General features: G+C 40.8%; 2 protein-coding genes and 1 long non-coding RNA gene across 8 annotated transcripts; 2 read left to right on the top strand and 1 right to left on the bottom strand.

The window, feature by feature from the left end:
- Window positions 1-104,570: 104,570 nt before the first annotated feature.
- On the top strand, window positions 104,571-124,605 carry LOC149310988 (uncharacterized). 3 transcript variants are annotated; one of them, XR_016281595.1, is made up of 5 exons: window positions 104,571-104,625; window positions 111,096-111,207; window positions 113,508-113,621; window positions 121,231-121,377; window positions 122,776-124,605. It is a non-coding gene; the product is annotated as an uncharacterized LOC149310988 (long non-coding RNA). The 3 variants fall into 3 exon arrangements; XR_016281596.1 differs by having other exon boundaries at window positions 104,583-104,625; window positions 111,124-111,207; XR_016281597.1 differs by lacking the exons at window positions 111,096-111,207; window positions 113,508-113,621 and having other exon boundaries at window positions 104,594-104,625.
- A 2,552-nt stretch (window positions 124,606-127,157) lies between these two features.
- Window positions 127,158-165,069, top strand: OPRM1 (opioid receptor mu 1). Of its 2 annotated transcripts, XM_089530166.1 has the most exons (4): window positions 127,158-127,668; window positions 146,972-147,324; window positions 151,610-152,130; window positions 163,226-165,069. In XM_089530166.1, exons 1-4 carry the CDS (start codon window positions 127,445-127,447, stop codon window positions 163,262-163,264), a joined length of 1,137 nt encoding a protein of 378 aa, XP_089386292.1. In that variant the 5' UTR covers window positions 127,158-127,444; the 3' UTR covers window positions 163,265-165,069. The 2 variants fall into 2 exon arrangements, with proteins under 2 accessions (XP_089386292.1, XP_089386293.1); XM_089530167.1 differs by lacking the exon at window positions 163,226-165,069 and having other exon boundaries at window positions 151,610-152,961.
- Window positions 165,070-184,164: 19,095 nt separating this feature from the next.
- IPCEF1 (interaction protein for cytohesin exchange factors 1) lies at window positions 184,165-250,978 on the bottom strand. 3 transcript variants are annotated; one of them, XM_089530163.1, is made up of 11 exons: window positions 250,932-250,972; window positions 229,822-229,871; window positions 219,718-219,754; window positions 218,989-219,158; window positions 207,716-207,789; window positions 205,969-206,040; window positions 204,449-204,510; window positions 201,445-201,536; window positions 194,601-194,988; window positions 185,542-185,732; window positions 184,165-185,008 (listed from the first exon to the last, which is right to left on the bottom strand). In XM_089530163.1, exons 2-11 carry the CDS (start codon window positions 229,843-229,845, stop codon window positions 184,805-184,807), a joined length of 1,314 nt encoding a protein of 437 aa, XP_089386289.1. In that variant the 5' UTR covers window positions 229,846-229,871; window positions 250,932-250,972; the 3' UTR covers window positions 184,165-184,804. The 3 variants fall into 3 exon arrangements, with proteins under 3 accessions (XP_089386289.1, XP_089386290.1, XP_089386291.1); XM_089530164.1 differs by lacking the exon at window positions 229,822-229,871 and having other exon boundaries at window positions 250,932-250,978; XM_089530165.1 differs by lacking the exons at window positions 229,822-229,871; window positions 250,932-250,972 and adding an exon at window positions 220,220-220,281.
- Between the last annotated feature and the right edge of the window lie 37,380 nt (window positions 250,979-288,358).

Genomic DNA, 288,358 nt, shown 5'->3' with positions numbered 1-288,358 from the left:
ATTTATAGTATAGTTTAGGATGGTGTTATTTGTGTTATGTGTTATTTCTTATGTGTGTAATTAGGCTGTGAGTATTTTTAGTGACATATGTTTTATGTTGTAAAAGTTAATAAAAATTATTGTTAAAAATGAGATATCAAGCTCTAGCCATTGCACTGTTTGAGCATTATATGAATAAGAGCATTGGATCTGATGCAGCCAAGTAAAAGTGGCTAGTATTCTGTATCAGCTACTTTGTTAAGTATACATGCAGGTAATGCCTGCTACATTAGGTTGGGGAGGGAGATAGAATCATAGAATCAAAGAATCATAGAGTTGGAAGAGACCGCAAAGGCTATCCAGTCCAACCCCCTGCCATGCAGGAAATCTAAATCAAAGCATCCCTGACAGATGTCCATCCAGCCTCTGTTTAAAGATCTCTAAAGAAGGAGACTCCACTACACTCCGAGGGAGTGTGTTCCACTGTCGAACAGCCCTTACTGTCAGGAAGTTCCTCCTAATGTTGAGGCAAAATCTCTTTTCCTGTAGCTTGCATCCATTGTTCCGGGTCCTGTTCTCTGGAGCAGCAGCAAACAAGCTTGCTCCCTCCTCAATATGACATCCCTTCAAGTATTTAAACAGGGCTATCATATCACCCCTTAACCTTCTCTTCTTCAGGCTAAACATCCCCAGCTCCCTAAGTCATTCCTCATAGTTTCCAGACTCTTCACCATTTTAGTCACCCTCCTTTGGACACGCTCCAGTTTCTCAATGTCCCTTTTGAATTGTGGTGCCCAGAACTGGATTATGATCATAGCAACAGGGTTTTTAATAATAATAATAATAATAATAATAATAATAATAATAATAATAATAATAGCTATGTAGCAATCATGGATATGTAACAATTATGGATGAGTAAATCTAGGCAGAGCCAATGTGGTGTAGTGGCTTCAGCATAGGACTATGACCCTGGAGAGCAGACTTTGAATCCTGCTCGGCCATGAAAACCCACTAGGTGACCTTGGGCAAGTCATAGTCTCTCAGCTTCACAGGATGGCAATGGCAAATCATTTCTGAAGAAACTTGCCATGAAAACCCTATGATAGGTTTGTATTAGGGTTATAAGATGTAAATGACTTGAAAGGAAACAACAACAATAAATCTAGGTAACCGTTCTGCATTCACAATTGCTATTTAGTCATGTTTGTGACAGTATTTTACTGTCCGTCTCCCCCACACACACACAATTTACCACACATTAGCTGCATTGGCAGAAGAAGGCCCATTCTGCTGGCAACCAGATCATGGTGAATCATGTTTCCATGAGGGTTCAGGCCAGGAGGGATTTGTTAATAATATTTTACTGAGTAACTGAGACAGAATACTAGCCAGTACTTTCAAATTCCATATACTGCAGGGAGAGAAAGTCAAATGTGTTATTATTCCTTGGTATTGAAACCAATGTGTTTCAAACAAAATGTCTATAAAATATAAATGGCACAATATGCATATCTTGTGAAGGCTTTTTATGGTCCTCTTCTCCAGGACCATCTGCTCAGTGGCCTTGATTTATAAGTGGCAGATGGATCATGAAAGCATGCACAGACTCTTGAATGAAATGCTCTACTCACCTTTTTGCCATTCTCTTAGTAGGTGAGCTCTGTGAACACATTCATAGCAATAATTCTGTTTTAAGATCTGTTTTGGCAGGAATACCTATTTCTTGTGAAATAATATAGAAAATATTTCATTTCCAATCAGTACTGATGTGTTAGCCCTTCTTGCTCTGAGATGAGTCAGAACATCAATATTATAGAGACACATATTTCAACACTTATATCCTTTCAAAAATTTCCTGTTGCTTTCAAAGAGGGAGGAGGAGGAGGGAAAGGACAAAAAGAAGTTGGTATGGCATGCTTGGGAAGTTGCTTTTTACAATTACGTAATTATTTCCCTCTTTTTGACACTTTTTCACATGGGGACCTATGTGCTTCCATCTCAAAAATGGTTAAAGTGTTGGCATCCCAGAAAAGCAAGCAAATTCACTAATGCTTATCACACAGACAGCACAACAAGGGGTTGAAAGCACATTGCTTAGGCAAGAAAGTGGGCCAAAAGCAATTTGGGTTTCAGACGGATGAGGACAAATCCCCTTGCTAGCTTGGAAATAACTTTTTTGCACATGCTCCAAATGGTCATTTCCACCAGTGCACACACACACATGCTCCAGGGAAGGGAAACCAGGGAGAAAAATCCTTTCTCTTTGCAAACTCCCTTAAAGCCACACACACAAATGAGAGAGAGAGAGAGAGAGAGCAGAGGTGACTGGTCCATAAACCTACCTGATTTCAGCAAGGGCTGAAACTCCCAAATACCCTTCTTTTCCAGGACATATCCTCCATTTCCCTGTCCTGCAGTAGGAGAAATTCCAAAACATCCTCTCTCTCACTCTCCCACCAGCTGTTCCCTCCAGCAGGAAGAAGGAGGCCAGCCACATGTGAGAAAAAGAGGTGTGTGTTGTGTGTGTATCCCTTTAAGAACAAGGCTTTCTTCCTCTCCTTGGCACAGCAAGGAACCCTGAAAAATTTGAGAATAGGGAGAATCTGGGACTTAGTTTTCAGACTGCCACAATTACGTGAAGAGAGTGAATTCGCAAATGAACTGGACATGAAAACACAATATTTTTGCAAAAATGCTTATTACCTGATTCATCTCACTTTCTGTCTGGAGTGTGACCAGTTTGTGTGCAGCATTGTCTGAAAAGCAATTGCAAAATTGTCCCTAATGCCCCCGATGACCCTGTATTGTGACCAGTTTAACCTTCAAATTTTCCCCATGTCCTAGGATTAAGAGTGATCAACTTTTGACATCTGAAGTCAGGGTGTAAAATTGGACTGATGACTTCTCGCCAATTAAATGGGAACAAGTTACAATAAACATATATAATGTCTAAGTTAACTTTTTAATTAGGGTGGCCTGGTCTCCTGTACCTTTAATAGTTGTATAAAAGTAAGTGAAGTAAGTGCCTTCAAGTCATCTGTTGACTTATGGTAACCTCATGAATTTTATAGGGGTTTTTTAATCAATGAATACTCAGAAATGACTTGCTATTGCCTTCCTCTGAAATAGCAGTAGTATAATTTAAAAAGTAATATATATATAGTAGTAGTAAAAAAGTAGTATAGATTTTTCATTTTAACCTGTTTGTATTTTATCGCTGTTTTTTTATCTCAATTGTATATATCACCTCATGTATTCAGTGGGCAGAAGGGCAAATAAAGAAAGACTAAGAGGTGGAGGAGCAGCAACATTATTTCTGAAAATCCTTTTTTAAAATCATAAGTAAAATGGATGGTGTAGAGGAGGGTGGGAAAGAAGTGGCCCTCCATATGATGTCTGATTGCAACTCACAGCATCCTTAGCCATTCGCTATCCTGACTAAGGCTGCTGGGACTTTCAGCCCAGCAACATCTGGGAGGCCACATTAATAATAATAATAATAATAATAATAATAATAATAATACCAACATCAACAAAAACAACATTTATTTATAATGCCCTTTCCACTAAAGGGTGGTACATCAGAACATATACAATAAAAAGAGAAAAATAAAAAAACACATTATAAAATACTAAAATATATTAATATGCTAAAAACAAAAACAAAAAAATACTCCTCAGTGATCAGATTACCATTCCTGATTCCTGAATGATTCCCATTCCTGATTTAGAGATGTTCCAATAATTGCAAATCCATTAATGAGATTTATGCAAGTGTTGACTTCCCTTCAGAGTATACCCTAGATTCAATGGGTACACGCTAGTTGAGACTAGATACTGAATTTGGGCACAGACTGTGTTTGAAAAGTGTTTTAATATACAGTGCACCCGCATTATATGCGGGCTCAGCTTACACGGCTTCCAGCATATGCTGGAAGCCTGCACTGGAAGAAGCCTCGGCACACCAGGAAGATGTAATGGGTGCGCGCCCATGGCATGTATGCCACGGCATGCCGCAGGCACAAGCCCCATTGCTTCTAATGGGGCTTGACAATACACATTTTTTCTTTACCTGGGTGGGGGGGGGGGGTATCCAGAAAGGATCCCCATGTAAGGGAAGGGAATCACAGTTTTAAAAAATCATGCTATTAAAACAAGAGAAATCATGGCATAATCAAAAGCAGGAAACTATTTCTTTTTAAAAAGCATAGAGATAGAACTATCTTCTTTCTGCTGTTCCCACCCTCTCCCAAAATAGTGAACACATTCAGTCTCAGACTGAAGCAGAAAAAGATGAATGAAATCATGGCCTCTGAATTATGGCAGTTGAATGTTCATAATGTGCACAGTCATCCCACATTCAGGAGTGAGGCTATATTAGTCTAAGGAAATTGCATTACATTTGTCCTACTTGTTTCACTTCTCTGGTTGTTGTATGGGTTTTGCAGATTTTTAAATTATTTCAAAATTTGAACTATGTATCTGACCAGAAGCAAAGGAAGGAGAAATGTCTACCATCAATAAGAAACAGGTTCTTCCTAAAACCATGTAAAAGCTGGTCTTAAAACCAAAGGAAACATGATACAGCTCAGATTCCGATAGCATCTCAACTCCAGGGAGTTCGAGATGAGAGTTATACTCTAGATCCACTTCATTCTTGTTTCAGGCCTCATTATAGAATAGAGATGCTGTTACCAAAAGGCCAAGGATCCGGAGAGCACACACAATCAACATTTAATTGGAAAATTTTATTAGCTCAGTTGAAGCTGCTGAGAGGGCTTTGGACAAATAAAATCGGGGATCAAGCCTGTGTATACTGGTTCCAAGAAAAAGAACTCCAGAATGCAATGTCCAATGTAGTTTTATTTATAATAGCAAAAGAAAAATCAACTCTCACAGAAAAATACACACTCACACATACATACAAGAACTAAGATATAAAATATGGTAGCAGATAGTGATTTTCAGGTTTGCAGAGGATGATACTGCATCTGATTCCAGAAGCGGAGGGTCCAACCAGGGGGGTCTGTGAGAGGAAAGTGGCTCAACATGTTGCCTATGGATCTGGATTGGCCAGCAGTCGCTGAAAAGTCAGGTGACATACAGATAGAGTGTCTGTTTGACCTCAAAACAAGATCAAATTGGTAGACAGAGTTTGGATTGAAGAGAGATAGCCAGTCAGGGAGAACTGACTGGTTCTGGGGAGTATAATAGAATGGAATGTTCAAATGTTCAAATGTTCATGTATTGTCCTACTGAGCTTTGGTAAATCTATGCTTGTTATTGTTTTAAAACTGTCTCTGTCTCAAGCCTGATAAGGAGTCAGACCACACATACCAATATGAGCCCACCACACCAACACAGCCACAGGTCTGCACTTAAAGGGGTCACCCTTTGTCCCAAGTTCCCATTCTAAAGTGTCAGGATACCAAGGGTTGGAATTGTGGATCCAGCCTGGAAAGGGGATTTATCACAATATGATTCAGTGCTACCAGTATGCTGATTACACTTAAGTTCAGATGAAACACCTTGTCAAAGGCACATTTAGCAAGAATGAAAGAGAGTGGCCATAATCCCCAAAAAGAGCTCCACATGCATAATCTAGTGGTATGCACCCATAACAGTTATGTATTCACAGTCTCTCATATTCATGAGGGGGAATTGTGATGGGGTCCTAATTCTGACTATCACAGTGAGATCACTCATGGGAGGGAATAAAAATGTCAGTCAGCTGCTTCCCAAATTACAAGGGAACAGGCCCCCTTTGATTGCAGCGGCTTCCTCTTGGTATGTAGAGGATGGGGAGGTCAGGCTAGGATTTACTGCATAGCACGATAACTACAGTACTTATGTATATGTATCTCCCATACAGTATTCTAGTTGGCCTTCTTAGTGGTTGCTCCTATAATTTGGAAACATATTTACATATTTTGACATGGTGTCCAAAGGTAATCCACTACTGGACAAAATGTTCAGTCCATTTCATTACAAAGGTACACTACACCCCTCAGACCCACTTTTTAGTCTATTGGCTTACTTACAGACTTTATTAAAGTGGATTAATACTACAGTTCTTTTTTTGGCCAGCCACCAATTTCATCTGGTTTCATGATGGAAATGTCAAATACTACCTACTAATGGGATGGAAATTGCTTTAATGGACAAAATTAGGACTGCTTTCCAGGCCAATTTCAAGCACATTTTCTTGAGGGAAAAATCGTTCCCATTTCTTGTTCATCTTCACTCTTAAAAGAATATGTTTAAAGTGTCTCCATAACACACTCTCTCTCTCTCTCTCTCTCTCTCTCTGACACACAAACATACAGAGCTGGATCCAGAATTAGTCATACTTAGAGAATACTGTCAGTGCAACTGCTGGGGTCCAACAACCACTGTCAGCAACTCAAATGAGTCCTGGGGTTAAATCAGACCCTTGGAGCAGAGCTGGCAAATTTCCAGAAGCAGAAGCGTGGCTCCAAAGTCCAGTTTGGGATGACAGCAACTGGATGTCTTCCAGGAACTGCAGCAATGCAGGAACCTCCGGGGACACACAGCAAACCGATGTTGTAGCTTCTCCTGATAAACCACCAGAGAAACTAAGTCCTCAAAGTGCTCTATATTCACAGTGCTATAATACAAAACTAGATCTCTAAAACTCCAAACGATACCAATCCAACTCCTACTTCAAACCCACACCACACCCTTGCAACCCCTGGGCTTATATAGTCTCCAGACCATGTGGTCTCCCAAACCCAGTGAGTTCAGGTGTGTAACCATGTCATGTGTCTCCTGTGCAATCTAGACACATGGTTTCATCAGCCATCGCTACGTGCACTTGGGCACTGAAGTGTCCTTGAGCCAATGAGCTTCAGCTGAGCTTGATCAGCCTTGCCACTCTGCTGAATGCTCATGGCCAAACACACACACATCAAGCATTTCTCTGTGTGCTGTGTTTTAACCCTTCAAATCCCTGACAAATACTCACTCAAGTAATGGCTAACTAACTTTAATTTCTTTATTGACTTCATTGTGTCTAGTCTTTGTATGACCATGTCTGGCTACAGCCTCTTGTGATTCTTCATATATTGCATGTTATATTTTCAGTAAATTCAGTGTCTGGTAAATACTTTGGTGGTTATGTCTGAAACGAGTTCATAATGCATTGTTGGTCAACAAAGCTGGTTACTCAATTTGAAAAATCTTCAAACAGATATATCTATATCTATGGACTTAAACAGACAGCGGTATAGCCTGGCTTGGGGCCATGGTGTTTACATGCACCATGCCCCCAAGGCAGACAGAATCCAGGCACGCAATTACACACCAACTGACTTCTCTCCCACTTGGGGGCATGGTGCTTAGATGCCACTTTCCCCAGAACCGGCTTTTTCAGAGGAAAAGCTGGCTCTTTGGGAAAAGGGGCAGCTTTTTTCTGCAGCCAAAAGGAGAGGATCTTTTTGAGACAGAATCTGGCTGGATCGGGACAAAGCATCTGTTTGCCCTGGCTCCGAACCAGCCTAATAGAGGGGGCTCTAACCCTTTTGGGCTGTCTGTATCCCCTCCCCTCGTGTCTATATCTATATCTATATCTATAAAATACTTGACATGTACAGAAAATAGGAATATCAGAAATGTAGAACACATAAAGAATTACAATGTAGATGATCTGGTGTAAATGATAGAAGAAACATCACCCAAATCAAAGTGTTCTAAAAATAGAAAAATATGAAAAGTGATGTATAATTTCACTAAGCCATCTCTAAGCCATTTGTCCCCAAAAGTTGTTATCATGTGTGCTTATCATGAGCAGCAGACAAGACCTTTTCCATCCAAAGCTCATGTTCTAAGGCAGAGGTGGGCAACTGTGAAAGGGTAGGGGGCCACATTAGTTCCTCATGAGAACCTGAGGTTCTGCACACCCCTATCACACACACTTCCAGAAAAGATTTTGCTCCAAATGCCCCCAGTAACACTGGGGGCAGTATCACTATCTTTGGGGGCCTTCCTTGGCCATTTTAGGCCTAGGAGAAAACTTTTCTAACAACAGGAAGCGAGCAGAAATCACTACTTCCTGTTGCAAAAAGGGCATCTCCTGCACCTAGGTTGGCATTGGGGAGGGGGCAAAATGTAGTGGAAATGCATTTGGGATCAAAACCTTTTTTTGAAAAAAAAATCACAAAAAGGTTTTTTTTAACCCTAGGGAACCAAGGGGCACTGAAATATAGTGGAAATTCCAGGTCATTTGGGAGGCAAAGGGTTTTTTGAGGGGAGGAAGGAACTGCCAATAAAGTTTTTTTTAAAAAAAAAACATGACTGATCATAACAGAAAAGGCATGGACATCCATTTAATACACACACCTCTGACATTCACAGATTTTAGAGACTTTAAAATATTAAATTGGCAAACCATTCTTCTGAACTCTCCTCATGAAGGCCTTTGGTTGCCTGCCAAAGCTGAAGTATACAATTTGTTAATACTCATGCACATATTCACTGAAAGCCCTTTATCTTTGCTAAGCTGACAGGTTGTTTCACTAGCCTCAATTAGCCTTTCATGGCAAAGAAAAAATGTTTTAAATTAAAGCAGATAATGGCTGATAGGTTAATTTGAATTACTTGACACTGAACCAAATGAGCTGCTCTTGAGAAGCATGCTAATTCCAGTTTCATGTATTCCAATTAATTGTACTTTTTTTAACAAGACAATGAACTATTTAATTGCAAATTTCATATTTGTATTGAACCATACATTCAAAAACTTTCATTAATTGTTATTAAAATTATTACTCAAAATTATATATTTTTACATTTGTTACTTTTATGTAACTTTGTGCTATCGTTGTGTGTTCCTGCATGGCAGGGGGTTGGACTGGGTGGCCCTTGTGGTCTCTTTCAACTCTATGATTCTATGTGTAAATCTATTTTATTTAGTTAATTCAATAGACATGCTGGAGATGCTAAAGATATTGAAACCAAACATTTGCTTTCATTTCAGTCAAAATTCATGGAGCAAAGCCACCTATAAGATTATTAACCTATAAATTAATCTATAAATTAAGCCACCCCCAAAAAATATTAACACAGAAGCACAGTGCATGCTTTGTCCACTGAAACTCTTATTTTCCATCTTTGAGATTTCCAGTAGGGTTGGGAATTACGACTGTCCAAAAACATGAAAAGCTGTTGGCAGTCAGTGTAGATAGTACTGAGCTAGATGGACTAATGACTTTAAGTATATAAATCTCAGTGCAGGGACTAATGGATTTTGCTTTGACTGTGTGTCATGACATAAAAAAAGTATTTATTACTTAAGTCCTAAACAAATCATTTTTATTTTTTAGGTTTTAAATTAGAGGAGAACGTTGTTTATGTCAGCTCTAGTATTCACTGTTGTTCAATAGCACGTCTTTACATTTCTTTTCTTAAATTTTAACTTGATCTGTTCTTGATGTTCAAAGAAAGCTTGAGAATTTTAAATCTACAAGAATGCTACAGAAGAGTCCTTGAAAAAGTTGTTTTTAAATATTCTTTGGACCCCTGTCATGGCTGGTAGGTTCTGAAAGTTCTGGTCATAGAAAGCAACTTTTGTAAACCCTGTCGATCTCTGTATGCTCCAGTTGTGAAACTACTCAGTGGCTTCAATACAATATTCCCACAGCATAGCATAAATATCCACCTGTGGAGACACGTTGTGCCAGCACTATGTAACCCCCATGCAGAATAACAACATTACACAACACATGTAAACAACTGCCATTGTACAATGGACAATGTGTAATGCACAATCAACCATGAAAAATTGCAAGCAAAACTTACAACTGCAAAATACAATGTTACTGTATGTGTGACTCCATTTCCACTCCATTTCCATTTGTTGCTCTATGGCAAATAATTCACCCTGCATGCCTAGTGCAGTTTATGTATGTATACCTCATAAATGGAAGGTCAACCATTACTTTTAATATATAGCCCTATCTTCAACATGAAATATAACAAACAGATGAAACAAAAGAAGATTAGGACTGGGAAGGGCAGCTATGAAAGTATTAGGCAAAATCCTACAGTGCAAAGATATAAAGTTGAACACTAAAGTAAGGATAGCCCAACCCATTGTATTCCCCATCGCCATGTGTGGATGCAAGAGCTGGGCAGTGAAGAAAACAGATAGAAAGGGGGGTGAATCAAATATGGTGTTGAAGAAGAGTTCTGAGAATACCATGAACAACCAGAAAGTCAAACAAATGAGTACTAGAGCAGATAAGGCCTGAGATCTCCCTGTAAGCCAAGGTGAACAAACTGAGGCTGTCATACAGGGGGCATGGAGGGTAGCAGAAATAGAGGAAGGCCACATGTGCAATCAAGGAAGCCACAGCTCTAAGCCTGCAAGACCCGAGCAAAGCAGTTGTGGCAGGAGCCTTGGAGGTGTCTCACTCATAGGGTTGCCATGCATCAATGTCAACTTGAAGGCAGTTAACAACAACAAATGACTGCATCAGTGCTTTTTTTAAAAAAAAAAAGTAGGCATGGGGACCTAATCAAAATCTAATTTCTAGCATGAAGGCAGACTTTAACCTATTGATATCTGACATGTTTCTAAGTCAAACTGTCAGGTTCTTGGAGAATAACCACAATTTACATCTTGAAAAAGCTCCCATTGAACTATGAAGCTATCATTTCCAGGAAAGAAGTGAAAAAGTTCAACAAAATGTGAGTGGAAGTGTGATTGTACAATGGGTGTTCCTCCCTACTCCCCTCCTCCCAAAGTCCAACTCCCACTCCTCCTGAAATCTGTTCCGGAAATTCCCTGAATAGAATTCAGAATGGAAGTTGCCTGAGTTACATTGAACAAGATCAGGACAAATTACACTACCATGAAACTCAGAGCCTATGTTGGTTGGGCATTGTGGTGCAACAATGCTGACCTTTAAATGCAGCCTAGTTTGCAGCAGTTCAAGGTGTTATAGGAACTCTCTAGGGCGGGATACAGACCGCCCCTTTGGGGCGGCCTGCACCCACCCCTTTCCCCAACAGATCGGGGCCTCAATGGCCACAGCGGCAGCCCCGGAGGCCCCGATCCACTGCTTCTCCAGGCCTCGGGGAAGCAGCAAAACGCTGCTTCCCCACAGCCTGGAAAGGGATGTTCCTGGGGCTTCATGCCCCAAGGACACCCCAACAGTGGTGGGGAAAGAGAGAAAAGGGCTACTCAGCCCCTTTCTCTTCCGTATCGCTGGCACGGCTGTTTGAAGGCCGGGCCAGCGATACGCACGGCAAAAGGAGCTCTTTTCGGCGCTGCTGAAAGGGCACCACAAGCACCTTGCAGTGGCACGCACACATCACACCCGCACCACAGTGTTTGGCTGTGGTGCGGCCATGAAGTCGCAATGGCGGCACCCATGTAGACAGGGCACCACCATATTGACGACGCGGTTATGTGCTAGGGTTGCGGGGCATCTGTAAAGGATGCCCCGAGGCAACCCTAGCACATATCCAGGCCGGCACAACCTAAACCTATCCACAATCCAGGCCGGCACAACCTAAACCTATCCTAAATTCAGGCCGGCACAACCTATCCCTAACCTAAATTCAGCCCCTGGGTTTCTTCTGTAATACCTGGAGGAACCATGGATGAAACTGCCATTAAGGCTAAGAATGGATCTTTCACTTCACAGTAGTAGAGACACTAGCCACATCTGCTGAGAGATCTTAGAACTGTAGTACAAAAATATGACAGTTATGAGCTCTGAAATTTATTCATATTTAGAATGAATTGGTCATCTTCTTCTTATGAATGGGGATGTGATTGGATTCCACTAAAGAAGGGTTTATTTCAATTTAAGAAAAGTTTGGGAATGTTAAATAGGGTTTTGCATTTAAAAGCCATAATTCTCATGGCTTTGGAATGAGGCAAAGTTCTGAGCTCCATTTTGAAGATTCTGCCTATTACTTTAAGAGTACTGAGGAAGCAACGGAGAGGAGTGGAGCAAGGAAGCCTTTTGGGCTATACCTTGCATTCCATATGCCCAAAGTCTTAAATACATCTTGTAATATTTTGCTTTATGCTGATGATATGCTATTATCATATTCGCAAGTTGGTCTTTGTAGACTGTTAAGAAGATTTAACTCTTATTGCCAGGACAATTTTTTAACCACCAATAAATCTAAGTCAGACATAGTGGTGTTTGGAAAAAGACAGCAGAGACACAGATGGCAATTAGAGGGAAAGCTAATAGAACAAGTGAATACCTTTTCTGATCTTGGAGTAATTTTCTCCAAGAACAGATCGTGGTCCTATCATCACTAAAGTTCACTCAGAGCAAAGGCACATATGAATCTTATACTTAAACTTAAAGCACACAGTTATCCTGGCACCTTAACCCCTATAACGTATATAAAGCCAAGATTACACCTATGCTTTTATATGCAACAGAAGTTTGGGGTTTAAATTCCACCTCAGTAGTAGAACAAGCACAGTCTCAACATCTGAGAAATATCTTGGACATAGATAAAAGGACTTCAGCAACAGCAGTTAGAGATGAACTAGAAATCTATTCAGTCTATTCATGAGCTAAAATCAGAGTGTATAACTATTGGTGTAAAATTAATGAAATGGAGCTAGATAAACTTCCAAGACTATGTCTTTTAGAACAGTTACAATCACATCCACATTCCTCTTGGACCACACAACTAACAAACTTTATAAGGAGTTGTGGTCTCCCTGTAACTTGTGCATTTAGCAGTCAAGCAAAAAAGAGCGTGAGACAAAGAATCTTGGATATTGAAGCTCAAAAGGTTATAGCCACACTTGGTAAAGTAGGCAACCTAAAATGTCTGAACCGATATAAAAAATCTTTCAAATAGCTAACTATTTAAGAATACCAATGCCAAAACACTTTAGGGAAGTGTTTACTCGAGCTAGATTTGATCAGCTTGACACTATGGTAAGATATGGGAGATTTAATGGCACTCCTTATAATGATGTATTTGTGGAGAGCATGAAATTGCGGATATAGCACAAATACTATTTAAGTGCAAATTGTCTCAGCAGGCAAGAGATTTGTATCTCGGACCCCATATTAAGTGAACAATGCACTGGGATACCCATATTAGAACAACGTATTTTATGAGTGGTCAAGAATCAAAAATATCTCTCATGACAGCTCAGTATTTACATAAAACAGTTCATCTGAGATCTTCATATGTGGAGCTGATTGGAGTAAATTGTAGGGGTGATGAAGAAATATGATGTATAACTTATCTCCACTACATTTATTTTAATGTATTATTATCAATTGTATTTATATTTTTACTTCTACATTTTTATATCCTTTTTATTTAACCTTTTATATAGAGTGCTTTTACTGAGGTTATACAAATTTTGTTGTATTTGTTGTATTTTGAGATAGCCCATGGGTTAATCAATAAACATTGTTTTCAGAAACCCTGGCCAGCCATGCAAACTGGAGGATTGTGGTAATTGTAATCCAAGGAAGTGTTTTAATAAGTCTGTGTTCTCTCTCTCTCTCTCTCTCTCTCTCTCTCTCTCTCTCTCTTTCAAAAAGTAGGTAGAGATTTTTCCAAGCAGGGGATTTTGAAATCCTAAGTGGCTAGAAGAGACAACGACATCAACAAAACTCAATGGCACTTCTTCAGTTGATTTCCACACATACTGTATGAGAGGATGTGCTCATCTCATTGTAAACACTTCTTAGACTGCAGTAAAGGGTAAGTACTTGTGGTGATATTGACAGTGTTCTGATGAGCAACACTGAGCTTGTACATAAAAGAGAATATAAAGTCAAGCCTTGTGAAGATTTTTTTCTTTATTGGCTCAAAAAGTCAGGTCCAGTTTTTCTCTGGACTTCTTTCGTCTTGTTCTGTGCTCTCATCTCACACCACTTTTTCTCTCTTTTTTTTCTACTAAAACAATTCTGAGGAGCAGTAGTGTAACAGAAGCACCAAATGACAGCACTCCATTTAGAGTGCTGCCTTTTTCCCTTGTTGCCATTTGTCATGATTTATACCATAGGATGATTGTTTTTTCTGGAACATCTGGAGTGCCTCTTATGAGCCTGCTGTTGTAGCTGTTACAAGTAGTATATGATAAAGTAACTCTGGCAACATAAACTTCTTGATATGATCATCATTCTCTCCCATCCTCCAAGAAACTGATCAAGGTCATTTCAACCCCAGTATCTGTGCCCACCTTGTATTCAACCCCCTCACCCATGCAAAGTAAGATCATTTTCAATCTTGCCCAGTGGAGCTAGTAATAGATTTTAGTCATAGCCAAACACTCCAGTCTGACTTTGTGGAATGTCTAATGTATAACAGAATTACCTTCAACAAATCTGTAACCATGGAAATAGATCCCGCTGTACAGTATGAAGTACCTCCCCTCTCAGTGCATCCATCGTCCACATCACAGATTTTGCTCATGTGTAGACACTCCAGAGGGAGAAGTGAGTAATTTTGCAAAGGTTTCACTTAATGCATTAACTGAGACAAACATGTTAGAAGCAGATATATCTATAAAGGACAGTTTCACAAATAGATTTTTTGTTCTTACACTTAAAGAGTGTTATCTTTCTTTTATCTGGTGTTTTGTTAGCATTATGCTTCTTCCAATCTCATAGAATCATAGAATCATAAAGTTGGAAGAGACCGCAAGGGCCATCCAGTCCAACCCCCTGCCATGCAGGAAATCCAAATCAAAGCATCCCCAACAGATGGCCATCCAGCCTCTGTTTAAAGACCTCCAAGGAAGGAGACTCCACTACACTCCGGGGGAGTTTGTTCCACTGTCGAACAGCCCTTACTGTCAGGAAGTTCTTCCTAATGTTGAGGTGGAATCTCTTTTCCTGGAGCTTGCATCCATTGTTCCGGGTCCTGTTCTCTGGAGCAGCAGAAAACAAGCTTGCTCCCTCCTCAATATGACATCCTTTCACATATTTAAACAGGGATATCATATCACCTCTTAACCTTCTCTTCTCCAGGCTAAACATCCCCAGCTCTCTGAGTCGCTCCTCATAGGGCAAGGTTTCCAGACCTTTCACCATTTTAGTCGCCCTCCTTTGGACACGCTCCAGTTTCTCAATGTCCTTTTTGAATTGTGGTGCCCAGAACTGGACACAATATTCCAGGTGGGGCCTGACCAGAGCAGAATACAATGGCACAATTACTTCTCTTGATCTAGGCACTATACTTTTATTGATGCAGCCTAAAATTGCATTGGCCTTTTTAGCTGCCGCATCGCACTGTTGACTCATGTTCAACTTATCGTCTACTTGGACTCCTAGATCCCTTTCACATGTACTTTCATTCAGCAATGTGTCTCCCATCCTGTATCTGTGCATTTCATTTTTCCGCCCTAAGTGCAGTACCTTACCTTTCTCTGTGTTGAATTTCATTTTGTTAGCTTTGTTAAATTCGTTAATATCAATCAATCAATCAATCAATCAGTCAATCATTTCTGAATCCTATTATTCTCAAACATGATAAGACGGTCTCAAATATTCATTTTTTGCCAGGGATGGAATTTGTGGGCACTGTTCTACGGTGATTCCAGTACTTCCTGGAAGGGTGAACACAGAAGATAATGTTGAGGGACTCCTGTTTGACACTCTGGCCATGGGCCCATGAGGCCCCTCAGGGCTCAGCTGTGGCCTCAATGCTGTTTGAAATATACATGAAACCTCTGAGAGAAGTCACCCAGAATTTTGGAGTTAGGTATCACAAATATGCCAGTGACACCCTATTCTACATTTGCTTTCCATGTGATCCAAGGAAGCTGTCTCTGTAATGAACCAATGTCTGCTGTCAGTAGTGGATTGGATGAGGGCAAACAAATTGAAACTTAATCCGGAAATACTTAACTGGCAATGCATACCATGACTTTTTAAAAATTTAAAAAATTATAGGCATAGCCTCTGGATTTGCTAATGGGGAATTTGACTTTCCAACCCACCACAGTTTGACAGCTCTGACAGCTTACAGTACAGAACACTGTCAAGAGAGTCATCATTGAATGAACAAATCCCCCAGTATGTACTAGTCTAATTACATAACCCTTGCCAATTATCGTTTGCAGAAGTGGCTTCTTATCATCTCTTATTAATCTCCAGTCCAAATAGATTAATAATAAATGTGGCAAGAAGGAAACAGGTCAGGAAAGAAAAAGAATGAACTATTCCCATCTCTAACAGTGATTAAGAAGAGAGCTTGGCAAAGTTACTTGCTTGGACTATATCTTCCAGGCTGGCTGGGCCACCATCAAATAGGATAAATGACTATTATGCCACTTCACTTCCAAGAAACTCAAATTTGTTAATAATGGAAATGAGTCACAAGCAGAGTACTTTGCAGTCAAGGTTACAAATGTAGCTTTCCATTCTGTTCTGGTACTTATTCTCTCTCTCTCTCTCTCTCTCTCTATATATATATATATATATATATATATATATATATATATATACCAGAAAACTATAGATCCACATTGTATGCTATTTTAACTTCCAATATATATTGGAAGTTAAAATAGCATACAATGTGGATCTATAGTTTTCTGAGATATTTAGCTGTCTTGTCAGATAGCTCTGGTACAACAACAAACTCTAAGTCCCAGGATTCCATAACATTGAGCCATGGCAATTAAAGTGGTATCAAAGTACATTATTTCTGCAGTGCAGATTCAGCCCTAGTTAAGTTATAGGACTGTATATTTTGGTTCAGAAAGCTGAATTTAAAGGGAAAGAAAAATCAACCATCAACAAATTAGGAATCAATCAGGAGAAATAATTTGGACATTTAACAATTCACAAACCTTGAGTGCTGAGACTTCTGTTTCATAAATTTATCTTCAATCTTATATAGGTGTGATGGAGAACTAATTGAAAATGTTCAGGTACCTCTTGAAGTCAGGTGCTCAAACCAAATATTATTTTGTTGTTGCTGTTTTCTTATTTTCTCCTAAGATATATAAAGCTTTCCCATATTCTTTAGTGAAATAAAGGGAGAAGCTAATCTAGTCTAATCCTGGCTCAGCCATATAAACCCATTGGGTGACCTTGGGCAAGTCACGCCCTCTCAGCCTCAGAGGATGGCAATAGCAAAAATCTCCTCTGAAGAAACTTGTCAAGAAAACCCCATGATAGAAGGCATACAACAACAAAAATCCAGTGCAGATGGGGTGGAGGTGGGTTACAACAAGGAAATTGTTAGACCTTTTTAGGCAGTAAAAATGAAACTGTTAAGTTAATTAACAGAGATGTATATTTGAAGCTTGAATCAATCCAACAAAAGTCCTTTGAACCTTTTGCACTAGAAGTGCAAAAAACAGATGCATACGTTAGTTGTTACCAATTTGACATTGCACCTCAAGCCTTCCATAGAACATGGAAATAAGGAAAGCCATCTGGCTTCAGGATTCCCATAATCTGAATTCTATCATTTAATAACTAAACATATTAAGTGAATGAAGAGGGGATTCTCAGATGTGTAACTGCAATGAATTACTTTGAGATGATTTATCCTAGCTCTGCTCAGAAGTCAAAACTGGATCACTGAAAAAAAAGTTTCATAGGCGGGATACAGACCACCCCTTTGGGGCAGCCTACACCCGCACCTTTCCCCACCGGATCAGGGCCTGAGCAGCCACAGTGGCAGCCCCGGAGGCATTGGCCTTGTTAGCTGCTGCTTCGCACCTGATCTACTTGGACTCCCAGATCCCTTTCACACATAGCCAGGTGTCACCCATCCTATATCTGTTCATTTCATTTTTCCACCCTAAGTGCAGTACCTTACATTTCTCTGTGTTGAAATTCATTTTGTTAGCTTTGGCCTGGCTTTTCAATCTATTTAGGTCATTCTGAATTTTGATCCTATCCTCAGGGGTATTAGGTACTCCACCTAATTTGGTGTCATCTGCACATTTGAAAAGTATACCCCCGATTCTGTCATCTAAGTCATTGATAAAGATGTTGAATAACAGTGGGCCCAAGACAGAACCCTGTGGGACCCCACTGGTCACTTCTCTCCAGGATGAAAAGGAGCCATTATTGAGCTCCTTTGGGGTTCGGCCAGTCAACCAATTACAAATCCATGTAACAGTTATGTTGTCTAGCCCACATTTCACTAGCTTGTTTGCAAGAATGTAATGGAGAACCCTGTCAAAAGCCTTACTGAAATCAAGATATACTATATCCACCACATTTCCTTCATCTAAGAAGCTGGTAATTTTATCAAAAAAAAAAGAGATTAGATTTGTCTGGTATGACTTCTTTCTCTGAAATCCATGTTGACTTTTTGTGATTATGGAATTGCCTTCTAGATGTTAACAGACTCTCCGTTTAATGATCTGCTCTAGAATCTTTCCTGGTATAGATGTCAAACTAACTGGATGATAATTGTTGCGATCCTTTTTTCCCCCTTTTTGAAGATGGGGACAACATTTGCCCTCCTCCACTCTGCTGGCATTTCTCCTGTTCTCCAGGAGTTCTCAAAGATTATTGCCAATGGATCTAACAGTGGAATATCCCACCATGCTTTTTTTTCTCATTCCACAATGATTTGTGTAGGACTAGTTTAATACCTCTTTGCTCTGGGAAAACTGATATACTTAGTCTGGTCTTTCAGTATTAAATCAATCAGGCATGAGTGGGCTTGTGTCTTTCTGGCTAAATTTGAAGAAAATTGGTTTCGCAGTTTTAATATTATGAGGATTGTAATAGCCTATGGCAAGAACAAATACAATAATAAAAAGCAATATTCTCAGGCATTTAAAATGACAAACTGCAAATAAGTATTGTAACCCTTAAGATTCATTTGTGGGCCCAATGAAAATGTCACCTGGTTTGCAAATGTGTGCTTTAAGCTGCATACAACACACCACGTGTGTCTCCCCTCGCACTCCTCAGGTAAAAAATGCCAAAGCCATTTTTGTCATTTTTGTTCTGTAATTCCAATGATCTGAAGTATAACAGCAGTCCCAATTTATGTTTATAGTTCATACCTATGTAGTCAATGTAGGTACTCCACTGTGAAAAGATTGGACTATATGAGAAGGGTCCAAATGCTTTCTCATCATGGATAAATCCTGGATGAACTGAATAGTTACAATGAATTGAAGAAAATCAAGTGGCCAGGGAGACCATGAAAGAAAATAGTTTAAATGTCATGTATAAAGTAAGACTGGCTAGTTTCAGAACATTATAGTTGATTAACAAACTGGGAGATCAACACATAGTAAAGTTGTATGAAACAGAGTTTGGTATTTCACTTTACTAGGCACACCAAGCCTCAGCAGAAAATGAGTGCTGAGTTTTCCTTCTTTGTCTACAGTTTAGCTTGCCTCACACATCCTGGTTTTATTTGGTTTTGGATTGTTGATCTTTTGGTCTTCTGCAATCATTAAGTCATGAGAGAGAGAGAGACTGTGTGGAGTAGTGGTTTGAGCATAGGACTAAGACTCTGGAGATAGGGATTTGATTCCACACTTGGGCATGGAAACCCATTGGGTGACCTTGGGTAAGTCACACCCTCTCAACCTCAGAAAACTTTGTGATAGTTTCACCTTAGGGTCACCATAGGTCTTACATGACATGAAGGCACACAGCAACATAATAATTAGGAAAACATAGCGGGGTAGGAGCAGAAAATAAGTTGTAGTACCCATTAGAGATAGAGAATTGGGGGGGGGGGGGGAGGGAGAATTTGATGCAGCCTTGCAGGATTGCTTGGCTCTCAGAGGTCCTTTGGTCCATTTCCTAGTCCTCTGATATCAAGCTAACTAATCCTTCCTATTGCTATTTGCTCAAGACCAAAACATACTGCAGGAATAATCCAGTTTGAGACCACTTTAACTGCCCTAGCTCAGTGCTAGGGAATGCTGGGAACTGTAATTTATTGTGGCGCCATAACTCTCTGACAGAGAAAGCTAAATGTCCCATAAAACTACAGCTCCCAGAATTCCCTAGCATTGAGCCCAAGCAGTTAAAGTGGGCTCAAACTGGATGATTTCTGCAGTGTGTTTTGGACCTCAGTTAACAAGTGCTAAGGCACTAGATTGTAGGACAAGGAATTCGAGAATTGCTTAGCCTCATACAGGGAGCATGTGTTGGCAAATAAAGCCCTTAGGTTCACTGCACTGTCTTCATGGTGTCATAAATTACCTCTCAAGAAAATATTCACTAAAATGCACTTATCTGTTTATGTAAGCTCTGATAGGTTTTGGAAGACTAACAGGAGAAAGAAGATTAAAACTGAAACCCAGCCAGACATTAATCACCGCTTTGGGATACATCCTTTGAAAAAACTATACATATGTTCACTAAACCAAAACTTCATTTGGATAGTTGTAATAAAGTATGTGGAGGACTATCATGGTGTACAAATAGAAGAGTGCCCTCTTCTGTATTAGCTGAAAAGCTGCAATGAACTGAAGAAATGAAACTAAGAAAAAGCATAATAAGAATCAGTTGGTATGATATGGACAACCAAGATCCATTTGGTAACAGTTAAAGAGATGTTCCTAACTTTTGTAAAATACTTTCATTTCTGTCCCGAGGAATTCTGAATTAGTATGGATGGACTAATTATGGGCATCTGGAAAATTTGCTAGGCCAGGAACTCTGTGTCTCCTGAGAGGGCAAAGTAGGGAAACTACAATTGATGGGATTTGGTACCAATACTAGGAAGAATACTATTCATGACTTTATTCTCATTGTCCTTTACTGTCATTTTTTCACATCCACATATCACTTCTTGTTCATATTCAGTGTTCCTGTTTTAAAAGGGAGGGACATTAATCTACCTACTGAGACATTATGTAAATGACACAAATAAGAATTGCAAAGTACTTGGTGCAATTAATGTATAATATGAATACTTGATGGTGACACTGCAGTAGGTGAGGCACACAGAGACATACCTCACTATCAGAACTCTCCTCTGCTTGTTAAAAAGAAGTGGGGGCTGTGAATGCATTATGGTCTGTGAATATGTCACAGAAATTGAAGCTTAGCTTTGTTTGGTTACACAAGCCTTGAATGGAAGTGGGAGATATTGTTAAAGATAATTTCTTTGGTTCTGAATGTGAATATGCTGCCTCTGATTATATTCAAGCATCTTTGAAATGCAGCAAGCACAAAACTGCCTTGATTTGTAAGTTGGGAACCTTTATTGTAATTTTATTTGGCCTGGATTTGTGAATGAATTTCTTTTTCAAAAGACCCCTTCATCAATGGTTCTTCATCTTGGAGAGAAATGACTAGTGGGGTGCCAAGGGCTCTGTCCTTCAGCCAGTCCTATTCAACATCTTTATCAGTGACTTGGATGATAGAATGGAGGGCATGCTTATCAAATTTGTAGATGACACCAAATTAGGAGGTGTAACTAATACCCCAGAAGACAGGATCAGAATTTTAAATGACCTTAAGAGATTACTGAGTTGGGTTAAAACTAATAAAATTAATTTCAATAGGGAGATATGTGAGGTATTACACTTAGGCAATAAAAATGAAATACACAGCTATAGGATGAGGGATACCTGGCTTGATGAGAGTACATGTGAAAGGCATCTGGGAGTTATAGTAGACCACAAACTAAACATGAATCAACAGTGTGATGCAGCAGTTAAAAAAGCCAATACAATTCTACCCTGCATCAACAGTATAATGTCTTGATTAAGGGAAGTAACAGTGCCACTGTATTCTGCTTTGGTCAGACCTTACCTGTTTGTCCAGTTCTGTGTGTCCAGTTTTGTGCACCACAGTTCAAGACATATATTGAAAAGCTGGAATGTATCCAGAGGAGGGCAACTAAAATGGTAAAAGCTCTGGAAGCCATGTTCTATGAGGAGTGGCTTAGGGAGCTGGGTATATTTAGCCTGGAGGAGAGAAGGTTAATGTTAAGCCATGTTTAAATATTTGAAAGGATGTCATATTGAAGATGGAGCAAGCTTGTTTTCTGCTGCTCCAGAGACTAGGACATGGGGCAATGGATGCAAACAGCAGGGAAGGAAATTCCACTTAAACATTAAGAAGAATTTCCTGCTAATAAGAGGTGTTTGATTATGGAATATGCTGCTGTGGTGAAGTCACCTTATTTATGGTTTTTAAAAAGAGGCTGGATGGCCATCAATCAGAAATGCTTTGATTATGTGTTCCTGCATGGCAGAGGGTTGGACTGGATGGCCCTTGTGGTCTCATCCAACTCTATGATTCTATGATTCTAGAATGCCCCAGAACATTCTGTCAGTTGTAATGCTGAAAAGTTACTTTTCTAGTCTCTGTCAATGGCACATCCTCACTTACTCCTATAACCTTTTGCTATGGTGTTATGAAGATGTGGAAGTATACATAAAGGCCAAATTTCATAGATTTATATAGTTATTTAAATTCCATCTTTCCTCTGATGAGCTCAAAGCATAGGGTATGGCTCATATCTCCATGACATTATCCTTGAACACTCTCTTGGGTAGACTGAAAGATTGTCTTAAATTGTCTGAGCAGGTAGAGACAATGGGTTTCATACACAGGAGAAAGCCAATCAGTACAGATATTTCACAATGGGTTGTACCACTCTGAGACAGTTCAGCAGGTTTGCATTCATTGGAGATAAACATGACAATTAAGCACTAATTGTTCTCATCAATGCAGCAATTTCCTTGTCAGCAAGAGGGGGAATTTGGAAATTTCCAGGTTGCCTTTAGAATAAGGCTTGGCTTTCCCAAGATGGAAGGAAGGAAGGAGCACAATGACACATAATTAACTACTTGGGGTGTGGACTGTTAAAGAGAGTTTAATGAAGTTACATTTCAAAAGTTACAATGCCTTGAAGAAGTATCCACCCTTCTTTGACTTTTGCACATTTTGTCACTGCCTGGAACTGAAATGGATTTAACTGGCATCCTTACCATTTGATGTACCCAAGATTCTTAACACTGCAGGTGCCAAAAAAGGTTTTCATTGTAGCACAAACAATAAGTAAACAAAGTATCCCAAGAATGTAATTACTTAATTGATATAGTAAACAATGATTCCAATTTCTTTCAGAAAGTTACTTTTAAGAAGTGCTTTAGAGGCATTTTCATGGCAATTTTTCAAGTTCTATGCCCCTGTCTCATCTTAGCTAAGGGTTTCCTTTCTAAAAAAAAAAAAAAAAGGTAACATAAAAATAAGAAAGTAAAAACAACAACAACAACAGTGCAGCAAGTAACACAACAAGCTGCTTTTTCAACTTTTCAACTAGTGACTCCTCAAACCTTTTAATGAATAAGGGGAAAAGTAACTTGAGAAAGTAATTTTAAAAAGCAACTTTCAAAGTAGTGAGAGTTACCAGAATATGAGTCCCACTCAGTGGAATTTACTGCTGAGTTTACAAAGACATGTTTTCACTGCTAGACTTGGCTAGTTTGGAACTGAAAAGATTATTTCTTGGACTAAAGTAGAATCTCCCAGTCAGTAGATTTCAGTTGATCTGGTAGTAGCGTGAAACTTCTTTAAATGCATGCTCCTATCTAAATAAATATGGTTGATTTCTGTGAAGGAAAACACACACACACACACGGTAACAAAGGAAGGCTATTTGCTTTGCTCTAAGCAGTGGCAAAAAATATCCAATTTTAATGACAGCTCCTTACATATAATGTCAGTAGAGGAAAAAAAGATATAGAATCATAGAGTTGGATGAGACCACAAGGGCCATCCAGTCCAACCCTCTGCCATGCAGGAACACATAATCAAAGCATTTCTGATTGATGGCCATCCAGCCTCTGTTTAAAAACCATCAAATAAGGTGACTTCACCACAGCAGCATATTCCATAATCAAACACCTCCAAAGAAGGAGACTCCACCACCCAATGAAGCAGTGTGTTTCACTGTCAAACAGACATTACCGTAAAGTTCTTCCTAATGTTTAGGTGGAACATCTTTTGCTGTAGCTTAGTGGGTTCTAGTTCACCTGGACACTGATTTTTTTTTTAAAGGCAGAGAAAATTCTCTGCCATCCAGATATTCCCACCATGCTACCTCAGTTGCTGTTTGTTGTTTAAAAAAGAATCTCTCTCACTCTCTCTTTCCCCATCCACCCATACATACATGATTTTCACACATATATACACCAAAACGTACAAGTTATTTCATAATTATTGTCAGTTATTAGTTTTTGAGCATGCTTTTTTGGAATCAAGAAAATAGCACAAAAGCTAAATCAGTGTTATAGCAAGATGAAAAGAAGCACAGAGCTACCAATTTTATTTAAAAAACAACAACAACAAAAAAAAAAACCATAGCCTGAATCAAAATGTTGACTGAAAACAAACCAAGTAGAGAAGGAAAGAAAAACAGCATATGGTGGGCTGGCATGTTATGGAGCACAATAATATCTCTGAAGTATGTAGCTTGATCTTCAGTTACTTCCTTATTAGCCAGGTTGCCCTCAAGGGGCAGCAAATGTACTTACAAGAACACAGTGTAAAGTTTACTAAAATCCCATGGTTATAGTAAAATTCAACTGGAATACAGACTTTGTTTAAAATGGGATTAATAAACAGAAATGGACAACCTAGTAGTATTGTGCATCTGTTAACAAGTATTTTTGGCATGGCTTGTTTGCAGCAAACTATCAACAGCATCAGGCATGGCTATTAATAGAATAATATGCCCCTTAACATTTCATCAGCTGTATCCTACCTTTTACAGGATCAGGCAGCAAGTGTCTCCCTCATACTATTTCAGGGTGAATCTACCTGTTCACTTTCCACAAGCCACCAGTGAATATTGATCTTCCTGTGTTAACACTGGGCTTGAACATATTCTGTTGTGTATTTTAGTCATGTGTATGTTCATATACCTCATAATTTCTTACACTTTGTTTCTATATACTTGATATTTATATTAAGAAGTGGTTGTTTTTCAGAAGTAATTTTTCATTACTGAAAACACATTTCCCTCAAATACCCCACCCCTCTTCACCAAAGGCTCTCAGAACAGCTTATAAGCATCAGTACTTAGATCTAGGGGTATCTGGGATAGCCCCTCTATTTATAATGTATTGTTTTCTTATTATGGTGATATTTGGTATATTGTCTTGTTATATGTTCACATGATGACCACATACATGTTTGAATCAGCCTCAAGTCATTAGGATGGCTGAAAAGCTACATAAAGAACCAAAGGGTAAATTGGGATAGAATGCATAGGCTTGGATTCTGTGTAGTCTTTCCATGATAGTTGGTCCTTAGGATCCAAGCCAAATTAAGATACCAATCACTAGGGATGTGTTCACCAGAGCTTTTTAAAAGCAATTCATTTCTATAAACTCCTACAATGTGGAACACATTCCTCTTAGTTATTACAATACTGGAAAAGTAGCACACTGGCTGGAATCCTGCTATCTAGTCCCTGCTAAAGCAGACCCACGGAATCTATGGTTGATCAGCAAGTCAACATATAGGTTAATCCAATTAATTCAAAGGGTCTGCTCTAATTAAGACTGAAAATAGAATTTAGGCCATCGTGTTGTTTGTTGTGCTGCTTTTTTGTGTGTGTGTATGTAAATTTGTATTACTTTTTTGAAATTCAAAATGCAGAATGGACATGAAAAATTATTTTTCTCAGACAACAAGTTAAGATTCAATAAAAATGGCATTTTTTTGAAATACCTATAAAAGGTATTTTTTTAAAAGTCATAAAATAATTTATTAAAATAACAAGAAATTATTTGTTGTACCAATGATTTTACTTTTGTGACGTCGAAGGCTTTCAGGGCTGGCATCTATAGTTGTTTGTGGGTTTTTCGGGCTATTTGGCCATGTTCTAGAAGAGTTTATTCCTGATGTTTCGCCCGCATCTGTAGTTGGCATCTTCCAAGAATGCCACTCTACTCTCTATATTGTACTCTCTTCCATGCCAGCATTCTCTGAAGATGCCAGTCACAAATGCTGGCAAAATGTGAGGAACAAACTCTTCTAGAACATGGCCACATAACCCGAAAAACCCACAAAAAACGATTTTACTTCTACGCATTATTTTACTTTCTGTTTTGAAATGTAATTTTATTACACTATCATTCCTCCATCCCCACCCCCACCCAAAAACCCCTAGTTACAAGTAACCAAAACCTGAGACAGATGGGCAGGAAGTGCTGTCCTCGGGCCAAAATTAGGGTTCGGGAGTGCCTAGCAACCCCACACTCCCAAACCCTAATATGGAATGGTGCTGCTGTCATGGCGGCCTCCGGTCCACATGGAGGCCATCATGATGATGCAAGCATGGTGCTGCATCTGTACATCGGGGCGCTGTGCTTGCATCATTGAAGTGACACAGTGCACCAATGGTGCACTGATGGCAGCACCTGTGCACCCACTTATAGCGGGTTCTTTTTGGAGCGAAGGGAGCCCATGTACTTTGGTTGCTGTGGGCTCCCTCCAGAGGGAAAATGGGCTGTTGAGCCCCCAAGTTTATCCGCATCTTACCATTTCCAAGCTCTGTAGTTTACATGTATGTAGATCTTCTAACTTTTCAGCACTTGGATGACTCACAGTTCAATGTGGAAATTATTAAGGGCCATTATTGGCTTGCGAAGTCTTATTCTCTGCTGCGAGTCATTTATACACATATGGATGGCTTCAAGTGGAGAAAATGCATGTGTGTAACAGCCCTCTTGGCCCTGCCTCATTAAGAAGAGAGAAAATACAATGCAGAACATCATAGTTCAGATTTTCATTTCTCTGGTTTGCAAAATTATCACGATGTCAAGTGATGTGCCTTCGCTTTTGAAGCCACAGTATCAATCATTTTAGCATTTTGTAGAAGCCATCAGGATCCAGCTGTACATGGTTGCTGTCTTCTCCTTTTTATGCCCAAAGAACTTACCAAGGAATAAAGATATTCAGCTGCAGTTTTGAATACCCTGAACCTTAGCATTCATTCCATTCAAAAGGAGAACAGTGAATCTAGAGTTTCAGCCCTGAGTAGCCCATGCCATCTGCCAGTGGCTTTTAAGTGAGTTGATTATCAAGAGGAAAAAGGCAGCAGAGTGTCTCTGTTTTACTTGTGCTACACTTTTATCCTCTACATTTCTATTCATAACATCTAAAAGGAAAGAACACATCTAATCACTTTAGGGCAATAGTCTTAAGAACAAATTAGCTTTCCAATAATGCCAGCAAAAGTAAGTAAGGTCTCCTCAGCATCCTCTCTACTATTTGACAGCATAGTTTGGTTTATCCATTTTCTAGCAATAGTTTTTAAGGCCACAAATTTCAGTTTATATAGACTAGAAGCTAATTTGAACTCATTGTTGCATTTGGCATGTTTACTATAAAGTGATGCAAATCAACCTGTTTTATTCACAATTCACTTTCTGACGGTATAACTGTTTCAAGCCCACAAAATCACATGCATTGCAGACTTCTAAATCTCACAACTGTATCTTCCAGCTCTGTGGGACATATTAAATGACAGAATAATTTGTTTTTATGCATAATATTGTTTCATAAAAGGCTTACCTGGACATTTCACTAGTATTGGACTATAAAGTTGATATCTCTCCTGCCTATTTCTTACAGCTCTTTCATATTGATTTTCTTTCTCTCTATATATGTGCTATTACAGAAGCACCAGCTTTCAAGGTTTATTCATTATTTCCACAGAAGGGTATACCCTGACCTTCCAAGGCTGTCGCACTACCCATAATGGCTAAGAACCATTAAACCCAATCATAACATGCAATAAAATGCCAATGTGGCAATGAAGACACACACACACACACAGAGAGAGAGAGAGAGAGAGATTTAAGAGTACAGGCAATCCATAGTAAAGAACAAAATCTTACAGTTCTGATCTGTTGGGATCTTCCATTACTTCCATTACATATGAAGAAGTTAGGTGACCACAATGACACTAAACCAGGAAAGGTTACCAAGTGGTGGTAAATCTATTAGGTAATAAGAAAATGTTTTATCTTAAGAGTCTGAGAATGCCTAAGTTAAGACAAGAGATGCATCTTTGTGAAGTAGAAAGTTCACCAGAAATCAGCAATACCTGAGAGTTCTCCTATCTTGGACAATTATTCCGGCGCTCATGTTTGGAACCCAGTTGCCTATGGAAAAAGCTTGATATGAAACAACCAGTATGACATAGATGTGGACACCCAGATTCAAAACACAACTCAGTCATGCATTGGTTTCCTTTGTGTCAGGAAAAATATTATAGGGTTGTTTTGGAGATAAAATGGATGGAGAATAGGAAACATATGTATTTACTAACTTTGCCTTCTTAGAAGAATGGTGGACATAAAGTTATACAGTGCACCTGCGTCATACGTGGACGCACCATACGCAGCTTTCGGCATACGCTGAAAGCCTCTAGGGAGCCTGTGGGAGCGCGTGGGCCGGTACATCCCATTAAGAATAATGGGGCTCGCGTGTGCTACTCCACCGCCACACCATGCATGGGCCCCATTATTTTCAATGGGGCTCAAAGATATGCTTTTTTTACGTGGGGAGGGGGTCCGGAATGGATCCCCCGCATAAAAAAGGGTGCACTGTAAACATATGCATTGATTCCCTCATTTTTTACATTTATCATTTGTTTTTTAATTTAGTCCTCTATGTGATGTACAACCTTTTAATCAATGAAAACTAAACAATGCAATTATTTGTCAAATTAATTAATAGGCATCAGAACAAAAGCTATGAATACAATAAAAGGGGCTAAAATAATGCTACAGGAATAAAATACAGAGTAATCACACATGGTCAGAGGCTAAAAAGCAATCAATATCAGCTTTAAAATAAAACTTAAATATATAATGTTAAAAATATTAAAAGAAATTGGAATGTTTGAGCGGAAAAAAAATTATTTGCCAGTCAACAAAATGATGTTACTGTAGATGTTTTGTGGGTTATCACTGAAAAGGCCCTCTTGATATATATCACCCTCTGTTGTTCAGATGGAGATAGCCTTCTAGAAGAGTCTTGGTTGATGACCTTAAGGCAGAGTCAGTCACATATGAGAAGAAGTGTACCTTTACCTTAGGGATGGTAAATGTCTTGAGTTGACACATAAGAAGCCATTCAAAGCAGAAGTGGGCACAAATGCATGGTTTAGGAAACCAGTTTTTCACCCCTTGACAACACCTGTGGGCCACAATCCTGAGTGTGCCAACATACCTTCATTTCCTTCTACTTGCAGGATGGCATCGACCAGGGCCTCCGACCCAACATTTTTAAAAGACAGGTGGCAGCAATTACCTCCATCCTTCCTCCCTCATGAAGCTGCAGCCACAGTCTCCTCCAACCCACATCTGAGGAGGCTCCTCAAGGGGATCACCAACACGGCCCCTCCGACACACCACAGATTTCCATCATGTGACCTACACACCGTGCTCAAGGCTCTCACAATTCACCCCTTCAAGCCACTGAAAGAGGTGTCCCTCAAGCACCTGTCATGGAAAGTGCTCTTCTTGACCGCCATCACCTCAGCCCGCAGGGTATCCGAGCTCTGTGCCTTATCGGCTCGAGACGACCTCTGCATCTTCAGACCTGACTTCGTCCTGTTACGCACAGACCCCACCTTCATACTGAAGGTCAATTCGGCGTTCCACACATCCCAATATGGTAACCAGAAGTTAATATCACATCATTTCCTATTTTGGACAGGAAACAGACAGAAAATGGTGCTTCAGAGAATGGGTGGGCTTTTTGCATTTGCACATGTTTAGGGGGCCTTTGGACCATTTTAGGGCAAGGCCCCACAAAAACTATGCTAAAAAATAAATTGGGTGCTTTGGGAGAGAGGTAAAGGGCTTCAAGGACCACATCACTCCCTTGATTTAAATCCCTCTCTGGTAATACATTGTCCTTCTTAAGGTGCATCAAGCAGACTGATATTCCATATTCCAAGTGTGTCTGTAACATAAATTTGTACAGAAACATTACAGTATTGGCTTTCTTTTTTAATCTACTTTTCTAAAGTGTCTTAGCATAGAATTTAGTCTACCACAAAATTTGTAGCCATTTACTAGTTCAGTATTTCACTGAGCTATCTACAGTCACTGCATGAACCCTTTCCTTGTCTGCAGCAGTCAGCTCAGATCTCCCTAGCATATATGTCAAATTAGAATTCAGACTATTTGTTTTTTGTTACCTCATCACATATCACTTTGCACTTTCTTATATTGTACCATACTTGCTGGTTTGTTGCCCATTCCCTCAGTTTAGAGACATCCTCTTAGACTCTAAACCTCATCCTATTTATTTTGTCATTTTGTTTGGTATCATCACCAAACTTGATCATCTAATGCCTCATCACTACCACCAGATGATTAATGAAAATGTGTGTTGATTGGTGGGGAGGGAAACATGATTGTTTCATTAAAGGATAATGGTTCTTGGAAGTCTGACCTCATATTTACTATGTAATGTCAAAGGAATGCACTCTTGGTGATGACTGAACTCAATCTGTGTTCCCATTTTGTTGTTTGGGGTATCCACTTCATCACTCAGATATTTTTCACAGGTGCTGGACAGATATAAAGACTCAGCAACATGGTTGCCCAAAACATAATACTTCCAAGTGTTGCAATGGGAAAGGAGAAAGCAAAAATAAACATTTTGTGATGTCCTCTGGGTTTTATCCAGTGGGCACAAAACTGGTGGCAGTCTATGACACAGTGAGAAAATACTGCCAATCCCTCACATCAGATAGCTTTAGATGCACTGTTGTAGGAAACATAATTAATAAGATCTTACATTGTTCTTGTGAGATACAAATCTACATTCAGGTAGTTACACACTGATTGCCCTACACCACCTTTTTGTTAAGTGTCAGCATCATGTAACCAACTGTATATCTGTCAAATTGCCAGCTTATTCTCCTGATGTTCAATAGAGGGTACATGAGAGCTATTTCTGCTGTCCTAATGAATAAAGTGGTACACTAAAGGCAATGACAAATAGTTGTACACCATCCAAGAATATACAATTGCATGACTGAAATCCTTTCGATTAGTCCCAACTAGAGTAGATCCATTGAATCAACTGCTGGATGATGAGTCGACATGTGTGTAAACTCACTTCATTCAAGGGCTCTAATCAGGACAACCAATATGACTTACACCCATTTGAAATGGTTCCTCCTGTAGTACTCTGCTTATGCAACCATAAACTGAATATATCCATTGCACAATGGCCAAAAAATATACAGTCGGCCCTTCTTATACATGGATTTTTTATACACAGATTCAAGCATACACAGTTTGAAAATGTTCGAAAAAAGTATAAATTTCAAAATCAAACCTTGATTTTCCATTTTTTATAAGGGACACCATTTTGCTATGTCATTATATTTAATGGGACTTGAGCACACACGGATTTTGTTATACACGGGGGATCTTGGAACCAAACCCCAGCGTATAACAAGGGTCCGCTGTACAACTGTGTATATAAAGGAACTTATACTTGTATGACTTCAACAGGATTCCTCCAATGTGTGTTAAGGTGCAACTATTAGAATAATAATGAAGAGGTGAGTAAAACTAATTAGAAGCCTTAAATAGAAGCACTGGCATACTAGCCTCCAGAATGGCAGTGTTTTTACAATAGTTTCCTGCACGTAATCTGGCTTACACTCATATAACTCATGTAACAGTCTCTATTTGACTGCTTATATTTTTACTGTAAAAAATATAAAATATTTCACCAGTCTAGACTCTGTGATGACCTGAAAGGTAATCAACATCTACCCATTTTGTTCAGCTATAAACATGCAATGAAAAGAGCCTGTCCTGCGAAATAATTCAAATTGAAGGCAACAAGAAGTGTTTTTTCCAGTGGTAGTTATAGAAACTCTGCTAAAATCTGCCAAAAGGAAGACTGAAACTTTGACTTTAGTTCGGCTGAAGGATATCACAAAACAACTTTGCTATCAGAAGGTTGAACTACAGCTAAAAGAAAGGCATATTCTATTTTGCTAAAGATAAATAGATAGATAAAGTTCTAGGCTGGGGTGCACAACTTTTCTAGTCTGAAGGCCACATCTGTAAACTGTGGGAATGGGCAAGATCACATGTATAATCTTCCATGCACACATATATGTGCATGTTAGCACATAGGAATGGGGAGACTCCCCTCCCTACCCTCTGGGATCTAGGAACTGGGGGAGTGGGGGATCATTCTGTACAAAATTTACAAAATTGATTTGTACAGAAAACATTTTCTGTTCAGGAAACAAGATTTTCTGTGCAGGAAATTATATTTCTCCACAGAAAAATTACCTTCTGTGCAGATATAGCTGTTTCATTTTCAGAGAATGCTGTTTTTAGTGCAAATCAAGTATGTGCAAAGACTGTGTAGAATGTCTCCAATTATAGCATTTTCTGCACTGGAAAAAAATATTATTTCTTCATAGTAATATTGTTGTCTGCAAAGAAAATGATCTTTCCTGTAAAGAAAAGTCTGTTTTCTGCACAAAACAACTATGAACAAATTTTGCACAATTATAACTCCTGAATTGTGTAGATTCTCATCTGTACAGAGTTTTTCTAGGCAGGATTCCCTGACACCCTAAAAGCATGGGTTTTTAAAAATCTTTTTGGAATATTTTAAAACATTTTTTCCAACTATATCACTCCCAATCCCCTGCCTGGTTTTAAAACTTTTTGCCTGATGAAAAAATGTGTGACATCAGAAGGTTGCACAGAGATGATGATGATGATGATGATGATGATGATGATGATGATGATGATGATGATTTTGCCTTTTTTGAAGTGGAGGGTGTGTTGGCACATTGTCAAACTAAAATATACAGTGAATGAAGAATCTAGTGTACAAGAAAGGAAAATGTAGAAGAACTAGTTTTCTACTAACAAAGTTCCTGCTGCATATACAAGGTCAGCAGTTCTCTCAGTCTGCACCATGAATGGAAAACCGCTCAAGAATGGCAGGTAAGTTATGTGACATGGTAAATGGTTTATAAAATTTATAGCATATACATCTCTATGCAGTTCTCTGTATAACAACAAATACTGTTTTCACAGTTTCAGTACAAAGGTCAATGAGAAACTGTTCCTCAAGTAATTAAGACATTTCATCAGTGAAAATATAATGTGTATTCCCGGCTATTTTTTCTCCTAAAATGTAAATGACAAGCTTAATTTTTATTATAACTGATACTATTACTGTTCATCATTTGTAAGATTTTACTCATTTACAAGGTGTTGTGTCATTTACTAATCTGTGATTCATCTTCAGTTTTAGCATACCTAACTCTTCCATCTGTAGCGCTACAACAGGTATAATTGCACATTTTATCTGCAGGCACTCATCATGACAGACTCCTCAGTAAGGCCTCCAATTAAAAATAAAGGCAACTTTGTTGTTGCTTATCAACAAATCAGTTTTCACATTTTCCATCTCTACCAGGAGCATGTATTTTGTAAAGCTATTGAATCTTAAGTGCCCATTCAAAACCAGTCTACCTCAAAATACTTTGTATTACAACAGGGATAGTTCAATAAAATATATTTGTTTTTGCTGGGAAAATAAACTATTCCATCCCAGCTTCTGTGAAAATCACAGCTAAGCTCAGAGAGAAACTTAATGATATTGTTTCTGCTAATCAAAAAGCCTCAGTGCTCTGACCCTGTGATCCCTGATGTTAATACATTATTGACTGCCTCTTATTGTGAAGTAATACCCGAAAATAGCCATGACAAATCCTTGTTGATCTCTTTGTGTCTGTCTAGTCTATCTCCCATCAAGTTGTTTTTTCTTCGCAATGGAGACACTAGGCAAGATTCTACTCCCCAAATGAGTTGGAAGTAGGTTGATAAAGGGTCTTGTTTGTTAGGGTGTTAGGCCACAGTCTAGTGTAGAGGCTGCCTTGCATCAGGTAACAGGGTCAACCAGATTGGCACATCCCTCAGTGGACCAATAAAATCCCAGCACCTTCATGTCTTTCCTCAGCATGTGGGTTGGGGAGGGAACATAAGTGATTAGTAGGTAGGCTGCCCAGTTTATAGGTCCTTCCCCCATACCACACAATAACCAAGATGGGTATGGGTACAACCATTCATTTTTATGCCTACCCATCTCTAAAACCACATCTGCACTGCAGAAATAATGCAGTTTGACACTACTTGAATTGTCATGGCTTAGTGCTATGGAATTCTGAGATACGTAGTTTGTTGTGGCATCAGAACTCTATGGCAAAGAAGGCTAAATATCTCACAAAACTACAAAATAAAATCCCATGGCACTGAGCCATGGCAGTTAAAGTAGTGTCAAACTGCTTTATTTCTGGGGTGCAAATGCATCCTAAGATGCAGGGTAGAAAACAATATTTTAACTTTTAAAAAACAAATACAAAAAAACCCAGCTATTTTTAAAATACCTTGTAGCACTCTTAAAACAGGCTTCAACTTTGGTACTATAAAGATTTTCAGGATCTTCATCTTCACTGATTTTCAGGGCAGTCAAAACATTCTAACCATACTTTTGCAACATCCCCATAGGTCCCACCAAATGTGCAAGCATGTACATGCAATAGAATGTGACTGCTCACAGTGATGTGTGAGATTTGTTGACTAAATGGTTCCTGTGAGTGATCTTGTAATATTGATCCTGCCTGAATGGGAGCTCACTGAGAACTTTTCATATAAAGTTGCTGAGCTATTTTAAAAGAAGCAACTATATACTGTATATTTATTGCCTGCTCATAATCACAGATTATGCTATTCTGGGCAATTCAAGTGCATGATGCAATAAAACAGTTATTAAAACAGATGTTACCATTTCTCACACCTAGCGCTGCTACCATTATCATACATAAACTAGAGAAACAAACCTTGCCTAGAAACTCAAAGCAATAATTTCCAACAAGAAACAATTATTGGGATCATTCCAAATACCCTGAAGCAAAATTTGGAGAGAATAATGTACTATCATTCCCATTAAATTAAAGGAGAGGAATCCTTATCATATTCCATATGCCATACCCCACATATAATCAGGAAAATCTTAATAAGCAAATGAGCAGGATTTCAGCAGCTGTCTGGATCAAAATGGAGAGCTTTTATTAAGATGTTTTAATACATTGTGAACCACCTTGGAAAGCTGCATCTGTACTGCAGAAATCATGGCTCTACCCTATGGAATCCTGGTATTTGTAATTTGTTATGGCACCAGACCTCTCTGAATGGGAAGGATAAATATCTCACAAAACTACAAATCCCAGAATTCCATAGCATTGAGCCATGACAGTTAAAGCAGTGTCAAACTGCATTAATTGTGCAGTGCAGATGCAACCCTTGTCTCATAGTCTTGGAAAAAAGGTAGGAAATAAACAAACTTCTTGTGGACAAAGTGAGGTGCACACTTCGAGATGGGGAAATGGTGAAGTTTTAGAAGACACAACAGCATATGCCACAATCTATCCTAGACCTTCTGGGCCAGTGGTTCTCAACTTTTGATATCGTCCATCTTATCAAACACTCTGTTAAAGAATCCAGGTCCCACCAAGATTAAAACCAGAAGGCCCGCTTTTTCCTGCAAGAAGGACTTCTATAGGCAATAGTGAAAGCCACCTTTTCCAGGGTTCCTTGGATTCAAGAATCCATCAGATCCAAGCCTTCAAGAAATAGATGACCTGGAATCAGATACACCCTTCTCCCACCACTGCTCCCACACAAGTACTGCTGCTACTTCCTTGCATAAGCATGAAAAATATCAGTCTGCTCACATAATTTACTGTGATAGGATGAGCTCACTGATATTTGACTTTAGCTTTACAATGTCTACAAGGATTATGTTATTCTATCATTTTTCATTTATGGGAAATTTTAATGACAGGCAAATTGTAGGAGCATTGTTAGTAGTAAACAAACAAAAACAATCATTCCCTCTGTCATTAAAAATTGTAATGATACTATTCTATATACATTTTATTGCTATAGTAACTGTAAAAATCAAAGGCAATTTAAAAATTGTATGATATGTTTGGGAGCCAGTATGGAGTATTGATTTTAACATTGGATAAAGACTCTGGGAGACCAGGTTTTTGATCCCTACTCAGCCTTGGTAACCCATTTAATGTCCTTGAGCTAATCATACTGTCTCATCCTCAGAGAAAGGTAATGACAAACGGCCTCTGCAGAAATCTTGCCAAGAAAACCCTTTGATATGGTTGTAAGTCAGAGCCAACTTTAAGGCATGCAAAAACAACATCACACTTACAGAAGGACACAGGAAATGTGGGAAAGCGAATTCTTACTGACTGCTATGAAAACCCTGAATCCTGCCCAAACTATTTCTGTAACCAGTGGTACAAATATCACATATCACTGGTAGGGAACCACTGCTAAGCTGATCTGTTGTATTCAAGTGTTGTATTGTCCTGCCACCGCTGCTGAATGAGTAAGATTCAATTAATAGCTCAACCAGACTTTGGAGAATTGTGGCCAGAGACAAGGGTGTTACTCACTGGATTGGCCCTGCCATTAGGCCAAGAGTAGTGGCCAGCATAGGAATCTGTTGTATTCTAGTGTATTCACTGTCATAAAAAACAACAAATTGTTAGCGATTTACTTAGTTATTACTGCATTTTACTGCAGGGAAGCAAGGAGAAAGGTGATTGCTGGATTTTCTCCCCAGTCCAGAAAAATAACCTGGCTGGATGCTATCCTCCTTGACTTGAGGTGCAGTGAACCTTTTACTATTTTTTCTCAGGCAGCAAAATATCTCACATCTGCCCTGAATACTGTAGAAAATTAGCCTAGTGGCACATGATGGCTTCCATGTCAGTAGTAAATCTACTCTGGGTTTTATTCTAAATTTTAAGAGGAACCATCCAAACTTACTTTAGGTTTCCACATGTTAGATAGATCAATTAAAGTCTGAATTAAAAAAACCCAGAGTGGATTAAGTGCTCCACTTCTATGGATGCCACCAGCCACCACTGGTTTAGCCAAAATGTTAGAGTATCTGTCCATCAAAACAATCTGCTCAGAGTTCAGTAACTCATATTCATGAAAACTGATCCCAGGGCCCCATTCCCACTGGCCCATTTACCCTGGATGGAACTGGGCAGATCCAGGTCCCCTCTCCCGAATCTCTCCGAAAGCAAGTGCCCACTATAATTTACCTTAATCGGGGTAATTTAACCCTGAATGCCCTTGCAGCTCTTTCCAGAGAGTTCACATTTGCAGGTACCGGTTTAAAAGAAGGCTCCTTGCTGTCAATCAAATTCAGTTCCGCTTTTGTCAAAGGTGACATTTCCTACAGCAATTGGGCAACTGGATGGGTGCTTCCTCCCTCCTTTTTTAAAAAAAACTGGCAGCAGTGTATATTTTGTCAAATTTAAAAACCTCCAAGTGTGTGTGTGTGTGTGTTGTGTGTAATTGGGTCACTACAGATTATGGTTCTTCCTCTGCCTCCGTATTCAACCCCAAAATGTAACCTAATGCCATCTCTGCATCCTCCCTCCTTGCGACCCCAGAATGCCTCATACATACAACAACAACAACAACAACAATAATAATTCCTCACCTCGGAATGCTATCTCTGCATCCTTTGCTTTCCCTCAGCCACCCCAGAATTCCTTGCAGACACATACAGTAGCAAAAGCATTCTGTATCAATTTGCCAAATTGAAAGAGAAACATTTGTAACATTCGCATTGTAGCATTCGCATATAAAAATAATTTAGAAAAAAAGCCTCTTGAAAAGTGAGGTGCTGTGCTGGGAGCAAACTAATGAAAGGGAAATGTAGCACAAGCACACACATTCTATCTATATATGTATCTACATGTAGAAAAAGTATTCGCATAGTCTGTCAAAATAAAAATACAAAAAAGGGCATGTTCTGTTCCCTGCCCTCCCTCTGACCTAATTCCCTCCCCTGAACTTGACCCTTTGCCTTGCTCCTTCTTCCTCCTCCTCCATCACCCCGATGAAGGGGAGGCAAGTTCCACCATCCGCCCTCCCTCTGACCTAAATCCCTCCCCTGAATTTGACCCAATCATGATCGGGGACAAGTTCATATTTGCTGGACCTGGTTTTTCTCAAAAGATACAGCTTTTACTCCGCTTTCAAAAGATCCGCGCCAAGGGGCATTTGCCCCTGAACAGGTGTGAAAGCCTTGTTTTCGCTTGTGGAAGGATCGGGGCCAATATGAACTTCCCGTGGTTAATCTGGGTTCTGATCCAGGGTAAAAGGTAGTCTGAATGGCCCCCAGGTTTCTCAGGTGATGAAGCTAGGGAGCAAAAGCAAATATCTATTCTATGCTGTGTGTTTACAGTGGCTCTGCTAAAAAACAAAACAAAACACCAAAAGTACTATTGGAGGCCAGCATAGCCTGTGAAATTAATAAAGTTGAGGATTGTGCCCTTGCTACAAGAAACAGCATACTATTCCTGTCAACTTTCTCATTCCTTTGTATTTTGTTTGAAATAGTTGAAAACTTTATTCTTTTTTTCTCCCCAAATGTTTGCATTACATGGAAAAAATAAATTAGTTCTACAGCCATCTAGCCTCTAGCCATCTGTAGAACCAATTTATTCCTTCTCTAGCCCAACCTTGGAGGGTGGGTGAAGAGAGAGGGACTCTTCAAACTATTCCAAAGAACTATAGAAATAGCCTCTTGTACCATGGTGGTTTTCTGTATTAATTGGAAGACATAGTTCTGATGTCCTTCCCGATTGCTCATAGAAGCAATAGGATCTATGGGACAGCAACATCCTCAACCGTGCTTCTCAGGCTTTGGGGGGGGGGGGGGCTGGAAATTGTTTTTTCAATATGCCAAGAACTAGCGCTAAATTTGTTTCCATTTGGTATAATTGTTGTTGTTTTTTCTTTCTGGGATAGTTGCCAGGGACACACAACTCAGGACCTCACCTGTTAAGAGCAGTGTACTAGTTTTACTGATTGGGTAGGTGAGGGGATTCCTAGTCTAGGCATTAACTCTCTGCAGGATCTTACAGGATGAATGTTTTTAAAAGAGACAATTATCCAGAGTGACTCCAAGTGAGAATGATGTAGAAGAACAAGTTGATTTTGCAGCAAAATTAAATATTTCTTTATTAAAGAGAAAGAAAAAGATAGCAGCAGAAACAAACAGAACAGCCTACAATGGGCCCTCCACATTCGCTGGTCTTAGGGGCACAGTACTCCTGTGAAAGTGGAAAAAACAACAACACTGCTTTTTTTAATCTGAAAGAATACCTCTCTAGGAATCTCTGTCCTCCAGCACAATTCTGTCATCAACATCTGCCAGATTTTGATTTAGAATCACAGTGGAAGACCTACAAGACCTAGAGAAGTGTTTTTCTCTAGTAATATCTAGGTCCTCCAGTGCAACTCTATGGTCAACTTCCAGCAGAGTTTCACTGGAGGACCTAGAAATTCCAAGAGAGAACATATTAATCAAATCCACAAATAATCAAATCTGCAAAAATCAAAGCTACAAATGTAGAAGGCAAATGCATACTCAATGCAAACTGTTTCTCAATATCAACAGATATTTTTACTTTATCTTGGGCATACTATAATCCTGACTGTGAGGGAGTGTCAGTATTGCTGAGACTTGTCCACAAGGGTACAATTCTGCAGTATGATGGGTTCATACTGCAGAACACACCAGTAGGAGGGCACTTCTACCATGCTGAATATGTGCAATTGATGATGTTTTATAAATGTAGGTATACTTGACTGAGTCCATGTGTTAACCAATGGCCTTTAAGGGGAAAATTCAGCTAAAGAAGTCACACCCCTAGTGAAATGGATTATAATTCCTTAAGGTAGGTGCAGACCCAAGGTCTCATAGCAGTGGGTGGTGCAAGCTGTGATACAAAAAGCCAAATCATTCTTCAGTGCTTTGTAACCCATAAAGCGGCGGCGAGGAGGGGGCGGAGCCGGACCAACTGGGCTACAAAACCCCACACTCACCACTCCACCGGCGGCGGCGTTTGTGGCAGCGAGGAGGGGGCGGAGCCGGACCAACTGGGCTACAAAGCCCCATGCTCACCACTCCACCGGCGGCGGCATCTGCGGCGGCGAGGGGGGGGCGGAGCCGGACCAACTGGGCTACAAAGCCCCACGCTCACCACTCCACTGGCGGCGGCGTTTGCGGCGGTGAGGAGGGGGCGGAGCCAGACCAACTGGCCTACAAAGCCCCAATCCTTCTTGGACCCAAGGTAGCCATAGGCTATCGGTGGGGAGAGAGGAATACTTTGTCCCCTGTGCCGCACAGGCGCCTCTGTTTTGGGAGGGCAGACGACTGGTGATGTGAGACTATGTCTCACCAGCCACTCTTATAGTGATAAATCAGGTCCTATATAGGAACCTGGGTTTCCACTCCACGAAGAGGGGTTATTGTGGTGGACTCGCGGGGGGCCTGTGCTACCTCCCAGACATATACTCCCTGCTGGGGAAATTGTTGGGGGGTTGAGAGGGTCGCAGAGTAGCCATTTTCACTATAAGAAAACCTTTGGTTTCAGTTTGCCCTTAATCCCTGCCAACATCCACAAAGTGTTAAAGAAAGGGGAAAGTTCTATAGCAATTACATGATAATTGGCCCAGGCTGTATTTTACTCTTCTAATTGTAAATTAGGAGAAACTTTAACTAAATGTGGGAGTGAAAGAGAATACTAGTATAAAAAAAAGGGAGAAGTTAGAATCACTAAGTAAATTAAAACTAAGTTTTCCACCTGTTGAATTACTATTTTGAAAGTCAATTGATATGGCAATGGGGACAAGATCTAAAACTCAGACTTTAACGCAAACTTTTGGACAAACAAAAATCTTCTCAAATTCAAATACAAGAAGAGGATCAATGGAAATGCCAAGTAAACAAACTGACATATCTATGACAATACTAAAAGAGCTGAGAGAATTTAAAATACAGAGTAGGCAAGAACTTAAGGAAACAAGAGAAGAAATTAGGTCTGATATGCATAAAGAAATCGAAGGCTTAGCAAAAAAATAGACAACATTTCAAGAGAGGTAATAGAAATAAGAGAGGAGGTGGAGGAGGTAATAGAAAAAACTAAAGAATTAGACAAAAGGACAGAGAAATTAGACAAAGAAAGAGAACAGGATAGAAGAGATATGCTATTACAAGAAATAAGATATAGGGAAAGAAGTGCCAAAATTAGAGGACTACCGGAAAGGGAAAATGAACAACTATTTGAAAGTCTAATACCGGAATTAGCAAAATTTATGGGATTAACAGAAGAATTTCTGGACGTACAAATTGAGAAAATATTCAGAATAAACTCAACATTTGCAAGGAAAAGAAATCTACCAAGGGATGTGGCTATTTGTTTTACAAATTTAAGAATCCGAGAGAGATTATGCCAGGCAAGTTATGAAGGGAAATTGGTGATAGAAGGCAAAGAAATAGAGATATTTAGAGATTTACCTGCTTTTGTGTTGAAAAGAAGGCAAGAATATAGATTTCTTACACAACTATTGCAAAGAAAGGAGATAAGGTATCGGTGGGAAAAGGTAGAGGGTATTACACTGACATATAGGCAGAGGAGATATAAAATAAATACTGTGGAGAAAGCAAAAGAATTTTTCAAGAAATTAAGAGTGCAGACGAGAAAGGAGCAGGAGGGAAAACATAAAAAGGAAGGGAACAGCAACACAGAAGAAAATTTGGAGGAAGGAAACAAATACAACGACGATACAGATTTATTGGGACCAGGTGGGGAGGAGGAGTTTTCGAATACTGATTTAGACAGACAAAGTTCGACAGGGGAAGATATAGAAGAAGGTGAAGTAAACTTAATAGAAGGGCGATAGGATACAGAAACATAAAAATATTGCAACAAGAGGAATTAAAATTGGATCACTTAATGTAAAAGGGCTAAATAAAAATCATAAAAGAAGGGAAATATTCCATTATCTGGAAAAAAATAGGTTGGATATATTGTGTCTACAGGAAACAAAAATCAGGGGAAATGAAATAAAATACTTAAGAAATCCGAAATTAGGAAGCCTTTTTTATTCTGCCGATGAAAAGAAAAGGAGAAGGGGAGTAGCAATTTATGTAAGTAGAAATCATGAGGCAACAGAGGATAAGGAAGGAAGATATGTGGCAATAGAAATTAATATTGGGAATGAAAAAATAGAAATTGTAAATGTATATGCTCCCTTGGAAAGTAAAAGTATTTTTTTTTGAAAGATTAAATAAAGATTTGACAAAGTGTAATGGAAATAACTTAATTATTGCTGGAGACTTCAATGGAGTCCTGAAACCAAAAAGAGATAGACAATCTAAAAGGAAAATTAAAGACAATCAGGGAAAGTTACCTAAGGCATGCTTTGAAATGATAGAGGAAAATAAACTTACGGATGTATGGTCTCACTTATATGAAAACAAAAAAGGATTTACTTTCCAATCAGATTCTTATAATTCTCTTTCTAGAATAGATTTGTTTTTAGTTACTGGAAATCTGTTAATAAGAACGGAAAAAATGGATATAGCACCGAGGTTGTTGTCTGATCACAACTTAATAGAATTGACATTGAAAATTCCTACAGAAAAGCAACAAAGGCATTGGAGGTTAAACGATAGAATAATTAAAGATGAGAAATTCAAAGAAAGCATGAAGCAGGAAATAAAATATTTTTTTAAAGAAAATCTCTCTACTGAGATTCAAAGTAAAACAGTGTGGGATGCATTTAAATCCGTGATACGGGGTCTTTTGATAAAAAGGGGAGCAGAAATTAAAAGACAAACACAAAAAATAGAGGAGAAAGATAAACAGGAGTTGAAAAAATTAGAAGAAATGATAAATCAAAACAGAGACAGCAATAAAATTAGAAAACGATATATTTTACTAAAAAATAAATTACAACAGAAAAATACAGAAGAACTGGCCAACAAGTTAAAATTTATTAGACAAAGATACTTTGAAGGTTCAAATAAAACTGGAAGATGGCTGGCATACAAACTGAAAAAAGAAAGGGAAAATAAAAGGATAAATAAAATTAAGGTAGGAGATAAAACTATTACTAAACAAGATGATATTAAGAAAGCATTTCAAGCATATTTTAGAGAAGTATTTAAAGATAATACAAAGGAAAGTGACATAGAAGGAAAAATAAGAAATCATTTAGGGGAAAAAAGAATAAGCAAACTTACAAAGGAACAGTTAGAGGATTTGGAAAGGCCTATACAAAATGAGGAAATCAAACAGGTAATAAGATCACTGAAGGAAGGTAAATCTCCAGGGCCGGATGGCTTTACTCCTTTATTTTACAGAACTTTTGAAGAAGAAGTGGTGGAGGTATTAAACATGGTATTTAATAACATTAAAGAAGAAGGTATTCCAGACACGTGGCAAACTGCTAATATCTCTCTCATTCCAAAAGAGGGAAAGGATAATACAATCATGTCAAATTATAGGCCAATAGCCTTATTGAATGTGGATTATAAAATATTTACAGGATTACTAGCAAACAGATTGAAAAAAATTCTGTGTAAGATTGTTAATGAAGATCAAAATGGCTTTTTGCCAGAAAGACAATTGAGGTATAATATAAGAACGATATTAAACATAATAGGATATTATACAATATATAAAGAAAAAGAAATGGGTCTAATTTTTGTCGATGCTGAAAAAGCCTTCGACAGCATACGTTGGACATTTATGATGAAAGTTTTACAAAGTATGGATATGGGACCACACTTTATGGCAAATATATCTCAATTATATAAAAAACAGAAGGTACAGTTAATAATTAATGGACAAAAAACTGAATGTATTCCAGTAGAAAAAGGGACAAAACAAGGATGTCCACTTTCTCCTTTACTTTTCATAATAATTCTCGAGGTTCTCAACAACGCAATTAGAGATAATGAAATAATAAAAGGAACTAAGATTAAAGGTTATGAATACAAGCTTTGTGCTTATGCAGACGACATGATAATAATTTTAGAAGACCCACTAAAAAGTATAGACACTGTGTTAAAGGAACTGAAGGAATTTGGAAAACATTCTGGATTTAAAATAAATAAAGAGAAAACATTGATGATCACAAAAAATATGAAAAAAGAAAAGGAGATTGAACTATTCAATACATCACGGATTAAAATAGTAAAGAAGGTGACATACTTGGGTATATGGTTGACCAATAAAAATTTAGATATATTTGATAATAATTACAAAAAAGTTTGGCTCCAAATTAAGAAAGACTTACAAATATGGAATAATATGGAATTTTCATTATTGGGGAGAGTGGCAATTATAAAAATGAATGTGATGCCAAAATTAATGTTTCTATATCAAAATATACCTATTATTAATAAGGATAAAATGTTTACGGATTGGAATAAGGAGCTAAAAAAGTTTCTGTGGAAAGGGAAAAAAGCAAGAATGAAACAGCTAATTCTAAAGAAAGACAGTGTTAAAGGAGGGTGTGCCTTACCCGATTTAAAGGTTTATTTTTGGGCTTGTGGGCTTGTGTGGATCCAAGATTGGATGAAGGTAGATAAACCTAGCTTACTAAGCATTGAATCGTGTAATACAAGCTATGGGTGGCATGCCTATTTATGGTACCAGAAACATCAGATTAATATAGATTTTTTACATCATGTGATTCGTAAACCGCTGTTAAGAATATGGAACATAATCAAGAAACGTTATTATCAGAAGGTCCCACTGTGGGTATCAACCCAGGAAGCCTTCTTCAGTAGGAGGGAAAAGACTAAAGATTGGATAAGATATAAAGACCTTTTGAAGATAAAGGGGAATGGAGAAATAGATATAAAAACGAAGGAAGAACTTGAAAAAGAAGGGAAAAGTATACAATGGTATGGATATTTGCAAATAAAATCTAAGTTTAAAGAGGATGTAAAGAAGATAGGAATTGAAATAACAGAAAATAGCTTAGATAAAATTCTTTGGAGAAAGGATAAGGGTAAAATTGCAAAATTATATAAGGAACTTATGTCCTACGAATTGGAAAGTGAAAATATTACTGATAATATGACAAAATGGGCACAGGAAATAGGACATATGATATCTATGGATAATTGGGAGAGTTCATGGAAAAAAACTGCTAAATTTACGGTCGCGCAAGATCTAAAAGAAAAATTTTTGAAGGTTTCTAATAGATGGTACCACACACCAGTAAAAATTGCTAAAATGTATAATCTTGGTACGAATAAATGTTGGAAGTGCCAAAATGAGAAAGGATCATATTACCACATGTGGTGGAGCTGTAGGGAAGTTAAGAAATTTTGGGGAAAAATTCATCATAACATACAAATAATGTTAAAAATACAATTTTCAATGAGACCGGAAATGTACTTATTGAACATGACCTCATTTATGGGAGAAGGCAATGAGAAAAGATATTGGAAAGTCATGCTATACCTTATAACTGCTGCTAGAATACTAATAGCAAAAAATTGGAAGAGTAAGGCGATACCAAATATAGAGGAATGGTTACAAAAAGTTTTGGAATTAAAGAATATAGACATATTGACATCAATATTAAAAAATAAGAGTGAAGAGGTGGAAAACTGGGAAATTATAGAGGACTTCTTAAAAAAATATTGGCATTTAAATGAGTAAAGAATATATTGATTGTAACACTCCTGGGGTGAAAAAATATTGAAGAGTAATAACATGAAATCAATAAGATAAAGTATCTCTTCTGCCCCTGATATATGCATTTTTTATCTTATCGTTTCCTGTTCCTGTCTTTGTAATAATGGTTTTAATTGCTTATTGAATTTTTAACCTGTATTGTAATGCTTTTATAACTTTGTAAGCCGCCCTGATCATTTCTTGGAAGGGCGGGGTAGAAATAAAATTTATTATTTATTATTATTATTATCTTTGTGAAATTATGTAAATAATGAAAGTACATGCAAGGAAGAGATGGTTTGTTTTATTTTTACAGTGTAATTGTATGGAACACAGATAATAAGATGTAATAGATATGCAACAGAGTTGTTGGTATGACAATGTATGTTGTTCATTTTTAAAATCAATAAAAAATTTAAAATAAATAAATAAATAAATAAAAAGGGATAAAAAGAAGTAGAGAGACTGTAGTTTGAAAAATCTCACTGTGCTTCAGGTATGTCTTTATGGCCTACCTTGTATCTAAAGTGTGTCATTCTTTCTGTAGTGAGCATTACAGCTACAGGCAAAAGGAAGTTCACATAGCTGTGCCCTATGAGATGAAGAATTAACTCTGGAATTACAGAAGTTTCTAAAATTAATTCTGCAGAGTAAGGACAGAAAAAATGAAGCTCAATTCCAGCTGAAACTGACTAGAGCCTTCAAGAAGAGATGTTTCAGAGATGTCCCCGGCAAGTGTTCCAGGTGTGGTTTTGTTAAAGCATTTTGGACCTTTCACGTACCAGAGTTATAGCACTATGATTAGTCCACTTCAGCTGCTATGTCTGCATCCTATAGGATCCTGTGGTTTGTAATTTGGTGAGGCACTGGAACTCTTTGGTTGAGAATTATAAGCATCTCATCCAAAACTGTAAATCTCAGAATTTCAATCACTGGAACTGTGGCAATTAAAGTGAAATCATAGTGCTTTGTTTGTTTATAAAGGGATCTTTATAAAGATCCCTATCTGTGTACGACAGATAGTTTAAAGAGTAAGGCAACCCCCCCCCCTCCCAAGAAAAGGCAGAAGATCCACTCAAATATCATCCTTGTGGCAATGTACTGGAGATACAACATCATCATCAATCATCATGGCTGACTTTTCCTCTGACTAAGGCCATATCATCCTGAGCCTTTGTTAAAGTTGTCTGAAGAAAACTCCTGAAGCTTTTTGGTGTGATACGCTTAAATTAATTTTTGAGTCCAGACACTGTAAGAGTTTTGGGTTATCATTTTCACTACTTTGGGTCCCATGTAGATCTCAGAGGATCCAAAAGACCGGAAGAGAGGCCTCATGTGTGGAAATAATTTAGGGGAGAATCAGACAATAGATGCAAAACAGACAATGGGAAATGCATATGATGTGCATGGAATGGACCTGTTTTTATATGTCATGTAAGAAAAAAATATATCCTAAAGCCTTGATACTGGGTCTTTCAACTGTATCTTGCATGTCATGCCTACATAGCATGCCTACATAATTATTTGAAGGTCCATATTTCCCTTTATGTGCCCGCTAGAGTGTTGACATCTCCTGGAGAGGCCCTCCTCTCTGTCCCAACACCCTCTCAGGCTCATTGGATGGGAACAAGAGAGGGTCTTCCCTGTGGCTGCTCTGGAACTCCCTCCCTAGAAAGACCAGGATGGCCCCATCCCTGCTCTCCTTTCAGCACCAGATAAAAACATTATTTGTGCTTCAGGCTTTTTCAAACTGACAAGGGTTGGGCTTTAAAAACTATTTAGAGGTTTTAATATATTTTACGTTTTAAAGCATGTTGTTTTAACTTTTAAGATTTTTTAATTGTTTTTTTAAATTTTATATTTATACATTTAATGCTCTTGTATTTGCTGTTCAACACCTTGAGTCCCTGTAGTAGGAGAAAAGTGGATATAAATGAATTAAATAACAACAACAACACACCACTCCTATTTAAGCCCCATGGTAGATAGACAAGAACAGGAATAAGAACAGCTGTTTTAAGGCAGGACTGTTCCACATGCAGCATGCCAGATATTTTTGGATTACAGCTTCTTTTAGACCTAGCAAGCATAGCCAATTATGGAGTAATGGAAGATGGAGTCCAATAAGATTTGGGGGCCTACAAGTTATCAATCCCTGGTTTAAAGACAGTTGTGTAGAGTTATCATGCAAGCAAGGTGGGATTGATAGAAGTTAAGAAAGGAGAAAAGAGGAGCTGATGAGTAAAAAGGTGCAAACAAGCAGCAAAAAGACTATCAAAGTGAGAAAAGGAGAGAAAGATGCACCTTTGGTGACAATAAGATAACACATAAAATAAATCTATGCTGCTTTAGAAGGATAAAAAAATGTGTGCAACAAAATTGGAGCAATTTGGTAAAAGGTTTCCTGGGGTAGAAATCCATTACAGAAAGGGGGAGAGGAGGGTTGAAGGAAAGAGGTTTTTCAAGGAATAAATACCATACATTTCATCTAACCCTACTTCTGCCAAGCCGTTAAGGCTAATTAGAGCAGCTAGCACTAAGGAGCTCAGCAGATTGTTTTCTTTGTACAGCCCAGAAAGATAATTGGTTTGAAGAGACTGGTATTCTGGATGGTGAGTTGCCAAATACAGCTGCATTAGAGATCTAATGAGATCATTTTGTCCAATGTGTCCTGTGGAGTAATGTGTCCTTAAGAAGCTCTAAGCATACTTCTCGCTAAAAATAATAACCTGAAGTCTAAAGCAAGTCAGGTCCATAGCATGTGTTTTGTCTATATCCATAGGGATATAAAGAGGAACACAGTTTTATAAAGAGGAATATAAAAAGGAATTATTAGGAAGCCCCACTTCCTAATCATTGGGAATTTTTCTTAAAGGTTGTGATAGCTGTTAAAATCCATATCAGTGGGCTAATGAATCCACTTTGTGGGTTAGTCAGAACTTTACAAAAACTATAAAAGATGCTGAACTTACTTTGAAGCTACAAGTGTGTGCATTGGACATCTAACCTGGAGTATATTAGCTGCCCCACTATTATGGAAGAAACCAGCTAACGGAGCTAAAAGATACGAACACGTTTCCCCAGGCATTGTCCACATGCCTTAAATACTAATTTGCAGCCATATCAGTGAGAAATTAGGCATACAGTAGTTGCTAAATGCAACTATTATGTCTCCTCATGCTCCATTTCAAACAATTCAACATCATTCATTTGTTCCACTGCTTATGTAGGCAGCACCCATGTACAGGAAGAAGGTCTCAGCAGATTGGGAAATACAAATAAATCACTAGGAACACCAACCGTGCTAAACTGTTGGTGGGAAAACAATGGAAAATTGGAGGTGGCAATGGAGTTGTTGTTGTTGTTGTTGTGTGCCTTCAAGTCATTTCTGACTTACAGTGGCCCTATCATGGGTTTTTCTGGGGCTAGGAGTGTGTGACTCAGCCAAGGTCACCCAGTGGGTTTCCATAGTTGAGCAGGGAATTGAACTCTGATTTCCAGAGTCCTAATCCAATGCTCAAATCACTAAACCACATTGGCTCTCAGTGGAGTAATACATGCAGCATTAGTCCATTGTGTGGTAGTGGATGGCTTTTGCCATAAAAATCTGCCAGGAGGGGCCATCTGTAAAATCGAAGTCAGTTTGGAAGCAACAAGTGAGAATCGTGTAAGGGGATGTGGGGAAAAGAAAATGGTGGCATGGAAACCAATGAAGAAAGATGCCATCATCGCCAGCAGGAAAGAGGGGAGTCCCTCCAAAAGGAAAACCCTTTTTAGTGTCATTAAATGTGAGTGCCCCTCTGCATTCCACAGAAACAGAACCTGGAAAAACAAGCTTTTGGACTACAGCTCCCAGAATCCAGGGAGCTGCAGATCTAAAAAGTAACTTCCCCAGGTTCTGACAAACAACTGAAAGAGTTGCCTTCTTTTCTGGAAAACAAAATGTAAGTAACATAATTTCTGTGTATTAAAGGTACTGCTACTGTTGTTTCCAACTGAAAATGTAACTTTGATTTTCTGGGTGGCTTTCATATTACGCATAGCTAAAAGTATTGAAGTAATGATAAAGTATTATCACTATATTTATTTATATCCTGCTTTCCCAAAAAAATTGGGATGCAAAGCAGCTTACAAATTAAAAAAAAACAACCAATACAGTTAAAAATATACAGACATGGGCATTAAAACAGAATTAAACCAGTATAGTATTAAAACACATACTCAAACACAAGTATGCAACATCCTATGGAATTCTGGGGTGTGCAGTTTAAAAGCAGAAGTTGAAAATTCTCTGCCAGAGAGCTCCTTTAATCAGTGGTGTCACTAGGGTGTTCAGGGAGTGTGGCCTGCACTGGGTGACACTTCAGAAGAGGGGTGACACCTAGTCTCTCCCTCCCCACCTTGATTCTGTCACCTCCTTCTCCTCATGAGGAGAATGATGTAGTGGCACCAAGGGAGTCGAGCATGCCCCTCCAGTTTGGTGCCATCATTTCCTTCTCCTCGTGAGGAGATTGAGCATGCCACCTCCAGAAACCATGCCCCCATACACACACTGGGTGACACCAGGAGCAGTGACACCACAGAATCTAGCGTCTTACCAAACTACAAACCCCACAATTCCATAGGATGCAGTCATGGAAGTTAATATAGTGCTATAGTTGTATAGAAGAAAAGGGAACTGGGGCAGGGCAAAGGTCGGGTAACTTTATTAGTCTGAGGGAATAGTTTTTCACACATAATAAAGAGGAAGGAGAGGTTTTGGGCCAAGTAACATCTTACCAAAGATTCCCAAGAAAATGCCCTAGCCAGCTGTGTACTTACTGACTGGCATATTACAGCTCATTATAATCAGAGTTAGATCAAAATCAGTATAAGCAATTATGAAAATCATCTCCATATTTCTACCTCTTCTTTGGCTGATTAAACCCTCATAATATTTCTACCTCTTCAAACATATTTTGCCTCATGCTTTCACTTTAAATGTGATGTAGTAAGGTCAGTGTCTTCATTTTAAAATTGAAAAAATAGATTGTTTGGGGAGTTCTGTCTGCAAGTACAGATGATTTCTGAAATTGTAGTTAGGGTTACAACAAGGCTTATTACAGTCCAAGGGTCTTACACATTTAGTAGGAACCCTTTATTATTATTATTATTATTATTATTATTATTATTATTATTAATTTCTTACCAGCCTCTCCCCATGGATGGAGGTGGGGAACAACAACAATTAACAGACAAACAACATCAGCTAAAACGACATCAGTTAAAACATACATCAGTTTAAAAGTACATATAAGGTATACATATGTTAAAACAATGCACATTTGTAATTCATCATTTAAAATTCACAGTGTAAAAATTCACATTACACAATCATAGTACTGAATCCACGTCACCAGCCATGGCAGCATCCTATAGAATCTGAGACATGTAGTTTAGTGAAGTGGTAGAGTTTTCTGGTTTAAAATCCTAAAATGTTGTTGTTGTTGTTGTTGTTGTTGTTGTGTGCCATCAAGTCATTTCTGACTTATAGTGTCCTTAAAATGAACATATCATGGGGTTTTCTTGGCAAAATTTGTTCAAAGGAGATTTGTCATTGCCTTCCCCTGAAGCTGAGAGAGTGAAATTTACCCAAAACCATCCAGTGCATTTCATGTTCAAGCTGGGAATCAAAGCCTGCTCTCCACAGTCCTAGTCCAATGCTCAAACAACAACAGAGCTTTAAATACCTATCCTGAAACTAAAAATCCAAGGATTCCACAGGACAGAACCACGACAGTTAAAAGTAGACTCATAGTCTATAATAGTGTTATGTGTAAGGGTCCTAGCATGCAGAAGAGGAGATCTGTCTGTATCTCTCATGATGACTGGAGTCAGATCCAATTGAAAGTTCTCCTCCTTCTTCTGGGGAACATTTATTCCAGTCAGCCAGGATTAGTTTGGCAACTGCCACCCAAAGGACTTTTTCTTCAGCTACCCCTAGGCTGTGGAATGAGATGCTGGGAGAGATCTGACAGCTGAATATGCTACCCAGTATTAAAGATCAGTCTCTTCCATTAGGCCTATCCAGATGAGTTTTAAATTATGAATTTTAAATTATGAAATTAAAATATGAATTGATTGTTTTAATATGTTTTAATATGCATTTGTCTTTTTTGTTCTTTTAAAATGATGCTGTGTGCTTTTAACTGGTGTTGTTTGTTGTACATTATGCTGTTGTTGCTCCTGCCTCAATCCATGGGTAGAGGCAAGTAAGCTATCATCATCATCATCATCATCATCATCACCACCACCACCATCTTCCTTACCAGTCATAGTGTGTTACACAACAAGAAATATCTAAGACAGCTTGTTCAAGTTCAGTTTTAGCTATGTGGTACCTAAGCAGTCAGCACCACCTCTGGAAAACAGCAGTAAATGCAAGTGAGAACCTAGGTGAAAACATACTTTAAATGCTAAGCACATTGGAGAGATTAATCTACCAAGAAGATTCATAAACAAGGAACAAAGGCACCAAATCCGTTGTAGAAAATGACAGAATTGATGGGTGACAAAGGGGAGAGAAGGCTTCTTTCTAATGTAAAAATCTAATCAAGAACCTGAAGTGCTTTCCCCTCACATCCAAGAATAATTGTGTGTCATGCATTGCAAATTGAGCTGATTCTTTCTGTCTACGATCAAAGAAATATTAGGAACCAGTTCTACATTTGCTTCCTTTTACAAGACAGTTATTTCACTCAGGCTATATTTACACAATCAAGATTTAGAAGTGGTTATCTCTGTATAGTAACTAATGTCTACATCTACGTGGAATTTTAAAGTCGCTCTTATGTCCAGGCTTGCTTTCCATTAAGCAAGACCATTCAGGACCATTTACAGATCCCTGTTTCTTTAGAGCAGGGCTGGGGAATCTTCTACCCCCTGAACAGATTTAGCCTACAGGAGGTTCCCATCCATCCTGTTACCTGTTCTGCTGCATTGTATAAGAGCAAAAGAACAGAAGAAGATCCACACTGGACTAAATCAAGGATCCATCTAGTCCAACATTCTGTTCCCACAATGGAGATTACTCTTCCAACTTGTACTCCCTGCCAACTAATGTGCCTATGTATACTGCTTCTTGAAATCAGAGGTTAAATACAGCTATCCTGACTAGTAGCCACAGCTAGCCCCATCCTCCATGCCAATGGAGGATCCTTTACCCAAAACAGTGATTAAAGGCAAGTGATTTCCCCTTTTCTTCCTTCCACAGCACAGTAAGGTTCCCAATAATGGCTTTCTTTTGTCCATGAAGTCTCTTTAGAGTCTAATTGTAGCATGAAGGGCATTTGGCAGAGAAACACTGTTAGAATGCTAAAATTCAATTTCTCTCCTTTCCTTGGCTCTGGGAAAACCCCATCACTCATCCATGAAGCAGTAGCCAATATCTTACATGTTAGAGAGGCACAGAACTCCACTTTGGGTATTAGTCAAAACTGTAAAAGGAGCTGTCTAGGGTACTGAACCTCTTTTTAAGTATAGGGTTTAGTGCCTTGGATGGCTTCTTTAAGGTTCAAACTAAAGCACGGAGTGTGTTCTCTGCTCCACCAACATGCAAACAATCAGTTGCTATGAACCTTTTAACAACCTCCATTGGTGTCAATACAAAATCAATTCACATGACAACCAGTTCAGCCATCAGGAGGTGGAACTGAGTTCAGAGTTTGTTAAATGTGCATGAAAAGGAAAACTGATGGTTTGGCTTTGAGTTGCCTTAATCACTGGCTAGGGTGATCTGGATGATATTGCTTATAAGCCTTTGGGCACATCAAGCCTGGTGATTTGTGCCAATTTATATTGCGCCATTTAATGTTGCTTCTTGACAATGCTTGACACTCTTGTCACTTTCCCATTCTTTAAGGCAAAAAAAAAAGCAAAACTTCAACAGAAATGAAGCACATTTTGGTTCATCTGTGGACATCTTGTCTGTGAGGGTCCAGCCCAGTCTGATGCCCCAAGATGGGTTTCCAGACTGTTTCATTCCTCACATTGTCTCCTCCTGCAGTGCCTCCTTAATTTTGCTTTTTTAAAAAATGTAATTTTATTTCAAGATTTAGCTCCAATATCATAATGTGAGACGGTGCTCTTTGCTGTGTTGAACAATATGAGTCCTCTAAATTAGAAGACTCACATACATACACAAATGCAGGTTCCCCCAATGCCACAGGTCAAAAAGGAAATGTGTACGAGAGGGACTGGTCTTCCTCGAAGGATAAAAACAGGAATGGCATCATTACAGTTCATCACTTTTACACTATCACTCTAGTACAAAGGCTATAGGATCACAGTGATGGGAAAAATCAGCTCCTATACACACAGTACTGAACCTAAGGAAACCTTTCACTGATATCCCCACCACAACTTCCCATCTTACAACTTCCATTTAAGTTGAAATTGATGAGTGAGGAGAGAAAGTTAATATTTCTAAGTACAATGCTCCCGCATCATACGTGGGCGCACTTTACACGGCTTTCAGCATACACTGAAAGTCGCACAGGGAGGAAGGGCTGGCACGTTCCATAGGGATGAATTGGGTGTGCAACTGTGGTGCGTGTGCGCCGCCACATCAGCACGTGCACAAGCCCCATTCATTTAAATGGGGCTCAAGCTATTTATTTTATGCGGGGGAGTCCGGAACGGATCCCCCACGTAAACAAAGGGCGCATTGTATAGGAATCCATTGTTTTATCACTTAAACTCTAGATGGAGGTTTTTGTTTTTTGTTTTTTAAAGAAAATGTTGTTGTTGTCGTTATGTGCTTTCAAGTTGTTTCAGGCTTATGATGACCCTAAGCAGAACCTATCAAGGGGTTTTCTTGGTAAGATTTGATCAAAGGAGGTTTGTCCTTGCCTTCCTCTGGGAATGGGAGAATGTGCCAAAAGTCATCCAGTAGATTGACATAGCCAAGCAGGCATTCAAAACCTGGTCTCCAGAGTCGTAGTCCAATGCCCATACACTACACTACACTACAGTACACTACACTGGCTCTCATTTTAAAAACTAAAAACATTAATGAGAGAGTTTTCTTTTTTCAATTTCTTTTTGATTAGGAACAAAATGGTTTGGAATATTGCAGAAATAGAGGGGAAATTGTCCAAAACATTGTGCATTTTGCAAAACATAATTTGATTTTTAAAAAGAAGAAGAAGAAGAAGAAGAAGAAGAAGAAGAAGAAGAAGAAGAAGAAGAAGAAGGACAGACAGCAACAAAAACTACCATAATCCCACACAGTTTATCTCTTTGGAAGAGCTCTCTACACATTGGATGTAAGATCTTCAGCAAAATTATTTGGTTTTGCAACAGCTAATGATTAAATGGTCTTGAGGGCAAATAAAGCCAAGAACTAAGCAAAATTCTTCAAGCAAAAAGGAAACAGGGCAAAGAATGCTGGAAGAAGGGAGACGGAAGGAAAAATAACAAAATAAATGTGTTTCAAATAGGTGCTATAATAATCTGAAATAGGGAATGCTTTGCTGCACTCCTGGAAAGCAACATTTAAAGGGGCACAGATATGCCCCTTTGAAGTCTACCAACATGCCTAAATTCAAATCATCTGATTAACATTACCAGAGCTTGTTGTTTATTATATGCTTTCAAGTTGTTTCTGAAATAAAGTAATCCTAAAATGAAGCAATCACAGGGTTTTCCTGACACTTTTTTTTTCAGAGGGGGTTTGCCATTGCTTTCCTCTAAGGCTGGGAGAGTGCCCAAGATCAATCAGTGGGTTTTCATGGCTTAGCAGGGATTCAGACCTAGGTCTCCAGAGTCCTTGTTCAACATTCAAACCACTACACCACTTCCTACCAAAGTAACACTGAGTTAACGAAAGATGAAAATGGGTATTGACTTTTTTTTCTCCAGCTTTTTTTTCCTTCCATTTTCCTCCAGTTTTTGGAAATACATTTATATTTCTGTAAATTTTGGGCAAAAATACCTGCCTTCAACATGCACACACAACAGTATTCCCCTTATAGCTGCTTTAGGACAATGTTTTACTGGCACTGCACCCATACAAAATCATTGGAGTCTACTGATTTGTCTAGTGACTTGGGAAACACTTTGCTCAGTTATAAAAAAGCTGACTTTGTATGCAAAACCTGTCTCTCTTTGTCTTTTTAACTATGATCACTGACTACTACAAAACTCCAATATTGTTTGCATTTCCATTACACTTTACACTCCCCACACCACCCCTTTTATGTATATGTCTGTCCACAGAGGCTTCACTCCATGCATCTGATGCAGTGATGTCACTAGGGGTTGAGAGGGAAGTGAACCACACCACGTGCCACTCCAGAGGTCACTTGGTCAAGCCCTCCTCCTGCTCTGGGGGGATGTCTGTCTGCCATTAAGAGCTGGAGCCCTGGTGGTGCAGTGGTTAAATGCCTGTACTGCAGCCACTCACACAAAACCACAAGGTTGTGAGTTCAATACCACCAAAAGGGCCCAAGCTTGACTCAGGCTTGCATCAGGCTTGCATCCTTCCGAGGTCACTAAAATGAGTACCCAGATTGTTGGGGGCAAATTAGCTTACAGTTGTAAACCACTTAGACACTGCTTAAGCGGTATGAAGCGGTATATAAATGAAGCTTGTTTGTTTGTTTGTTCCACTGTCTGGCTCTCTCCCTGGGAAGGATTCTGGGCTATAGAGGAAGGGGAGGAATGAATGCTCACACTTCAAGGCTCCTCCATTGCCTGGCTCTCTCTCAAGAAGGAACCCAAGCAGTGTAGGAGGAAGAGGGGCAAATGTTTTCCCTTCAAGTCTTCTCTGCTGCCTGGCTCTCTCCTTGAGGAGGAAGCCAGGCAGTGGAGGGGGGGGGGGGGAAGAATGAACACACAACTTTCAAAGCTCCTCCACTGTCTGGTTCTCTTCTGAGGAGGACATCAGGCAGTGGAGGATAAGGAGAGGTAAGTGCACCCCTTCCATCTCCCTCACTGCCTCACTTGCCCAGCTGTCCTCAGCCACACTGGGTGGACAGCTAGGCAAGTGAAAGAGTAACTGAGGCAGCAGGAGGAAAGGAGAGGCAGGGGAATCTGCCGCCACTGCTACCAGCAACCTTTACAAGGTCTGGCCAGGTGGTATGCAGCCATGGAGGGGATAAGGGCAAGTGAAGCAATTGGCAGGGGAGGCAGGCCACTTCTTGGAAATGTTTATGGGGTGGGGTGGGGGAATAACCTGCACTACAACTCCCAGAATCCCTCTGCTCTTCACATGGATTAATTATGGCATTAACCTGAGCAGAGCTGTCTATTGACTTTAATAATGGCAAGATTACAGTTGTTTTAGTGTTTCTATACTTAGTTATGCATCCCTGTAACAAAAGCAATGGAACATTAATTAGTCACTAAATTAGTTAAAACACTGATCCTTATCACATCCCTCTGGATGATCTACAGCTGTTTGTTGTAAAAGCATAATACGTTTGCTAGGTGTGCAGCTGGGATCTCATGTTGCAGAAGCCATTAAAAGATAAGCTTGAATTAAAAGCTTCTATGTGTCCAGATAAGTGCCAAATAATGTAATCCTGCTTCATTGATGAGAATAAGCAAGTAACGGAATCCAGGACTGCAGCTAAATATCTTATCTGGGGGAAAACTGACAGAGCATCTCTTTGTCAGTAATGCTATTCTGAACAGGCTTTCCACCATGCCTTAAATTCCAAGGAAGCAGCTGTTCTAGGACAATGCTAATCCAGCTAAATCTAGATAAACTAGACTAGTTTAGATTAGTTGCAGACTAGTTTAGGAGACAAAAGGGCACCTGTATGACATCCTGCTGGTGTAACCCAGCATTCCCATCCTATGATGAGTATTACATTGGTACATTTTGAAAGTAACTTAAAAAGTAAAAAGAAATAGAGAAGTATATATTTTTTTAAAAAAAATAGTCTACCATAATGGTATGCAAAGGGATCTTGTACTACCTTGGAGACTAACTGAAAGAAAGAAGTTGGTAGCATGAGTTTTTGTAGACTTGAGCCTACTTTCCAGATGCATGATAATAATGGTAACAACTTTGGGCAAGCTGGTAGTATCATTGTAATTAACTAAAAGCTTTCACCAGTAAGTCAGAATTCCATATCTACTGAGTACACTCAGTCCTTCCTGGGTGATTTTTGAATGGCTTTTCCTTAATCATGAGTTGGGAGCTTATAGGTCATCAAGTCCACATAAACACACTACTCAGTGCAATATCTCCAGCTAAAGCATTCCCCACAGGTCTTGTTCAGCCTTTTTTTTTTTTTAAGATATCCATCTCTCCTCCATGGAGGAAAGGCTGGTTTTCCTTGTCCTTGTGCTTGGTGAGATCTAAACTTGGGCTGCTCCTGTAGGAGGAGCTAGAAGCCTAATTCTACAGAAGGCTGGGAGAGGCGTGCGCCTAATGGCGCATGAATTTTTAATTTTTCTTGTATAGTCAAGGAAGTTTTGGAGAATAGAGGGAAAGCTGACCTGAGAACATTGTTGGAAGCAGGGCTCCTTTAATTTCCCACATTTTCTTTTCCCTTTTTTCCTTAAGGGGCTTGTGGGAACTTTGCTCAGAGGAAGTGCATCAGAGACTTGCCTCTGAACTAGCTAGTAGCCAAGAGCACTGTACATAACTAGAGTCCCAGTTGATTGAGCTCTTTAACAGAGGCCCACAGGGGTTCTTTACACTGTTGTTTAGCAGGGGAAGCCCACAGTCTTGTTCAATGTCTCCTTAAGACTTTTCAGTATGGACACTGAAGGACCTGCTGCAGTCACTTGCAACACTTGTGGGATGTTTGTATTCTTGCCTAGAGATGTTGGGAACTTCACCTGCACTAAGTGCAAGTTGCTGGCCCTCTTAGAAGTGAAAGTACAGCAGCTGGAGGCCCAGGTAGCTACACTTCAGCATCATAGGAAGCAAGAAGTTTTCCTGACCAGAACGGACCAGATGGTCCTGAATGGGAAACACACAGAGGAGGTTGCTGGGGAGGAGGAGGTTACTTCACATACTACAAAAGTAGATGGTTGGAGAAAAGTCACACACACAACTAGGAAAACCAGGGAATGTTCTGGGAGATTGCAGCTACAGAATCAATTTGAATCAGTCTGTTATCAGAGATGATGAAGAAGAGCAGGAGGGACAGACTTCAGGGACAGAGCAGGGGACCCTGGGAGTACCACCAAAGGGAACAATCACTGCTAAGCCTTGGAGGAGGCGTATGGTGGTGGTGGGGGACTCCTTGCTGAGAGGCACTGACAAGATGTCTCAGGAGGTGTGTTGTCTCCCTGGGACAAAGGTCCGTGATGTGACAGAGAGGCTGACAAGACTTGTCAAGCCCACTGACCATTATCCCTTTCTTTTGGTTCATGTGGGAACCAATGATACTGCAAGGCACAGCATTCAGAATATCAGAAGGGATTTTGAGGCTTTGTGTAGGAAGTTGAAAGAGGTGGATGCACAGGTTGTCATCTCATCTCTTCTCCCAGCCAAAGGGCATGGTCCAGGAAGGGAGAAGAAAATAGTGGATGTAAACAACTTGCTCCGTAGATGGTGCCGCCAAGAACGGTTTGGATTCTTGGATCATGGACTGAGGTTCCATGAAGAAGGACTTCTGGCAAGGGATGGGTTGCATCTCACGCCAGTTGGCAGAAACGTTTTTGCCAATAGTCACAAGAATTTGATCAGGAGGGCTTTAAACTGAGTTATGTGGGGGAGGGAGACAACAGGGATGGAGAAAATAGCCAAACTGTCATAGAGGGAACAAGACAAACAGTGCAAGGACCCATCAGTGGGAGAAAAAAAATGTTTGCACAGGCAGCAAGTGAAGGGAACACATGGTCTTAAATGTATCTACACTAATGCACAGAGTATGGGAAATAAGCAAGTTGAACTTGAACTCCTAGTACAACAAAGCAAATATGATATAATAGGCATCACTGAAACCTGGTGGAATGAGTCTCATGATTGGAATCTAGGAATAAAGAGGTATAACCTTTTCAAGAGAAACAGGCCAAACTGGAAAGGAGGAGGAATAGCTTTATACGCCAGGGACATTTACACCAGTGAAGAGATCCAAGTCATTGATCCTGGAAGCCAGGTGGAGAGCATCTGGATAAAAATTAAAGGGGAGGGAAACAACAAGGATGTTATGTTGGGAGTCTACTACAGACCCCCGAGTTAGACAGAGGAATTGGATGATGCCTTTCTAGAACAGATGACCACACAGTCAGAAAAGAGAGATGTAGTAGTGATGGGTGACTTAAACTATCTTGATATATGCTGGAATTCAAACTCAGCCAAATCCTCAAGTTCTAGCAAATTCCTCACTTGCCTTGGAGACAGTTTCATTGTCCAAAAGGTGGAAGAGGCAACAAGGGGACCAGCTATTTTGGATCTGATCCTAACCAACAGGGATGACCTAGTTAATGGAGTGCAAGGGGTGGGATGCTTAGGTGGAAGTGACCATGTTCTCCTGGAGTTTGTTATACAGTGGAAAGGAGAAGCCAGGCATAGTCAGACACACATTCTAGATTTTAGGAGAGTGGATTTTAGTAAACTTACAGAAATACTGGGGGTGATCCCATGATCAGGAATACTAAAAGATAAGGGAGTTCAAGACGGATGGGACTTTCTCAAAAGGGAGATACTGAAGGCACAATTTCAAACAGTTCCAATGAGGAAGAAAATTGGGAGGTGTCTCAAGAAACCAGGATGGACGATAAAGCACTTTTAACTGAGCTAACTTTTAAACAGAGCATGTATAAGAAATGGAAAAATGGGGAAATCATCAAAGAGGAATTCAAACAAATAGGAAGCACATGTAGTGGTAAAGTCAGAAAAGCTAAATCGCAGAATGAACTCAGGCTTGCTAGAGAGGTTAAAAACAATAAAAAGGGGCTTTTTTTGGATATGTCTGCTGCAAAAAGAAGAAGAAGAAGAAGGAAATGGTAGGGCCACTCCGTGGAGAAGATGGCAAAATGCTAACAGAAGACAGAGAAAAGGCAGAATTACTCAACACCTTCTTTGCCTCAATCTTCTCAGAAAAGGAAAAGGGTGCTCAACCTGAGGATAATGGAGCAGAAGCCAGAATAGGGGAATTTCAGCACAGAATAAGTAAAGAGATAGTAGAGGAATACCTTGTTAATCTAAATGAATTTAAGTCGCCAGGACCAGATGAACTGAATCCAAGGATATTAAAAGAGCTGGCAAATGTAATATCGGAGCCATTGGCAATAATCTTTGAGAACTCCTGGAGAACAGGAGAAGTCCCAGCAGACTGGAGGAGGGCAAACGTTGTCCCCATCTTCAAAAAGGGGAAGAAAGAGGATCCCAACAATTATTGTCCAGTTAGTCTGACATCAATACCAGGAAAGATTCTAGAGCAGATAATTAAACAGAGAGTCTGTGAACATCTAGAAAGGAATGCCATGATCATAAAAAGTCAACATGGGTTTCAGAAAAAGAAGTCATGCCAGACAAACCTGATCTCTTTTTTTGATAAAATTACCAGCTTGTTAGATGAAGGGAATGCTGTGGATATAGTATATCTAGATTTCAGTAAGGCCTATGATAGGGTTGCCCATGATATTCTAGCAAACAAGCTTGTAAAATGTGCGCTAGAAAAGGCAACTGTTACATGGATTTGTAATTCGTTGACTGACCAAAGCCAAAGGGTGCTCAACAATGGCTCCTTTCCATCCTGGAGAGAAGTGACCAGTGGGGTCCCACAGGGCTCTGTCCTGGGCCCAGTGCTATTCAACATCTTTATCAATGACTTGGAGGACAAAATTGGGGGCATATTTATCAAATTTGCAGATGACACCAAACTAGGGGGAGTAGCTAATACCCCAGAGGACAGGATCAAAATTCAAGATGACCTGAATAAACTAGAAAGCTGGGCCCAAGCTAACAAAATGAAATTCAACATGTAGAAATGTAAGGCACTTAGGGCGGAAAAACGAAATGCATAGATAGAGGATGGGGGACACCTGGCTGAATGAAACTACATGTGAAAGGGATCTGGGAGTCCAAGTAGACCAGAAGTTGAACATGAGTCAACAGTGTGATGCAGCAGCTAAAAAGGCAAATGAAATTTTAGGCTGCATCAATAAAAGTATAGCGTCTAGATCAAAGGAAGTAATAGTGCCACTATACTGTGCTCAAGTCAGGCCTCACCTGGAATATTGGGTCCAGATCTGGGCACCAGAATTTAAAAAGGATGTGGAGAAATTGGAGCGTGTCCAAAACAGGGCGACTGAAATGGTGAAGGGTCTGGAACGAGGAACGACTTAGGGAACTGGGGATGTTTAGCCTGGAGAAGAGAATGTTAAGAGGTGATATGATAGCCCTGTTTAAATATTTGAAGGGATGTCATATTGAGGAGGGAGCAAGCTTGTGTTCTGCTGCTCCAGAGACTAGGACCCGGAGCAATGGATGAAAGCTACAGCAAAAGAGATTCCACCTCAACATTAGGAAGAACTTCCTGACAGTAAGGGCTGGCTTACAGTGGAACACACTCCCTGGGAGTGTAGTGGAATCTCCCACCTTGGAGGTCTTTAAACAGAGGCTGGATGGCCATCTGTCGGGGATGCTTTGATTTGGATTTCCTGCATGGCAGGGGGTTGGACTGGATGGCCCTTGTGGTCTCTTCCAACTCTATTATTCTACGATTCTATGATTCAATTGGTTCCATTGCTGAACTGCTCACACTGTCACAAAGTTCCTTCCAGTTTTCATTTGAAATCTAGTTTTCTGTAACTTCAGACCATTAGATCTGGTCTTACCTCCCAGGGAAGCAGGAAGCAGGCCTGCTGCATCTTCTCTCTGATACTTTAGCCTGAAGACCAGGGATAGTTTGGGGATTTTGCTAGTCTACCGGCCACCCCGTTGTCTAGCAGACTCCCTGACTGAGCTGACACAGCTGGTCTCTGAGCTGTTGTTGGAGACCCCCAGACTTTTAGTTTTGGGGGACTTCAACATCCCGCTCGAGACCAGTTTAACAGGTGCAGCTCGGGAGTTCATGGAGACCATGACAAACATGGGCCTATCCCAATTGGTCAAAGGGCCCACACATTGTGCAGGTCATACACTTGATGCGGTCTTCAGTATGGAACAGGAATATCCGTGGGCGGAGGTGGTAAGTACCTCCACATTGTCATGGACGGATCACTTCCTGGTCAAGACGAAACTTAGAGCCAATATTTGCCCCACCGGGGGTGGCGGACCCATTAGAATGGTCCGCCCTCGAAGGCTGATGGAGCCAATTGGATTCCAGAAAGCCTTAGAGGGTTTAATGGTTGGGAATGCCGGTGATCCTGTCGATGCTCTGATCAATACCTGGAACACCGATCTTACCAGGGCTATCGACACGATCGCTCCCAAGCGCCCTTGCCATCCCGCCCCAAATCGGAGGCCCTGGTTCACGCCAGAGCTGAGGAAGATGAAGCGGTTTGGACGACGGCTAGAGCGCAGGTGGCGGAAGACTTGACTCTTATCCGACAGAACTCACCATAGGAACTTTCTTCGTTCCTATAGGGAGGCAATACGTGCAGCGAAGAGAGCCTTCTCCTCTGCACGTATTGCGTCTGCAGAGTCCCGTCCAGCAGAGCTGTTTAAGGTGGTGAGGGAAATGACGCAGGTGCCCCCTGCGCCAAATCCCTTACTTAACCCGACGACGGCCTGCTGTGACGCGTTTAACAACTTCTTTGCAGACAAAATCTCTCAGATAAGAGCCGACCTAGATGCCACCATTGGAACAGAGTCGACAGGTGAGGCGTCCAGTGACTCCGCCGATGTAGTTATACTGGATCAGTTCCAATCTGTGAGTACTGATGACGTGGACAAACTGCTTGGTAAGGTGAGGAAGACAACTTGCCCTCTCGACCCTTGCCCATCATGGCTGGCCGTCCAGGGGGGGGATGCACTGATGAGATTCCTTTCGGATATCATCGGTGCATCCTTCAGGGAAGGACATATTCCATCTTGTTTAAAGGAAGCGGCGGTTAGGCCACTCCTGAAAAAACCTTCCCTAGACCCCCTGGATATGAGGAATTATAGGCCAGTGTCATTACTGCCATTTTTGAGCAAGGTGATCGAGAGGGCGGTTGCCCTTCAGCTCCAAGCTGTCTTGGATGAAACCAATTATCTAGACCCATTTCAAACCGGCTTTAGGACAGGCTTTGGGGTTGAGACTGCCATGGTTGCCTTGACCGACGATCTGCGTCTGAGCATTGACAGGGGGAGTGTGACCCTGCTGGTGCTCTTAGACCTCTCAGCAGCTTTCGATACTATATATCACGGCATCCTCTTAGACCACCTGAGGGGGTTAGGTATCGGGGGCACTGCCTTGCAGTGGTTCCGGTCCTTCCTCTCGGGCAGGTCTCAGAGGGTGCTACTCGGGGACTGTAGCTCCAGTAAGAGGTACCTCACTTGTGGGGTTCCTCAGGGGGCTATTTTGTCCCCGATGTTATTTAACATCTATATGAAGCCGCTGGGTGAGATAATACGGAGTCATGGTGCTGGGTGTTATCAGTACGCTGATGACACCCAAATCTATTTCTCCGTATCTCATTCGTCGGCCTCGAATTCTGATGGCATCTCTTCTCTCAATGAATGTCTTCAGGCGGTAATGGGCTGGATGAGGAAAAACAGATTGAAACTGAATCCAGACAAAACGGAGGTGCTCATGGTAGCGGCCCCGAAACCAAGAATTGGGTTGCAACCTCCAGTCCTGGATGGGGTCACACTCTCCTCCAGTGACTGTGTTCGCAGTCTGGGGGTGCTCCTTGACTCACCGCTCCTGATGACAAATCAGGTAAATGCGACGGTCAGGAGTGCCTGTTATCAGCTTCAGCTGATACGCCAGCTGCGCCCTTTTCTGGAAGTAAGGGATCTCGAGACTGTTGTGCACGCGCTGGTAACCTCACGCCTTGACTTCTGTAATGCACTCTACATGGGGCTACCCCTGTGCTTGACTCGGAAATTACAGCTGGTTCAAAACATGGCAGCCAGGCTTGTCTCAGGAACATCTAGGAGGGACCACATTACTCCGGTTTTGAGGTCCCTCCACTGGCTGCCTATCAGTTTCCGGGCCCAGTACAAGGTGTTGGTTATCACCTTTAAAGCCCTAAATAGCTTGGGTCCAAGCTATCTCAGGGACCGCCTCCTCCCGTACAATCCTCCCCGCGCTCTCCAGTCCTCTGGGAGGAACTTACTGCAGCCTTTAAAATCTAGGCTTGCGGCGACCTCCCAGAGGGCGTTCTCTGCTGTCGCCCCCAAACTCTGGAACGACCTGCCAAATGAGATCCGTCAGATAACATCATTAGACAGCTTTAAAAAAGCGGTCAAGACGGATCTCTTCCGGCAGGCCTTTCCAGACTAACCATCCCGGCCCAGGGTCCCTGATTCCCTCATTCCTCCCGTGGCCCCATCTTAGTGATGGTCGAGGATCAACAGAGGGATATCAGGGTTTTTAGTTTAATTGCTGTTTTTATGCTTGATATTGTGTTTTTAATATGTTATACTGTTTAATATTGTCTTAAGGGGGGGAGGGATAAAGTGTTTTTAATTGTTGTATTTTATATTTTACTGTTGTCAACCGCCCGGATTGGTTTGCCACAGGGCGGTATATAAATAAATATTATTATTATTATTATTATTATTATTAGCCATTAAAGTATTTAAAGAGTCCTCTGTTTGTGAATGGTGGTCAAGGCAGTGTCAGGAGGCTGGTGATGGATTCACTCTGATACTTATGGCCACTGTGTCAAACTACACATTTAAAGGAATACAAGTTCCACATGATCAAGTATTTTAACTCTCACAATAGAATTTCCTTAGGCATATGAGCTCCAGAAATCAGACTTTTACATTAAGCCTTTGTTTACTATCCTGTGATCAGTCACAAAGGAAAGCTCATTCAATACAAATTGCAAACGCAAGAACAATCATATATTGGGACAAGCAGGTGTCATTCAACACTGGAGAGTGCACTTCTTATTAAAAAAAATGTGATAAATATATTGTGTAATTTGATCCTTGGAGTATCCTTTAATAGACAGCTGTTAAATGTCTATTAACTGTCACCACCATGATAACACACATTCTAGCATCAGGAGACTGGATTTTCACAGTATTCACATGTAAACCTCTCTCAGTGTGACTAAGCCACATTACTTGCTGAAAATAATTAATTGCTAATTATGAAAAGCAAGGTTCCAGGTTTGGGCTTTCTACTCTAAAATTTTAAGTAACTCGGGATAAAGTCCAGCACTGGTCATTCAGGAAGAATGGAAAGAGGGTAGGAATGTGATATCAAGTGCCTTCAGTTGAAAGTAAATCATACTAAATTGAAAAAGCTTGCTTCTGCCTAAATAGGGATAGGTTTGGACTGTGTGCTTAATTCTCAGATTCAGGGTTGAAAATCCACACTGTTTATGTGTGTGTGCATGGGGAGAAAGAAAGATAAAGAATTTAGCAAAGATAGGGTTCAGGATTCTTCTTTACTATTGAAAAATAGGATTCACTGCTTCAGATCTAGTAAAATGATATTACAGTGCGCCCGCGTTATATGCAGGCACCTTTTATGTGGCTTTCAGCTTACACTGAAAGCTGCACAATGGAAACAAAGTGGCACACACACCGCACCGCACTACATGCCCAACCTTCATTATTGTCAGTGGGTCTCGAGCATATGTGCTATTTGCTTTATGTGGTGGCGGGGGGTCTGGAATGGATCCCCGCGTAATGCAAAGGTGCACTGTATAATATTTTTTGTAATTAATTGTCAACTCTCCTGTTCAGTTACTATCCTGTATTGACCTGTTGAGGAGAGCCAGCATGGTTTAGTGGTCTGAGCACTGGACTGCGACTCTAGAGATCAGAATTCAAATCCCAGCTTGGCCATTAAATCCATTGGATGACCTTGGGCAAGACACACTCTCTCAGTCTCAGGGGAAGGCAATGGCAAACATCCTCTAACATGTCTTGCCAAGAAACCCCCATGTTAGGGGTTAGGGTTGCCATAAGTCAGGAACAACTTGAAGGCAAACAACACACACACATTGGCCTCTGTATTAGCTCCAACTTGAGTAAACCAATTCGATGAATCACTGAATGGTGAGCCAACACATAAGTGTATCCCAATCAATGGGTCTACTCTAGTTATATCTAACAATCAGACTGGAGTAGTCTTGTTCCTGAAAGTCTATAAGCAGCAGGAAAAGCCTATTTTCCTTCCTTCCTATCAGTAAATAAATACATAAATGCCGGGGGGGGGGGGGGGGGTAGGATTTTCCTGCAGGCTTTCCCTCTGCCCCACATGGAAGTATTTTGTTAAAGCCTTGAATAAAACGACAAGCTTATGGACATGAACAAGGCCTCACTTGTGAGTGTGAGGAGACTACACTTGACCAAGGGCCAGATATCCATGAGGCTTGGCCCATGCTGCAATGCCCCTTAATCTGAACAAGGAACATAAACGGTAGGTCTTGCCTGAAGATATTTATAGAAACTTGTTTTCTTATATATATCTATCTGTCCTGAGATTTTATGAAATTTGCTGAAGTTGGACAGAAGCACTCTTACAGCAATCTCAGTGTTCTGAACTCTAAGTTTCCTGGTTCAACACCAGCCTAGAATCACAGAATCAAAGGGGTAAAGCAGAAAGCCTGCCAGGAACGGTTGGATACTACTCCAGCTGCAATTATGCTGAGATTGCACTGGGACCACATGGCCAGCTTCCAAATCAGGCTGCTGCTTGGTCCCAAGCCAGCCACCACCAGGGACTAGATGTTTTCTGCTCCTTTTTCCAGTGGCTTTGGGTCATCTTTGGTGGCTTCAGAGCAGCTTCTGGTCACTTTGGGGACATGCCTCATTTGAACACCACACCCCCAAAGCACCAACTCCTTCCCATGCAGGAACATGCAGTCAAAGCACCCCAACAGGTGGCCATCCAGCCTCTGTTTGGAGTCTCCAAAGGAGACTCCACCATCTTCTCAGGAAGCATGTTCCACTAATGAACAGCCCTTACTGTCAGGAAATTCTTCCTAAAATTTAGGTGTGATCTCTTTTCCTGTAGCTTCCAGGGATTTGTTTCATGTCCTATTCTCTGGGGCAGCAGAAAACAAGCTTGCTTCATCCTTAATATGGCATCCCTTCAAATATTTAAACATGGCTATCATGTCCCCCCTCTCTTAATCTTTTCTTTCCCAGGCTAAACATTCCTAGCTCCCTAGCTGCTCCTCATAAGGCTTGGTTTTCAGACCTTTCACCATTTTTCTCTGCCTCCTCTGGACACGCTCCAGCTTGTTAACATCTCTGTTGAACTGTGGTGCCCAGAACTGGACACAGTGTTCCAGGTGAGGTCCGACCAAAGCAGAACAGAGTGGTACATCACTTTCTTTGATCTAGATACTACACTCCTATTGATGCAGCCTAGGATATCATATTAGGTCTGCTGCAGCACACTATTGACCCATGTTCAGCCTGTGATCTTTTTATCTTACTCAAAGTGGCTAACAAATGTAACTAAAAACATACCAAGCAAAAAAGAATCCCATATCAAATTAATGAAAACTTCAAAACAAAACTAAGTAGAATTTATATTCCAGAATAAAGAAGCTTAAAGCATTTCCCACTCCCAGACCTCTTTTAAATGTACTGTCAAGTGTCACCTGTATTATATTTGAGCCTTTCGTGTTTTGTTTTTTTATTCTGCTTAAGCGTAGTACCTTATATTTTTCTTTGCTAAAATTCATTTGGTTAGTTTTAGCCCATCTGTCTAATCTGTTATCATCATTTGAATTCTGATCCTGTCCTCTGGGGTATTAGCTACCCCTCGTAATTTGGTGTCATCTACAAATCCGATAAGCATATTCTGTATCTCATCATCCAAGGCACTAATAAAGATGTTGAATAGTACTAGAACCATGACAGAACCCTGTGGCACCCTGGTAGTCACTTCTCTCCAGGATAAAGAGGCATTGGTGATTACCCTACATCCATAGCATTCCCTTTTTCTATCAAGCTTGTAACTTTATCCAAAAAAAAAAAAAGAGAGAGAGATAAAATTAGTCTGGCATAACTTGTTTTTGAGAAACCCATATTGTATTTTAGTGATCATGGCATTCCTTTCTAAGTAGGTACAGACTGACTGTTTCATGAAGTTATCTAGGATCTTTCTTGGAATTGAAATCAGGCTGACTGGGCAATAATTATTTGGGTCCTCTTTTTTCCTCTTTTTGAAGATGAGGACAACATTTGCCCTTATCCAATCTGCTGGGACTTCGCCTATTCTCCAGCAATTCTCAAAGATTTCAAAGTGGTTCTGATATTACTTCTGACAGTTCTTTTAATCCCCTTAGATATATTATTGTTATTATTATTATTATCCTGCTTTCCCCCAAAAATTTGGACTCAAAGTGGCTTACAGTGTAAAAGCACAGTACAATTAAAAACATACAAAAGTGACTATTAAAATAGAATTAAACTATTACAATATCAATGCAGATCACTTTAAAAAATAGAATACAATTTAAAAAGATAAAAACACTTAAAAAAACATACACTTAAAATAATACAACATTCCTCAGATGCTTTTTTAAAAAAATCTTTCTGTTTTAAAAGCCTGTCAAAAAAAAAAAAAAGTCTAAGCCTGTCGATGGAACGACAACAAGGAGGGGCCAGGGGAGCTGTTTGAACAGGGGCATTGAGTGGTCTTTGCAACCTGCCTCATTTAACAGTCTGGCTGCAGCTCTTTGTACCAGCTGAAGTTTCTGAATGCTCTTCAAAGGCAGCACCAATAAAGTGTATTAGAGTAGTCCAAATGGAATGTAACCAAAGTATGTACCACCGAGGCCAGATCCAGCATCTAAAGGAACAATTGGCACACACGTTTTAGATGTGAAAAAGCACTCCTGCCTACTGCAGAGACCTGTGTCTTTGGGGGGAGTGTGACCCCACCTAACACAGGCTATATCCCAGTTCACTGATCAGCCTTCTAACTGACCAGGAGCACCTCTGACTTGTCTGGATTAAGTTTCAGTTTATTTGCCCTCATCAGGTCCACTACTGGTGACAGACAGATGTAGTTCATCTGGCCCTGGAGACTTGAATTCATTTGTAGAGTAGCCAGGTATTCATGTACTACTTTTTTACCTGTTCTGTGTAACTTTCCCCTATTGCATCATCTGCTCTATTTTACCCAGGTTGAGCACTGTTCTCCTTTGCAGAGAAGACTGAGGCGAAGAAGGTGTTGAGCAATGCTGCCTTTTTTGTGTCCATGGTGCAGGAGTCTACTATCAGGGCTCACTACAGTCACTTGCTTCCGGACACTTCTAGCCTGGTAGTCTTGCATAAGGCCATACTTTTAATTTTCCACAATAGCAGCTGGGTCTAGCCATGGTTATAATCTCCCACAGTTTCCTGACCCTGATATCACTCACATAGCAAAAGCCACCATGCTCACCACAGAGGGCCTCTCAAATCTAGAACCATCACTATTGTTTTAGTCTTTCCTACTGTGTTGGCAGCCAGGAGGGATGGCATGGAATTATGCCTTCAGAGACAGTGGTGGCATTCTTCCCACATGAAGTGGTTTCTTCCACTTGCTGGTGAAGAACACAATAGCATGGTAGGACTACCAGCAGGGTCCCTCTACTTTTTAATCACATGGAATACTGTTATGTAGAGTAACATTTGAAGGAGTCCATTCTGCTTACAACCTCATGGGATTGTGCCAGTGATAAGGCAGACTGGAAAAAATGGAGAAATCAATATATGATACCAATATTGGAAATTATGTTAACTTGCATAGAAATGTACATGTCTTCTCCCTCTTCCTATAGCCACAAAAGAATGTACCTAATCACTTTGGATTGTGTTAACCTAACAGAGAAGCAGAGAATGTAATGTTGCAAATAGCTGATAATAGGCAACTTCGAGGCATAATGCAAAGGTGGGAATAGATAAAAGGAGCCTGTAGTTGGCACCATTTGGCAGCCCCTGAAGATCATAGAATGTTTCTGAATTATTGTACCTTATTTGACATTACAAGGCCAAAAACACTCTGTTAAGGTACAGAGGAGATTATGGGATATCAGTACATAACCAGTCTAGTGTGCCTGCTCAAATACTATGGACCTGTTAATTAGTGATGTATTAGCAACATAGTTATAGAGTGCTTTGTTATTACCCTATAGAAATGTATATATGTTGAATGCTTTCCCTCTTTCCTTTGTGTCAGTCTTCTTGTCACTAGATCACTGGCACCTATTCACTGCAGCAAATAAAATTGTGAACTCTCCACTTTTCTGGCTTAATCACACTGAGGCTAAAGAACTCCCATTCTTGTGACTATTGCTATAGAGAAGTTGTTCCTATGTTTCCTTCCTGTGAAGAGGGAAACCATAGAGTGGAAACATTTCTTTTAAAGGTTTCACTTTTTCTTCTTTCATTCTTTATCTTTTCATCTTATTTTTCCAAAAGAGCATCCAAGGTGGCTAACAGACATAACTAAAAACATACCAAGCAAAAAAGAATCCCATATCGAATCAATGAAAACATCAAAACAGAACTAAATAGAATTTATATTCCAGAATAAAGCAGCTTTAAGCATTTCACATTCAAAGAACTGAAATTCATTCAGTGCTGCTAAAGTAGCACACTGAAAAAGTTATCTTCTAAAATATAATCAGAATGACCTCATTTGATTTCCTTCATTTCCCAGGCTGATTAATTAGTTAAGTTACCTCCATTATAAGTTATTCAGGAATGGAAAATGAGTTTTTTGAGTTTGTTTGTTTTTCAAAAAATCTGCTACAGTCTGCTTAAACTCATAAGACAAATCAGACTGTGAATAAATAAATAAATAAATAGTTCTCTCACACAAAAAAGCACAAACTACCCAGATTAAAGAGGGTGAAAAGCCTTTAATTCCAAACTGTATTCATTCAACACTGAAATGTCAGCCACAATCAGAAACAACCATTATACCTATGTTTTGTCAGATCTTTTGTCTTGAACTTGGTTCATGGGCCCAATTTAAAGAGCTGGTTTTAACCTTTGAAGTCCTGGACAGCTAGGGAATGATGTATCTGAAATAACCCCTGGACCTTAAGCTCTTCCTCAAATGGCTGATTCCATTTGTCCTCACCAAATGAGGTCACATGGGTGGTTAGACATCAGGGAGAGAACCTTTTTGGCAGTGGCATCCACACTATAAAATACCTTTTCCCAGACAAATGTGTCTGAAATCATCCCCAGAGTGGTCTTTTAAATAATCCAAATGATCTGGAACTTTCAATGCTGTGATTTTTTTTTCTGTTCTTATATTCTATATTTTTTTATTATACAGTTTCATGTTTTATTTTTTATGTTTGTTCACTGGAAGCTACCTATGAAATGTTATGCTAATAGAGCAGGCGATAAATGTTATAATTTTTTTTAAAAGTGTTAATATGCCAAAATCAGTTAGTTATCAAATGAAATTCCCCTTTTCTTTTTAATTTTCCAGTAGATTTCTCCATTTTGTTTTTTAAAAATGTACATATAGTCAGAAAGTGCACACTAATTTACGTATGTTAGTGAAATAGTCATACAGCTACTAGCTGAAAAGTGTATCATTGTGAAGTTGTATTTGCTTTTTTTAACACTTTCAAATTGTTTGCTTCATCACTTCACAGACTTTGAATCAATCTGGCAGGGTGAAGATCTTGCACTACTTGAATGAGTTCTAGTGTGCTAGTTGATTTGTAACTAAAGAGGAAGCCATTTATAATGGGCTTTTAACAAATAAACACCTGAGGGCAAAACTGACCCCAGACATGCCAAGCACTATTCATAGTTCTGCAGTTCCATAAGCATATATCTTTATTGCAGTGTTCTGAAATGGTGGCTTCTGTGAGAATATGTCATATACACAATGAGCCATCACATTCAATTAAATTTTCATTTTTATGTCTTTGTATGAAAATGTGGTTGCATGACAGGCAGTTCTGTTTACTGACACTTCTTTGTGTAGAACACACTGTATAAACGTACATGTTGTGTTCCCCTAGAGGACCAGTTTGAAGAGCATTTGCCTGGTTTTCACCTTTGGTCTGAATACTCACTATAAACTGTGGTAAATTACAGACCCTTGCATAGCTGCCTCATTTCCAACAATAGTGGCAAATGGCAAGGCATTTGCGCATGTGATGATAAGACTCTCCAGAATCTTAGCAGATTAACTGACATTCCAATCATTTTTTTAGACTTTGGAGAAGCAAGCCAGGACCACTTTGTGGATGTGTTCTCTGGTTCTTGATGGAATGCATGTACAGTTTCCAGCTATGCAGAGAGGCTTCCTTGCTCCTTTAGTTGAGGATGCTATTCTGGATTTTCATTTGCTTGAGCAGAGTATTTTAGTCATCTCTAGGCCTCATAAAACTTGCTCCAGAGTTTGTTTGAAAAATATCATTGGATTATCTGTGCCTTGATCTTATACTTTATGTTTGTATATTCACATGGCCATGAAAGGTAAGATAAATGGGTATGATATGCATCAGCACTCTCATCTTCATTTGATGTGCTTGCTGAAAACTATACTCTTCAAAGTTGGTGTTTTTGCATGGTTTAAAGAATTTGCTGAGAGTCAACATTGTGTAATGGTCTGAATACTGAACTACATCTCTGGTGACCAGGGTTTAAATCCCATCTCACAAATGTAAACTCATTGAATGACCTTGGGCAAGTTACATTCTCTCATCTTCAGAGGAAGGCAAGGACAAACCCCCTCTGAACAACTCTTACCAAGAAAATCCCTTGATAGGGGCTGGGTCCTCACACAGCATATTCCAGGAGCAGCCTGGAAAATTCTGGCCCCAGAGCTGCCCCAAAAATTCCAACTAGTACTGGGGCCCTCTGTAGCAATGTTGAGTAGCTGCTTACACATGCATCTCCCTGTACTATTCAGTGGCATTGCTGAGAGTTGAATGAGGGGTCCTGTATCAATCATATTGCTACCTAGTCAAAGGTAGTTAGTGCTCCAGTGCGAGGAAGGGGGATGAACGTGTCAGCCTCATTGCCTGACAGCTGCTGCCATCATGTCCGTCACCATCGAGCAAGAGTTCCAGAAGATCGATGCTGCTAACGACTCGCAGGCCAGATACCTGAAAATGAGCCCTCCCTTTGCCATCTGATGTCATCGGCCTCAGAGGGAGAGAAAGGCCTGCTAGCTCCATCAGGCCTGGCCCAAACAAAGAAGGAGAGCCCTCCCTTCAGTCCATCTGCCTTGGTCGAGGCCTCAGAGGGAGAGAAGAAATGCTGGACCTTGTCCCTTTCCCCACCACTATTCCCTTCTCCTTTTGTGTCGTGTGTATTTAGATTGTAAGCCTGAGGGCAGGGAACCATCTCATTAAAAAGATTGTATGTACAGCACTGTGTACATTTATAGCACTATATAAATGAAGCATAATAATAATAATAATAATAATAATAATGGATGTTGATCACATGGAGGGCCTCTGATTCTCACCTCAGAGTGGGTGACCCGCAGTGGTGGGCAGCACATTGGGACATGTTGTCAACAGCCTCTAGGTAATAATAATAATAATAATAATAATAATAATAATAATAATAAGAAGTTTATTTGTATTTTCCCGATTCTCCCAACAGATCGAAGTGGGATTAGATCTGCCAAGAAGATCTGGAGCAAAAGATGAAGGTTTTTTTTTTTTTTTTTAATATTTTTTAAGTGAGGTATATGGCAGGTCTGGTGCTGAACTGTCTTGACATTATTTGGCCAATTAACACCAGAACTGGGGATTGGACCCACCATTGTCTAGACTCATCACAGTGGGAATGTGGAGAGGACATTTTATTTGGTTGTGCATACAGGGCCAAGGGCATCATAAGTTGGAAATGACTTGAAGGTACAGAACAGCAACAACAAAGAATTTAGTAAGTGCTTTTTCTTAACCATCATCTCTGCTATCAGGTAATGCTCTGAAAATCACATGTACTTCACTAGAGGCAAAATGTAATCACATTACCCTTTCAGTAATGGGGTCTTTCCTTTTCATCTCAAGAAATAAAGTTTCCAAACATTCAAGCCACAATGCTTGTCTAGGTCCCAATGTGCAATGAGATTGATGTATATAAAACTCAAGGAAGGAAGAGAACATGTTGAAGCTCACCGTAAGAATTGGCTGAAATGTGGGAAAGTAGGAAAATAGCCTTTACTTGACTGAAGGCTGCTGGCACAGCTGTTCCCTTAGGACTGTGCTCAAGCAATACAAAAAAAAAGTCTGCTGCAAATGATATGATCAAGTAGGATAAATTTGGAAGTTTTGCAGGTAAAATAAATAAATGTGCAACTGTCTTATTTAAGGAAAATTTTCTCTGTGGTGTCTTGGTAAACTGGGTCTCAAAATCCTGTATAAGTGGTTGTTATGGTATCTTTATTACAATTTGTTAGATAGGTTCTCTTCAAGAACAATGACACTGTTGTAGAGGTAAGAAGAAAGAGAAAGTAAAATACCTGGTAGTGGGTTCTGTTCTTTTTAACTGGTCTTCTTCTTCTGAATTGTGCTGGGGTTGATTATTACTTTCATCACCAGTGTTGTGTTTACCAGGCTGAAATTCTTGGAAGCAAAAATGCAGATTCACCAGCTGCTTCAAGGATGCAAGTTTTATTGCTGTATAGTTGTCTCCCTGTCTAAGGCCACAGGCCAACTGTTCCAGCTTTCCCAAACATCCATGGGAACACTTCGGAGGATTATTTATACCTAATCAAGTATATTGTTAACAAAGCTGGCCTGAATTAAGGAATGGGTCTGCCACAAACATTACACCTACCATTCAGGGATGGTGTGCCCAAAGGTACATGATGTAATAAATGTGCTGAACCTCATCAGATCCCATTTTTGTAAAGAGTTGACTAGGAGATTGCTTAGTAGCTATTTGCCTTGAGGTCTGTTATGGGAAGATAGGATAGATACTCCTGACACACTGTCTGGCCAATTTCTAATACGTTGTGTAAGATATATTTATAAAGCTAGAAGTACAGTGAAGGCAAAGATATCTCTACAAATAGGTAAGCAACACAGTTTTCTAGACAAGAAAAGAGTTGTAAATCCTTAACTATTTTGTCATCACATGCAAAGATGAAGAATTAAAGTAGTTTTTTCCTCTACTGTGGAAGGATTCAAAAATTACTCCACAGTACTCTTCCTGTATTCAAACATCCTGAAGTGCTGCACATAAATGATTCTGTTTTCGGTGCAGAAAACCCAGTCTCTGTGAAGAAAACAAGGTCATATGCAAAAAGGGGGCATCTTTTCCTCCACAGAATAACTCCTGTGAAATATTTTGGGAAATGAATACAGTGGGCCCTCCCCATACATGAGGAATCTGTTCTGGGGGGGAAAGCATGTATGGGAAAATATGTATGCTCAAACCCCATTTGTTTTAATAGGGGAGCGCTCTCGTGGGTGCATGCACCATTATATCTCTCGTGGTTTAACCTTTTGCATAAGGTTAAAGCCGCACATTGCACACCTGGGTATGGTGTGGGCACACTGTACTAGGAAAAAATTGCACAACATTCTTGTTTGTCTATTACCCCTTCTTCAAGGGAGTTCCCAACTGTCAAGACACCCATTTTTCATTCTGTAAACAAGCAGTAATAACAAGTACAATAAATAATTGTGAATATTATTTACATCTCTACACGGGACCTTATTAATCCTCCCACATCTTTGTCTAGGCACCCCATACTCTGCCATAAAGTTTCCAGCAACTTCAGTGAGAAAAACCAATCATTTCCCTCTTCACCTCTTCCAGTTCTAATGCTGCCACTGTTGCTGTACCCTTCACTCTCAGTTTAAGATGAGTTTTCCTCTTCCATGTTCTGATATATAACTCATTCCAAAACAGAGAGAAATCCCCATCAATCAGGTGATCATTGCTTGTCATTAGCACTCATTGATGAATCATCAACAGTCATCTGGGCTGTTATCTAACCATCTGTCCAGTTGGAAACAATTTTAGGAACAGTCCATTGTAAAGATTCCCTGTATAAACTCCAGTGAAGTGAAGGTGAAAACTAATTCATTTCTGTCCAGTGAATGATATCATTTAACACCAATTATAAACTGTGTCATCTTTTTTTCTCTCTTCGCTTGGCTCATGTGGAAACATTACATTGCTAAACATGGAAACTGATGTGACAGAAAGTAAAAGAGAGAGCTGTAAATCTTGCTCTGTTCTTGTTAGTTTCAATATAAAGATTTCAGGCAACACCAGAACCAAGAAAATAACTTGTACAAGAAAATGTGACATATCTATTTTTGTCCTCTGCTCTGTAACCTGAGAACAAATATGAGGAGATCCAGTCACCATATTTTCAATTATGAGATTTTAATAGCCTTTATCCCCCTTGGGTGAAGGCTTATGGCTGGGTCATTAATTTACTCACTCAGCAGAATAGTTTTGTAAGTACTGAGATATGTGCTCCTTTGTACTACATATTATTAGGCTCTATGTATACTGGGAAGTGTATAAATAAGCCATTCTCCCATATATGCACACACCTAGTCCAGGCACAGCCTGGGGATACTCTTGGACCCACTAGACTTCCTAGAAGACATAGCAGCTGTTGTGGGCAGAGGTAACTTTGCCCAGTTTCAACTGGTGCATCAATTGATCCCTTTCCTAGGGAGGACAAATCTGACCAAAGTGGCTCAAGCCTTAATTACCTGTTCATTAGACTACAGTAATGCATGTTACATGGAGCTGTCTGAGAAATGTGCTCAGAAGCTACATGAAGTGCAAAATGTTGCAGCCAGATTGCTGTAGGGTGTGCATTACAGAGACCACTCATCACTGGATTTGCAAGAACTGCACTGACCCCCAATTTTCTTCCAAGCTCAATTCAAGGTGCTGGTTTGGACCTACAAATGGCTTGTAGGCTTTTTGCATGGCCTTCAGTCCTTAAAACCAAATATGAATGTTCTATTTTAACTGTCTGTAGTTTTTAATATGAGAAATCATTTCAGCTTGTTTTTAAAGGCCTTCTTGTTTGTGTGTTTAAAGCTTTAAATGTTATTATCTGTTGCACATTGTCTAGTGGACCCTAATGGGCTAAGAGATGATAGATAAATGCAATCAATTAGTCAGTCAACAGTTTGATCAAATGTACATTTATATGCAGAGTTCCTGACTCAGACCACCCTTATAATATGCAGTGGGGAGAGGAACCCAATGAGTGAACAATGAGTGAAAAGCAAGTGTGTGGATCATTCCATAGGCTCCTGATATGAATGATATAATGTATTAGATGAAAGACTCCTGGGAAGTCTTTCCATCTCAGAAAATAGCCACAAATGCCCTCTGATCAGTAGATGCCGCTGTACAAAATGCATACATCCAAAATTTGTATAAAAATGTGTATAAATGCCTGTGTTGTTGTGATGACTGGTCCTCCAGTCATCTGGGAACTTCTTCTGAACCATAAGGGGTTAATCTGGGAGGAGGAACATGCTAATGAGAGATGACATCACATGCTAATGAGCTGTAGCATCATAGCTGATGTAAGGTCTAACGGACCAATCAGAGAGTAGGACCGCGAGATTCAAGAACTTTCTATGGGAAATCTTTAAAAGGCCCTTTGAGGCCATGCGCTCCTTTGTCTCTCCCTTGATCCTCTCCTGAGGGGGAACCAGATGATGTCTCTTGGAGTCTGGGGGACACAGACTCAGGAATGCAGGTAGAGTTGGCAAGGAGCCAACTCCCTGATTCCAAGAACTCAAAAGGACTACAAATCCCATCTTCCGTGAGTAGCTAGGAACGTGTTAGCTAGTGCGTTTAGGCCTTTTTGTTATTTTCAACAATGGCTTGTCTGGAATGAACTCTGTAACTATGTTCTTTGAACTGCAAGGCAAGGAGGCTTTGCAAGAGCGATATAAATTCTTTCTATCCTATTCTATCCCTTTTTAAAAATAAACTTCTTTCTTAAAAAGCATCTGCTGTCTCTCTGCTCCTGTACACGCGCCTTAACTCGGCTACTGATTGCTCTGGGTTAGCAAGAAAGGAAACTAGATCTCTCTCTCTCTCCCCAGCAAGTCTCAGTGTGTGCTTGGGAAATATAGTTCATTGACAATTCACTGAGTGGTGGCAGCGAACAGTTCTTTTTGTAAAGGGATCCCCTGAGAGTAATCGTCACGCACAGGGCTTTGCCCTCAAGGATCATCACATGGTTGGCAGCGGTGGTTTTCGGGCTGTTGGAAACATTGCTTGCGGGGGCAAGAGTGTATTCCGCTTTTGGAGATGAGATGGCTTTCAGTTTGATGCTCTGAAGAAGTTCTCTTCTCTCTTTCTCTCTATCTCTCCCTACACTCTCTCACTTGTGCTCTACTGACGAAGGGCTAAGGAGGAATAGGGCTGGCAACTCGGCTACTGATTGCTCTGGGTTAGCAAGAAAGGAAACTAGATCTCTCTCTCTCTCCCCAGCAAGTCTCAGTGTGTGCTTGGGAAATATAGTTCATTGACAATTCACTGAGTGGTGGCAGCGAACAGTTCTTTTTGTAAAGGGATCCCCTGAGAGTAATCGTCACGCACAGGGCTTTGCCCTCAGGGATCATCACAGTTGTAATATGTAATAGGAACTTACTTTAAATTGTAGCCTTTTAAAAAGTCTAATGATAATTATTTTTCCTAATTCTAATATCTAATAATTTCTTTTAAAAAAAGAAGTAATTCCTGGGATTTTGCATTGCATCCAAGTTAGTCCATTTTTATAATAATAATAATAATAATAATAATAATAATAATAATAATAGTTTTTGTGAGTTTTTCGGGCTATGTGGCCATGTTCTAGAAGAGTTTATTCCTGACGTTTTGCCAGCATCTGTAGCTGGCATCTTCAGAGAATGTTGGCATAGAAGAGAGCTGGATGTATGTATACTGTGTGCCCCTGAGTGTGGAGGAATTCCATGTTAATCTGTGCATTGTTCTGTTGTTGATGGTAGGACCTCAGGACGGGAGGATATGCAAAGGAGGATTAGTGTCTGCTAACTGGTGATCATTATTTGCTGGGAAAGCTCCTGACCCTGGGCAGATGAAGTCATTATATATGGGACAGGTAAAGATCAGATAAAATCTTCACACTGAGTGTTTACTAAGAACCCTGTGGAAGTCTTCATATTGGTTGGTTAAAAAGTAAAAACCCACACATATTTGGTGGTCGCAGTGGTGGGATATAAGCAGAGATCCCACATTTGGTGAAAGTACTGATGGAATATAAGTTGCAATCCCCACAGTGGCATTCTAGAAGTTATAGTTGAGAAAAGTCTCTTTTCCAAAGTCTGAAAAGTTTGCTAATGTAATTCTGCACTATTGCACATGGCTCTTTCCAAATAACTGCTCCTTCCCCACTCCTTGCAAGGCTTTTTAAAGTCTTTGGGGCTGTGCAGACTGGCCATTAAGGCCGGCCTGGGGCCAGAGTTGGGGTGTGGTGTCAATACAATGCATGCCCTGACTCCGCCTCCATGGTGGCATGATGCTGCATACTGCTCCACATGATGCAGCACCAAAAGAGTGCCTTAAAGCGATGGTGCCATGGCTATCATGCCCTTTCTGCTTTTTGCGGCTCCTTTTTGCACAGTGGAAAGGCCAGACTGGGGCTGCAGTGTGCAGTTGCCATGGCCTTGATCTGGCACAGCTGGAGGTGGCTGCAGGCCACCCCTAACAGCCTGTTAGTGGTTATTTCCTAAGTTGCTTGCTATTAATCTAAATTCAAGTTTTTGGTTTTTTTAAATATATCTATTCCTACAGTATTTGTATTTGCATACATATGTGGGTGAGTCCTTCATTTTGCACAGATTGATTAGTAAAAATGGATTCAAAAGCCTATGAAGATGAAGTATGCTTTTGATTAAGGGTAGATTAAGGGTAGAATGGTAAAAGAAACTCCTTAAAATTTTGAAAAGGAAAAAACAGTAGAAACTGCCCTCTGTTAGGTTGCATTGCTCATTAGCAAAGGACTTCAAAGCCAGTCAATTGATTTAATTAGAAACACCAGTAAATTCTGGGAAGCAAGATTTTGCCCATTTATATTACATGTCAATGTTCTAGGTAGAATAAAGAAGAAATCTATGAAGCAGCCATTGCAATTGCTGTGTGTACTAGGCAGACCCAAATATGTTCATCTGTTTCACAACAGATACATTTCCCCCCAACATTTGGCCATTTCTACATTTGAAGTTATGGAGATATGTTCATTCTGCAATGGGTTTGGAAGCCCTCTTTATGGGAAAAGTGAAGCAGCAGCTGTGCAGTTAGTCTTTCATACTCTGGTTGAAAATAATTTCCTCCACAGTAGTGTAATGTGTACTTTGTAATACATGGGTCAGGTTCACAATTTATTTTTTCCACTCTCTCTACTGTGAGCTTGCAAAATGTGGATGTGAATTAATCAGTGTAAGGAAAAGCCAAAAACAGACAAGAATTTTAGTGTTGGTACTGACATATATCAAGCTAACCACTGAGCAATCTGCAGTTCTGGGGTTAATTTCAAAAGCCTTCTGAAATCAATCAGTTCAGGCTTTTGACAAGAATGATGTGCCCCCTCAGTAGTGTACTAGGCAGGCAGGGTGGGAAAGATACAAGCAAGGAAAGAAAGGAATGTTAGAAAGATATCAAGAAAAGGTGCAGAAGCAAAAAGGAAAAGAGAAAGAAAAGGAGCATGCCCTCTACACTTTGGACTTCAGCTTTCACCACTGGAAAAGGAAATCATATTTGTATTTTTTTTTCCAAACTGAACAGTTGGAGAACCTTATCAGGAAAAACAATAGACCAAACCAGATGTTTGCCCTGTTTTCTCCTGGTAGTTGATGGTGATGACCTATAAAGCACTAAGTGGTGTAGGTCCAGGTTATTTGAAAGACCATAGAGCCAGTGTGGTGTAATGGTTTGAGTATTGGATTATGATCCTGGAGAACAGGTTCAAATCCCCACTTGGCCATAAAACCACTGGATATTCTTGGGCAAATAATACTCTCTCAGCCTTAGAGTATGGCAATGGTAACGGCAACGGCAACAACCCCTCTGAAGAAATTTGCCAAGAAAATCCCTTGTTAGATTTGCCTTAGGGTCAACCATATGTCGGAATGACTTCAAGGCACACAACAACAACGACAGCAACAACAGTCTTTCTTTATGAGCCCATTAAAGTTTAAAACCATCTAGAGAACTCCTCTCTCTCCCACCACCTTCACCTGCTCATTTGATGAGAACAAGGGAGGAGGCTTTCTCTATGACTGACCCCAGGATCTGGAACCTCTGCCCTGGAGAGGCCAGGATGGCCTAGTCATTGCTCTTCTTCCAAGGATAGGTCAACAAATTTCTGTGCCATCAGGCTTTTACCAACTAACTAGAGTTGGGCTTCTAATGCAGTGCGGTTCTGTTTTTAATGTTGTTATATGGCCTTTTAGGCCTCAAGTAGATGAGTGGCTTAGAGCAGCCTCCGATCACTCCAACCGCAAATGCACCCTAGCAGCGCAGGACCATGGCAACCAAATGCCACAGTCCCAAGGCTGGCCACCACCAGGGTTCTCAATGGACCATGAGCAAGGAGCATTTTTTGGTGCTCCTTTTGCAGCTAGATTTCTTCCACCTTAGGCAGCCACAGTGTGGCTTTGGCCCAATCTCAGGGCATGTGTCATCTGAACGCCACACCTCTGGATTGACTCAAAGCCAGCACTTTGGCCCATTTGTTTGATTAATGGACTTTAATATTTTTAGTGTTTTAACTTGATGAAATATTTAATTACTTTTTAATATTTATACAGTTTGAGTCTCCCTTATCCAAAATGCTAGGGGCAAGAAGTATTTTGAATTTCTTTCTTTCTTTCTTTTCTTTCTTTTTTTTTAATTTGGAATACCTATTTTTGCATATCTGTACTTATAAGGTATCTAGGAGATGAGACCCAAGTATATACACAAAATTCATTTATATTTTATATACACCTTATACTCAGAACCTGATTTTATGCAATATTTTTTAATGAAACAAAGGTTGTGAACACTGAACCATCAGAAAGCAAAGATGTCACTATAGCAGCTACTCTTGCAAAATGTTTTGGTTTTTGGAGTACTTTGGATTTCTGAATTCCAGGTAAGAGAGACTCAACCAGTATTTATACTTTTAATGCTTTGGCATTGTTTTTAATTTGTTCTGTTTTAAAAATGTTAGCCAATTTGGATCCTATTGTTGAGAGAAAGGTGGGATGAAAATAAAAATAATAGTAATGATAGTAAGATAGCAATAATTATAAAGTTCCAAATTATCACTGAGGAAATATTCTGTGGAGAACAATAAATGAGTTTTTGCACACATAAAACTCACCTTGTTTTCCACACAGCAAACAGGTTACCTGCCAGAAATAAACAGTTTCTTTATAGAAAACCTATTTACTGCACTGAAAAGAGGTTTTTCATGCAAATTACCCAAATGTTTTTCTCCACAGAATAATTCCTCTACAACATTTGAACACATTCATATACAAGGGGAATAGTGGAGGAATATTTTTTCCTACAATGGGAAGAAAACTACCACTATTATTTGTCCTTGCATGTGCAAGAGGATTTACATTTCCACCTCTCACCCCCCAAAAGCAGTCTTTGCCAAGAATGTGGACTTGACAGAGGAAGGTTTTCTCACTCCTGATAAAAACTGGTCAATGAAACAAGGAATTATAATCAGGTGGCCTCTGTGTTGTTTTCAAGTTCTGTAAATATGTTATTGGATGTATATTAAAGGAAATAATATTTTGGGTTGTACATATGGTAGAAATATTAAGGTAAGTGGTCTATTGGGAGGGACAGCATGGGATATTGGAGGTCAAAATGTCTATTAGGGGTTAATGCATCTGCACTACAGAAATAATGAGATTTGACATTACTTTAACTACCATGGCTTAATGCTATGGAAATCTGGGATTTGTTGTTTTGTGATATATTTAGCCTTCTCTCCTAGAGCACTCTGATGCCAGAACAAACTACCAAGCCCAAAATTCCACAGCATTGAGCCATGGCATTTAAAGTGTTCTCAAACTACATTATTTCTACAGTGCAGATGCAGCCTCAGAGTCAATTAGAATAAGGAAACTGTTTATTCAGTGAAATTTAGCCTTAGAGGTTGTCTCGGTGTTAGAGAGAGGAGAGACGAGGAGAGGGAGAATCTTGCCCTTCTCAGTGTGCTCAGGTAAATTGCTGCAATCTCTCTGTTTATGAGTTCTTGCTTATTAATAGTTTTTGCAGTATTGCCTACACTCTGATGTTGCTTGGCTATGGTGACTGATGGGAGTTGCAGTCCAAAACATCTGAAGTACTACACATGTTATTCCTTGTTTCACAGGATGTTGCTTTTTATTTTTTTAATGTGTTCTTCAGCGCTCTATTAATAAATCATGATTATTTTGCATGTGAATAAAATGAGTGATGCATCAGAGCAGAGATGCCAAATCAACCCCTGCTCCCAAACCCCTGTGTGCTTTCCCCCTTATTTTATATGTTACTTTGATAGGGGAAATGTGTTAAGGAGACTGCTGACATATCTTCTAAAAAGTTACAAAATATTTATAGAGGGGAAATGCAGAACCCAATTCACTTTTCTCTTTCTTTTCTTGGGTAGCATCAGTTCATCATTCCATGTCAGCTTGGTACCAACAAGCTGTTGCTAGGATGTTAATATTCCCATGACAACAAGCAAACCACTTAGCAGCCCTCACAAAGCAAATTCTTTTCTTCCCTCTCAACATGCCCCTCTATCTTCCTCTAGAGATATTTTCCCCCACCTCATTATTATTAAACTGAAATAAATTTGAAAACATAGCATAGCTGATTACATCCTCAATTGAGTAGGACACTTCTGCAAACTCAATTACTCCAGTGAAAGTTTGGATTAGTGTTGACAAGGGATTTAACTTTCCCTTGGCAATAATGTACAATTGTTTAATATGGAGCCTTGCTTCCAGTGGCGAGTGGGCACTAATTATATATCATGCCCCATCAAAACATTACCTCAAGAATTAGAAGGAACATCCTGTCACTCTTAGATGAAAGTGGGTTGCTGAGAGACTCTGGTGTTTTCCTGCTGCCTGCCTGGTTTTGCTCTTTCTGGATTATTTAAGATATGCCTGATCTCATACTGAAGCACATTTTTGTGAGCATAAAGAGGCTGTGGTATGATTGCCACCTGTTGGGTCTAAAACTGTAACTACAGTGTTGTGCACTGTGATGTACAAAATCATACAGCTCCAAATGTTAAGCAAGCTGTTGCTTGTATGCTCCCAAATACTTTTTTCTATGTTACAGGCCTGCATACTCAGACGTGGTGGAGCTGTTCTGGAAAATAACATCGCTCGCCTTCTTATTTTCTTCAGTAACATCAGAATCTCGAATCAAGCACTATAGGAAATATGAAGAGCCCTGCGGGATCTGACCTAAGGTCTGTATTACCGAGCATTCCATTCTCACAGTAGCCAATCTGATAACCATAGGAGGTGCACAAGGAAAACAATGCAAATGTGTCCCCGCCCTCCCACTCAAGTTGCCCACACTCAAGTTATATTGAGAGACATGGAGCCACTGGTCCTACAGATTAAGGGCTAAAGCCTGTTTTTATTTCTAGCTAGAGTAGATCCAATGAGCCAATGATAACACCATAACAGGAATTGAAAGAATATTAGAAAATATTTCAAAAAATGAGGGAAAATGTGTTTCTTGATTGCCAGGAAATGGGGGGTGGGGAGGAGGAGGAGAAGGAGGAGATCATCATCATCATCATCATCATCATCATCATCATCATCATCATCATCGATTGATGAGAATCTTCATAGTTTAGGACTATCTGTGAAAAAGTATCTATTATTTTTAGAACTGTGCAGGGAACAGCATTTTCTGTGCTGAAAATACTTCTGTGCAGAATGTGTATTTTGTGCATAGTAAGTCATGAACTGTGAACAGTTGTTGAAAACTGCACAATGTTTGAACACTTTCACAACAGGAAGAAAATAGCTAAAATTATTCATCGCTTCCTTCAAGAATAAAATTAGTGAATAATTACATCCTTATCTAATTTGTTGATTTAATGAATCCACTCTACTTGGGATAAACAATAGGTTCAATATATTGGCATCATAATTTGTAGCTGTTCAAAATTGGGAATTTACTATGAGGAAGGCTAAAAAACCAGTTATGTGTTTAATGAATGATTCTCATTACCATTCACTGTCACTTTGCTTATCTTGAAGTGGGCAAAATGACAGATAGAACATGGGTAGCGACATTGTACCAGGTGTGGCCATTTGTCTGTTCAGTCTAATATTAATTTCAACAAGAGGCCTTTGACAATGATGGTCTTTCTCATTCTTTTGTAATTGTTTCTTTTCAACAAGGATGCCCGTGATTGTACCTAGGACCTTCTGTATGCAAAGCATTTGCTCTACGAGTCAGCTGTGGTCCCTCCCCATGATTACATGAAGCTTCTCCCAATGACAGATGCCTTTGTTCTCTTTCTCACGAAGGGGTGAGTCACAGGAAGAGAAAGAACAAAAGGGCAATCAAGTTTAATCTATGGCAAGGCCTTTCAAGTGTTTATCCTCCAGGTGGGCCACACTGTTATCTGACAAGCATTCTGAGTCCTTGAACACCCAGGCATAAATTAAATAAGAATGTCAAAAGAAGTTGCATTTGTAAATGTTTCTGTGGGTTCTGCTGAAGTTAAAAGACCCAGAGGTCCTGCTAGAGCAGGGGTGACCAACTGTACAAGGACCAGTTCTCTACACACATACCCTTATCCCATACATGGGTCTCCCTCCCCACACCCAAGTATGCCAAAATACCAATTTCCCTCTGTTTTTCCTAAAAAATATTATCCTGAAGCAAGGTTACCTCACTTTCTATCACCATTTTGGAGAAATATTGAAACAAAGGTATTGGAAGGGTTTGGAATTTTGGGAGATTTGAAGTGTCACAAAGGGTGTGACACTTTTTGTATATCTTTATGCATGAGGAGCTTGAGGAGCTTTGGCAATTTTGAGATTAGGATATAGCCTTTATATAAATATGGATTAAAGCCATTAGTAAACATTTGTTTGAACTACAAGCTGCTTGTGTTGTTTTTGGAGTCAGCCATAATTCTTAAGAAAACTGATGCGTGGGACAGACCACCACAAAAGGGCAGCCTATCGGCAGTCTTTTTCCCTCCAGAGGGATGCTGCAGCTGCCAGACTGTGCGGCGTCCATCCGGAGGAAAAAGAATCTGGAACAGGTTCTTTTTGTACTGGGCGGATGTAATGTACTGGACCAATGGGACACCACTATTATAGCACCACCATGCCATGCTAGGGTTAGGGACCGTGCGGTTGCCGTGTGGTCCCTAACCCTAAAATTGGCACCAGCACAGTGCATTTGGGCCATCTGTTTCAGCCCATAGTTAGCCAAGAGCACATTTCTGCTATTCTGTTGATTAAAAGCTAGATTAACAGACTTGGCTTTGACATTTTTATATTTAAGTATTTTTGTTTCCTTTACAAAGACTAAAGCCTTAGGAAGCTTATGCTACTCTACATTTTTACAAATCTCAGAAAGATTTAAGGTTGATAAAAACAAGGGGGAATTTGATTTGAAAAAGAATGAGTTTGAAAGCCACCTATTAAAAGGAGAAAAGCACCATATTGGTCATCTGTAGAAAATGTTGTTTAAATATAATTTAGAGGATGAATTAGTCAACAACTGTACCATGCAATGGGCCAAAGCTATAGGCCACAACATAGATTTGGAGAAGTGGGAGAAATTGTGAACAACAACAACAACAACAACAAGCTGTTATGAATTAAATGGGGGTTTTTTTGGGGGAGGGGGGTAATATGAAGGTGGCATCTCTCCCCTGATATACTTGCTGACATCTATAAGGACACTAACAATTTGTTCTGGAAGTGTGGTAAAATTGAAACCTTCTAGCATAAGTGGTGGAGATGTAGGAAAGTAGAAAAATTATGGCTTATGATGAGATCAAGATTGCAAGTAATCTTCCAGAAGAAAATGTATTTGAATCCAGAATTTTTTCTACTTTGCCTTTGATAACAGCAACAAGAATACTTTGAGCTAAATACTGGAGAATATCTAACATTCTCACAGTGGAGGAATGTACAGGAAAAAAAGAGATAAATAGATTTCAGGTTTATTTGCACAAAGATTTGATAATTTAGTAACAACTGGATTTGTAGATTAATGGCATTGTTATATATTTGTGGGTAGAAAGAATATGTGGTAAATGTGTTTTCTAAAAAGATAGAAGGAAAAATGGTTACATTTAATTATAAATTTTATTCTTTGTTTATTCTTTCCCTTAAGAAAGACTTTTCCAAAATATGATAATTTAAACTGACATGTTGTCCTTTGAAAAGTATTCAATAACTTGTTGATGCATTTTTGTAAATGTGTTTATTTTCTTGTATGTTTGTGTGATTTGTATGTGGAATATTTATTATTTGTTTTGTGTTTTATATATATTGTGTGATATAACCAGTAAAAATATTTGATTTGGGGAAAAAACAAGAAATATACCAGCAGCTGAAAAGCAGCTGTTTTTCTGCAGCTGAAAACAAAATGATAGCATTGGTTGGTGATCTCTGTGGCCAAGAGTCTCTCTGGGAGAAATTTATTTAGCTCAATTTACTGGGTTGGCTACAAGAACCCTCGAGGCCGTTTCCCTTATGTATACCAAGAGAAAAGGGATCAGAGGAATATTGCAGAGGCAGAATTCTCTGAATGAGGTATTTCTTTTATTAAGGGAGAAAATCACACCGCAATCCACTCATATGGACTAAGGATATCAGGAGTTAGCTTGGAGGCTGAATTAATGGCAGTACTTAAACAAGACGATGCTTGACTGATGATCCAATTGTGAGGGAGATGGCATGGGATATGGCAGTTCAGGTGAGCAGAGGGAAAGCAAACATACCGGGACTGGTCAGAGTTCACAGTGACAGAGTGTCCCCTTGCCTTCTAACTAGCCCACTGATGAAGGATTTTGGGGATGTTAAGAAAAAACTACCCTGAAGGCAAAGGTGTTTGTCCTACATCAAAGGAAATCAAATCTACATTGTAAAGGATTACTTGGTCTGGCAATGTCTGGGTTGAGAATTAAGTTGTAAATCAGCCTTGTCGGGCTTGTCCGGCAAAACATCTTGCCTCAATTGCCTGTCTTCCTGACTTCCAAGGTGTTAAAGTTTCTCATTTGCAACTCCCAAACTATTCTGTTTGATGTGTAAACTGGGTAGTGTGGATGTGCTGCCGCGTTTCGGTGATCATGGTTGCCAAGAGTACAGCATCTGTTTGGGGCCATAGGGAAAGCACACACACCAAAATTCAGAAGATTTCGGCGTAGTGTAACATCTCTTAAGAACAAACTGCTGTTAAAGGTACAGGAATGGACAGTAACAAAAACAAATGGAATCCTTGTTGTTCTTGTATGCAGTCATGTCAGCTTTCCTCTTCATTGGCTTGGCTTTGTCTTTTTTCACTTGGTTATCTATCCTCCTGGAATTGACTCCCTGAACATTTGTGAGCCACTCCTTCCCCCATTGTTTTTAAATCTCAATTTTAAAATTCTTTGTTTTCACAGCATTGGGAATTTTAGTTTAATATTGTCTTATGGTCTTGTATATTTTGATTATGTGTTTTTGACAGTTTATATTATATTTCATTATTTTTTGTATTTCTAGCTGCAGCAGTTTTTTATTTCTATCTGGATAATTTGTTTTACAATTGCGTTGCATTAGTTTTGTATCTGTATTATTAGTTTTGTATTTGTATTATTCATTCATTCCCTCATATATCTGTGTGCATGTTAGATTATATGCCTTTCACAGGGTATCTGTTGTTGTTGTTGTTTGTAAAGTGCCATGTACACTGATGGCAAAATAAAAATTTGCTGTTGATGATGGTGGTGGTGATGATGTTGCTGGAGAACTGAGGAAATACAGTAATGTACTCTAATCTGTGGTTGAGATTTTTGGCCAGAGTTGAGGATATGGTGGTAAATCTTCCATGAACAACCCTTCTCATGTTGCCATATTGCATACATCTCATATTCCATACATGTCTTACAGACAATGGATACAAGCCAGCAAAAATATTAAAGTACAGCATACTCAGACCTACTCTTTTTAACAACGTATCTGCTCCTAAATCTGTTGGCGTAGACCAAACAAATCTTTTTTTTTTTTTTTTTGGAGGATCTCCCTGAGGTTATTGAAAAGGAGACCATGGTTCCTCTTTGCTTTGCATCATAATTGCAGTAGCTGTTTCTTCCTGAAATGATACAAGAAGAGGGATGTGAGTGGGTGGGTGTTTTCCCCTGCTCTAGCAATATGCTCAGCTTATTTTTAGCTATAGTTTCTAAATATTTTTTCCATGTGGTTATTTGTGTCTTTTTTCAATATGTGATAACATTTGTTTAATGATTTCTGTCAGGCTTCAGCCCAAGCCTGGCAGTGTTTGGGGTTTTTTTTTTAAAGAAGTTTTAATGAAATTCAGGGTGGGAGTTATTTGCTAAAATGTGAACAGCACATTCAACCTTTAGTTTTTCTCTTATAGCCTAATTACATGACGTTGGCATGGGAAGAAGAATCAGTTAAAGTGTCATAGTGTAATTAACATTAATTCCATTGAAACAACCAATGCATATTATTACCTTCTTATCAGTGGATTCTTATAAAGGTTTACTCACAAGAAAGACCATGGGCATGAATGGGCAATTTCAGTGGGTCTGAAGTTGGCTACATATCACTGCAGCCTGAAAATTCTCTTTGGTATGGGTCTGCAACTCTCAGCACCCATAAAGAGTACTGAAGTATCACAGAGGCTGCAGTACAGAAACATCTGGAGGGCCATGACTGCTCAGTTCTACTCTAGTCTAAGGACCCCTGTGAAGGAAGCACTGGGCAGACTTGGCTTAATGCAGACAATCATGGCTCAGGGAGGCTGTGGAGACAGGTCTGCAGGTAACCAGAATATAACTAAAGCAGAAACATGTCTCAGCAGCTGCATCTGCACTACAGAATTAATCCAGGTTGACACTGCTTGAACTGCCATGGCTCATTGCTATGGAATTCTGGGGACTGTAGTTTGTGATGGCACCAGAGCTCTCTGACAGATAAGCTAAATGTCTCACAAAACTAGTTTCCAGCATTCCACAGCACTGAGCCATAGCAGTTAAAGTGGTGTCAACTGGCATTATTTCTGCAGTGCAGATGCAGCCTAAGAGAGTCAGATAGCATTCAGCTTTGAGAGAAATAGGGTGTAATTCTGAAAAAGGGAAGGGTTGGATTTGACAAAGACAAAATTTGGAATGAAGAGAAATAGGATAGCCAGTCAGAAGGAAGAACTGACTCTGGTGTTGAGGGTATAAAAGGACAGAAGATTCAAAAGTTCATGTATAGTCCTGAGTATCAATAAGCCTATGTTTGTTTTTAAACCTGTCTCTGTCTGTTTCTATCAAGCCTGATAAGGAGTCAAGCCATGTATACCAATGTGAACCCACCATAGCAACACAGCCACAGGCCCACATTTAAGGGGTCATCCTGAGTCCCAAGTGCCAGGAAGGGGTTAATGGAAGGGTTAGTGGCAGGGTTGGAATGGCAAGGCCAGTTTGAGGAAAGGGAACTGTTACAACCACGTATGTTTGAAATGTTCACATTAGATAGTTCACACGAAGGAAGAGGTAATATGCAATTCTACTTTTTAGCAGGGTACACAAAGGCAGTTTTCTTCCTGAGGCAAATACCAAGATGGTCACTCACCAGTCCCATGTACAAAAACTGATTGGACTGACAGAAGGTTATTTTATCAATGCTAGTGATAAGATAGTGTCCTCTACTCCAATGCATCTGAAGGCAAGCTAGGTGAAGGCCCCATACAGCCCCCAACTCCCTGTGCCTAATTTTAGGGCCAGGTGGGGTGAAGAGGAGAGAAAAGAAAGAGAGATGATTAACAAGGGGGGATCAGAGAGAGAGAGAGAGAGAGAGATGGCCCAAATCCTGTATCAGCTTATTCTTGACTAAGTAACTTCGCCTGAACAGAGCAATCCTGATGGAAATATCATTCAACTGTGCTCTGATCACTGGCAGAATGGCCCTCTTTTTCCCTATTCAGTTGATGCCTGTTAAACTAGGTTTAAGGGTTTAAGGTTGAGGGGCAAGTTGTGATTGTGGTAATACAGGCTGAGTCTCCTTTATCCGAAATGCTTGAGACCAGAAGTGTTTTGGATTTCAGATTTATTTATTTATTTGACTTTGGAACACCTGCATTTGCATATACATACATATACATGTTACGTTCCTACGGAGTGGCAGTCGGTGCAGCTAGGGATGCGTTCTGTGCTGCACGGATTGTGTCAGCAGAGTCTCGCCCAGAAGAGCTGTTCAGGGTGTTCAGGGAATTAACTCAAACCCCGGCCACCCAGAACCTTTTACTGGAACCAACTATTGCCCGCTGTGACGCTTTTAACAACTTCTTTGCTGACAAAGTCTCTCAGATAAGGGCTGATCTTGACGCCAGTCTTCAAGCAGAACCCTTAGTAGAGGCATCCAGCACCTCTGGTAACAAGGTTATTCTGGATCAATTCGAGTTTGTGAGTACCGAGGATGTAGACAAGCTCCTTGGATGCATGAAAAAGACGACTTGCCCTCTTGACCCTTGCCCTTCTTGGTTGACCGTGCAGGGAGGAGATGTTATAACATCTGCTCATAACATCTGCTCTTCATCGAATAATAAACACATCTCTTCGGGAAGGTACTATTCCAACATCCTTGAAACAAGCTCTCGTAAGGCCTCTGTTGAAGAAACCTTCCCTTGATCCCCTATCTATGAACAATTATAGACCGGTCTCCCTGTTACCATTCTTGGGCAAGGTGATTGAGAGGGCAGTTGCTTTTCAGCTCCAGGCAGTCTTGGATGAAACCGACTATCTTGACCCATTTCAAACTGGCTTCAGAGCGGGTTACAGAGTTGAGACTGCCATGGTCGCCTTAGTCGATGACCTCCGTCTGGCCACTGACAGAGGAGATATAACTCTGTTGGTGCTCTTGGACATCTCAGCGGCCTTCGATACCATCGACCATGGTATCCTTCTGGAATGCCTGGGAGAATTAGGTATCGGGGGCACTGCACTCCAGTGGTTCCGGTCCTATCTCTCAGGAAGGTTCCAGATGGTGAGGCTGGGGGACAGCTGCTCTCGGAAAAGAGAGCTTACATCGGGCGTTCCACAGGGCGCCATTTTGTCCCCCATGCTATTTAATATTTACATGAAGCCGCTGGGAGAGATTATCCGGAGCCATGGAGCCCAGTATTATCAGTACGCTGATGACACCCAGATCTATCTCTCCGTGTCTCTGACTGATACAGTGACTAAGGACAGCATCTCACCTCTGGATGCCTGCCTGGGGGCAGTAATGGGCTGGATGAGGAAAAGCAAACTCAGATTGAATCCAGAGAAAACAGAGGTACTCATGATAGGTTCCCCTAGCCCGGGCAGGGAAATTTCCCATCCAGTCCTCGACGGGATTAAACTCCCTTTGAAGGACAAAGTGCATAGTTTGGGAGTACTCCTGGATCCATCTCTACAGTTATCATCTCAAGTAGATGCGATGGCCAGGAGTGCCTGGTATCAGCTTCGGCTGATACGCCAACTACGTCCCTGTCTGGACCGGGGGGACCTAGAAAAAGTAGTACATGCACTGGTAACCTCTTGTTTGGATTTCTGCAATGTGCTCTACATGGGGCTACCTTTATATCAGGTTCAGAAACTTCAATTGATTCAAAACGCAGCAGCCCGGCTAATTACTGGGACATTGAGGTCTGAACATATAACACCTATTTTAAAATCTCTACATTGGCTGCCAATTTGTTTCCGGTCCCAGTACAAAGTGTTGGTTATCACCTTTAAAGCCCTAAATGGCTTGGGCCCGGGTTACTTGAGGGAACGCCTCTCCCTACATAATCCCCCCCGCACACTCAGATCTACAGGAAAACCCTTACTTAGCTACCCTAAGGTGAGACTGGCAATCACACAACAAAGGGCATTCACAGCAGTGGCGCCTTCTCTATGGAATGCCCTACCGGAAGAGATTCGCCTCAGTGGAACGGTGGAAGCCTTTAAGAAGGCTCTAAAGACTCATCTCTTCCTTGATAAATAGTAATTCATGGTTTAATAGTTTATTATGTGTTATAATATGTTTTTAATCTTGTTTCAATTTACTTCTTTTAATATGTATTTAGATGTGGATATTTAATTGTTCTTAATGTTTGTTTTTAACGATATTGTACACCGCTTTGATCGTAGGAAAAGCGGTTAACAAATAAACAATTTATTATTATTAATTTATTATAATGAGATATCTGGGAGATGGGACCCAAGTCTAAACACAACATTCATTTGTTTCATATACACTTTATACACATAGACTGAAGGTGATTTTATACAATATTTTAAATAATTATGTTCATGAAACAAAGTTTGTATATACTGAATCATCAGAAAGCAAAGGTGTTACTAGCTGAGACACCCATGAAAAATGTTTTGAGTTTGGATGGTTTTGTTTCATTTTGTTTTGTGGTATTGCAATTTTTGAAATTCCAGATAAGGGAGACTCAACCTATAATGTCAAAATCATGACGAAAGAGTGATCAAGAATATGAAATAGTTACCTAACCATAAATGTTTTGTATTCATGATCACTACTTAGCTATGATTTTAATACTATCACAATTATAACTCAACTCCCTACCCACAACCTATTTTACTGGGCCTCACCTGAATGGGGAAAAGGAGAGCTATTCTGCCACTTATCAGAGCACAGTTGAATTATGTTTCCATCAAGTTTGGGGGAATCAGGTCAGTAAAAGTAACTTTGGTGCTATACATACTTCCCGATATGACGCCCCTGTCATGTGCTAGGGGTTGGCTGAGGGCACACTGCCCATATTGGCCTCACCCCTACCACGTGACGGAGGCGTCAAAATGGCGGCACCCTGTACACACAGGTGCTGCCATTTTGACGCGACGGATGTCCTGGTGTGTTCGTGACACCACAAGGGCGCCATTGGTGCATTGCGGCATCACAAATGCACTGCATTAAGAACCCACTTTTTAAGGGGTTTTTTGTTCCGCGGGGAAGCCCCGCAGTCTGGAAGCTGTGGCTTCCCCACGGAGCAAACCAGGGCGGCGGGAGACCACCCTTTTTTGGCGGTCTGTATCCTGCCTTTGCCCCCATACAGACAGGCCCAAATAAAGCTGCTTCAGGTCACTTTGGAGGTATGCTGTTTAAATGATGCATTCATCCTAAGAGTCCGGAAGCCACGTCAAAGCCATGCTCCAGTCCAAAGGACTGTATGGGGCCTATCTGTATGGGCCCTTTGTTAAGTATAAACTGATACAGGATTCCAGCCTTTGCTGCTATCAATGCTACAAACTTCAACTACTTTTGCTTTGGAAAAGAAGGATGAAGTCTACCTCCATAGCTCTGGACTAATTGGTAGCTCTGGACTAAAATCAGCCAAATGAGTGTGGGAATCATGCAGCCCTGTGGATGTTGCTTAACTTCCCTTGTCAGCCTCTCAAACCATCATAGGCTACACAATTCCCATGCCTGAGCTAAATCCAGTAAGAGTTACAGTCCAAAGTCTGCACTGGTAGACGTGTTTAATTTCATTTTATTGGAACCTCATGTTTCTTCTTATGCAGGATCTAATACCCCATTCCCACTTACAGATAAATCGGTGTGCAATCCGAATCAATGGGCCAATTCGACAGTGGAGTGTGGGTTACCACTACATTTGCCCCGATCGCTTTTTTCCCCTATGAAATAATCCACTTGTGGTTCCCATTCACAAATGAATCAATTCAAACTGATTCAGTTCCAGCTGGCCGAAGGGGAAATTTGAATCGATTCTGATATACATGTGGTTCACACTTGCACAGATTTGATTTATCAAAAAAGCAGCAGAAAATATCAGCATCAAAAAGACATGGGTCTAGTGCATGGCCCCCCTCTCGGAATCACTTCAGCGATTCGGATTAAGTGGGAACCAGGGTCATTTGAACTGCTTCAACCCGATTAATGGTCCGGTTTAAAAGGTAGTGGGAATGAGGCCTAAGGTGGCTGCACGAACCTTGCTACATGCTGACATTTGTTTCAGTAGAGTGAAGTTACTTTTGATACTGAGCATTCCCTTTTGAAGAAGCAATGATCTTTCTGGCTGGGGCAGGTTGGTATTGTAGTCTGACACATCTGGAGTGCACTATGTTGGGGAAGACTGTTCAAAACATTAAGAAGAAAAGAGGAAGAAGCAGAGTATCATCCTAATAGCTTGTTTCACCCTAATGAAGTCCACAAATATAATGGCAACAGATGTCAATCCCCTGGTTTGTTGTTATTTTCTTATTTTAAAAAATAAGCCACTTTTAAACAGTGTCAGAGTGTCTCTACTCCCTTCGGTAAAATTGTGGAATATTTAAGTGATGCACTATGTTTTACTAAATTTCATTTACTTCATCCAATTTAGTGCATTTCTACTTTTCCCTGCTCACTTTGAGCCAGCTAAAGTAAATAATCATGTAATTACTTTTGAGTGATTTGACATTTCCACTATGACACAGAAAAACACACGATCATAAATCCAGTAAGATAGAACAAATACAGCATTGGCCTTGCAGTAAATGCTTATTATAAAGTAGCTTAAATATAAGAGTTGTCTCACTTTGATACTGAAATTGTGTTTGCAGAAATTGCTGATGTTTTCATTAAAAGCATAAACAGTCTGTTGCTCAGCCCTAGCCATCTGCGGATCTAAGCTTCTGTGGATGGCAAGCCCTGTCTTTTTCAATGGGTACTCGTTCACATGGCTTTGCATGTAGATGCGAGTGTCCATCCCCCAGCTGGTAATCTCCATAGGCACTGAGTGAGTAGTTTAGTAGAGATTAGAACCTAGATCTCCCAAGTCTCAGACCAACATTCTAACCACAACACCATAGGACCTGAAGTAAGTAATTTGCCAAGGGATGATGATACCATAAAGAACTGGGTATGTTTAACCTGGAAGAGAGAAAATTAAGGAGACATCTGATTGTAGACTTCAAATATCTAATCAGTAGAAATGAACAGAACCAGATTTCAGTTAAGTGACACGAGAAACTCTGAAGATTTGATAGTAGAATATCTTGCCTCTAGAGGTGATGGGTTCTTTTTTCTTTTCTTTTCTTTTCTTTTTTTCAGGACTTCTGTAGCTGAACCCTGCCTTAGATCCTGCATAGAACAATTAGCTGGGCTAAATGAAGCAGAACTACCATTGTAGGGAAAATGTTAGCATGGAAAATGCTGTTTTGAAAGATGGGATCTATTCACATGTGTGCCTGATGACACATAGGAGTATTATGCTTCCCAGATGCTATATCCTGCATTGTGCACACAGCTCCGAGTGTGGTCTGACCAGTGCAAAATAGAGTAGAGGTGTCACTGCTCATGACTAAAACTCAATGCTTTTCTTGACCTTGCCTAGAGTTGTACTAGACACAAGTTCTTCATTCCTTGGCACATTTTTCTGTGCTTGGTTACAGAGCTTCTATGCAGAGGGATGCCTAAGGTGGTTGACAGAGTCCCCATTCCTTTCTCCCTTGTGGGTCATGTGAACAAGCAGCATATGGACTAAGGGCCTCCCAGCTGGGTATGCCGTTCAGGAGTAGGTTAGGGAAAGTGGGTGCCTTGGCCCACAAAAGCACCATCACATTGACCAGGAGACCTGTCCAGAAAACAGATCACATTGAGTGTATCTACCTGACTCTAAAGCCTAAGGATAGTCTGGGGATTCGGTTAGCATACCGTCCACCTCGTGGCCTTACAGACTCCCTGGCCGAGCTGACACAGCTGGCCTCAGAACTGGTGTTGGAGTCTCCCAGGCTTCTTGTTCTGGGGGACCTCAACATCCACTTCGAGGCTGGTTTATCAGATCTGACAGGTGCAGCTTGGGAGTTCATGGTTTCCATGACCACCAGGGATCTTTCCCAATTAGTCACAGGTCCAACACATTATGCTGGTAATACACTCAATGAGGTCTTTAGTACGAACCAGGAATATCCATGGGTGGAGGTAATTCAAACCTCCACCCTGTCATGGATGGACCATTTTCTGGTCAAGGTGGGACTGAAGGCCACTGCCCATATCCCCCTCGGGGTTGGAGGATCTATTAGAATGGTCCGCCCTTGAAGGCTGATGGAACCCAAAAGGCTCCAGGAGGTCCTAGAGGGTTTTATGGTTGGGAATGAGGGCGATTCTGTCAAAGCCTTGGTTGATACCTGGAATAACTATCTTACCAGGGCCATAGACATTATCGTTCCCGAGCATCCTTTCCAGCCCACTTCTAATAAGAAACCGTGGTACACTCAAGAACTTTGGAAAATGAAGTGGGCCTCACAGCGACTAGAGTGCTACTGGCAGAAACATCGCCGCTTACCTGACAAGACACACCATAAGGTTCTTCTTGATTCCTATGGAGTGGCAAACAATGTAGCAAAGAACATATTACTCCAATATTAAAATCTCTTCATTGGCTGCCGATCAGTTTCCGGGTGCAATACAAAGTGTTGGTCATTACCTTTAAAGCCCTACATGGCTTGGGCTTGAGTTACTTAAGGCAACGCCTCTCCCTTCACATTCCGCCCCACACTCTCAGAACATCAGGGAAGAATGTATTGGAATATACAAAAACTAGACTAATTACAACTTTCCATAAATCATTTACAGCTGCGACCCCTAAACTATGGAACAACTTATCAGAAGAGATCCGTCTTATTACCACCTTAGAAGCCTTTAAGAAGGCACTTAAGACAGATCTCTTCCAGTGGGCCTATCCATCTAACCTTCTATAGCTGATGTCAAAGAACACTCCGACTTCTGACTTTGATAGCATGGAAAACAGACAATGTTTTGGTCATTTTATTGATTGGTAGTAGTTTTGTTGTTCGTTCTATTGATTGTATTTCTAGATAATACTGTATCTTGTATTTTATTGTTGAGTTTATTCTCTGTTGTAATCCTGCCTCAGAGGGAGAGGCGGAAAATACAAATAAAATGTATTATTATTATTATTATTATTATTATTATTATTATTATTATTAGAGTGGTCCAGGAAATGGGAGATCTCTGACTATCTCCCATATATCCATCCATCTTCTCCACACAGGAACATAATATGATTGAGAAGAAAGGGAGAACTGATCCCTTAGCCATAAGGCTTCCCATTTGTCAAACAAACCTAGTGGGATGGGTGTATAGTCACTGTGAAAGGAACTAATAGATTTGTACTAAATTTAATACTAATTTCCTTCCCTGGGGACACAGAACCTAAATAAAGAAAAATCCTGTCTATAGAATTTGGGACTTTTAAAAAATAATTTAGAATAAATGTTTTTACACAATACTTTTTTAAAAAATATCTTTTTATTGATTTTCAAGTCTTTATAAGGTAGTCAAACATTACAGTGCAACATAAGAACAAATAGAACAATAACCATAGGATATGATGTTTACACAATACTATTAGATGGCTTGAAATTAGCATGTTGGAATTAGGTATTACAGAATGGTAGAGGACTCTTCCACACCTGTATAATGCATGATGATTGAGAGGGAGGTGATGAGTTTCTAAACAGTCCCTCAATATAAATTCCCAGGACTGACTGAAAATCATGGCTTGACATTTTTACTCTCACTAATTTGCAGCTGTGTGAACTGACTCACTTGAAATGCTCTCCATTTGAAGTGATGTAGGATGATATGAAAATTATTTCTTTGGCACTTGATCTCTGATGGCTCATTTTATCACTCTGGTCATGATCTGATGTTTCAGTTCTTTCAATGAGGAATGCATATGTGTAAAACAGCATCTAACATTATTTCAGTTCTGTGTAGGGAGTGCCATAAATCATGACTCAAGGGATAAACTAGAGATGAGGCAAGCTCCCAAGGTTTCTATTAATATTATGATGTCCACATTGTAGCTATGCAAATACAAGTGATATTCTTTCAAGACCCATAAAAACTGGAATATTTGTATTTAAGTATGTCCATCGCTATTGTGTTCAAAGAGACTACGGAAGTTTAAAGTGTTTTATCATAAGCCATTTAATAATTCCCTGGCAAATTGTATGTATCTCAAACAGGGAAGTTTATATCCATTTGATATCTTTTCTGCATTCAAAAGCAAGATCTCTCTTTGCTGCTTTCTGACATCTACCCATAAATCAATTTCCAATTGCTAGTCTAGGTTTTTTTCTCCATCAACTGAGTCATCAACATTGCCCTTTTATTTGTATTCATACAGTTGTACATTCTGTGTTTGCCCAAGATTTCTCTTTTGATGATGAACTCATTACTGATAAAGGCTTTTCTGCCATCTCCAGATAGATCATCCTCAACCTTCCCAGGGGCAAAGTAATGTAATACCTAATTCAAGTAACTGGATCCGAAGCAAAGTGGAGCCTGGGTAGATCAGTTTAAATTTAATAAATGCCAAATGTTCCCTGATTAACCTGACCGAACAGTCTTGCCAAACCATCTGTCATCCATCTTCATAGATCTGTGGGATGGTGACATTTTTGCCCATCAAATGCTATTTGTGAGTTAGTCTCATATTAGGCTAAATAAGCACATGTATGAATGGGAAATATGAGTGCACTATGGCTCAGTACTAGTATGTATGCTCTTCACACAAAATCCAGGTTGAGTCCTGAACACCCCCAGTTCTCTAACAGCAGGAATCAGGAAGAAAACCTGGGCAGCAATGCAGGACTGATTCTCACTATGACAGTCCCCATAGCCCGGCCTTCAAGGAATAAACCCTCTAACATTTCACAGATGAAACTGGGGACACTTGTATGAATATGTAAAGCATATGGCTGAATTACATGAGGATGGGGTTGAAAGGGTGTGGCCAAGTGCAAAAGGTACTAATGAGGAAGAATGCATAAAACTGCATTCATTTACTGAATATAAGAAAACATTTAAAAACCTCCTAAATCAATAAAATACAATTGTGTCAGTATGCATGTAGCATGATTATAAATCTTATAGAATCATAGGAGCTGGAAGGAACATCCAATCCAATCCCTTCCATACAAGAATACACAAATAAATCACTCCTGGAAAGTGGCTTTCTACCCTTCGTTTAAGGACCTACAAAGATGGAGGGCCGGCCACCTGCCAAGGCAATGTATTTTATTCTCAAATGGCCCTTACAATAAAACATGTTCTTCCTAATGTTTAGATGAAATCTTTTTTCTTGTAACTTGAAGCCTTTGGTTCATGTTCTATTGTCTGGAGCAGCAGGGAAATAGAGCTTGCTTCATGCTCTACAGGACATTCCTTTAGATACAGACTCAAAGTGATCCAGTCTAATTGAGTCCACGGAAGCTCTGGAGACCTCTACATTGGTTTCTGACCCAACAATGGCATCGAGATCAGCCCTTATCCGAGAGGTTTTATCCGCGAAGAAGTTGTCAAATTGGTCGCAGCAGGCCTTAGATGGTTCCAAAATAGGGTTCAGGGAGGAGGGAAGCTGCGTAAGTTCCCTCACTACTGGACGCGACTCCGCGGACGCAATACACGTAGCATAGAACGAGTTCTTTGCTGCGTCTATCGCCTCTCCATAGTCCTCCAAAAGGGAAGCTAGGAGAGCCTTGTCGGCTAAGCGCTGGTGTCTCCGCCATTTGCGCTCTAGTCGTCGCAGAACCCGCTTTCTTGCCCGAAGATCTTCCGTATACCAGGGCTTATTTTTGGAAGCAGGCCTGAGAGGATGCTTGGGAGCGATACTGTGTATAGCCCTGGAGAGATCAATGTCCCAGGTGTTTGTCAGGGCATCAACAGAATTGCCGTCACATCCAACCATATACCCCTCTAGGGCTTCTTGGAACCTTATGGGTTCCATCAGCCTTCGAGGGTGGACCATTCTAATAGGTCCACCACCCCCGGGGGGGGGGAGTTGGGTAGATACCTTGATCTTCGCCTCTACCAGGAAATGGTCCATCCATGACAAGGTGGAGATATTAGTAACCTCCGCCCACGGACTTTCCATGTCCGTACAGAAAACCATATCGAGTGTATTACCAGCAGAATGCGTTGGCCCCGTGACTAATTGAGACAGGCCCATGGCATCCATGGTATCCATGAACTCCAAGAGCCGCACCTGTTGGACTTTGGCTGGTCGCGAAGGGGACATTGAGGTCCCCCAGGACAAGAAGCCTGGGGGACTCCAATATCAGCTCCGAGACCAGCTGTGTCAGCTCGGCCAGGGAGTCTGTTAGCGCACGGGGTGGCCGATAAACCAACAGAATCCCCAGACTGTCTCTAGCCTTCAGGGCCACTGCTTTAGGGCATTTAAGAACAAGAGACTACTATATATTGTAAGAATATATTCCCACAAAGGAATCTAAGAATATATTCCCATAAAGGATGCTTATACAAAATTATATAGATACACACAATTATAGTGCTATATTATACCTTAACCGTTATGGAAACATCTTAAGGAATACTGGGATTTTGTGTTCAGGGAAGAGGATGTAGAATTCTTAGAGAGCTCTAGTCAATCTCCAGATTGCAGACCTCAGGATTCCATAGAATTTTGCTGTGGCTGCCAAAGCAAAATCATATACTATAATTGTGTAGTGAGCCAGTGCACTGTGGTGATTTGAGCATTGGACTATGCCTCTGGCGACTCTTTCAGCCTCAGAGGAAGGCAAACCTTCTCTTGACAAATCTTATGAAGAAAACCCCGTGATAAGTTCGCCTAATCACCATAGGTTAGAAACTACTTTGAGGCACACAACAATAATATTTTTAACATGTTGTGAAGTGCCAAAGCGCCCCAGGTTTCCTCATCACTGCTGTAGTAGATCCAGGATTTGCAATGTCAACTTGCCACAACTTTTTGATTAATGAGGATGACTATATCATATCATCTACCACCTCCCTCAGAATTTTGGCTTTGGTTCACATAGAGGGAGGGTGGGGTGGATTATTTCCAAGAAACCATATCTATTTTTTCTGAGATATTCCTGTTGTTATGCAAAGGATTTCTGGTGCCCTTTCTCTTGAGTGGGCAAATAAGACCCACTAGATTTATAAAGGAACTACTCCTGATGGAAATGAAAATTTCTCTAACTTGTTTGTTGATACAGTTCAAAACACTGCCTGACTTTTTGGACCATCCTTAGGAACCTGACTCTGGGGATTGTCATGATGAACCCATGCATTTCACCACTGCTCCTTAGAACCCTATGCACCCAGAGTTTGGGAAAAGCTGAGGAACATTCCTGGAAGAAAACCCCCTCAGATAATGTTAGATATTGAAACATTATCTGCATGAAATTGAAATTATTGCTAAGCATTTGTTAGTCATTTGAGTACTGGAGCTGTTTATAATCTTCTTTGGTTTTTTCCTTTCCTTCTGTTTCATATGGTCAATGAATAAAAGAAAATCTCACCACCACCCCGCCCATGCCAATGAAGTGATTTAGACAATTGTGTCAATTGTCAATTGTGCTTAATTACTGAAACTATATAAAATGCCTGCATAAGAAAATACCTCCCCAAGCAAATAAAATGATTTAAACAGTTGTGTCAGTTGTTTAATGACTGAAACAATGTATAATGCCTGCAAATGAAAACTTTACTGATTAACAAATTGAGAAAAAGCTTATCAGTCTGATAATACATTTCTGCAGCACTCCCATGCAAAAGTGCAAGGGTTTCTCATTTACTTGAACCTCTTCGTTTAGTTATGCCATCGTCTAGCTTCTGTGGATGAAATGAATTCTTATAACCTTCTATGCAGCCTCCAGGCTCTTCTTCAGGACTGCTTTTTTTAAAAAAAACAAAAAACTCTATTTCCTTATTGAGCCATTGCTGTAAGGAGTAGGATTCCCAATGTTATTAGACTACAGTTCTATATCTTCCCTTATTAGCATATACAGTGGACCCTTGTTATACTCCAGGGTTTGGTTCCAAGATCCCCCATGTATAACAAAATCCGTGTATGCTCAAGTCTCATTAAATATAATGACATAGCAAAATGGTGTCCCTTATAAATAATGGAAAATCCACGTTTGATATTTGAAATTTATACTTTTTTGGAACATTTTCAAACCGTGTATGCTTGAATCCGTGTATAAAAAATCCATGTATAAGAAGGGCTGACTGTACTGGTTAGAGCTGATGGGATCTGCAGTTCAAAAACAGAGAGATACAAGTTGTCCATTCCATCTATGGAGTCTTCACCTTCTAGGATTACTGTTGAGATACATGAGGTGAGACGAGGTGTTTTGGGGGCCTATCATTTCTAGCATCTTGTCTTATACACTAACTTGCAATTTCTCTCACAGAAATGATATCCCACTTCTAAAATCAGTCTGACAACAGCTCCCCTGCTTCCTATGCAATGAGAAATCTAGAGACAACACTACAAAATTTATCATCCTTGAGAGAGAGTACTAGAAACTAATGATATCTTTCTAATATATGTTTTATTTTCTAATGCACAGGCAGAATGTAGTGGATGATGCACTCCTTCAGCAGATAGCATAGGTGCTAACCGTGCTTCAGGTTCCTCGAAGCAAGGATGTAGCGGGGGGGGGGTCGGAACCCCCCCTATCAGGCCCTGGGGGCGTTCAAGCTCCTTCCTCCCCCCTCCCCTCCATTAAAACCACAGGGAGGGAACAGAGGAAAGACAAAACAAAAGCTTCTTTTCCCTCTGCTCCGTAGCTTTAATGGAGGGGGGAGGGAGGAGGAAGAGAGGGAGGGGGAGAGAGAGAGAGAGAGAGAGAGAGAGAGAGAGTCCCTATGACTCCTTTCGCTTTCGTTTCCTTCAGAGTCCGGCTTCCACTCCTCCTCCTCCTCCCCCCCCCCCTTCCTCCCTCAGGGAGAACTGAAGAAAAGAAGGAAAAGGTGACTTCTAACTTTTAGCTGTTATATCCATGTACAATATAGTATAATAATAATAATAATATCCCTTACCCAAAATGCTGAGGATTAGATGTATTTTGGATTTTGGAGTTTTTCAGATTTTGGTATATTTATATACAGTATGTCTAATGGGATATACTGGGAGATGGGATCCATGTATGTCTCATATGCATCTCATAGACATAGACTGAAGGTAATTTAATGCACAATATTTTTAAAATAATGTTGTGCTTCTGCATACTGAGCTTCAGCAAAACCCTGAGACCACTATGCCTTGTATAATTCAATAATTCAGTAATTGATCTAAACCTTCAGGATTTCCAAGTTTCCTTGAGTTGGGGGTCAGACCAGATGCTCTCAGGGTCAGTTTGGGGCTTTTGGAAGTCCAGAGAAAGGAGACTCAGACTCTACTCTGGACATTTCTCCTGAGAATAGACTCATGTTTTCAAAAACAGTCATTTCTGGATTTTTGCAACAACAAAAAAGAGGAGGGTCTGTGATGCAAAAAGGCAAGAGGCTTCCTTCCAGCCTTGTTTTTTCTCTTTTTTAAAAGACAAATAGAATAAAATACAGTTAGCTGGCCCTTTTTCAGCATGTCAATGGGGATGCTTTGATGGAGAGTTCCTGCATGGCAGAATGGGGTTGGACTGGATCAGGGCCCTTCGTGGGGTCTCTTCTAACTCTATGTTTTTATGATTAATTAATTAATATATGGAATCAATCTAAGATGATGAATCGTGGCTGTGGAGTCCTATGGTCCTGCTCCAGGCAATGCTAGACTGCAGGCCCCATCATCCAGCAGCACCACAGACTGATGGGAACTGCAGTTTAATAAGGCTGCACACTGCAGAAATAATCCAGTTCGACACTGCTTTAATGCTATGGAAAATCCTGCGATTTGTAGTATGTTGTGCCACCAGAGCTCTCTGACAAAGAAGGCTAAATGTCTCACAAAACTACAATACCCAGATACTGTTGTTGTTGTTATTTTCTTATATCCCGCCTTTCTCCCAATATACAGACTCAAGGTGGTGATTTTCCATAGCATTAATCTATAGTATATCTTTCTACAATGTAGATGGACACCTCCATTACATAATTTGTTGAGGATGCTTTGACTGGGAGTTCCTGCATGGCAGAATGGGGTTGGACTGGATGGCCCTTCTAGGGGTCTCTTCTAACTCTATGATTCCATAATTCTGTAGCACTCTGAGCCTACTGTGATTTTAATAGTTTTTAAATGTATAAAGGTATATAGTCTTATAATGTAAGCCATGCACCGATGGACTATTGCACTATAATTTTTTATTGATTGATTTTATACCCTGCCTTTCTCCCAAAATAGGATTCTCTTAAAGGGGTTTGTTTAATATAAAAAGAAAGGAACATATAATGGCTTGGAATTAAAAATTATGGTAGATAGATAGATAGATAGATAGATAGATAGATAGATAGATAGATAGATAGATAGGTCTTGGAATTAAAAGGTGTGTGTGTGTGTGTCTCAAAATTAAAAATCCCTCTTGGAAGTGGGAATGAAATGTATGGATGCAGCCTGGGATCGTAGCTCAGCTCAGATGTTGGAATACAGTGTCTCAAAGCATGAGCAGAGTGTCTCTCAGCATGAACAGAGTGGCTGCCGCTCATTGCTTGAGCAGCTGCACTTTGCTTTATCGAGCTGAATTTATCTGATGTAAGCACCTTCAGAGGAAGGACTCAGTTTGCATCTGCACTGAAAAAATAATCCAGTTTGATGCCACTTTAACTGCCCTTGGCTCCATGTTGTGAAATGCTGGGATTTGTAGTTTGTTGTGGCACCTGACAGATGACTCAACTACAGTTCCCAAGATTCCATTGCACGAAGCCATAACGGAAGTTAAAGTGGTGCCATCAAGGTGTCGAGGGTAAACGCTCGACCCTCTTTTTGTGTCTGGGGGGGGGGCTCTTAGCCTCTCAAAATGGTGGCACTTAGTCTTGACCCCCCCCCTTCCCAAAATCCTGGCTACGTCCTTGCTCGAAGAAAGTCCTTATATCACAAGGTGAGTCATCCTCTATCAGGTTCCTCCAGAATTTGGAAATGTTACTTTTTGGAGTGCAATTTCAATAATCCTCCAAACAGCATGGCTATGATAGCTATTTCAAACTCTGCAGTCATAGGAATGAAAATCTCTCTTCTGCAGTATTTGAATACAAACCACAAGCTACTTTGAATTGTCTCTCCTCCAAATAAACATATGATAGGTGTCAGATAGCAACAGCTATGGCTAACATGGGCCATTAAAGTTATTTTATCAACTCTCTGACCCCATTAAGCAAACCCTAAGCAGAACCATAGTGACAGATCTATTCACAGTAAGACAGATTTAAAACAGCCACAGTTTTATTGAGACAGCTCAGCTGCTTTCTCAAAAGCTTTTATGCTTTGAATAATGTTTTCAGTGTTGTGCCCTCCAGGCTTAATTAAACTACATACTTGCAAAAGGGTCATGCTGGAAAGGAACTAGAGACTGACAGTTGAAGATAAATGTGCAAAAGGCAGAAAGAAACTGGTTTTTTTGTTTAGCATTACTTCTGTCCAACACTTTTTATTTAATATGTATATAATTTGATGCAATACATTGCATCTCTATAGAAATAAAACAGCAAATGCATCTGGGTTGGAGTGAGCAGAAAAAGATGTTCAGCAGTACTGTTGCTGCCTTTGGTATTTGCATTCTCCCTTGGCTTCAAATTTATGGTGTCAGCAGTGGCTATAAAGCTGCCCAGAAGGCTCCACTGCACTGTGAGTATAATTATCCCATGATGCCAAAGCAACCAACACCTTTATTCTAGGAGACCACTTCAGGAAAACTAAAGAAGAGTACAGTTTCCTGGCTCCTGCCATTTCTAGGTAAGGCCCTGGCCAAGTGAAAGGGGGATCAGTATGGATAATCTAAGGTCACTGCTTTTCACCAGAACCTGGAAATACTACTGATTTTGCACTAGAACTCCCAGAATTCCCTAGTCCAGTGCTACTCAAAGTGGACTTCCCTGTACCAGTGTTGATTCCTAAGCCATTGGCTGCTGGGACCTGGGTGAGTTTCTGGTGGGAGGGAACAATTGTAGCCAATTGGAAAAATATAATGCTCTCCCCTGTCATATCAGAAAAATAATTACTAATCCCTCGCATCAGATAGCCTAACAAGCACTGCCCTTGCTGATGTAAGCACGAGTCAGGCTGGCTAGGGGTTTCTGGAACCTGGTTTCAAAAAATTGCTTTTCCAAATCATGTTCCCAGTTGATCCATTTGATAGATAAAATAATTCCATCTGTTCATAAACAAATCATTGTTGGGTCCAACTATATACACTTAATACATGTTTTTGGTTTTAATTACCTAATCATATAAATAGCAAAAGCTGTATCTCTTTCTGAAGAAGGATTCTAAGACAGGTCAATCCACAAGCACCAAAAGGTATTTTCCCCACTTTTAGAACTGTGTTGTATATTTAACATGTATAATGTTTAATTTAGCAAAAGTTGTCCATGGACTTCAGAATTCATATTTTAGGATTTCCTTATCCCTGCTGCCCTGACTGACTTGCAACCCCTTCTGTGGTATTAAAGTTGCTGAGGTAATGACAGCCAGAAGGATTGTTATATATTTGGCTTGTCTCAGAGACTTTTATCATAGACGATGTCCTGATCAACTTTAAGAGTCTCTGTGAAAGTGAACTCTGACCAAGAATATTTTTCCCCTAATGCAAAATATTGTTTTGTTGAGATGACTGGGTTTTAGCTTTTGATGAACGCTTCTCTGATCCTGTTAAACTGAAATTACAAACTGCTTGTGTCTCTGTTTGCTCAGTAGCAGGTAGCAATCCTGGAAATATGGCTTCATAAAGAATGATTCTAGAGTGCATAGCTTCTTAAATGCAAACATACTTTGTTTGCTAAGATGAAGCCTTGTAACTAACATAACAATTAAGAATAACCTGCAGGGCTAAAAGATAAGAGGACAGAGACCATAGCTCAATAGAATATAAAAGGAGCCAGGTCCAATCTGTGGTATCTTCAGTTGTAAAACTTTCAGAGAACAGGGGATCGGATAACCTTTGACTATGGGCCTTTACAGACCAACCTGAAAGGCCAGCCTGGGGGCAGAGTTGGGGTACAGTGTCCTAACAACACATGCCCAACTCCACCCCCAGGCGCACTGATGCAGCTCGCCGCTCCAAATGGCATGTGGCATCATGGTGCACCTCTGGCACTGCATCCAAATGACACAGTGCTGAAGTGGTGCCATATATCTGCACCACTGTGGCTATGACACCCTTTCAAGGGCTTTTTGCAGCTACTTTTTGTGCCCTCAAAAGGATGAATCAGAGCCATGGTGTGAGGTTGCTGCATCCCCAGTCCAGTCTGAAAAGGGGCAGCTGTAGGCTGCCCCTTTTGGGCAATCTGTAGAGCCCCTAAGATTTCAAAAAGTCAGCACTGATGGACAAATAGTCTGACCTGACACAAATAATCTTGCAATGTTCTAAGGCTATGTTTTTCTTAAGTCGTGTCTGCACAGGCTGGATATTCCAGGAGCAGACCAGAGTATTCTGGCCCTGATGTCCCCCTCTTACCTGGGCATCCATGATGTGACACGGGTGGCTGTTCACATGTACATCCTGATTTGCTGCCTGGCATGATAAATCACTTGCTCTGAGGTCAGAATGAGGTACCCAGACATATGATCAAGGTTGAGCACCTCATTCTGACCTCAGAGAAAGTGATTTGTAGTGGCCACACCAGGTGGCACAGAAGGATGTGTTGTAAACAGCCACATGGTGTCGCAACAGAGGCAGAAAGATTTGAAGCAAAAGCAGAGTTATACCTGTGTGTAAATGTACAAACACTCCCTCTATTCCCTCTTTCCTGCTTCTGTTTTCCTCCTAATTCTGTTATAGTAGGTCTCAACAGTTGTAGGGAGTCCAAGAGCTACATCTATTCAATTTCTTGGATTATGTTGAATTTGAAAGCCAAAACTGCTAACAATATAAAAGTCAGGAGCAGTTACAATGAGAACCAGCATGCTGTAGTGGTTAGAGCATTGAACTACAACTCTGGATATCAAGGTTGAAATCCCGTTACCATGGAAACCTACTGGGTGACATTGGGAAAGTCACACTCTCTCAGCTTCAAAGGAAGGCAAAGGCAAACTCTCTGGGAACAAATCACATGATAGACCACCCTTAGCCAGAAATGACTTGAAAGCACACAACAAAAACAAAAACAGAATGAAAATTCAGAATGAAATTATTAAAACAAATAATGGCACTGGCTAGATGGGCCCTATGGGCCGCTGTCGTGACGTGCGAGGGATGGCGCTTTCAGACGCCCCTCACACGTGACAAGGGCGTCAAAATGGTGGTGCCCTGTACATAAGAGCACCACCATTTTGACATGACGGACGCCCAGCGTCTGCATGTCTCGGCTCCCTTGTGATGTTGCAAGTGTGCCATTGGCGCCTTGTGTCATCACAACTGTGCTGCAGAAAGAACCCACTTTTTGTGGGTTCTTTTTGCTGCACAAGGGAGCCACGCGGTTTGTCCGCTGCAGCTCCCTCGCACAGCAAACCAGGGCGGCGGGAGACTGCCCTTTTGGGTGGTCTGTATCCCACTAATAATTGCTATGTTATACAAACTTATGGGAGTTTGGGGTCCAATTAGGTTATAAAGATTTGATCACCTCCATAGATAATCAATGGGATTCATTTTGACTAGACCTTGCCCAACACCCGACTCAGATCCCTCCTTAATTATTAGCTGTTTCCTTGATTATGCCAAACATACCCACATAAAATATGAGGAGCTCCTTTGAAAACACTATGACTTCTGAGCAGAATTCAAGTACTGTGGATTTCGATGCAAAAAGCAAGCTTTGTCCTTAAATTACTATCACTAAAAGTAATTGGACTCAAAGTTCTGACCTTTGTCTGAATCATGTCTCCTGTCCTTTATTAACAAAGTGGAACAAAAGATACCACCTTAAGCATACTGAACAAAAGAAATCAAATGGAAGCTAGATAAGTCAGACAGCTAAGCCTTAGAAATATGCCCTTAGCTAAGGTGTATAAATTTCTTTTCCTGCAGAAAAGAATGACAGTCCCAAATGTGCTCAGAATTCAAGCTTGGCATAGCTTGCTTAGGCTATCATTTCCAAGAATGAAGCATGGCTATATTCCAAAACTTCCAATGCTTTGTTGAAGCCCTCTTTAGAAGCCATATATGGTTGGATCCTATTGCCTCTGGTCACATGGGCTGGAATTTACAAGTATTTATCCCAAATAACTTGTTGGTCATTTAGATTCCATAAGATTCCTTCTAGTGGCTGAATCCTTAGATTTCCACCCCAATTGAAAGGAGACCATGATGGGAAGGGAAGAAAAAGAGGTGATTTTTGTTTATTTCTCTTCAACCTTACAGTCAATGTGGCCTCTGTAAATCTTTCCAGGAAGAATGGGCAGAACTGCACAAGATGTAATGCAGAAAGCTATAGAAGAAAGGGACATAGCATATACCCTGAACTAGAGGGAAGGTGAGCAGACCAACTAACCTGGCCACTGTGTGAAGTCGAAGGCTTTCATGGCCAGTATTCATAGTTTTTTGTGGATTTTTCAGGCTATGTGGCCATGTTCTAACCTGGCCACCATGTGCTCTTTTTTTTCTGTGAGCCTCATTCCTGCCATTAAGTAAACATCTCCACTTTTTCCTGTCTTCCTCCACTAAAGCAAGCCCCATCATTCTTAATTGTGGTATCTCTTGTAGCCCTCTTTAATAGACTCTTTCTTCAGCCAACCTTTGGTACTGATGGCAACAATTGGAAAGCAAATAACTGTGGGGTGAAAATCCAAGGCATCAGACCAAGTTTTGAGATTAATGTCACCATCTAAACATCATTTAGATCCATGCTTCAGATGTGGGAAATTGGCAATTTTTTTCCTAACATGTCAGGGACTAGTATCATGTTGCTACAAGCATTTCTTTCTTTCTTTAAAACTTTCTGCAAACCAACAGCTTCTGAGTTGTCTTCAAGGGCAGCCCCACATATAGCACATTCCAGAAGGTTTTCAAATCTGTTACAGATAGATTTTCTTTGGCCAGGAAAGGCTACAACTAGCAGACCAGTCAAAATTGGTTCCTAGCACCTTAGCCCCTAGCACTTCAAACCACAGGTTCCACTTGGGCCTCCAATGATAAGATCTAAGGATGCAAGTTCTATGTCCCAAGGTATGCACATGCTCCCTAAGGGGAAGTGTAACTCTATTCAAGACAGGCTGCTTGCCCAGTCTTCAGATCTGATAGAGGCCCTCCATAGACAACCTGGCACTTGAGGATCCAATTTGCACATGTTTACAACTCAAAAATAGTGTGGTGGTAGTGGATGAGAAGAGAAATTGCATAGAAGGGACACTATTCTCTGCACTTCTGTAGCTATTTTCTCCTTCTTATACACAGGGATGGGCAACTGCAGCAAGTTCTGGGTCAATTTTCTGCTATTGAACCCTTTGTGGATTGAACAGATTGCTAACTTCACCCCACTAAAAATCTTTTTTCTTATTTGAAAAAAAAAAACAGTTGTTTGTAATATCATAGCTGGGACTACAATCTATTTAAAGGGTGCATTGCTTTTCCTAGAGGCTTTCAAGGTAAATAATTTTCCTTCTGTTGTGGGAGGGAGCAGAAAATGGGCAGTTTAGGAAATATGGAGGAATCAAGGACCCCCAAAATTAGCCTGGAGGGTTGCACACAAAACCCCCAGGCCACACTTTATTCTCCTTTGTTTTAGTCCCATGCATCCATTCCTGCAACACACTAAAAATCAGACAGTTGTTGTCTGGACCAGCTTGTTGTTTTAAGTAGATACCCTGCTTTCAACAATATGTGCCCACCAGAATGTTTGCTCTATATTTTGTGTTTATGATTGGCCCATCAATTTCACTTGGGACCAAGAGCTTGGGAGACAGCTGCATGCAGCACTAAAGATTTTGATCAAAGGAAGTAGCTGAGGGACTGAAGGTGCTGGTCGTAGTGATGGCAAACAGGGAGTCAGGCAACCAGTTCTTTTCTTTCTCTGAAAAGATCTTCCCCAAATTTTCACCCAGGGAAACCAGCCTTGACATCAAAGAATTATGTCTCTCTATGTAATTTCAGATTTTTTCACAAATGAGATGAGTCACTTGGATAGAAACAACATTATTGCCAAATTCCCTCAGGGTGGCTGCACAGGTAAAACTGCCACCAGGTCCTTTCCAGCCTGGTACATGGCTCTCAGATCAGAGCCCTCTTAGGTGAAGGACAGCCTATCGTCCTTTTCCAGGTTCCTGGTTTTTCCCCATAGCATGAAAGAGCTGCCAGACCCTTGAGGGGCAAGTTCCTGGGTTAAATAAAACTGCCCTAAGAGATCATCCAAAACATTTATTTTGTATCTGAGAGTGTAATGATAAATCAATTAAAGGGTCCTTCCTATTTTATCCCATTGGCATTGTGTTCATCTATCTGTCTGTGAGCTACAGTTGGGGGGGGGGGGGGGACACCAGAAGTAACAGGCCACTGTCTCCCATTAGGCAGAGTAAAGCAGCTTCTCAGTAGGCAGTTGCAACTATGTACTCAAGGCAAGAGTTTTGTGCTAGACTGCCTGACTGCAACCCCCACCTCCAAAACTAGCCTGCTAACAGGCTTCCATGTCAGTGGAAATCTCTGATAATAGATATTTATATGATAATATGGATAATAGATGCTATTTGATTTTTAAGAAATTATGTTTTAAGAGGCAATTTATGTGTTGTCCCAATACCACAACTATAGTAAATGTTCTTTTATTTATTTTATTATTAGCCCCTGAAGAAGGCCAATTTGTGGAAAGGCTGAAATGCATTGGGCCTGTTACGATAATAAAGTTTGTGGACTATCAACAGCATGTGGGACCTCATTTCCTTGAACTCTTCTACTGTGAATACTTATTTTCCACTTTTTTGTTCTGTTCCATGTCAGTGGAGCAGCCAATCCATTCTGAGTGTTAGTCCACATTGCACAGAAGTTATGCAAAATGCTGAATCTATTGTGGTGAGAGGTTGGCCTCCTTTTAGTGAGTTATGGTAGCCTATGTCATTCTTATGACATTGTAACCCATTTTTGTTGTCGTTGTGGCAGCAGTTGGCATTCTGTTCTAACTGCACAATGATCAAAAGCTCCCTTCCAAAAAGCCCACATTTTCACTGATGCAGACCTGCCCCTGAATAGCCATTTTCCATGTTGCTAGAAACTGGCAGAGCAGCAGATACACATTTAGCTATTTTCCTCTGACTGGAGGCACAGCAGCAATGCCACTTGAGGGAGCTCCTGGGGAGGTCCCTCAAGATGCCTGTCACAATGCCTCAAGCTAAAGAAGAATAGCTAGACTTGGGTCTAACCACTCTCCACTGACACAGAAATGGCTCTTTGTGGTGGTGGTGGCGGGGGGGGGGATTCACAGTGAAAATGTGGATTTGAGAGGTTGCAATGACAGACATATAGTTGTGTGCATCTCCCAATGTAGGTTCTCATCCATTAGGTTTAGTACGTTGATAGTCTTATCATCCCTGAATTTGTCTAATCTTCTCTTAATGTCATCTAAACTGGCACTCATCATCACTATCCCTTGGGGCAATAAATTGCAATTTGTCTCTGTTCTGTATAAAGAAGCTCTTCTCTCTTATGTCTTGGGTCTCCCACTGTTCAGCTTCACTCTAGTATTATAGGATAAATCATGGGGAGTGGGGGTTCCCTTTCCATTTTCTGACACATCCCCTTTACCTGTTGTTGTTTTCCTTCCTCCTGAACTGAAAGGAGAAAAAATCTCAAACTTTGTAACCTTTCTCTAGAGGGGAGTTGCTCCAGCCCCTTGATCATTTTGGTTGCCCTTTTCAGCAAGCAAAGAACCAAAGGATAAATCTCACTTGTTCCTCAGAGGCATGGCTTGTATTTCAATCATGTGAAAAATAATTGCAGCTAACTGCAAGGTGCTATTGGACAGAAGTGCAGTTATGCCACATGTACCAAACTATGCCCATTTTAATTCTTAATTAATCCAGAATTTAAGGACATAAGAATTGTCTTTTTTTCTGCTGTCCCAGAAACTAGGACACAAAGCAATGGATTCAAATTACAGGAAAAGAGATTTCACCTAAACATTAGGAAGAACTTCCTGACAGTAAGAGCTGTTTGACAGTGGAACACACTTCCTCGGAGAGTGATGGAGTCTCCTTCTTTGGAGGTTTTTAAACAGAGGCTGGATGGTCATCTGTTGGGAGTGCTTTGATTGTGTATTCCTGCATGGCAGGGGATTAGACTGGATGACCCTAATGGACTCTTCCAACTCTATATTTCTATCATTGATCTTAATCAGTTTAAGGTCCATCTACTCTATTTTGTTTCCAACAACAAACAGCCAGTTTTCTTTTGGCATTTATAAACCAGATATAGAAGTTAGGTGGCATTTAATTTCTGAAGGTATCATTTATTTATTTATTTGTATATGTAAGGATTTTTTGACAGTTAGCAGTGGTTTCATACTCCAAATCACTAGCATGAGACAGAATCCCCAGGAGAAATGTAAGCACAGATAGACATACAGAGAGAGAGAGAGAGACAGGCAGGCAGGCAGGTAGACACACACACACACACACACACACATACACACACACACACATAAAGATATATAGGCTGAGAGTAATAATCTTCTTAGTTAAGTATTCTAAAGTAAATAATATCCCCCTCCCCCCGCATTATGAACTTCCAAGCAGTTACCACTGCCAGTGACAGCAGGTCTGTTTTCTTGTAATTGGGACACAGCAGACTGAAGTTAATACATGAACAATTTATGTGGAAGTCATTCACTTTCCCAGCAATGTTTAACACTGTGCATTTAACATTCAGTGTTTAAATTCTGTTTTGTCTATGCTGGTTTAATCTAATCTCTTTTTTTGATAAAATTACCAGCTTGTTAGATGAAGGGAATGCTGTGGATATAGTATATCTTGATTTTAGTAAGGCTTTTGACAGGGTTCCCCATGACATTCTTGCAAACAAGCTAGTGAAATGTGGGCTAGACATGGATTTATAACTGGTTGGCTGGCCGAAACCAAAGGGTGCTCAACAATGGCTCCTTTTCATCCTGGAGAGAAGTGACCAGTGGGGTCCCACAGGGCTCTGTCCTGGGCCCAGTGCTATTCAACATCTTTATCAATGACTTGGATGACAGAATTGTTGGGGCATACTTATCAAATTTGCAAATGACACCAAATTAGGAGGAGTAGCTAATACTCCAGAGGACAGGATCAAGATTCAAAATGACCTGAATAGACTAGAAAGCTGGGCCAAAGCTAACAAAATGAAATTCAACACAGAGAAATGTAAGGTCCTGCACTAAGGGCAGAGAAATGAAATGCACAGATATAGGATGGGGGAGACCTGGCTGAATGAGACGACATGTGAAAGGGATCTTGGAGTCCAAGTAGACTACAAGTTGAACATGAGTCAACAGTGCGATGCGGCAGCTAACAAGTCCAGTGCGATTTTAGGCTGCATTAATAGAAGCATAGTGTCTAGATCAAGGGAAGTAATAGTTCCACTCTATTCTGCTCTATTCAGGCCCCACCTGGAATATTGTGTCCAGTTCTGGGCACCACAATTTAAAAAGGATGTTGAAAAACTGGAGCAAGTCCAAAGGAGGGCAACTAAAATGGTGAAGGGTCTAGAAACCATGCCCTGTGAGGAACGACTTAGAGAGCTGGGGATGTTTAGCCTGGAGAAGAGAAGGTTAAGATGTGATATGATAGCACTGTTTAAATACTAGAAGGGATGTCATATTGAGGAGGGACCAAGCTTGTTTTCTGCTGCTTCAGAGATTAGGACTCGGAGCAATGGATGCAAGCTCCAGGAAAAGAGATTCCATTGTTCAACAGTTGAACAAACTCCCTCGGAGTGTAGTGGAGTCTCCTTCCTTAGAGATCTTTAAACAGAGGCTGGATGGCCATCTGTCGGGGATGCTTTGATTGAGATTTCCTGCATGGCAGGGGGTTGGACTGGATGGCCCTTGTGGTCTCTTCCAACTCTATGATTCTATGCAGTTTACCAAGAATGCACCCAGAAACTGGGAAACAGTCCAAAATCATTTTGAAGTAAGCTGTGTTGCTGGCTTGGTACAGCAACAAGTCCTTCTTGTACCTGTCTCCCAACATGCACAATTTCTGTAAAAGAGCTTTTGAGCTTCAGAGTATTCATTGTGATGGAAGGCAAATCAACCAAAACCAACAATTTGTCAAGGGATTGTGGAGTCCAATAAAGACTTGCTCTTATGCCAAACAACCTTTTCCAGGGTGCATATTTCACAACAATTTGAAAGGGAAATTGACTGCTTGACAACACTCTCCCCTGCCAAAGAAATGTAGTATCCTTGGTACTCTTTCATTTTGTTGTTTCCTTTCAGACAGGACCACCATTTTCTAAAGGTGATGTTCTTCCAGCCCCTGCACCAGAAAATGAATAAGAAGAATAAAGCATATGGTACATCACTGTTAATATTGCTGTTGCAGTCCACAGCCTCACTTAGTGATTGGAAGCATTGCAGTGGATGTGAAGACGCTGCTGCATTGATCAAGACCATTAGTGACACAAAGTAGAAGCTTCTTCAGAGTTTGCCAAGCAAAAACAAACAAATTATACAAGTAGGAAGCTTATGACTGTTTGATTAGGCAAAAAAGTGCAAATAAAAAAAAACACTTCCATGTTCTGAATGAGTCCAGTTCCTTTGTTTTTGTTAGTTGCAGGCAGAGGAGAGGATCTACACAAATCACTGAAGCCTCACACTCTGCCTACTTGTAGTTCTCTCCTGCCAGGAAAAAAAAATCATAGATACACACATGAACATGCTCCTACTTCACCAGCTATGACACTCATACTAGTAAACTTACCTTTGTAGCAATAACTACTGGAACAGGCTATAAGGAATTTGGGGAAAGCTCTTAAATAGAATAATAGAATCGTAGAGTTGGAAGAGACCACAAGGGCCATCCAGTCCAACCCCCTGCCATACAGGAACCCTCCATCAAAGCATCCCCAACAAATGGCCATCCAGCCTCTGTTTAAAGACCTCCAAGGAAGGAGACTCCAATCATGAATGACAAACCTCCAAAACCCTTCCTTCCATTTGACCAACTGCAGTGCCCATGAGAACCTGTACGTACAATGATCCAACCTAGTCTTGTGTTTCTGGAGACCTAATCCAGTCCATGAAAGGTATCATAAATGCTTTACCTCTTCCCCAAACCCTACCCCCCTCCTCCAAATCCTACCTCCTGGAACTTAAGCTGAAGAATGTCCTGTGAACATCTCAACCAGAGGATCCATGAATGAGTCCTGCTGTTATTTCCATTGATCCTAATAAGAGTGCATGTTGCTTACCCCATTGGAGGGCACACAGCATGTGGAGGAATCTGCCTGAAATAAATCTTCCATGCACCTCTCCTTTTAGGAAGGTGAATGGTATACTGAGGGCAATTCTCCTGTTATCTCTGACCAGTTATCAGAGGGGTTTCTTTTATTCAATGTTCGATTTCCTAATAGGAAGTACAAGTGGTGCATGAAGTGGCTTAGCCAGAGCTTGGAGGAGCTATTCTTTCAAGCACTGGATGAGTGCCTTCATGTGCTGCTCACATCCCAATACCCCCAGCATATATCTGACTTACTATCTGTTATGCTCATGCTTGCTGGATTTGGTTTTCTGACTAGTCCACATTTCATCAAAGCTGACAAGCTTCTGTGCAGCTTTGTATGGTGCAAAAGATAAGCTTCTTAAGGCAACATAACACACACATAAGGCTGGGATGGGATTGTGTAGGTTCTCATAGACACTACAGCTTGCCAACAGTTTGTACACTTGTCTTACAAACAACACTTCCCATGGCTAGTGCCCATCTAGTGTGTGGCGGGGGGGGTTTACATTTGCTTATCAACAACACAATGCAATTTGAGTTCTAGAAAATGGTGACAGTTCTGAAATAAATAAATTTATCTAAATGAAATTTAGGATCACAGACTGAGTGTGTGTATGTGAGAGAACAACAGTTGCATCTGAAAAGTTCCAAGAGGCAGTACAATGAAAGCAAGTTTTACATCCAAGACAAGAACGGTCAGCAGTAGCCTAAAACTTATCACTTGAGCAAACTCAAAAGACAAAATCCAGTATTAATAAACTCTAAAGCATGTCTCAACTGAGATTAGGAAATACATGAATGGAGGAGTAGTCTGCTTATTGTTTGTCTTATTGATGGACACGATGTCATCAAGACATAGGCCTGGGCCTTTCCTGAAAACATTCTAGTAATCAAACAATTAGAAAGAAAAGTCACAGTTGTTGTTTCAAAAGACACTTCCTGCTGCCTGCAACTCAGCATGTGTAATCCAAAGAGGTAATACTAGCCCAAAGCATGCTATTGATTGGTTCTTGAAGAGTTATATACACAAAGAACCTACCATAGAAATACACAGTAAAAGCAATGTTTCAGACCAAAGTACTTTGTCACACTGTAGGCACATCTATGCTTAAGTCCGTCCAACAGTTCACCTACCTGGGGAGCATCATCTCCCCAAATGCCAAGATTGATAAAGAGATTGATCACAGACTGGCAAAGGCATATAGTGCATTCGGAAGGCTTCACAAAAGAGTCTGGAGTAACAAACACTTGAGGCGAAGCACAAAAATCAGTGTGTATAGAGCCATTGTACTGTCTATTCTTCTTTATGGGCCTGAAACCTGGGTCACCTATCGCCAACACCTATGACTCCTTGAACGCTTTCATCAGCGCTGTTTATGCACAATTCTAAATATACACTGGACTGACTATGTGACAAATGTTGCTGTCCTTGAGCAAGCAGGGATCACCAGCATTGAGGCCATGCTATTGAGGACGCAGCTGCACTGGGCAGGACAAGTTTCTAGGATGAAAGACCATCATCTCCCAAAAATAGTATTCTACGGTGAACTCGCCATGGGTCAGCGTAAGAAGGGCGCTCCAAAGAAGAGATACAAGGACTCCCTGAAACAACATCTCAGGCTTGGCCAAATTGATCACCATCAATGGTCCGCCCTGGCCTCGCATCAGGAGGCATGGAGACCCACTATCCACGATGCTGCAGCCTTTTTCGAAAGCTCACGCTGAACGAGTCTCGAAGAGAAACGAAAACGCAGAAAGAACCGCAATCCGGAAACATCACCCAAGGAGACTTTCTGCTGTGCTTTCTGCAACCGGACTTGTTTATCTCGGATTGGCCTTTTTAGTCATCAACACGCTTGTACAAAGTGCGGGATGAGTCCTTCCTGAATCTTTGTTCGCGAAGCAAAGCCAGAGAGACTTTGTCACAAATATCATTTTAGGGTGACCTGTAGCTTTTGGTGAACAACATTTCTTCTCACAGTTAATGTACACAAGGAACTGTGTCAGAAGCAATCTGCAGCTCACCCTTGACTTTGCTCTACATTTTATTTACCTGGTGCCAAAAACAGGGTTTCTAGAGAGATGACAATGCCAGTCTGTTGAAGCAAAACCAGAAAATCAACTTGCTGCACCTTACAGATAGGCAAGTTTTATTTGGCATAAGCTTTTTGTCTTACCCATAAAGGAAACTAGCTATTTGTAAAAAGAAGAGCTATAAGTACCTTAACTTCAGAAGAAAGGCAGGTAGCCTACTCCTCCATGGCATTTTCCTAGTTTAAATCTCACACAGAGAAATATTTGCCATATCCTCCATCCCTGCATGCCACAACCCCAATCTGATGGCTGCATTTAATTTCATGGATTCATTTTCATGGATCTTCTTTGCTACATTTAGTTTAACTTTCTTTGCCTCCATGATCCTATTTTCCCAATCCAAGAAGGCAGAAAAGGCAGACTAACTTTTAAAATGTTGTTTTTAAAAAAATCCAATTAATCAGCTTCTAGTGTTGTGCATGCTTTCCTACTTTTCTGTGTATGCCTCTCTGCTTGTGTCAATGTCCCTCTATTTATTCAGATAGATAGATAGATAGATAGATAGATAGATAGATAGATAGATAGATAGGCATTCCTCACAAGCAGCAACTTATAAAGAAAGATAATGTGGGTAGTCTCCCATGTGACCATGTCTCATGTCTCCTTCCATTGCTCAGAATATCAGACCATAGATCCCCTTCCCCACAACCATTCCCTTCTCTTTTTGTGTCATGTCTTCTTAGATTCTAAGCCTGAGGGCAGGGAACCGTCTAATTAAAAGATTGTATGTACAGTGCTGTGTAAATTTACAGCACTATATAAATAAAGCTTAATAATAATAATAATAATAATAATAATAATAAATAACCATACTTGGTAATGAGTAACATGCAAAAATGGTTTTACAATTACACCAAATAGTGAATTACATTTCATCACATTGCTAATGCAGTAACTAGTTGCTGGACGAACTCATTGTACATAATGTTGTACCTAACATTACTTTCAGGCTTTGAGCATTGTCATTACACATATACCATTTGTTTCAATAGTGTCTCCTCAAGAGAATTTCCTAGAACTCTCAGGTGTGTTTGGTGAGAACAAGAGAGAGGACCTTCTCAGTGGCTGCTCCCATGCTTTGGAAGTCTCACCATAGAGACACCAGGATGGTGCCATCCCTACTATCCTTCCAATGCCAGGTAAAGACATTTTTGTGTAGTCAGACCTTTTAAGCTGATAAGGGCTGGGTTATTAATGCTATGCTATATACGTTTTAACGGTTTGCATTTTTATCATGTTATATTTTAATTTATAACTGTTTTAACTCTTAAAATTTTTTAATTGGTTTTTAAATTTTATATTTATATATTGTAATATTGTTGTACTGTTTTTAAATTGTATTATTTGATACTTGTTGTTCACTGCTTTGAGTTCCTATATTAGGAGAAAGGCAGGATATAAGAAGATGATGATGATGATGATGATGATGATGATGATGATGATGATGATGCAGATTATACTGAATTTGCATACCCTTCCTTGTCACTAGAGTTTTCGTATCTGAATAGCAATCCTTCCCATGCCATGGACTGCTTGCCCCCATTCATAGTATGCAATGACCATCATTTGTTATGTGGAAAGGTTGGAGAATTAAGTGTTAATATAATGCAGCCTACATACTATAGACTACAAATGATAATGAATAAAGTACAAAAGTGCCACATGTGCACTGGTGCTGCATCACTCAGGTGTGGTTTATGACATTGTGTGAGTAATTCTTCATATCCTAAACCAAACATAACCCAAACTTCGCATTTGCATGCTTACATCTCCTCTTAAATGTATCATCCTTCTCTCTCACTTTCTTAATTTTTTTGTTTTTTTCCCCTTCTTCCAATATTAACATCTATATTTTAAGCTCCAAAAAATGAGGAACTATCCCCTCATCTAATCCTGAAATGATGTCCATTGACCCATTAAAAAAAAGTGGTATTAATAATTTAACAGATACATTAACACACTTTTGAATTAGGTGGGCTGTTAGATTGGGTGGGAGAGACGCATCTTGATATTGACTTTTTTTTTCCAGTCAGGGATTCTTTGGAAAGCCTGAGCTTTTCGGAAGATTTTTCCACATCTTACAAAGGCTCAGTCTGGAAAGTTCTTTGTCCACACTATTTGGCCCATTTTTTCACAGTTTCTCATTCTTGTATTTCTAAAGAAGACAGAAGGAAAGCAGTCAAGATACCAGGGAGTCCTGGTGGCATAGTGGTTAAATGCCTGGACTGCCGCCACTCACTCACAAACCACAAGGTTGTGAGTTCAATCCCAGATGGGGCTCAGGGTCGACTCAGCCTAGCATCCTTCTGAGATTGCTAAAATGGGTACTCAGCTTGTTGGGAGCAATTAGATTACAGTTGTAAACCACTTAGAGCCTGCTTAGTGCAGTATGAAGTGGTATAAAAATGAAGCTACTAGATACGAGGCTGAAGCTCTATGGCAATGATTTTTAAGCTGGGGGTGTCATTGACCCCTTTCACAATCTGGTGAAAGCTAATTTGATGTCTAAAAAAGATTTATTTTTTTTTCTTTTACAGAACAAAAGGAAACTGAAGACGAAAAATCATCTTTTTCATTTAGTTCATACATCGCAAAGCCCACCTGGACCACAGATGAAACATGTATCTGCTCTCAACCTATTATGGTGCACACAACTGATGAGTTGCCAGAAGGAGAATATCTTGCCTTTCCCTCCTCAGATCAGTCCCTCCAGTCTGCAAAAGTGCTGCACAGAGGCAATGAGGCAAGCTGTGGTTTAATGTGGGAGAAGGGATCCTTGAAAATTAGGATGGAAGCCTCTTGCCTCTAGAAGTCAATCCCTAGGCTCAGCCTTTCTTGCTCTCTTCAATAAAGGCTTCTGCACATACTTAGGCCCTCTATTGCTGACGGGAATGATAGGGACCAGTGTTTGTTTGTTTGTTTCCTTTAAGTAAGTGCTTGAGATTTAGTAAAAACTGAAACATCCCTGAGTTCAAATTGGCAATCAGAGAACAGACTAGAAGTAGCACTTTAGCTGTACTAGAGGCAAACCATTATGAGTCAAGGCAAAATTCAGTGGGCAGAATAATCTTAATTAATAATGGACAAGAGACTGTGAAATTCTCCAGTTCTTTTTTTAAAAAACATCACTGTTCCTTGTGTACATTCCAGTGCACACAATTACTTGTGCCATGCGTTTCAGCAGAAGAGGAATTCTATGCCTTTTGCAAATAAGGATGCTCCAATGGCACACAGGAACCACAGTACGCTCACATTTTGCCTACCAAACCTACAGTTCTAAACATGCACACTTTTCGGGTGCTTTAGTAATTGTCTGTTTCCATTCTATACTCACAAGCTGAATGGAACAAATCTATTTCAGTGCTGTGGCAGTGACGATGGGGAAAAAACATGCTATCAAATGCGAAAGATCCATAATACACAATATATGATATGACGTGCACATGATAATGCATCTACATAATCCTTGCATGATGTTTGTGAACTTTATATTTTGAGAATTTTGAATATTACAACTGGTATAATTGATCTTTGGTTTAAGAAATAGAAGCTTTAAAATGTTATTAAGAGAATGTAGAAATCTCAAGGTAGTGGGATAGCTTGATCCCATTGAGGCATGAACTGTGGACATCTGGAGTATCTGAATCATAGAATCATGGAGTTGGAAGAGTCCACAAGGATCATTCAGTTCGATCCCCTAACATGCAGGAATACACAGTCAAAGCACTCCCGACAGATGGCCAGAGTCTGTTTAAAAACCTTCAAAGGAAGAGACTATACTGCACTCTGGGGCAATATATTCTGTTGTCTATCAGGAAGTTCTTCCTAATGTTTGGATGGAATCTCTTTTCCTGGACTTTGAATCCTGTGACCTAGTCTCTAGAGCAACAGAAAACAAGTTTGTTCCATTCTCAATATGACATCCTTTAAAATATTTAAACAAGACTATCATGTCACCTCTTAACCTTTTCTTCTCCAAGCTAAGCATATCCCGCTCCCTAAGCTGCCTCTATAGGGCATGGTTTCCAGACCCTTCACCATTTTGGTTACCTTCCTTTAGACATGCTTCAGCTTCAGTTGTGGTGCCCAGAAATGGACACAATTCTAGGTGATGTTTGACAAAAGCAGAATAAAATGGTATTATTACTTCTCTCAGTCTAGACACTACACCCCTATTGATGCAGCCCAGGATCATATTGACTTTTTTAGCTGCTGCATCACACTGTTGACTCATGCTGTTTGTGGTTTAACTGTGGTATACTAAGACTCCCAAATCCCTTTCACATGTAGTGTTCTCAAACCAGGTGTTAACAGCTTATATCTGAGCCTTTCATTTATTTTTTTCTGCTTAAGTGTAGTACCTTACATTTTTCCCTCTTGAAATTCATTTTGTTACTTTTGGACTAACTCTCTAGTCTGTTAAGAGAGTTTTGAATTCTAGGTTATAAACTATGCTTCCTAATTTAATGTCATCTGATTTGGTCTCAATCCAAATGAGAGTCCCAGTAAGGATGCTGCTGTATGCCTTCTAGTTATTTATGACATATGGAAGACTAAGGGCTGCCTTTGCCTTCCTCTGAAGCTGAGACAGTGTGACTTGTTCAAGATCAGCCAGTGGGTTTTAAGTGTTGACTTATCAAGCTCTCATTGATCTTGTATGTTAACTCTAGTGGGATCCAATAGTTGGATTTAGGTCAATATCTCCTGCAGGGATTAGTGGTACAACAGCTGCACCATATCAAAAACTGGAAGTCATATTTCTAGACTGACTGTTCCCACCCCACCCCAACCCCTGTGTATCATTCAAATGATGGGTGACTGTTCCTGCCTCTTCTCCCTGGACTGTTATGATAATTTTCTGTATAAGCAGAGAAATGTCTGTGGGATTGATTGTATTTCCTATTGTCACACACCTTAAGCTTACAAAAGAGCTGCTATCTGCAACTTGAGGTGCAATTAGTTAATGGGCAGAAGGCAATCCTCTCATTCTTCTTGAAAATCATCAAGGATTTTCTCATTAATCTCACACAATATTAACAGTGTCTTTTTTCTTTCCTTTTCTTTTGGCATGGCAATATCATTTCCACTTTCAAAATATGCTGTTTGACAGGAGACTTTTGTCTGCTTCTTGATCCTAATTGCTTCTGTGCACCCCGATTTGTATTACATGGATTATATGGGCAGCAATTAGATGCTGCTGTTGTTACTCTATTGTTAAACCTCTCGAGGGGCTTTACCTCAACAATAAGCTAATGGCTGGCTATCTGGAACAATATTTAATATGTGGTGAAACAATCGGAAGCAACTGCTCCACATCCAGAAACTTCTGACATTTTGTGCAGATCCCCTCCATCCTTCATCTTTTAAAAAAACAAAACGGAACTTGGTTTCTTTCTTTGCAGTCTGGGCAGTCCTCCCCTCCAGCGCTGACGTTCACACCTGACCAGATTTTAAAACAGGGTGAGCAGCAACAGAGGTACTGCGGAAGGGCTCTCCCTTTCTCCCTTTATGGCGCCAGGCAGAGTTGTGGTTTGATGGGAGTCTACCTGGCAGGTCCTAACCTGGGAGTCATGCAGACATTGGCCACCTGGGGGAGTCTCCTTTGTGTGCCTCTTTTAGAAACGAAGGCATGATAACCACTGGACACTGCTGCCTACTCTACTGTCTCAATATTCCAAGAAAAATGAAAAGAAGGGGAAAGAAAGTCTCCAAGTTCATTACCTCAACCAACCCCATGACTATGGAGACTAGTAACCTGCCTTAAGCCTACCTTCCAAGCACACTACAAGGTGGTAGGTCCAATTGAACTCAGTAGGGCTTACTTCTGAGGAGGTATGTCGCCTCTTAACCTTCTTCCTCTTACACTGGGTCTCTTCTTCCTATCACCTCATTGTTTTGACCAAGATGGTCATAAGATCATAGAATCTAGACTGGGAAGAGACTCCAGGGGGCATCCAGTCCAACCCCCTGCCATGCAGGAATACACCACCAAAGCACTTCCAATAGATGGCCATCCAGCCTCTGTTTAAAACCTCCAAAAGAGGAGACTCCACTCCACTGTCAAACAGCCCTTACTCTCAAGATGTTCCTCCCCATTTTGAGGTGGGATCTCTTTCCTCGGAGTCACTTGAACAGGGAGGGAGGCAAGGCCATCTTGATCTTGCCCCTTCCCTGCCCTAGATGGCCAAAGAGCACTCGGGAGGTGGTCAGAAGCTCTCCCCAAATCTACCCCTCCCCAAAAAAGCTTATCCTCCTGCTCTCGTCCTGCACAAAGGTTGGGCTACAAAGAGCCTACTCCTCCTCGCCCATCCCTTCCTTCCATGAGCCTGAGGCTCCTCCTCCACCTCTCCCTGCTTAGCGTTCTAACTCGGACACGTGTGTGTGTGTGTGTGTGTGTGAGTGAGTGTCAGAGCCAGCGTCGGGAATGCACGTGTGAGTGTGCGCAGGCGGGAACATCTAGCAGGAGAGCCAGCTCAAATTCCCCCCCCCTCTCTCTCTCTCTCTCTCCCTCTCTCCCTCTCTCTCCCTCAGCCTCTTTCTCCCTCCTCTTCCTCCTCTGCTTCTTCCCTCCTCACTCTCTCCTCTCCCTGCTCTTTGGGCTGCCTGGGGAAGGATGCTGAGGAAGCCACTCCCGCCTGCAGAAGGTGGCTTTCATAGAGGCTGGGGAGCTGAGGTGGGACGCCTGCTTGGCTTCTCCGTCCGGCGTGGCTGCGAGGGAGCCTCCGAGGGTCTCACCTTCCTGCTGCTCTCACCGGGGAAGTAGAGGCTGGCCCTGGATGGGACTGTGGACTCTTCGTCGTCCTCCTCCTCCTCCGTGGCTTCCCTGGTGGGGAACCTGCGCAGCTTCAGCACCCTCGCCTAAACAGCTTCAGTGCCAGGAACAGCTCCCCCTCGTAGGTGGCATAAGCGCCAGGGGCAGGGCTTTTCTCTTGCCCGGTTTCAGCACCACGGACAGGTCCCCTCCGCAGGTGTCTTCAGTACCGCGGACGGGTCCTTTCTCATGGGCAGCTCCCCCTCATAGGCTACTTCCACATCAGGGACAGGGTTTTTTTAACCAGGCCAGTTTCAGCACCAAGGACAGCACCCCCTTAGTCTACTTCAGCAACAGGGCCAGGTCTTTTCTCCTACCCAGTGTCAGCGCCCAGGACAACTCACTTCTCCGTCCTTAGGGACCCTTCTTGAGGGCTGAAAGGGACACCCAAGAGCATGGCATCTGGGAGCTGGAACCTGAGTGAGCCCAACAGCACCCAGCTCTGGTGTGGCGGTGGCGGTGGCGGCGGCCCCAATGGCACCCCAGGGGGCCGCGGGGGCGGCCCCTGCACCCCAGGCAGCCCTTCCATGGTCACGGCCATCGTCATCATGGCTCTCTATTCTGTTGTCTGCGTGGTGGGACTCTTTGGCAACTTCTTGGTCATGTATGTCATCATCAGGTAAGGCTGGGCAAAGAGGAGGAAGAGGAGGAGGCATTGCCTGAGATCATGGGGAGGAAAGGGCTGCTGGGTTGTTGTTGTTATTGTCATTTTTGTGTGCCTTCAAATCATTTCTGACTGATGGTGACCCAAAAGCCATCATGAGATTTTCTTGATGACATTGGTGCAGAGGAGGTTTGTCTTGGCCTTCCCCTAAGGCTGAGAGAGTGTGACTTGCCCAAGGTTACCCGGTGGGTTTCATGGCCAACCCTTGTATCCAGATTCATAGTCCAATGTTCAAACCACTATGTCTGAGGCAAAAGAGGCTAAGCCTAGTTCATAGTTCATAGGTTTAGTTGGGGGTTATCTTTCAGAGTGATGAGATAGAGATGATGAGACATGGTTTCCCTAGTCTCAGCCACTCACAGAGTGAGTAGTAAAATGGTATCAAGAAGCACTGCTCTCAGAGGAGGAATGGGTGGTCCTTTTCCAGGGCCCACCCATCTCTACTGAAGAAATAATCTGGTTTGAACACCACTTTAACTGCCGTGGCTTAAGGCTATGGAATTCTGGGAACTGTATTTTGTCATGGCACCAGAGCTTTGCTCTGAATACCATAGGCCAGAATTCCATAGCACTGAGCTATGGCAGTTAAAGTGATGTCAAGTTGGATTATTTCTGTAGTGCAGGTGCAGCCAAGGTGAAGCTAGACTTTTTCAGGAGCTGTCCAAGGTGCTGAACCATTTGTGTTCAGCACCTTGGACCATTTTTTAAACTCCTCCAAAGTCAACACTTCTTTCCTTGAGACTGATCATCTCCAGAAAGCCCCCATTGTGCACTTTGTGAGAGCAGCAGGGGAAGAGCAAAGCCTGCCAGGGAGCAAACCAATTAGGGATCGTCCCCCACCAATGGGCACCCACTGGGTTCCAGGCTGCTCTTTTGCCCCTGTCAAGAGAAACAATGTTGGAAAGACTGGCAGTTGGAAAGAGAAACATTTTGAAAAGGCATGATATTATCAATTTGTTTTGTTTGGATGCCAAAGGATTGGTGTGAGCTCCAATGCTTCTGTGCTGGCAACAAGAGGAGTACTCTGCTCAGGAAAGTGACTGCAACAGGGAGCAGATCTCATCGTCTCAGCCAATCCATTTGGGGGTAGGATGCTTTGTGGAAACAAAAAGACATTTTGAAAGGCAAGAGAGGGGAGGTCTTATGGTTGGGTGACAGAGATGAAGGATGTTTCAGCTCCAGCAAAAAGAATTTATGTGTTGGCTAGAAAATACAACTTTCTCTCATACTCTGCTGATATTCACTGAGATAAGAAATTTGATAAAAGTTGGCTTACTTGTTTGTAACTGCAACCAGACAAAAATCATGCAGCTGAGGGAGGAAGAAAATATGCAGTTTGGAAAGAATATTTGTGTGGTTTTAAAAGTCAAATCTAGCAGAAGTTGCATTTGCTTGGTTGGTTTTTTTTAAAAAAAAAATGTGACTGACAATGTGAATAAAACAAGTAGACCAGGACCTTCTAGAACCCCAAACCCTGATGAAATGCCATAGGATGGAGAACCCAGAGGCAAAGCACAGAAAGAAAATGCCTATGTGTATCATAGAGACATACATGAATTACAACAGCATACCGTGTTACACTGTACGATTATTATTATTATTATTATTTTCTATTTTAAAAAATCCCTGCTAATCCCTTTTACAGATAATGTCAAGACAGTGCATTATACACCCAGAATTTCAGTTTTACAGAACAATCCAAGATGATCTAAGATATGTCTATTCAGAAGTAAGCCAAACCAACTTCAATGACATTTGATGTTAAATAAGAATGTTGTTCTTGGGCAATAAATCTTTCATGCATGTACAGGTGAATGTCACTTATCTCTTTCCAGATAAATCCATTAAGGATGATGATTAGCCTTATCTTTTCCAATGCTTTGTTTCCACTTTCTTATGTTCTGCACTAAAATGTCCTGTCTTTCTTTTAAATCAGATAAAAATTTGTCCCCTTTGAAACAGATCGAATGTATCTGACAACCAAGTGCATTTCTCTTCTAAAACAGAACTATAAAAAATGTTTTCCCAAAAATATATACGATAGAAGTTACTGCAAAGAAATCTGACAAATAATTAAGAGGGACTTGTGCATTTTTAACAAAAGAAACACTTTATTTTATATGTGAAATTGTTTTTCTGGTGTTAAATTAGATTTGTTTAATGAATGTCGGCTAGAAGAAACAATCAGATTAGTTTGCAGCGCCCAGGCTAGCATTTAGGAGAAATTAGATTACAATCACTTTCTATAAGAACACAGCACCATCTATTGAAACAATTGATAACAACAGGTGGGAGCCACATGAAAAGTGTCACCTTAAGAAATAGTAGAATAGACATATATATTGTCCTTTACAAACACACAAATACACATCTTTTACTATTATTTAAGCATGGAAAAGCAGGAATGTAAAAAAAAATCCAATTCCATATTTTCTAGCTTAATCATATTTAATGAAACATGGCAGGATGGAGAATCTTATAGACTATTATTATTATTATTATTATTATTATTATTATTATTAACCTTTATTTATAAAGCGCTGTAAATTTACACAGCGCTGTACATACAATCTTTTTAATTGGACGGTTCCCTGCCCTCAGGCTTACAATCTAAAAAGAGCAAAAGGGCAGCCTTACTATCATCGCACACAGTGTTTTGGTTCCTGTCAGCTACACATGCATATTCATGAGGATTATAAACCAGTTCCCTACATGTTCCTGTACTTCTGATATGTTCAACTACAACATCTAATACCCAGATCCACCCTGGCCATCGGCTATGCTGGATGGGGGTGGATGGAGCTGTCCAGGACACAGTGAAAGTACCAGTTTAAGGAAGGCTGCTATAACATATGAATTTAAACAGGCCATTTCATCATCACCATCACCCATTTTCCATTCTTCTTTTCCAGTTGATATTCTCTGTCAGCTAGACAGTGAATTGCCTCTCTAAGTTCCCCTGACTTGTCTATTAATGGCCTCATTCTGACTACAGAATCTTTGATATCCACCACCTGAATTCACTGTTGGAAAGATTAGTAGATGCTATATATGTACAGTGCTATAGACTCCTATCGTATTGACCTGTATGACCTTATTAATTCTTTCTGTTGATTATTTGGTCAAATGCTGAGCCTTCTCTAGTTGCATGATGGCATTCTGTAAAAGAATGGAAAGTATTTTCTGTTATTCATTTTAGCAGCAGTAATATAAAATATCTATGCTTCCTTTTAAATTTATTTTTATTTTTAAGATTGCAAACAGCAACAGGGTTGGCCAAGTCATGTAAACATTAAATTTAAATGCAGCACTGTACACAAATAATTACACCAAATGAATTTAATAACATAACCAACTCAAAAAGTTGAGTGCTTAAGTGCACTGATAAACGGTATAGAAATGTACTTGCTATTGCTATGAAGCCCAGAACAATTGCTGATGTGGTAGTGAACCACCCCATAAATCTTGCTCATTAATTTGTGAAATCGAAGAGGCCCAAATTGAAGCAAATGTGTCTTTTTTAAGTTTCCCTTTTGGTCATTTTGATTTTACAGGTCAATTCTTCTGAGAGGGCTAACACTGAAATGAGAGATCTTCTAGAGTTTTCCATGTTCTTGTAATTTCTAACCATGCAGACCCTTTGTGCAAAGTATTTGCATTAACTCATTCAAAAATAGTTAATAATAATAATAACAATTCAGTTCCTCTGGCATATAACTCTTGATATATTAATTTCTTTATAAAAAATAATGTATCCTAGTTCATAAAGCTAGCACCTTTGAGTAGTATAACGAAATATGATCTGTGGAAATATCTATATTTTTATTGAAATTAAATTAATTTATATTCCGTTCTTTCTTCAAGAGACTTGGGATGGTTTTCTTGAGCAGCCCATAGTTCTTCCACACTGATCATGTCCACACTTTCGCAATATAATGGGACAAGTTGTCCACAGGCCTACCAGTGGTTGATCCTTCTTTCCTTCCTTCCTTCCTATAAATCAGAATATAATTATTTAAATTGCTTTTTTTAATATAGTGGTTAAAGTCTCTCCCAGTTCAACTATCAGTTTTAAATCAAGACTCATCCCCATGTGTATTTGAGCCCATGCAGGATAACCTACCCTACACAATTGTTGTGAGAGAGAGAAAAAATAGAGGAAAACTTGCATGCTACCTAGTGTGTCAGTATTGAGGTGGGGTGGGGTGTGTAAATTAATGTTTCCTAATTTAAGTGTTTTTAAACTTGTAGCCTGATAATGGAAGGTTCCACTTTAAAATGCAATGCTCTCTCCCAGGGTGGGCAACTGCAACGGTCTAGCAAGGCAGTTTGGGCTGGTAACGCCCTCCAGGGGGCTTTGAAGATGGCTAAAAGTGCTGGAAACCAATTAAAAAACAGAAGTGGTGAAAAGCCTCCTTCTGGTTTTGAAAAGTGGGGGGAATTTTTTATTCTAAAAGGTGCAGAAACATGCATTTATTTAACTGGTGAATCATTACTCTTAGGAGATTCCAGCAGAAGCAATTTACCTTATCTCTTTAGGCCAGAAAAAAAAAGACAGTCAAAAAGGATTGAGGACCACAAAAATAGTCTTTGGGATGCTTGTGCCTCAGGGTTGCACAGTGTCCCCTCTTCCTCACTTTGCTGGAGAAAAGAACCACTAAATTTAAGGATGAGTTACTTCTGAATAGACAAGGATAAGAGTGCACTGTTAACCTTAAAGCACAACCTTCCCAACATCTGCAGAATCTGTCACCCAATTATTACAATGCTGTCATGAACACATATATTCTGACTGGTATCTACTGAAAAGCAAGAGGATCACATCGGTTTCGTAAAAACGTTCTTACTGTTAGTGGACAACTACTTTCTTAATAGTTCCATTTTAATCATGTCTGTGTGCTCTCCAGGGCACTTTGATTATTTATTTATTTTTACTGAGCCATGCAAACACAACAAGTACAGTTAGGAAGTTCAGCAAGAAGCCTGATCTGTCTCACTGTAGGCAGAATGCAAAGCTCATAATGATCAACAGTAAGATTATCACTAACTGCAAGGAAATTGTACTAAAGGAGACTTTTCTAAAACTACATACTCTATATACATCAAATGTTGTATATAACTAAGCACATTTTAAGGAATACTGTATTGTGTGAGTTCTGAACCTGAAACAATACAGTTGGTAGGTAATGGATGCAGAAATCAGATATTATCTTTTACAGGAATATGTAGGAGGCACATGTTAAGGAGCCCTAGTGGTTAAATGTTGGTACTGCAGCCATAATGTTGTAAGTTCGATCCTAGAGGAGGGCTCCAAGGTCCACTCAGCCTTCCATCCTTCCATATGTCAGTAAAATGAGAACCCAACTTGTTGGGGGCAATTGGCTTACACATTGTAAACTGTTTATGGAATGCTAGTTCACTGATAAGCAGTATAGAAATTTACTTGCCATTGCTATTGCTAAGTTTGGTTTTGGTTGGAGATCCTGAATTCTAGTCTGCATTTGGCTATGGTGGTCACTGGGGATTAAAGAACAAGCGACATTCAATTACATGTTACTTTTCTTCATATTTTGAAATGAAAAGCTGTCCATGAAGACTGTGTTCTTAAATGAAGCACCAGAATTATGGAAAGATATCTTTCACCTTTCTCCTCTCTTTTTTGCCATTTCTGCCATTTGTTCACTCATCACTGAACACCATTTCATGTTACTTGAGAGGGACCATAGCTCAGTCTCTGGGAACCACAATATAAAAACTGTTACATCTACAGCTCTCGTGTGTGTGTGTGTGTGTGTGTGTGTGTGTGTGTGTGTGTTTGCCATGTGGAACTCTTCACAGAACCCTAGAGTTCCACGAACCCATAGTTGAGAAACCCTGATCTGGCATATAGCTGGCTGCAGACTTTCGATGTAAGGTAGCAACTCAGTTTGAGTTCAAGTAACAGTTCAGCCTAAACTCTTGGCTTAACACTTCACACACTCAGCTCCCATCTAACTAAATGAATATTTCCATCTGACTCTATCTTGATCTTACCGATTTCCATTCATTCCCTATCCCTCCCACTAACTGTCCTTATCTGACAGCTCAACAGTCCAACCTCTCCTTCTACACAGTTTCCCCCTGAGCTACCCACTTGCCTTTCTCAGCATTCCAAGAGCTGTGTTTAGTTCATGTTTTGCTCAGACCATAGTAAGTAATGAATTAAACCTTTTCCACGTTAGGCCAAATGGAGTAATTAACTGACGCAGTATAAATCAGTTTCCTCTATTCCTATGTGTTTCCCACCTGTGAGACCAAATAATTTTGCTGCTGTGTGCCTTCAAGTCATTTCTGATGTATGGTGACCATAAGATGAACTTATCATGCAGTTTTCTTGGCAAGTTTCTTCAGAAAGGATTTGCCATTGCCATCCTCTGAGGCTGAGAGAGTCTGACTTGCTCAAGCTCACCCAGTGGGTTTACATGACTGAGACAGATTTCAAACATTGGTCTCCAGAACCATAGTCCAACACTTAAACCACTACACCATGCTGGCTCCAAGACCAAATAATATGAATATGCAATTTCTTCCCTTTTGGAAAGAAAAACTATTTGAGACAGAGACTCTAAACTGGAAAAGAAGCCTAACGGAAAAAAAGATTAAGCAAATTTCTCTTACTTCCTTCACACAGATACTCCCACTGCTGAGGTTTTTCTATTCTTCATTTTTTAAAGGCATCATACACAGCTTGAATGTTACTGGGTGACCCATTATCTTTTAGGATAGAACTGTGGTAAAGATAAAACATGTTATAGATCAAAGGGTTCTGTACAGATGTTTTCCAGTCCCCTAATGGTAAAGATTGTCTTTCACAAGAACTAGTTGCTTATTCACCTACTTATAGACATTTAATGAATTTCAGTGCCTTAAACATTACAGCCCCAAAGCTGTTTTTGCACTACCAAAAACTGTATAACGAGTTCTCCACACCTGATTAAAATGTTAACCTTTTCACATCTTCAAGTACTATCCCTTACATGGCAAGACAGAGAGATAAACTGTTGCTGCAGCAAGCAGAAACAAGGGCTGTGCCTATGTGGCTTCAAATCATCTGTCAGCTTAAAGCAACCTCATGAGTTTCATAGGATTTTCTTAGGTAAGGAATCTTCAGAACTGGTTTTGTCAGTTCCTTCCTCTGAAATATATCTTTCAGTACCTGGTATTCATTGACAGTCTCCTATCCAAGTACTAACCTGGGCTGAACCTGCTTAGCTTCCAAGATCAGATGGGATCTGGTACCTTTAGGATATTTAGGCAGGTAGATCCTGCATTGTAATGGTGGATCATAGTGTTCCACCAGGTACAATTAGGTCCTGTTTCCCTACACTGTATATTCAACTTGTCTGTCAGCAGGCTCTACATGGCCAGAGTAGGGCAGAGGAACAGCTAAGCAGCCAGCTGGTTTAAAGGCCTGGAAATTGATTTCAGGAAACTGAAGGACCCTCTATTTCTTCCTGCAGGTAATTGTAGAAATGGAGCAGGTTGAGGTAGGAATATGTCAGAGACGTAGCCAGGATTTTGGGAAAGGGGGGGTCCAGACTAAGAGCCACCATTTTGAGAGGCTAAGAGCCCACCCCCCACCCCCAAGACACAAAAAGAGGGTTGAGCGTTTACCTCAGGATGGCACCACTTTAACTTCCGTTATGGCTCTGTGCTATGGAATCTTGGGATTTGTAGTTTTGAGGAGCTGTTTAACCATCTCTGTCAGATGCTGCAACAAACTACAAATCCCAGCATTCCATGGCATGGAGCCAAGGGCAGTTAAAGTGGCATCAAACTGGATTATTTTTTCAGTGCAGATGCAAACTGAGTCCTTTCTCTGAAGGTGTTTACATCAGATAAATTCAGGTCGATAAATCAAAGTGCAGCTGCTCAAGCAATGAGCGGCAGCCACTCTGTTCATGCTCAGAGACACTCTCTGCATGCTTTGAGACACTGCATTCCAACTTCTGAGCTGAGCTAAGAACCCAGGCTGCATCCACACAACATTTCATTCCCACTTCCAAGAAGGATTTTTAATTCCAAGACATACACACACACACAATTTTTAATTCCAAGACTCATCTATCTATCTATCTATCTATCTATCTATCTATCTATCTATCTATCTAATCTATCTATCATAATTTTTAATTCCAAGACATTATACATTCCTTTCTTTTTATAAAAAACAAACTCCTTTAAGAGAATCCTATTTTGGGAGAAAGGCAGTTTTAAAGTTACAAAACTTTATAAATTTAAAAACAATTAAAATCACAGTAGGATAAGAGTGCTATAGAATCATGGAATCATAGATTTGGAAGAGACCACAAGGGCCATCCAGTCCAACCCCATTCTGCCATGCAGGAAATCTAAATCAAAGCATCCCCAACAAATTATGTAATGAGGGTGTCCAGCTACATTGTAGAAAGACATACTTAAGATTAATGCTATGGAAATTCGCCACCTTGAGTCCTTATATTGGGAGAAAGGCGGGATATAAGAAAATAATAACAACAACAACAACAATAACAATAATAATAACAATATCTGGGTATTGTAGTTTTGTGAGACATTTAGCCTTCTTTGTCAGAGAGCTCTGGTACCACAACATACTACAAATCCCAGGATTTTCCATAGCATTAAAGTGGTGTCGAACTGGATTATTTCTGCAGTGTGCAGCCTTATTAGACTGCAGTTCCCAGCAGTCTGTGGTGCTGCTGGATGATGGAACCTGCAGTCTAGCATTGCCTGGAGCAGGGCCATAGGACTCAACAGCCCCGATTCATTATCTGGCAGAATTTGGAGGAAACCCCTTTAAAAAGGCGAAAATAAGGAAAATAAAAACTCCTTGCAAAGTAAAACCCAGAGGTCTGCCAATGGACTTTGCTTCCAAGGCAGGAGGGCAGAGAGGCCCAGACCTTTGCAGCTGGCCTTTCATTGGAGACCCACTTAGATTAATTCCTTATGTTAATTAATTAATCATAGAATCCTAGAGTTGGAAGAGACCCCAAGGGCCATCCAGTCCAACCCCATTCTGCCATGCAGGAAGTCTCCATTAAAGCATCCCCATTGGCATGCTGAAAAGGGGCCAGATAACTGTATTTTATTTTATTTTTATTTCAAAAAATAGAAAAAAACAAAGCTGGAAGAAAGCATCTTGCTTTTTTGAATCACAGACCCTTCTCTTTTTTGTTGTTGCAAAAATCCAGAAATGACTGTTTTTGAAAACATGAGTTCATTATCAGAAGAAATGTACATAGTAGAGTCTGAGTCTCCTTTCTCTGGACTTCTGAAATCTGAATTATTCCGAAATCCAAAACTGACCATGAGAGCATCTGGTCTGACCCCAACTCAAGGAAATTTAGGAATCCTGAAGGTTTAGATAAATTACTGAATTATTGGTGTGGTCTCAGGATTTTGCTGGAAGCCTATGACTATGAGATGCGTATGAAACAAAAATAGATTTAATGGTTGGACTTGGATGCCATCTCCAAAATACCCCATTATACATATATAAATATACCAAGCTATGAAAAACTCCAAAATACATCTAGTCCTCAGCATTTTGGATAAGGGAGACTCAACCTGTAGCTGATAATAAATTATTGTTATTATTATGTACATTTTACTATATTGTATATGGATATAACTGCTGAAAGGAAAGTGAGAAGTCACCTTTTCTTTCTTTTATACTTCCTTTTAGAGCCTTCCTTCCTTCCTTTTTCTTTCTTTCTTCCTTCCTTCCTTTCTCTTCCTTCCTCTTCCTTCCTTTCTTTTCCTTCCTTTCTTTAGTTCTCCCTCCCTCCCTTCCTATCATTCTTCCTTCCATTTTCATTCCTTCCTGTCTTCCTTCCCTTCTTCTTCCTCCTCCCCCTCCTCCTCTCCTCTCCCAGGAAGGGAGACTTCTGGAAAAAGCGTGGAGGAGGAGGAGGAGTGGAAGGACTCAGATGGAGAGGAAAAGAAAGGGAAAGAAGTCACAGGGAGAGACCCCCGCCCACCCTCCTCTCTCTCTCTCTCTCTCTCTCTCTCTCTCTCTCTCTGAGCCTCCCTGCTCCCTCCCTGTGACTTCTTTCCCCTTTTCCCTCTCCATCTGAATCCTCCGCGCCTTTGATGGAGGGGAGGAGGAGGAGGAAGGAGCTTGAACATCCCCACGCCTGAAGGGGGGGTCCAGACCCCTCGCCCCCCCCCCCCTTGGCTACATCCCTGAATATGTGTGTGTGTGCCTTCAAGTTGCCTCTCAGCCTATGGTGACCCCATAAATTTCACACGGTGTTTTCAGGCAAGGAATATTAAGAGGTGGTTTTGCCAGTTCCTTCCTCTGATATATAGCCTACAACACCTAGTATTCATTGGTACTCTACCATCCAAATACTAACCAGGGCTGACCCTGCTTGTCTTCCCAAGATTAAATGGGATATATCCACCAGAAAACAGGTAGGTGGCATGGACAGGAACTTTTAGTAGATGGAGGTGCTGAACTCCTTCTTCTGTCATGACCAAAAACTATGCATTAGTGTGCCTGCATATATCACTGATATGATGCCAATCAAGGTGTTCCAGTTAAGTGATATAGCTAAATAGAAACCACCCTGACGATTGTACAGTATGAAGAAATGTCTGTTAGATTATCACAGTCAATGAGAATATTTTAAATTTACTGGAGCTTGAAAAAAATACTTTTTTGATTGCAACTGGCCATTCTGGTTGGAGGATTATGGGAGCTGTCATGCAATAAAGTAATTTTTCCAATCTCTGAGAAAAACTAGTGTGATGACTACCATAAAAAAAACATATTTGTTCAGTGTCACACAGAACGTTTGTAGAAAAGCCTGTGTATCATGCTAATCTCTCTGGTGGCGCAGTGGTTAAATGCCTGTAGTGCAGCCACTCACTCACAAACCATAAGGTTGCGAGTTCAATACCAGCAAAAGGGCTCAAGCCCAACTCAGGCTTGCATCCTTCCGAAGTCCCTAAAATGAGGACCCAGATTGTTGGCGCAATTAGCTTACACTTTACAAACCACTTAGGGACTGCTCGTGCACTGAAAAGCGGTATAGAAATGTACTTGCTTGCTATTTTCAACACTGCACTTTTGCCATAGCACTTCTTCAGGTGGTACATAGTTGGACTGCAGAATTCATGACCACATGATGTGGTGATGACTACCAATTTGGATAACTTTAAATCAGATAAACTCATAGACGCTAAGACTTTCAGAGGCTACTTGTTATGAAGACTGCATGCAACCTTCAGTTCAGAGGCACCTGATCTTTTAAGTCTTTAAGAAGAATACAGAAAGTCCAGTCCATGATCCTCTGTAAGGATCTTGTTCCAGATCCATGCTTAGAAACAGGACAAAATCACAACTGAAAACACAAAACACAATGACTTAACTTCATTTTTTCAGCCAGGAAGACAAAACTTCTTGAAATAGCTCTCTGGTTTCAAAGGGTCAGCAAAATGATTGTCCATTGACTTTCAAAATTGCTTAGCTTGTCTTATGTATGCTCCAATGTTTAAATAATCACAGTTTATAGCCCTATGGAAAGAGGATGAATGATTAATTAGATGTGGGAGAGTCTTTTGGTGGGATTGTGCAGTATTTTGTCTTTTTGGCTTGTACAAAGCACTCTCTGTGTACACACATATGTACGTATGCATGTATTTGGGGGAAAGTTGACTTTGAAACCAACCAAATGAACTCAAAAGATCATTTTCAAGAATGCAAGCTATAACTGAAAATTCTCAACTGCATTTATTTTCATAGTTTGTAGAGAATACAGAATCATTTTCAGACACATGTAAGAGCTATTGCATATGTTTCTTTGTAAACACAGTGGGCCTTTGATATCTTGCTGGAGTTTGGTTCCACCCCCACCCTAACCCCCCATGGATACCAAAATCCATGGATGCTCAAGTCCCATTATATACAATGGTGTCATAAAATGGTGTCACTTATTTAAAATGGCAAGATCAAGCTTTGCTTTTTGGATTTTTTTAAAAAATATATCTTCAAGCCATGAATGGTTGAATCCATGTATGCTTAATCTGTGGATACGCAGAGCTGACCATAACTACAATTGGCCCTCTATATCCATTGATTTTTTTAATCTATGGATTCTACTATTCTACTATTCACAGCTTGAAAATATTCCTAAAAATATAAATTCCAATAAACAAATTTTGATTTTTGCCATTTTATGTAAGGGATATATCAACTTGTCATTGTATGCAATGGGACTTGACCATCCATGGATTTTTGTATCCATTGGGGGGCTAGGGGCTGGAACCAAACCCCAGCAGAAACCAAGGGCCCACTGTACAACATAGTATGTGGCTGCCTAGGGCTGAAATCTCAAGCATCCCTGAATGGGTAAGAACTTGGTAGTGATAGAACACAAAATCACTGTAGGATGGATTGAATTCCAATGGGACAAATTGTATGCATGTGATTCTCTCCCAGGAGAAGGGGGGAGATGATTTGGAGTGATTCACCTTCATCTTCTTTACCCACTCCTAGCACTTTGTGCCTGTTCAAAAGCTGTTCAGAAAGGAATTAGTAGACCTCCGCAGGCAGTATGAAGGCTGTATGGAGAAGAGGGGACTGATACAAATGATTCACCACCACCTTTTCTTCAGTGACAACCTCCATTCTATCTCATTCCATTCACAATACATTATTCACCTGTGTTTCTCTGTATACAGTAATTCCCAACCACAGGAGGTTAGGCTAGCCCCCTCTCTGCTCTCCTTTTGCCAGCAGCTAAAGACCTTTTTATTTAAACAGATATTTAATGATTAATTGAGGGTTAACAACAAGAACAAGTTTCCTTTGGCTTCATGTTGGCAGAAAACTGGCAAATAAATAAATAAATACATAAGATCCCCTAATTATTTTATTTCCAGTGACGAGATATCTGGTAGGACACCTTGAGGACCACTTTCCTTAGTATTTTGCTGGGATACATGGAGTATCTAACCCACCATTTTATTCTGAAGGGCAGTCATCCAGATGACACTGAATATTTCATAGGTGAGGCATGATGGTTTCAACCAGCCTCTGTTTTTTCTGCTTCCCCTCTCCCACCCCAGAAATAGGGCAATCAGGGTAAACTACTCCTGATCATCTATGATGATATAAAAAGCAAGAAATAACTTTTTCCTCCTTAAACCTGTCTTATCCTTTTTAAAATAAATGTACCTAAGCAAATGGACTGTCCTGAATCGATTACCAATCAGCTTCATTTTGATTTTGTACAGTCTAACCAGCATGAGACAGAGAAAGAAAAATGTCATTCGATACACTTTCCATTATACTAATGTGTCACAATAAGGTTATGGAACATGTGCCCGGAAGCTTCTAGTGAGAGTTCATATTAGATAATTCAGGCAAAAATTGCCCTCATTCAAGTCAAAAGCAAAATTTCAATTGATTTCAGCAAAGCATCTATTATCACCAGAATGACTGTGGACTCATTGATTTACCTTTCCTCCTTTTACTTTTTTATTCTTAGTATCCCCAGGAAAATAGATGGCTCTCTTTCCATAACTTTTGAAAGAGCAATTTCCATACTTGCATTCTGTTGCCTGGTAGTAGTGGGTATTTCCTATGATTTATTTTATCCTCAGGCTATAATGCCTGTGGCCCTGGGGACTTTCTGTGCAGCCCCCAAAGCTAGTGAAACTCCACCATTTCTCCTGCAGCCCAGTTGATCTGCCATCTTCCCGTCTTTCAAAGATAACCATTTGCCAATGGCTAGTAGCAGCAGGAATGCTGCCATTACCCAGATATATCTTTCCCATTATTTGCTATCAGAGATATAACTATTGGGGAAGGAGTTTCAAATGAGACTTTGCCGAACTCCGAATTCCAGCCTCCAATGAATTTTAACATCAGTCCCCAAATTTCTAGCATTAAAGAGAGAAAAAGATACTGAAAATCACTCACATCTAGAACTCTTATGTCTCCTGTAGTTGCCTTTCCTTGGAAACTTTGCCTGCCCCTTTTCTTAGATGCCAAAACTGCATTTCTAAGTATGCAAAGGGAACTTGTAGCAGCTATGACACTATGTGAAAGAAGTTGTAGCATAATCTTTCATTGATAAGGGCTGCATCAGTTTATTTCATGCATCTAAGCACATAGACAATACTATGAAAGCTTATGCTACAACATCTTTCACACACTTAGTCCCAAAGGTGCTACAAGATCCTTTTGCATACTGATAGTCTAGACTAACACAGCTGTGTCTATGAATTCTGCATTTCTAAGTGTTCAAGTGAAGTTTTTCTGAACTGATAGAAATTTGAAACCAGAAGAAAAATTCCATGAAAGGCAAAATTCTTATTAGGGGCAATGCCCCTCCATCCTGTTGTTGACCCCTGCTGCTATCTTTTTCTTAATAGAGACTAAGAAAAGTAAAGCTTGCACATCTTGCTTGAAAAATATAGGTGTTACCACTGAACTGTATTCCCTAAGTGAGACCCCTTTCATGTTTCTATGTATTTGGACCAATCCCTGGTTATACACACACCGCTGTCAATCAATATTTTTAGAAATAATTTTCTATTTGAAATGAGACCAGCCTTTTCCAAACATGCAGAGGACCAGGCAGTGCTGTGTGTGGAGAAAAACCCTAGAATATTGCATTACTGTAGTTGCTATAGATGCAATCAGTTGTATTGTTTTCAGAATATGTCACTGAAAGCACCATGAAAGGCATGCATTGTTAAATGATAGCATTTCCTTTCAAATGAAATGCATACCTGAAACAAACAAACAAACAAAAAAAGGACTCAGGGGCTGTATTTTTCTTATTCTTTGAGTATGCTTTATTTACATCTTTATATTCGCTTTTATTTTTAAGTTGCATTTGTTTATATCAGAAATTTGCTGTTGGGTAATTAGAGTGGCAGCAAGGCAGGCTATAGCTTATTTAATGAAATAAATAAAGGGCTGATGCTGAATGAATGAATGAATGAAAATGAAAATTGCCATGCTGTAAAGAAAAGGTAAGGAGACAGATTGAATATAAAAATTACATACTAAAATCTCACTGCAACATACTCCAGAGTCATCAAATAAAATTAAGTGACTTATCAATTCAAAGTGACTTCTGAAATCATTTCAAAAGGCTTTAAGAGAAGAAACATTTCTGACTGCATGAGGGAAGTCATTCTACACCAGGGAATGACTTTTCTCATGGTCAATTTACCTTGTACAAGGAGGTTATGTTGAGTAGTCAGTTCATGCATAGAGAGATACAGTGTCTCAAAAAGGATAGGGAATCTTTTCTTCAGTGAGAACCTCCATTCATGAGAGTGACACCCTTAGGGAGGCTGACACCACCGTTCCCCAAAACATTTGCCTTTCGGCAGAAATGGACTGTAGCATTCACCTGCATCTCTTTAAAACACTGAAGAGATGGTGTGAGTGAGGTGATGCTAAGTGGAAAGAGAAAGGAGAGCTCCCATTTTTTAAAAAAAGAATTTAAAATATTTTTAAAGATTAAATTTGAATTTTTAAAAAATATTATTTTTAAAAAATATTATTTTCAAATTTTCTTTTTAAAATGTCACATTTTACCAAACGTTCACTTTAACCATATGAAAGAATGTATATGTAAATTCATTTACGCTGTTTGTATGATACTGTAATTTAAAAATATAATTTTAGTTTTTCTAGTTGTTTATGTCATAGCTAGTGCCATTACATTCTGTAGTATATGGGAATTATGATTTGTAAGTAACATTAACACAAAAAATATTACTAAGGATTCTGTATGGTGTGGCATGGGAGGAGGTCAATGGAGGCAAGACTTCATGAGTTATTTCACTAGTGACACAACAGCTACAGCATAGTGATCACAAACATCTACCATTGTCAGTTCATAGATTTAGACTGTATTGAAAGGAAAGGAAATACCCTGCATAGTACTAAGGATTGGAGTCCTGTGATTAGTAGGCAGGAAAGCTGTTGCCTTCAACTGAGTTGAGAGAAAACTATTCCACAACCTTCTCCTGAGCTATCCTTTGTACACTGTGTTTTGTATACCTGAAAGGAAAATATCCACATTAGTACAAATTACACCTGCTTTGCTGTTCTTTGCCAGCACCAAAGGGAACATTTTTCATCCTTTTCTTCTTCTGCCATCACCTCTTCTCTCTCTCTCTCTCTCTCTCTCTCTCTCTCTCTCTCTTTCTCTCTCTCTGGCTGTTGGTGGTCAATAGGGCAATGAATCCACTCCAGCTTTCATCCATAGTTAAAAGCACAACCTTGAAAGCTTCCAAGATGTTGAACTCTTTCCCCAAATTAGGCTTAGCACTTTGAATAGTTTGGTCTGAAATCTAGATTTGCCACCGCACTGACATGGAAGCCACTAGCAGCCACAATGGCCAACAACCACAAAACCTATGCTGGAGGGCAAACAACAGATTTTATTTTATTTCATTCTATTTGCCCACTAAAGAAATATGAATAGCATATACAGTACTGTTTATTATTACAGTCACCCCTCCCAACACGCAAATCTCGGATCCACGACCTTGGAATCTGTGGAGGGGTGACCTACACTATTTTTAATAGGGCACACAGGCCTCATTCAAGCCTATGAGGCCTGAATATGGATGAACCTCTGTTTTCATGGGGGGTGGGTCCGGGACAGATCCCCCATGAAAATGGAGGACCAACTGTATTATTATTTAGCCCTTGTTATAAATCTGTAATAAAAACCATGAAAAAAAATGAGAAAGTGACAAAGGGAAAAAATTAAGTTTCATTATATACAAATTCTGCACCTGTTGCATATTCCACCAGGAAAGGAATAGTTTCTTTTTCTTTTTTTTTTCTTTTTTTGGTCTTTTCTATTGTTGGTTACAATAGAGTAACATTGTAAACATTCTTATTGCAAACAGGAAATCAACTATATTAAAAATAGACACTATTCTAGCTAGGGAAAAATGAGATTATTCAATCACAAAAAAGTAGAGGTAATGCTACAGGATGCATTTTATATCAATATAAAAATAATATGGAAAATCTGAAGAGGAAGAAAGGAAATGCCAAAGTTATTACTAAAATAAATGGACTGTGGTATTTTACAAGATGTGTGTGGTGGGGGGGGGGGGTGTGCATGCATGTGCACACGTACATGTCTTCAAGTTGCCTACCAGTTTATGGCAAACTGAATCCAGTTAGTATTTCCAGCTAAAATAGATCAATTGAATGAGTTGCTGAATGATAAATCAAGACTTATGTAAAACCCATTGATTCAATGGTCTATTCTCTGAGGGAGTAGCTATGACGAGCAATTTAATTTAGACTGAGCACCTATGTAGATGGCTGCCTAGGACTCCCAGTTGCAATGGAGAATTTCATTGATGGAATAGGTGATAGAGCGTAGCCCTCCTCCCAAGGAATACTGTGGATTTAGTTAATGAGTGGTTTATCTAGTTCCAGTGAAGAGTATCTGTAAAGATTTGGCTATCTAGTCCATGTCTGATTTAAAAATTTAAAAAAAAACAGCTAGGGAAAGCAAAGACACTGAAGTTTATTCATCAGTTATCACAGTCACAGAATCAACAAGCACATAGATAATCAGCTTAGAACTTTCCCCACTATAGTAAAATATATTTTATTTCTGTTGATATGACAGAAAATAGGATTATTTCTTAGCCGAACTTGTAGATATTCAGCTATTCTCTGGTGGTCCTCCAACCAAGTACTAAAGAAGCCTGACCCTTATTTTCCAAAATTAGACAATGTTGGGTGTGTTGAGGATGGTATGTATTCATTTAAGTGGATATTTGGAATATATCACTGTTTAAGCTCTGAAACCATGCCCACTATTATTGATCAATTGCCCTCAGCTGCTCATAAAATTCTGCCAAGAAAGATAAAGGGAAGTGGTCTTAAATAATTAAAGTTATAGATGTTAGATTTTCATCTTGCAGTTCATTCTGGGCATTGTTTCTTTTGTTCTTCTCCTTGGATTCAAAGGCGGGATACAAACCGCCGCTTTGCGGCGTTCCCCCACCGGCGCCATTTGCTCCGTGCGGGAGCTGCAGCAGCCAAACCGCGCGGCTCCCACGCGGAGCAAAAAAGAAGCTCCATTTCGGAGCTTCTTTCCGTGGCACACTGATGACGTCGCGAAGCGCCAAGGGCGCATTCGTGACGTCATTAGCGCCGCAACACGTCTGGACGCTATGCGTCCAGTACGTAAAGATGGCGGCGCCCATGTAGAAGGGGCGCTGCCATCTTGTACGTATTGTATACGTACTAGGGTTAGGGGGGTGCGGAAGCACCGCCCCTTCCTAACCCTAGTACGTATACAATACGTACTATATGGCGGTTTGTATCCCGCCTAAGACATGTTGTATTAGACATTTATATATTGTTATCTGACAGTAGGGAGTTAAAAGTATCCAGACTCAAGACACTGAAATTCTGTTCAATTGGATGGACATCCTAGTTCTGAGGGGATGTTTTAGCTACAGTGGCACAAGCAGGAGTAGAAAGCAGTGGTGCTAAAGAAGAATCTCAATTATCACAAGTACTATAAGGTCATACATTATATTTGGTGCTCATAACATTATCCACAAAATATTTAGCCCTCAAACTGCTTTAGACTACAACTTCCACAATCCCATACAGTCAGTCAAACTGGCTGGGACTTTTGGTACATTGTAATCCAAAACATCTAGAGATGCACAGGTTTCTACCTATGATACCGGGGATATCACATCATTCTGATGACCTGCAGCTCTTTCTTAATGGGCAACTGTGAAACCATTACTTAGACCAACACTTCAAATGCCTTCTTTGTAAAATTAGCCATGCTGTGCCACGTAGGGACATGGCAAGACAAAGTTCCAGTAAAGAAAAAACTAACTGGATGTTTCCTGAAGAGCAGGGATGGACAACATTTAGTCCTTCAGATGTTGTTGAACTTCAGGTCTGATCAAGCATTGCCAATGGTGAGGAATGCTGCAATTTGGAGTGCAACAATATCTGGAGTTCAACATGATCCCCATCCCTCCCAGACAGTAGAGATCTGAATGGTGCAGGAACCCTCTCTCTTATCTGTTTACTTGCATTGGTAATTGTGAGCCATACAGCTGGACCCAAGCAGAAAAATACACAACATGCTTAACCCAAGGAACACCCTACCTCCCCTCTGCCATGCTAGCTAATCTTGCAAGGATTCTGTTGATCTTTGTCTGTGTTTTTGTTTCTTCTTAGATATACCAAAATGAAGACAGCCACCAACATCTATATTTTCAACCTTGCCCTGGCAGATGCCTTAGCAACAAGCACGCTGCCTTTCCAAAGTGTGAATTACCTCCTGGGAACATGGCCATTTGGTACCACTATTTGTAAGATTGTTATATCCATAGATTACTACAACATGTTCACAAGTATTTTCACCCTCTGTACAATGAGTGTGGATCGCTACATAGCCGTTTGCCACCCTGTCAAGGCTCTGGATTTCCGTACCCCGAGAAATGCCAAAATTGTTAATGTCTGCAACTGGATTGTTTCTTCAGCCATTGGCATCCCAGTTATGGTGATGGCGACCACAAAAGAGAGCAATGGTGAGTAAAAGGCAGGGAGTACTCTCTGTCATAAAATGTCCAGTTTATCAAAGATCATGGTGTCTGGGAGGCACAGTTCAGGACAATTGCATCTGAAAATGTTGCAAAGATCAAGATGTACAAACCAATCGCTGAAATGAAGTTTACAAAACAAAGGAGACCAATATTCCATGACAGAACAAATCAGACTACATGTTTTATAATGACTTCCTTTTACTTTGGGCAAAGTGTGATATCAGAGAGAGGAGACTTTTTGGAATAGATTGAATGAATATGATTGCAGAATGCAAGTGTATGTGACAGACAGAAAGAGAGGGTGAGTGAGAGAGAGAGAAGATTATGGTATGAGTGTGTGTGTGAGAGGGTGGTACATAGAGTGTGTGTGTGTGTGTGTGTGTGTGTGTGTGTGTGTGTGTATGAAAGAGAGAAATAGAGGGTGCGTGTGTGAAGGAGAGGGAGAAAGCTTAAGATGTGTATGGAGGGAGAGAAAGAAAGGTGAAAAGTGTATGTATAAAAGCAAGACATAATAGTTGTGTGTGTGTGTATGCATACACACAAACACACACACGTGCATTTGTGTGTAAGAGAGAGGGAGAATGGGGTATAGTGATGTTTGTATGGGTCTATGTTGTGTGTTAGAGAGAGAGAGAAATAGAGAGAGATGAAAAATTGTGTGTATAAAAGTAAGAGAGAATAGTGCTGTATATGTGTGCATGAGAGAGACAGAATGATGTGAATGAGAGAGTATATGTAAGCATGAAAATGTGCACGAGTGAGAGTGAATGGTTATGTATGTGTGAGAGAGTGAGTGAGAGAGAGAGAAATAGAGCGGATGCATGCTCCAGAAATGAGAACTGGGTATATATTTGTGCATGGGGTCGAAAGAGAGAGCCAATTATGGTTATGTGAGTGTGAATGAGTGAGTGATTGGATGCAGGTATCATATGTGAACAGTTTGTGGGAGTGGTATCCACACTCACTGCTGACACAGTCAAATTGGTTTCCTCACCTTCACCAAATCAATGCAACCCTCAGGCTGAAAAATTGTTCCTATCCCTGCCCTTGTTCATTAAATGATGGGACCAAGTTAAAACAGTAGTGCTGCATGACTGGCTTATTCTGTAGGTGCTTTTATAGCTAGGGAACCCTTTAAAGAATTGGTTCTCTAAATTTTTACTCTTGGTACCTGCTTTGCATCTACATGTGAATGCCCCCCACACACATACACTTGATGTAGTATATTAATAAAAATATTGTGTTTCGTGTATGTAATTTCATTCACACATTCCTTTTATTTTAACATTTTATAAGGGAAAACAGTCAGCCCTCCATATCCACGGATTTTTTTATCCATGGATTCAAACATCTATGGTTTGAAAATAATTAAAAAATATATAAGTTCCAAAATGCAAAGCCTGGTTTTGCTATTTTATATAAGGGACACTATTTTACTATGCCGTTGTATTTAATGGAACTTGAATATCCATGTACTTCGGTTTCACAGGGGGTCCTTGAACTAAACCTCAGCTGATACCAAGGGTCCACTGTAACATTTTTCAAATAAAAACAGTTTTATTTAAATAAATTCAATACTTAACACATATGTAAATTTTGCTTATGATGGAAGGCAGTGGTAGTCCAAAAAACCTAAAAAGCACCACCTTGAGGGGAAATAACAGAAACAATTGTTTCTTGAGTTGCTTCAGAAGTCACCTTGAGTCTTCTACTGTGAGAAAGATGAGATAGAAATAAAATAATATAAATCCAGCTGGGTTTTTTTCTTGTTTTGGCAGTAACTTTTCAGAAATGCCTGTGCCCAACAAATATAAACATACAACATTATATACCTATTTCCATATCAATTTTGTGTAGAGTAGCTACACTTTGTCCACTTAATATTTATAAGGCATCTGTATAATGTAATTCTTTTCACCCTGAAAAACTTGAAAATTGGGTTTTAATTTAATTTACTTATATCCCACCTTTTCCCCAATATGGGACCCAAGGTGGCTTGATTTCCAAGCATTAATAGCATTAGAGCGATAATATTCTCAGAGAAGCCAAGCATTTTCTTGGGGGGGCAGGGGTGAAATAGTGGCTGCAGCTCCCAGTGAGTGCAAGGAGTTTTCTTCTGGATGGATTTTTGATGTTTTTAAAAATCAAACTGAACAGTGGTGTTCAGACATTAATAACATGTAACAAAATTACTCTTACAAACCTTGGAACAGAAACAACAGCAGTCTGTCTGCTGCTCAAAGATGATCAAAACATCATCCACTTGTGTTATTCCCACTTAACTTCCAGAAGAGGATTTGGGGTTTTTTTTGGGAGGGGAGGGTCTCAATTAATCCAGTCTTTCACTTCAGTGCAACAGAAAAGATGCACAATAGGCAATTAGCAGCTTTTCTGTCTATCTGTGGCAAGTATAAATTGCTCACTCCATTTGTTTCAGTATGGTCTATTCATCCTCTTTAAAAATTATGAGTTAAATTTTACGACTAATCCCAGCTAGAGGAAACCCACTGAATCAATGGGATTTAGCTGTATGTTGACTTTTTTATTTGTTTGTTTTTATGCTACCTTTCTCCCAGAGGGAGATCCAAGGCAGTTCACAAAAAGAATCCATTAAAACCTAACAATAAAATCTTTAAAACAATTAAAAATAATCACAATAAAACGATTTTAAAAATCATGTAAAAGGTATTCAAAAGTTAAAAATAAAGTAGCCCACCCCCCAAGAAGGCTTCCTGTGAGTAAATACATATTAAAAGTCTGCTTAAACAGAAAGGACTGTGCCTGTGGATGAAATGAGAGCTGGAAGACTAGCCTCCCATGGAAGGGAATACTGAGGATGGGAGCAGCTACTGAGAAGACCTTCTGCCTTGTCTTCCACAAGTGAGCTCATGATGGTGGCAGGACCAAGCAAAAAGAGACTCACCATTCAGCTGCTGATTCAGTGGGTCTATTCAGATTGCGATGACCCAAGAGGATTCATGCCATAAACAATTAAGTTTTCCAAATAGCGTTGCTTTTGTATCTGTATTTCTTATCCCCCCCCAAAAAAAAAAAAATATCAGCAGGAGAGCCATTCAGGGTTGGAAGTGGAGTGAGAGGTGAGTATTGACCCCCACATCAAGATCCCAATTAAAATCGCCTCTGCCCCAATTTTCAAGGTTGGAGAGCAAGGCAGTCCAACTTGCATCAAAATGTTATTTAGATCACAGAAAATTGAAAAGAGAGTTGCTGTTTCACAATTCAAGACTGAGCATCAGTGAGTTCATATTTGCAAGCAACCTCTGCTTCTAGAGAAACCTTTCCTAAGGATGGTGCCCACCAGATGTGGGCTATGATGGCTAGGAATGATGAGAGTTGCTATACCAACCTGCTCTAAAGAATGGAACAAACACTGATGATGTCTCCTGTTACTTCACTGCTACAATTGGCTTCCGGGCGCAATACAAGGTGTTGGTTATAACCTATAAAGCCCTAAATGGCTTGGGCCCAGGGTACTTGGAGGACCGCCTCTCCCCATACAATCCGCCCCGCACTCTCCGGTCGGGTGGGAAACAGCTTTTGAGAGTTCCTGTCACGAGATATGTGATGTCTGCACATAGGGCTTTTTCTGCTTTGGCCCCGCAGGCTTGGAACTCTCTCCCTGTTGAGCTCCGCTCAGCCCCCTCCCTAGAGTCTTTTAGAAAAAACCTAAAGACTCATTTTTTCCGCCTTGCTTTCCGCCATGTCCCTTAATTCCACTCTTCTCCTTTATGCTGTTGTAATTGTAATGTAATGGATGTCTTTGGGGTTATTGCTGTTATTAGTTTTAATGGTTTTAAAAGGTGATTGAATGATGGATATTTTTATTGTTGTATTTTATTGCTTAATGTGGGGGGGATTTCTTTTATTGGATTTGTTGTATCATATTTTAACTGATTGTAAACCGCTGTGATCATTGGAATAGCGGTATACAAATAAAGATTCATTCATTCATTCATTCACTTCCTCCTTACAGGCATCCTGCCTTCACCTTGCATAAACTCTCATGTCACCTCATTTCAAGATATATCCCATTGTCAACACTTTGTCAAAAGTGAGGGTGTTTCAAAAGAGGGAATGCTTTTACAGAACATATGAGAATAGAAACAAATGTAGTAAGGCATTTTAACAGGTTTCTATTTTCTTGTGATATAATTATGGATTTGAATTGGTGTTGGGATAGGGGAAAGAAGAAAGATTAATGGAAAATCAACATTTGTTAAAATACGCTTCTTTTTTCTTCTTTTTATAGGATCTGTTGATTGTACACTTACATTCTCGCATCCAGCATGGTACTGGGAAAACCTACTGAAAATCTGTGTTTTCATCTTTGCCTTCATTATGCCAGTCTTAATCATTACAGTGTGCTATGGACTCATGATTTTACGCCTAAAGAGTGTGCGAATGCTCTCTGGCTCTAAGGAAAAGGATAGGAATCTCCGAAGGATCACCAGGATGGTGCTCGTAGTAGTGGCTGTCTTCATTATCTGCTGGACCCCCATTCATATTTATGTGATCATTAAAGCACTGGTCCATATTCCTGAAACTACTTTCCAGACAGTATCCTGGCATGTCTGCATTGCTTTAGGGTATACAAATAGCTGCCTTAATCCCGTCCTTTATGCATTTCTAGATGAGAACTTCAAAAGGTGTTTCAGAGAATTTTGCATTCCAACAGCTTCAACCATTGAGCAACAAAACTCCACCCGTGTTCGACAAAACACTCGTGACCATGCTTCCACTGCCAACACAGTGGATAGAACTAACCAGCAGGTATGACTAGCAGTGGAGATGTTATCTCTGGATTCAGAAATTCCTCCTGGAGATGACATGAATTCTGAAATTACCATCTTTACTGATGTATAGCATTTGGCAATTTTATTGTGCCCATTTGGTTTTCCTACCCTAGCTGGAGCAAAAATATTAAAGGAAATGCTAATCCATCTGAGCCAGATTCCAAAAAGCTAGGGAGTTTTCAGATGAACCAGGCCCTGTCTGTGACTCCATGTGTTGTTAAGAAAGAAAAACATACTTTTCTGATGTTTATCCACAGAAAGTGTGTTCTTGCTCAGCCTTGTAGAAGTATACATATTAAGAGTTGCTTGCACCAGATCAAGGCACTGGTGCATGTATCTAAAGACTATGAGCCCTAACTGACAACTGGCCTCACAGCCTGATCTGCAGGTTGTTTAACAGTCCTGCTCATTTAAATTCCTGGCTGCAGAGGTGCAGTCAGGTAATGCTAGACTCTCTTGAGTCATTTGAGGGAAACCATATGTAGGCAGTAATATGCATTTAAGACAGCTCTTCTCTGACTGAGGGCCCTCTGGTTCATCCTGCTATGTAGGTCCCTGAGCATCTGCCCCAAATCCTGCCTTGACAGCTCCAATAACTAATAAGATACATCTTTATAGATTATCTATCATACCTGTGGATGATGCAGCACTGTCATAACTCTTCCTTCATGAATACACTTTGATTACCTGTTTTCCCTTGTGTGTCTTTGTGAGCAAGTAAACAACAAAGTGATTAGGCTGTTTTTTCACTGGAAAGAATTGTAAGATCAGCAGTCTTTCATGTATTAAAGCACAATGGGAAGATAGTTTTTTGTGGGTTTATCGGGCTATGTGGCCATGTTCCAGAAAAGTTTCTTCCTGAAGTTTCGCCGATATCTGTGGCTGGCATCTTCAGAGAATGCTTTGCCTGGAAAAAGTGGGTGTATATATACTGTGTGAGCCTGGGAATGCAGGAGTGATTTGCATGTGTATTGTTCTGTGCTGATGGCCGGCCTCAGGCTGAGAGGCTAATGCATTCCCAGGCTCACACAGTATATATACACCCACTTTTTCCAGGCCAGCATGCTCTGAAGATGCCAGCCACAGATGCTGGCGAAACGTCAGGAAGAAACTTTTCTGGAACATGGCCACATAGCCCGAAAAACCCACAAAAAACTATGGATACCAGCCATGAAAGCCTTCGACTTTACAATGGGAAGATGTTTTTTATGCACAAGCTTGTGTGGGCTAAATTCATAAAAAACATACTTCTCATATCTCCTGTTCACATGAATAACCTACATAATTAATTCAACCCATGCAGTTAAGAAAAGCTGTTGTTCTTCTCAATGACATATTTGTGTTCCTTTCATATTAAAGAGTAATTAGATATAATTGATTTCCTATACACAACACACACACACTTTCAGATTCTTTCTCCACATCAGTAGAGGGGAAATGTTAGCTCTGCAGATGTTTTGGACTACAACTCTAAGAATTCTGGCTGGACTTGATGAGAATTTTAGGTCAAAATATCTGGAAAGTCAAATTTTCCTCTCCCCTGCTCTCTACATAGTGAAATGTTCTTTTATTTTTCTTTGATCCTCCAATGGGGGGTGGGGTGGGTGGGTGAGTGTGTACTGACAGGGCATATAAATATTCATTATGTATGAATGGTGGGAATATAGCAATGGTGGTAGATGGGTCTTAACTTTAAACACACTGGCAGTTGAGCCAACAGTTGATACAGTACTAGTGCTCTGGATAGGGAAAGACAGTGTGGTGGCACATGAACCTGTTTTGTAAGCAGACTTCAGAGCTGAAGGTCAAATCTTTCTGACTGAGGCCTGCTCACAATATTCCTGAGGTAGAATTATCACATATTTTTTAAAAGCTGGTTCTTGATAGTTGAATTGTTCACTGACTTTGAATGATGTCTGAAACTTGAGCTGAACTGGGTGGCTTTGAACCCTGTCTAATGCCTCCCAAGATGAAGTGGATTTTCTTATGAAGTGACCTAACTGATAGCTTCATTAAACTGACACTTAATATGGGATTCAGTATTTGGAAAGGAAGAGTGGACAAAAATAATAATAATGTTTTTGGATTTCATTTCTGTAACAGTGCCAATAATGGATGAGAAAGGGAGTTTAAATAACTATGATCTATTTTCTAATCCTAAGGCATATTTTGCAAAATTGTCTCCAAGCACCGTTCCTTGGGATCTTGAGATGGCCTTTCTGCCTGTGTCACCATGCTTCACTATTTAAAATGTCTTTCAGACATCACAACTCCCTGACCACTATAGCTATGCTTCTGTAGCTTTTACAGTTTTCTTGTCTGGAAATATTCATATGCATGGAGCAGAATCTATCTCTTCCCCCATGCCCCAGTTTTTGAGTCAGTACAAATCCCTAATTGAAATATTCTGGGTAACTAAGGTCACCATCTGGCCAGCTTGGGAGCACAGCGCTTATATGCTGCATGTTCCCACGCTACCCTGAAGCCACCCAGAGGTTGGCTGGCCACCTAGGCTTCAAAGTGCTCAGGCAGCATGGCACTTATATGCTGCATGCTGCCAAAGAGCCTCAAAGCCACCATGGTGCCACTCCAGTGGCATGGCATTTATATGCTGCATGCCTTTGGAGCACCTTGAAGCTGACATGGGGCTGCAGCAGGATGGGAAAAGTCACCTTTCCTCTGCCTAAAAAGGAGCAGATCTTTGCCACTTCTTTTTTGGCCAGCTTCAAGGTGGATTGGGGCCATGGCCACAGCCCCAAACCATCTTTGGAAGGGACAGCTTCAAGCCACCCCTTCCATACATTTGTTTCACCATCAGTCCACAGCAAGTAGCAAATCTATGTTGGACTTTCATTTCTTTCTTTCATTTTTTTTCAAGGCAAAATTGCATTTCTTCAAGACAGACCTGCCTTTCTTTTCAAAAGTATGTATCAGAATAGGAAAAATTACTTGAGGGAAAGAATAAAGCAACAATATCTTACCTAATGTATGAAACAGACCGCCCCAAAAGCCCGGGCTGGTGGCGGCTGGTTTTCCTGTGGAGGGACGCCACAGCAGCCAAACTTCCTGGCATCCCTCCATCCCAAAAAGAACCCAGAAAAACTGGGTTCTTTTTCAGATTCCGCACGCACATCATGAATGCACCACTGGCACACTCATGATGTAAGCAACGCACAGTGATGTCTGTATGCTGCACATTGCTTATGTCAAGATGGCAGCCTGTGTGGACAGGAGGCCGGCATGATGGTGCCGGCGGCACGTTTTAGGCTTCCGGAGCTTGCGGTTGCCGTGCGCTCCAGAACCCTAGAATTGACCCAAGGACGGCGCTTCCTGCCCGTCTATCCTGTGCCTAAAATACCAAAAAGACCTAAGCCAGCTAAGATTTGTAGAGAAATTATACACAATATTTTTCAATTTGTCATGTCCAACCCGCAAATGCACAAATAAGAAATTGAAATTACTATTAGAACTCTAAATAGCAATTAGTGGCTGCATTTCCATTTGATAATTACAGTGCTGTGACAATTAATTAAGCTTATCCCAATAATCTCCTTCATGTTTAATTAGTTTTGCCCCAGTGAATATCAAGACTGTCTTTAATTTTCAGGTTAAATGGTAGCAATCCTAATATATTGTGTATTACCCTAATCTCTCACTATAGCAGTTCTCACTTGATTTGCCTTCCATTTTGCAATCCAGTATTATAGCCAGCATTGTTGGCATCTTAAATACAGTTGTCCCTCAGTATCCATGGATTCAACCACACACACAGCTGGAAAATATTCAAAAAAACTTGTAAATTCCAAAAAAGCAAACCTCGATTTTGTCATTTCATATAAGGGCCATCATGTGTATTTAATGGGAATTGAGCATCCAAGGATTTTGGTATCCATGGGGGTTTCTGGAACCAAACCCCAGTGGATAACATGGCCCACTGTGAATATATACGTTCTCTGTATGCTTTTACACAGTTGGGCATTTTTGTCTGATGTAGAGAGCCCACATTCAATTCAGTGTTACAGAAGCAAAATACACATGTAGTGCCACGGTGCATACAGATCTGTGTTACACATGGACACATCTTATACATTGCACATATATGCACCATGTTCATTGCACATGCATGTGTACATGGGTTGGGTTGTGCATTCAGTTGCATATATGGTATCTTTGTTCAGTTCTGGAATATTGAGATTCAACATAAATTTTGCACAGCACAAATAATATGTTATTCTGCTTGTGGAGATTCATGCTCCACAACCCTGATGTAAGATTTTGGCCAATATTTTCATCAAGTTTAACAAAGAAGTACAGTTTTTACATCATACACTAGCAGAAGGACATACAAATGTAACAGACTACTTCAGTTGAAAGTCAATATCCTGTTCATCTTAATTATACACAAAGAGACACCACACGCTTTATCTCTTGTCTGTGTTTAAGCTCAAGTGTAGAGATCAGAAAGCCAAAATGGTAATAATGTTAAAAGTGAGAATATGGCAACTTTGCCAAGACCTTACAAAAAGATGTGTTCCAACAGGAAATGTGTGTGCCAGTATCTGATGACTTGAAATGTGGTATCATCAGAAGGACCTTAAGAGTTAATCTAATGTATAAAATGGGTTTTATTCACAAGCCTGCTACTTAAAAAAGCCCTATACATTTCTAGGATTTAGGATCTATTGAGCACATATTTCATTTGATGTACTTCAGAAGATTCCTAACACTCTTCCAGTGAATTTATGTTGGTTTATATTCTCTAAATCACATGGACATTTGTTGACTTAAATTGCATAATATTTCACATGTAATGCAATTCATGATTACTTTCACATTGACCTTTCAATTATGGCTTTAAAGAAGACTTTACTTGAAGAAAGACATGTTCATTAAACTGGTATCTTTTGACTGTTAAGCAGAATAGGCACTTAATACAAGTTCATTCTGATATTTAGCTGTTAGTACCTTTCTAACAGTTGTACAGAGTGAGTAACAGACCGATCTCTTCATTAGGTAGAGGAAAAAAACAAATTTCATTTTGTATAACATTAGAGGAAAACAGAATGGTTAATATGAAAATGTTTTATAAATTTTATTTATTTTTTTACATACACACACACACACACACACACATAGAGAGAGAGAGAGAGTAAACAACAGTATAATATAATATAATATACAAAGAGAAACAAGGAAAAAAAGAAAAATCATATACAAATGTAATAAGGAGGGGGGAATAAGTAACTAGGAAAGATAAAAGTTACTTCCAATCTCCTCTTTAGGGCTTATTAAACTATATTAAAAATAAAATCTATCAATACCTCTCTTCTATCCAAAAAAACCCCTATCAACCTCCTTTCTATATCTTACAAATATTAATCATCCATTTTAAATCTTTTGCAATCAAAGATGTAATGCCTAGCAGAAAGTCAGTCAAATATCAATATATATTTGCTACTAAGTATTACAGTTGGTCCTTCCCTTATGCAGGGGATCTGTTCCAGACCCCTCTGTGTAAGGGAAAAACTGCGTAAACTCGAGCACCATTGGAAACAATGGGGCTCGTTCTTGTGGCACACACCTGGCGCACCACAAGGCACACACCACGGGCGCACCCCATTGCTTCTTCTGGGGCCGAGAGAAATATTTCTGGCACAGCTTCCAGCATTTTCCCATCCTCAGTCTCCTCCTTCAACCCAAAGTTCAGTCTAAATTTCATTCCAAAATTCTTAGATGTCATTTATCATTGATTTAAATTCCTGTTATATCTCTTGCTATATACCTGACACAGAATCCTCTTCCCAGAATTGTATTTTTGCCCTTCTCTTAAACCAGATCTTGGCATGCAAAGGGTTAACCCTTCTCACACCACAACAACTCTTCCAATAAAATATAACAGTAACACAACCCCATGATTAAGCTCTCATATTACTGAGGTTGTTTTCAAGGAGAAGACTCTTCCAGTCAAAATAATTCTGCTTGCTCAAAACAAGCCAGTCTCATTCTTTTAATCCATTTTGACTTGCTAGCTATTTATGAAAGCTATTCCAAACTTTAGAAATTTACTTCATAAATCCATGTTGCTATATCCTTTATCCACAAAGGTTTTTTTACACACAAATGTATCCATTAATTAATTACTTAATTAATTAATAATTTCTGACTTCAGTCTGAGATCTTTAAACCTCTTAGAAGTAATTCTCAAGATCTCATCCATTAATGTGAAAGGCAGAACACTCACACAGGTATTGATGACAACCAATGTTATCATTGATTATGATTACTGATGATCAAATATTCATTTTTCATGCTATAATCCCATTATTGTTAAAACAATAATTAGAAAAAGAAAGCATAATTGCTGTCTTAATGTCCACAAAGATTTGCATGCAGCTGGATAATCTGATGGAGTATATCCTGCAGTCCTCCTCTCCCTTAATTCATGGTGGACTACTACAGTCCCCATGAGCTTGGTGAAGTTTTTGGAGTTTGGTGGGTGATCTCCTTGTCCCCTCTTTTGACTGAAGGATTAAATCACCAGCTGGAACTTTCATCCAGACTGATGAAACACCACTGAGACTGCTCTGTATTATGGAACCCCATGAAAAAGATGTCTATTGGACGTCATACATTTTAGATTTATAGGGCCAAAATCTGAGCTGTGATGCAGTGGAACCTTGGATAGCTCAATGGGGCTATGCTAGTTTACAGGATGAAATTCTGTCTCAAATTGTCCACTTTCTGTGATAAGAGCTTCCATTACCACTGCTATTATTTATTACTGAGACCTTTTTAATGTTTTCAAGTACAGTAGAATGTTCGTGAGAAGAATCCTTGAGACAAACTCTAGGCAATCAACCAAAAGCATCTTCTCAAAATTTGAGTCAAAAAGTGAAGTACTGTATCAGCTTCAGAGCTTAATGGGTCTACAAGTGAACTTTCTTCAATCCATCAGTCTCACTCATCAGGGCAGGAAGAATCATGTGTGGTGCTAGAAAAGGAAAAGGCAAAGAAAAGATTGAAAACTATTTATGGAGAGCTCAATGGTGTTCTTGAAAACAAGAAGTACAGATTAATCTGTTTCTAGGGAAGACACATCATGGACAAAAAGGTTTAAGGGTGGAAAAGAGAGTTGTATATTGATTGCGAAGAGTAGGTCCGTTCCAATACCTCATAACCAATGGTTTTCTACTGCTAAAACTCCGTTCATTTGAAATCTGAAGAGCAAACATATATAGCCCTTGTGGTCTCTTCCAACTCTATGAGTCTATGATTCTGTGTATACAGCTTTAATTTTTTCTCATTTAGTCTTGTAGCTGTTGATCTTCTTTCTGAAACAATGGGTCACCAACTTTTGCTTATTGATCTTCCATGTGGATATTGTGATATTTTAACTCATAGTATTCATACCTGTATTGCTGTATGCAAAAACATACCATGCAGTGGTGTGCCTCTGTTACCTCTAGATCAGACTACAGACCCCCAAGTCAGACTGAGGAATTGGATGATGCCTTTCTAGAACAGATGACCACACAGTCAGAAAAGAGAGATGTAGTAGTGATGGGTGACTTCAACTACCCTGATATTTGTTGGAAGTCAAACTCAGCCAAATCCTCAAGGTCTAGTAAATTCCTCACTTGCCTCGAAGACAATTTCATTGTCCAAAAGGTGGAAGAGGCAACAAGGGGGTCAGCTATTTTAGATCTGATCCTAACCAACAAGGATGATTTGGTTAATGGGGTGCAAGTGGTGGGATCCTTAGGTGGAAGTGACCATGTTCTCCTGGAGTTTGTTATACTGTACAATGGAAAGGAGAAGCCAGGCATAGTCAGACACGCATCCTAGACTTTAGGAGAGCGGGTTTCAGTAAACTTAGAGAAATACTGGGGGTGATCCCATGGTCAGAAATACTAAAAGAGAAGGGAGTTCAAGATGGATGGGAGTTTCTCAAAAGGGAGATACTGAAGGCACAAATTAAAACAGTTCCAGTGAGAAAGAAAAATGGGAGGTGTCGCAAGAACCCAGGATGGATGACCAAGGAACTTTCAGCTCAGCTGAATTTTAAACGGAACATGTATAAGAAATGGAAAAATGGGGAAATCACCAAAGAGGAATTCAAACAAATAGCTAGCAAGTGTAGAGATAAGGTCAGAAAAGCTAAAGCACAGAATGAACTCAGGCTTTCTAGAGAGGTTAAGAACAACAAAAAGGGCTTTTATGGATATGTCCGCAGCAAAAGGAAGAAGAAGGAAATGCGTGGAGAAGATGGCAAAATGCTAACAGAAGACAGAGGAAAGGCAGAATTACTCAACACCTTCTTTGCCTCAGTCTTCTCAGAAAAGGCAAAGGGAACTCAACCTTAGGATAAAGGAGCAGAGGACAGAATAGGGGAATTTCAGCACAAAATAAGTAAAGAGATAGTACAGGAATTCCTTGTTAATCTAAATGAATGTAAGTCTCCAGGACCAGATGAGCTACATCCAAGGATATTAAAAGAACTGGCAAAAGTAATATCGGAGCCATTGGCAATAATCTTTGAGAACTCCTGGAGAATAGGAGAAGTCCCAGCAGACTGGAGGAGGGCAAACGTTGTCCCCATCTTCAAAAAGGGGAAGAAAGTGGATCCCAACAATTATCGTCCAGTTAGTCTGACATCAATCCCAGGAAAGATTCTATAGCAGATAATTAAACAGAGAGTCTGTGAACATCTAGAAAGCAATGCCATAATCACAAAAAGTCAACATGGGTTTCAGAGAAACAAATCATGCCAGACAAATCTGATCTCTTTCTTTGATAAAATTACTAGCTTGGTAGATGAAGGGAATGCTCTGGATATAGTATATCTTGATTTCAGTAAGGCCTTTGACAGGATTCCCCATGACTTTCTTGCAAACAAGCTTGTAAAATGTGGGCTAGACAAGGCAACTGTTACATGGGTTTGTAATTGGTTGACCGGACGAACCCAAAGGGTGCTCAACAATGGCACCTTTTCATCCTGGAGAGAAGTGACCAGTGGAGTCCCACAGGGCTCTATCCTGGGCCCAGTACTGTTCAACATCTTTATCAAGGACTTGGAGGAAAAAATTGGGGGAATACTTATCAAATTTGCAGATGACACCAAATTAGGAGGAATAGCTAATACTCCAGAGGACAGGATCAAAATTCAAAATGACTTGAATAGAGTAGAAAGCTGGGCCACAGCTAACAAAATGAACTTCAACAGGGAGAAATGTAAGGTACTGCACTTAGGGCAAAAAAATGAAATGCACAGATATAGGATGGGGGACACCTGGCTTAAGAAGACAACATGTGAAAGGGATCTAGGAGTCCAAGTAGACCACAAGTTGAACATGAGTCAACAGTGCGATGCGGCAGCTAACAAGGCCAATGCGATTTTAGGCTGCATCAATAGAAGTATAGTGTCTAGATCAAGGGAAGTAATAGTGCCACTATATTCTGCTCTGGTCAGGCCCCACCTGGAATATTATGTCCAGTTCTGGGCGCCACAATTCAAAAAGGACATTGAGAAACTGGAGCATGTCCAAAGGAGGGCGACTAAAATGGTGAAGGGTCTGGAAACCTTGCCCTATGAGGAACGCCTTAGGGAGCTGGGGTTGTTTAGCCTGGAGAAGAGAAGGTTAAGAGGTGATATGATAGCCCTGTTTAAATATTTGAAGGGATGTCATATTGAGGAGGGAGCAAGCTTGTTTTCTGCTGCTCCAGAGACTAGGACCCGGAGCAATGGATGCAAGCTGCAGGAAAAGAGATTCCACCTCAACATTAGGAGGAACTTCCTGACAGTAAGGGCTGTTTGACAGTGAAACACACTTCCTCAGAGTGTAGTGGAGTCTCCCTCCTTGGAGGTCTTCAAACGGAGGCTGGATGGTCATCTGTCAGGGATGCTTTGATTTGGATTCCCTGCATGGCAAGGGGTTGGACTGGATGGGCCTTGTGGTCTCTTTCAACTCTATGATTCTATGATTCTATGATTCTATGATTCTAGAATTATTATCCAGGCTGTACCCAGCACCTCAGTCCTGCTAAATGATCGGGATCTGGGTGTGGCTTCAAGCCTATGTCAAAAGATAGTTATGGAATATGGGGAGCATGGATGTCGGAAAGGTTCTACTCAATTAAAGTTTTAAATATCGGCATCATATCATATATTGCATGAGGCTGACATAGAATGAAAGGAGGCCTGTGGAGCTTAAAATCTACCATTTTCCCTGAAGAAACAACAGGGCAAGGGAATAAAAGTGAACAGTTAAGAAAAGTTAATTTTGTGGACATCAACTCCCAAAACTTCCAGGCCAGGTGGGGAAGTTCTGGGAGGTAGGAAAGGCAGAGATAAATGCAGAAAAAAATATTCTTTCAATGACAGACTGAGTGACAATTGAGCACAGGAATGAGGTACATGGGTTAAAAATGTCATGGGGGAAATGGATCTGGAGGAAGGATTTAAAGGAAAAGAGTGAGATGGCATCACCCACATGCTCTGGCAAACAATTACAAGTTTATGGGGAAGCAAAGGGGATGGAAGGTGGCCTTTGGAGGGAGCAGAAGCCATCTATATGCCCAAGAATAGTGGAGCTGGAGCTTTAGCTAAATTTAGCTCATTCAGATCACAATGAGCCCAATGAGAGCTGTTGCAAAAATAATGCCTGTGGTTGGGAGGTGGTGACATCGCTATGGCTCGCCCACCAAGCTGTCCAGTGTGTCACAGTGGTTTATCTTACACACAACAACTCCTCAATATACCAGAGGCCATTTGTGTTCCATCTTCCAGTAGCATGATACCTCAAGGTTGATGATGGACTAAGTCAGGATCGTCAACTTTTTCTTTAAAAGATATGTTGTGGAAGAGCAGTCCTGTCTTTTGGGGATTACTTCATTCTGCTTTGTTTGTTTTATGATATGGTGTGAAAGAACAATCCCCTCTTCCTGGGATCACTTCATTCTGCTTTGTTCACTACAAAAGGAAAAGCATGTGCTCAGCAAATTTGTTAAGTGTTGTTTGCAAGCAGCCAGGTAGAGAAATTAGCTCATTTCTCACTGTATTTCTTTCCTTTCAGTTGGAACTTCTGGAAGCTGACACCACGCCACAGCCATGACAGCCTCCCCTCCCCAACCAAAGCCAGTGCCACTGAGTGGCAGTATTATTTGTGGCAGGAAAATGCAGGAGGTGGATTTTTCCCCATCTCTTGCTCACCCCACCTTAAAGCAACTATCTACCTAACTAAAATTTGCATCAGAATGGTTTGCCCCCGAGGCCAGTTTCCATTCTGTATTTTGGAATCAAAGAACTTCAAAATAAAGTCAGATCAAATGAGAACTTGATTCCTATCCTCTAATTTACTAATGTACAGTCCCTACGAATGTACCCATTGCAAACATAATGGATCTTGGGATTGGGCCCACTTTTTTAAAAAACCAGTGTCTAACTGTAGTAGAACAAAATCAAACTAATCACTCCCTGTCCTTTTAGAACCAAAAAAATTTAAGATAATGGGGAAGACAACATGAAGGAGATTATTAGATAGTAGTGTATCCTGTGTATTTGTATGTAGGGATTTGAGTATTTCTTTTAATGCATGTATATTTTGTCATATAATATTTTGTAATCATACAAATATTCATTGCATATAATTGTTTTATGGAGAGGATCTCTTACAAGCTACCTACAATAACAAGACAGATTAAAGCTACCTCTGAGATTTTTTAAATGTATTAGATGAAACTGAAGTCCTCCATTTCATTAAGAACAAAATTTCATCAAGCATCTCCATCCACATTCTGTCTTGACTTGAACATAAAAAGTATCCTTCCCTACATGTATACAAGTATTTGAACTGTAAGATTATAGAATGTTCCTTTGAGGCAGTAGATGATGGAGTATGTGAACATGAACAAAAAAAGTTGTTATGTTGTTTCTGAATTTATGTATATAAAGCAGAGAAACACAATATGCCATGTAAATACCATTGTTGATCTTTCTACAGTGCTACCATTTTGGAAGCAAAACACATGATGATGCTCCATTTTTAAAGGCCTCATTTCTCCAGCTTGACTTTGTTCAAATAGCCTGGTGTATGTGAAGAACCTTTACATTTAAATGATAGAGTAGCTTGTGTGTATATACTATTATAAGTGCTAAATAATCTCTCTGTGTTATGTCTGTGTATAATTATAAGTGTTAAATAGTGAAGCATTTATAAGTATACTTTAAAAATGTATTACCTAAGCAGCAAGAAATTACACATTTCCTTTAAAACTAACACAGCTTTGTGTACATGTACCATGTAAGCTATTCTGTTCCATTAACAATGCTGTCATCTGAATTTCAGTTTTATAACAGCTAAAGTAATTAGCTTACAAAAGCTTTCTCTGTCAAAATAATAGCAACAATCTTGTCTCTGGCATAAGCAATGATAATAATCACATAGATAATTTGTAGCTATATAATATTTTATATTTGCTGTTCAGTGTATGCTGTAATTAAATGGACAATAATTACCCAGGAAGCAAAAAGCATTTAGATGATTTTTTTTATTTTTTTTTAATTCTATTTTTATTTGGTTTTTCTTTTCTTTACATCCTTATTTTCAGTAATCATCAATAAAAGATCATACATATCGTCTATACCTTCCCTTATCCCTTTCCCTTCCCTCCCTTTCCCCCCTTAAACCCCCCACCCTCTTACCCTTCCCCTCCCCTTCCCCCTGTACACATCCTAGTACTTCCAACCTATATAGTCCTTTATAAATTACATATTACTCTTTCGATTTTCCTTTACAATCATCATTCTTCCTTTACATATATCTATATAGATATATGTAAAGCATTTAGATGAATTTGTGTGCATTGTAACGAAGATCATAGCCATTACTACTTCTTCTTCTTTTTTTAAAAAAAACATTCTACAATTGCATTTTCATTGCTGCTTTTTTGCTCAATTATGTAAGTGGCATCTATTGTTTTAAAAAATAGCAAACATTTGTAAAGAAGTCCACTCCTTATTGTGAGTTAAAAGCTGATGTTCAATTAATTATGTAAGATCAATTAATTATTAATGTGTACAGGGCTATGTAAACAATGTCTATGAAAAAGTGCCTTATTTCTCCTTGCATCATAATTTCTTTTTGAAATCATAGAGGGGTTGGGGGCAGTATCAACCAGTGGTGAACCACTTTTCTGTTAATGCAATCACAGTTTTTAATAACTGGTTTGGGACTTTTTTTCTTTTCATACAAAACAGTTCTTTAAAGAGGCCCAGTATCCAACTTAACTGATTCTCACCCTTACCTCTGCATCCACACCAGTTCTCCCTTTGAGAAAATGGCCCAACTGCCTACATGGAGATTTGTCTGAAATCAGTTTGAGAGCAAAAAGGGAATACAGATGGGTGGAAGTGGTGCAGGATCCTAGAACAAAAGATAATGAGAAAAAGGAAGTGAGGAATATGGTCCTTAAAAGGAAGCACACAAAGAGATTTTATGTTACTGGATAACAGTCTTGTCGGCTCTAGGAAAGTGAGCATGAATTATTCAGATGCCCTACTCCTAACACCCACTAAATGAACTATTAGTTCTATAGTATTTTCTCTCTCTCTCTTGCTAATGTAAGTATGGAAATATCGAAGTACGTCACACACACAGACCTGAATTCTATTGTTATACTGGATTAGTGTAGACCCAGTAAATCAATGTGATTTGCCAAAATGTAGACTCAGCATTCATATATCATCCAACTGTCCCATGAAAAGTCCCAATTAATCCTTTACTATCCCACCTTTTCACCTGCTTTTAAAATGTCCCAGTTTCTCTCCCTTCTTGTCACTGTCGTCCTTTATCCTTAGTTTACTTCAGGCAGTACAAACTGAGTTCAGAGTGCAAAACTAGTTTTCACTCAGTGAAATCAATGGGAGAGAGCGGAGAGCAGAATCTTGCTCTTTTCAGTAGGTTTGGGCAAAAGTAAACTGCTGCAGCTTTCTACCTTGTATTTTCTTCCTTGTTACCTTTAGCTATTACTTTTAGCTGTCTTGACTCCACTGTGATGTTAGCTAGCCACATTTATTCCACTTTTCTTCTGTGAAATGTTGGTGACTATACATTCAACATTTGATCATGTGGGTGTGCTCTCATTGAAACTAAACAACAGGATTCAGGCTGCAATGTCATTTATTACCATTTAGTGTTATATGACTAATGTAGACCAGGAATGGGGGAAAAGATTTTAAAACCCTTGCTTTTTCCCTGGTATGTACAACAAGAACTGATTAAACCAACTGTTGTCCAATCTTGTTGCTTCTTGCCTCTTCCCCATCCAAACACTCTTTTTTTTTAAAGGAGAAGGCATTAATGGAGAGGAATGAAAAGAAATATTAGCAGCAACAGATTCCTCCTTCTGTCATTATCCCCATTACAGCACCCCATCCCACCATCACCAAATTCAATATTTTCTAAAATGTTTATCTGTAGGCTTCTATAATGTGATTGCATTTTGGTGTTTTGTTTTTTAATTATATTTTTTCTTAGGCTTGAGTACTAAACTGGTAAGCTATTGCACAGTGATATGAGCATTAGACTACAACTCTGGAGATCAGGTTTTGATTCCTCACTTGACCATAGAAATCCATTGCGTGACCTTGGCTGAGTCACACACTCTCAGCCACAGAAAACCTCATAATAAAATCACCTGAGGGTTGTCATAAGTCAAAAACAACTTGAAGGCACACAACAAATTGCTAATGCTGTGCTCAGGAAAAAAAAATCACCTTGAGCACAGTTTCAACTGAGCTCAGTGGTGCCTCTCTTTCTCTTTCTCTCCTATTTCCAGCATCACCAAGTCTTTCAAAGCTGCAGGTGTGTATAAAACAATTTTAGAAGTGGCATCTCTTTCTTCTGACCTCAAATGGAGAAAAGCTTGCAATAATGCCAGTCCCCCCCCCCCCCACTCTGCTTTCCTTAACTTGCATACTTCTTTTTTTCCAATGACCCCATTTGAAACTGAGAGCTCTTCCGGTGGGGCCAAAGTGTTAAGGGATTGCAGCATAATTGCTCTTGTTCTTGGGTTTGTTTTTGTTTTATTTTTGAATATCCAAATGGTGTTTCTGTTATCACAGACTCTTTTATGGAAATTCCCACCATTAGCTGCCACTTTTTACTTTCACTCTCAAGTTGGTTTCTTTTTCATTCCATGACATATTGGAAAAATACATTCTCTTCTCTTCACCTCCTTTATTTTTTATTGTAGAATTTTCTACAATAATATATTCAATAAAATATTCATTATGTTTTAAAATCCATACTCTTTCTGGAAATATCCCAGGATTCCCTCCCTCCCCACTCGTGTGTGTGTGTGTGTGTGTGTGTGTGTGTGTGTGTTTTCTTTTCCCTCACAATGATCATGTATGATGTCTAGATTTAGGCAACATTTCAGAAATTGCCTTTCACCAATTTCCACTGAGATCTCTATAGTCGAACTGTTAAAATGCTTTAGGAATATTACACTAGTTAACCATTTTGAATATTTTCTTTTATTCATGTTTCCTTCACTTGATCTCAGTTGACTCTACTGTCCTGGGAACAGTTGCTTTGATTCTTAGTGGCAGCCATCTTAGCTAGTTTCAGGATAACAGAACACACCACCATAGAGAGGTATATCTCATTGCTGGAGAGTGGAAATAAAAAGTTCTGGGATGTTACATAAATCTCAAAAAATAAAGAAATAAAATAAAAAATAAAACATTAGAAAGGATAGGAACAAAACCTTTTTTTCCCGTCTATCCAAATGGGTCCAAACTATATCTCAATTAAACAGAAAATGTTTGGAAATTTTTTAGATCAGATCCAGAAAATTACTAAAAACAACCCTCAAAAAGAATGGGATGAGTGACTGAAGAAGTAATAACTACTGACAATAACACAAGGAGCTGTATTGTAAGAACTCATGCTTCTTTAGATTAATCTGGTAGTATCCTGATTAGTTTGTGCTGGGTAAGATTATCTTTATAAACAGAATAATGGCACTGTTGGCATCTACCACTTCATACCCACCAGTGTTGCACAGATAAAAACTGGCATAAGTGCAACCAAGCAGCATCAGAGTATGATTCAGATGGCAAACGTTTTTAATGAAGAAGAACATGTATGCTTAGGAAAGGCTGCAGCAAGTTGCTTTCAGCCTGAGTCTCCTCTCTTTTCTGATGAGTTAACTAATTTTACAAAGGGGGAAAGTGTGAGGAGGAGAGAAAAGCTGGGTCATTTTTAGAAGCAGCTAAAAAAGACTGAGGATTAATTGAGACTGTCCATGCCACATTGGGACAGTTAGAGGGTATGCCACTTTAGCACTAATGCTTTAGAAAGATTTCAATTGGATACATGGGAGGAACAGGACAGAGGACAGAAAGATTCAGGATATGGAGAGGAATGACAAATTCAACATACCCATACTTCTTGTCATTACCCACATGTATTGGCTTTTTTAAAAAAAAAAAATCACCTTACAAGTAGGAACAACATAGTTCAGAATATTGTAGAAAAGAAGAGGAAATAACATGAAACATTGCATGAACAGAAAAACATATATGCATCAACATATTTTTTTTAAAAAAATAAATCAAGAAGTACCACAACAGATACCACACATCTTGACTCCTGTGTCAAGAAAACAAATTGGAAAGAAACTGAGAAAATGGCATTCTACCAAGGAAGGAAATAGGTTGTTAAAGAGTTGAGAATCTACTGGCTAGGGAACTATCTGGGTGAATCCCACCAAATGAGTCTGACAACCATGATATTTAACATTTATGAAGTCCCATTAAAATCTATTTTAAAAGGTAAGTTCACACTTTACTTAGCAGATGAATGAATGTACAGTACATGACTGTACTAAACATACAGAGGCATGCATACACATAATTGGTCATGGTAACACACCTGCTGTATGTTTACAGACATGCATTTCAGACATTGTAGGTGTTGACCAGGAACACCTCTGTTCATAAAATGTGGACCAGCCTTGCAAAAATGGAACAATCAAGATGAATGGTCTGTGTCATCAGGATTGGATTGTACCTATGACCTCGAGGCCAAAATTCATGGAAGACTACTATTTTAACTAAGCACCAATCCAAATTGAGGAGAAAACATTTGCAATCAGAAGGAGAACTCCATTTCAGGCTAGCATTTGGACTGGTCCCAAGATTGGCATCAAAGATTAGACCAGGGCAAGTAAAATAAATCAGATAATCCTGCGAGGAGAAGGCATCCAGAAGAACTGTCCCAGATGTTGTCTGTAGGGAACAAGTCCAAAGGACTATGCTTTACCAAAGAAGATAAATTTGAATCCTCCATGCAATTCCAAAAAGAGCAAAATAATCCAGGATAAACCAGCAGTCATCAATAATCTGCTACATCCAGATTGGTTAAAAAGACCAGAAAGCTTTTTTTTTTTTTTTTTTTTTTGTATGTACTCAAAACTTTGAAAATATCAATAAAAAAAAAAGTGGTCTGGGAAAAAAAAAAAGACCAGAAAGCCCCTGATTTTGCTCCTGTTCTTTCCAATTTTATTTTGGAGTTGTTTTGTACTTGTTTGTACATGCACATTGTGTACATGTTTTGATTATTGTATAATATTTTCTGTCCACTCCCAGTACAATCAGAGACTTTTTATACCAGCTCCCCAGCTTGATTTATTTAAACCAGTATAAAAAAGGGAAAATAATAATAAAACCTAGAGTTATACAGAAGTCATTGGGTGGAAACCAAGAGCCAGACTACAACTTCCTTAATGCCCTAATCAGCAGGAGAGAACTGGAAGTTGTAGTAAAAGTGACCTTCCCAAGCTCTAGGAAGAAGATAAACCCAGCACACAATAAACAAACAAAACAAACCAGCCGTGTATACAATGAACGAGAAGGACAAGAATGCTGCTGGTTTCCTAGAAAGCCTTTTGGCAAGATGAACTTGCAATGCAACAGTGATCTCAACTGGGCCTGCAAACTTAAATGTCACAGTGCTTCCACTCTTCAAAGCAAGCCCAGGGATGTATTCAAGTCATTCACTCCAAGTCTCAAGTCCTTGCAAGATACTTTCACATGAAGTCTCAACTCAAGACTCAAGTCTGGGAGCCAACTTTTAACAGAAAAATAAGAGATGGGGCATGTTTCTCAAAGGGTAACAGCAAATGTATTAGGCAACAGGCTTCAGGTGGGGGGTGAGGTCTGCTTGGTAGCCTGTTCTTTCTGCACATCACAGGGCCCTTCTAAAGTTTTCAAGAGTTTTAGAAGGATACTTCCACCTCACGTTCATTGCTTATTGCATTTGCTGTTCCCCTCTGAGAAATACACCCTACACTCTGTGGGCAGGTCTTGCCTGCTGCTCAAAGAGAACAACGGCAGCAAGTCAGCAACTAAAAATGTACAAGTTGTGAGTTGAGTTGAGTCGAATCAAGTTCAGTGCATCATTTATTGATGAGTTGGGTCCAGGTTGAGTCACTGAAGTGACTTGAGTCCAATTTGAATCATAGTCAATTGACTCTCACCTACATCCCTGAGCAAACCCTTGGCCAATTGGAACCATGCTGAGCCCATGTGCAGAGCACCATGGAACAGCTTGCAGCGGAAACATTTGAGAATGACTATACAAACATTATTCCAACACAAAAAGTGAGTTTGTTGATCCCAGTTAAGCTCATTCCTGGAAAAGACTTGAATAGATTAGGAATGGATGATATTATAGACTCCTTCCCATCTGCAGTGACAAGTAGGCCCATCTTCTTCCTCTTGGAGAGATGGAACTCTGCAGCTTGGAGAAAAACATGGTCAGTTCACTCTCCAGTCCAGAAAAGCAGAAAGCAAATGCACAAACCAGCACCAGTCTAATGCAATAGTAACAATGGGGCTTTGGGTTTTAGTCCAGATTTTAAGGGAGCCAACTGCTGAATATATTTTGTGAGAGTTGGGTTTCAGCATCTTGGAAAGCTGCTTTAAACTTTGAACTGAAATCCAAAACACATTCTCTGCTCCATTGACTTGGGAGCTAACAGCCACCACTGGACCAATCTTTGGCATAGAAGGTAAACTTGGGAACCCTGGTATTTGAAGTTCAAGTTGGGCAATGTTCGTCATTACTTTGAGAATATTTACTGCTAGACAGAAATCCTGGTTATAGTTGCAAGGATATTACTTTATTACTGAAAGTATCTCACCTGGGATTATATAACAATGGAATAACAAATTAGTTTAAAAAAATAAAAAAAAGTAAAGAACACTGTTTAAACAATATTGTTCCACCGTAATATACATTTTAGGGCTTTAAAAAAAATCTGAGTGGTTATAATCCTCATAGTTCATTTTTACAAAAAGCTTTTATGATTCTTTCAAAGAGAATGCAATTAAAAAGAACTCACAGGTAGGTTTCCACATTCAACAGCATTTACAGATACTCTTGATTCCTTTAAATCATTATTTCTTTTATTCCAGGAGTAGGTGGATGTTTCTGAGCACCACAAATTCTCTCTGGTGGTTAGTCTAAGCACAAGAATTTGAAGTGTTCATTTGGCTCAATAGAGGAATCATTTTGATGTACATTATTCAGTGCACCTTGTTTAAAGTACTTATGGGAAAGTCTTGAGACAAAGCAGAAACAATGCTGAACTATGCTTTTCTGAGAAAGCATGAATATTCATTGCAAATGCTTGGCGATAAATCATGACATCTTGTTTTGCCTCTCAATGCACTAATAAAGAAGAACCTGAAACAAACATGATTTTCATTAGTGTGGTCTATATAATCAAAGGCATTGACTCACCAGAAGCCACAGAGTGAGGTGAGTAACCATTCTTCCATGGCAAGCCACACTTGGGGCCATTTGAAAGTGCATAACTTCTCATTTGTTATTGGACTGCTGTTGGACCGGAAAAAAGCCAGGGAGTATAGAAGGGAGGGATAGTGTTGGAAAGAAATCTGAGATAGTGAAGATAAGGAGGGTCTGGCTGAGAAAGGATCAAATAGGGCATCTGAGATGATTACCTCTTTCTGCCTACCATAGTGGTAGGGGTGGCTCTACTTGCATAAAATATTAGCCTTTGGTCAGTAGACCTGGAAGAAACTGGACTGACAGTTGAATCAGTGATGACACTGGGGCAATGTCCTTCCCCACACATAAGGCAGCAGGCTAGTTTAGAGGCACTTAATAAATAACTCTTACCTCCTAGATCTTGATACTACCTCCCATGAGCTGCCACCTGCAGAAACATTTTACTCTTTCTAAAGCTAAAGCCAGCTCTGGTTACTGACTGGGGCCTGGAATGACCATAACTCACTTTTAGAATAAAATAAATAAATAAGAAAATTTATATTCAGGAATCTAGAGTATATATTATTTTAAAAAATACTTTTAGACTGTCCCTATTTCATCATACACTGAATTAATAGTGCAGTCCTCTTATTTTTCTACTGAAACTAAGTACAATTGATTTAAACCCCATTTGATCAGCCTTAGTAGAAGCTTGCCATTGGTTATGCAGCAACTAAAATAGTCCTTTCCAAATATACTCTTTGGGACTCTCAAAAGTACCCACTGTTTTGCATGAGTTAGAATAGCCCCTATAGTATGAGATGCATACATACACATGCATATATACTTCAAGCAACATAAAGGAGATTTCAGATTTGGATACTTTGGCCTAAATCACGTTATTATTCTCAACAAAAATAGACCTACTGAATCAATTGCAAATCCCATTGATTCAATGACTTTACATTATTTGTACTGGAATTCATGTCACTTCCCAACCAATATGCAGGTAGGCATGTACTGTGGGATCCCTATGCATTCCTCCTACCTTCTTGTCAGGTATCCTTCACAGGAGGTGTACCCAGTGGTCACTGAAACTTGGCACTATTGCATACCCTCCAACATTTCATAAATGAAAACTGGAACACATATGGCCAAGCAACATCAGACTGTGGCCAGGATGGCAAAGTTATTAATGAGACCTTGCTGCAGTTTGCATTTGTCTGAATCTGCAGGAAAGAGACAGATTCTTCCCCTTCCTCTCCTCTCCCTCTTCCTGAGTTAACTGAGCCAGAATACATTTACACTTTGAACTCAGTTTACAGTGGTTGCAATAAACTGAGAACAAGGGGGGAAGTTGAGAGAAGAGAAACTTTAAAAGCAGTTGGAAAGCGCATAAATAGAGCATTAATCAGAACTGCCTCTGCCAAATGGAGACAGTTGGAAAGTTGCAACATAGGAGACTCTTTCCATAATCCAAGGCCTTATTGTAGGAAAATGCAAAATTTCTTTGGAATTTATCAGATGAACTTTAAAACCGGATCAAGCGTCCCAGGCTGCAGCTGGGATGTGGCATGGAGGTTGGGATTATCACATGCTAAATCACCACCTAATCGCTGCCCACCATCAGCCCGGGTCCCAGCTGCGCCCCACCCACACTTTTTAGAGGCTGGAAAGCTTCCAACTTCAAAAAAGTGCTGGCAGAGCATGACTGGGACTCACAGGACTGGAGATTCTGCTGCTCAGGATACAGCCTTTCCCACTCTGTTGCTCCAAAACCTCAGTTACACTTATCCATATATACATGATTATAGCTGAACCTAATGTATAAGTCGAGGGCACATTTGGGGCCAAAATTATAGATTTTTATATGACTCGTATAAGTCGATTATAAAACTTAGGGGCATGCAGCAAACCATGTAAAGGACAAGGTTTACTGTCATCATACAAAACTGTCTTATTTAGATCCTTCTCAGCCTGATTCCTCTTAGCACTCCTTTGAGGAGAAGTACCAAAGAGGTGCCACCACTGCCATTTTTCTGCCCAAGCATTCAAAAAGGCCAGAAGCAGCATCATGGTGGAATGAGCAGAGGAGGTTGGTGCTTATTTTGGATGCTCCTAGGATGAAGGTCAGAACTAGGTGCCTAGCGATATGACCATCACTGGGCACCTTGTTCTGGCCTCAAAAATGAGGTACCCAAGGCAGTTGCATCGGGTGGTCCAGTGGAATATCTGTGCAAACAGGCACCGTGGTGCAGAAATGGAGGTGAAGGTAACAGGGGCAGAACAGGGCAGCTGCAGGATAATCTGAGTTGCCCCTGGAGTAACTTGGCCAGTGCAGACAAGGCCATAAACTTGAGCTAGCTCCTTTGCTGTAACTGAAAATCTGAACTGAAAACCCGTGCATGGGAGCCACCAGCTGTCATTGTCTGTCACAGGCCCATTTACATTGATTAGTCTGCTTCTTAGCAACTGGATGTTTCTATAGGATAAGAAACATTCAAACTGATTCAAACATTCAATATTAATTCTTGAATTTTGCAACCAAATAACCTTAAGATACATATCCTCCAGGATTTCCTTTGTATCCATGTCAAGTTTCAGATGTCCAGGTTTCACAGGCCCTGTCTGCACAAGCACAGAGCAGCCTGAAATATTCTGTTTCCGGAGCTGCCCCAACCCTTTCCCATTGCAAGGCCCTCCATTCTGATGTCAAGAGGCTGAACACATGCATGTCTTGCTGAGCCACCCAGTATGTCCACCTCCACCTCACATGCATTCTGAGGTCAGAATAAGATACCCAGCAATGATTAGATGGCTGGGCACCATGGTCTGACATCAGAGAGAGAAACTGGTAGCAGGGGCAGATGACTCAACATTACATATTTTAAACACCCACCTAGCATTGGCCACTAGGTGAATGTGAAGCAACCAGTGAGTTTTTAAGATGTTTATCACACTATACTCTTAAAGTGCTACTATTCCACTTTGACTCCTCTAGCTGCCTCCTGTTGCATTCTGGGATTGGCAGTTTTAAGGAGGGGTATTTAGAATTCTGCCTGAGAATTCTAAATACCCCTCCTTAAAACTGCCAATCCCAGAATGCAACAGGAGGCAGCTAGAGGAGTCAAAGTGGAATAGTAGCACTTTAAGAGTATAGTGTGATAAACATCTAAGATTCAGGGTAAGAGGGGTAAACTTTGGTTCTCATGCTGTGTTACCCATGCTGCTTCATATAAATTTTGGTATAAATGATAACCCTTAATGACCCCTAGATGAACTCTGTCCACCATTGCCAGCAAGGCACAAGGACATGTACCACACCCCTGAGGGGTACCCACATCATCATATCTAGAGAGTCGCATAAGAGGATTATCATAGGACCAGGAAGAGCAAATATTTGCCTTGCCTGAGGCTCTTGCCTCCCCAGGGTCTGTTGTCCGAGCAGCTTAAGACCACTAAGACAATCAGACAGGGACATCCAGGTGAAAAGCAAGTAATTAAACACCTTTGTTCTCACCATCAAGCACCTTTGCCAGAGGCAAGATTTTGCCTATAAATATCATCAGATTTGCCTGTTCACTGGGCCAGTCTGGATTTCAGGGGGAAGCTCTGTCCCCTTGAACCCTGACCTGGCTCCTGGCTCCTGGCTCCTGGCTCCTGGCTCCTGGCTCCTGATTCCTGGCCAGTCATTCCATGGCTGAGCCTCATGCCATCCTCATCATATTCCATTTGGATTCCTGGAGGGAGTCTACATTCTGGTACGTATCACCCCAGTGATGCCTAAAATCCTATTTCATGCTAACCTATGCTTTTCCTGAGCCTTGTATGTGTGTGTGTATGCTAGTGAATCGTATGCGTTTTTCCCCTTATAAATAAATTGGTTATTAATTCTAGAAGTCTGTCTCCGCTCCATTTATTGGAATCCCCTGGTCTACTCCGTATACATATCGGGAGACGATTCTGCAAGGGCCGTCGTAGCAGGCCCTCCTCTTGCAATATTTGAGCTAATAACAATAATAATAAAATTCCCCTAAACAGACCGTTGGCTACAGCTGAATGGGCTGGCCATCCAGTCTGTTCACATGAGAACTGCGTTCTGTCCTGTGCCTCATCTGGTCTCCTCACTGAGGGATCAGAAGATGTCATTTTATTTGGCCCCTGCAAATAGGGACATAGTCTTGACGTACAAGACATGTTGTTGTTGATTATGATGATGCTATACCAGTAGCTGTCAAACGTCTGCAGCCACTACACATTTCTCTTAAGTCTTTCCTAAGAATTGCTCTTCCCTTACATTTCTTGATTCTTGATTGAATTCAAACTACCTCTTGGCTAGTTTTGTTAAGTTAATCATTGATCTAATGTTATTTATACTTGATGAAAATCTCCTAATAACAAACTGAGGATCAATGCACAACTCTGTGGTAGACCAGAAGCCAAGTCCTTCTTTGAGCCCTTTAATAAATTGCTGCCAGTTACAGGTGTCCTGTGCACAGGAAAACGTAATAAAGCCTTGATAAAATACTGATAAGGTGACATTACTTCAGTCTTGTTTTTAGATCTCTCTTTGCTCGATTTAGCAACATACAGTAGCTTTAGTGGTCCTTGCTTGGGGGGAAATTTAGCAACATAGTTTTAGTGGTCCTTTCCGGGGGGGGGGGGCAGGAATCGTGCATACTGGTGATCACAGAAGTCATCAGAAAATATTTTAACATAAATTTGTTTTTGCTTAGTAGGAATACGACAAATGGTTTGGATGATGTATTACTTATGAAGATATACAGCTGATGCATATAAAGAAACCTGGCTGACCAGAGTTAAGAAATATTTGGATTCAGGGGAAATATGTACTTGAGAGCTCCTGATGTCTCCTTTCTTCCATATTGGAACTCTCCAGATTTTGTTGGATTGCAAATCCCAGCATTACTCATTGGCGGGATACATACCGCCATTTAGTACGTATAGAATACGTACTAGGGTTAGGAAGGGGCGGTGCTTCCGCACCCCCCTAACCCTAGTACGTATTCTATACGTACAAGATGGCGGCGCCCCTTCCACATGGGCGCCGCCATCTTTGCATATCGGACGCTGAGCGTCCGTACGCGTCGTGCCGCTTGTGACGTAGCGAGCGCGCCCCTGGCGCCTCGCTACGTCGCAAACGCGACGGTAAAAGAAGCTCCATTTTGGAGCTTCTTTTTCGGTCCGCGCGGGAGTCGGGCCGTCTGAAGGCTCCGGCTCCCCCGCGGACCTACTGGCGGCGGCGGCAGACCGCCGCAAAGCGGCGGTATGTACCCCGCCATTGTTGGCTATACTGGCTAACAATTATTGCAGCTGCAGTCCAACAACATTGTGCAAAACCTTTTCCATTCTCTTTATTCTGTAACAGCCCAGCTCATTTTGCTGCATGAGGCAGAGCAGCAAATGGTCAGAATCTCCACCCAAGTCAAAGTGAATAGCTTCCAAAGCCAATGACATTATTTTGGCACAAATTGAGGGTTTCCCAAACAGCAATAAGAGACAACCCTCTCTATTGCCAGGCCAGTTCAAGACTATCTGGTATAAAAGAGTTAGGCCTACATAAAGCCCAGCTCAGGTCTAGTAAAAGGAGGTCCTCCTGTAAGAGTTTCAGGCTTCTTCAGGATCAGAGCTCTCATGGCAGCCCAGAACTCTTGTGAGTTTCTTGTGAGACTTGAAGCATGCTTTAGGGAAGCCTGGCTCATGTGCTATTCATCTCTATTGTCTGGACCCGTAGAGCTGAGAGCAGGAATAGCAGGCCATTTTGAGGCCTTTTTACTGCATACCAAATACTCAGGGGCTTGCGTATGTTTTGCTTTAGGGGGCTTGTGTATGTTTTAAACACTGGAGCTCAGTGGAAGAAATGGTGTGAATGGGGCAAGGCTCAGTAGGATGAGAAAGGGAGAGGCCCCTGGTTTCTAATTTCTTTTTTAAAAATCACATTTAAAAAAAGTTATAAACACTCAGGCACATTCTCAAAGGAGGGAGCATAACAGTTCTGAATTGGGGCAGCTCAGCCTCAAAAGATGTATCTAACTAGCCCAATAAAAGCTCCATTGATCTGCTAAAAGAAAATAGCTACAGCTCTTTGTTTCAACAGTCTAAAGTGAATGCTTATGCAAATCTAAGCAGATTAAGTTCTGACCAAGGCATCTTCAAGTGATAAATACAGTATACGCATGGTAACAAGCAGGTATAAAAATCAAAACATATAGTAAGTAATCAGTGCCTGTAATACAATGGAAGTCCAGTAGATGGTGCATGTGGACCCAGTCACATCTCTCAAAATTAATGTACTTAATGTGTGGTTTTAACTAAAATAAATGCAGATATTTTTCCTAAAAGCAGCCGGAGGAAGATTTTTAAATACAGTATCCATCTTGTCTGCTATGTTTCATTGGAGCACTATATTTCATTTTTTAAAAGTAAAATCAGATGAGGACTTAACATACTTTCATAATATTTACAATAATTAAAAACCTTTCTTTCTTGAACTTTTTAGTTTGACCTTACTGTTACAACAATCAATTAGGAAACAGTCTTCTTTTATTACAGCTGCATCTTGATGCTGCAGTGTTCTAGTCTCACAAAGATTCATAGCCAGCAATCCTTTTAGAAAGGCTCTTTTCAGACAAAGTACGCCCACTAACTGCTCCAAATAAACCTCTATTGTCCCAATGTATCAGCTGATTTCATAATGTCCCAGGTTCTCTTGCCTCCTTCCACTTTCCCCATTTGTCTTCACCTTGTTTACTTATTTATGGAATTTAAATACCACTTTTCTCCCAAAAGGGTTGTCAAGCAAGCTTACTTAAATAACCTTATTCGGATTACTTATTCAAATTACTTGCCATATTGAAATTACTGCAAATTGAGTTCAAAATAGAAAATTCATTCTCTGTTAACTCATTTGAGGGAGAGGAGAAGTGGGGAGAGAATCTTTCCCTTCCCAGTAGGCTCAGGCAAAAGCAAACTGCTGCAGCCTCTCAGCTTGTGTGTTCTTCCTCATTAATAAAATTTGCTGTCTTGAACACACTCTGATGTTACTTGGCCACATGAATATGTTTTCATCTGAAATGTTGCATACTCCTAGATCACTTGGCTTTAGGATCTTTGGGGACAATGATTCAGTTGCACTTTCAGTGCAGTTCTATACATGGCAACCTAAATGTAAATCCAGCTGACTTCAACAGGGATTACTCCCAGATAAACAGGCATATACTGGGGGGCCTTCCCTTATTTTGAGAATAAAAATTAATTATCTTAAATGCAAACTGCAGGAAAAGAGATTCCACCTCAACATTAGGAGGAACTTCCTGACAGTAAGGGCTGTTCGACAGTGGAACACACTCCCTTGGAGTGTAGTGAAGTCTCCTTCTTTGGAGGTCTTTAAGCAGAGGCTGGATGGCCTTCTGTCAGGGATGCTTTGATTGAGAGTTCCTGCATGGCAGAATGGGGTTGGACTAGATGGCCCATGTGGTCTCTTCCAACTCTATGATTCTATTATTATCCTCCCCCCTCCTTCCCCGGTTTTAAATACTGCCAGTGCCCTTCCTTGTTCTTTGCCGAGGGAGCCCAGGCACACGTCCTCCTTTTCCAGGACCTGTCCTCCATTTCATCACTTTCTGTCCAGGAGGGGTTCCAAAGGGTCCCCTGTCATGCACATGACCAAGAAGCAGGGATGGATATATATATATATATATATATATATATATATATAAAATGTTTTATATATAATTGTGTGTGTATTATATAATATTATATAATATATATATATAATATATTATTTATATATGTAATATTATATTTTATATACATTTTATTTATTATAGAAATATATATATATATTATATATACACACACACACACACACACACACACACACACACATATATATATATATATATTCAATTGGGTCATGTCCCTACATTTTTCTTGAAGGCCCTCCATTTTGAGCAGGACTAAGAAGCATGAATTTGCACTTAAATTTTGTAAGCTGCCTTGACTCCCATCACTGGGATAAAGACATGCTATGTGTTGCTGACCATTGTAATTTCCCTTAGAGATTACTTTCTGGGAGCCTGTTTGGCTGGGATTTAAGGGTAGCTTCAATCTAAGAAAGGCACCAGAATCTCACCCTTCCCAGGGGAAACACCTTCAAACTGAAGATGAAAGAATGTTATTGGAAATTGTATGGACAGCTTATATTCTCATCCCTGGAAGTTGGTACATGGGAGGTAATGGCTTGTATTTTCTTCTAAACAGGCACCATGTTCCTTTAACATTCCTTGTGTTCAGGAGCTTCACGCAGATGTGTCTGAAGCATGTTCTGTCAGGCAACATTACTATTCTTTAAAAATGGGAAATCTGAAAGGATCCCTTTTCACACACACACACACCTTCCAGGCTACTCCAAAGCAGCTTTGGAGTCCTTTGGGAGTCTGCCTCTTTTAAATTCTCCTATAAAGAGGCTTTTGATTTTGGAGGAGCAGGGGAAACTGAGGAAGACTAGCAATGGCAGGAGAAACTTTGGAGTATTTCAGTTCAGAGTTTTAAATGGAAGAGGCAGTATGGTACATTGATTAGAGTACTGACTGGTAGAATACTGGTAGTTTAAATGGTGATTATCCTGTGAAAATCATGCAATCTCAGTTAAAGCATGATTAGCATTTTCACACACAGCATGATAAAAGAGCCATTATTCTGGGAATAACCAGGCAATAAGCGGCAAGAAATGATTCATGCTATTTTCCTGTGAATGATTTGTTGCTGTTTATTGCCTGGTTATTCCTAGGATAATGGCACTTTAATCGCTTTTCATTATGTCATGCAAAAACCTTTATCGCTGTTGCACAATTTTCACGGTATAATCCTGGGATAATGGCGCTTTATGCATGATGTTGTGTGAAAGTCTTAATTGTGAATAGGTGATTTTCATGGGATATTTCCAATTGTCCCCATGTGATAAAGTCCTAAGACTAGAGAAGCTGGAGCTCAAATTCCTCACTTGACTATGGGGCTATCTAGTAGTAGTTGATAGATTCCATGTCAGTGGGGATATAAATTGGCTCTGGATTTTAGTCCAAATGTTGAAGGAGCTATTCCAGGTTCTGATCCTATTTAGAGATTAGTTTTCAGCACCTTGGATATCTCCTTTAAAGTTTGGACTAAAATCCAGTGCAGATTCACCACCCCACTCTCATGGATGCCACTGGGTCTGTTCTGCTGGTGATCAGGGAACAGCAGAATGATTCATTCAGCCTCCTTCCTAGTGAGTGATGCTGCTACAATCAGAAGCAAGACTCCCATCTCAGTTTCTCATCATACCACAAATTACAGGCAGAAAGGGGATGGGACTGCTATTCTGCTGCGCGCCAGTTGTTAAGAGCAGATATGGCTGTTAAGGTAGGTCTGGCGGTCAAGCCAAGAGATGACACTCAGGTCACAGATTTGTAATTGTGGGTGCATCTGCGCTGCAGAAAAAATCCAAGTTGACACTGCTTTACTGTCATGGCTCAATACTATGGAATTCTGGTAATTGTAGCTTTGTGAGACATTTAGTCTTCTCTGTCAGAGGGCTTTGGTGTCACAACAAACTACAATTTCCAGAACTACATAGCACAGAACCATGGCAGTTAAAGTGGTGTGAACCTGGATTATTTCTGCAGTGCAAAATACAGCCAAAGTCAGCAATGTAAGATTTCAAAAAAGAAAAAAGAGAGAAAGTAGAAAGTATAGAGTAGAATCTACCGTCACCTTTGAGACTGTTCCATTTTGGCATGAGCTTTCATGGTTATCAGTCCTCTTCTTTAACTGGTTGATATCCACAAAAGCTCGTGCTAAAATAAATCAGTTAGTCTCAAAGGTTAAGTTAGCTTCCTCCCCCTCACACACCCCCTTATTTTAATGCTGAAACAACTAACACAGCTATCTATTTGAATATATGTATATTGAATCCCCAGGACAAAAGCAGGGCAGAGCTCTACCTGAAGCAAGAAAATCAGCTAATTTAGGAAGATGATTTGGAGAATGATTCTGAAGCTGTTGCAAAATATAACAATGAGTTGGTGTGACTTTCTTAGACAAGGAAGAACCAAGAACAGCAGCTGCATTCTAACAATAGGATTATATGGGGGAAGTCAAGTAGTTTTGTTCTGACATTTTAAGCAGGGCATGTAACACTCCAGGAGACAGTACAAAAATAATGAAAAATGGTAAAGCAGAAATGTCAGTTGCTTTATGAAGACTTCACACAAGCCATGAAATACCAACTGTGCATATGTGAAGAAAGCCACAGTATTTCTTTCCTGTTATCAGAAAATTTAGCTCTCCAGTAAAGGACAGAACACTTTCTATACTTAAAATGAATGTGTGCGTGTGTAATTTTTTAAAGAAAAAAAACCCTCTTAAAACAATGCACTGATTTCTCATGACAGACAGCTCCTCTGGAACATGTTAAGTTTTTCAACTTGTATGGGGGTGACTTTTTTTAGCAGTGCTAAAATTTCCATTTGTTTTTAAAATGATTGGCAGTGTCCTTGTAAAATTGTCTATATATTTGTTTAAAACATTCTTATTCTACAATTCTGTTATTTCCCCCATACAGTTCTGTTTCTTATTACACACACACACACACACACACACCCTCCTGGAGCATCGCATAGGCAACTGACTGATCACCTGGGTGAACAGACTGATGAACTGGGGAGGCCCTTGATCTGACCCAGCAAGGTTCTTTCCATATACTTATGGGTGTTAAAGAATAACATGGGTTTCTAGGATAAGGCATTCAAACACACTGTGCTGCAGACTGAAGATAAATGTACACTCTGCTGAAACCTCATTGTATTTTTATAAAGAATTTGTCAGGTACTGGAGGGGCTCATCAATAGGGCCATAGTGTTAGTACACCCTACATCCCCACACTGTATTTGGAGTTTTCATATTTTCATATCTCATGCCAAGCATGTTCTTAAGAAGTCATGATGACCTTTGGGACAGCAAATGAATTTCCCATGGGAAGAACACAGAGACCCAAAGACATATGAAACGACCCAGGGAACACCAAGACAAAAGCTAAATGAGTGTGCTGATCACTCCTTTCTCCTCCAGGATCTCTGCATATTCTCTTGCAACAATAAGATTATCACACCAGTGCTTACTGTCTGTCAATCGGTTCTCAAATGTTGAGAAAGCCTGGGACGCTTCCTCATCTTCAGAGAATCATCAGCTCCCTCTAGCACCATTGAATCATTCCAGGAGAGGGAATTTCCTCTGAATGCAAAGTTTTTTGTAATTCTGAAGTTAAAGCTATTGACTGGTCTGGAATCCCATTGTCAATCCCATGAGAAAGCCATCAGGTCTTTTTTTACATTGTAAGATAACACCTAGGACTCCTTGAGGCTAGGATCTCTTATATAACTGTCATTTCCAAACCTAGACTCCCTCTTGTGTGCACAGATAGAGTCTTCCACAAACTGCGTTGCCTTCAGACTTCGGCTGAGTCATGTCCTGCTTTCCATGGTCTCCTCTTCAAGTCAGGTAAATATTGCCCTCTCTACATCCTCAAACTCTGTTATATAATTTTGATACCTGTGTGTGCTGCACTTGTCTGAACTACTATTGCGTGTCTGAGTGCACTTTTGCATATTTCTGAATAAAAAAATTCTTGATTTACCCAAACTTGGAGTTAATAGTGGTACACACAGGTGAAAACAATCTTCAAATTACCCAGCCTCTTGTAAGCTTGCCTAAGCTACACAAAATCTCCCAACCTTTTAAAGAGAAGCTGACACAGTTGGCTAGAATTCCCAAGTTCCACCTCCCCAGCTTTCTTTGGAAAACAATAGGGCCAACCAACCATTGCATAGAAAGTGGCAGTTGCTAGAGATATGCAGTAGTTGCCTTCCAGCCATTCCACTTGAGATTTTCCCTGAGCCAGTCATTGGAGTTGTGTCTGTGCCATGTTGCCTGGCCCACATGCCCTAACCCAACTAGCCTCCCACAGATATGGGGAAGAATATTTTCCCATCATCAGTGCTGAAGTGAAACACTACTCTTCTCTCTCTCTCTGTATGTGTATACAAAAAGTGGAGGTGAAGTGAGAATCTTATTCTTTGAGATGTGGTAGCAAAAGGTCTCACATTAACCCTGACACTTGATAAAACTGAGAGGAGAAGCTTATTTGTGCAATATTGAAGAATTTATTTGGTCATGAAAAACAGGTCAAATGCAACTGTTGCCTCATGGTGCCAGGAAACATCTATAATTGGGCCATTAATAAATATGGAAACATTATGACGGCAAAAGGAGACTACTGAACTGATTATGAAAAGACATTCTAGGGTACAGTTATTGTCATTTGACTTATTTCCTCTGTGCTTAAAACAGCTTCTCATAATAAAGGATTAAAATTTTAATTGGCACTATTGGAAAATGGTATGTGTTATTTTAGCTTTATCCTGATAGCATCTCCCCAACTTGTTGCTTCCTTCAAGAACATTTAAAATAGCCAAGACCTTTTATTTACAATATGTACAAACACATTAAAATGTCCAGATACTGCACTTGCTTAGGAATTCTTTTTATGGAGGCAAAAAATCCAGTCCGTCAGGTAAATATCCTCAGAATTTCACCAAGACTAGCTTCATGATGTGATCATTTAGATGGCAGCTTTCTATCTTAATGGAATATTAAAGAAGGAAATAGTGCTCTGGAGAATGGGTTCAGTTTTCCATTACATGAAGCAATGACCTCCTTGAAAAATCAAAACTTGAAGTGATAGCAGCTTAAACTATTAGTAAGTGAAGAAAATTGTTGCCACCAACCCAGTTTTCAGATGGTACTTTCAATGAAGGATGGCTGCATTGCCAATTCTGATTCTGTAACATTTTCTTGAGACATGTTCAGCACATCCTGCTGCTGATAGATATCCTGAACCAACATGGTATTTGTAGTTTTCCATTCTCTGAATTTCCTTGCTGTTAGCTTGGGGTCCTCCAGCAACTGGTTAATCATGGCCAGGTCATGTTCTTTGCACTAGCAGAAAAACAAGAAGAAGAAGTGAAGAAGTAGTTCAAAGAATTGGAAATTCGAACTGGTGACCACTAGAGGTCTGTCACATCTATATTACTGTCCATTCATGTTTCCTTCCCATTCATTCATTCATTGTTTATTTATTTATTTCTAGGATTTATTCAAGGCAATCGTGATTTTAGTTTACACACACACACACACACACCATCCAGTGACTGCTGAACAGCCCAGTGCCAAATTGACCTAAGGCAATTAGGGAAGGAGATCCAGCACAGTGTAGTGGTTTGAGTGTTGGACTATTACCCTAGAAACCAGGGTCCAATTCCTCTCTTGGTCATGGAAACTCACTGGGTGACCACTCTTAGCCCCAGAAAACCCCATTATAGGTTTGCCTTAGGGTTGCCATAAGATGGAAATGACTTGAAGGCACACAACAACAACAACAACAACAAGTTAGGGGGGACTATACCTCCCAGAATCCCTTATCCAGAATTTTCTTAGCTCTGGCTTTATTTCATCACATCTGAACTCTTTACCTTTAATGTACTGTTCAGTGCTCGGATTTTGTGGAGTTTCTCATTCACTGATGGGTTTTTGCTTCTTTTGATAAAGGATTTTCTCAGCTCTTTTTTTGTAGAAGGCCGGCGGTCCCCAATAGGAGATAAACTTGCTTGCTCTAAAGACTTGTAAAGTTTCTCCATTTCATCTTCGGAGCATTTTGCACGATCTGTAGGACAGAAGAGATGGGGATCTATAAAGCTCTGGTGCCACTGGTTTTTGTGAATAAAACAGGTGAATACACATGTGATGCTTCGATGGAGATTACACTATCATGAAAGGGAGAATCATGGAAAAAGTGATACTCAGACAAACCACTGGTTAAGATCCTGTATCATTAGACGTAACTACAATGAAAGGGCTCCACCATCATAGCTACTACATCTGATAATGCCACCTCTTCAAAAAGCTACCTTTTCAGCAAGGCTGTGTCCTAAATAGATGGTTCCAGAGGTGCTGCATTGTCTACAGTACTCTCAAGGACGTAGCCGGGGGGGGGGGGTTCTTGGGGTCCGCCCCCCCTTCAATTAGAAAAATGAATGGTGTGTGCTGCTGTGCCGCCGCACCCAAGCCCCATTATAATGGTGGCACTTAGTCTGGACCCCCCCTTCCTAAAATCCTAGCTACATCCCTGGTACTCTCTCAGTTGTAGGGTGTGTTGGGTGGCAGCTATCAAGACCCCCTTGGGGTCCTTCCACAATAACTTATCGCAGTGTACCCTACAACCAGCAGAGCCCTTCAGACATCATGAATATGAAGAAAACTCTTTCAACAAATTCTTCAAAAATAAGCTAAAATGAAATTCCCCTTGATTTGCACCAGTCAATTTCAACAAGAACAACTATTGCTAGCATGGAGGGACCCACGTTATACCTTCCTACCAAATTAAAGATGGAGACCCTCTCAGGAAAAAAAATGGAAAGAAAGTGGTAACTCTCTCTGTCACTGAGCACAGTAAACTTAACTAAATATACAAAGGAGATTCAAAGGTGGAGATTTAAGAGCTTAGCACTCAAAGCCCTTTGCCTGGATAGACTAATCAATCTATCAATATCAGTTTCTCTTACATTAATTTTTTTCTAATTTCAATTTTTCCCCTCTTCAATATAAAGAAATTTGCCCCCTACCCCCACCCCAAGAGTGAATTATAATGGAATTCACACACACCTCTAGTAAAAACAGAAATGTTTGCTCCAACAGGCCAGGACTAGACTAGCAACAGTTTCCCAGAGGACCTTTGTGTCAGTTGACCTTTTTGATGGTAAAATGACCTTCCTGAAGAGATGTTGTTATTGTTGTGTGCTTTCAAGCCATTTTTGAGTCATGGCAACCCTAAAGCAAATGTATCATGGAGTTTTCTTGGCAAGCTTTCTTCAGAGGAGGCATGCTATTGCCTTCCCCTGAGGTCGAGAGCATGTGACTTGCCCAAGGTCATCCAGTGGGTTTTATGGCTGAGGTGGGAGAACTGGTATCCAAAGTCATAGTCGAACACACACACCGCTATGACACACTGGCTCTTATCAGAAGAGACAGAACAGCTGAAAATATTTACTGCATTTAAAATAGCATTTAAAAACATCTCTCTTTTGGCAGGCCTACCCAATCCATTTTCAATTATGACTTTTTAATTTGTACATTCTAAAGAATGTGCACTTATGAGTATATTTCAACAGCATTATAGTATTGTATTTTAATTCTTGGTTTTATGTGTTTTTAATTGTGTTTTTTATTTTAACCTGCTGTACTCCACCTCAAGGCTTGAGCAGAGATGGGAAAGAAATAAAATTTGTTGTTGTTGTTGTTAAGCAGTTCACTACATGGATGAGTGTGCTCATGAAGGGAGTCTCCATGTCAGCATCTGACAGTTGTTTGCACTTCTATACAAAAGGGACATTTACTATTAGAAATTACTTCAACTTCACTCATGGAACCAATAGGTTAATAGTAAACTTGTCACTACATTCCCCCCCGGAAGCTGTGTACCTGATCACTCAGTGAAAATAGAAATGGTAATTTTTTGTTGTTTGTGTAGCAGACATCCATGCTATTTGTCTTCTCATCCTAATTCTTGCATCATCATTTTCCTCCATTTGTTTTAATAAAAACTTTATTTTAATACCACACTTTAGCTCTGTGGTGGTCCTCCAATATTTGTACTTGAATACACTTCCAGGTGTATGCACTGATTCATTTTTACAACATTCTACAAATATAAAAATCCTATGCTTAAAGAAAAGCTAAATATAGCTTATTGCATTAACACAATGCTATAGCAAAGGGACTATAGGAAATGCTCCTGTAGCATTTCCTGTCCTCATTAAAAATCTTTCTATTATAGCAAAAATCCTTTCTGTTTGTTGTAGGAAATGCAGCTGCATACAGTTGGTTAACAGAGACAACAAGATAAGAATTGTCTTCTACTGAGTCTGGTCATTAGTCTATCCAGCCTAGTAATGTAGATACTGACTGACAGTGTCTAGGGCTTCAGCCAGGATTCTTTCCTGGAGGTATTTCAAGATGCCCACCCAGCATTTCACCTTGCTGCATGCAGAACATGCACTCTCTCACTGAGCTCTTTCCCCTCAACTATGGAATGGCTATTGGGAGGGAGCTATTGTTGAAACACAGTGAATCTTGGTGCTGGGGACAGGGAACTGTACAGGAGTTCCACATGCAGAACTCTTCTGTTGCATGGGGCCATGCAAGTTTTCATCCAAGGATAAATCAAAAGACACAGATATGTGTTCTGAAGCCAACTGTTAACCAAAATATTATTCTGTGCAATACACTTTTGAAAGCTAGCATGGTGTACTGGTTTGAGCATTGGACTACAACTCTGGAGATCAGGGTTAATCCCCTGCTCCGTCATGAAAACCCACTGAGTGACCTTGGGCAAGTCACATACTCTCAGCCTCAGAAAATCCTGTGATAGGTTCTCCTTAAGGTCACAATAAGTTGTAAATGACTTGAAGGAACACATCAACAACAAATGCACTTTTATCTCAACAGGTTTTCTATTTAGGTGTGCACATACTAGTGTAACATGGAAATGTGAAAGACAGCACAGTTTTATGACAAAGATAGGCCACTTTCAAGGGTCAAGGTACCACAGTAGGTGTGTGTCCCACTTGACAATGGAAGCTCACAGGCAATGATGAGAAAAGCTAGGGCCTTCTTGACAGCTGTTCCAAAATATAGGAATTCCATTCCTTGCTGGAGAAGTACCTTCTTTTACTATGTTTCACTGCATAACAAAGTCTTTCATGTAAAGTTTTACGACCTGTTATATTCATATTATCCATCTGTTTTTTAAATTACATTTTGTTTTTTGTTTTTTGTTTTTTGTTGTTTTTTTCTTCATAACCAACACCTTGTACTGCACCAGGAAAAAAAATTACATTTTGTAATTATGTTGCTTTTGACCACTCTTAACTGCCCTGAATGGCATGGGTGGGGTGTTATCAGCACGCTGATGACAACCAAATATATTTCGCCATGTCTTGCTCTACAGATATGACTTCAGATGTCATCCCTCCTCTCAATGAATGTCTTAAAGCATTAATGGACTGGATGAGGAAAAACAGATTGAAGCTGAATCCAGACAAAACTGAGGTATTTACGGTGGGGCCCCCTAAACCAGGCATTGTGATATAACCTCCAGTCCTAGATGGGATCACACTTTCCTCTGCGTTTGCAGTCTGGGGGTATGCCTAGATCCATTGCTTCACTTGACAAATCAGGTGAATGCGACAGTCAGGATCTCCTGTTATCAGCTTTGGCTGATACGCCAACTGGATCCTTTCCTGGAAGCTAGGGACCTAGAAACTGTGGCGCATGCGCTGGTAACCTCACAACTCCATTTCTGTAATGCACTCTACATGTGGCTAGCCTTGTGCTTAGTTCGGAAGCTTCAATTATTACAGAACATGGCAGCCAAGTTGATCTCTGGCACGGCCAGAAGTGAACATATAACACCTGTTCTAAAATCACTCCACTGGATGCCTATTAGTTTCCGGGCGCAGTACAAGGTGTTGGTTATGACCTTTAAAGCCCTAAATGGCTTGGGTCCAACCTATCTTCAGGACCACCTCCCTCTGTACAATCCACCCCTCTGGGAGGAATCTGTTGCAACCTATAAAAAACAGACTGTCTGCCCCATAGGACTTCTTCGGCAACTGCTCCCAGATTATGGAATGGCCTGCCAGAGGAGATCCGTCATATTACCAGCTTAAACAGCTTTTAAAAAGCTGTGAAGACGGATTTCTTCCAGCAGGCATTCCCTGAGTAGATAACCGACTACTAAAAAACTGAACATTGGAACCTACTACTGGAATTATGCTATAAACATTGTTGATTGATTGGTTTTTTTAAGGTATGTTTTAACTCTGTACAATTTAATTATTATTTTAAGGAAGTGGGATATTGGAATATGGAATTGTATCATTTTAATTGTAAGCCGCCCTGGTTGTGTTCCATAGAGAGGCGGGATATAAATAATTTTTATTATTATTATTTATTATGTTAATACTAGGGGTTTTTTTGGTTTTTTTTTTTTTTTTTTTTGGTCTGTTAAGCGTAGTATCAGAATAACACCTATGTTCATCATACACAATACGTTTTCTCACATCTGAGCATCTGCCCATGAAAATTTGTTAAAGACCAAAGGAAGGAAGTGGCTCTCTATGGGACTTATATAACACCATTTTGCTTATCACAGTGCACTAAAGGTGTTAAATGTCATTCACACATGTAACTAGCCACCCTGAAGTGACTCTGAGGGCCCAAGGAAGCAGTGTCACTTGATAACAATGTTCAACTTTCTTTTTAGACCATGATTCTCACAAAGATTTCATGCTACTTCAGGGCTACTCTGCTAAGTGTGAAATAAAGAATACCATGCATGGCAACCAATCTATTGCCAAACAATCTTCCTTCCACCTTGTGCCCTTCCCACTGCATCCCTTCCCAGAATGTAGGGAAATAAAGGGGGAAAGGAGGAGTGTTTGTAGGCCTCTGCAGAAACCCAGTAGATCCAAGGATTCCAGATTGTAAGCCTGAGGGCAGGGAACCGTCTAACTAAAAGTTTGTATGTACAGCGCTGTGTAAATTTACAGTGCAATAATAATAATAATAATAATAATAATAATAATAATAATAATATCATCATGGGAATTACATTTCTGACAAGAAAGGGTTTTTAAAAAATAAATAAATAAATACTAAAGCTCCCAGAATCTTCAGTCTGTTGTCATGCTAACTGATTTCTTACACTGTCTACAGCAATTTAAGCAAATGTATGCCCCCCCTTTTTTGTGGCATGTTTCCTCTTTTGCGGTGATGTGTAAGTGGCCTCCTTAGTCCCTTCCCTAAACATCATCTATAGAACAATTCACCTCAAGGTTCCTATAGACAGATTACACTTATTCATTCATTCATCTACCCATTCAATCTGTTTTCATCCCACTAAGCCTTTCAGGCAGTACACAGAGAGTTACTCCATTTATATTTTCTATGACTGAGAAGGCAGAAGAGAGGGAGACCATCCCAAGGACAACCAAAAGGCTTTCATTCCTCTCAATCCAGGTCTTAAACAAAACAGCATTTTCTCTGTGAAAAAGTGTACATTTTGCACAGAATGAGCCTCAAATGGTGAGTATTTTTTAAAGGGAAGACTTTTTAATGCTTTTCTTGCAGCAATGAGAAGAAAAAATGGTTCATCTTGCCAGTAAAGCATGAAACATTGGCCTGAATCCTATTGTTAGAATGATTATGATAAAGTACTAAGGAAACTACATACACACTTATTTATATCCTGCTCTAGATGGCTCTTGCAGTCCCCCCCCCATCTATGATTCTGTGATTCGATATCTCAGTATAATAAATTATCATCAGAACACACTACAAGTTACAAAAATAAGGTAACAAAAGATGTTGTTGTTCACTAAATAAGGAGACCCAACAATGAACTCTATCCTGTAGCAACCAGAGCTTGAGAACAGTTCATTTTAAAAAAAAATAGATCTATTACTCTTATTTTTTAACATTTTCAGCAACAACTTTTAACTTTGATATTGTAATGCAGCAGCATAATTTCTGAGAAACATTTAACTTTAATTTATTAGCGATCAGTTTTAGTAATTCTGTTTTTTATGGTTTAATAAATTAGTTACTGTAACTTAATGAATTAATTTTCTTGAATTGTTTTATATCAATGCTAATACTAATATTTCCAGATCCTGAGGGCACCAGAAAGACTAGACAGAGTAGCATATTTAAAAGGGACTGAATACAAGAGAAGCCTCTTAATGTCATATATATATATATATATATATATATATATATATAGAGAGAGAGAGAGAGAGAGAGAGAGAGAGAGAGAAGAAAATGGACATATTCTCCTGTTTTGCACCACTGTGAAAGGTACAGAAGACATTGTTTCTTTTCTTTAGACTGTCGGTTCCATCTTAAAATAGAGGAAGAGAATGACAGTTTTGAGGCTCCTTGCAAGTTGCAACATGTATCATTTTTATCAATGCTTTCCTCCTCTTCATGTCCTTCATTCAGTGCCCTGACCCTTCCTCCAATTACAGATTCTGGGTAACACTACTTACAAAATGTGAGAGTTTCCCAAGGGCAGTCCAGGCTAGGATCATATTTCACATTGTGAAAATATACTGACTAGGGAAGCTGCTGTCCTGTTATGGGTCCAGCAATATCAGCAGAACTAGGCATGAGAACTGCTATTGTTGTTTTCCCTGCACACCAGAGATCTCCCTTAGAGAGTTAAGAGAAAGCACTGAAGAATCAGATTCATGACAGGATCAGAGAAATTGCCTTGCCTGTGATCACTGACTCCAGGAGATCCATAAATACTTCAGGAAGGAGGATGTTATTGCTGCTCCAGAAGAGACAAACTATAATAATATAAAGAGGGCTCCATTCTGTTGTAGCAGTGTTTGGCTTTCTCCAGCTACACACACATAGGCACACACACACTTCCCTTTTATTTGCCATCTGCTGTAATCAAGCACATTACCTCAACAACTGCCAAAGGAAGTAAAAAAGAAAAGTGGTTGCTTGCTCCTTATTATGGCAGTTTGTTGTTGTTAACTGCTGTCACGTCAATTTCAGCTTATGGTGATCCTATGAATAAGAGACCTCCAAGGCTTGCAAACTCAGGGCTATGTTTTCCTTGATTGAGTCCATCCATCTGTACTGCAGTCTTCTCCTCTTTTCCTACTTCTTTCTACCTTACCAAACATCATTGTCTTCTCTAGGGAGACAGGTTTTTTTTCATAATATGGCCAAAGTACAAAAGTCTCAATTTAGTCAAAAAGAAACCTCTGGGGCTGTAAGCACGTACTCAAGCCTTTGTTTATCACTTCACTCTCAAAGAATTCACCACGTGAAGTTCCGGTCATCCCCCCCCCTCCACTTTCAAAAAAATAAAATGTAAGGCAAATATTAATCTTGGTTGATAGCAAATCAAGAAAGACAGGTTAGCCTAACCCTTTCCTTTCTCATCCTTTTCCCACAAGAGATCACCCTTGCTAGAGTGCTTATTTGTCCTCAGAAGAGGAAAAATTGGGAGGTAAAATACGGACTACACATTGTGTCAGTTACACAATGAATATAAAATTCCTTTGACACAATCACTTCCTTCCCTGCTTCCCAAAGGGTTTCTAGCAAATAATTTTCCATTCCTCAACTCTGTTCTTGCAAAATTATGGCAGTCTGATTCCATTTGGATTGCCATGGTTCCATGCTGTGGAATCCTGGGATTGACAGTTTGGTGGGGTACCTTGAATTTCTGAGTCCACTCCCTTGAACTACAGAAGTACAACTGTGCGGAACAAAATTCCAAGTGCTTTACCTATGAATTCTAGGATTCTATGGGATGGGACCAGAAAAAGTTGAATCCCACAGTTATAAACTGCATACTTGTACTATGGTTACATTCTTAATCATGACTTAAGTGATTTCATCAGAAAGCAAAATCTTGCTATTGTCCACATAAGCATCCAGAAGATAAGCCCTTCTTCACAATGCTGAAGCTAGTTGGAAATAGAAAACTTTTTGGACATGTAAGCTAAGCTCTGGATTTGAGAGGTGAATCTAATTTTTTTAAATGTTTTCTTTGGCTGGCTAGTCCACCAACATCAGAAAATGAACTTTTCATATTATTGGGCAAAACAGTCCATCTCTGCTAAGCGGTCAGCTTTCGGTGGTCCCTGATTCCCTTAAACACAAGTGATTTTACTTTTGGTCTCTAGCTTCCTAGGAAGAATTAATCAAAAGTCCAAAACTACATTCTCTCAGACCCTCTTTTCTGCAAGGACCTCTGCAGATGTTCTAAACCCCAAAATTCTAATCATTCAGGTTAGAAGTTAGATGATTCCATTGATTTTTTTACTATGTTTAATTGTGGTAGTCTCTTGTCTTTCCTTCCTCCCACCCAAACAAACTTCTATTTATATCTGGACATTTGGCTGCATTGTTTTAAAAAGGAATTTCTCACTAAACCTTTCCCATGTGCAGGCCTGCATGGTTGCTAAGCTACTCCATGTGTTCGTAAGATATTTCAATAGGTTTTGTTTAATTTTGTGTCTGTTGGGCTTTGAAAGGGTACATTCAAAACATCTTCTTTTTAAAATTTTCCAATATCTGAGCTAAGGGAGGGGGGTTCAAGAAACAAGCTTAGACACTCCTGAAGCAACTGGACAGACTATATTGTGTTGAGTGGTTTGACCCAGCTATTGGCCCTGATCAATTCATAAACAATCCATAAACAGATATTATTTGCCATCTTTCAAGTTAATATCTGAATTTTATGTATTTGTACATATCTTTATGTGAAGATAAATTGTTTTCTTGTGATTCCTTGTCTTTAACATGTAACACAGAATTTGCTGGGTAATTCCTCTGATCAAACAAATGTCATGTTTAAATGAAAAGATAGAGGAAAAAATGGCAGAACAGCCAGCATGGGCTGATGGATTAGTATATGGCCAACAAATATATATTTTTTTTTACTTACCTTTTGATAGAATTTTTGATGCAATTTCTCCAAGAACAGACAGGTTGTCTTTGGTGCTATCTAATGAAGATGTACCTTCAGCTAAAGAAATCCGAAAGCTGCCCTCAGGTTTAGCAGTACCACTTCCCATTTTCTCATGACAGTCTATTGCCAGGCGATCTGTGCTGTCAAAGTCACCAGAAGCAGCTGAAGGTAGGTTGCCTGCCTCTTCCCCAATGGAAGAACTATTAACAAAGTCAAGCCATGATTGTCTCTCTGAATGTAATGCTTTGGACAATGAAGAAGAAGATGAGGAACCTTGGGATTTCATCACAGTGCTTTCCGGCGAGGACAAAGAACATGATGCTTCACTTGATACACATGATGTTAAGGAAGCCTCTTGCTGGTCCTGTTTTCCAGAATCAATAAAGCAAGAGGAAAGGGAATTAAGTCATAAACTAATGATGGATGGCATCAGGAACACTACACACACACACACACACACACACACACACACACACCAAATAGTAACTGACAACAAGGGGCACTTATATACTATATGGGCAATTTGCCAGCTCTGTGAAATTATTAATTTTGTAGTTAATTTTGCTTAAATTTTACCCAGCCAAAGATGTCTTACTCCAAGCACCACTGTTTTAAAGCAGAAGATTATGGAAGTGAACTACTTTCTGATAAATTTCTTGGTACCTTCTGCCAAGAGGCAAAGAGAAAGAGCAATGTATTTTGCAGCAGAGAGAGAGAAAGAAAAAGGTATCAGTTGCTACCAAGATAATAAATGATATTCAAAGCAATAATTCCAGGAATTATCTGTCTTTTCAGATTATCGCCTCTGACCCTCTAGATATGGAAGTTGCTTAGTGCAATTTAGAGTGTCCAAAGATTTGGTAACAGAAGAATTGTAAGATCACAGTGCCTCACTCCTATCATGAGAGGTACTTATGCAAGGTTGAATACAGAATATAATAATGGATTGTATGAACCAATGGCTGCTCCTCACCCTTCTGATGAATATTCCTCAAATCTGCCTCCTTTTCTCTTTTTGTATTTGGTATCTAACATCACCTTGTAGCAGAGCTGAGCAACCTTCAGCCCTCTCAATGTTTGGAAGGGGGCCTACAACTCTTATCAGCCCCACCCAATATGGCCAATAGTAAGGGATTACTGGGATTTGTAGTCCAAAATATTGAAATACCAAAGGTTCCCAACCCCTGCCTTACTCTTACTTACCCTCTATCCTGAGATCTGTAAAATGGTTGCAGTATTTGAACCATCTAGATAAGGGGCAGGATTTTTTTTTCCAGTCCAAGAACCAAACTGACCCTGAAGAAGCACATTTGGGGGGGGGGGTGTTCATAGACTCATAGAATCATATAATCATAGAGTTGGAAGAGACCACAAGAGCCATCCAGTCCAACCCCTGTTATGCAGGAACTCTCAATCAAAGCATCCCCGACAGATGGCCATCCAGCCTCTGCTTAAAGACTTCCAAGGAGGGAAATTTACACAGTGGTGGTGTAAATTTACAGCGCTTTATAAATAAAGGTTAATAATAATAATAATAATAATAATAATAATCTCTCCCAACTCTATGATTCTATGATTCAAGCAGGCCGTTAAAATCTAACTATGTCCAGGGAGATTTCTTATTGGAGTGTTTACTTCTGTATATTTTAGTGGTTTTATATTTTAACTTTTATTATTATTATTATTATTATTATTATTTATCCCACTTTCCCCCAAAATTGGGACTCAAGAGTGGGTAATACTACGGTATTTTTAATTGTGTTTTGAAATTGTCCTTTTTTAAAAAAACATATTTTGTGAGTACCTTTCTGTCCAATTTAGGAGAAAGGTGGTATATCAATAAATTGAATGAATGAATGAATAAAATAGTGTTGATGTGCTGTCTCCCCTTGGCATGATTACCAAGATCCATTAGACAAGCATTTCTCAAGCTATCTGATGTTGTGGACTCTTTTTTTCTTTCTTTCTAGTGTGCTGAGAACCAGTAACGCATTTACACTAAGAATCTACAAATTGCCTCTTCCTTTCCTGGAAACTCACCAGGGACTAGTTGCCAATGGCTTGTGGACTGACACCAGTTCTTAGATTAACGTTTTGAATAGCACTGTGTAACACACACTGGATTCTGGTTTGGAACTGAATATCGATAACTTAAGGCTTGTTCAAATATCCCAAGGCATCTGTGCTAAGATATTTGTAGTGGTCACCATGTCCTCTGCCAGGACTTTTCTACCTTTAAATAGCTACATAAGAGACAGTGATACAAGAGGTGATCTTTCCCATGCACTTCAATGATAGGAAAATGTTCCCCTCTTAAATTCTTGTCATAGAATTGTTCAAAATAAACCCTTGCACCTGCCCAAGACTTACTTCTACAAGAAAGACCAAAAAGACAGACCAGAAGGGTCTTTTCTTTCCTTGTTAACTGCTCCAGAAACAAAACAACAAAATACTTGTAATTTTTTTAGCAGCACTTCACAAATGCAGCCACAGAAGAGCCCAAAACAAAATAGAAACCTTACATCAGAATTTTAATTAAATCTTTGACATTCTTGCCTGGATGTAACCTTAATTAATTTTGTACAATTTTTACTAAATACTGTGTAAAGCACTGTGCAAACTTTACAGCGCTCTATAAATAAATGTTAATAAGAAATAATAATAATAAATCAACCCTGTGGGCCTAAAACTGATGAACAGGACTGAAAAACTGGCAAAAATGCCTCCTTCACCCTGAGGGAATGTGGGGAGAGGAGTTTGGAATCAAAACTACTTTTAAGAAAGGTTGCCAGGTCAGGTCCTGAGATTTCATAGCCAAAACTTGAGACCTGGGGGTTACCCCTTCTGATTTCACAATGAGGTTATAAGGGTGATGTTACAGGTGGCAGCCTCTGGCAATGTTGTTAAACACAACACTTTAAGCATCAGCCCGAGATGCATACACCAGGTCTAAGGAAAACAGATACACACACTTTTCATGGCTCTGATACCAAGGAACTCTTTGGGAAGATGATGAAGGTACAGTCTTCCAAAGTAACCTGGTGTACCTGCTCAACCCCTGACACTTGCCCACCCCTGCTTTGCACCATAGATAACTCTTCAGCGAATTAAGAATTCCCTTGAGGGGGAAGTTTGGTGATTCTTCCTATCTTCTACATAAAGGACAGCAATAACCTGATGTGGATGGCAAGAGGGCTCTTTAGTGTGGAAGCAGCATGGAAGCTGCAGAAAGAAGAGGAAATTAGGGGGGGAATGCTTCACCACTAAACCACTTTCTTCAGCAAGAATTGATATTGTTGTAAATGTATATATATGTAATTATCAACACCAAATATTCTGCTTCCACCAGTTAATAAGGATGGGAGCAGTAGTGATTACCTTATCTTCATGAAACAGAAGGGAAAATTTAGAAGAGTATATTAGTGGTATCATGACCTACCATCCAAACAATATAAAACCAAATTAAGCATTAGCAAAGCCTGGTATGACTGACAATCATACAAGCTCTCTAGTTAAAATACTTAAATACTGAGTCATTTAAGGTTAGAATACTGTGGTTTAGGAAAAGCAGTGATAAACTGGAAGCTCAGCACAAGATGAGCCACTGTGAAGGATAAATAATGAGGAGAATGTTCTGATTTAGAAAGGCAATAGGGCAAAAAAAATACATGAATGCTCATGGCCACATTGCTGAGAAGTCCCAGAAATGCCTAAGGGTTCATCTACGCTGTAGAAATAATGCAGTTTGACACCACTTTAAGTGCCGTAGCACCATCCTATCGAAACCTGGGTTGTGTAGTTTTACAAGGTCTTTAGCCTTCTCTAACAAATAGTGCCAGTGCCTCACAAAACTACAAAACTCAGGATTCTGTAGGATGGAGCCATGGCAGTTAAAATGATATCAAATTGCATTATTTCTACAGTGCAAGACGTACCCTCTGAGTCAGGGGTAGGCAACCTTTTTGAGCCGGGGGCCGGGTTGCTGTCCCTGAGACAACTGGGGGCCGGAAGGGGGGGAGCTTCCACCCTCCGGGGGCGGGGCCGCATGCCAGGGGTGGAGCTTCCACCCTCCGGGGGCGGGACTGTGTGCCGGGGGTGGAGCTTCCACCCTCTGGGGGTGGGGCTGCGTGCCAGGGGCGGAGCTTCCACCCTCTGGGGGCGGAGCTTTCTCTGCTCCCTTTCCCAACCTCCCGCTGTCTGAGAGACAGCTAGAAGGGGGGGGATTGGGAGAGGGGGTGACAGGCGCGCGCCTGCTCCTCCTGCCCTTCCGTGGCCCCCAGCTGCCTCTCAGAGAAGCAGTAAGGGCCCGTGAGGGGCAGGAGCAACAGGCGCGCGGCCCCAGCTCCTGTCCTCGGGGCTTTGCCAGGCCTGAGGTGTCCTCCGAAAGACACCTCAGGGCTGCCAAAGCCCCGCGGGGAGGAGGAGGCGTGTGCCTGCCCTCTCCTCCTTCGCCCCTTCTTTCAGCCGAAAGGGCTCCAAGGGGCCCTTTCAGCCGAAGGGGAAGGCCGAAACCACTCACTGTTAAAGCAGACCTTTTAGCATTGAAAGCACTGAAAATACACAGAAATGCACTTTGGAAAGTCACACTGTCTCACCTTCAGAAAGAGTGCATGTCCCACAAACTGACATATCACCATCACTACCACTCTCCTTGTAAAAGCACACCTTTCAGCATTGAAAGCACTGAAAATACACAGAAATGCACTTTGGAAAGTCACACTGTCTCACCTTCAGAAAGACTGCATGTCCCACAAACTGACATATCACCATCACTACCACTCTCCTTGTAAAAGCACACCTTTCAGCATTGAAAGCACTGAAAATACATAGAAATGCACTTTGGAAAGTCACACTGTCTCACCTTCAGAAAGACTGCATGTCCCACAAACTGACATATCACCATCACTACCACTCTCCTTGTAAAAGCACACCTTTCAGCATTGAAAGCACTGAAAATACATAGAAATGCACTTTGGAAAGTCACACTGTCTCACCTTCAGAAAGACTGCATGTCCCACAAACTGACATATCATCACTACCACTCTCCTTGTAAAAGCACACCTTTCAGCATTGAAAGCACTGAAAATACACAGAAATGCACTTTGGAAAGTCACACTGTCTCACCTTCAGAAAGACTGCATGTCTTCATCTTCCTCCTCCTCCTCCTCCCTCCCTCCCTCCCTCCCTCCTCCTGCTCCTTCCTTCCTTCCTCCTTCTTCCTCCTCTTCTTCATCCTCCCTCCCTCCCTCCCTCCTCCTCTTGCTCCTTCCTTCCTTCCTCCTTCTTCCTCCTCTTCTTCATCCTCCCTCCCTCCCTCCCTCCCTCCCTCCCTCCTCTTCCTGCTCCTTCCTTCCTTCCTCCTTCTTCCTCCTCTTCTTCATCCTCCCTCCCTCCCTCCTCCTCTTGCTCCTTCCTTCCTTCCTTCTTCTTCCTCCTCTTCTTCATCCTCCCTCCCTCCCTCCTCCTCTTGTTCCTTCCTTCCTTCCTCCTTCTTCCACCTCTTCTTCATCCTCCCTCCCTCCTCCTCTTGCTCCTTCCCTCCTTCCTTCCTCCTTCTTCCACCTCTTCTTCATCCTCCCTCCCTCCCTCCTACTCCTGCTCCTTCCTTCCTCCTTCTTCCTCCTCTTCTTCATCCTCCCTCCCATCCTCCTCCTCTTGCTCCTTCCTTCCTTCCTTCCTTCCTTCCTTCCTTCCTTCCTTCCTTCCTCCTTCTTCCTCCTCTTCTTCATCCTCCCTCCCTCCCTCCTCCTCTTGCTCCTTCCTTCCTTCCTCCTTCTTCCTCCTCTTCTTCCTCCCTCCCTCCTCCTCCTGCTCCTTCCTTCCTTCCTTCCTCCTTCTTCCTCCTCTTCTTCATCCTTCCTCTTCCCTTCCTCCCTCCTCCTCCTCCATTCCTCCTTCTTCCCCAGCGCTTGCCCCCGCCCCCTGGGAGGCCAGAGGCCATCCCAGGGGGCGGGGGAAAGGAGCGCTCCGGCGGCCCCAGCGCTTGCCCCCGCCACCTGGGAGGCCAGACTGAGGCCATCCCAGGGGGCGGGGGGAAGGAGCGCTCCGGCGGCCCCAGCGCTTGCCCCCGCCCCCTGGGAGCCCAGAGGCACGGGGAAAAGGAGCGCTCCGGCGGCGGCAATTGGCGGCAGGGTCGGCCAGGGGCCGGTCCTACAGTGCTCGCGGGCCGCATCCGGCCCGCAGGCCGTAGGTTGCCGACCCCTGCTCTGAGTCATCAAAAGCCAGATTGATTTTGACAAAATCTCCCATTCAGTTGGATTGGAGGAATTATATGCAGAATCTGTATGCCAAGCAGTATCACCAAGGCAATTTACAAAATTATAAGAATTACAATAAAACACATATGATTTTTTAAAACCCCTAAAAACTTGGGTTTAAACAGTATTAAATTAACAACAAAATTAAAACCATTCAAAATATTATTTTAAAACAAAGAATAAAAGAAGTACAGCACCATAAAAAGCCCCTTTCTTGTTCTCTAAATTAGAAATGAGGAAAGTTTCTCCCCCTGAACATTTTGAAGTTCAGCTCCCTGTTACACCAGCCATGACCAATGGTAAAGTAAGGGATTATGTACAGAGTAAAAGGATGTCATTTTAAGAATTGGTGGGCATGCTTCATGCTTCTAGTTCCATGGCCAATGGCAAAGGGATTATGGGAGCTGTAGTTTGAAATATCCTCCTGTACAAAAGAGGAGAGGAGCAGTTTGCCATTTGTCATTGCAGATAACTTCTAAGAGAGGCATCTTGAAAACAGGAGAGAGTGACATTGGCACAAGCCATTTAGCAAGGGGAAGCAAGCTAATTACTATAATACATACCGACTGAGAAGACAGCAGCTGATCTGAATATGGAGGTGGTGGCGTCTCTGCATTTATTTCTGGATCTTCATGCTCACTTTCGCTATAGCACTCTGAAAGCAAGAGCAGAGCAGTTAAAAATGCATTAGGCACTCTGCTGAACACGCGGCAGTACAAAGAACCTGAACTAAAAAACATATCATTCCCGATCCAGTCATGTATGAAGGGTAGTCTGTTTGCAAAATTGGGTATCTTGCAGCTTTTCTGATTTTCTTTTTCCTTTGTAACACTTGCAACAGCAAATATATAGAAGCTTGTAGAAATCCTCACGTTTATGGAACTTCTTTTTATGTGAGAGCCAGGGAATAGGTTATGTTTTTAGGAAGGCAATAGAAAGCCACCACACCAACCCTAACTCTCAAGATAGGGTTGTTATATTTAGGCCTCCCACAGCTAAATAACTCTACCTTTGTGAATAACTGCATAGCAAATAAGGCAAATTTTAATTTCCAGAAAGGGACTTCACTTTTCTATGAACATACATATTCTTACACCTTGCAACAAGAGAAGGGACCATCAGCCTCTGGACTAGTTTGTCCCACAGAAATCGCCAATCCGTTCCCTTGAGGCTTCTTGGTAAGCCCAAACTACTCTCCTATATCCTACGTCTGCCACATTCTGAGTAGCTGGAAGAGGAATTCCGCTGTTTTTACTGTTGTCTTCTGAATACCATCCATTTTTATCACTGATCAGAAATAACAATGAGGAGTATCCCCTGTATGCTGTATACATTCCCCATAGCAAGAAACATGCAGGAAAATTCTCTTATGTATACCTAGTACTACCCCAGTGTGACATAATGCTTTGAGCATTAGACTACGACTCTGGAGTTCAATTCCCAGCTCAGCTATGAAATCCACTGGGTGACCTTGGGCAAATCACACTCTCTCAGCCTCAGAGGAATGCAATGGCAAACCTCCTCTGAACAAATCTCATCCAAAAAAAAAATCCCATGATAGGATTGCCTTAGGGTCACCGTAAGTCAGAAATGACTTGAAGGCACACAACAACAATGTACCTAGCAGACAATTTTAGGATCAGGCTGAAGTGTAACTCATCCTTCCTATATGGGTGGGGCAGGAGGAATTAAATCAGCTGTGCACTCAGGAGAAGTTTGCAGAAGCAGCTGAGTCCTGAAGTTACAACACAGACAGCTACTGCAAGCAGCAGGTTGATTGTTAAAAAGAACATCATTCTAATTCATCATGTTACTTTTCAGGTGTAACTTCATCACAGTCTTGTTACCCCAAAAGTAATTAATTGCAAGTAACTACCTTATTTCCATCTCACTTCTTATAGTTCCAAGCTCAACCCTCATAAGACCAAAATGAATGTTATCTCTACTCGCTTCTGCTGTCTATTTTGGTTTGTCTCTCCTCTTAAAGGTGGCTTTCTCCTTTCTAGCCTAGTTCCTTCTTACACTTTAGTTTATGGGGAAATCATTTCAGACAAATCCCTTACTTGTTGAGAAAGAAAATACCCAAATAATGTAAGGTTTTCAGTTCCTCCTTTAGCATGCCATGCTGGTTGGAACCAGTTCCTCAGTTCCTCCTGTACTATTGGAGATGTCTGGTGTGGTGGTGAATACAGGCAGTATAACAAACCATTGTGATTTGGAAGGCAGCAAAGCCATAAGAATATAACATATAGCACTACAGTGCTGAATATATTTAACATGAGTCTTCCAAAGTCTTCAAATTAAACTCCATGTATGCTTTAAGAGTAAATAACAACAAATGTAATTTCCACATCCTGACAAAATTGCACAATAAATAACATTAAATAAATAGCCTTCATTTTTTCCAAGGTCACTGCATACAATAATCTGTTTAAAAGGCTGGGGAACTCCTTCTAGATTAGAATTTCTTGGACTACAGTTCCCATCACCATGCTGGCTACAGTTATTGGGAGCTGCAGTCAAGCAATAGCTGGAAAACCACTATTTCCCAGCCCTATATTTAAAATATCCAAATCATCAAAACAAGCTGTTACAAATTTTTTTCTTTGTTGTTGTTGTTGTTGTTGTTGGCATTCAGACTGCACTTCCCAGAAAGCCCCAGCCTTGTTGGTTTGGGCCAATTTCAGGAATAGTAGTCCAAGTAGACGCTAATCATATATGGAGAGAGAATTGCCAGATGTCCAAGCATTCTGAATATGCAAGCTGCAGCTTTCAAAAAGAGAACACTTAGTTACTACCAATATTGGGAGGGGATAACATATATTTCATTCACTAGGACAGGAGGATAGTATTCTGCTATCTCTAGCTTGACTCTGGGACTTTACAGCCTACATTATTACTTTGATTCCAGATGAAATGCCATGGTTCTGTCCAGTGGAATATGGCAATTTGCAGTTTGAGGAGGCATTAGAGTTCTCTGACTGAGAATCCTAAATACATCATGAAACTACAGATCCCAGGATTCCACAGGATGGAACCATGGCATGTAGTGTAGAACGGACCTCTTTCTTTTTTAATAGTCTCTTCAAACTTTAATATATTGATTGCTGGAGAGGTTTATATGTACAGCCATAGTGGATTCTGCATCCACAGATTCAACCACGCACAACTTCAAAATATTCAAAGAAATAATAATTCCCAAAAGCAAATCTCAATTTTGCTATTTTATATAAGGGACACCATTTTACTGCGTCATTGTATATAATGGGAATTGAGTATCCACAGATTCTGGTATCTATGAGTGATCCTAGAACCAAATCCAAGTAGATATCAAGGACCCATATGGTAAACATATGTGTTAAATTTTATTATGTCAAGTTTGTTTGATATTTGTGAAGTTTGGATTTATAACTGAATTGTAAATTTGCTCATAGGCTTATTGTCATATTTTTATACTCTAATCAAACACTCGTGTTCTGTCTTGGACATTCTTAATAGTATTTGTTTTATCCTAGAAAAAGGTTATCATGCAAAAAGGTGTAGAAAGAAGTTAACACTGGAGGATACCTTCTTCATTCTTTTTATTGGCTTGGTCATCAGAGACAGCTAGGCCTAGTTTATTTAGCCACCTGAAATTCAAAAGAAAGTATGTGTATTTATATGGAATGGAATATCCAAGTTATGTAACAACAGGTTTCTATAAGATATGTACAGTCTCCTAAGCATATTTTTGTAAACTGAAAATTTATCTAACATTGAAATTAACTAAACCAAACCTAAGAAATATGTCAGTTAGAAATATTCACCTGAATAAGAATGGCGGAAGACATTTATTGCTCCCTCTTCCTCCTGTTATATGTTGTGCATTTCAGTATAAGCCATCAAAAATGTAGGACATATGCTACTTTCAATCAATGCTTTGTCTTTCATGCACATTAGGCAAGCTGCTTTCAGTTTATGGCCCAGGATAAGCAGGAATCCTTCCATCAGTTTTAACTTCATGATGAAATAAAGTATTAGGATAACTCAAATAGATATTACTGTACAAAATGGACTAATGCAACAGTTGATGACTTTTGGCCTACAGAAGCCCTGACAAATAAGCAGAGAAGTGATTGCACTGATGAGGGAAGGCTTCACCAGCCCCCAAAAGCCATTGGAGCTAGTGAAGAAGCTTCTTTCTTCGTATATTTCTCAGTACACAATTATAGCACTTTGATACTGCTTTGCCTGGCTCTATCCTATGGAGCAGTTTTTGTAGTGGTATTTAGAATGCTCTGCCAGAAATCTCTAGTGCCTCACTAAACTACTAAACTCAGAATTCCATAGGAATCCTTGGCAGTTAAAGTTGCATTAAAATAGTATAATTTCTACTGCCCAGCCACTGAGAGCAGCAGTTGACCATAGGGAGCAACTTTAACCTCTTCTCTTTCTCCCCACTACTCAGGAAATAGATAAGCAACAGCAGGCAGTGCTATTTGTGATGGGAATTGGGTAAGGGATCATTTCCACTTTAAATGTATCTTGGAGGCTAAAGAGACCAGCCAAAAGGGCTGGCATCGGGATGGAGTGGGAATGTGACGGCTGTCCACCATACACCCTGACTCCACCCCCAAGCCAACATCACACCGCCCATCTGACCGAATGGCAGTCTGCATTATGGCACTTCTTTGACACAGCGTTCAGACACCACATGCCAAAAGGAGTGCCAAAAAGTGCCGCCACAGCAGCAAAGGCACCCTTTTCCACTCCCAAAAAGAACAGCATCTTGCCGCTTCTTGTGAGACTGGAAAAATGAAACACTGGGGCCAGAGTGTAAGGTTGCTGCAGCCCTGATCCAGCACTCAAATAGGCGGTGGCAAACTTCTCTGTTGGGGTCCTCTGTTTTGCCCCTTGGTTTACTTTTACATTTTGGCCCTGCCCACCAATGTTGTGAAGCCTCTAAAAGAGTAGTTCAGTGGTTTTATGACTGAAATATTTTTTCCACCAGTGGATTAATACCTCTGACAACCATGGGAGTAGTAAACACACATGGCTCCTCTTAGGCAAAAGATAGTGATAGAGGTTGGACATTTGCTATTACTTACATATTCATTTCCTCTGTATTTTCTGCTGCAAAATAAAATGTCTTGATGTGTGGATGGATGATCTTCATGGCACTTTGGAGGGAAGAAATAAAAAACACATATGTATATATAAGGAAAATATTACATTGAAGAACTGAGTGTGTGGGTAAGTTTTACAAACAAAGTAAAGTAATTTACCAAAACACTATGCTCACAAAATAAAACTACAATATGAATGCTCTAGTATTAAGGAAAAGGCAAGTACATTAATCGCTGTTCCACATCAGTGGCAGGCAATTTCCACATGCATGTTCTCTCAAGTACCTTAGAGGACTGTAATGTAGGGGGCTGAATGGAAACTTGGTATGATTGTGTTTATCTTTCACAAAAGGAGTAGGGAAAGCATGTGATTAAAACTACAGGGCCTGGGAGAGGTTTGGAATGAGAGAGCTCATGTCCTCCAACATTTTACAGATGAAAACTGGCCAATAACCACCAGAATGTCATCAAGATGGCAAAATATTTTAATGAGTAATTGCATACAGGCTAAGGCGAATGCTGCAGCCTGCTTTTGTCTGAGTCTACTGAGGAAGGCAAGAAGCAACCCATCCTCTCCTCTTCCCACTGCTGAGTTAACTGAATGCAAATTACTTTTGCACTTTGAGCTCAGTTTGCATCAATTGAAATAAGCTGAGGATAAAGGCAGAAAGTGGGAGGAGAAAAAAGAAACTGGGACTTTTTAAAAGAAGCTGAAAAAGTGAAATGACAAAAGGTTAATCAAGACTGTCCCTGCCAAATGGAGACAATTGGAGCATATGCATTCCTTTGACCATCAGTACTGAGACATAAGTCTATATTTGGTCATGGATGGGGAACTTGTAACTACCTGAAAACATGGGGAAATGGAGAATTAATCAGGACCATTACAGCCAAATTGAGACATTTGTCTTCTCTTCACAGCTTCCCCAGAGAGTAAATGATAAGTCTTGCAATGAAGGAGACACTATATTGTAATCATTCATTTCTAATTCACTAGGGAAAAACTCACTTGTCCTTCATGAATTCAGAAAAGGGATCAAGAAGGAAAAACTTTCTAATGTCAGTGAGATTTCAGCACTGAGAAGTATCCTTTTGCCTTGGAAAAAAATCAGGCCAGATGACTGGTACATTTTTGTGGATTGGCCATTACAGTATGATAAATCACAGCTTTATTTCTCCCAATATATTCTAGACATGTACAGTCTGTGGTCTCTTTCATACTACACAATTAGACTACTTTAATACTACTCTAGAGCTGTTGCTCCAGCCTGTGGAATCTCGGGATTTGTAGCTTTGTTAGGTATATAGAATTTTCTGAATTACAAATTCCAGGATTCCATAAAATGTAGTCACTGCAGTTAAAGTGGGATTATAGTGTTATAATTGTTTAGTGTGAAAACAAAGCATCAAACTGAAATGAAAATGTGTGCATCAGAGAAGGAGCGGGAGGGAGGGCTGTTGCTTTCACACCTGCTGGAGAGTATTACATTGGTACACGGGGGGAACAGAATGTTGGACTAGGTGGACATTCGGTAAACTAGAGCTTGGAAAAGTTATGTTTGGGGACACAACTTCCAGAATCTTCCAGTCAACTATTGTGGGGGCAGGGTATTCTGGGAGTTGCTATGCCAAGAAATAACTTTCCCAAGTTCTGTTAAGTTCTTATGTTCCTGTTTTGGTTTGTAGCAATTAATTTTCTCAAAAGTGCCAGACAGAATAATGGACTTACTGCTTTTTCTTGCATTCTGTTGCTTGCTCCACTGTGAAGTTGGGAAGGCTGATAAATCCTTCAGCTTTTTCTGCCTATGATGACACGAAAGACACCAACATGGAAGTCTGGCACATTATTCCTTTAAAAATGGCCACCAGAAATGGACTGAGTCTAACACCCTTCATTAATGGCTATGTTAGCTTAAGGCTGATGAGAGCCACATGTTCCTTGTTCCTACCTTGTGGAAAGTGTTTCCACAAGATCAGACCCACAATTCCACCAAATCCATTTAAGTACATCTTTGTCCCATCCTCAAATCCTTCTTCTAAAGATTAGGAGGTCATCCTGAACAAAATGGGGCAATATGTGGACTGCAACTAGGGTGGGAGGGTCAATGAAACTTTATATAAGGCACAGAAGGCAGGCTCTGGTGATGTCATTAACCATGATCCATTAAACATCAATCCGCCCCCCCACACACACACACACACAAACACATTCTTTTTCTCTCAAGCAGTGGCCTTACTCTGAGATCTCCCCTCCCCAGTTCCCTGAGGAACAGGTTTTGAGATCTCTGGATCATACACAGCATTTTGATAAGAGCTAAATAGGATAGTGCAGCCTATCAAAATTGGATGATACACTGAGCTGGGAGAGCCAGCATGGTGTAGTGGTTTGAGCACTGGACTATAGCCCTTATCAGATGAGTCTGGAACTGGGGGTCTTCAGCACTGGGCGGTTCGAATTCACGTTATTTCGCACAATACCATCATACCTGGGAGCCCCTCCGAATTGGCATGATTCAAATTGGCCAATACGCATTCGCGCGAAGTGCATTCAGTGCAGAATGTTTTGTCACACCGGTGCTCAACATGAGGATTGGCCGATTCGTATCGGCCCCCTCGCACATGCTCAGTGGTGCCCTGCATGGGTTGCGACCTTAAACGCTTCCGGGGTGAAAGGGGAGGTCACGTCATAACAGCCCGGTAAACAGCTGGAGAGCCAGCTCATGCACATTAACAATCGCGATACAACGTGCCCTCTCTACATTCCTCTCTGTTTCCTCTCTACATTCCTGCTTGGTTTTAACGTTACCATGACCTTCCCTTGCAACAAATTAGCAATGCCCGGTTGTACGTGTGTGTGTGTGAGTGTGTGAATATGTATTCTGGGGGGGGGGGGGGGAGGACCAGTTCCAGCGGCTGTCAAAGAGGCTGGATGGCCATCTAAGTAAATGGGGATGCTTTTTTCCTCCTCCTCCTCCCGGCTTGGGAGCCAGCATAAGCTGCATCCCAAGAAGGGAACAGGCGCGGGGCCGCTAGAATCGCGGCGATCGCCGCCGTTCCAGCGACCCCCGCGCCTCTTCCCTTCTTGGGATGCAACCTATGCTGGCTCCCAAGCCGGGAGGAGGAGGAGGAGGCTGCCGGAACCACGATTCCAGCGGCCCCCCGCGCCTCTTCCCTTCTTGGGATGCAGCTTATGCTGGCTCCCAAGCCGGGAGGAGGAGGAGGAGGCCGCTGGAACCGCCCCCCCCCCCCGCTTCCCTGGAACCAGCAAGAGGAAAGACCCACCGGAAGTTAAAATTGGAATCTGGGGGTCTTGCGATGGAATTCAGGATTGGGTAGTCACACCAGAGCCATTCGCACTGAGATCGAACAGAGCCCCAATCCAGGATATTGCCAATCCCCTTATCAGCGCACTGGCCAACACGCTCCAAAAAGAGGAGCCAGAACGCATTCAGTTCGGCATCTCGCGCATTCACGTGAGTTCGGATTGGGCCATTCGAATGCTGGTATGATGGTATTGTGCGAAATAACGTGAATTCGAACCGCCCAGTGCTGAAGACCCCCAGTTCCAGACTCATCTGATAAGGGCTTATGATTCTGGAGACCAGGGATCAGTTCCCAGCTCAGCCATGTATACCCCCTGGGCAAGTCACAGTCTCTGAGTTTCAGAGGATGGCAATGGCAAATATCTTCTGAAGAAATGTGCGAAGAAAACCCTGTGGTAGGGTCACCATAAGTCAGAAATTACTTGAAGGCAAACAATACACACACACACAAACACACACACACACACCTATTTAGTCTGCACAACCTGCTTCCATTCTATCTCAAAGCTAGACTACGTGACTCTAAAAGCATCACTCTCTATTTCCTCTGCATTCCTTTCAAAGATTCCTTAACTCATACTTATTTTCCCATAAGAGTAGGAGACACACCACCCCGACCTGCTGTTGCTATGTTACATTTTCCTGCATCTCTGAATAACGCAAGATTTTGTTTAACGATGAGCTGACTTCTTGCTTCATAAAAAGATGACCTGCCATTACACAGAAGCATGAGAGACAAGCAAGACAATGAGAAGACAAAGCAGAGTTCCTTTCTACATGGTCTCTGACCCCAGAGAAGCATCTGTGCAGTGTCTCCATAGGAAAAACAATTATCTCTTAACCTGAGTGGTACATTCGGTAAATTGAGTGGGGAAGGGACTGTCCCAGGGCCCACTCAAAATATAAATGTCAGCCAACCCCCACATTCCTAAAACCACAGAAGACTGCAGGTGCTGTGTGACAAACCTTTGTCTGTAGAGAAAGCTTTTGAACTTTTAAACTCAGAGTGAATATTGTGAATTTAAGAGAGCTGAAATGGTGAACATAAAAATTGGTTTGCCATACTCATGTGTACTTAGAGGAGAGAGATGGAGATTACTGGGAAGTTCCCAGAGCAGGATATATCAGGGCCACATTCCAACACCCTCTTACATTTCATAGATGAAAACTGGGACATGTTCAGCCAAGCAACATCAGTGTGTAGTCAAGATAGCAAAAGTTATTAATGAGGAAAAACGCACACTCCAGGAGACAATACTGCAGTTTGCTTTTGGCTGAGACTACAGGAAAATATAACATTCTGCCCTCTCTTCTCCCCTCCTCCATCACTGAATCAACTGAGATCAAACTACTTTTACCTTTGAACTTTGAACTTCAGTTGGGACCAGTGGAAGTACAGTTAGCCTTTTGTGGATTTAATAATTCACTGATTATTTGCTGCTGCCTCCACTTCTGCTCTGTGCCATTTTTAATAAGGACTGCAAACCTCATGAGACAAAGAGACTGCGAAAGTATGGCAAGGCTTGTAAGTCCTGATTAAAAATGGCATATGGCACCAGCAGCCACCTGTTTCTGCCTTGTGAAAGATCTGTACCGCTTCAAAGGCATCCACAGTGGGTTGAATCTGCAGCTCATCCTTTATGTGTGTGTTAAATATGCTTGTGGGGGGGGGGGGTACAGTTATCTGCAGTTTTTCCACTTTCTCAGGTATCCTGTGCCCTGAATCTGGAAGACTGTGACTATATGCCAAGGGCAAAAGGGGAAAATGGAAGGGGGGAAGAGAATCTGGAGCATTTTTAAAAGCAGCTGAAAAAGTGGGATGACAAAATACTGTCCTTGCCAAATGGGGACAGCTGGATTACATTCCTTTGTTCATCACTGACATAAGGTACTGAGACATATTCCATATTTGAGCATGGATGGATAACTTGTAAACCTCCAGACATCTGTGGATTAACACTCCCATCAGTTCTCTACAGTGTAATCAATGGTGAGAGATTGTGGGCAATGCAATCCAATAACATGTGGAAAGTGATATGTTCCCCAGTTCCAACACAGAAGTTATATTTGACAACTGTAGTTATAAAGCAATTCATGGTCTTCCACAGTCTGAGGCTGAAGCTCTCATCATCCCTGACAACTTGATTCTAGTGAAGTGTACTGATGGAAATTGCAGTTCAAACTTTCTAGATTGCACCAGATTAAGGAATGCTCCCACACCTTTAGTCCAATTATCCATACTGGTCAAACAGGTTTAGATTTTGAAGCATTTAAACTTTTTTTCAAAATCTATTTGACCAGAAAGTGATAGGAGTACATTATGCATAGCAATAATGCTCCCACTCCTTTGAGATCTCTGCAAAACCTGTCATCTATCTTCAGTCTCCAGGGACAGTGTGCAACAAATATTATTTGTCTGGAAACTAAATTGCAGCCCCAATATCTATATCTAGAAGTGAAACCCAAACTATAGCTTCAGTTCAAAGCACCCAGACAACCTAGGTGTTTTTTGCAAGAGGGTTTCAAGCTGAACTGCATTCTGGGGTAGTTTGTGGACCTCTAAGTCCTCCTCTTTCCAACACATGGAGGCATCCAGTGGGAAACACTTTGACTTGTCAATAAACTTGTATCCCTGTTTGCTTCCTCAGAAGGTTATTTCGGTTCAAGTCCTTCTTTTGTATTCAGTGTAGGGAGCTTGTGGTCAACCAGCTGAGAAAGACATTCACTCTTTGCCACAATGCAATTGTAAGGTGAGAGACAAGGGGATTTTTTGCACATTTGCAAAAGCAGTAAGCAATAAGAGTGTCGGATGCCTCAATTTGCAGGTTTGTTTTCATTTTAGTGCTTTTCTTTAAGCAAACAAACAAAAAAAGCACTTCTCCAGGTTGGGAGAATACCACAAAGAGAAGAGATCTGTAAAGAGTAATGTTTTATCTGTTCATCTGAACAAACCTGGGGATTTATATGAGTGCACCTGGAGGAGGGGGCAAACCAGGAAAGCATGTGATTGTCAAGATCTTGCCCTTCCTCTCCAGTGCCCAATGGAAATAATTCCAAAGTCTATATAGGATTGCACTTCACACTGAAACTCTGTGGGAGGTCATGAAGAACCCAGTCTCTCTGGGGCCAGCTCAAGACAATTTCCTGCCTGAGGTGAAAGACAGCATTTCAGACCCTCAGTTCCATTTGACTTCCGGGGCTCTTGCACACTACACAATTACAGCACTATGGTTCCATTTTAACTGCAGCCTATGAAATCTTGGGAATTGTAGTTTGGCTAGACGTCAGAGCTCTCTCACTGAGAATTATAAATATCCCTCCCAGAACTACAAATCCCAGGATTTTATAGAATGCAACCATGGAAGTTAAAGTGGAATCATAACATAATTATGTAGTTTGAAAGGGCTTACAGTACCAGTAATGGAAAAGTATATTCTACTATAACTAACAGCAAAATGGGAGCCTACGAAGCAGGCTTTTTGACACACAGTTCTATCCTTCCCCCTTAGCTTATACCACTGAAGTAGCCTAATGGTTCCCTGTGCCTGATGGTAGGACTGGCCCTGGCCCAGACCTTTGGAGATGGGAGTGAATTTTGCTGGTTAATTTTGTTGTTGGTGAGTCACAGAGGTGCTCAGAATATCTTGGTTATGCACTGTCAAGACAATCAATCCCAAACTACTTCTCCAGAACTGAAAGGACACTAAAAGCTAACTGCTGGCTGGATGAGATTCTGTCATGTTAGGGCCCTGAGGTTCAAATAGAATGGCAGAGCATCAGCTGCACACTCCCAAAATCCCAGATCCAATATTATTCTGTAACATGGGAGAGACCCCTTCCACAAAGCAATAATTTTCCCCATTATTGCATTGAGTTAGTTGAGGTTTAGAACAATTGCAGTCCTAATCCCTGTCTCCTCCTGAGCTCCTGCCTAGAGAGGAAGGTTGTGGGGGGTCTTCTCACTATTGTTACCAATAAAACACAGAAGAACATAAGTAGTTCCACAATCAAATAAGGCAACAGCTTATCTGTTATCACAATGGCCAGCCAGATGTCTATGGGAAGCCAATAGAAAAGAACAGCACTAAAATAACATCTTTCTACTCATGGCATTGAAAGCATACTGCCTCTGATGCTGAAGGTAAAATACTAACAATGGCATCACTATGGGGGGTGCGATGGATTCAGACCACACTGATTGTCACTGGGAGGGGGCGATAAGAATGCCGGGAGCAAGCCACTCTTGCTGGACACAGTGCAGCACCCATCCTCACTACATTTTGGTGGCAGTGGCATCAATCCTGTCTCAGACTGCACTTGCTCCCTGCCAACAGAGAAATGGATACACTTCCTTTTGCCTCCTTTGTGATGTCAGCACCAATCTCGGATCACCCCTCCTGATCTTACCAATTGGACAGAAGCATTGGACTCCTGGTAGCCAACTGGTTGATGTGCATCTGATGCTCATTTTATTTATTTTTCCACTCCACTCCTTTCCCTTAATCTTTGCAGGGTCAGCTACTTTATTTTCTTTTTCTCACACCATTTTAAATGTACGAAAAAGATGCCTAAAATATTCACTTGGCAGAGGGAAATTCCTCCCGCTTTTTTTCCACAAGAGGAACTTTTCCAAGGCATGGGACAAGTATGTTTATAGCATTGTAAGAATGAATATAGTGTTTTGCAGCAGAGATAGTGTCAAATTGTCCTGTACTGAGAGAAAAGTAGAGTAAAAATTGGTCAGTGTCTTAAAGATAATAATTTGGGACTTCAAATCCCAGAATTCTGGGATTTAAATAGTCAAGGAAAATAATTTTTCCAAGCTCTGTGTCCTCAAAAAGGAACTTTTCCAAGCTCTGTGGTAAATACGCTGATGATGTGTTATGAAAATTAAAATGTTGGGAATTAATATAGTCTATTGTAAAAGAGCCAGCATGGTGCAGGTGCCTTTAGAGTTTGGACTAAAACCTGGAATGGAATCAATGCCCCACTGAAATGGAAACCCCTGGTTACTACTGAGACCCACTATCTTTAATAGGTCTTACTCTTCGGTCATATTGACCTGTTTATTTTTTTGTAGTTCCCTATATTAACTTCCATAAAGTCACTTATACATTGATATTTTGATCTCTCAGCAGTGATGGCCAACCTTGACATGATCCAAGTCTATCTGTTCTTTTACAATTACTGTACTAGCAGTTTTACCATTTTTGCCACATTTTTAATTTATTGTGGTCTTTTTGCCAATGCAAGTTAAACATTTTTTAAAATCCTGGGTGGGCAGATATAGGTCCAAGTAAGAGGTGGGCTACTGTGGCAAGTATGGAGATCAGTTTTCTCTGGGGGATGTATTTTTAAAATTACTCCAAAATGGGGGGAAACTAACTGACAACCCATCTCTGCCCATTCCCAGCTGGCACCAGAATATATTGGTTCAGCACAAAAGTGTTTGTGTACATTGGTCTTGCACAATGTTGGCTCACGAAAAAGCCAGGACTAAGCAAAGGGACCCAGGGACAGAGAGATGAGGGATGCATGTCCTTAATATTATCATACTTTCTCAGCAAGACAAGAAATGCCAGCATTGTGATTCTGGGTTATGATGTTACCTGTTTAACTGTGGTATAATTGCCCTTATACTTATTGTCATCGTTAATTGTCTCAAATAATTTGTGCCTTTCCCCTCAACTCTTAACTGCCTCACCTGCCCCCTGGTCTCATGTTTTGCCCATGAAATATTAGGGAATGGGATGCTTGTGCCCTGGCAACCCCAAGATAAGTTAGTTTAAAACAAATGCAACAATAAATTCAGTAGTAACTGGAAGTCAATAGTTTTAAAAAACTACAAACTAGCAAGAACCCCCCCCCCCCAAATATTTCTCCCTTCATGTCTTCAGGGAATCCAATACCATACATGGATAATGACAAAAGGAATGCAGAACTGCTGCCTAATTTACTGAGGACGCTGTCCTCCAAATTCAGTGCAGGCCACTACTTGTGATATCACGAAGTAATGAATACAGTCAGGCCTCCATATCCATAAATTTTTTATCCATGGAATCAACCATTCACAGGTTGGAAATATTTGAAAATATATAAATCCCCAAAAGCAAACTTTGATTTTGCCATTTTCTGTAAGGGACACTATCTTACTATTCCACTTTATTTATTGGGGCTTGAGCATCCATGGATTTTGGTATCCAAACCAAACCCCAGCAGATACCAAGAGCCACTGTAACATGAGAGGCAAGTATCAAATCTTGTGCTATACCACAAGGGAATGGAGAATTCTTCCAAACCTGCAACCTGTTCTCTTGATCCAATTCCTACTCATCTTCTAATCTCTATAGCTCCCTCCTTTCTGCCCTCACTTCTCCATATCTTCAATCTCTCTCTCTCTACAGGCTCCTTCCCATTGGACTTCAAACATGCTCTCATTTCCCCAATTCTGAAAAAACCTTCTCTTGACCCCTCCTCTTTGTCTAGCTATCGTCCAATTTCTCTTCTCCCCTTTCTTTCTAAGGTTTTGGAACGGGTTGTTTATTCGCGCTGTCTTGAGTTTCTTGAAGCCAACTCCATCCTCGATCCCTTTCAGTCTGGTTTCTGCCCAAGGCATTCTACAGAGACAGCTCTCACTAAGATCTCCAATGACCTTTTACTGGCCAAGGCTAATGGCCTTTACTCTGTTCTCATCCTTCTTGATTTGTTTGCAGCCTTTGACACTGTTGATCACTGTCTCCTAATTGACATACTCTCTGACCTTGTGTTCTCAGACTCTGTTCTTGACTGATTTAGATCTTACTTGTCTGGCAGATCTTTTGCAGTAGTTGCAGGGGGTCAGACTTCTTCTCCTGTTCCCTTATCTGTTGGAGTGCCCCAGGGCTCTGTTCTGGGTCCCCTTCTGTTTTCTCTCTACACACTGTCCTTAGGAAAACTCATTAGCTCTTTTGGCTTTTCCTACCACCTGTATGCCGATGACACCCAGCTGTATCTTTCCACCCCTGACCTTTCTCCAAAGCTTGAACAGCAAGTCTCGTCTTGCCTCACAGCTGTCTCGCAGTGGATGCGCCATCGGCGCTTGAAGCTCAACATGTCCAAGACGGAGCTTCTTGTCTTTCCTCCTAAGCCCACCCTTCAACACTCCTTTTCTGTCTCTGTGGACAACATTTCTATTCAACCAGTCCAGCAAGCCCGCAGTCTTGGTTTTATCTTTGACTCTTCTCTGTCGTGTATCCCTCAGATCCAGACCACAGCCAAGGCTTGTAGATTCTTTTTGTACAATATTGCCAAAATCCGACCATATCTCTCCACCTCTACTGCCAAGATCTTGGTCCATGCCCTAGTGATCTCACGACTTGATTACTGTAATGTCCTCCTGGCTGGGCTTCCTCTTTCTCACCTCCGTCCTTTAATCTCTGTCCAGCATTCAGCTGCACGCATTATCACTTCCACCCACCACTCTGACCACATCTCTCCTGTGTTGACATCCCTTCACTGGCTCCCCCTCCCTTTCCGTATTCAGTACAAGCTCCTGCTGTCGACGTTTAAAGCCCTCCATGGACTGGCCCCTCCTTACTTATCAGACCTTCTTTCTCCTCACCTTCCCACCAGGGCCCTCCGTTCTGGTAGTCTAGGTCTGCTGTCTCAGCCCAGGATTTCCTCTGCCCCATCGCGGATTCGCCCCTTTTCACTTGCTGCCCCTCACTCCTGGAACCTTCTTCCCCCACAAGCAAGAGCCATCACTTCTTTAACCAGCTTCAAAACGGAGTTGAAAACCATCCTGTTCAGAGTAGCCTTCCCAGGCATTGCATAATTGTCACTTGCTATTTGGTTTTCTTTTGTTGTCTGTTTATCAAACCATTTCCTGTATTGCTATGTACTGTATATGCATTATCCTACTTGAGAGTATGTATTTTCCCTGGAAAATGATTAACCATCCATTATGAAGCCAAACCCTCCCTCCAGTACATCTGCCTTGGTCCAGGCCTTGGAGGTAGAGAAGAACTGCTGGACCTCTTACCCTTTCCCTCCACCACTCCCTTCTCCTTCTGTGTCATGTCTTTTTAGATTGTAAGCCCGAGGGCAGGGAACCGTCTAATTAAAAAGATTGTATGTACAGCGCTGTGTAAATTTACAGCACTTCATAAATAAAGGTTAATAATAATAATAATAATAATAATATTGGGGTGGAGCAGCATTCCCTGATGGCTCAGAAAAATCCAGTATTGTCTTTATCAAAAGCTGTTAAACAGTCCAGAAGAAACAATATAGTCACACTCCCTTGGTCCATTCAGTTTTTTAAATGGATTAAAAACCACAGATTAAATCCACAGTGTCATTTATGAATACCTAGAGCTTTTGTACAAGCAAAAACACAATTTCTCCTCTTTCTAAAAAATGAATACTGAAGCCCTTATTAGAACCTACCAGGTTACGCTGGTGAAATAAAGGTTAATTATACAAAAGACTCAATGTAGTTTCCTTTAGAGGAATAAATCAGATGCTTTCATCAATAAATCCCTTCCTTGAAAGGTTTGGTCCTTTGGCTGCACATTATTAAATGCAGTGGGTTAGGGTCAAATAGGCAAGAACCTTGTCCACATTCTAAAATGCTCTAAGGACCTACTGTTTTAACCAAGGACTAACCTAGGCTAGGGTAGCCTATCTTCATGTGATATTGACCATTTTCCAGAAATCTAGTATGACTACAACTTCATGGCCTGAGAATTTAGCCAGAAAATGGAAAGACAGTGGTGACTGAAATATATTTTTGGAATATAACTCCCAGAATCCCCAAGCAGGATGGGCCAGGGACGTAGCCAAGGGGGGGGGGATCTTGGATTCCGGACCCCCCCCCCCCGTTCCATTAGAAAAATGAATGGTGTGTGCTGCTGCGCCGCCGCACCCAAGCCCCATTATAATGGTGGCACTTAGTCTGGACCCGCCCCCCCTTCCTAAAATCCTGGCTACATCCCTGGATGGGCACTGACATTTGTGAGAACTGTGGTCCAAAAAAAATAATAATAATTTCTCCAATTTTTGGGGAGAATCTGTAATCCCTCTGATGTATGGCAGTCAAGAGAATATAGTGATTTGAGCAATGCAGGGGACCAGTAATTGAATTTGCACTCAGCCATGGAAACCCACTGGATGATGTTGGGCAAGTCACACTGTCTCAACCTCAGGGAAAGGCAAAGGCAAACTCCTTTGAACAAATCTTGCCAAGAAAACGCTGTGATAGGTTCATCATAAGTCAGAAACAACTTGAAAGCACACACCAATAAAACAGCAGTCAAAAAATCCTACTATAATCCTGCCCATTCACACTTTCCCCACCAGTCAGATAGACAGAAAGCAAGAGAAAATGTCCTGTTGGCTTCCCTTGGATCCTAAATTTCATTCAGTCAGTCTGAAAGAAATACAATTTACTTCCAGATTACCTATGCCTTCTCACCTTATTACAGATACTCAGCATATCTTATATGTTCAATATAGGGTATTTTAAAAAATAATTAAAGAACCTGAAAAGTGAAATAACTTTTCACTGTTTTAATTTTGTCCTTCACTCTGACAAATCAGACATTCCAAATTCACACATTGAATTTTTCATCCAGACATTGCCCAGAGACACAGTCTTCCTTTTATTTAACTATGTGAATAAAGAGGTTAAAATGCTTACCAACTGACTGCTGTACCAATACAATGATGAAGCCTTCAGGACACACCAGAACTTTTTCCATTTGTTGCCAATAAATCCTCCTTTTTCTTTTTTCTTGTACAGCCATCCCTGACAATCAGCTAGCCCTAAGTCCTTACATGAGATCCTTCGACGGCTCATGCCACAAATTTCTGTGAAATTAAGAACAGGCACCAGTTTAAAGCAACAATGTAGAATGCAATTTTAAATAATATTTATTTTAAATAATATTTCTGGTATGAATAGCCACCAAAGTTAAATCAGCCCAGCTTTTACGAAATCCATAATGATAGCAAACTTAATACCAGTGAAACAAAATACATACATGTATTAATTATATGTTTTTGCCTTTAAGAGATTATATACTAAAAATGACACCAGTAATAGTAACCATAGATATATTAAGATATACCCCACAAAATTATTTATCTTTTAGTGGCATGGTCAAAACACATTGGCAATTAAGTCAGCAAAACGCACTCTTTTCTGTCTCCCCCAATCACACCATTACTGACATACCAAAACAGCTTAGTCGAAACGAAGAACATGTCATGATGATTCCACACCCTCCCTCTCAAATTAATGCAAAACTAAGCTGAATTAATAGGAAGCGCCCACCACCAACTAAACAACACAACAGTGAGCCGTCCACTTCACGTGAGCAATATAAAATACACACTGGTCAAAAAGAGGAACAAAAGATCACATTACCTTGATTTTTCTTTCTTGTCTTCTGACGCAAAGGAACCTGCAAGAAATGCAGGAAGGAAAGGGAAGAGGAAATTTCAGATTGTATTGCAAGACTTGTAGAAACAGGAGGGGGATCTCCTCTGACAGAAGGAGGGGGAAAGAGGAGGAGGAGGAGACAACAACAACGGGGGTATCACTCAGCACCGAATGTGGAATGGAATCTTTCAAACACAGACACAGCTAATAGGGAAGCAAATAGCTGAAGCAGAAAATGCTGTAATGAAAATTGATTCATCTGAAGCTCCAGAAGAGAAAGTGCACTCACTCTTCTTATGCCTCTGTCACTCAAGCTTCCTGTTTTTGTACCCACAAATGGCTCTTCCGTCATGTATTTGAGCTGCTCAAATACATGAAGTTAAACCAATTAAACAAACAAAAAAGCATACAGTGAAGCTTTGACTGCCCAAAAGTTACTGAGAGGGTGAAAACATGCACATTAGATGTTGACACAATGGTGGCTAACCTTCACATCGCTCTGCAGTCACCATAGCAGAACACATGTGGAAAGAGAATGAAAAGAAGGAGAGAAGAGTCATGCCCTGGTTGCTAGGTCAGTCTAAACCCGAACTGATTTAAACCCACTGGAATCAATGAGGCTGAAATATCCATCCATGTATAAATGTCTACCACACAGTGACATAGCCCATATCAGTTGAACATGTGAATGGTTTCCAACGGAAACAGTTATGCTTAGAGGAACTAGCAAGCTGTCTCTGTGGGGTTTGACCTGCATTGGTTGTATCACACATGCAAGTTAGCAGCTCCGGCAGCACACTTTGAGTAGTAAATATGTGCCTCAACATACAGAAGACTATAAGCTAGGGCCTGAACAGATAGGCCAAAATGAAGCTGCTTCGGGTCTCTTTGGAGTTACGCTCTTTAAATGATACATGCATCCTAAGAGGTTGGAAGCCGCACCAAAGCCGTGCTCCAGTCCTAAGGACTGGAGTGCAGCTTTGGCACAACTTCTGGCCTCTTAAGATGTGTGTGTCATTTAAACAGCATACTTCCAAAGAGACCCGAAGCAGCTTCATTTTTGCCTGTCTGTTTGGGCCCCTACACATATAAACATACACACACAAAACATACACACATGTGTAACCCTTGGGAAAAGCTATCAAGGAGTAGATCAGGGACAAAATATTACATCCCAAACAAAAGAGAAGAGAGGCACTGTCAAAAGAAGACAAAACTCAAACACTTCTAGGAAAAATATCCAGTGTGCCTTCATTTTGATTTAATATATGTTGATTTGCTTACTGAAGCTCAAAAGTCCACCCGATCTTTGGATCTTCTCCTGAATAGCCTCTGTCCCTCAGCATAGCTTTCTTTTATACAGTTCCCCCTATATTCTTTGTTTGTGCTTAATCATCTATGCCTCATTCAAATGGGTCCACTGCTCTCAACTTTCCTTGGCCTCAGCTCCTCTTCATTTGTTCTGATTCCAAGAGAAACTTGAAATCTGTCCTTCAATCAATGGATGCCCTACATCAGTGTTGAGAATCATTCTATCCACATGTCACATACATATATTTTGGCCCGGTACAAATGGATTTTTACTGACGCCCTCATCACGTGCTAGGGTTGCCTTGAGGCAGAGCACCCACACGCCCCGCAACCCTAGCACATGACGAGGGTGTAATAATGGCGGCACCCTGTATACATGGGTGCTGCCATTGTTACGTATGCCGCATGGTGCCCTGTGGTGCTTACATAACGAATGCACCAGTGGTGCACTTGTTACACTGCTGCCGTGGCTTGAGAAGAACCTGCTTTTTGCGGGTTCTTTTTCCGCTGGCGGGAAGCCGTGCGGTTTGGCGGCTGTGGCTTCCCGCCAGCAGAAAAACAGGCACCAGCAGGCTGCCCTTTTGGGGCGGTCTGTCCCACGCCTTTGTTTTGCAAAAACCTAACATTATCTGAAAACTGATAGTTCTTCTGGCTACTTTGGAATTCTTTAGAAGGGGCTAATCTAATACAGTTCTAAAATGGTCCCCCAGTCCTCCCTGCAGCTGAACACCCCTCTTCTACAACTCAACATTTATGGTCATCCTAAGCTCCAAGCCACATAGCCTACCTTCCACACATGTTGATCTTGTCTTGTGAATAGCCAACAGAAATAGCCATAGTGCAACTTGCTACATTCCGAATATGAAAAGCAGGCAAACCAGAAACATGGCAAATAACTATGTTTGCTCAATGAATCACAAGAAGAGTTCAGCATACTATACAAAAGGCACTAAAATTCAGTTTGAGCTTAGTTTATTCAACATGTTAAAAATAGTTTCATGAATATTATAGGTGTGTGCATAGATGTCAATTATATATTTATATAAATTAATTGCACACACACATATATGTAAGTTTAAATATTTTAAATATCTTATCGTCCTTTTGAATGAAAATGACATCACATAGTGGCTAACTGTAAAGTCAAATCCACATTAAAACAACATAATTTCAGGATAACATCATATATTGAGAGCCAGCATGAGGTAGTGCTTTGCATGCTGGACTAGGACATTGGGGGAGCAGGGTTTAAATCCCTGGTTGATTATGGAAACACACTGGATGGCTTTGGGCAAGTTATTTACTCTTGGCTGCAGAGGAAAGCAAGGGGAAACCACCTCAGAACAAATTCTACAAGGAAAACCCTGTGACAGGGCTGCCTTAGAATCACCTTAGATAAGAAATGACTTGAAGACAGACAACAACAAATATCGTGTAATTTATGTAACAACAACTAACAATAACCAAGAATTAAATTAAAAATTCAGCAGCAATAAACAAAAAAGAGAGGAAATGCAAACATTCAGCAGAGAGCCAACAAACCCTCTACAAGAGTAATATTTTTGATATCAAAGGGCCTGAATAGACAGGCCAAAATAAAGCTGCTTAGGGTCACTTTGGAGGTATGCTGTTTAAATGCTGCATGAGTCCTAAGAGGACAGAAGCCATAACAAAGCCACACTCCAGTCCTCAGGACTAGAGAATGGCTTTGGTGCAGCTTCTGGCCTCCTTAGATGTGTGTGTCATTTAAACAGCATACCTACAAAGTGACCCGAAGGAGCTTTATTTTGGCCTGTCTGTTTGGGCCCAAAGTATCAGTATGGAAGAGGAGGGCATTTCAAAACCTTGGTATGCTGTTCAATGGTCCCTGTCTATGGTATGCATCTGCTATGTCAAATGAACCAAGGGTGAAGATGTGAAGATACATGTGGCTAACGCTAGTTCTGACCTCAAGAGGCCCGGTACACTGAGTGGTGAAACACTGCCCCTCTTTGCTGCACAAGTGTGCAGCAGCATCCACATGTGGCTGCACAGATGCAAACTCAAAAAGGCGCCGTTCTAGGCAATTCCTTTTCTGCACAGTAATAAGGGCTGCAATGCAGCCCTATGACACCGCTTCTGTTGACAGGCGTCTGTACGTGGCGCTATAGCTGCACAGCTGAGGCACCTGCTGTGTGGCCAGGCAGGCGCACCTATGACATCACTAGGGCTGGTAACATCTGGACACCCAGCCCTATCGAGCCCTAATATTACCTCAACATGCCCATCTGTACAAAGCCTGAGAATCTTTCTTAATTGAGATGTAGATTGTAATGTGTCCCCAATCTTTCAGTGCAAATCTATAAGCTTATCGCACAGCGTTTTGGCAACGTTATGGGTACTAAATGAGAATGGAACAGAACACACTTTATCACACAGCTGAGTTCCCATCCAAGTCCCATTTGGTTATCACAGTGTTCCTCGCCCATCCCAGAGTGAGAACTGTTTAAAAGGGTTCTCAGCTGGCAAGAATGTTTTCGGACCGTTCCAAGTGGTTTCAGTGCGAGAAGCCAACAAATTCTCTTGTGTTCTGATTGGCTAGGACAATGTCCTGCCTTCCTGTCCTAGAACATCTACAATCTTTACTGTTCGTCCAGATACGACATGAGGAGGGCACCACAGGTAGTGTTAAAATTTAATTATATTTTTATTCATATAATACTTTTTTTCTGAGAAAAAGAATGATCACAATGTAAACATCTCTGTGGCATGTTTTTGGATGCAGAATTTTTTCCCATCATATACTGACCACATAATAAACAAGAGAGAAGCCAGGGAAAGGGAGCAGCCCTCAGGGCAAGCAGGTGTGTGTGTGTGTGTGTGTGTGTGTGTGTGTGTGTGTGTGTGTGTGTGTGTGTCAGTCAGACAGGAATGCCTCTGTGTCTGTGTATGTGTGTGTGTGTGTCAGGCAGGCAGACCTCTGCCTTTGTGCGTTTCCCTGTAGTTTCCCACTTTCCAAAATTTCTGAATCACATCCCTTCTCTCCCTCCAGCTTCGGCACCTTGAACCAGCGCCCTCCAAAAGCAGGGTGGGTGAGGTTCCCCTAAAAAACAGAGGTGTCCCCAATCAGGCACTCCTCCTCCTCCTCCTCCTCCTCCTTCGCAGCCACGACCTCTTCCCCTTGGCTCCGTCTTGCCTTCCTTTCCTTGCCTGTCTCTTTTTATGGGTGGCTCCAGCAAGCCAGGGGGGTGCCAGACCCATGAAGTGATAAGATCATAGAGTGATGACATCGCTTACTTCTGCAGAACTAAAATCCCTGCTAGAACAGTATGCATGCGCAAAAGAAGAACTGCTTGGGAACGACCTTGACTACAGTAACGGAAACACAGTATATGCAGTGTGATAAAATGTGTTCTCACACCGTTACCATTACAAAATATCAAATGCAGTAACACCCATTCCCATATCGTTTCTCCACAGAACGTTACAGGTACTGGTGCGATAATCTTGCTAGATGTGTCAACTCTGAAGTCAATCCTAATGCAAGCCATGGAACTTACAAATAAATGGGTATTATTGTCAAGTAACTGCAGCCTCAGTAAGAACAAAAAATGATGTAATCTCTTTCTCAAACCTCCAAATGTTGAAAGGGCAACACTGTGTCACCACCATCATGCTGGTGAGTAACCATCCTACTGTTCTGTCATAGTTTAAACACATCCATAGGGTTTAATATTTGCAACATCATGGCAGGAAATGGTTCATTTTACTTGATTTTAATAGAAATTATTCCTCCATTTCAAGGCAGTAGTGGTTAGCACTGACACAAAGAATACTTTGTAGATGCATGCAAGGGTATAGAGATGAAGGCATTGTCCCTGCATTAGAATTCTGTCCCACAATGACATTTTCCTGTAGTCACCAAATGTCTAGCATTTCAGAGAAATGGGACATTGAAAATTGTTTCTAGAATCATTGTTTTTTGTTTATATTCACTGTTGCAGGCTGCTTCCCCAAACTGGAGGAAAGCTAATATGATGATGATGAAGGAGGAGGAGGAGGAGATGATGATGGATATGATAGAACACTTATATTTACTGTACTCACATTCCCTTAGGAATTTTGACTGCTCCTTTTCTTTGGATACCTAAACTGTATTTCTAAGTTTTAGGTTAATGCAATGCTAAACATCTGCAAACTAAAGGAAAATGTATGGGGAGAAAGAGCTCATATTTGGAGGGGCTATGCCCTAACACCCCCCCCCCCTGCATACCTACACTCCTGTAGACATGTTTACCCTTAGATCTCAAGAAAGTATAGACACTGAATATCAACCAACCACACATTAAAAACAATAGAGGATATTCAACAATGAGAACGGTAAGTTTTCCACCAACTAAAAATGGATTAGTTTTAACTTGATGCCAAAAAAGAGCACAGAGTCAGCACCTGAACAAGAAGGGCATTAGACAGACCACAACAAAGAACCTCTCTTTTATTTACATATAGTCAATCAATCAATCATTTATTATTGCAGCATACAGCCAGTACAAGATAAAATACAATAACAATGACCAAACATCCATATAAACCATACACTCAAAATGACCTTTTACAGACAGGTACAAATATCAGCAAGAAATCTGGAATAAAATAAAGCTCATTGCCATGTGTCAGTTAACAGAGGAATTTAGAAGAGTTGTAAAAATATTATAAAAGAGTTTCTTTAGCATAACATTTAACAGTCAACTGTCAAAGTATCCATCCGTTATGGAGTACATATTAAAGCAGAATGTAATATTAAGGAAATAGTAAAAAAAAAATGATTCAAAAATGATACACATATAGTGTACTACTCCTAAAGATGGAATATGGACTAGGGCATCTTCTGACTATCTTTATGCATAAACAGGTAGGCAAGAAAAGAGGCATTCCTTAAGATATTAGGGCTGAAAGATATTAGGGCTGAAAATGTGGGCACTAGTACCTTGAACTGGGCTCAGCCCCAAACATGCTACCAATGTAGTTACTTCAGAACTGATGTAAGATGGCACTGATGCAACATGGCATGATGTAACATAATTGATGTAACACAGACGAGGCATAGGCAACACATGCCCTCTTGCCTGCTTGTCCTGAACTTCTACCACCACTGAATTTTCACAGCAAACCAAATCAGCTGCAAATTGGCTTTAAAACAAAGCTGAAAGGAGTGGACACATCTTGGTTTCAGTTTGGTTAGTGCACCCAGGAGACTTTTAGGAGCTCTAACCAACTTGAAACCACAAATGAGATGTATTGGGAATGGAAGATATGGCCACTGGTGTATGTCAGCAACCTCTCTTCCCGGGGCAATGCACCCATGGAAGATCTTACCTCTACATAAACCAACCAGGAGACTAGCAATTGAATTATGGGTTAGTGGAAGCTTGTTGAGGTGCTGCCCCATGTATCAACCATGACAATAATAGAATGTGCAGGTTTTCAGATGTCATGGATAATTATGGCCCTGAAAGCCCTGTCTAGGAAAGGTGCAGCTGATGAACTAGCTGAAGCTGTTCAACAGTGCTCCAAGCTACTGAGCCCACTTCTAATGACATTGGTTCTAATGACAGTAATACAGCAAGGGTAGTGAACTATCAGCCATTTATTCATTCAATTAAATGACCCTAAGCTCTGTGGATTTATCTAATTCCCCCTTTCAAGCTGTCCAGGTTGGTTGCCATTACTACATCTTGTGGCTGTCATCACTGCATCTCAAAGTTTCTAGCAAACTTCTCACAACAATCCTTTGTGGGTTTCAGCAATTTTTTCCCCAGGAACCTGAACATAAGAATCTCTTCACCACCCAAAGGCTGTTGCCACACTGCAGAATGAATGCAGTTTGACACTGCTTTAACTTTCATGGTTATAGCCTATTGAATCCTATTGGTTGCTAAGATTTACAGTTTGTTGTGGCACCAGAGCTCTCTGATAGAGAAGGCTAAATATATTTTCTTGCTGTTAACCATCCTCAAGTCAATCTCAACCCATGGCAACCATGTGGATGCCTGTCCTACAAGCTCATCCTTGTGATCTCTTTAATGGAGTCCATTTATCTAACATGTGGCCTTCCTCTCTTTCTACTTTCCTCCACCTTTCCTAGCATTATTGTTTTTTCCAGTGATTCAAGCCTTCTCATGATATGTCCAAAGTATGACAGCATAAGTTTTGCCATCTTGGCTTCCAGGGAGATTTCTGGCCTGATCTGCTCTAGGAGCCATTTGTTTGTCTTTTTGGCCATCCACAAAACCCTCATCACTCTTCTCCAGCACCACATTTTGATTGAATGGATTTTCTTATCTTGTTTCTTAACTGTCCATCTCTCACATCCATACATGGTAATAGGGAATACAATGGCTTGTATGATTCTAACTTTTGTACTCAGTTGTATATCTTTGCTTTTTAGGATCTTTTCTGCCCTTCCGAATTCTTAATCGTCTTGTGATTTCCTGGTTGCAGTCTCCATTTCTATCAATATCTTTCAAAGCTACAAATCTCAGAATCCCATTGCACTGAGCCATGGCAGTCCAGTCAAATTTTGTCAGGTCTACTGGACAACTGCTCAAACTGCCCAAGAATGCAATGGAGATTATTGCCTTACTGTCCTGACAAACAGTCAAGATAATATGCTTTCACTTCTGTCTGTTCATGATCACAGGGAGACTCCCACCATCTACATTTTAGCTATTGTTCTGCTTGTTTTGTGATCCCATTTTATCTTCTGTTACACCAGTTTGCTAACTGGGTTATATAATTCAGAAGGCGACAATCGGGAGGAATTATACCACACTATTCCTTCTACTTCCTATGTTTGGGTGGTGAGTATGGCTATTTATGTACAGAACTGGAACCACAACCACCCGCACAAGGGGAACATCAGCAGGCAAAAAATGTAAGCAATGGAACTTAATTGGGGGGAAATTCACAAAATTGCCCAGTTGCAGTGGTATGCAGTGCAATGGAGCGGGTTGGAAACATTATTTTTGGATTATAGGATTACAACTTCCAGAGTCCCCCAGTCAGCACAACCATTGTCCATATTGGCTGTGAGATTCTGAGAACTACATAAAGTAGCTTTTTGCTACTGAAATGGATTGGTTGAAACCCTACACTGAAGAATTCTACATTGCAAGGTGTGGGACTGGTGGTGGTGGTGGTGAAACGTGCTGGCTCATTTATAGTGTTCATTCCTTGGGTGTTTTACAGTGTTTCTTCCTTTCTTACATCTGGGAAAGCATAAGACAGAAATAACACTCTTAACCTGGCTTGTCTCTATTACATTTGATTTAGATTCCCTTCAGGGTCCAGGTACTGTGGGCTGTATTTCAGAGGAAGGATCTAGCAAAACCACCTCAGTATTCCTTGCCTAAGAAAACCCTATGAAATTGATGGGATGGCAACTTGAAGGCACGTATTTGCTCTCTCTCTCTCTCTCTCTCTCTCTCTCTCTCTCTCTCTCGCTCTCTCTCTCGCTCTCTCTCTCTCACACACACACACACACACCATTTCCATTATTATATTTGTTTATAAATATAATAGAACTAAAGCATTCAATTCCCTTAAAAGTATGGACCATCTTACAGTAAGTATCAGTGAAAAATGGATTGTGAAATTCAAATTTGTAGCCATATTTTCTATGACACATAAGGACGCAAGAAGACTTTTGAGGGAAAAACATTATTAACAACACTCCCAAGGAGCTGTTATACAGAAAACATTGAACTACTTCTTGTTTTAAGACTGTGGTTGAAGAAATAAGCAAGGCTACATTCCAGTTAAGAGAGAACATGCTTGGATTTTCCTCATGCCACAAATTTCTGGTTTCCAAGTAAATAAGATGTCAGAGAGAAAGATCTCTCTTTCTCTGTTACAGGAAAAGATTTTTGAATGGTAAACATACACTCCTTTCAGAAATCTGTAAATAGCTAGCCCATATAACTTTTCTAAACATAATAAACACATAACTTATGGAGCAATCCTTTTTCTAGATACATATACTTCACTGATAAACTATCTTTGTTGTATAAAATTCAAGCACTGAAGAGATACCTGCTATATGTCTATATACAGTATTTCTATCATGCTTTTCATTCCAAAATTTCCAAAGTGGTTTACAATATCACATATTAAAACTCACAAAATTGAATAAAATCAAGTAATAAAATGTTGTGATAATAAAATATTTTATTTATACTGGGTACTAGGAATGTTATAGGAAAGAAAGCTTTAGAAAACACTCTCAAAGACTGAAATATTGGCCAGCCTTTTTACAATCCCACACACACTACTTATTACCAGTGCTGGCAGTCCTCACCCCATAATGCTACTTCTGGTATGGATCCCTGTGATTTTTTAATTTTTATTTATTTATTTATTTATTTTTGCCCTTTTTCTGACTTTGGAGTTTTCTCCAACTGAACTCAGTTGGAGAAAACTCCATTGTTTCCTAAAACCTCCAGAGTGATCTCAGATTCATTGTTTATGTGAAGGCTCCAGTGGCAGTAGTGGCAGTGGCACCAAAGGGGACGGGCCAGCAAGGCCAATGCAATATTGGCCCAACTGGCCCATATGCACAATAACATGGTGTCACACCAGATTTGACTCAGTACATGTGGTTGCCATCATGGGCAGTCTGGGGCATAATGCTCTGGATTGGTCCCAGCTGGTGGAAATGTGCCCTTATTATACAAGTATTTTTTATTCCAGATGAACAATAATAATCCTCTCCCTACTTTAGCATTAATGTTATATACTTACAAGGGTTTTGCCATCAGCTGCCATGCACAATATAGAAACTGATGGGGAAGCTGGAAAAGAAAATATACAATTACATGTTAAAGTGAAATAAAGTTAGTACTTTTTTTCCCTAACTGAGCATCCCTTATACACCAGCTATAACCGCATGGCAGTTGTTCCACAGGTGTAGCAGCAGTGTATCTCTGCCTCAAGAAAGCAGAAGGCAATGTAAACAAAGACAATCAGAAAGTGGCAAATATGCCTCAGCATCTCTGGAAACACCACAAAAGCCCCCAAATCAGGGACTGTTCCAATGATAATACCTACAGAGGCAACCAATAAACTAGTGAGGTTTAAGACAACTCCTCCCACAAGGTACTATCTGCATCACAAACAAAACAAAACATACACTGTGATGCTATGGTGCCCTCCAACTTACTGAACATCACTTAGAGCTGGATTTGCAGAACTGTTGCAAGTCACTCTCTTCCAGAAACCAACCTGCATTTGTGAGACAATTAATTGAATTTACTTTGGAATTTGCAATAGTAGCATTTTGTTTTCTTTTTTAAAAGTTCATATTAAATAAAATTAAACTAGAAAGGGAACTCATGGAGGATGGATATACTTGTTTTTATACCCTTGTACCCTTCTGAATTTCATCCATTGTTGTCTGTGAGCAGCTGTCTCTTCCATCCCTAAACTCCTACCACGGAAAATTTAAAAATAGTTCTTCAGCGTGATTGAACCATAAAGTGATGTGTCCAGAATGTGTTTACTCTTTCCTCAATACAGATATATATGTCTATGTTTCAACCTCTCCCTCATTGTAATTACGTAGGTATATATTTTGTGTTAATGCTCAATATGACATTTGCTGCCACCACAACACCATGGAGAATCCCAAAATTCAGGCAGTTGTATGAACTTGTTTTAGCTGGCAACATCTTTACTAGAGTCTTATCTTTTGTAAAGCTAATGAGTCTTTAACTGCTCATTCAAGACCATGACAAGGCCCTTCAAGAGCAAGGCAACCCCAAATACTATGCATTACAAAATGGATAGCTCACAGCAATAAAACATGTCATTGTGAAAATTCATTCAATGCCATCAAAGTTATTTGGAGGCTGTTGAAAGATAGTGTGTTCAAAATCTAAAGATTATTTTACATGCCTCTCCACAAACTTAAGGGTTACCACCATCTGCTGATATCTCTTTTGAGTGAGGGTGGTGCAGTTTCGTTTCAGTTCCAATAACACATGAAGAGTCCAATTTATATTAGCAGATGATAATATTACATCCATTGTCAAGCACTTCAGGATTCCAACCAGTCTCTTTATCACTGTGGCTCAAATATTCTCATAAACTATTCTCAGTTAATGCTGGAAAGCTCATAGCCATATATATATATATATATATATATATATATATATATATGAGATAAGTAGTGCTGGATTAACACTAAGCTCCACAATCCATATTTAGGTAATTATAGAAGTGATTTGCTTTCCAGAAATTCATATCCTCTGCAAAGTCTTGTTGGGACAATATGACCCAATAGGCACTCTGAACATAAATTCCTCTCATAGTGGCTCACAGCTGAGGCCATTATAAAACTCCAGGCCCATTTTTTTTTCTGAGAAAAACCATACTGTGAGGAAACATGCATGGCACATAAATGTAATAATTTTCCAGAGGAAAAAGGTTGAAGCTTGATTTGATAACAAAAAAAGGAAAACATAATCTAGTTTACCAAGTATTAATGTCATTGTCAGGTAACAGCAGGCAAATATTATAATGAAATGTGTCACTTATGTAATTGCTGTAGCCTGCACAATAAAATGTTATGAACCAACCTAACAGTTGCCTATTTTTAAAAAGGTGTATAGAATGGATGCAGCTTTGGAATGCTTAAGATTTTTCTTTGAATCACATTTTTATGTGAACCAACCTGGAGCTCATTCAAACTATGCATTTAGAATTCTCAGACACAATGATCTGATGGCTCAGAGGAATACAACTCCCGGAGTCCAACTGTGACAGCTAAAGTGGAATAAAAATGCTATAATGGTGTAGTGTGATAGGGCCGCTGGGTTGCACTTCTTGCTTATGCAGATTAGAATGTTATCCTTTAGTATGTTTTTCTTACTTCTCCAAATTTTGAGACATCTAAACAAACTGTTTTATATTTACTTTGACTGTTGTAAACCACTTAAAACCTCAAAGTAGGGAAAAGATGAGCTACAGTATGTCCCCCCACATTTACAGCGGATCAGTTCCCATGGTTACTGCAGGTAAGTGAAACTATGGCCTGTTACAGACTGCCAAAATAAAGCTGCTTCAGGTCTCTTTGGAGGCATGCTGTTTAAATGATGCATGCATCCTAAGAATCCGGAAGCTGCACTCCAGTGCTTAGGAATGGAGTGTGGCTTTGGCGCGACCTCCGGACTCTTAGGACCCATGCATCATTTAAATAGCATACCTCCAAAGAGACCCGAAGCAGCTTTATTTTGGCAGTCTGTAACAGGCCTATGATTAACAGCAAATGTATTTCAGCAGACGTTGACCGTAGAATTGTTCTGGAGGGCCACCAGATGCCTAGAGAAGTGGTCTCTATGAATCTGGAGGTCCTCCAACACAACTCCATGGTCAATGTCTGAGGAAGTTATTAATACAAAAGTCCCCCAATCTACACTTACTATGCACCTGCTGCAGCAAACAATGGAATGTCTGTTCCACTACTGGCTGGGAAGCAGCTGGCTCCCATGTCCACCTGCAAGCAGTCTCTTAAGCAAGGGGCATTTGTGACAGGGACCTTTGTTGCCTGCTTGTCACAATGGAGACTGGCCACATGAGTGGTGGAAATGGCAGATAGATGCTTCCCAAGTGATAGGGCAATATTGATCTCCACCACTGATGCCCTGTCACCATGTAGCTTCATGGCTACCATGCCTGTACATACCTAAAGACCATACAGGATTGTAACCAGTATTATTATTATCATCATCATGATCATCATCACTGAATAATGAAGACACAGGATTTCAGTCATTAAATAATGAAAAAGGTTCTGCCTCACAACCAGAACTTGGAAAAATTATGTTTGCACTACAATTCTCAGAATCTCCAAGGCACCGCAGCCATGATCATAGTAGCTGGGGATGGGGGGTGGGACTTAAGGTCCCCATAAGTCATTTTTCCAAGCTCTACAAGTCTTGAAACTTTATCACACACAGCTTTTAAACTGTGATCTGAAAAAACATGGCTTTGACAGTATTTACTGCATCACAGTGCCTATGACCCATAGCTGCTCTATCTACAAAGTGTGTTTAGGACATCCCTTTTCACTGATGGAAGAAACCTGTCTATGGGCTCACAGTCTTGATAGTCCCTAAGTGCAAAACATCACTACTGGAGCAGTTGCAATATTGGCATTTATATGGTGTCAGTTTCTCCTCCTCTCTCCCTGTGTTCTCTCCCCTTTGCTATTCCCAAGCAGCCTGATTCCCTGTTTTAAACAAAAAACTATTTCATTTATTTCTTTAACTTTAAATTGCAGAGCTCCAGAATTGTGTGAAAAAGTGAAAATAAAAATGAAATGAAATAAACCAAAAGGCATCTGGAATAGGGCATAGGGCAGAGAGGTGAGGTTAAGAGAGAATGTGGAACAGAGTGTGATGGCTGAATCAGTCCCAGTTGTGTAATTGATAAGACATGTGATAATGGCTGCTCACAAACAGATACAAGTCCATTTTCTATAACAAGTGCAATTGTGGCAAGAATAGTACTCATGCAGTAATGTCTGTAATTATACATTAGGCTTCAGTGTCATTGATTCCAAAGCTTCCCTTTTTAATTCTTCCCAGAAGAGAAAGATTCTTCCAACCTGCTATAAAAGAAAACAGGAGGTCCCCTGCCCTATGAACAGGCAGTCATAGAATTTTCCTTTATCTTGTCTTTTCTTGGCAGATCCTAACAGTGATTTATCCTTCATGTACTCTCGACTCTTCCTTTATGCCATATAAACTTTAATTACATTGCCCTTATTAGTCACACAAGGTTCTGTGTCCTTCCTTCTCACAACAAATTGCTATAGTTTGTTCCTACTCCCTCTAATTGATTCCATTCTTTCCTAGTAGGAATGGCTTGGGGTGTCATAGGAGAAGCTGGAGTGTTCCTGTCTTTTTACTTTCCCCCTGCTCCGTAGTTTTTTCTCCATACTTCCATTACCTTGGCACAACATCATGACACTTGCAAACATGGAGCAATGGCACACCTTATCACCACCATGTGGGGCACCTCATTGCTCGCTACTCTCCAGGTGGCAAGCAGAATACACAATATTTGCACAGCTTAAATAACACATTAATTAAGCAGAATATTTAATTTATTCTGCTTAATTTATTTATTAATTTAAATAATAATACCTACTTTATTATTAAGTGGAACACACAAATCTTTTTAATGGGGTATGTGTATTGTATTTTTAAATTTATTGTTATGCTTTCAAATGATTCCACATTTTTTAAAAAAATTAAAGGCATTTAGTTATTATTATTAAGCTTTATTTATATAGCATTGTAAATTTACACAGCACTGTACATACAATTAAAATAAATAAAATAAACCTGCCTATGGGGTACATTCTACAAAAATAATTAAATATAATACATAATAGTACATGTTAACAGTCAATAAAATAAGGCAGACAACAAATTAAAATAACATCAGATAACAATCATGTAATGCCTGGGAACACTTCCCTGAACAATATTGTCTTTAACTCGGTTTTGAAGCTGGTTAAAGAGGTAATGAATGGTGCTCGTGGGGGAAGAAGGTTCCAGAAGTGAGGGGCAACAAGTGAAAAGGGATGGATCCGGGACGGGGCAGTGAAAATCCTAGGCTTGGACAGCAGACCTCGACTACCAGAATGGAGAGCACAAGTGGGTAAGGACAAATAAGAAGGGGTTAGCCCATGCAGGGCTTTAAAAGTCAACAACAGAAGTTTGTAATGAATATGGAAAGAGAGAGGGAGCCAATGGAGGGATGACAATAAAGGAGAGATGTGATCGAAATAGAGAACAGACGGGAGAATGCGTACAGCTGAATGCTGGACAGAAATTAAAGGACAGAGAGGAGAAAGAGGAAGCTCTGCCAGAAGGAGGTTATGAAAATCCAGTCACAAGATCACTAGTGCATGGACCAGAATCTTGGCAGTAGAGGCTGAGAGAAACAGTCAGATTTTAGCAATATTATAGAGAAAAAATCTGCATGCCTTGGCTATGGCCTGAATCTCAGGGATACACAACAGGGAAGAATCAAAAATGAAATCAAGACTGCGGGCTTCCTGCACAGGGCTTGCCATCTCATTTAATTTTTTTACATAAGAAGGTGGCAATAGCTATATATAACAAACCACTAACAGTGTATTACATCCTCTGTCTAAATCCACTCTCAGTCTCAAACAGCAGAAACAAATGGAAAAAAGATGCAGGAGAATATCCCAGCCCTCTAGTTTAAAGCTTCATAAATAACAGCTAAAATCCTGCATTGGAAGATGTAGCTACAGAATGGTAGTTATGGAAACACAGGACTTTATCACACTAGGCTCACAATCAGGCTAGGTAGGAAATGCACCCCAATCATGTTAGGCTAGGAAATGCAAACATACCAAGTTGACGACAGTCATTATCGCAGATCATTATTACAGCTCTTCCAAATTAGCAATAGCAGCAGCTTCATTTATATACCGCTTCATATCACCTAAGCAGTCTCTAAGCAGTTTACAGTTGTCTTAGCCTCTGTCTTCTGCACACCAGCATCCATATGACTTTTGGTCTATATTTATTTTTATTTACTTTAATTTTTAGCACAGTTGTGCAATCATGGCAATCTATTAAGTAAAAAACAAATAAAGACAAGAAAATAAATTGGGGGGAGGGGTAGAAACAGCTTGCTTGGGAATAGTGATGAAGAACGGGAAGAGAAGCATAATCCACTCTCACCATATGCCTGCCTGCACATCAGAACTGCTTCTATAGGAACTTATCACACTCTTCCTATAGTGGAAAAGTAGCATGATTGAGAAGGATTGACTGGTTTTGCCCATCAATGGAAAGGGGCACTCCAACAGCAGATGGACCAGAGACCAGCTACTGGACAGACACAGCATCCTGTGATAAGGTCTGTGCACAGATGCTACTATGCTCTAATTCCACTTTTCAAGCCTCATCTGATAAAGTCCATAGCTACAACTGCTGATACTATCCCCAAAAACTTTCCTTTTAACCAGCTGTCCAAACACAGTCCAGGAAACCATCCAATGGCTTGTTGCTGCACAGCTGATAGTAGATACATGGCACCAGTTAACGAGCACACAAATAATAGAGCAATTTACAATCCAGAACTTTCTTTGCTTAGTCAGCAAAAGCCTTAATTCCCAACAAAATTCAATCATAAGCTTCAAGTCCAGCAAGAGAGTTCAGCAAGATCCAAGTTAAGTAAATGGTATCCAGAATCCACAGCACAGTCCAGGTCAGGCACAAAGTTCAGGAATATGATGGGGAACCAGGTAGGTTAGATAATCTCTGTCAGATAATCTGTCAGAAAACCTCTGACAACTCCTAGCAGGCAGGGATGTCAAGTTATAGATCAGCAGCTCAACACATCTGCTACTTAATTAACTGCAGTTTCCTTTAAATCCTCTGAGACCTCCTAAAGACCTCCTTTTGTTGTCTCTGCTCAGCAAAGGTAGGTGGGGTAAATTGTCTACTGTATCTGAATGGGCAGGACTCTCTGCCAGAGCTGGTGCTGCACTCTGGTCTCTGAGGCATGTGGCTCTGGAATCTCCCCTTACTCTGGTTTAGTAGCCAGTCTCACATTGTCTGCTGCTTCAGTCTCTGAGTCACAGTCCAGGTTCAAGTTCTGGAAGCAGGGCATGACAGCATCTCAGTCTCCAAACACGGCCATTTCTGTGTTGCTGCAGAGTGAGGGTGAGATAGGACACAGCTACCCATTGCAACATGTCCAGCTATGGGCAAAAAGCTGGATGTTTCACCACTCTCTGGCAACATGGAAATAGATGTGATGCAGCACTGTACTGCTTAAAATGTAGATGGGAGGGGGGACATATTCTCCATACACAGTTAGAAGGGAAATTTACACAACTGTAAAAGTGAATAAAGATGGCATATGTCAGATGTATGACAGCCATTGTTATAAACATGTTTTTGAAGCATCCAGCTGCATATCTGCATACTCAATAACAGACCCTTGGAAATGCTTGTACTAAAGGGAAATGTTTTCACTAAAGGGTTAAGTAAATACAATATAACCCCATATCTGCCAGACTGGTACCCACAGTTTCACTTATCCATGTCCAAAAAAAAAATGTTCTCTGTAGACATTTTCTAGGTCCTCCAGCACAATTCCATACTATGTTTCTGGCAGACGTTGACTATAGAGTCATACTGGAGGATCCAGAAATGCCTAGGGAGGTGTTCTCTCTAAAAATCTATAGGTCCTTCAGTGCAACTCTATGGTCAACTTCTGTCAGAAGTCATTCATTTCAGTTTTGAACCCATTGCAATAAGGTTCACTATTATCCATGTTTTCATGATAAGTCCAGGAGCATATCCCCTGTGGATAGGAGTTGTACTGTATTAAGAAAAGAGTATACAATTCTTTTGTTGCAACAGCTCCGTGAGTCTTGTCCCTTTCAAAGTGCTGGTTATGAACTATAAATCCCTATATGCCGCAGGTCCAGGTTATCAAAAGGACTGTATCTTCCTATATGAGCCTGTTCAAACTCTTCAAGATCTTCAAGAGAAGGACTTGCCTCAGTCCCACCACCTTCACTGGCATATTTGGTGGGAATGTGGGAGAGGGCATTCTTTGTGACTCTTCTAAGAGTCTGGAATTCCCTTTCTAGAGAGGCTAAGCTGGTTCCCTTCTTGCTGTCCTTTCCTCATCAAGTGAAGGATTTTTATAAAACTCATGCAGGCATTTGAGAACTGATTCTTTTATATAATGGATTTTCTGTTTTGGTGCTATACTCTTTTCCTCCACTTTTAAATTAATGTCTTATATGGTTTTAATTCTATAGACAATTTAATGGCATTTTAATCTTAATTTTTTGTCTTTTTTGGCTATGTGGTTTTACCATTATTCTGTAAACTACCTTAAGCCCCAGTATAAATAAAATGATTGGCTGGCTGAATATATTTCATCTGTGGGCATTTGTACATACAAAAACACAAAGTGAATGCTCAAAAAGAAAGACACATCTAATGATGTGCCTATAAGACTGTTGTAACTTGTGAACTTTGAGGTTAATTCACCTTTTGCTTTTAATATGTCAAAACACACACGTGCACACAGAGGCACATCTCATTAACAATAGGCCAAAACACTCACAAAACACTGGCCTTCACTTACTGGGAGCTAAAAATAAATATGATTCTAAAAGTAGCTACATACAAGGAAGTTAAAACTTAGGAGGGGGGCCTTATAAAAGAGAAACAATCAATGCTGTTTAGAAATTATGCACCAAATGTAAACATGCAGATAGGAAACACCTTCTTCTCCATGCAAATTATAAGAAAGATCAAAAGTTAATCAGAAAACAAGGAAATAAGACCCAAAAAAGGCATTACAAAAAAGGACAAGAACAGAAGAGAGGGAAATGGGGGATAATTATGAACAAAATATTATCAAAATTCATAGAACTATCGATCTCCACACTTTTAATGGAAAACGCCAAATGGGACTACAAGGAGGCATAATCCAATTCTCATCCAAGAAAATGAAATATTTTAATCTATATACACTTGTAAATATAGATGTGTTCCTGTTGTTGCTGTTGTTGTTGCATGCCATCAAGTTATTTCTGACTTACGGTGAACCATAATGGGGTTTTATTGGCAGTTTTCTTCAAAGTAGGTTTGGCATTGCCATCCTCTGAGGCTTGGAGAATGTAACTTGCCCAGGGTCACCCAGTGGGTTTTCATGGCAGAACTAGGGTTCTAATCCTGCTCTTCAGAGCCATACTCCAACAGTCAAACCACTACACCATGCTTGCTGTCACATGTATTCACTTACATTCTTCTCTTTCCTGAATTTGCTATCAGTGACATCTATTGATTTATACATACAAACAGTTCAGGGTGCTCCATTATAGAAATTAATAGGGGAAAAAGCATTAAAATCACAATGTAATTTTAAAAGCCTAACAATATTCTTTTTTAAAAAAGACTTGCATGGCAGCAATAAAACAGGTAATCAGATAGCAGGCAAGTTCCCCTGGAAAAACACTAAGGCAGTGGTTCTCAAAATTTTAACCTTGTAACCCCCTTTTACATCTACAGACAAACATCATGCCCTACCTTGATGTAATATATAAATAAAAATATTGTGTTTGCTTAGTGTGTTTATTTTCATTCCTATTTTAATATGGTATAAGGAAATAACTCTCCTCCTCCTCCCTCAGGCAGAGGGTCCAAGTGCCCTCCTTGCCATTCTCTTCCCCGGCAGGACAGTAAAGGTTGAAAGAAATAGGAGGGGAAGGGAATCAGGGCCTCCAAGTCTCGTGATCCCCTTGAGTAACTTTTATGTCCCCAGGGTCCCACCCCACAGTTTGAAAACAACTCCACTAAGGTACCAAGATTTTTTGCATTCACAATGAAGAGCTAACTAATGAAGAGGGCTGGAGTGTCATTACTGGGAAGGGAAAGAAAATAAAGATGTTCCCCCCTTCAAGTAAGAATCCTGCCTCCTCCTTTTCCTTGACCCCCAGATTTCTAGCATTTCCATTCAGAATTTAGAAATACAGTTTGGGCATCCCAAAGTGGCAGGCAAAATTACAAAGGAAATGTGAACACAGTAAATATATGAGTTCTAGGAATGAACAATTTTCAGTGTCTCATTTTCTGTGGTGGTAGAAGTTTAGCTACTAAAAGAAGAATTTGGGGGTGGAGAATTTTTATTTTTAGAGGCAGCCTCTTCATTTTAACCCCTGCAGGGACAGAGAGAGGGGAGATAGAAAGAAAGAGACCTCAGGGAGGTAGTAGTATTTGCATGAATTGTCTTTCTCCAAGGAAAGTCAGGGTTAAGGTTAAAAAGTCACAATAAAATTAGCATAGCTAAAAATTCAAATTCCCGTGTCAGAGAGAGGGAGAACCTGTGCCACTGCTGATTAATGAAGCAAAAGCTGGACCTTTCCTTGCCCACCACTGTGACACACCCATAGTTGCAATTCAGTTCCCTTCCCTTCACATGTTTTATATAGCCACTCGTTGTCTATTATTATGTTCTCGTTCACTGCTTTCTTCATGTATTGCTGCTGTATTGTGTTTCCAAAAAAGTTTAGTCTGAAAAAAACCCCAAAAGACATCTGAAACCCAACTGTCAGCAGAAAAGGGCAAAAATTGCAGTGCTAAGGACTAGGAAGTTGTGTGAGTGTGTTTCAAATGAAAGTGGAGATTCTCAGAGAACACATCATTGCAGTTTAGCTAACTATAGAAACATGTTTCTAGAAAAGCAAAGACAGAAATGAATAAATATCACTATGAATCACAGCCTTATCCACATTGCTTGATCAGCTGCAGGGACCCTTTCGATGAAAGGTCTTGTCAGCAAGGTTTGAATACTAACATATTTCTCTCTCTATCTCTTCCCCCCTACACACACACACACACACACACACACACATTGACAACTGCATCTGAAAACCCACCCACTTCTTCCACTCCAACATTTTCTAAATAACGTGAACAGATCAGGCTGTAAAATTCAACTATGAACTAGACACAGAAAAAGAAACAGACAGACAGATATGGGTTTTCCTATAAAAAGTGCAAAAATCAAGAATAGGTAAGAGTTTCCTTCAGCTATAGTTCCAATAATTTACTTTACAAATTCCTAGTTTCCCACATACTTTTAGACTCAAGAATATTGTTTGTTTTCTTAAATGATATACTTTCCTTTTTTAAAAGTAATCAAGAATGCACATATTTTTGGAGAGGTACTTTAACTGCTCCTGGAATGTTTTGTCATGGTATTTTATACAGCCACTCATTGTTTATTACTATGTTCTTGTTCACTGCTTTCTTCATGTATTGCTTCTGTATTGTGTTCCCAATAAAAATTTAGTTTGAAAACAAAATAAAAGGCATATTCGTAAAGAGCTATGTATGATGTTGCTTTTTTATTATTATAGGATCATTACTGCTGCATCCTTCTCTTGTGGTGAACATTTCAACTAAATATGCCCTCATGTGGCAAAAAAGAGTAATTTCCTACTTCAGTATAAAATCTTGCTTTCAGGGCTAATGTATCAAAAGATCCACTAATTTATTACAGCCTGAACTGCAATACAGTATACCATGGCATCATTACCATTCCAGTCATACCACAAGAGAGTATACAAAACTGCAAAGTATATCATATAAGAGAGATGCAATGTTAACTAAATACCCCAAAAGTACCAGATCCTCTGATCTTGGAAACTAAGGGGCTGTACACACCATCCTTTTTCTTGCTAGATTGGGACCATGGCAACCGCACACTGCAGCCCCAATCCGACTTTTCCAGGGTGCAAAAAGGAGCCGCTTTTTGCTGCTCTTTTTTGTACCCTGGAAAGGGTGCAATAGCTGTGGTGCCACGGCTTGAAGGTGCTTTTTTGGCGCTGTGTCATATGGACACAGCACCAGTGGAGCCACCATGATGCTGCAAGCCAGGTGGAGTGGCATTTAGCATCATGATGCCCTGGGGGCAGAGTCGGGCGTGCACCATGTGGATGCACCCTCACTCCTTAATGGCCGTTCTGAACAGCCCATAAGAAGGGTCAGCCCCAGTTGGTACTTGGATGGAAGATCACTAATGAAGACCAAGTGCTGCAGGTTATATTTCAGAGGAAGGAACTGGAAAAACCACTTCTGAGTATTCCCTGCCTAAGAAAACTATGAAATTCAGGGGGTCCACTGGCAACTTGAAGGCACATACATGCGTGCAATGTTATCTTTTGATTGGTTTTCCCATGAAAAGTCAGCCTATATTCAGCTGGAATTTGGAGTGGAGTTCTGAGAGACTGCAGGCAAAGAGACTGAATTTCACAGAAATATCTTCTGAGGCTTGATTAAAAAGCGGTACAGGTTGAGTATCAATTATTTGGAATTCCAAAATCTGAAATACTCCAAAATTGTCCACATGGGTGGCTGAGATAGTGACACCATTTCTGTCTCATGGTTCAGTTTGTTTCATGCACAAAATTATTAAGAATATTAGGTATAAAATTACCTTCAGGCTATGTGTACAAGGTGTATACAAAACATAAATGAATGTCATGTTTGAACTTGGGTCCCATCTCCAAGAAATCTCATTATGTATATGCAAATATTCCAAAATGCAAAAAAGTACAAAAGCCAAAACACTTGGTCTCAAGCATTTTGGATACAAGAGACTCAACCTGTAGCATGTTTTCAAGGTTCCTACAATGGCTGTCCAATTGAATCCTCTTCTAAAACTTCAGTCTGTTGCCCCTAATAGTCATGGTCAATTGTCAGAAACAAAACACAGAAGAACAAAAAAAAATTTCATTCTTTCTAAGTCACTTTTGTCTCTTGTACCTAATTTTGTATTAAAGAAATTGTGCCCAGGAACACAACTACTCTGCTAACTAAGCCATACCTCTATTCTGCTTAGAGCACATAATCTAAAGGGTGGGAGCTACTGCTGAGAAGGACTGCTGAGGGGAACTGAATAACTGTTGATGGCAGGTCTAGTAGCCTTTAGCTGCCCTCAGTCCTTGCAAGCTCATGGGTAGGTGTGTGAAAGGAGAGAGTAAGAGGGACATTCTGTATAGGCTTTTGTTAGGAGAGACCAATGGAGGTGACATGAGTGCTGTATTACCACCTGTATAGGACAACAAGACATGGCTGTTGCCGTGGTCTGTGGCATCTGTGCCTTGTTTGTTTTCATGCCTGAGGATGTAGGAAGCTACACCTGCAGCAAGTGCAAGCTAGTTGTCCCACTGGAAGACAAAACACAACAGACTAACAGCTTGAGAGCCATCTGGACTAATTGGGAAAACTGAAAAATAATAAGGGAACGCCTTCAGAGAGAAGGGAAATTACTAAATGCAGGAAGCAAATGCTTAGATTAGAAGAATGTGACACACAGAATCAGAACTATCAGGGACCATGCTGTCTTCTGGGGGCTACACAGTTAATTCCAGCCCCTTCCATTGGATGATGATTCTGGGCTACGGGGCACTAGTGCAGGCCACACATGACATGGAGGGGGCAGCATGAAAGATTCTGTGGGTATAAGGATTTCTGCCACTTGTCAGAGGAGGAAGAGATTTGTGGTAGTTTTATATTACTCCTTATTGAGTGGAACAAGACAACAGTGTGCAGACCTGACAGGATATCTCAAGGAGCTGCTTGAGGCATGAGGATGTAAAACATAGCAGAGAAGCTGCCAACATTCATGAAGTCCACTGAATATAATTTCTTACTTCGGATCCCTGTGGAAACAGATGATATCACCAGACACAGCCTTCAAAATATTGCCAGTAACTATGAGGCTCTGAGTAGAATGATGAATGATGAAATACTCACATGTGAAGTGAAATGAATGATAAAATACTCACCTGTCTCAAGGTCCATACCAGTATTTCATCATTCATTCCGGATAGAGACCATGACCCAGTGAGAGAAAGAAGTGTATGTGAAGTGAGAAATTTGCTTTACAGATGACGTTATTGGGAAATATTTGGTTTCTTGGACTATGGTCTAGACTTCCATGATGTCTGGCAAGAAACGAGTTTCACTACATAGTAGCTGGAAAGGACTAGTTTGCTAGGATTCTCACAAACCTGATCCCAAGCACTTTAAACTGAATCTTGCAGGGGTGGGAGACAGTATTTCAGAGCAGAGAGAACACTGAGTACTAGGGATAATAGAAATTCACCAGTGGGCAGGGTCAAAAACTAAAAGGAAGTGGTCAGGAAAATGATCCATGGTTTCAGAAGTCCCTGTACTAATGCACAGTGAATGGGAAGGAAATAGAATGAACTTGAACTCATTTTGAACAAATGAAACATTCAGCAACTGATATATGTTTTGGGGTATTTGGAGAGGTTAAATAACAAAAATGAGAATTATTTAAAGAAAAAAGAGATAGAATGAATTTTGAAACTTGAAATTTAGCACCAGGGGGGTTAGAAATACAATGCTTAATATTAAAAAATGTTTAATATAAAAAAAGTTTCTAGAATGGATGGTCATAGATCAAGTAACTTTTTAGCCTATTGTATCAACAAGGTAAAATATCTGGGTAACCTTGGGGACATGTTATTACATCAAATGTCTTCTCACTGGCTGTCTTGATGGAGTCATCTAAAAAAACATAAATCAAAAACCCTTGGTAAACCTACTTCCTTTCTTCTAACTATAATCTAATAATCCAATGTCCACTTGTATAGAGAGTGCAGGCTGCAACTCCAGAAGTTTCTGAGGTTGGTATGTATACATATGTCTAATATAAACTGTTTTTTTATAAATATCTATCTGTATTGATATAGATAAAGGATGTGGTGGCTTAGTGGTTAAGATGCTAATTCTGATGTTTGGAAGATCAGAAGGTTGGCAGTTCCAGACCCAAGTGCCGCATGATGGGGTGAGTTGCCGTCACTAGTCCCAGTTTCTGCTAGCCTAGCAATTCGAAAGCATGCAAATACAAGTAGATAAATAGGTGCCACTTCAGTGGGAAGGTAACAGCATTCTGTGCAGTCATGCTGGTCACATGATCACAGAGTCATCTTCAGACAATGCTGGCTCTTCAGCTTAATAATGGCGATGAGCACCACCCCATACAGTTGGTTAAGACTAGATTCATGTCAAGGGAAAACCTTTATCTTTATAAAGATATAGATATAAATATATAGATAAAGATATATATTTATCTTTTTAAATATATATGTGTGTTTAAAAAGAGATGTTTTATGTGTTGTCCCAAACGTTACATACATAACTACTGTGGGGTCAAGCAGACAGACAGGAAAGAGTGGCCCAAAGCTGCTCCTTCTGAAGTGGGTCAAGATCCTGCTGATTCACCACCTACTCCCAAGGTGGCCCACATGTGCATGCCATGACTGCACAAATTACCATCAACCTGCGCTGCAGGGTATTTTTTTAAACTTTTGCCTTCACTATCCATGTGCATGGTTGCACAAACACACAGCCTGCAACTGCCTCCTGCCTGGATGACATCCCATTGTATGGCCACCCCTTTTGATCGTGTAAACAATCGCACCTGCAACCCTCCATTGGGCATTGGAACAGAGGTGTGCCCAGTAAAACACTGGCAATGCACAATCATGCCTCCCCTACATGCCCCTTTCACCCCCTACTTCACCCAGTGTCCTGTCTTGGACTATCCAGTTTGTGTATGTTGTACTAATGGCCATTAGAGGTGCACACTTTTCATTTTTTTGCCCCAATCCCCAGCTCCTTCTTTTTTAAATGTGCATATGCACTGGTGCATTTATACGGCGTTTTGGGGTTAGGATGGAGTGCTCCTTTGAGACTGGTCTCACGCTGGGGCATTTATATGCAGGGTTGAAGGTGTGCACTTTTCCAGAAGGAGCGGTTTCTTTCAGCTTCTTTTTAGTTCAGCTTTTCCGCTGTTAGTATGGCCACAGTTCAGTTTCGGGCTGCTTCAGGAGCATGTGTTATCTAAACCCCACCCCCACCCAAAAGTGGCCTGAAACCACTTCTTTTGGACCATCTGTTTGTGGCTGTTTTACTTTTACTTTTAGAATAGCTCTTGAAGAAGTCGAATTGATGATAAGGCCAAAACACATTGCACTTTTTTTAAAAAGGTTTTTGACTTTTACATAGCATGTGGGAATGAAGATCAAACAGAAAGGATGAGAGAAATAGAATTACATATAAAATATTATGAAGAGAATGATGACTTGGAGCATAGAAGACAGGTTGAGAGCATTTGTATAAAAACTAAAGTAGGGAGAAACAATAATGACATCATGGGGGGGGGGGGAGTAGGTCTGCTATAGGCTTTCAAGCCAGATAGAAGACTTGTAAGCCATCTTCCTAGAACGTATTACAAAGCATTTATATTTGTTAGAAGTCAAATTTTGCCAAGAAAATTGGGTCCAACAAATTACTAATTTGTCTTGCTGACAATTTTTATTTTCCAGAAGGTGGAAAAATGACAACTGCTAACAGGTGATAGAAAGAAAGTGGAACTGCTCAGCACCTACTTTGCCAAACACCTACTTCTGACAAAAAGGAAAACAGTGCTCAGTCTCGTGGTAACAGAATAAATGATGCAGTGCAGTCCGAGATTACTTGAATCCAAGGCTCTTAAAGGAAGTTGTAATGTCAGACCCTTTGTATATCATCTAGGATAATTATTTGAAAATAGGCAAGGTCCCTACAGACTAAAGAAAAGAGAAAAGGGGGAAAAGAGGCAACCACTTACCAATCAGGTTGATGCTAATACTAGAAAATTCTAGAACAGACTGCTAAACATTAGGTCTTAGAATGCTGTGATTACTAAGAGTCATCATGGATTTCTCAAAAACTAATAATGCCAGACTAATTTGCTCTCTTTTGTTGCTAGAGTTACAAACTTGGTAGGTAAGGAGGTAGGTAATGATATACTATATCTTGTTTTCAGTAATATTTTCAGTATGGTTCCCCATGAAACTGTTTCAGACAATCTAGTTAAATGTGTGCTAGACAATGCCACTAGCTGAATGATAGGGGGGAAAAACCAAAGAATGCTAACCAATAGTTCTTCATTCTCCTGTGGAGACATGGCAGACAATGTGCCACATGGTGCTATCTTGGACTTAGCATTATACAACATGGTTGTAAATGACTTGGCTAAAGAACCTAGAGGGTGATCATTAAATTTGCAGATGACAACACACTTTGAGAAATAGATAGTACATGACGTGACTGAATCAGGATTCAAGATGAAGGAACAGTTTAGTGAATTCCCCTAAAACTAAAAAAAAATAATTTCAAGGGTATATGTAATGTATCTTGCACAACTATAGGATTATGTAGGCTTGCTGAATGAGATAAAGGACAAAGCTCTTATCTTTTTAATGGTTGTGTAAAACCGGGAATGTCAGCAGTGTTGCAACAGTGGAAGGCCTTAATAACACTATGCAAGAATCCAGGGCTCATAGTAGACCACAAACTAAACAGGAATCAACGTGGTAGCAAAAAAGCTAAAGCAATTCTACACTACATCAGCAGAAGTATTTGTTTTTGTGTGCCTTCAAGTCATTTCTAACTTATGGCGACCCTAAGAAGAACTTCTTAGTGGGTTTTCTTAGCAGGTTCAACAGTGGAATAGGTTGCCTCAGAGTGTGGTGAAGTCTCCTTTGGATACTTTTAAGCAGAGACTGGATGGCCATCTGTGTGAGAGGGTGTGTGCTTTGATTTTGTATTCTTGCATGGCAGGCAGGGGGCTGGACTTGATGGTCATTGAGTCTCTTCCAACTCTAAGATTCTACTATTCAATTAATCTATGAAAACTCAAGTAGAAAATTGAGCAATCTTGTTTTCTGCTGTTCAAAAAGGCAAGGATCTGAAAAAATGGATTTCAGTTACAAGAAATTCCTTCCTGCCTGAAGATCAGGAATAACTTTCTGGCAGCAAGAGCTATTCAGCAGTGGAATGTCATATCTTGGAAGGCAGTGTGCTCTTTTTGACTGAACATGTGTAAATAAAATTGGGTGGTCATTTGTTAGACATTTGCAAATTTTCCTGTCCTGTTTCAATACAGGATGTTTCAATACATCAAGATGTCATCACAAAAATGGTCAATTGCTGCAAGATTGTTCACATCTCAGGATATGTGTGTGTGTGTGTGTGTGTGTGTGTGTGTGTGAAATTTTCACAAAACAGTTTCTTACACAAAACAATGTGTGTGCATTTTTACGTGCAAATTTTTGTTTGCAAAAATCCTGTAGCGCAAATGAAAACTATTTGAAAATACACAAAAATTGCAAAGTCACCCAAAAGTCTCATAATCTCACCCCAAAATTTCTAGAATTCTTCATTCTTGCATGGAAAAACATAGTAAGTGAAGTTTTACATCCCCAGTCATGGGTGCCTTAACTGTAGATTCTTGCACTGGCAGGAATTATTTGACCCATGCGATCCTGTTGAGCTCTACAAGTCTATGGCGCGTTACAGACCACCCAAAACGGGACGTCTGCCACCACCACCGGTTGCTGCATCCAGGAACCGCAGCATCAAACTGCGTGGTTCCCGGGCGCAGCCAGAAAGAAGCGCTGAAATGGTGCTTATTTCTGGGCCCCGGAAGTGGCGCCGCAAGGCGCTAGTCGTGCACTCGCGCCATCACTTCTGCTGTGCAATGTCCGGACACTATGCGTCCACGACGTCAAAATGGCGGCCCCCGTGTGGACGGGCGCTGCCATTTTGTACGGACTCAGTCCATACTAGGGTTGAGGGGCGTCAGGAAGTGACGCCCCTTCTCAACCCTATCACGCCCCTTTGGCGCATCTGTAATGCGCCAATGATTCTGTGAATGGTTTTTATGAATCAAAGTGAGAGACACTTCTCACATTATACACTGATTAACTGGAAATAAAGGAGGATGGGAGAATAGATCAACTCAGATACTAGAAGACAAAACAGGAATAATAACTTTATACAGGAAGTAGCCAAAGAAATCTTGTTCCCTCAAGAAATGTTCGTCAGCTGCTTCCTGTTCATTTCACAAACCAGTGCCACAACAAAAGATTATTACATACTGTAATTTGCTCAACTGACACACTTGTCTAAATTGTCAGAGATAGTTACCGGCCATAGTAGAGCAGTTCGCTCCCATCAAGAGGAATAAAATGCCCATGACATATAGGTATAGAGCAAAGATGAGCAACTATGGGAGACTAGAGGACTGCATAAGTCCTCCAGGACATTTTGGAGGGCTGTACCTTCCCTTACAAAAAATAGTCCCCAAACATCCTCTATGAGTCATGGGGACATGTTTTGGAACCTTTCTGGGTCCCTATGGAGCAATGGGAGGGGGGATTTGCACAATTTTGCAAAGTTGCGCTTTGACCCCAGGAAGTAGTGGGCACACCAAACATATGGAAATACTCTCTACACCTTCAAGAGGTCATTTTGGGGCATTTTGGAACAAAAATATTTTTACCTGGGGGCACAAAATGACCCAGGGGGAAGCAACATCCTAAATGTATGATCGCACTTTTAAAAAAAAAGTCTGTAGGGGTGGCAAGCAAATATTATAGCTACTGCCCAATCAGTCCTTACTGAGATAATTTCCTGGGTTGTATTCTAGGATGGTCTGCAGATATGGCAACAATGGAAACATGGTTAGGAGTTGGCCTCTTGATCTCTTGCTCTCCCAACCTTATGAAAGATGAAACACCTCCAGCTGAAGTGAGGAGGCGTAAAAACAATAGAATAAGCAGTCTGCACTTTGAATAAGAATAAGAAGCTTATCCCATGACTTAATAAATCAATTTACCTCTACCCATCTTAAATCTTAATTTGGGTGGGATCCTGATATTATCACAAGGTTTTTGCCACCTAATTTGTCGCCCAAATACAGCCTGGTTCCATCCCCGCATCCAAGAGCACTCCAGCAGCCATTTTCTTAAATCAGAAAACTCCCAGATCCAAAATGAGTTGGGAGGAATGCTCCTGGAAGTGGGGATGGACCCGGACTGTATTCAGGCAGCAAATTAGGTGGCAAAAACCTTGCAATAATATCAGGATGCCACCCGAATTAAGATTTAAGATATGTAGAGGTAAATCGATTTATTAAGCCAGGTGATAAGCTTCTTAGATGGGCCCGTACAGACAGGTCAAAATAAAGCTGCTTCGGGTCACTTTGGAGGTATGCTGTTTAAATGTTGCATGCGTCCTAAGAGGCCAGAAGCCACACCAAAGCCATGCTCCAATCCTAAGGACTGGACCACAGCTTTGGCACAGCTTCTGGCCTCTTAGGACACATGCATCATTTAAACAGCATACCTCCAAAGTGACCCAAAGCAGCTTTATTTTGGCCTGTCTGTTTGGGCCCACAGACTAAGAAACAGGTAGTGATGGAAATGTCTAAGATGGAGTTAGCTGGAATGGAGGACGAAGGCCATGGTAGAGGCAAAGGAAAGAAAAACATGGCTAGAGGGGTCTGTTGAAGGAATCAAGCTTGCTTCTAAAAATTGTCTTTTTGTACACTTCTAAATAGCAATAGATCTAAATAATGCTAACAGTTTCCCATGTTCTTTTACCAATAGAAAATGATACCCAGTACTCTTAGGCCTTTTCATTACTAAGTGAAGTGGGAAACACAAAACACACACAGAAAGCAAATGCAACTATGGCAATGTTAAGTGGTCAGCCTTGGGGTAACACAATAAAATCACTCATGTAAACACAGAATCCATAATTCAGTACCAGCTTTAAAAAGCAAATCACACAGACAGAAAAGTAGGTGAAAGTGTTAAAAGACTACACCCACTGGCAAACCTTTAATCTCAACTCTCATTCAGATTCCTCATCATCTATTCTAACAGACACTATAACATACATATCTGTCCAGTTCAATATTCTGGAGTTTCACAGTGTCATTTCTACTTCATAGATAACTGGTGGATAGATCCCAGAATAGAAGCACAACGGCGAGAACACAACGGGCACACTTCACCTAATATTAAACACTTGTCTATCTCCTTGATTTTAATATATGTGCTTAGAGCTACAGTCCAGGACACTATTAGCTAACAATAAGCCCCATTTAAAACAGTGGGGCTTACTTTTGTTTAAACGTGTATAAAATTCAGCAGTAAATCTTTCTTCTTTGACATACACAGGCATTAAAAGAACTTAATATTGTCTGGCCTGCCCTTCAGCCAGACGTCCATGATACCTAACCAAAGGGAAAAGGGAAATGGTACTGTTCTTTGAAAACCAAAAACAAAACTGAGCAATGTAGAACCTAGTATTAATAACTCCCATTGTAACCTCCAACTAGCTATATTCACCTGATAATAAACAGAATAGCATTCGTGTGCTTGAAAAAGAGCATAGTGCACATACCCCGGAGCTGGGAATTCACGAAAACCCTCCAATGCTGCCACTTTCTTTACCTTCTCAAATGAGACAGGAAACTCTTCTTACTCAAATTAGCAGCAATGAAAGATTACCCAAGAGGAAACTGGTGGGGGAAAAAATCATGAGTAGGCAAACAAGAGCAAGTAATAAGCTGGTTGGCATAACAACCACCCAAAACCATACCAACTAACAAACTTCATAATCTGTCCAATTCAATGCTTGGAAGAGTTACGTTTTGGGCTACCACTGCTAGAATACCATAGCTGTGGTATTCTGGAAGCCGGAGTCCAAATCATGAATCCAGCTGCAAGTGTCATGTAGAGTGGATCCACTAAGAAGTGAAATTTAACAAAACTGTTGATATAACAACTTTCAATTGATTTGGTGGAGCTAATGTATTTGGGACTACCAACTGGATTTAGGCCCTTAAAACATTTTTTTTCAGTCTCTGAACTACTTGAAAAGAAATATTTTACTCCATCAAGATTTTACAGAGGCAAGCAAACGATCAAACCACACAACCAGGGAACAGATTGAATACTTGGACTTTTCTGCAGTTGTCCAGCTTCTTTTTGAAGACATTCAGAGATGGAGATCCCATCACCTCTCGAGATATTTGGTTCCATTGTTCAGCCGCCCTTATTGTCAAATAGTGCCTTCTAATGTTCAATTGAAATCTACCCTCCTGTAACTTTAAACCATTACACCTGACCCAACCCTCTGGGGCAGCAGAGAACAAACCTACAACCTCTTCTGTGTGACAGTCCTTGAGGTATTTAGAGAGTGCAGTCATGTCATCCCTCAGTCTTCTCTTGAGCAAGCTGGCCCAGGTAAGGAAATTGTTCCACCTGTCCTAAACGGGGTCACGCTCCCTGTGAAGGACTCTGTTCGCAGTTTGGGGGTGCTCCTGGACTCGTCGCTTCACCTTACTGCTCAGGTGGATGCGACGGTCAGGAGCACCTGCTATCAGCTTCGGCTGATACGCCAACTGCGACCCTTCCTTGGCCGGGGGGACCTTGAAACCATTGTACATGCTCTGGTAACCTCTTGATTAGATTTCTATAACGCGCTTTACATGGGGCAACCCTTGTACCAAACCCGGAAGCTTCAATTAGTGCAGAATATGGCTGCTAGGCTGGTTACTGGATGTTCCAGAGCCAGCAATATAACAACATGCCTAAAAGATCTTCATTGGCTGCCTATTCGCTTCCGGGCCGAATACAAGGTGTTGGTTATCACCTATAAAGCCCTAAATGGCTTGGGCCCAGGGTACTTGGAGGACCGCCTCTCCCCATACAATCTGCCCCGCACTCTCAGATCGGGTGAGACATCTTTTAAGAGTTCCAGATGCTAGAAATGTTTCATCTCGGAGGGCCTTTTCTGTTGCAGCCCCACAGCTCTGGAACTCCCTCCCCAATGAGCTCCGTACTTCCACCTCCCTTGATGTCTTCAAGAAGAACCTGAAGACTTATTTATTCCGCCAGGCTTTTCCCCTGTGAGCCTAGTTGTCATGCTCTTCCCCTTCACAATGTTCTGCTGTATTCCATTCTACACAGCCACTAGTATGGATGTTGTTGTTTGTAATTGTTTTTATTGCTATTCTTGTAATACCGTTGGGGTGTGGGGTTGTGATGTTTTTATCCTTGTTGTACACCGCTCTGATCTTTGGAACAGCGGTATAGAAATAAATTATTATTATTATTATTATTATTATTATTATTATTATATCCCCAAATCCTTCAACCTTTCCTCTTGTTGCCCTTCTCTGAACCCACTCCAGCTTGTCTATATCCTTCTTAAAATGAGGTGCCCAGAACTAAACACAGTACTCCAGATGAAGCCTGACCAGAGCAAAATATAGTGGGACTACTATTCCCCTCAGTTTGGAAACTGTTCTTCTATTAATGCAGGCTAAAATAGCATTTGCCTTCTTTGCTGCAGTATCACACAGCTGGCTTATACTCAACAATAATCCCAAGGTCCTTTTCACATGCAGTATTGCTCACCCATCCTACATCTGTGCATTTTCCAGTGCCACATGGCTGGGGGAGGGCGGCTGCCTGCAAAGATATCCCTCCAGACCATCTCAACACAGAAGAATGCAACAACATATTGACAAAATGCAGGCCTCTGACTAACGTTGTCATATGTTTAATTTTTTCTCTCCTGTATAATTTTTAACACCTTTGCCTGATGAAGAAGTCAGTGGAGCTTTGAAAGCTTGCATCATTTATATTGTGCATTTTGGTTGGTCAAAGAAAGACATCACTGTTTGTGGGGGTTTAGATGTTATTGTACTTGTCTTTCACATATAATGCTACTCCCCAATCTTTTCTTCTGTATCTATTTTTTATCAGATTATGTATTTCAATTGTTATATTCCAGTCGTGGGAGTCATTCCACCAAGTCTCTGTTATACCTACAAAGTCATATTTACCTTCCTCCACTAGGACTTCAAACTCGTCTCATATGTTTCCCAGACTCTGTACATCTAAAGCCTTATTTGTTCACTTCTTTTATTTTACTGTGAGTTTTATTGTGGCTCCCATCTTTAGAAATCACATCCTTGTGTTAGAGCTTGCCTTTGGGCTGATGTTTGAGCTGTTATCTCCACCTTCTCACAGGTTTTAGTTTAAAGCCTTCTCAATCAGATCCCCCATGCTTTTGCCAAAGAGTTTTCTTGGTCTTCATGAGTTAGAGCCCATCAGTAGCCAGTAGTCCTTTAAAAGTTAAGACTATAGTCCCAGAAGCTAAACCTCATCTGCATAGTGAGTCATTCATTTGCAATATCTTCCTGTCCCAGTGTGGTCCTCTAACTCTCTGGTAGAACTGGCAAGACTACAACTCCATATTACAATGAAGGCAAGTAAAGATTTCTAAGTTGATTGAGCAAGTTGGGAAGGATATAAGACTAGCCCAGAAAGGACAGGTCATAGCCCAGCCAAGCATCCCACATAAAAAGGTTACAAAGCTCACAATTATACAGCTTGTTCATAGTTGATAAAGACCCAGGCAATGCTGGTAAGAATGTAGATGTAATTTTTATCTAAATAGATATGTACCCATTATGAACAATGGATGATCATTAAGGATGTTTATAGATATATAAAAGATGCTGCTATGTATATGACAATACCCAGGTATATTATCTCTCATGAATACCTGTGTGTTTACTCCACAGAAGGTATATCAGTAAAGACACTCTAATCTTGTATAAGATGCCTTACCTGCAATATAATGTAATAAAAGGGCTGAATACCTCTTGCAGAAAGTTCATACTTGCCTTCTTTGTGTTGCTGGTGTACCATTAAGGAGGTTATGATCTAAACAGTTTGCATCTTAATTCACCACATGGGTGAACTACTGGCCACTTTTATATTTATTATTATTTATATATCGTATTCCTGTCATGACAATTGGAATGTATGGCTTTTGAAATATTACGAATACATACATAGCACCCACCATTTCAGTGCTTTCAGTTTAAATGCCACTTTCTTTCAGGTGGAGAATTGTTTGACTACTTCTGGCTTTTAAAAAATGAAAAAGTTCCCACAATGACAAATTGAAATAGCAGATGCTGGTGTCTTTGATTTATTGTTTGTTGTTAATGGATAATGAAGATAATTTGAGGAGTGGTCGCAATGACATATTTTGTGTATCTTTTTTAAAACAAAAAAGCACTGTAACTTCTCTGTTTCTCTACCAAATAGTTAATATGAAAAACTCAGGGGAACTTCTCAACTGCTTGATTATACCTCTGTGCATGTGTCTTGAAGTCACCTGTTGAATAGGAATTTCATAGGGTACTCTATCATTAGGCTTATAGTGAGAAGAATATAATAGAACATTAATAGCCTTGTTAGAAAAGCAACAATGCTTAGCACTTGAGAATACATTTCCCATATTTTAGAGGCTAGGGCTATGGTTGCCAGAGTGAACACAGAATAGGGCTCTTATCTTTTTAGTAGTTAACAAATACCGAAAGAAAAAAATTATCATAAAGACAACCCTTAACTAGAGGTCCACCTAGTTTCTGTTCTACCCACATACAGTGAATTTGATGGATGACTCAACAGGTCCGTAACACTCAGGAGTTCATTTTCAGTGAATGTAATGATTCAGAGAGCTAAGAGCAAGCCATTTGATTACCCCACTGACCTTACACCCCCTCAAAGCCAGTCATCCCCACCCACTATTCTAATGGATACTTAAGTCAAATCCACCCACCAGCTTTAAAAAAAAACATTATCTGTGTGTAAAACAAGGCAAACCCTTTTCCCAAGCTGAATGCGGTTTTAAGGCTACAGAGCTTTCTCAGCATCAGCTGGAAAGTTGTTTTGTTTTGTTTTCTAGCATGAAATTAAGACTAAAGTGGTCAGATTTTTGGAGGCTAATGATAAGATTTTATTGTTTTCATTTTGATGAGTTGGTTTTTTGTTTGATTTGGTTTTTTATTTAAATCTTGGGGTCCCGTATCAGGAGCCAATAGTGGAACTGACATGGCATAGACAAGAGAAAGAGTATGAAAACCGTGGGTGAACCTATCATGGAATCTCAGGGAGTATACCATCCCCACTATAGCCACTAGGGCCACTGGAGGTTATGATAGTTTGTTTTTTAATCCCCCCCCCCTAAAAAAAATCATGCCCCTAAGGGGCAAGGAGAGGGCATTCACCATGGTTTTGGATTCATCTGGGCAGTTTAAAGCCCAGGATATAATTTTTTTCAGGAAACAGGAAGTAAACCTGGGAACCTGTGCTCAGAAATGAGAACTATGCTTAGTGTCCCTCTTCACTAAAAATCATGAATGATTTTCTCCCAGCCCTTCTTCTTTACAGTAGCTTGATTTGGGAAGTAAGCCTGTGTTGTTGTGACTTTTAAGCAAGTCAGGATTGCAAGCAATTGGCCTGCAAAACAGACACAGATGTGCCAGGAGAACCCAGTCTAATTTTTCCCAGCTCCTGCTACATTTTCCATTAACAGATCAGGAAGCAGATGCCAGGAAAGACTTCTATGTGAGATGTTAGACCAGGAATGGACAACTGGGAAGAATCCAATTTTCATCCCACTTACCCTCAGTGGCCACATCTGGTCAGAGATAACATAGCCACAGTAGGTCATGCTTACTGTATTAGATTTACAGATTAGACTACTGCAATGTGCTCTATGTGGGCCTGTCCTTGAGGGTGAAAGCTGCAGCTAGTGTGAAACAAAGCAGCTCTATTGCTGACCGAAATACCATGTAGACATAATATAATGCCAGTGTTAAAAGAATTGCACTAACTGCCAATATGCTTCCTGTCAGATTTCAAGATGCTTGTGATGATATTTAAAGGCCTGAATAACCTGGGAGCTCAATACTTAAAGGAACATCTCTCCCTATATTATTATTATTATTATTATTATTATTATTATTATTATTATTATTATTACCACTACTACTACTACTACTCTTCCTCCTTCTTCCTCCTCCTGCTATTCTTCCTCCCTCTTCCTCTTCCTCCTCCTGCTACTCTTTTACAAAGCAACTAAAACTTTTTCTTCCTCCTCCTCTTCCTCCTGCTGCTACTCTTCTTCTTCCTCCTTCCTCCTCCTCCTCCTCCTTCCTCCACCTTCCTCCTCCTCCTCCTTCCTCCCTCCCTCCCTCCCTCCCTCCCTCCTCCTCCTCCTCCTCCTCCTCTTCCTCTTCCTCTTCCTCCTCCTCCTCCTCCTCCGCTGGTCACTGCTGCCTCGCTGGCCCTGGGCCGGCCCACATGGGGACCAGAGGAGGAGCTCCTCCTCTTGAGGCTGGCTGGCCAATGGGGGCAGACTGGAGCTCCAACAGCCCACCCCCTGCCAGCAGCCATTGGCCAGCCAGCCCCAGGAGGAGAAACTCCTCCTATTTAGGCGCGCGCAGGGCAACAGGAAGCTGCCGGCGGGCGCAAAGGCCTCGGCGGCAGCGCGCTATGCACAGTACACACAGCACAGCACAAAGGCCGTGCACAGCCAGTGCAGCCGCAGCCGCCAGCGCCAGCGGCAACAGCGGACCCGGGGCAATCCCGGGTCCAGGAAGAAACCAGGATGGGGCGCCCCCGCCTGGTAGAAAAGCGGGATTGTCCCACCGGGGGGTGGGACATGGCAACCCTATCTGCGGGGATCCGTTCTGCCCCCCCCCCCCCATGGATACCAAAATCCATGGGTGATCATTTCCCATTGTCCTTAATGGTGGCGCAGCCACGCGGTCGTGCCACCATTGGGGACAATGGGACTTCACCTGATGCATCCTCCCTCCCTCCCTGCTTTCACCTGAGGTGACAGGAGGCTGGTGACAAGGGACTTCTGCCGTTCGAGGTGCTGACACTGCTTCCTCCCGCTCCCGCTCCTTCTTCTTCCTCCTCCATGGCTTCCTCTCACATCTTCCCACCAATTTCTTCTCCACAGCTGTTTCCTTCCTTCCTCCTCCTGTCTCCTTCTCCCTCTTCCTCCCACTCCTTCCTCCTCCTCCTCCATGGCTTATTTTTTCCTCCTCCAACCTCTTCCTTCCTTCTTCCTGTTCCTTCCTCTTCCTCCTCTTTTGCAGCTTCTTCCACCTCCTCCCATCTTTTCTTTCCTCCTCCTCCTTCGCCTCTGCTGCCCCCCCCCCCCCAGGCTTGCCATTCACAGATACTTAAATCCATGGGTGGCAAGTCTGCAGATATGGAGAGCCAACTGTTTGGTGGGAAATAAATATTTAAATAAATAAATACCAACATCACCCCCCTTCCAATTCCTGTTTAGATCAATTTTTTTCAGGAGTTTTGAGGATAAGCCAACTGCCATATTTTTATGCAGTTTTAATGAATCTAGAGAAATTTTCAGAAAGAAAAAACACAGAAAATGGGGTCTAGTAGTTTGGAGATATTCCAGGGAAACTGGGGGTCTGTAGGTGGGTCCACAAATGGGGCTGAAGAGCTATATGCAGCTTGGAAACCATGCTTTTCCCAACCCTGCCTTGGAAAGTCCAGTCAGACTTGACAGCACTGGGCAAAATGAACACTGCTGGACTAAGAACTCAGGCTATGTTTGTCAGAATCCATATGCATGATTCTATCATGTTGGCATGATGATATGATATTAGGGGATGTAGATATGAGGGCATGGTGATATGGTGGTTAAATGCTCAATTATGTTAAATCCAAGCCTGGGAAACAAATGGGAGGGACAGATGGTCAGTGGTGGAAAGGAGTTGTAGTTTTATGACCCCAATCTTCCTGCCATGGATCTGCGCTTTGAAACAGGGATGATCTTCTTTCTGAAGGGAGATGAAATGATAACACAGGAGGGCAAAGAGGGAAACATTAAGGCCCCTTTGATCTGGATGAAAGGGGAGTGATCGGGTTTGGAAAGGGGCTGGAGGATGGGAATGTATTTGTGATGGTCCAAGGGGGTACTTTTTCAGTTCTGACACTGAACCCAGGACAGGGAACTTTTTGTCTTGATATCCAGAATAAATCTTTAGTTTCTACTACACTACAATGCTGTCTTGGTTATTGGGATCTGGGTCCTCCGATCCTGACAATGTTGTGGATATAGAGATAGACATAACATGCATCTCTGAGTTTATATGGGCTTTGAGACCTTGGAGATTTTCACACAGGCAAAAGTGACAGGAGTATAGCAGGATGCTCTTGCCTCTATCACACAATTGCACGAAGATTATCAGATGACATTGCTATAATCGCATAATTATCCCATGAATAAAGAGGAATTCTATTGTCACTTTGTATTCATGGGAAAGTCCCATGCATAAAAAGTGATGGGAGAATTCCTCTTTATTGATGGGATAATGAGGCGATTATCACAATGTCATCTGATAATCTTCGTGAAATTGCACAATAGTGACAGGAGCATCCCATTATGCTACCATCACTTTTACCCATGTGAAAATCTCCCTTCTAGAAAGGCTCTGCTTTTGCCCTTCCATCTCAGAGGCACATCTGTTTGGAATACATGGCAGAGCTTTCAGTATGGCATTAGTTTGGTCCCTTCCTGTTGTCCTTCCAATGGCAGACAAAGACCTTTTCATTGAGATAGGCTTTGGGGAAATGGCTGGATGTTGAGAGAAGTACTAGCTACTGAGTAGGGTTGCCAGATATCAGAGCCAAGACCTGAGTTGCCAGTTTTTGTTGGTCATCTCCAACAAAAGGGAGGGAGGCAAGAGTACAAATTCTCCACCTTTGTTGGCTTGTTAGCTCTGGGCAAGGAGAAAGGGTCATGTGTGCAGATCTCCAGTTTAGCTGTCAGACCTGCAGCCAGTGGTGTTCCCGCACCTGGTGTCACCCAGTGCAGGGGTGGAGGCATGGGACTTCTGGTGAGTGGGATGTCTGGGGTGGGACTTCTGGTTGGCAGGGCTTTGGGGATGGTGCATGGTCCCTCTCCCTGTGCCGCCCCCTATGCGTGCCACTCCATTCCCCCTCTGCCTGCACTGGTCTGGTCCCTGGAGAAGAGCATGCAGTGGGTGGAGCAGACACGGGGGACAAAGCAGTACACACATGGGGCATGGAGCAGCGTGCACAGGAGCACAGAGCATTGTGTGCAGAGGGCAGAGCACACAGACAGGGAAGGAGTGTAGGGGATAGTGGGCAGGCTGACTGGGTGTCACTCCCCTCCTGGGGTGTCACCCAGTGCAGCCCACATCCCCCCCCCACACACACACCAATGACACTACTTCCTGCAGCTTGCTACAAATTTGCAAAGCTCAGTTGATTTGTTGCTGCAACTTGCAAGGACATGCCAAAGAGTCTGTGTATTTAGTTACTAAGCTTCCTCCTTCGTTCCAACTGTTGTAGTGCCAGGGCTCACCTTCCATTCTGCTCTGCATCCACCTTCTGCCTAGAAGCAAGTAGACTTGATTAAATGCTCTTTATCCTGTCTACCTAAGTAGGTGAGAAGAAGCAATCCCCCCATTTTACAATCTCCCCAAGTCTTAGCTAAGTTTTTTGTCTTAATTTCCAAATGGGAAAATATGTTCTGTGTGAGAGTTTGAATGACAGGCTGTAAGAAACTATGGCACGGTACAGAGCAGGTCTGTGGCACCCCTTTTTGCTCTGGGTTGGGGGCAGGGCAGCCTCACCTGCAGCCCTGCAGCCCCAATCCAGAGTTTTTCCGCACCACGGAAAAATGGTGTCCTTTCAGTTTCATGCCCGTGGACACCCTGGGAGTCAGAGCCATCTGGCCCCTTTCTCCCAGGCATCGTTCCCGCAGCCATTTCGTTGCTGTGGGAATGATGCGCACGCCCAAAAGGAGCTCAATTTTGGATCTCTTTCTTGTGCCACAGCCAGGCCGCCATAAGCGCCCTGGGGCAGTGCAGAGAAATCACACATGTGCTATCCCATTTGGACGCAGCGCGTGTATGATGTCATCATGGCGGCCCCCATGTGGATGGGAGGCTGCCATGATTACGCCGCCACCACGTACTAGGGTTGCAGGGCATGCGATCGCTCCGCCCCTGTGCAATCCTAGTACGTGGCCAGGCCGGTGCAAAGCACTGGTCTGGACCACACCTATGTTTTGTACTTTCATGCCTAATGCTTAATGACATCACTAAGGGTGGTCCTTTAGGTCGCAGGTTTTGGCCTAGAAATCTCAGGGCCTGGGATGATCCTGAACTGGCAACTCTATCCCTGGGGCATACATTCCATTTCAGCTCCATTCCCTACCTCTTCCTAAATTCAATTCTTTTCACCCCCAGAGTGGTCTGTAGAAGCCTTCCCATCTCATATCTCCAATGGGGACAGTAGAATCAGAATCATTTGTCTGTGTTTAGGAGGCATCTTAGTACACACACACACACACACACACACACACACACACACACCTTGCCTGCTTTTCACAGTCACCTCTTTATTGGAAGACCTAAAAGGGGTGGGGGTGCCAGAAATTACAACAAAATGGCAATAGCACAGCCCGTCAGGTTCTGGGCAATGGCTGGCTATTTTAAAGGATAGTGTATGTGTGTGTGTCAAAAAATGGATCCAGATTAATAATACAACCAGATTAATAAAACAGAATTAGAACAAACTCAAACATTAAAAATAAAGTCCGGATTAAAAACATAATTTTAAATAATTCAGATCACAATTGGGAAATATGAAGCATCTTATATAAAGAGTGGGAAAAGCAAGATCACAGACTAATTTTGCAGCCCCATGGCTACATTCTCTGGCCCCCATGGTTCCCATAGCCATCCCTGAAATTTAGGGTTCAAAAGTCCAGTCTTTCAGGATGCAAGCCTTAGCACAGAAATTAAAACCAGTAACAACAGCAAAGGTAATGATAAAGGTATTCTCCATTGACAAGATTGTCAAGTTGTGTCCAACCAAGGGGGGGGGGGGGTGCTCTTCCCCATTACTAAGCCAAAGGGCCAGCATTGTCAGATACTACTCTGATCATGTGGCCAGCATGATTGCACAGAACGCTGTTTACCTTCCCACTGGAATGGTACCTATTTATCTACTTACATTTGCATGCTTCCAAACTGCTCACCCCATCATGCGGCACCCAAGCCTCAAACTGCCAACTGCCGATCTTGCAATCAACAGTGTCAGGGTCTTAACCACTTGAGCTACCACATCCCTTAACAACAACAGCAGCAAGAATAATAATGTTGTGGCCACTACACCAGATATTCAGAAATAGTTCAGGGTACAATTTATTGGATTCTGAGCATGTTCAATTTTTAACATTCGGTCCAGAAAAAAATAGATTTACAATATTAGTCACTGTTTTGTGATCAGTTTTTTATTTCTGAGAGATAAAACTACATGATAGGTTCATTTCTCTTTGAGGCATTGCCAGCAGGGGGCACCCTAATACATCTGACGATTTCTTCTCTGCCGGTCAGTCACCCCATGACAATATTCACACCCATTTATCTGAAATTCTATGAAGGTACTCGAACCAAATATGGATACATAATTAAAAATTCCCGGAGTTGCAACATTTATTCAAAATGCAATACAACTGCATTTTTAAAATTTCAGTCCACTTTTCTCTTGCTATATTAAATTTTGGAGAACAGAGAATCCTTTGGTCCTTTATTGTGTAAGTTTTCATCTAGCAGATCTCACACAACACTTGTGATGCTTAGTTGATTATGTGACCACCCACCTTCCTTCCTTCCTTCCTTCCTTCCGCATTCATTAATTCTAAATATTTACAGTATATATCCCTAAAAATGGGTTATAGGGATTAAAGTTTGGTTTCCATAGATCTCCTGATGCAAGCATCTAGTCATGAGTTGCTGTGTGGAGTGGGGTGATGATAGAATATAGAATTATAGGCAATGATCACATGGAGCCTTACCATCCCTGAAACATGGCTAATTCATCTGTAAAACGTGCATGTGTGATAGCCAATCGCACTTGCCTCCCATGATTTAATCATCAGTGAGATGTCCCACTCCTCTCCCATCATCAAAGCATTCAGGAGATCAATGGAAACCAAACTTTAATCCCTATAATCCAATTTTAGGGGTATACAGTGGTGCCCCGGGTTACGAAATTAATTCGTTCCGGGGCGCCGTTCGTAACCCGAAAAGCCTTCGTAAGCCGGATCGCCATAGGCGCTAATGGGGAAAAGCCGCGTTTCGTGCGAAAAAGCCGAAAAAAGCACCAAAAAATTTTTTCGTAACCCGAATAAACATTCGTAACCCGGAACAATTATTTCCTATGGGATTTTTTCGTATCCCGGAAATTTCGTAACCTGGGTATTTCGTATCCCGGGGTACCACTGTATACTATAAATATTTAGAATTAATGAATGCAGAAGGGAGGGAGGGAGGGAGGGAGGGAGGGAGGGAGGGAGGTGGGTGGATGGTCACATAATCAACTAAGCATCATGAGTGTTGTGTGAGATCTGCTAGATGAAAACTTACAGAATAAAAGACCAAAGGTTTCTCTGATTTACAAAATTTAATATAGCAAGAGAGAAGCGGACTGAAAGCACAATTGGCTATCACACCTGCGTGCTTTACGGACAATTTAGCTACGTTTCAGGGACAGTAAGGCTCTGTGTGATAATTGCCATATAACTAAAAGGTTCTAGCTATTCCAACCCCTTCCCAATGCAGGAATCTATCACTAAAGCCAGAGAGGTGGACCGCTAAATGATGTTTAAAAACCCCTAGTGAAGGACAGTCCATCACTTTCCAGTATAATAGCTGTTGCATAACAGTTATTGTCAGGAGGTTCTTCTTAATGTCATACTTTGATTTTACATAAGTTGACTTGATGGCAATTAACAACAACAACAACAATCATGTAGAAACCATAGAAAGAACAGATATCCAATCGCTATGTTTGATAGCCATCTTTAAATATCTGGAGGGCTGTTATGTGGGGAAAGGGGCAAGATTGTTTTCTGTTGTTCTAGAGGATATGGACTCAACCAATGGATTCAGATTAGTTAGTAGAATCTTCTTTCTTGTAAACTGTATCCATTGGTTCATCCCATATCCTCTAAATTCTAGAGCAACAGAAAACATTCTTACCCCTTCTTCCATGTAACAGCCCTTCAGATATTTAATTAGCTTACTTGCTAATTAGCTTACTTGCTGTTCACCGCTATGATCTTTGGAATAGCGGTATATAAATAAAACAAATTATTATTATTTATTATTATTAAAGATGGCTATCTAACATGGTGATTAGAAATTTGTTCTTTTTGTAGTTTCCACATGATTGTTGTTGTTGTTAACTGCCATCAAATCAACTTCAACTTATGGCGACCCCATGAATGAGAGACGTCCAAGTCACCCTATCATCAACAGTTCTGATCAGGGCTTGAAAATGTAAGGCCACGGCTTCTGTCCATCTCTCTCTCTCTTCCTTTTCTTTTTATCATGCCACAAATTACAGTGCGCCCACATCATATGTGGGCGCGTTTTATGCGGCTTTCATCATATGCTGAAAGCCACACAGGGAGAAGGGGCAGTGCATCCCATGGGGGCTAATGGAGTGTGCGCCCATGGCACACACACACCACTGTGTGCACAAGCCCTATTCATTTAAATGGAGCATGAGCATAGGTGATATTTGCTTTATGCAGGGGAGTCCAGAACGGATCCCCCACGTAAATAAAGGGCGCACTGTAATGTCTTTTCTTATGTCTTCTCATGATATGTCCAAAGTATGACAGTTGAGTTTAGTCATCTTTGGCTTCTAGGGAGAGTCAAGCTTGATTTACTTTAATATTCATTTATTTGTCTTTATTTCCACAAGGTGGCAGTATCTATTTCTTTGCTTTTTGCTGTCCCATGGGACAGTAAAACTCTCTAATAAATAGATCAGTGGAGTGTTAAAAAAGTAGTAATGTTAGTCTCTTGCATCATAAAAAGTAGAAAAGAAAAAGGGAGGGGGAAAGAAACGTGGCAACATTTTAAAGATTAACTGGTTTTAATTTTTCCTTGAGCTTTTGTGGTTATAAACCCATGGATGCAGTACCAAATAGTATTAAGGCCTCAGGTATAAAGCATATTTATATAGTTATGGGAGTGGAATAGCATGTAAAAAATCCAGAAAGATGCAAATCATGTCCCTTGCCCTAAATTTTCAAACAGCCGTGTAAGGTAGCCAGGTCTTTCAAATATTTATAGTGGTCAGTTAGTCTTGATGTGTGAAAGCAATAACTCTGCTTACCAAAAGTCAGTATGCCAGGGTTCAAAACTCTCTCTGAGAAGATTACTGTTGTTATATGTGCAGCAGTGAGTACTCTTGTATTAATACATGTAGTGTGCCATATTCCTTGTTCATACCTCTGTTAATGGATTGGAATTTGTGAATATAATTCAATTCAGCAGTTTCTCTTTCTTCCTTTGTCATTTCCTTGTTCAAGAACCACAACCTGTAAACTGCTTAGCATGTGTCCAGGAAGGGTGAAATGTTCCCCAACTGGCTTTGGAGTATTGCCATTTCTAATGCTAGATGTGTGTCTCGCATAGAGACTGTCCTATTTGTCCAATGCAGAGTGCAGAAAGACATTGCTGGAATAGGATGGAATAGGATATCACATTGGAGGAAGATCAAGTGAATGGAGTTCTGATGTTGTGAGCAATGTTGAAGTAGTATTGCTTCCAGCACATATGTGGGGACAGAGTCGGCATCTGGGTTTGTGGTAAGGTCTTGTGCCTGTTTTATCATCCATGTTATATATCCTGTTATGAGTAGTTGTTTAAGATTTTAGGTTGTTTGTAGGCCAATAAAGGCCTGCTTCCTTTGGGGATTCTGGGAGTTGAAGTCCAAAATCCCTTAAAGAGCACAGTTTGGGGATCACTGCACTAGATGCAGTTAAAATGGAATCATAGCGCTATAATTGTGTAGTGTAAAAGGTCCATTAAATTCTAGGTTTGGTAATCTGAGAGCAATTACGTTTCCAGATGTAAAAACTATACAAAAGCATTGCCAGTACAGTCAACCTTTTGAGTGAATGGACAGAGGGACTTAAATGAAAATGCTATCCATATTGTAAAGCCATATAAATATAGGTATTATACAAGACTATATATCGCACACGTGAGTTATATAGCAGAAGGTCTTTTCCCATCCAACCTGCCATAAGGTTTTTAACTATTAACTACCTTTTCAGCTGTGAAGGACTTAAAATACAAATGCATGCACTTTCTTTTATCTAGTGCAGGGGTAGGCAACCGTTTTGAGCCGGGGGCCAGGTTGCTGTCCCTCAGACAACTGGGGGTGCTGAAGCCAAAACATAAATAACTAAATAATTTTATAAAAATTTAAATAAATAAATAAACCGGGACAAATGTAGGACAACATTTTCAAATGGTGGACACTTTTTTTAAAAAAAGTGGAGGACACGCAAAAATTTTTGCTGTTTTTTAAAAAAATGTTAATATAAATGCATGTTTCTGAGGCGTCTATAGACAATTGCCCCCCTTGCCCCTGCGCGCAAGAGGCCAAAGGCCCCGGCGGCAATCGGCGGCAGGACCAGGCTGGGGCCAGTCCCAAGGCCTCGCCGGGCCGCATCTGGCCCGCGGGCCGCAGGTTGCCTACCCCTGATCTAGTGCATTATGGCTGGAGGGTAATTTAGCAGGGAATTATCATGTTTAATTGTTACATGAGCTCTTAAGGTCCAGAGACCTGTTCCAAAAAACCAAGAGGTAGCCTGTTTTTCAGAGACAAGATTAACATGAAAATGTTTTCATATTTTCCCCCTTTTAAATTTTACATCTTCCCCCAGGTAACATTTCCCTTGCCGTGCTTATTTTCATTTGTCTTGAAGAGTCACCTGATAGAAACTGAGGCACGTTACAGACGCGCACAAAGTACATACTAGGTACGTACTAGGGTTAGGAAAGGGCGCCGCCATTGGGACATCACGACCACGCTGCCTCCAAATGGAAGCGTAAGCGTAAGTGATGTCCTGGCGCTGTGTGAGGGCGCCTGGGGCGCCTTTTCCGCAGCACCGGAAGGAGCTCTAAAACGGAGCTCCTTCCAGCTTTGTGTCGCTGGGCCAAGCGGCCCCTTTCTTTTTGTCCCCACCACTGTTGGGTGTCCTTGGGGCATGAAGCCCCAAGGACACCCCTTTCCAGGCCGCGGGGAAGCAGCCTTTTGCTGCTTCCCCACGGCCTGGAAAGCGGCAGATCGGGGCCTCAGAGGCTGCTGCTGTGGCAGCTGAGGCCCTCCAGCTAACATCTCAGGTGGATGCGACGGTCAGGAGTGCTTGTCATCAGCTTCGGCTGATACGCCAGCTGCGCCCCTACCTGGACCGTCGGGACCTTGAAACTGTTGTACATGCTTTGGTAACCTCTCGATTGGATTTCTGCAATGCGCTCTACATGGGGCAACCCTTGTACCAAACTCGGAAGCTTCAACTGGTGCAGAATATCGCAGCCAGACTGGTCGCTGGTAGTTCCAGGACGGACCACATCACACCTATTTTAAAAGATCTCCACTGGCTACCCGTTCGCTTCCGAGCTCAATACAAGGTGTTGGTTTTGACCTATAAAGCCCTAAATGGCTTGGGCCCAGGGTACTTGGAGGACCGTCTCTCCCCATATAATCCGCCCCGCACACTCAGAACATCTGGGACAAATTTGTTGGAGGTCCCTAAATCCCATCTGGTGAGGACCTCACAGACAGCTTTTACTATCGTCGCCCCCTCATTGTGGAATAAGCTCCCTGTAGAGCTCCGTTCCTCTGCATCTTTAGTTTCTTTCAAGAAACAATTAAAAACGCATCTATTCCAGCTGGCTTTTTCACTTTAGGTAATAGTGCTTTTTCTCTGCTCCTTGTTCTTTGTTTTTCGACCCCAGACTAGTGCAATATATTGTCCTTTTCTTGCCCCTAGTGAATTGCGATTTGTATAGATTCCCGTTCATACCCCTTGTAATGATGTTTTTAAACTTTTATATTATAATGCTTTTAACTGTATTTTATTATTCTTTGTCTTGTAAGCCGCCTTGATCATGCAATTGGAAAGGCGGGGTAAAAATAACAACTATTATTATTATTATTATTACAAGTCATTGTGTTTTGCATCACCATGTATGGATGTGAAAGCTGGACAGTGAAGAAAGCAGACAGAAAGAAAATCAACTCATTTGTGATTTGGTGCTGAAGAAGAGTCCTGAGGATACCATAGCCAGCCAAGAAGACAAACAAACGAGCCCCAGAACACATAAAACTCTTCCTGAAAGTCAAAATGACTAAATTAAGGCTATTTCACATTGTGATAAAGCATGATCCACTAGAAAACAGAATACTGCTGGGGAAGATGGAAACGATCACATACTAGGTGGATAGACTAAATCAAGGAGATCATGGCCCTGAGCTCTGAGCAGAGTAGTTCAGCACAGAGGGGCTTGGAAGTATCTTATTTCTGGGGTCGTCATGAATCACTCTAAGGCAGCTAACCACAACACTTTTAAAATCTTGACATAGTACCTTTAACCATGTTTCAATTAGTTTAACTTTAATTAATTTCCATTAACTTCAGGCTAACCTGAAGAAGGAGAGCCCTCCCTCCAGTCCATCTGCCTTGGTCCAGGCCTGAGAGGGAGAGAATAACCACTGGACCTCATCCCCTTCCCCACCACCATTCCCTTCTCCTTTTGTGTCATGTCTTTTAGATTGTAAGCCTGAAGGCAGGGAACTGTCTAATTAAAAATAATAATTGTAAGCCGCTCTGAGATCCTTTAGGGCTGAAGGGTGGGGTATAAATACCATAATTAATTAATTAATTAATTAATTAATTAATCAGTATGTGTATTGTAACCAAAATTCTCATACTCCTGGTAGTAGAACTGTGTGGTATTTGTTGTTGCTCTTGTTGTTTGATTTGAAGTTATTGTATTTTTAAAATTTTAATAAAATAATGTCAACTGTAAGGTGAACGTATTGCATGGTTTTCTTGATAAGATTTGTTCAGAGAGGGTTTACCTTTGCCTTTCTCTGGGAGAGAGTTTGACTTGCCGAAGGTTACCCAGAAGATTTATATGGCCAAATGGGGATTTGAACTATAGTCTCCAGAGTTGTAGTCCAACTCTCGAACCACTACACCACACTGACTCCCTCTATGGGTTGCTACAGGGCACTATTCTGTATCCAGTGTGTTTAACATCTTAAACTCTTGGAAACAGAAATTAGGAGATCTGGGTCAAGGTGTCATTAGTATGTGGATGATATCAAGCATGTTCTGCACAAGCACTTGAATGAATATAAGACTTGAATGAGGATGAATTAATTGAAGTTGAATCGTGACCAAGATTTTCTACATACTCTTCAGCATTTCACAGATGAAAACTGGGACTCTTGCAGCATTTTTATTGGTGGCACCCACCCTCTGGAATGCTCCTTGCTGTTTGGTCCAAATGGCAGAGAGTGTATTTAGTTTTAGATGCTCGCTGAAAGCATACTTGTTCATGAAGGTCTTCTTTAGTTTAGTGCAACTTTGTTTTTAGATTGTTGCTGGTATGTTTTTAAATATTTATTTTAAAAATCCCTTTGAAACTAGTCAGTGACTTCACTAGGGTTGGGTTCACCCCAGTGCAATAACTCATGCTGTTACTCTTAGACATTATGGAAGAGAAAGGCCCCATACAGACAGCCAAAATAAAGCTGCTTCGGGTCACTTTGGAGGTACAGTGGTACCCCGGGATACGAATTGACCGCGTTACGAAATTTCCGGGTTACGAAAAAGTTAGATTTAAAAAAACTGTTCCGGGTTACGAAAGATTTTTCGGGTTATGAAATTAATTTCGGCGCGAAATTCAAATCGGAAGCGCGGCTAGCGGCTTTCCAGCGCCTTTTCGGGTTGCGAAATGTATCAGGTTACGAACGGCGCCGCGGAACGAATTAATTTCGTAACCCGAGGTAGCACTGTATGCTGTTTAAATGATGCATGCGTCCTAAGAGTCTGGAAGCTGCACCAAAGTTGTGTTCCCATCCTTAGGACTGGATTGTGGCTTTGGCACGGCTTCCAGACTCTTAGTTCACATGCACCATTTAAATAGCATACCTCCAAAGTGACCCGAAGCAGCTTTATTTTGGCCTGTCTGTATGGGGCCAAAGACTCTGGTTTACTTGCTGCCAATGGCTGGTAGACCTGGGAACCTGGGAACAGACCTAGGTTATCTTAGTATGCTCAGCTTGTTTGGGCCCAAAGGGATCCAGACACCATTTAATGATGGGAGAGACTTCCAGGAGTTTGTCTTGACATGGTGACAGTGTCCTGGCTGCCTCCTTCCTGCCTTTGTGGGGTGGACCGGGTCCTTTCTAGAATCTTCAGTCTCCAGGAATCTCAGTCTACCCATGGAGAGGTATGGCAATACTCTTCACACTTAGGCTTGCCATATCCCGCCTGGGGGCGGGACTTTCCCGGTTTGGGGCGGGTCCGCATGGTCCCGCCCCGGTTTTGCCCCGCCCCTGGGATTTCCCCCCCCCCCCCCAGCGAGGCCCTGGAGGTGGCTGCGTGATCGCAGAGTCCTCCAAGGCTTCACTGGGGCTTGGGAGACGCTATCTCCCATGCCCCAGGGAGGCCTTGGACAAGGTTTTAAAATGTAGGACCTTTTTTTTTAATTTCCTGGCCAGGAAATTAAAAAAAAAAAGGTCCTACATTTTAAAACCATGTCCTACATTTTTCCAGGTTTGGAGGTCCTCGAGGATGGCAACCCTATTCACACTGAAAGATAGACAACCCTCTCTGAGGTGTTACCTGGTGTGGTCTGTACCCCCACACACCCCATAAACATCCGAGAAACTAGTTATACTGTTTTTAGTATAGTATATAAAAAAACTAAAATAATTTTATAGTATAAAAATAGTATATTATTATACATATTATGAAAGTATAGTCTTGAATCCCATCTTGAGTTATAAATTCAATAAATAAATAAATAAAACATTTTTCATTTTAAGCTATACTGATTAGAAATTTACTTTATCAAAATACATATATGTGCTACAAATAACAATGGTTTTATGGTTTTTGTTGTTTTATCATTTCCCCCCTTTTAGCCAGTTTGTCGGCAAGAAACAAGAAACTTCATACACACATCCATTCATCCATGATGACTGATCATTAAAGGCCAAATTCTTGAAAATCATGTACTTGTTCCTCAGGGATTCATTTTGTTACCCTTTTTACTTAACAAGCTAAGAGTCTGTCTAGAGGCTTTCACTGGGAGAGATCATCATGAAGCTTGCTGTCTGATCCTCCTTTGCAGGACAATTTTAGAAGCTGGCACAGGAAGAACTCATGCAATGCTTTTATCTATTGACTATGGTGTTCCTCAGGGTACTGTCCTATGCCATGTACACTTTAATAAAGTTTGTAACCACTAGGAAAGGTTGTGTGGTGTCACGAGGTTTGGTGATACCACTGTTCTATGATACCCAACTGTATCTCCCATTTCCCAGTAAATGCAAGCAAGCTACTTGTGTTCTAAGTTGGTGTTCATGCTTGTGTGGTGTGTATGGATGGCTTGTGGATGATTCTACAAATTAACAGTTCCTTTGCAGTGATGTTTGAGACCAGTAATGTACACAGTGGGCACATGAGAAACAGCAGTTGGAATGAACAGAGGTTGAAAGGGAATGGAGAGTTCCTAGCTGGAAATTTGATGCAGGATGGTGGGGGGTGGGGAGCTGGGGTGGGTGGGTTGGAAGCCTTGGCAGATTGCCAGCCTTGCTGTCTAGGGACCTTCTGCCTTCTGCTGTACCGTAGGATTTCATTTTGACTTCACTTATTCTCTGCTTGTACAGTTGTAAGCCAAATATTATGCAGATTTTATGAGTGTGCTCTCATAAAAAACAAATTAAGATTGTAGCACACTGTTCATTGAACATCTGTTGGGGGCATATGTTGTTGAATGACAATATATTTTGACTTGCTAAACATCTGAAGCTTCTGAAATAACATGAGCAAGATGGGGTCAGGCTTTTCTTGCATTTTCATCATTCACTACTTCTCTCTTCAGATGTGTTTCTTTCTTCTTATTGTTCTATTTGTGATGGGAATTATAGATGAGAAATTCCAGTTTTGCAGCCTGTAATGGCCATTAAGAACATTAATTGTATAGTTTTAAATTTTATAGCATTTAAACAAAGTTTCTTCTTCTTGTTGTTGTTGCATTACACTTTTCATAAGGAGAATGCTGAGTAAATTGGGTTATGCAATAACCCACCCCCCCCCCAGGCAAACACAATGATTGTCATAGATTAACTGAAAATTTCATCTTTGGAGTGGAACTAGATTTCTTTGTACATTGGTAGAAGACTGATACTGGTTTGGTAGTGATGGTGATATTGGGATGCATTTCCAGATTTGGTGTCATGAGAAGTGAATGATAAACAGAATGTAATTCTAACTTCATTTTCTCTGAACTAAGGCCCAGTACAGACCACTGCTTTGTGGTGGCTTAGGACCAAAATTAGGGCTCGGGCCATTTGGGGTGTGTGTGCCTTCAGACGACACATGATGTTGTGCCTTATGCGCCGCGTTCAAATGGCACGGCACACAAGAGACGTCACTCCAGGGCGCCAATGGCACCTTGGCAGTGGCGCAGAAAGGAGCTGCATTTAGCAGCTCCTTTTTGGAGTGGATCATTGCCACACCCATGCAATGATCCAGGGGAGAAAGGATCATTGTACAGCCCCTATGTTTCATTGGTTCAATACAAATTTATTGCAATTAAGTCTGTGTAGGCAGGAAAAATGAAACACACAAATACAGAATGGATGACATCTTTCTTAAAAGCAGTATATGCAAAAAGGATCTGGAGATTAATACACCGTAAGGTAAACAAAAGTCAAGAGTGTGATCCAGCAGCCAAAAAAGTGAACAGAATTTTGGGCTGCATCAAGAGTATAGTGACCAGATTGAGGGAAGTTGTAGGGCCACTCTATTCTACTTTAGTCAGATCTTACCTGAAATACTGTGTCCAGTTCTGGGCACAGCAGTTTAAGGAGGATTTTGACAAGTTGGAACATGTCCAGAGAAGGCCTACCAAGATGATCAAAAGTTTCAAAACCAAGCCTTATGAGAATCAACTTAGGAAGCTGGGTATATTTAGCTTGGAGAAGAGAAGTCTGAGAAGTGACCTGATAGCTTTGTTTAAATATGTGAAGAGATGTCATGTAGCAAATGAAGCAAACTTGTTTTCTGCTGCTCTACAGATTAGAATATGAACCAATGGATTCAAATTACAATGGTTCCAGGATTCCCCATGCGGTTTGGTTCCAGGATTCCCCATGAATAACAAAATCCGTGGATGCTCAAGTCCCATTAAATACAATGGCAGAGCAAAATGGTGTCCCATATATAAAATCAAGGTTTGCATTCAGGAATTCATACCTTTTTTGAATATTTTCAAGCCATGGATGCTTGAATCTGTGTATAAAAATCCATGTATAAGGAGGGCTGACTGTACAAGAAAAGAGATTCCATTTAAACATTAGGAGGGACATCTTCACTTTATGAGCTAATCCACAATGGAATAGATTGCCATGGAGAATGGGGAACTCTTAATCTTTGGAGGTTTTAAACAGACGTTGGATGGCCACCTTTCAGGAGTGCTTTGGTTGTATATTCCTGCATGGCAGAGGCTTGAACTAGATGCCTCTTATGGTCCCTTCCAATTGTTGTTGTTGTTGTTGTGTGCCTACAAGTTGTTTCCAGTTTATGGTGACCCTATCATGAGGTTTTCTTGACAAGAATTCTTCAGAAGGGGTTTGCCTTTGCCTTCTTCTGAGGCTGAGAGATGTGACTTGCCAAGATCTTTCAGTGGGTTTCCAGGGCTGAGCATGGAATCCAAACTCTGGTCTCTAGATTTATAGTCCAGTGCTGAAACCACTATACCATGCTGGTTCTCCCTTCCAGCTCTGAGATTCTGTAATCCTATAATTCTATGTTTAGGATTACATTCCTAGTCTCAAATAAATATATTTAGATTTGCAGCCTTGGCAACATTTTCTACATTCCTTTTCTGCATCTCCTCTTCCATCTACTAAATGACAATAAATCTGACAACTAAATATTTGCAAAACTTTAACAGAACTAAAACTGGTTGCTTGTATTATGACAAGATAAGACCAGCCCTGCCTATCTTTTAATGCTTATCTATGACTAATACTTGAACAACACTCTCTTCTATTAAAATAAGTTTTAAGAACTTCAAATACCAGTGATCAGGGCCTTTTGAGTGACAGGTGGGAAAGTGTCTTGGGATCCTTTTGGCAATGGAACCCCCTTCTGCTTACCCCTTACCCCTTAACTCAAGACAAATTCCAGTTGTGCAGCCTTTAAGTGGAGATGGCTGCACAGTGTTTGTGTGTAGCAGGAACTTTAATATTTCAGACACTTGACCTTGTGGGTTCCTCTGCTTCACATATTCCTTACACTTCTCTAAGGTTAAATTCATCCCTGTTGTAAGTATCCCTCCAGTATATTGGATCCTTCAGGCAGAGGGCTATTGTGTGGGAGGATTTTCAAGTGACTCTCCCTGAGAGGATATCATGTTTAAGTTAGTAGACATGTGGCCTTGGGAAAGCATGATTTGTGGAAGCTTATCATTCCCTCATTATCTGTCTTATGCTATTTGATCTCTCATACTTCAGACATATGTTTCATTAGTAATGGATAATGGATAGGCATCTTTAATCTTCTATATATTTTAAAAAATCCCTATCCTGTCTTTCCTTGAAAATTCAAGAAATCTAATAAACAAATGACACAATCAAATGATTGAAAGATTGAAAGACAAGAATATTTCAATAAAAAACCATCTCCGTGAAAGACAGTAGCAAAGTATCATAAAACCAAAACCATAGAAAAACACAGAGAGTCCACAATGTCCTCAATAAAATACCCACAAGAAAACAGTGGTACAAAATGATGTTTATGTAGCTATTGGTAAAACAGATTACAACAGGGCTGGCAAGTATTTCATTTAAAGGCCTTTTAAAGCAGATATATCCACACTACATAGCAGCAAAGGGAAAAAATAAACTTCCCCAGGAAAGAGTTTCAGAATTGAGATACCCAGTCCCAACGAATGAGACCATCAGGTTTGTGGAATAACTATGAGGGCCTTATGTGACAACATCAGGAGGTAGGTGGGTTTATATAGGCAATCCTTCAGATATCCTGGTTCCACTATGTAAGTGATTTTTAAATTTGTGACCAACATTTAGAATTGGGCACAGGAAAAAACAAAAATAGTGAGGCTATTTAAATAAGAGGGTTAATATTTCCACTAAACAGCTCCTTTTTGAAGCAGTTTGGATCAATCAAAGTTTCTGGATGCTTTTCAAAGTTAGTTCAATGCAGATAACACTGCAATAGTTGAAATATGTTGTATTTTAATGTATTTGATAAAGGCAGATCTGCATTCTTTCAGTGGTGTAGCTGGCAGACTAACTTAAGCTTTAAAGAAACACTGGACACAGTAGACATCGGAACAAACTCGTGCAGGAATAAGGGGCAGGTCTTGATGCTGATCAGCCTAAAATCTGTGTTTTAAATGAGAATGCTGGTGAGAGCTCTGATGTTACAACAAACTACATTTCCCAGAATTCCATAACATTGAGCCATAGCAGTTAAAGTGGTGTCAAACTGGATTATTTCTGCAGTGCGGATGCAGCCAAAATCTTTTTATGTTGACCTGATCTCACTTTCCCTTCTCTTCTTCTTTCTAGAGGTAGATTTTTTTGGCAGCATTAGCTTTGGCAATATGGAAAAGGAGGACAGGAGAAACATTGACTTTTGGTATTGGATTGCAGCAGTGTGTCTGAAGGAAACAAAGCCATAAGCAGAGTTTGAGCTGGGAAAAAGTAAGATTCAACTCTAGCTGATTCTCCTGTGTGAGCCTCCATACACTGGGCAAATTAAACAGCAGCTAGCTTCAAAACCCATTGCTAAACATGAACAGCAAAACAGAGAGAGACGTGGAGAGCTGATAAGCCTGGCTCACCAGCTACCCCCAACCTATTAAAAAAAAGCATAGATCTACAGGTTTGGCAGCTAAAATGGATATCATAAGAACAGTGGAAGCGAGTGAAAGAAAAAGTGATTCTTGGATGCATTTGGGAAGAATCCTTCAAGTGCTCGCTGGAAGTTTCAAAATGTTTTTTGTTGACTTATGCAAGGCTTACCTGGTTGCTTCCTTTCACATGTGCATATTGTTTTATTTTGAAAAAGAAGTTTGTTTAAACATATTGAACTGTTCTTTTTTTTGTTGTGTAGGAACTACTGTATATACTCGACTATAGGTCGACCTTATGTCAAGGGCAGGTTTTGGGGTCAAAATTATGGATTTTGATCTGACCCATGGTTAAGTCGAGGGTAAAACTTAGAGGCATGTAACAAAAGGACGAAGGTAAGGAAATGATGCCAAAGAACTTCTGTGCTGGTTCTGGTAGGCATAACTGTGCCGGTTCTGGCAAGCATAACTGTTTGTGTTTTTCCAGGCATTCAAAAAGGTCAGAAGTGATGTCATGGTGGACGGAGTAGAAGGGGTTGGTGATTGTTTTAGGTGCTCATGGAATAGCGTAAGCTCTTGTCTTTCATCACTCTACTCAGAAAAGAGAGTGGTTTCTTTTTTTGACCCATGGATAAGTCGGCCCAGTTTTTGGGGCCAATTTTTGGATTAAAATTTCTAGACTTATATATGAGTATATACAGTAATCCCTGTTGTTTCTATGTTGTTTCTGCCTCTGGTAGCAAATTTTCTTTTGAAGAATGAGTTAGTTGAGTATACCTGTAGTTAGAATTACCTTGGTAGAATAATACTAATTGTAAGGAATGCTGTTAAGCTGAAGTCCTGTGCCTGGTTACTTGTTGTAAATCTCCACATAACACAGTGGAACATACCTCTGAATAAATGTGCACAGATGTACTTTGTGACTGACTCTTCACTGCTAGTAGAACTAGTGACTTTTGGTTCTACTTTAGATACCCTTGACCTCCTATAGCAAAACCAAACCAAAAGCCTTTATTACAATCAACAGACCATTAGGCAACACATAAGACTCTAAACTATGTAGTCCATGAGCTGCCTTTTGCTGATGATGCTGCCCTCGTTGCCCATACAGAAGCAGCTCTGCAGCGCCTAACATCTTGTTTTGCTACAGCTGCAGAGCTCTTTGGGCTGGAAGTCAGTCTGAAGAAAACGGAAGTTCTCTACCAGTCGGCACCTCAGGTAGAACCCTACCATACCCACATCACTGTAGGCAAAGCTGTGCTTAGTTCTGTTCAACAATTCACCTACCCAGAAAGCATCATCTCCTCAGATGCCAAGATTGATAAGGATCACAGATTAGCAAAGGCATATAGTGTATTTGGAAGGCTTCACAAAAGAGTCTGGAGTAACAAACACTTGAGGCGAAACACAAAAATCAGTGTGTATAGACCCATTGTACTGTCTATTCTCCTTTACGGGTCTGAAACATGGGTCACCGATCACTAACATCTACGACTCCTCGAACACTTTCATCAGTGTTGTTTACGCACAATTCTAAATACACACTGGACTGACTACGTGACAAATGTTGCTGTCCTTGAGCAAGCAGGGATCACTAGCATTGAGGCCATGCTATTGAGAATGCAGCTGTGCTGAGCAGGACACGTTTCTAGGATGAAGGACCATCGCCTCCCAAAAATAGTATTCTATGATGAACTTGCCACGGGTCAGCGTAAGAGGGGTGCCCCAAAGAAGAGATACAAGGACTCCCTTAAGCAACATCTCAGGCTTGGCCAAATTGATCACCAGCAATGGTCCACCCTGGCCTAGCATCGGGAGGCATGGAGACGCACTATCCACGATGCTGCAGCCTTTTTTGAAAATTCACGCCAAACGAATCTCAAAGAGAAACGACAATGCAGAAAGAACCACAACTTGGAAACATCACCCAAGGAGACATTCTGCTGTGCTTTCTGCAACCGGGTTTGTTTATCTCAGATCGGCCTTTTTAGTCATCAACGCGCTTGTAGAAAGTCCTTCCTGAATCTTCGTTTGCGAAGAAAAGCCAGAGAGAGATGCATATTAAAACAATACAATAAAAGACATTTGTATATAAAGTCCTCGCTGTCATATGGTGTATAATAAATTTACTAAATAAATTAGTTGATATAGGGAACACTATGATAAAAACAAGTTTAAATATTTAATTGGCCATTTCTTAAAAGAATAAATAAACTCCAATGTGCCCCTTTATTAATATCACAAACTATTAATATGCCATAATTCACACATAACATAAAATATTATTCACATATAGTAATAAGCATTAACTCTCATCCTTATAAAAAGTGCAAGAGCAAAAGGACATCAGCTGTACTTTGCGCAATTCCTGAGTAGCAAGAAAAGTATCTGAGAAATCCAATCTCTGGAACTTTTCTCTGTTTTTAGACAAAAGGGAAGCACAGATGTCTTTCAGCACAAGGAATGGATAACCAGATTCTGGGCCTGCATAAAAGAGTTTCAGCCAATACCTTAATGCCCAACTCCAAGCTGTGCATTCCACTGAGGGGCAACTGTCACCAAGCTGGAAACCACCTGATGCCATGCAATTGGTTTATGAAGAAAGGCTGAGAGAACCCATTCCACTATTAATAATAATAATAATAGTTTTTATTTTTACCCCGCCTTTCCAATTGCATGATCAAGGCGGCTTACAAGACAAAGAATAATAAAATACAGTTAAAAGCATTACAATATAAAAGTTTAAAAACATCATTACAAGGGGTATGAACGGGAATCTATACAAATCGCAATTCACTAGGGGCAAGAAAAGGACAATATATTGCACTAGTCTGGGGTCGAAAAACAAAGAACAAGGAGCAGAGAAAAAGCACTATTACCTAAAGTGAAAAAGCCAGCTGGAATAGATGCATTTTTAATTGTTTCTTGAAAGAAACTAAAGATGCAGAGGAACGGAGCTCTACAGGGAGCTTATTCCACAATGAGGGGGCGACGATAGTAAAAGCCCTCTGTGAGGTCCTCACCAGATGGGATTTAGGGACCTCCAACAAATTTGTCCCAGATGTTCTGAGTGTGCGGGGCGGATTATATGGGGAGAGACGGTCCTCCAAGTACCCTGGGCCCAAGCCATTTAGGGCTTTATAGGTCAAAACCAACACCTTGTATTGAGCTCGGAAGCGAACGGGTAGCCAGTGGAGATCTTTTAAAATAGGTGTGATGTGGTCCGTCCTGGAACTACCAGCGACCAGTCTGGCTGCGATATTCTGCACCAGTTGAAGCTTCCGAGTTTGGTACAAGGGTTGCCCCATGTAGAGCGCATTGCAGAAATCCAATCGAGAGGTTACCAAAGCATGTACAACAGTTTCAAGGTCCCGACGGTCCAGGTAGGGGCGCAGCTGGCGTATCAGCCGAAGCTGATGACAAGCACTCCTGACCGTCGCATCCACCTGAGATGTTAGCTGGAGCGACGAATCAAGGAGTACTCCCAAGCTGCGCACCGAGTCCCTCAAGGGGAGCGTGACCCCATTCAGGACAGGCTGACAAATCTCACCACCCGGAACCGAGGGACCTATCACCAGTACTTCCGTTTTCCCTGGATTCACACTGAGTTTGTTTTCCCTCATCCAGCCCATTACCGACGCCAAGCAGGCATCTAGAGGAGAGATGCCATCCTTAGTTACTGCATCAGTCGGAGACACAGAGAAAATTATTTGGGTGTCATCAGCGTACTGATAACACCGCGCCCCGTGTCTCCGGATGATCTCTCCCAGCGGTTTCATGTAGATGTTAAAAAGCATAGGGGACAAAATCGCTCGCTGAGGGACACCAGATGTAAGGGCCCTCTTATCGGAGCGACAGTCCCCCAGCTCCACCATCTGGAATCTACCCGAGAGGTAGGACCAGAACCACTGCAAAGCAGTGCCCCTGATACCCAACTCCCCCAGGCATTCCAGAAGGATACCATGGTCGATGGTATCGAAAGCCGCTGAGATGTCCAGGAGCACTAACAGGGACACACTTCCCCTGTCCATGCTCAGACGGAGGTCATCAACTAAGGCGACCATGGCAGTCTCAACTCCATAGCCCGCCCGGAAGCCAGTTTGAAATGGGTCCAGAAAATCGGTGTCATCCAAGATCAATTGAAGCTGGAAGGTGACTGCTCTCTCGATCACCTTCCCCAAAAAAGGTAGCAGCGAGATGGGCTGATAATTGTTATGAATCAGGGGGTCTAAGGAGGGTTTCTTGAGCAAGGGTTTAACCACTGCCACTTTCAATTTAGATGGAAACTGACCCTCTCTTAGAGATGTGTTAACGATGCGGTGCAACATAGTCAGCACCGCATCTCCCCCCTGAGCTGCCAACCATGAGGGACAGGGATCAAGAGAGCACGTCGTCTTCCTAACGCTTCGAAGGATCTTGTCCACTTCATCGGTACTAACAAACTCAAAGTGATCCAGTATAACTGGGGCCACGGACGCTTCGGACGCTTCTCTTACAGGATCTGCATAAATACTGGCGTCAAAATCAGCCCTAATCTGAGAGATTTTATCCGCAAAGAAGTTGTTAAAATCGTCACAGCAGGCTTTAGATGGTACCAGAATAGGGCTCAGGGAGGGAGGGAGCTGGGTCAGCTCTCTCACAACCCTGAACAGCTCTGCGGACGCAATACGTGCAGCATAGAACGAATTCTTAGCTGCACCTATTGCCACTCCATAGGCCTTCAAATGAGAGCAAAGGAGTGTCCTGTCAGATAAGCGCTGATGTCTTCGCCAGTTACACTCTAGTCATTGCACAGCCCGCTTCCTTACTCTGAGGTCTTCCGTATACCAAGGTTGTTTATCGGGAGCAGGCCGGTAAGGACGCTTGGGAGCGACACTGTGTATAGCCCTGAAAAGATTAGTATCCCAGATGTTAGCCAGGGCATCAACAGAATCGCCGTCAGTACCAGTCGTATACCCCTCTAGGGCTTCTTGGAACCTTTTGGGTTCCATCAGCCTTCGAGGGTGGACCATCCTAATGGGTCCGCCACCCCCGGGGGAGCTTAAGGTAGAAGCCTTGATTCGAGCCTCAACCAAGAAGTGATCCGTCCATGACAAGGGAGAGATGTTTGAGATCTCTACCCACGGAGCCTCCATGTCCGTACTAAAGATCACATCAAGGGTATTACCAGCGCAATGCGTAGGCCCTGAGACTAGTTGAGACAGGCCCATGGCTGTCATGGTAGTCATGAACTCCTGAGCAGCAACTGTTGGAACTTCACTGGCCTCGAAAGGGATGTTGAGGTCTCCCAAGACAAGAAGTCTTGGGGACTCCAACACCAGTTCCGAGACCAGCTGTGTGAGCTCGGCCAGGGAGTCTGTTAGCGCACGGGGTGGCCTGTAGACCAACAGAATCCCCAGACTGTCTCTAGCCCTCAGGGACAGGTAAATACACTCGATGTGATCCGTTTTCCGGACTGGGATCCTGGTTAAGGAGAAGGTGTTTTTATGGACCAAGGCAACACCGCCCCCCCGTCCACCTAACCTGATCTGGTCCTTAACTGAGAACCCGGCTGGGAGGGCCTGGGCCCACACTGCCTCACCCTCAGGCCCAAGCCAGGTCTCAGTAATGCACGCCAGGTCACAATTTTTGTCCTGCAGAAGATCATATATGATGTGGGTCTTGTTCTTTATGGACCTAGCGTTGCATAGGAGCAGAGACAGGGTTTGTGGTACGACTGGGCTGAACCCCAGGCCTTTTTGGTTAGGAAAGTGGAAAGAAGGGGAGATAGATATTACGCATCGATCTCTCCTTCCATTTTGACACAAACCCACTTTCCTACCACCATACCTCCCCTTGCCCCGCACAACCTCAATAGGAGCTCCAATTGCACATGCATCCTCCATAGCAGCTGGCATCTCACATCCCACATCCACCCCCATACCTATTACTAACCACAAGACCCCAAAACAAAGAAAAGCAGAAAAAAGCGTCATTCCCTAATGATAAAACAAACCAAATTACAAAAACCCCTACACACAACCAACAAGATTTTATCAAAAACTAAAAATTCCCGGTCTTCCCCACCAAAAAAGATCCTGCCGCGATGTCAGGGGGCAGACACCAACATCTTTCAGGGGTCAGGCAAACCAAAATTAATGGAGAGCCTCTCTCAAAACAGTCCCCCCCTTGGTCTGCCTCCGCAGCGCAGCTGGTGGCAAGGGCGCTTGGCGCTGGCTGCAGGGGCTCTCCCTCGGTGTTCGGCGGCCTCAGGGAGCCGGTAGGCCGGCTTTAAGTGGGTTGCCGCTCCCACCGACAACCCCCCCTTGGTCCGCCTCCATGGCACAGCTGGTGGCAAGGGCGCTTGGCGCTGGCTGCAGGGGCTCTCCCTCTTTAAAATGATGTATTGTTGGTGTATGATTTTTTTTTTAAATGATCAGCTATGAATATGGCAATAAAACTGTTAAAGGTGTAAGACAGAATAATTTAACACAACTCATGTTGGAGCAGGAATTGAAGTTGATAAATCAATTTGTTGTTTGATTTGATTAGATAATAGTTTGATTATTAATGGGGGGGTTAAGTGGAAATATTGCACAAAAATAAGAAAATGACTTTGTAACTTTGGGGTTTAATAATGAGGAAGAATATTGATGACAGAAAAAGTGTAATTTTAGAGAGTGAAGTATGAATAATTATAATGCATCTATAACCACTGTAAGAAAGACTGGAAGTCAACTTTTTCTTTTTCTCTGTCTCCCTTTTGAATTTTCTTTGCATCTTTTATTTTATTTTTTTAATTGTGTGATTCTTATTGTATTTTTAAAACTTTTAATAAAATTACAAATAAAATTATATATAAAGATTATATATAAAGATTATGGTTTATATTGTAACTACCTGTAATTCATGGAGTGCTGCTGCAAACTGGACCATCCTTTGAATATATATAATGAGTAAACTGAGTGATTCCTGGTAGCACTTCTGGTGATTGTGATTCTGATTGTGGCTGCTGGGGGCAAATGCCACCAAACTGCTGGGAACTACTACTGCAGATATTCAGAGTAACACAATGAAAAGAATGTATTTGTGCATATTCCCTAAAATTGTTGAGGATATTCATGTGGAAAGGGGTTGTTTTGTTAACAACTCCTAAACCTTTTCAGACTCTAGACTAAAGCTGAAGAAATTGTTTATGCCCAGATAGTGTTTCCAGGTTTTAATAAGCTTAAGTCCTCTGATCTGAGCCAAGAAAATTGTTTTTACATCATTTTTCTCTGTGATCTGCCCTCCTCATTTCTATTCTTTTTTCTGTTTCTTTCAGACTTTCCAGTTGATTTTATTTATGTGGACATACAAGCATGGTAAATTTCAGAGCTATAATTTGTGGCTTCCTGTCTCCAGGATCATTCCGAAGACATTCTCATGTGGCCAGTCTTTCAGCTAAATATTTACACACACATACACGGTGCATAACTTTTACTTAACGGGCAAGTCCTCGACATAGTTTCACATCATTTGTCAAGTTCTACATGTGGTTCTTATCATGACAACATATTGAAAATATGTGCCTACCCAACACATTTTAAATATATTTATACAAGCCATTATGTGCTTATCTTCAAGGCATTTGCTATATATAGAAAAAATGGCAGATTAGATTTCCTGTTCTTGTTGCTTGTCTCAAGATCCCTGTATGCATATTAATCACATCCAGACCCTGGTTTCTGAGTCAAGGCTACAGTGTGTGTGTGTGTGTGTGTGGTGAATTCCAGCTGTGGTTGCAGTCCTTAGTCAAGTAAAATGCCTTCATATCACATCAATTGTAATAGGAGAGATCTAAGGAAGATAAGTCAATGAAGTCCCAGGGCTCCAGGCAATCCTTTACATATGTGATAGAACCATCAAGATATTTTCCCCTTAAGATGTATCTCAAGAGCTTAAGACACTGAGAGCTGTTTGACAGAGAATTTAACATCTGGAAGCAAAAGACAAATTCTGCACTGCAGATAATACTCGCTTTTCATCATTCCTGAGATGCATACATACACACATACATAAAGAGTTTATGATATAATGTGATTCACATATATGAAAAAGGAACATCTATATAATGAGAGGGAGACTACACTTGTAAAATCAATATGACCAACAACCATACTGACTGGGGGATCTGATAGTCTAAAACAGAAACTTTTGGAAGCATTATGTAGGGGATGATTACAATGCATTTTAAAAAGAGGCTCATCCTGTTTCCAACTGGCTGCCCATATACTTAAAGATAAATTAGAATTCAGTTGGATTTATTCCCATGCCAGACATGCATTGATCTGTCTGCCAGTGAAAAATAAAATAATATGAAAAATAATAATAAAAGCCATGGAGAATTGTAGATTTGCTTACCCAGACCTCTGGCTTCTATGTTTAGCTTGCCTTCCCTTGCTCCCCCCTCCCCCCAGTTTTTCCTCTTCTGCAAGAAGGAATGAGCCAAAATACTACAAGCCATATGCAGGAAAAACAAATAAGGGTCCAGAAAAAGAAGTCCTATTTTATTCAAGCTAGTTGTCTTCCCCTCCCCCCCCCCCCACGTGAAATTTACAGGAAAACACACACAAATACAGCTTTGTGCTTCACTGAATGCAGTCCACAGTTACTGGTCCAAGTAAATATCAACACTATGCCTATTTGAGAAACAGAGAAAGAGCCTGTTGAATATACAGACAGTAGCTGATTTTGGTTGTGGATGAGATCGGCAGCCCTTATTGGACCCAAGTTCTATTAATTCTGTTCTGTTCTCTGTCACTGCAGTCCAGATCTATCATTGCTTGATCACTTCATGGCTGTCTGCGGGATTTGCAAGCCTGCTCACAGTCAAGTTGCTTAAATCCTATTCGAGTCAATGAGATTTAAGAGCAGAGACTGGAAACATTTGCTTTTAGGAATGCAGCTCTCAGAATCCCCACAGACATGCTGCCTAGGAGCTTTGAGGAGTTGTAGTCCAAAAAATAAACTTTATCAGCCTATGGATTTAAGAGAGTTAAAAATCCTCAGGATCCCTCCCCTTCTTTTCAACAGAAACACATTTTGTATTATAATTCAAAACATTGTGCAGATTCTATTAATGTTGCCCTCCTTGATGTCAGACAGACAATTCTTTGAAGGGGGGGGGGGGGATAAAACTTAGATCTAAAATCTGTTTCTTTCCAGTGACAGCAAAGTCCACATCTTACTTACACTTACACAAGAGCACGTTTCTTCATGGCTGCTGTCAAAGGTTTGAGATGTTCATCAATATTTTTCTTTCTTGTTCTAATTGTAGTTCTGTTACATTTATAATGCAGAACGGCAAGGGAAATGGCTATAACCCCACAGCACATGGTATAATCCCATTCCACATTCAAAATTTGGGGAAGTTTCTGACTTGTCTTCTCTAATTTTCAGTTCTGTTATTGTTATTCAGCTTCCATTGTTGCAGCTTCTACATGGGCTGTCTGGAAGGAAGTGGTTTCCAGGTTTAGAGTGTTAGCATTCAGGGTTTGGGTCAGTTTATATGTTGTATTTCACACTCTTAACACTGTTCTCCTAAACTCAATGGTACTTATTTGCTGTGGCAGGGAAAGTGCCGCTATAATGACCACAGTTGGTGTAAAAAGGCCACACCTTTATTGATTACAACAAGTAAGAAAGGGTTGGCCCAAAAAGCATAAGGGCTGGATCTGTCATCCACCAACCCTTGTTGATCGATGAACCAAATTGCCTGGTCATGGCCAAACTTCAGGATGACAAAGGGGTATCCGATTGATCGTATGAATGCATCCCCAGAAGCCGGTTGAGCGCATGCACACATCTCTTCCCCTTGTCACCAGGAGATGCTGATCCGATGTTGCCCCCGCATTGGTGACACCATGACGTTCTCAGCACACCTGGGTCCCTGACAGGCTCCCAATCCCATGCTCTGCAACACCAGATCCAAGACCTATGCTACCACTCCCTGAAAAGTTGTGTCAACACAACTCCAACCTTGAACAGAGGGAAGGAGGGTAGGAAGATCCAGCTGAGAATGGTGCCTATCGGGGCCTCATGTGGCTTTAAATAAGCCAGCCACCCCATGAGCTTCCAAGAGACTGGAAATCCCACCCCTTCCTATCTCCCCACCAATCCTGCGGCTGGCTGTCCCGGCACCAGCCAATGATGTGGCACTTTGACCCCAGTGTAGACTGGGAGTTGTAGTCTGTCCCGGAAGTGCTGCTGGACCTTCTCCCTCCCCCAGCAGCCTGATCTAGGCCCAGCAGTCCACACTGTCACCTGCTGGGGGGGGGGGGTGACCAGGGCCAGGGATCACTGCAGTGTGCCTCCCTCCCCCCACAGCAACCGGACCGACCCGGTGATTTGGGCATACCCCTTTCTTCTAAATTGTGACAGCAATGATTCCTATCCCAGGATAACATGGAGATATTTTACAGAAATAGCACAAATATGAGAACAGCAGCACACAGCAGACTTGTTCCAAAAATGTTGTGAGGGGTGGAATCTTCATGTTCTGAGGTCCAGTCACTCCACTGCAATTTTCCTTCCCCTTTAACATTTTCCCCCAGTTGTCAGTCTGTTCCTCCTGAGCATGATTGGACCACACAATGTTGTTTTGGAAGTTCTCTGTTGTTTTTTGGAGGTTTTCTCCCTATGTGGATGCATTACTTTGCATCTTTATCCTTCCTCCAAATTGTTAAGAATTAGCAACGTTTGTGTACCTATGCTCGCCAATTGAGACCCAGCGTGGTATAATGATTTGAGTGTTGAACTACAACTCTGCAGACTAGGGTTTGATTCCCAGCTCAGCCATGAAATCAACTGGGTGACCTTAGGCAAACATCATGTTCTCATCCTCAGAGAAGGCAATGGTAAAACATCCTCTGAACAAATCTTGCCAATAAAATTCCATGATAGGTTTGCCTTAGAATCGTTATAAATCACACAGCAGCAACAATAACGAGTCACTAATTGCTAGTTTGCATGTTACTCTCTAGACATTTGGGCACAGCATATATTTGTGGCAACTAATCGCATTTTGAATCCCATTTTGGGAGAAAGGCAGGATATAAATCCAATAAGTAAATAAACGTCTGTTAGGTTTTTCCTATACCATCCCCCTTCCTGCATCACTCTAACCTCTGGCCATTTTCTCTTCCCCATCGCTTCCATCAGACCATATGTTTGATTATAGAGCAGTATTGAAAGTACAGTGGGCCCTCCCCTTATGCAGGGATCCGTTCTGGATCACTCCACATAAGGGGAAATCTGCACATGTGCACCCACAGCACACACCCCATTACTTTTTCCAGGGCACGGGAGGGGCTTTTCCGGTGCAGCTTTCAGCCTATGCTGAAAACGGCATATGCCATGCCCGCATAAAATGTGTGTGTGCCGTAATGCTGTTTTTTATGTTTTACAAAGATGACTGAACTTGTTTCTTTTCTTTACTAAATCTTGCAGGGGGCATGGGACTGGCAGTTGTTCAGCTTTTGTCTTGCCAATTTGATAACCCTGCTTGAGAGATCCACAGTCTCTCACATTTCACAACTACAATGCCTGCATGCGTTTCAATTGTGCCTTTCAGTTACCAGGGATGGTAACTACTTCTTCATTTTAAATATATTTCCTTCTAGAAAAACATGTCTTGCATCATGTATAATCTCTGCCCAGTTTGTTTTTCAGAGATTTCTCTCAGGAGGACCTTGACAGAAAGGAGGAGGAGAAGGAGGTACCAAAAAAAAAAGGGGGGGGGGGAGGGGGAGAAGTAGAGAGAGAGGCAGAAAGGGGAAAACTGAGAAACAACAAGCTGAATAAAGAAACAAATTGTTTGTCTTCAAGGTTTAAATGCAAACAACATCCTCCTTACCAAGAATGAGATAGAAGGGGATGCTAGAGTCGTGCTTCATACTAATTTGCAGAGATTAGAAAAGTTACTTTGTGGAATCCCAGAATACCCCAACTGTTGTGTAGATAGCATGTGTAACATGATTTCAAGTGCTATATATACATGTAGGTCTAAATCAGATTTTAATCTATGAAATAAAGTCAACACTAATGCGGTCCTATTTCACTTTAATGAGTACAGGTAAATTAAGCCTAAGGCTTTGTCTGCATGGGCTAAAGGCCTGTTCTCCTGCTTTCTGACTGTGTCCTGTTTGGATGACACACAGCCCAAACCCTGGTTCTGGTGTGAATAGTCCAGATGACAGTCAGCAGGTTTAGCACCAGAACTTAAAATGAATGTTAGAAACTTACCTCTTGCTCCAGATCTTTCAGGAAGATCTCAAGCCCTCTGTTAACGCACCTGGGCAGCTACCTGCAGAGGCATCCCATTGAGTCAGCCACTACCATCGGTCACTTGTTCTGAGGTCAGAACAAGATACCCACCCATCTGATCATAGCTTGTCATCTTGTTCCGATCTCAGAAACAAGGCAACTATGGCAACCATAGACCCACCCCCAGAGGGGAAGGAGAGAAGGAGCTGGGCAGCCATTTTGAGTGGTGCATGGTTGAGTGTGCTTGTTGCTGAGGGGGTGAAGCTTCTGTGAGTCACATCTGTGAGTCACTAGGGGGTGGAGCTAGCAGGCTAGCTCTATATAACTCCTGCAAGAGCCATTTCAGATCAGTTCCTGCCACAGAGAGGAGGAGAGAAGGAGCTGGGCAGCCATTTTGAGTGGTGGAATTTTTTTGATCCAAAGAAATCTACAGCAGAGGCAGCAGGTTAGAAGCAAACCTTGAGTCAGAACCTTGCCTTTAAGTAGAGGCTAGCAGCCAGGACATTCCTATAAAGTTATATTCCCAGCATATTAAGGAGAAAGAGGAGTTCCTGGACAGAACGGAACTAACGATCTTGGACGAGTACCACACAGAGGAAGTTGCTGGGGTGGAGGAGGTCACTTCACATACACAGGAGGCAGACAGCTGGAGGAATGTCACACAGAG

The sequence above is a fragment of the Sceloporus occidentalis genome, unplaced genomic scaffold (genome assembly GCF_023333645.1).
Source record: "Sceloporus occidentalis isolate IW3139 unplaced genomic scaffold, rSceOcc1.0.p SCAF_6, whole genome shotgun sequence".
Lineage (NCBI taxonomy): Eukaryota > Metazoa > Chordata > Lepidosauria > Squamata > Phrynosomatidae > Sceloporus > Sceloporus occidentalis.
The sequence above is the reverse complement of the archived record's forward strand: the minus strand, read 5'-3'. Positions and strand labels throughout refer to the sequence as shown.

Bases quoted from the DNA above. Each gene is read 5' to 3' on its own strand.
- IPCEF1 (XM_089530163.1), bottom strand. From the start codon at position 229,845: ATGGCAGCTGATGGCAAAACCCTT. The intron at 219,755-229,821 runs GTAAGTATATAA...CATTTCTTGCAG, and splicing joins CAGCTGATGGCAAAACCCTT to GTTCCTTTGCGTCAGAAGAC. The intron at 219,159-219,717 runs GTAATGTGATCT...TTAATTTCACAG, and splicing joins GACAAGAAAGAAAAATCAAG to AAATTTGTGGCATGAGCCGT.
- OPRM1 (XM_089530166.1), top strand. From the start codon at position 127,445: ATGGCATCTGGGAGCTGGAACCTGAGTGAGCCCAACAGCACCCAGCTC. The intron at 127,669-146,971 runs GTAAGGCTGGGC...GTTTCTTCTTAG, and splicing joins GTCATGTATGTCATCATCAG to ATATACCAAAATGAAGACAG. The intron at 147,325-151,609 runs GTGAGTAAAAGG...TTCTTTTTATAG, and splicing joins GACCACAAAAGAGAGCAATG to GATCTGTTGATTGTACACTT.